The 210,944-nt window shown below is 45.2% G+C and overlaps 4 protein-coding genes and 1 long non-coding RNA gene across 6 annotated transcripts; 3 read left to right on the forward strand and 2 right to left on the reverse strand.

Annotated features, from left to right (window-relative positions):
• Window positions 1-37,208: 37,208 nt before the first annotated feature.
• LOC116945566 (ras association domain-containing protein 10-like) lies at window positions 37,209-42,646 on the forward strand. Its single transcript, XM_032959991.2, has one exon. It carries the CDS (start codon window positions 37,872-37,874, stop codon window positions 39,597-39,599), a length of 1,728 nt encoding a protein of 575 aa, XP_032815882.2. The 5' UTR covers window positions 37,209-37,871; the 3' UTR covers window positions 39,600-42,646.
• A 4,067-nt stretch (window positions 42,647-46,713) lies between these two features.
• On the forward strand, window positions 46,714-95,833 carry LOC116945567 (uncharacterized). Its single transcript, XR_012945219.1, has 2 exons — window positions 46,714-46,916; window positions 88,329-95,833. It is a non-coding gene; the product is annotated as an uncharacterized LOC116945567 (long non-coding RNA).
• Window positions 95,834-96,963: 1,130 nt separating this feature from the next.
• Window positions 96,964-102,946, reverse strand: SLC35C1 (solute carrier family 35 member C1). The gene is made up of 3 exons (XM_032959994.2): window positions 102,261-102,946; window positions 98,895-99,081; window positions 96,964-97,956 (listed from the first exon to the last, which is right to left on the reverse strand). The coding sequence occupies exons 1-3, from the start codon at window positions 102,939-102,941 to the stop codon at window positions 97,412-97,414; spliced, it is 1,413 nt and encodes a 470-aa protein (XP_032815885.1). The 5' UTR covers window positions 102,942-102,946; the 3' UTR covers window positions 96,964-97,411.
• Window positions 102,947-103,759: 813 nt separating this feature from the next.
• On the forward strand, window positions 103,760-138,974 carry SCYL2 (SCY1 like pseudokinase 2). The gene is made up of 18 exons (XM_032959993.2): window positions 103,760-103,918; window positions 106,816-107,007; window positions 112,810-112,967; window positions 114,447-114,591; window positions 115,646-115,795; window positions 116,931-117,155; window positions 117,743-117,859; window positions 120,039-120,164; window positions 122,251-122,427; window positions 123,406-123,528; window positions 124,322-124,435; window positions 125,302-125,434; window positions 127,159-127,277; window positions 130,198-130,298; window positions 131,060-131,126; window positions 131,242-131,355; window positions 131,902-132,021; window positions 132,773-138,974. Exons 2-18 carry the CDS (start codon window positions 106,822-106,824, stop codon window positions 133,550-133,552), a joined length of 2,955 nt encoding a protein of 984 aa, XP_032815884.2. The 5' UTR covers window positions 103,760-103,918; window positions 106,816-106,821; the 3' UTR covers window positions 133,553-138,974.
• A 1,539-nt stretch (window positions 138,975-140,513) lies between these two features.
• LOC116945571 (metallophosphoesterase MPPED2-like) lies at window positions 140,514-198,089 on the reverse strand. 2 transcript variants are annotated; one of them, XM_032959995.2, is made up of 6 exons: window positions 197,890-198,088; window positions 183,670-183,851; window positions 166,462-166,687; window positions 149,700-149,815; window positions 144,047-144,160; window positions 140,514-142,710 (listed from the first exon to the last, which is right to left on the reverse strand). In XM_032959995.2, the coding sequence occupies exons 1-6, from the start codon at window positions 198,030-198,032 to the stop codon at window positions 142,592-142,594; spliced, it is 900 nt and encodes a 299-aa protein (XP_032815886.1). In that variant the 5' UTR covers window positions 198,033-198,088; the 3' UTR covers window positions 140,514-142,591. The 2 variants fall into 2 exon arrangements, with proteins under 2 accessions (XP_032815886.1, XP_075925541.1); XM_076069426.1 differs by lacking the exons at window positions 140,514-142,710; window positions 144,047-144,160; window positions 149,700-149,815 and adding an exon at window positions 161,941-163,900 and having other exon boundaries at window positions 197,890-198,089.
• Window positions 198,090-210,944: the final 12,855 nt, after the last annotated feature.

Consider the following 210,944-nt stretch of genomic DNA (forward strand, 5'->3'; position numbering starts at 1 on the left):
CACGGTCCCCTTACGTTGTGGCAAGCTTCAGGGCCACTTCCTGAAGTCGTGAAGTTCTTCCATTACTACAGCACATTCATGTATAACTTTTTAGTACATTTCATGAAAGCGTGTTTTGAAAAAAAGTTTTTTTAAACCAATATTATTTCAACTGCCGTGCTTAAAATTGAACCGGCGACCTCCTCGATTGTACCAGCTGTGGATCGCAAATCCAGCGTGATAACCATGACACCACGGCATCTTGCCTTGATTCTGAGTTAAATAGTTAACAAAAATATATCATGTTTATTACTTGACACTTGTTTATGCAATGCACAAAAAACAAGAACTATCATAGCATTAACATATTTTCACGATTTAAGGATGCCTTCAAACCCTGTGATACTCAAACCGGGAATCGAATAGTCCTATTAAATAAAACCAAATTGCCCAGAAATCCCATAATCATCAAACATCTTGGCGATAACATATATCTCACGACATTCCTCAATATAACCAAGGACTCGCTAAGGGGCGTCGCTCTTTACTCATTGTTACGTTTAAATTGAGAGTTATACTGCAATCAAGGTCAGGCGAAATCTGTATCATTCAGAATTTCCACACACATACACACACACACGTGCGCACACGTGCACTGAGTGTCCCAGATAAATATACTCAGGGCCGGTATAGCTGGTACTTGGCATTATTTAACAAATGGTGCGTGTCCTCCCTCGCGGCTTCCTGCTAAAGCTTGTAATTACGTCTTTTTAAATCATGCCTGGGAGGCGCAGTGGATAGGTACCACTCATACATCATAATGAACCCAGAGAGGCCGAAATCCCTCCAGGGGTCCCAAGGTGGGTTTGTTTAATGTGTATTATTTTTTAGGTTTTTTTTGTGTCGTATCACACTGCAATTGCAGGTCGCTAACGTGGTGTAATGGTTCACACACAGGACAATCCAGAGGCCGTAGATTCGATTCAATCTGTTGGAGTGGCAGGAGCATAAACCATCACGCAAACTCCAGTCATCCTCGCAGCGGCTTTTGGGGATAGCCATCGAACAAAGACGGTCGCCCCATCGTGCACTTTCAGATGCGCTTCTACGTCCGTCTGGAGAGCTGTTCCTTATGACATTATGAACCAACTGGAGCTATGCATTTTTAAATCTCGATTGAAAACTAATTTCTTTAGAACTGCTATTTGTGTTTAGTTTGTTGCCCTTTCCCTGCACCTCGGATTAGCACGCTTGGCTACGTACGGTGTGCAAAAAGTTTAACATACATATATTTAAAATTATTGGCAAAACCTTGTTAAACCCCCACCCCCCCCCCCCTCCTATCTCACCCGCAGTGTAAATGGACATTGTCACAGTCGATCGGCAGATTGCGTGTGGTGGGATGAAGTGTGAGAACTCCCACCTTTCCCAAGACGTCTGGCCAGCATTGAAGAGTACAGGACAAATATCCACGAAGGTCTCTTTTAGCTCCCTCGAGTGAAGGCCCTCATGCCAGCAGTGGCGTGAGAAAGATGTTGCAGGGTTGCGCCTTTACCCTTTGTTGCATTTGCAATCAATGAGTCTCCTGTCATTTGCATTGCAGGTTACTGTTTTGAACAACACCAAAATATTTACAGTCAAGGACAATGGGGAGAAAACGCCGAACACAAATCACTGTAAAAGTTCAGAAATGCAGTGAGTTAGCAGGCATCGCAAGAACTGGTATGTCACATGAATAATTAACAGTATAACATATTACGAATATGCATCTATCGAATTAGAATTCATGCATTTTTTATGAGAAGTTCTGATTAAGATGGTGCTGATTTTAATTCACATCCCTCTGCCGATCCACTGCCAGATGAAGATCTCCCAGTGCCTTTCAGTCAATGTCATTGTTTGACAATACTTGACCACGATGGTCAGGACAGGAATGTGAAGGGAGAGAGGGGCTACGATCGGTTCAGATACTGCTGTCCGCTGATGTTAGCCATGGCTAGGAATTGAACTTGGGTCGCCAGGTTCATAATCCATCCAATGTTCTAACCACTGCACCGGCACTAATCCCCTGTGCCACTGTATATAACTTTTATTGATGATGTTTTGTTTATTCGTTTGCACTGCCCATCGTCCTTTGGGCACAGACATTGTACCGAGCGTGTGAATTCAATATAAATAGACTACGTTCAAGCCGTTCTCTTTTCTCTGCTGCATGAGAGGTGGCCTTGGATGAGGGTTGTCCTCGACGAAGTCATGCATTCTGTCGGGCAAACAATGGACGGGTGTGGCCATGGATGACAACTGGTGGCGATCGCTGTTATCACGGATGATCGAGTGGATTTTTGCTGGAAAGGAATAATATTGCCGCAACGCAGCATCAGTATAAACATTTAAAATGACGTTTGCCTTTGGCAAATTGTGAGACAGGTGTGCTGTCGTCAACCATGTCATTCGACGATCAATCCGTTCGAAAATCTCACCAGGAGCAATGCGACCCTGTGCGTTCAGAAACAACAGCACGTTCAGAAACAACAGTGCAACAGTTTTCTCGGACGCCACTTCTATTATTTTTATTTATTTATCCTTTCCCAACATACACTGCCATGAAACTAGCGTTTGTCGCACGACAGCCAAATGTATACATTTTCAGAGCTGGAATTACATACAAATTTAAGTGAGAACCACATTTTAACATGGTGGACTTATTTCTGTCTAAATCAATGGTCACCAGACTTTAAACTCACTACACTTGAGAAGCCAGTTTAAATCACAAGCAACTGCGCATATTCAAGCTGATGATCTCGGCACTCTAACCGAGGCATTATTCAAAATCTAACGCCAAGTAAATATTCATCACGTTTAATTATGGTGTCCACATCACTAGAGAACCTCCTATTTCTACCGGTTTGTGTGATTTCGCGTATATTTGCAGCTCACCTATTTCTACCCAAAATTCGCTGTGCAGTATGCAATTTCAATTAACTCATGTGTGGCCATGTGGCCAGATATGGGGATAACATTGTGCACTGTGTGCGCTACTCGGCAGACAGTTGTCTTGTGCGGTTTCACTTTTGTGCACTCTTTTCCTGGAACGCATCTACCGCACAAAGCGACGGAAATTTGTTTTGGTTTGCGTTAATAATCAATATTCAGGAATACAGAGACAAATATTCAGGAAAATTGGATTACCTCGTGAATATTTGCACCCCCTTTTTATAGTAACAAAGCAATCTTTCTTAACATGCAAATGTATATACATGCATGTGCAACTTAAAAAGTAAATTAAACACCACTTTTCCAACTTGTTTGTGAAACAATTGCTCAGTTTGCTTTCAGTATAATTTTACATTTTATACTGTCTGTTTGGCCTTCACCTTGTCCTATGGAGCACCTAACCTAAACCACGAACCCTAACACTAAGGTGGACAAAATCGTTGCTCGGTGAATATTTACCAATTTAATAATTCTGTGAATATTTGCTTCTTGGGTTTGGGGAACAATATCCAATTTTCTCACGTGATACGTCTTATTAATTGGCTATGCCGGGTGGTGGTGGGTAAACGGTACATTTATATTTACACGATCTAACCCAAATAACCTTTATTCTGAATGATATTGAATTTCACCAGCTCAGTGCTCTGACAAAGGAATTAGCTCCCAAGAATTGCTCATAGAACAAAATGTTCTGAGGAAATTTGTGAGGCTAATGATCAAGTAGCGTGCGATGGAAAGACGTAATATTCCTTGGTGTGCAGGGCCCGTACGCAGCCTGTCGATTCATGTTTGCTGCACACGCCACACAATAACTCACAAATCCGCCCCGGCGCAATATCATTTTGTGGATTTTTTTTACGCACAAAAAAAATGTCTAAAGCGACTTTGGCTGTCGACACAATTTCCTCAAGGGATCTTAGCGGCAAGGTGTACAGCCATCTATGAAGAAGACGCCTAAATTATTTCCCTTCCACCAAAGCAGCTTCTAGATATCTGTCCGTGCCTCGACAACAATCATTGCCTCTAGTGGAGCATGTGATTGCTTTGGCATGTTGCTCCGAACCAGTTCAACCCTCACCCCCCCCCCCCCACCTGTCTGCCAAGGGACATTTCTGTTCCATTTTCTCATCGCCGCTCTCTCAGCAATTAGCAAAGTATTTCACAGACTACGACAGAGCAGCCTAACGTGGCTTTCGCAAATCGGGAACTTGAAATGCTGGCTGCCGCCTGGCATGCATATGAAAGTGGGCACTGAACTATTAACATCTGGCACGAATAGCTTTGAAACTCCTACAAGTATACTAACACTGAGGTTGGTACACACGTTGCAGATGTTTCCATCCCTATAAACCTTTCCAATGTCAGACCCCCCCCCCCCCTCACTAGCACCCCCTCAACAGTTGTGGTTACATGCAGACTCTCGTGTTTGGCGTAGATGAGACAAATGTTTAAAACATGCGGTGGCATTTGAAAGGAGACTGAGAGGCTCGTATAGTGGTGATGAATAGCTCAATATTTCTCCAAGACAAATGCTTCCTGTTTCACTCCTTTTCTAATGGGATTTCCAAGACGCCCCCTTTGGCTTTTGCCTATACAACCATCAATTTCCATCAAACCAGAATAAAAAAATACAAAAAAGCCACACGCAATACTGCCACCCAAAATATAAAGAAATAAGTAATACGGAAATGAAATATTCTATTTCACATGTGACCATATATATGCCTCTTTTTAGCACTGAGAGACATGCAAGAGTAATGGAAAAGATACTGATCACGTAGAAACCAATATGATGCATTATTCACACAAATTGTGGGATGGATCTGCTCTTTTTAATAAAAATGGGACATATAAAAATAAAATAAACCGCAAAGGCATCAGATTACCCGGGGGAAAAAAATATGTTGGTTTACATTTAACAAGTGACTTCAGCAAGCGTAACATTATGAAACCAGAATCTGTCGTCAGTTGTTTTGTTATTGAGATATATACATGCACTGTATCCTGCAAAGGTGTCTCTTTAAAGACAGGTGTTGTTTCAGCGATCTCTCACCTGGATTAAATCATGGACTTTCTATACACTCCGAAGAGATGCACATATAACATTGCATTCATGGGTATTCAGCAGCAACAATGGGCTACATGCAGTCGGCATATGAGGGAAAGTTTTGTGAAGCAAAAAACTATCTGCTTATAATTGGCAATGGGTTTGCCCTTCATTTCCAGAACTCTTTACATTTCACATCATAGTTATGACTCGTGAAGTAACCCAGAGTCAACAGGCGTGAAGGCTTCGTGGATACGGCTGGTTTCACCATGAGCGGTAATGAGCCCCACAGAATATTTTCCGAGCATTGCCCATGACCAAATCACCCCTCGATGCGTCTGATCTCATCAGCCAAGCAGAGGTAAAACTGACGAGCACTTGGATGGGTGACCACCACCACCACCAGGGCTTGCCAAGTGTTGTGGGTGTTGGGCTGAGAGGCGTGGTCAGAAGATGGCATTCTTGAGTGCCGAACTCTCATTCATGGATGTGGCGAAGCGTTTACAATGGAGGACCCTCCTGGTAATGAAATCTTCAAAGATGCATTTCGTGAAGAAACACAGGACATCATTAAAATTGTTATTACTACAACCACAACATATTCAACAATTTTCAGTTTCCTCTTAGAATGCACCATATATGCACTACTGCAGCTGAGAAACATACATAATACGTATTACATACATGCATGCATAATGCAGGATGCTAATACATTATGCAAGACTAGCTACCCCTCTTTCAGTTGCCGCCTGCCTTTGGACAAAGCCCTTTAATCCCCCAGCTCAGTACATGACTTATTCATGGCAGGAATATTAATGTATCTTAGGCCAAGACAGCAGAAAGAGATCATGGAAAATGATGAAGAAAAAAACTTGGAAGTCTAATAATAACTTTTTATGGCCATTAAAAATCAACTTTCGCATCACTTTTACGCTATGATGAATGGAAATTCGTCAGGAGATGAGTTTAAGGATTGTTTAGCTTAATGCCCACAAGCATGCCTGCATACAGGATTAATGCCCTTTCTCCAAATGGCATGTCTGCTTACATCCAGTAACGATAGACGTATAATGAGGATAAATGATGGGTAAACATTCTAGTTGTTTTGGTTTGCAGCTGCTGCATGGCTTGAGCTGATGACAAATTGACGTCTGTCCTTTCAGAAGTTCATCAAGTGAGTGGCATGGCAAAACACACACTTTGTTTTCACGAATTCAACAAAATTATACTATTAGAACCAGTAATGTTTTAAGCAGAGAAGATCAATTCACTGACAAAGGCTTGTCCATACTAACGTCATAAACCTCTGTTGCTGAATCCATCCATTACACGTGTCCTAATTATATCACTTAGTATCTGCTAAGTGCATATTCCATGTGTATATTGATGCTCTTGATTGCCACTCCATCACTAATGTTGTATATCAATTGCAATCGCTTAATTTGACAGTTTTCACGATTACAAATGTGAAATTGCTTTTGGAGTTCTATTTTTAAAAAAATCTTTTTTTAAAGATTGTGTAGATGACAGTGATAATATAGTTAATGACAATGCCAACTAGTATCCTTTTGGCTTCATCTGGTCCAACACCAGTGGAGACTAGGCTCTAAGAAAAGCCGTCTCGGCTGTGGACCAATCAATTTCAAGGACAGTGCATATCATTATCAGAGTTGTCTCTTTTTGTTTGCATTTTGACTACTTGTGGTGTGGTTATTGCAAACATGATCCCTTGTATAAAGGTGTCAGTTTTGGTGCCAGATAAAAGGGTAAAAACCTATTACTACAAGTATCGTTTTTATTTGTATTTTATACACAGCTGTGGCTCGGGCGGGTAGGGTTAATGCTTCACAGCAAAAACACGCTGGGTTCGATTCCCCACTCTGCTGCACTTCTAATGTGGGATCTGTATGTTCTCCTCCAGTTCTGCATTTAATTCCTCTGGGTTCTCGGGTTTCTTCTCACAGCAACAGCAGCAAAAACACGACAATGTAACTGGTATCAGCCAAACATCACAGTGCTAAAATATATATCTGCAAATTACATCATTGAGTTTAACACGTAGGCTTTCGCGACCAATATCATCCATAATACAGTTTATCTTTGGGTTAGATCGCGTAAATATATAAATGTGTCGTTAAACCCGCCACCACCCGACACAGCCAATAAGTAAGGTTTGTCACGTAAACAGAACATGCCAATTCGTTACTACTTACTAGTACAGCACACCGGTGTGTTGGAGAGCAAAGCATTTATAATCTGAGTACGACGTTTTTTCCAGTAATTGCAACTAACTTCATCAGATTGTAAATGTTGTGGATTTGCACTCCAACACACCGGTGTGCTGTACAAATAACGAACTATTACATAATTGAGATTAAATATAGCAATATTACCGCCAACTGGAAACAAAAAATATTTGCCAGGATCCTCCTGAGCAAGGCTTGAGACTCAAAGACTCAAGAACCCTCTGGTGAGGGTTTTATTATAATGAATATGTAATTATTTATTTTATAATAATGAGGGGCTCTCTAAAGCTGCCCCTAGTTGTGGCCTTTCTGCCAGCAGTGGTGTGAGCAAGAAATTGCAGGGCTGCACCGTTACTTCTATTTCATAAAAATATAGTACTCCACTGTTCATATTTTTGCTTCTGTATTTTGAGGAAGAGTAAAATGAAAGGAAGCCTAGATTCAACCAATTTATTTCATAACATGATGCCCTTAAACAAAAAATAACCCAATAAAATAAGGGGAAAGTGTAATAAAAAAAACTGTTGGAAATTAACAGTAATTCATAATTCTTCAAAAGAAATCAGTTAAGCAAGTAGAAAGGAAAACGAGATGAAAAACACATGTAACAGATTGAAATAATGTAAAAATTAGCTAAAATAACATTAAACGTGCATACGTTTTAAAAATTTGCTTCTACAATTATATTTTAAACCCTTGATAAAAACAAATGCGAATGAGATTCTTGGAAAGGTAATAACGTACGTAAGACATCTGCAGGGTTTTCCCTTGACATTTGCAATGGCATTGTAAATAAAAAAAAATCATCAATGTCCATTTTCCACACCTTCCAACTGAAGTTGAACGCTTATATGCATTATCTCTGTGCATCTGCCGGTTCTTCCATCCTTCCATAAGTAGGTGGGGGGGGGGTGACACACGACGATAGATCGTATAAAATGTCGCATGAAGTTGTGCTGTTCTTTGGGACATACCCTATTGAAGGCAAGCCACATTTATCAAAGGATTGCCCAAAACTTGGAGACAAAAATGACAAAAAGGAACTTTCCCTTCGTGTCCTGGCCCTGCCAGCTGAAGTGCCCCCCACCCCCCCAGGCATAGGTTGCTATGCCGAGCCGCTTGGTGCTTCCTGCACACCTGAAACCACTGCTACCGTGAACATCGCGAATTAAATACCTGTACTTGTAAGAACGAATGAACGCCGGAAAGCGTTACACGAACCTACACGCGTGCGTGATTTTTTTTCTGACGTGTGCGTATCATAGAATCGCGTTTGTGGGAACTATTTGGTGGTAATCATAGCTGTACATTTTCGTTTTCATTCTTCTTCTCTCTCCATTTACTTCATGCCCCTATCCTGACATCAAGGTACACTTGAGAATCCCATTGCCATCTCGTCGATACCTGGAACGCCCACCATATGTAGCCACAATCTCTGCCGCAGGACAATCTCGCGGTCACATCAAAAACCTTTGCCTGGCATCCTTACCGGGGCGACGTCACCGCGTGAGATATTTTCAATGTCAAGATGCACAATCGCGTGGTTCACGCTGAGCCAATCCGTGTTCGAATTTTCGGGAGGTACAAACGCCCCAACGTGAGGGCAAAACTAAAATGTTTACGATGTCTTTGTCGAGTCATTCTTACTTTTGTTGCGACAACCATAGCGCTACTCTTTCCTTTCTTAAATAACCCCCCCCCCCCCCTCGTCTCCTGCATCTGTCCACTCAGCGGCACGAGTCCACCACAATTCGTCACAATCGGTAGGTCGTTTTTGGTGGCTTTCTAAGCGTGGGTACTCTCACCTCTGTCGAGATGCCTGTGCCAGCATGCGATACCCATAGAGCAATACTACCCTCTAGAGGAGTATCACCCTCTAGAGCAATATCACCCTCTAGAGCAGTATCACCCTCTAGAGCAATATCACCCTCGAGAGGAGTATCACCCTCTAGAGCAATATCACCCTCTAGAGCAGTATCACCCTCTAGAGCAATATCACCCTCTAGAGCAATATCACCCTCTAGAGCAATATCACCCTCTAGAGCAGTATCACCCTCTAGAGCAATATCACCCTCTAGAGCAGTATCACCGTCTAGAGCAGTATCACCCTCTAGAGCAGTGTCACCCTCTAGAGCAGTATCACCCTCTAGAGCAGTATCACCCTCTAGAGCAGTATCACCTTCTAGAGCAGTGTCACCCTCTAGAGCAGTATCACCCTCTAGAGCAGTATCACCCTCTAGAGCAGTGTCACCCTCTAGAGCAGTGTCACCCTCTAGAGCAGTATCACCCTCTAGAGCAGTATCTCCCTCTTGAGCAGTATCACCCTCTAGAGCAGTATCTCCCTCTAGAGCAGTATCACCCTCTAGAGCAGTATCACCCTCTAGAGCAGTATCACCCTCTAGAGCAGTATCACCCTCTAGAGCAGTGTCACCCTCTAGAGCAGTATCACCCTCTAGAGCAGTATCTCCCTCTAGAGCAGTATCACCCTCTAGAGCAGTGTCATCCTCTAGAGCAGTATCACCCTCTAGAGCAGTATCTCCCTCTAGAGCAGTATCACCCTCTAGAGCAGTATCACCCTCTAGAGCAGTGTCACCCTCTAGAGCAGTGTCACCCTCTAGAGCAGTATCACCCTCTAGAGCAGTATCACCCTCTAGAGCAGTATCACCCTCTAGAGCAGTATCTCCCTCTTGAGCAGTATCACCCTCTAGAGCAGTATCTCCCTCTAGAGCAGTATCACCCTCTAGAGCAGTATCACCCTCTAGAGCAGTATCACCCTCTAGAGCAGTATCACCCTCTAGAGCAGTGTCACCCTCTAGAGCAGTATCACCCTCTAGAGCAGTATCTCCCTCTAGAGCAGTATCACCCTCTAGAGCAGTGTCATCCTCTAGAGCAGTATCACCCTCTAGAGCAGTATCACCTTCTAGAGCAGTGTCACCTTCTAGAGCAGTATCACCCTCTAGAGCAGTGTCACCTTCTAGAGCAGTGTCACCCTCTAGAGCAGTATCACCCTCTAGAGCAGTATCTCCCTCTTGAGCAGTATCACCTTCTAGAGCAGTATCTCCCTCTAGAGCAGTATCACCCTCTAGAGCAGTGTCACCCTCTAGAGCAGTATCACCCTCTAGAGCAGTATCACCCTCTAGAGCAGTGTCACTCTCTAGAGCAGTATCACCCTCTAGAGCAGTGTCACCCTCTAGAGCAGTATCACCCTCTAGAGCAGTGTCACCCTCTAGAGCAGTATCACCCTCTAGAGCAGTATCACCCTCTAGAGCAGTATCACCCTCTAGAGCAGTGTCACCCTCTAGAGCAGTATTACCTTCTAGAGCAGTATCACCCTCTAGAGCAGTATTACCTTCTAGAGCAGTATCACCCTCTAGAGCAGTATCACCCTCTAGAGCAGTGTGACCCTCTACAGCAGTATCTCCCTCTAGAGCAGTATCACCCTCTAGAGCAGTATCACCCTCTAGAGCAGTATCACCTTCTAGAGCAGCATCACCCTCTAGAGCAGTATCACCCTCTAGAGCAGTATCTCCCTCTAGAGCAGTATCACCTTCTAGAGCAGTGTGATCCTCTAGAGCAGTGTCACCCTCTAGAGCAGTATCACCCTCTAGAGCAGTATCACCCTCTAGAGCAGTATCACCTTCTAGAGCAGCATCACCCTCTAGAGCAGTATCACCCTCTAGAGCAGTGTCACCCTCTAGAGCAATATCACCCTCTAGAGCAGTATCACCCTCTAGAGCAGTATCTCCCTCTAGAGCAGTATCACCCTCTAGAGCAGTGTCACCCTCTAGAGCAGTATCTCCCTCTAGAGCAGTATCACCCTCTAGAGCAGTATCACCCTCTAGAGCAGTATCACCCTCTAGAGCAGTATCACCCTCTAGAGCAGTGTCACCCTCTAGAGCAGTATCTCCCTCTAGAGCAGTATCACCCTCTAGAGCAGTGTCTCCCTCTAGAGCAGTATCACCCTCTAGAGCAGTGTCTCCCTCTAGAGCAGTGTCTCCCTCTAGAGCAGTGTCTCCCTCTAGAGCAGTGTCACCCTCTAGAGCAGTATCACCCTCTAGAGCAGTATCACCCTCTAGAGCAGTGTCTCCCTCTAGAGCAGTATCACCCTCTAGAGCAGTGTCTCCCTCTAGAGCAGTATCACCCTCTAGAGCAGTATCACCCTCTAGAGCAGTATCACCCTCTAGAGCAGTGTTACCCTCTACAGCAGTGTCATCCTCTAGAGCAATTTCACCCTCTAGAGCAGTGTCTCCCTCTAGAGCAGTATCACCCTCTAGAGCAGTGTCTCCCTCTAGAGCAGTATCACCCTCTAGAGCAGTGTCACCCTCTAGAGCAGTATCACCCTCTAGAGCAGTGTCTCCCTCTAGAGCAGTATCACCCTCTAGAGCAGTATCACCCTCTAGAGCAGTATCACCCTCTAGAGCAGTGTTACCCTCTACAGCAGTGTCATCCTCTAGAGCAGTATCACCCTCTAGAGCAGTGTCTCCCTCTAGAGCAGTATCACCCTCTAGAGCAGTGTCACCCTCTAGAGCAGTATCACCCTCTAGAGCAGTATCACCCTCTAGAGCAGTGTCACCCTCTAGAGCAGTATCACCCTCTAGAGCAGTGTCTCCCTCTAGAGCAGTATCACCCTCTAGAGCAGTGTCTCCCTCTAGAGCAGTATCACCCTCTAGAGCAGTGTCACCCTCTAGAGCAGTATCACCCTCTAGAGCAGTGTCTCCCTCTAGAGCAGTATCACCCTCTAGAGCAGTATCACCCTCTAGAGCAGTATCACCCTCTAGAGCAGTGTTACCCTCTACAGCAGTGTCATCCTCTAGAGCAGCATCACCCTCTAGAGCAGTGTCTCCCTCTAGAGCAGTATCACCCTCTAGAGCAGTGTCACCCTCTAGAGCAGTATCACCCTCTAGAGCAGTATCACCCTCTAGAGCAGCGTCACCCTCTAGAGCAGTATCACCCTCTAGAGCAGTGTCACCCTCTAGAGCAGTATCACCCTCTAGAACAGTGTTACCCTCTAGAGCAGTATCACCCTCCAGAGCAGTATCACCCTCTAGAGCAGTGTCTCCCTCTAGAGCAGTATCACCCTCTAGAGCAGTATCACCCTCTAGAGCAGTGTCTCCCTCTAGACTCTAGAGCAACAATGCCTTCTAGAGCAGTATCTCCTTCTAGAGCATTGTCACCCTCTAGAGCAGTATCACCCTCTAGAGCAGTATCACCCTCTAGAGCAGTGTCACCCTCTAGAGCAGTGTCACCCTCTAGAGCAGTATCACCCTCTAGAGCAGTGTCTCCCTCTAGAGCAGTATCACCCTCTAGAGCAGTATCACCCTCTAGAACAGTATCACCCTCTAGAGCAGTGTCTCCCTCAAGAGCAGTATCTCCCTCTAGAGCAGTGTCTCCCTCTAGAGCAGTATCACCCTCTAGAGCAGTGTCACCCTCTAGAGCAGTATCACCCTCTAGAGCAGTATCACCCTCTAGAGCAGCATCACCCTCTAGAGCAGTGTCACCCTCTAGAGCAGTATCACCCTCTAGAGCAGTGTCACCCTCTAGAGCAGTATCACCCTCTAGAGCAGTATCACCCTCTAGAGCAGTATCACCCTCTAGAGCAGTGTCACCCTCTAGAGCAGTATCACCCTCTAGAGCAGTGTCACCCTCTAGAGCAGTGTCACCCTCTAGAGTAGTATCTCCCTCTAGAGCAGTATCACCCTCTAGAGCAGTGTCACCCTCTAGAGCAGTATCACCCTCTAGAGCAGTATCACCCTCTAGAGCAGTGTCACCCTCTAGAGTAGTTTCTCCCTCTAGAGCAACAATGCCTTCTAGAGCAGTGGTTCTTAACCTAGAGTGGACACGAGCTTCCCTTACTTGGGGAGCGAGACATGGCCGGATACTTTTTCGAAGGTAAATCTTCGAAACACAAATTCAGTACGGGCACGTAAGCGCAACTACTTTGTTTCATTCGAACCTATGTATTTATTAACATTATAAAAACAAAATTACTATTGAGAACCAAAGGGGTGCAAGTCTGCAGTAAATGTTAAGAATCACTGCTCTACAGGGCGGCTCTCCGAAGCTCCCTCTAGCGGAGAGCATTCTCGGAGCAGTTTGGTGAGCTCACGAAAATTTTTCCTGGCTTCGTCTCTTGAACCGTTAGAAACGAGTTTACCAAATGGGATTGCGTGCATTTCCAAGCAACGATCCCAAGAATGAGGGAAACGGCCCTCTCGTTCACACGTCTATGTTCCATCTCCAAACGGATTTATTTTCAAATGGAAAATTGATGCAGCCTTCAAAGTTGTCTCATTAAATATGTATCTATTTTATCGCATAGCTACGGTGCCTCTGTTTTGACCTAATGTTCTTATTATTCATTAATTCACCTGCACACTTCGAGTGTAGAAGATACCCGTTAATGATGTGAGCGACACACAACGTATTAGACATATCGCTCATTGGGTTGGTCCTCCAAAGAGACAATGCAATGAAAATTTCCGTAACACGACGATTAAAGGCAAGTAAGGTAAAGGGGAGATTCTCAGATATACTGCTCACATTCATTCGTGTTTTCTTTTTTAAATTGAATGATTCATTGCAAGACAATTTGTAAACAATTTTCTTTATTGCTCAACTGCTGCCCTTTCATAACCATGATGACACAACGCATAAGAGATATTACTTTAAAAAATGCAGAATTCTAAAGCTATTTCACGTTTTGGATTGTTTTAATGTTGAACATGAAACTTCTGATAAATCTAATTGTACTATTTTATAGTGTCAACTGGAGCTTCAATCTTCTAGCCGATTGAATATTATGACGTGTTTATAATTGAGATTTAAAAGCGATTCTCTCATCTGAAAGACGATGAACATTAAAATGTCACGGTTGATTAATTTTCTTAACGCCACTCAACAATGAACAGGGAGATTTCAAGAGAGCCCCTCGTGTTAATTGCATTGGCAAAGGCTCTTTGTGATGGAAGCAAAACTCGTCGGCAATTGGCGTTTCTGACAACGAAGAGTGGCAGAGGTTCGCAGTTTTTGAGTCCAGCGGCTGCCCTGGTTAATACTATTTTTTGTTACCAATAAATACGCACCATCTCTGTCACAGTAGATGGTTAAGATGCCGCGATGTTATTCGACAAAGAGGAGGCCACGTGGGCCTGTAATCGCGGTGAAAGCTAAATATTTACGAATTACTGAATTGGTTAAAGCCGCATTGCAATCCCCCCGACCCCCCACCACTGTCGCATTACTGAAAACTATAATCGACTGTAAAAGACTAGTGCTTATGTGATAGCCTTCCGCTGTAAAATTGGCACAAAGTCCAAATGCAGTAATAACTTTATCTTATTTAGTATCAGGGCCAATGACGATCGTGGTGTGCAGATACAAGTTCGAGTCAATGCAAGTAGTGTCCAATTGAACATAATTTACGCTTGTCTTTAATTAAGTTACCTTCGGGGTCTAAGACCGAGTCTCGTAGAGACCTACATCACGTGTTTGTGTCACTTTGGCTTGGGGCTCTGCCATACATTCGGAATTTAAAAAGAACACTAATGTTGCAAAATGTTGTGATTTGATGTGACTCGTGGTGCGAGCTCACAATGGCGCAGCAAATAAAGAATTCATGACTTTCTCGCACGAACCAGGGAACTGCCTCGAGACTGAGATTGAGCACTGTCACTTCTGATACGGAGTTGCACGCACTGCAATTTACTGAAACTCGGTCAATTTTGAATGCAAAAAGGTACGGTCCTGAGTAACCCCCCCCCCCCGCTCCCCCATGATGTGGATTGAGACTTGAGAATTTTTTTGTCATACAAAAAACCAACTACTACCACCAGACAAAGCTGTACACCATTCTGCTGTTACCGCTCTCTGCTGCCGTTCGTGGTGGTACCACGTGCTGTTCGGCACGAGTTCCGACGTTTCACCTCACATGCCGGAAGCTTCTTTGGGAACAGAATTCAGTTGAGGTTTCCAGCCACGTGGAGCTGAATGTTTCGCGGGAATCGTGCCGCATTAACCCGCGGTACAACACGAAAGTGAATCGGAGAGCTGTCAAACACACACACACACGTGCGCACGCGCGTGCGTCTTCCAGCTCGCGTTCACTTTAATTGACGCTGGGGACAAGGATCAATGATCACCGTTTCCACTGTGTTCCATTTCCCCCTGGTGGACATATGCTATAAATAGGCCCTGTTGTAAAACGACTTCCCATGTCCACATCGTTGGTAATAAAGATAAAGGTGCAGCCCTGTATGGTCTTGCTCACTCCACTGCGGGTGGAAGGGACTGCACTAAAGGGAGCTGAAAATGTCTCCTCTGGGGGGTACTTGGCCTACTCTCCCACTATGAAAAAGTGTGGCTGAAAAGCAACAACGCCTTTTATGGGCATTCACTTCTACACCCTCACCCCATCGTGCACACCTCTCTCTATACAGAGCCCTTTGAACAAAGTCAAAGATACCCCGTGTAGCCTATGAAGAGACTATTGGGGCAAGTGCTGTTCGCCAACACCTATGAAGGCCGGCACGGCACACAACGGGGTGGGTGGCCGGCACCACGCCCGACCGCCTTTGTCTCCCTAGTGGCGACATATACACATCGCACCAGGTGCTCGTTTACGGCTGAGTCGACCTGGGGGACGGCCCATGACCGGTTCAGATAATCGTCACCGGTGTTGGCCGTGAGCGAGAATCGAACTCGGGTGGCCAGGTTCGTAGCACGGCGCGCTAAACCACCGCACCACCACCTTTCGAACATAACCGGTCTGACACACAGCAGTGTATCAGCTTCACAACCATATTCTACAGATAACATGACCTGTACGACAACAAATAGTTATACTATCGTCTACAGCATTATCGGGTGTGTGAATATTGCATTGATTCATCGATGAGCATTCTAGGCTAATGATACGTAACTTGCCAGTGCTGGTTCGTTCGGGCAGGAGGACCAGTTTGATGGTCACTCGCCACTGATGTTAGCCGTGGCCGAGAAGCACATTCAGGTCGCCGGGTTCACAACGCAGTGTGCTAACCACCGCCCCAACATTACACACGCGGCGTAATTTGACCGGGTAGTTATGTCAACCCCGCCGTCACCTCCAGCTATTTACTGGCCATTGGTTGTCGCGTAGTAAATTGGGCCACTCTCACTCACCCACGTGGCTGGTCAGGCGAGGCAAGGCTGCCAGAACGTTGGGCAATTTCCCCGCAAGTGTCCAATGATCGACTGCGTCCGAAAAGCTGTGAACGCAGCAAAAGGAGGAGGAAGAGGATGGGGGAAAGGAAAAAAAGGATTACCCCCACCCACCCCTCCCCACCCACCCCTGAAAACCGTGCCCTGGTCCCTGTTGAGTTTCGCGCTCATTCGCAATCGCGTCAAACCGAGTTTCCCAGGGAGTCATCGCCCGATGCCGCGTGGAGGTCGCTCACGAGCGCGCCAGAATCTCAGCGACGGACGCACGCTGAACCCATGGACGCGATCCATCGGTGTCTCGCTCGCACGGGGACTTTTGCGTCAATACATCCAGGCACCCCCCCCGCCTTGCTCCACCCACCGCCGCCGAAGACATTAATCACTCCCGCTTTGGAACAGTGATCTTCCAACATTAAGATGCCACGAAACACAATGGCAGGTGAAGCTATTTAATTAGGCGTCTCATCAGGATTCCTGTATTGATTGGTTTATAATAACAAGCTGCTTTTCACAGCCGCAATCAATGCGGAACCTGTGCACAAAGCTTTAGAATAATTAAAATGTAGCCACATCTGAAATGTCAGTCAATGCCTTTTTATTGAATTGACATTTAATTAGCAACCTGCAGTGTTTCCCTCAACAATCTAACCTAAAAAAAAGTGGAAGGTAAATGCCACGGACAAATTATTACTTGGTCAACATTAAAATATAATCACGTTTGCTGGTCGCTCAGTGGCTCAGAGATCAGAGCCTTGAGCTGGGTACCGCCTTGATCCCGGGTTAGAATTTGGGTTTCAGCCGCCTGGGATTAAACCGGGTGTTCAAGAATTAGCGAGTTAAAAAAAATCCCATAATATTTAACTTTGGTTTTGCACCGGACACATCGGCATTTCAACGATGATAATTCAAATATACATCGGTTTGACTATGATTCGGTAAAACAATCTCAGAGCAGATCTTGTGACAACGTGTGCCCCCTACTGTGTAAAGTAGCACATCCACTGTGGGGATGTAGCGATGAGCTGTGTGGAGAAGGACTCAGGACACCGGCGTATGATACTCTACTCCAACTCACAATCCTCCAGCCACCACTAATTCCTCCCAGCCGTCTGCTCTTCCCCCTTCTCGACCCTTTTATCCTCCCTTCCACTCGTCCCCCCTCTTCCTCTACCAATCCCATCGCTCTCTGCCCCCCAACCGACTCACCGACGTTCTCCTCCACCTCTTCCACTTCCACCGCTCTTTAACTTTTTGAACCAAGTTGACCAATACTAATAATAGTTTTTCCCCCTTTTTTCTGGCAACAAAACTGAAACCTTTTTACAAGGATTCATGTCTGCATTAACCACAATACCTGCAGTCAAAATGCAAACAGAAAACATACTATGATAATATATGCATTGTCCTTGAAGCTGATTGGTCCACACCAAGGGACGGCTTTCTTTTAGAGCCTCGACCCAATTGGTGCTCGACCACATGACGCCAGAAGGCGTACAGCTCAAAGACAATGCACTATCAAAGTAATGAGGGCTCGGGGTGAGCATCTACATCATTAGACCTCCTTTGCCAGTACCAAAATGTAATAATAGGGGTTTTTCCCCTTTTTTCTGGCAACAAAACTGAAACCGTTTTACGAGGATTCATGTCTGCATTCACCACAATACCTGCAGTTCTGTTGCCAGAAAAAAGGGGAAAAACCCTATTATTACATTTTGGTACTGGCAAAGGAGGTCTAATGATGTAGTTATCCAATACTAGATCAGTATTTCCTCTGGCACCTCCCCTGTTTGTGCACGGCCAGCCCTCTGATGTTGGTCGACTCCTCACTCTCTCTCCTGATCCAGAGATGTAATCACGTCCAAGGAATAATATCCTTAGACGTGCACAAGTGGCCCAGTTAATGTACAACGTTGGACCAATGATGGCGCGTGTGTTGATACCGGAATCAGAATCTTTATTTAGACCGGAGGAATCCGATGAGATATGAAGCTTTTTTTTTGCACAGGTATGGTGCCGTCCATAAATGACGTCACGCACCTGGGGGGGGGGTCAGACATTTGTGACGATGTGTGACGAGGGGGGGGGGGTTTGAGAAATGTGACGTCACATCAAAATGCGCAACTTTAAATAAATATAGACAAGACTAAATGAAATAGACATTTTAATAAATGTTTTCTCCTACAACATCAGAGTGCAGCGCCTCATTAAATACGCACTACAATGACAATAGTTTAAAGCGATTTGAAGCATGTTTCATATTTTTTGGGGGGGGGCAGAGCTTTGTGACGTCATATTTTAGGGGGGGTCTGACTTTTTGTGACGCCGTGTGACGAAGAGGGGGGGGTCAAAAATCGTCCAAAATCGCGTGACGTCATTTATGGACGGCCCATATCCAGTCGTTTTCCACAAATGTCCAGTCGAACTATTGGGCCAACGTTCCGTGTTTACCGTGGAGGTGAACGATCGCAGCATTGGACCGCGAGGGCGACGGAGTAGGGAGACCTTCATCCAGCAGTGGATGGACACTGGCTGATGATGACGACGACGACGTTGAGGATGTGGATTTGGTGCCTCCCGCAACAACATTAAGTGGGGCCCCTTTCAGTGCTACCCTGTGTATTGTCCTAGAATCAACGCTGTAGCAAGGCCTTCTAATCGCAGCCACCTGTCAAGATATCACATCTGCATGCTAGACATTTGGATGGCAGACACCCTGAATGTTTCAGGCATAAATCTCTGGGGGTGGAGACAGTGATAAACAGAATTTCAAATGAGAAGCGGTAAAGGATATCATTAGAAAGTATAACGTGTCAGTGTTTGGCACGAAGTGAAATGCTGATTTGATTTCTTGCTGTGTATTTAATTTTAAAAAGCACACCAATATTGTGCACCAGGGAATTTTTTTCGCTCTGCTTCAAGACCGCCCAACTGGAGGAGATATAAAATAAGCCTCTCTACATGGTCACGTTGTACCCATATCTTTTTATTATTATTCTGGAACGGCTCTCGCGGGAGTTATTTCGCTGCGTTATGTACGGTGAGAATTGTGGAACATTCTCAATGTGTATTGCTCCAACTTGCTTTTCTACACTTAAAAAAAAACTAACGGCCAGGTGGTTTGAAATGGTGCCACGCGAGGCTCGCAATTGGAAGGTTACACGTTTGAATGCCGGTTTTGGGAAAATAACTCAACCCATCTTCCCTCCAAGGTCGATAAAATGAGTACCACTTAAATTGGATTATTCATACTCTTTGGTTCTTTCGGTAAAGACACGTAGGTGAAAATAAAATAAAATAAATAAAAATGGAACAACCTGTGTCTGCAATTGGAATGAGGCGTATCCACCAATGTCTCGGGATGAAGCGACGCAGTAACATCACCCCCTCCTGGTAGACCATACCCATCTGTGAAACATAGCGCGTTAAAAATAGCCTTGTGCTTTAGGGATGGTGAAAATGTCAACGCTACTAATCATTATTCGTATATATTTTTTTCTCCCCTCTCCATCTGCATGACAGGATAGCTATATAGCTATCCCTCTCCCCTCTCCATAAGATGTCACACATAATGCACGTATATTAAAAAGTCAGAGTAATATCCGGGGGCTTCAGTTGGTTATTGGCAAAGGGCCACCTGCCAGGCATAAGTGGTCCTCTGCCGTCGAAGGAATTGCAGCCGGAGTGTCGGCCACGTTCAAACGAACACCGCGATAATCTCCCATCTATTGGCCAGCGGTGGAAATTCTACCATCCTATTGTGAGAAGCAGTCTCTCAATAGGGGACGAAAATCCCTAACTGACATTTGCCCAAGTGTGACCATTCACCCGGGGGGGGAGTGTGGGGGGTCGGCCCATTGGTACAGTGGGTTTACGTGCTGCGGCTACGAACCCAGACAATTCGATTCGTGGACGTTCACGACGTCGGTGGCGAATCATAACGAGAACTGCTCCTGCCCTCTCACCCCACTTCACCGACCTGAACGTAGACTCACGGTGAATGTTGAACACGTAGTCGGACGCTTTCCCTACCAATATCACCCATGATAGAGGGGTGTTTTTTTTTTGGGGGGGGGGGGGGGCGGGGGCGTTAGATCGCGTAACGACACATTTATATTGTTACGCGATCTAACCCAAAAAAAAACCTCTATCACGGTGAATGGCTGTAATTTTCTTACGATTACTTTTACGAACAATTTACCTCTCAACTATCAATCCAATGATGAATCACATTTCGAATGAAGAATGAATATAGTTTCGTCTCATTTTTTACAGAATCTCTATGGTTTCTCGTTTGTGACAGTTTTCTTTATACCCCGACCGGATGGGAAACACGATGGTCTAATGTGCTCATCTGATCTGCACGCGCGCCTTGGAAGTAAATTGATTCTCACGCGCACAACGCGATGCGCTGCATCTTCTGCATGTGAATGTACATCGACGGATGAATCAATGCATCATCCTTCCTCGTGTGGCCGGAGCTCGGGTGATGGAGCCGTAAAGATGCAACGCCGTCCAACAACAATAAAGGGGTGAGGCTTTAAACGCATTCGGGGCGAGGCGACTAAAGCCGACAATCCTGCTTCTTGTGTGCGTCACGAGGCCACACACAATGCAGCAAGCGGTTTAAGGCAAGTCGTGTGTTCAGGCACGATTCTTGCGTGAGTCGCCCACAGCTTGGGGAGGCATCGCTGCGTTCCCAGCGGAGTTGCTTCGCTCATCTCAACGCAGGACGTCGTTAAGAAATTAACGTCAATTTGTTAAGGGGATGTTGCAAAAACACAATCGGCTCCCAGAGCCGGCGTCTTTAACTCCCAATTCTTGCGGACGTCTATTTGATCGCGGCACTGAAGCCGAGCTCACGACTCTAATTTGGCAAACGTCGCCCATCCATTCGCCCGCAGAGAATGTCGTGGGAACGGAAATCAGTGGCTTCGCGCAAGTTGGCTTCGGGGCCGCTGTCCTGATAACCAGGGTTACCAATGACGGATTGATGGTGACCATGATGGAGCTCCCGTGGTGCAATGATTATCGCACCGAACCGGAGGACGTAGGTTCGATCCCATTGTGCCGCTACGGCAGTTTAAAGCAATAGGCAAGGTTCTCAAAGCTCCCCCGCTTCTGTCCACCCAGCAGTATAAATGGGTTCCGATCACAGTTAGTCGAGTGGCAGGTGAGGTGCGGTGGGGATAAAGTGTGGGTACTTTCACCTCGGACACCAAAACACTTTCTAGAGCTGCCTCTTGTCTTTCCACCAGCAGTGGCGCAAGAGTGCAATTGCAGCGTTTGAACATTTTCTACTTTGTCCGCGTGGGCCCTGATTGCCTCGTGGTAAATTCCATGGCTGAGCCCTCACCGAACTCTTTGAAAACAAGACACTGGCCATCGGACGTGAGGTCGTTAATGCAAAGGTACACAGTTGGCACTTTAAAAAGTAAATACACCGGGCACAATCTGTCTCCTTAGGTCTGTCAGTGCATCTGCTGTTAGTGCCACGAACCCAGAAGTCCAAGGATTAGATCGCTCGGTGTGTCACAACGCACGCGGGACATGCGGACGTGCGTGAGCCGTGGGAACATTAAGAGAGAGCGAGAGAGCAGGTGTAGCCTGCACACCAGTGGTCTCATTTGACCACTTAATTGTTCACCATTATTATCGATCACAGAAATAGTGTCTACTGCAGCTGCTTGTTTGGATGTCTGATGCGTGTACGCCTCCAATTTGCAATCAATGGGCTAATCAATTGCCGTTACGTCGTGGCAGTGAAATGATCGTATTTCACGGAGCACGTTAGGCGCAAGGTACTTATTTTTTTTCTAAACGAACGCGAGAAAAATGATCGATATTTCTTTGGGTTTTACATCGACGTAAGACGTAACTGTTAAACATATAATACATTCCACAATTTACTGTAATTCGTGTACTCACATCTCTCCACCGCCATCCACAGCAGTGTGGCAGCCGAATACGACGTTTCAAAACTGCGCAACCAGTCCTTAAACAAGAAATATTATTAATTTCGTTATTTACCATTTTTTTTATAAACTGTTCCAAACCTATTGCAACGTATGTCAATCTCCATCGATGCAGAGGAGCCGTCAAATCTTGCAATTTGCAATACTGCAGTGCCCGCATTGTACCTCACTCCGCAGTGATAAAATACACAAACGGTTTGTACATAGCATCAGTGAAACTGGCCATTGTTTTTTGCGTAGCAAAACGTAGCTACGGCGCAGACACCGATAGCTTGCATTTATTTTTAAGTGTGTAACACAAACAGTCAACGAGGAGCATCGGTGAAGTTGTTAACGCACTGTGCTCTGAACCTGATAGCCCGAGGTCGATTCAGTGCCATGGCGAATATCAAATGACGAGTGATATCTGAATCGGTCTTGCATCCCCCATTCACCGAACCAGAGCGGTGAAGTATGGTCAAACGAACCCCTTCATCAACGTGGTGTAGAGGGGGCCAGACCAAGTACTGCAGTGGATTGACAAAGGGTTGTTAAAAATATAATCATAGTTATCTGTAGGTTTATTAAAATATAAAATGTATGTAATGTATTCTCAAAGATACAGCCTTCGAATTGCTTGCTCATGCCATTTCTGGCTAAAGGGCACTCACCAGATGGAGCTATTGACATCTGCTCTAGAGGGTATTCGGCCTACTCTTCCATGCTCACTGGATATCGTTGAAGGGAATGTAATGTCAATTACATTATTTATCCAGGAAAGTATCACCAAGCCACATTATTTAATCATTTTCTTCATTCTGCATTCAAAATACATTATGTTTATACTAACGCGTCTATAAATAAACATTCAAGTGGCTATTAAGATAGTTTTTATATATATATTGCAATCCTGCTTGTTTTTCGTTTGGTTATTACATTATTTTAAATTGTGTCCATAGTGCTAGGACAAAAGCATGAGATCTTGACAAAATATCTCACCGCAGTATATGATGTCACTTGAGCCTCATTTTCATATTAATATTGTTTGGGTTGAAACATGTCGTGCACCCAAATTCACTCGTACGCGGCAGGCTTCTTGAACATATAAACGATCAAAGCACCAGTCATGATTTTTACCCGTACACGCAGAGGACTTTTATCAGGATATAATTGCATCTCCCATTGCAGATGAATATGAAGCTGCATCATACACGGGATGAATGGCATGACAGCGATAATCAGACATTGAAAAGATTTAGTGTCAGCGTTGAGTGATGACCGGGCCTGTGTAATGTCTCTATGGAATAAGGGGCTGTAAATATGAATCGTGTCCATTACGGGGTGATGATGTTCATGATATGTTATTCTCTGGATTCAGGTACGTATATTTTTATGAATATCAATTCTGGCTCTCTGCAAAATGTAATGTTTGGCTTGCACATCCGTCTAACATTGTCTATACAGTAATGCCGTTACTAGATACTGTATATTATATTGCATTACATTAAATCGTGTGCATTACAGTCTGCATATTTTCAAACAAATTTAACAATGCAGCGATGATACCCTTCCAAATGGAGCTGTATACTTTTATATATAATACATTGCCGTATTAAAATGTAATTTGGTGGATTGGTGCGCAGTAGTTAGAGCACTGCACCACGAACCTGATTCTCGAGATCAATTCCCGGCCATGGCTAACAGTTGCGTCGTACGATATCGCCCATTCACCAACCTTCAGTGACCAATGTGAGACACAGTAAAGCGTCCCTCCAGAGTTGAGTGACAAATTGCTGAAAAAAAATATTATTCCTCATTAAATTTTAAAACATTCGGTATTCAATCATTCCCATTGGTTATTGATCTTTGTAAATATGTCCACGTGTCCATATTTTTCATTAACAATCCTTCATTGGTTAAATCTGAAGCACACCTGGAGTGCTTCAGAGGACAGGCAATGATACAGAGGAAAACCAGTTTGATCAACTCCTTGGTTCTTTCGGTAAAGTCACGTCGAAAGAAAATAAATTAAATAAAAGAATACGACGTTTCGATTGCAACACAAGCAGTCGTCATCAGGTAGAACTAAATTTGAGAGAAGGACAAAACAGAGTTGTGTTGTCTCTCTCTGCTTGTGTGTCTGTCTGTGTGTCTCCGTGTCTGTGTTTTGTCTCTCTCTCAAATGTAGTTCTACCTGATGACGACTGCTTGTGTTGCAATCGAAACGTCGTATTCTTTTATTTAATTTATTTTATTTCGACGTGACTTCACCGAAAGAACCAAAGTATAATTCCTGCAGTCACGAAAGCTTCAAATAAAGTTCCAGTTTTATCAAGTGAATAAACTATCCGACTTTTTTCTCCGTTGCCTGGCTCTCTGTGTGTCATAAATTGTCATTGAATTTTATGTAGCCATAATGTATTATTCCACACAGCTTCAATTGATTGTTCTGAATTTTTGGGTACACAGTCGAGCTCCATTCATTGATTGCACTTTTATTTTATGTGCAGGTGAGAACCCAATCAGTCATTTATCGTTTGCAAGCATACAGTCTTGCAGCCACTAAAATATCATTGTTCAGAACAAAAGGCAAACACGGTCATTGTCTACATCTGTCAGTAATAAAATATTGCTTACTTTAAGCGTCTGTCACTGTCCCCCCTCAATTTAAGATGGGCTTTTGCCAAAGGTAACTGAAACCCATGAAACAAATATCGAATTTTGATTTAAAGCTTTTGTGACTGCAGGGATTCATATTCTTGGTTCTTTCGGTAAAGTCACGTAGAAGAGAAACAATAAAATAATAAAAATATAAAACAATAAAATTCTCACGACGTTTCGATTACAACACAAGCAATCATCATCAGGTGTGAAAACCTCCTCTTTTCCAAACATAGATGGACTCGTCCATCTGAACAAACTGTCAAATCGCTCTCCGTGGTGCTAACGTTAAAAATAACCGCCACTTTTTAAAAAAAATTCTTGTTGTGGTTTTCACACCTGATGATGATTGCTTGTGTTGCAGTCGAAACGTCGTGAGAATTTTATTGTTTTACATTTTTTATTATTTTATTGTTTCCCTTCTACGTGACTTTACTGAAAGAACCAAGAATATAAATATCGAATTGTAGCATTATTGGGAAAATGCTGAAAATTAGCTGCAAATAAAACAATTATCATTCTGAGGTTTATAATAAAATAATTGCCGACAAAATGTGTCCACGAGGCTCAGAAGTCAGAGTGGCGACCTTGCCCTGAGTTTAAATCCGGGCAACCAACTGGTTCTCAAGATGATGAAAAATAAGAATAGGCTTTACCCTTTCTGGCGATAAATCAGGAGCTGTTAAGATGTTCAAGCACAAAATAGATAACCTGTAGCAAGGCACCAAGTCTGCATTAACCACACATATTTGTGGCAAAACATGCAAACACACATGCTCTGATAATATAAACACCTGTTTCATTGTCCAGAAAGGGCGAAGCCTGTTCTTATTTTTTTAGCATTTTGATACAGCCAAAAAGGTCCCATTGGTTCTCAAGTCTAGAGAGTTGATGATCTGGGCACGCGCACAAATACCATCGCATTACACATTGATACGCACTTGTTGTGGTTACATTTAAAGTTTGAAATGACAAATGTACAGGTTGACTGTCATGTGACAATCTCCTCGCAGAGTGTGGTAGAGTGCTCCTCTCGCTGTGTAAAGAATAAAAAGGCAACTTGAAGGATTTTTTGGATATCCTGTAAAAAAAATAATCTCTTCCGTGGGCCGTTATGACAAAGGGCACACGTGCCCCGCGATAAACACAAATGGATTGTTCATCCGGCGGCATGTTGCTGATAGCACAATGGGAATGCATTGGGGGAGAAGGCCAAAACAAAGGTTAAAAAGAAAATAGTGCCTGGGTGGAGAGAGGCAGGGGAATTTAAAACACTTCTGGGGTTGAAACGGTAACCTCTACATTGCAAGTCCAGTGCGCTAACCGTTTACACCACGCACTGGCGTCCCACACTTTTATGAGCACCGCAAATAAACAAGGGACGATGGAGCCGTAACAGCCACTGGCGATTATATTTTGGCAGCAATGGGTCACCGCCGTGCACTCGCGCTATTTGCAGCGATAGCGACAACAAAACAATTCCCCCCTCCCCGCCCCTTCTAACCCTTTAATGCAAATTGCAGCGAAATAATGTGGCCCGGTCTAAAGGCTTTAATGCAGGCCTCCCTAAAGTGGCAAGTTGCGGGGATTAAAACCGCGTGGCATTACGGAGTCGGCCAAAGATTCCTGGGCAACGTGGGCGGTTTGGTAGATTTCCGTGCGGTGTGACAACTGCCGTAGTATCGGACAGCAACAGACTAAGATTCTGCAGGCTCGGTCAACAGAATTCATGAAATCCCAATTTTGCAGGATTTCCCCAATTTGCATTTTATTTTGAACCCTACATGACCTTCGTTGGAATTACCGTGCATCGGAGATGTTTGCTATATTAAGTTCTGGATGCTCTCTCTAATATAGGACCCATGGATTAAAGAGAGGGGTCATTGCCGATAGCATCCAGCAGTTCACCATCATTGCATCAAACAGGCCTGACTGTGCTGATGAGACATTATGTCGAAAGCGCTCCAGAGTTAACTTGTGATGAACCACTAACTGCTGAAATGTTGTACTGCCACAAGGCCGTTGGACTGATGGGATGTGTAAGAAAGTTTTGTTTCTTAATGTAGAAACACGTAAATGAATGCGACATTGTCCGTGTATCCAAATTGTTATACGACGATGGTGGAATCGATGGCGTCAATTTGCATGTGTATGCATAATTGTGCACGTGCGTACGAGCGTGTTTGCGTTGTGCCAGTGTCGATACGCGGTGCGAGTGTGTGTGTATTGCTCTTGATTGGCTTGCACTCGCTTCCACAGCATATAATTTACGAAATTTGCACCAAAACTGCATTGTGTATCCAGGTGTTTATGGAGTAGACGTAATGAATAATCCCCTCACCCTCCCAAATTCGTGAATTGTCCTTATGCAATTGGTTACAATTCAGTTTTAGAATCGATTTTTTTTCCGACTCGCCGGTTCTATCTAGCAATGTGCATATAAAATAACGTGCACAAAAGCATATCATTTTCATGAACAATGCACTCCTACGTGTGCAGTTTCAATGGCTATCGTGATTATAAGAATTGACGTCACTATAGCTCGGACAATTTCCTTGCTAAAGTCGATCAAGCAATAACAATTCGAACAGACGATGTTCCTTTGTTCTTGGCCCGTTATTCGGGCCAAGATCGAAAATGGTGACCTCTCCGATAGCATGCCCCCATGAAGGTGGGAAACCCTCCATAACAAGCCACACCGAGCGTCACGCTGATAAAGCCGGGGGCGTCCCCAGGCCCTGCACATCTGTTCCCCGTTCGGCAGCATACTTGGACACAGAGGTGAGACTTTTGTCCCCCAACTATTTGTCAAGTTGCCCAATTAGTTGAGCAAATCGAACCAATCATCGGTGATTGCTTACTTAAATACTGTAAAATTGGACGGTCCAGTCAAGTGTATATATCTGGACAAGTTTTTTCAGCATTTCTCTGTAAAGGTTATATTCAAATGACCATGTTAAAAGGTGTAAAACTCGTCTATTTTAGCAGAATAAAACATTCCAGTATTCGAGCCATTTCTTTACAAACATCTGCTGCTATTCACTGCTTACAACGATTTAGCGATGATAATGGACATATGAATCGTTAACACGCATGCACTGGAGCACACACACGGGCGTAAATGAATTAAACATCGCTGACCTTTGCTGGTTAAAATGAAACCCTTTTTTTAGCCGGCATCCATTGTTCCCAGTAAGAAGGGTAATGCAGGCATTTTATATCTTTTGGATGAGAGGCTTGACCCAGATTCACACCCTGAGATTATAGAGACATTCCACAATGATTTCTCTTAAGTGGCCGGGCTGAAAATGTCAAGCGAGTACAAAAAAAAACACCGACTGCAGAATGCTTTCTCGCCGACACACGGTTTTAAAAGTACCATCACTCTGGCAAGACGGTTTCAGCAAAAGTCTGGTGGAAAATCGCATGGAACTAACTCGCCTCAACCCCAACACCTTCAAAACGCGATCTCCCTCAACAGCCACAACCGCCGTAAAACTCGGTGCTCAGTGCTAGTTACGGAAATGGCTTGAGCCCAAGCTCCACCGGCTTTAAAGCCAGCTCTGATGACTTGCCACTATTGAATTTCATCCCTGTGTGGGTAGGTAATTGTGGGAACATTGTTAAATCCTATTGGAATGTAAAATACCCTCAAAAACAGTCATTAAAGCACTAAATAAAAAAAGGAAAGGTACAGCAACCCTCCGATCTCTAGTCGTGCCACTGCCTGCATGAGGCCCTCCACTTTAGGATAAACTACAGAGGGTATTCAGCCCACTCTTCCCGTGATGGGGTGCCGCTGTGATGAGATGTTAACTACCTCGCCTGGTATACAGATGATGGGTTCGATCCCGACCCTGACACCTGTATATTTGGAGTTTGCATATACAATCTGCGTGGTCGTGCGCTTTTTTCTCCAGGTTGTCCGGTTTTTTCCTCCACATTACGAATCAACATGCGTTTAAAGTACTTAGATACTTTCATTGCCACGTGATAAACCACTTCGTCAAGCTATCATTTGTGGCCAGATCGCTCCTGATAAAGAGCTATATATAGCTCAGTGGGCGTTATCTGGCTAAAAAAAAAACATTTAGGAGATACATTGTAGGTGAATCGGTGAAATACAAAAAAAATAGTCAACATGAATTTCTGGAATAAATGTAAAAAAAAGTATTTATGTTTTAGCCTCTACATCCAGTTTTAGAGGGCAGAAAAAGTTAGAGGTCAACAAAAAGAAAGCGCAGAGCCTATAAAGCCTCGTGGCTCTTAAACTGAGTGGGGTGAGGGGGGGGTACAGACCCAGATATTTCTGCTTGCTGTTGATCCTGTAATGGAACTGGGCTGGTAGAGGCAAGGGGGGTTCCCAGTGGTCATGGAAATGCAGAATAAAGCAAACGGCCACGTGTGGCAAGAACTCAACTGGCAGGAGCCCCGTTACCAGAACTAGCGTTTAATTAAAGCAAGCCTAAGAGCAACCCATGAGGAGCGACGCAGCTTTGCACTCTGCTGTCTTCACGCACCCACTTCATAAATGCTCGTAGCTGAAGTGAACGGAATTTGTAATTTAGAACAAAACTCGATTAATGCAGTGGCATATCCATAGGATGTTGTCCAGTTAGTTTTTGCAGAACTTGCGGTACTTTAAGTCTGGTCTCACTGCCGCAATCAGCAATTATAACTTTTTTTATTGGCAGTGATAAGTGGAACAACAGCTTTGTTGTTAAACTGTACAAAAATGTGCAAAGTTGGTTTATATGCTCAAACACACACAGCTGAAACGTTAACACTGTTCAATGTATTGGTAATGCAATGCAACTTAATTATGCAAATTACATGGAGTAAATACATCATGTTATTTAAACTCTAAAATATAGTACTGATTAATCAAGTGTGCCAACACATTATATTTCCATGCATTTACTTTGATTTTAGTTTTATTATCTCTTTTTGTCTAGGGCATTTAAAAAAAAAACTGAGCCAAACTAAGTTGCAGTAATCAAAATCTTGGCGAGTGACGGAACGCTAATACTAATCGGCGATTTACAAACTGCTGTATTCGCCAAACATGCATGTACTGTAGCCTTGGTAGCAAAGTTGAACTGGGGCCAGAATAATTTCTGCGGGGCGATTTTGCAAATTCCAAGGGATGGCGAACACAAAACCCACTTTATGTAATTTGTTCGCAGTTGCCAATCTACTTGAATTGGTATTTGGAAGAAAATGTTAAAGTTATATCAAAAGTGTGTGTGTGTGTTTGTGACTAAAGGAACAGTGTTGTCACTTGAGTGCTTGTGGACGCGTGACTCTTCAAGATGTCAATGCGTGCGTGGAGGTCAATGGAACCAACAGAAAGGAGATGGAGACGCCACTCACCCAGTTCGTCATTTCAGCTGGAACAAGGTTCCCGGAATTTCGATTTAAAGCTTTCGTGACTGCAAGGATTCATCTTCTTTGGTTCTTTCGGTAAAGTCACGGCGTTGTGGCCGAAACGTCGTGAGAATTTTATTGTGTTATTTTATTATTTTATTCTCATTCTACATGACTTTACCGAAAGAACCAAAGAAGATGTTCCCGGAATTATTTTAGGAATACCGCGTTAACGCGCAGTCACTTGTCTGTGTGTGGTAGTGGAGCGGTAGTGTCGCGGTTAAGGCGCTACGCTGTGCTATGAAACTAGCGACCCGGGTTCGATTCCCGCTCAGGGCCAACACCAGTGACGATTATCTGAACCGGTCCTGGGTCTCCCCTAGGTCGACTCAGCCGCAAATGAGTACCTGGTACGGTGTGTAAACATCGTCACTGGGGAGACAAAGGCGGTCGGGCGTGGTGCTGGCCACCCATCCCCTCGTGTACCGTTCCGGCCTTCATAGGTGCTCGCTTACAGCACTTGCCCCTACAGTCTGTTAAGGCTACACGGGGGATCTTTGTCTTTGTATGCGGTGGGGTGTATGCAGTGGTGTAAGTGGCGGTATGCAAACCACTATTCTTATGGACAGGCTTACCGTGTGCTCTAGTGGTAGTGCCTTGCACTGACAATTCCTACTCCATGCCAGCCTAGCAACGTTCAGAAATAGATCGAGTGAGAGCATACGTAAGTCCTGCTTACGCTGGTAATATGACTCACCAATTCCATCAACAGGTGCAGTGCTTCCTGGTCAGCTACCTGCCATACAAATGCATTGCACCAGGACTCCCTTCACCAGCCCCCCATAGCGTCAGGGGGGGGGGGTGGGGGCTGAGCCCCCACCCCCACCCCCCTGCCCAAAGATCAGCCCCCCCCCCATAACTTGTTTGATGCATAATAATTATCGTTTAAAGTTTGCTTAACATTAACCGAGTGGTGCCGCCCCAGGAGTTCTCAGCCCGTGGACCTCCCAATGCTGCGAAAAATCCCCCCCCCCCCCCATGTCCTTCCATGCCTTCTTTTCCCTCAATTCTGCCCGTCCAGTTGTGGCCTCTGCACTCTGTGAAGTGGCCTCTGCACTCTGTGAAGTGGCCTCTGCACTCTGTGATGTGACCTCTGCATTCTGTGATGTGACCTCTGCACTCTGTGATGTGACCTCTGCACTCTGTGATGTGGCCTCTGCACTCTGTGATGTGACCTCTGCACTCTGTGAAGTGGCCTCTGCACTCTGTGAAGTGGCCTCTGCACTCTGTGAAGTGGCCTCTGCACTCTGTGATGTGACCTCTGCACTCTGTGAAGTGACCTCTGCACTCTGTGAAGTGGCCTCTGCACTCTGTGATGTGGCCTCTGCATTCTGTGATGTGACCTCTGCACTCTGTGATGTGACCTCTGCACTCTGTGAAGTGACCTCTGCACTCTGTGAAGTGGCCTCTGCACTCTGTGATGTGGCCTCTGCACTCTGTGATGTGGCCTCTGCACTCTGTGAAGTGGCCTCTGCACTCTGTGATGTGACCTCTGCACTCTGTGAAGTGACCTCTGCACTCTGTGAAGTGACCTCTGCACTCTGTGATGTGGCCTCTGCACTCTGTGAAGTGGCCTCTGCACTCTGTGAAGTGGCCTCTGCACTCTGTGATGTGACCTCTGCACTCTGTGATGTGACCTCTGCACTCTGTGAAGTGACCTCTGCACTCTGTGAAGTGACCTCTGCACTCTGTGATGTGGCCTCTGCACTCTGTGAAGTGACCTCTGCACTCTGTGAAGTGGCCTCTGCACTCTGTGAAGTGGCCTCTGCACTCTGTGATGTGACCTCTGCACTCTGTGAAGTGGCCTCTGCACTCTGTGAAGTGGCCTCTGCACTCTGTGATGTGACCTCTGCACTCTGTGAAGTGACCTCTGCACTCTGTGAAGTGGCCTCTGCACTCTGTGAAGTGGCCTCTGCACTCTGTGATGTGGCCTCTGCACTCTGTGATGTGGCCTCTGCACTCTGTGATGTGACCTCTGCACTCTGTGATGTGACCTCTGCACTCTGTGATGTGACCTCTGCACTCTGTGATGTGGCCTCTGCACTCTGTGAAGTGGCCTCTGCACTCTGTGATGTGGCCTCTGCACTCTGTGAAGTGACCTCTGCACTCTGTGAAGTGACGTCTGCACTCTGTGATGTGACCTCTGCACTCTGTGATGTGACCTCTGCACTCTGCGAAGTGTCACCTCGCTGCTGCCTTCTCCCTCCGCTCATCTGCTTCTATTGGTCTCCGCTCCGTAGTTTAACTTCGTCTCTCATCTCTCGTTGGTTGCGCTTTGCCCGTTTGCGCTTGATTCGGGTTATTTATTTCGCTCCTAATAATAAACGGTGATATTTAAATATGGGCACCCTGCAGGCTTGCCCAGCCCAATTTAGGTGCAGGCTTCCATATCTAACAGTCCTCGGGTTCGCGAACTTTACATTTGCATTTCAATCAAGAATATTGGTCCACATGGAAGAGAATACAATATGGGCGGGGGTTTAAGGAGTGTAGAGAGAGAAAATAAAACCCTGCGCATTGAGCGGTAAATTGGTGTTTCTATTGAATGAGAGCATTTTAGAAATGTTCTGCACGGTCATTTGTAAAGTGACAGTGCAGGACAATTGATATTACAGAGTACACCATTTCATATTTAATGATATGATACAATATTATCTGGCAATAATTACTCTGGGAATATGATTCACGGTTTTGTCCGATGTTGGCTGTTGGCTACAATGTTAAACCAAAATAATCACTATGGAGAAACGTGAATGTGCCTACGCTGATAATTTGTATCTGGTGCTCTACTGGTCTGGATTTTAACGTGGTCCACATCCACTTTTGCCATTCGTGCATTCGACCATCTCTGGCTAATGTACAGAACCGTCTTATTCGCAGTGATATAGAGGGGCAATAATCGCCAATCCTATAATTCATGGGGATTATTTGTGAGTTTACTCTTTTCCACGGGGTAAAAAAACTAATTGCGTATAACCAGCGAGTAAGTAGGATTCATTTGTCTCGCAACTCCTCTTTTGCCACAATATATTTTTTTTACGGATGATAGGAGGAATTACAGCATTGGTTACCAATGGATAACCCGCAGGGAGAGAATTAGGAAGCAGCTAAGCTGTGAATTATGGGTAAAATGGTGGATAGTCACAGATAATAGAAATGTTTGGACGATAAAGGTTCCACTGTTAATAGGAATCGCGGATAATAGGGCCGTGGATAAGAGAAGTTCTGTAGTCGAGAGAGTTGTCCCACAGAAAATAGCCCAATGAGTATATGTACAGCACCTTTCTAAATCCACTGCTGGAACAGAACCTAATTTATACGTGGGCATTTTTGCTAGGATCTCCGGTTTCATCCCATGAATACACCTCTTAAAAAACAATGTTCAGGATAAACAAACATTTGTCAAATAATGTTTTAAATATAGTGCTGCTCCATGATGAAAACCCATGAAATATATACTCTGAAGAAAAGTGTCATGCGACTTTTGTGCGACGAGAGTCGTACGGCACAGGGCCCCTACTTCACCTCTGGCTCCTGGGGGGGGGGGGGGGGGGGGTGCGTGGGGGGGGGGAGGCAGCAATGACAGAGCCAATTGAAGTCCACACGCGCGCAATAATCCACCCACACAAATGTGCAGACTTTGCCAAGCTCGGCAGAGAGCCATGCTTTCTTGCGAAAATGGGTCGACTGCAATCTCATAGCACGACCTTCTTTATAGAGGAGTGGGGGCGGGCGGGGAGGGCATTCAAAAACTCATTGGAGGGGGGGGGGGTGGGTGGGTTTGCACGATACAGTCAATAGTAAAAGACAATAATTGATTTTTATGATTACGACTGTTGGGGACTGGCACATTTTAAAGGAAAAAAACGCGACTAGTGTTAAATATTTTAAAATCTTTACTCTTTGGTTCTTTCGGCAAAGTCACGTAGGTAGAAATAAAATCAAATAAAACAAATCACGACGTTTCGATCGCAACACAAGCAATCTTCATCAGGTGAAATAACCACCTGATGAAATCTTGACATTTTAAATCTTGACTTAAAGCTTTCGTGACTACAGGCATTCATGTTCTCTGGGTCCTTCGGTAAAGAACGCTTGTGTTAAGATCGAAACGTCGTAGTTTTATTTTATTTTCTTTGAACCTATCTACGTGACTTTTACCGAAAGACCCAACGAATTTAAATATTTAACAGGATTTTTCAACTTGAAACATTTTTTTTTGGGGGGGGGGGAGGTGTGGTGCTAAACCTTCCGCAGGGGGGGCTCAGTCCCCCTCCAGCCCACCCCCGCCCCCCCCCCTTGACCTCTCTCGCCCCAAAGGTCATAGTGCTTCTCGACAAAATGTTGACTTGAATTTTTAAATTTTCCGAAATGCGCCCGACATTGTCGTATTTTAAAAGGCTAAGCAGGGTTGCTCCCGGCAATTACCCGGATGGGTGATATCCGGGGTATTGTAGGCGTGGGGTTTCGAGTTGTGGCCAGGTGATGGAAGCGCTGAGTGTCGCGCTCTTGTATAGAGTGCCGTTGGTTTTTCCTCCGGGCCCTCGATTTTCCCCCTGGCATATCAATGGCGCCATTAAAATGGGATTGACAAGCGAAGATAAGAGTAAAGCCAATGCTATTAAATGGTAAACAAGTCCAATACACATACATGTCCCTTAAACAAATCATGCCAATAGCTCTCAGTGATTCCAATGTTGGCATCATACAGTCGTACTATATGAGAGAAGGGAAAAAAAAGGGTTGTCTGGCTGGATAACCTGCCGTGGATTCCTGTCTGGCTCGGTGCCGGTGACGTCACCACGCATATCTGCGTGATGACGTCACCCGCATCCCCACAGCGTTGAGCCGGGTTCCTGCGTTGCTCAAGATTTTACGACTCGCACGGCGCGATGGGAGGAGCCCCTTCATCCAGCAGTGGATTGACACAGCTGCTGTACATTATTCTCACGCTGCACAGTAATGCATCGATATTGAAACTTCGTATATTGAATAACTTACAACATTAGCACTATGGGGATGCGTTCCCAGCCTTCGTAACTTACCATTCCATCCAAAAGAATAACACTTCTTAACTAACCATTTTGTAAAAAAAAAATGTATATTGAAAATAATATTTAATATTGTACAATATTAAAGTAATAAAAATAATAAAAAATTAACAGTGTACTGAATCCATATCTTATTATAATTGTATTGTTATTTATATACTACTGTAGATTGATACATGCATTATTTACGTATTATTTTAAAGTTACTTCTAGCTTCTTGTGTAAAATAATGGTAATACATCCAAATTTCGTTGTACAGAAACTTCGTTAATCGAATTTACGCGTATCAAGGTATTACTGTCTTAGAAGCTAAGTTTTGCTGGCTGGCTGGCTCGCACCAGCGAGGAAGGGATGGGTGGTTACATTATGAATCGGCATAAGGCGTACACGCAAATCTACTCGTGTGTCTTCAACACGTACACAACGACGTGTGAATTTGCCAAAAACGTAACGCTTCAGTGAACTCGTACAATGAATAGGTAGATATTAAAAAAAAACTAAATCTGAGATTTTAACTGTCACAGAGGAAATGAAGCTGCGACGTTTCGACTGACTGGCCTGCATAAAATATGAATGCTTATCCAGTATTGCTTTTTCCTATATATATTGCTAGGTGCATAGACTGCAAGCTGCAGTGGGTTTAATGATTAGCACACAGGATTTGGAAACCAGAAGTTGCCGGTAAGATTCGATCTGAAGGCGCGGCAGTTGAAACAGTCGGCAAACTTCTTCAAATCTCCCCGTCTTTGTCCTCCCAGCCGTATAAGTGGGTACACCTCTGTTGGTTAGTTAGACTATCGGCAGGCCACGTGTGATGTGGTGGTGCGAAGCGTGGGGCCTTCCACCTCTTCCGAGATGTCGTGGCAGTGTGTGGAATGGTTAAAGTTGTCTCTAGTAGGGCGCCCTTTCTGCCAGCAGTGGCATGAGCAAGACATTGCAAGGGCTGTACCTTTGTCTCTCTTTTTTTGTATACTGCATTGCTGAAAGAGAAAACAATGCAATAAAAAACCGGAATGAGTGGAGAAGCAAAGCAATTATACTAAATAAATAAGTATCGCCGCGCTTGGCATTTGCAAGACACAGAAGGCACGCAACGCTCACACCCCCGACATCTGACAAGCTGCACAATGTGACAAGGCGAAGGCACTTAACAACAAAACAGCACGGCACAAGTAAAATAAAAACGGAAACGTGTCTCCTTTTACTCCTCCCCCCATTCCCCCTCCTTGGTTTAACACGCCTTAGCGCATTTCAATGGACGGCCAGGAACAACAATGTGTCCACTGTTCGGCACGTCACCGTTGTGATCTTACTTTGTGCCTATAAATAGACCAAATAATCTAATAATGCTAAGCGATGCGTTCTCTTCTTTTTTTGTTCGACCCCGTAGTTGTCGTTACCGGCTATTGTCGAGTCACGGAGCGCGCGCTAGTTCTGCGACCGTATTTTCCGCATGTTGTGAACTTCTTTCGCACCGTACGTAGCCCATCCGTGCTCATCGGAGGTGTATTTTAAACTGAAGTTTTTGGGGAAGGTGGGAGGGGGGGTATTTGTGTATATCACGTTATTAAACACCGGGGGTGACACGTTATGGAAAGTGCGTCTTACTTTTCTCCCTTCTTTTGCCCGAGCGTCTTATAATCCTGAAAATAAGGGGAAGCACAATGTTAGCGCCGTGCAATGCCGTGCGCTGTGCATATGTATGGCGTAGCACTTCTTTCGCGCCGTACTTAGCCAACCGTGCTAATCGTAGGTACTATGGGGGGTGGGGTAAAGGGCAGGAATGAGAGGTACCTCTCATTCCAATAGCAGCAGCAGCCACCGTTCGCCCAAGCAGCCTCCTCCTCCTCCCCACCCACCCCTCCTCTCTCACTATCTCGTTAAATGCGTCACCGCCTGAGCGCGCACCGCACTCAGGCAGGGTGAGGGACACACGCACGCACACAACGACACAGGGGGCAGCCACACTTACGGGGAGGGAGATACCTGTTAACTCGGTCGCAGGAGGAGGAGGAGTAAGGCAGGTGATTCACTCGGCCGTGAAAAAAAGGACGAGTTTGACTCGGAAGGGAACGGTGGGGGGGGGGGGGGGGACGAGGTGGGTTGACTCAAGCTGTGAAACAACGCGCTGAGGAGGTGAACCGCTCTGCTGGAAGGGAGGAGGTGGTGGTGGTTGGGCGGGAGGAGAGAGGGGGCTGTGAGGGCTCAACTCAGGTCTCACGAACCACAACCCCGGGGGAGACCCCAACGCTGCTCATCAACAGACCCCTTCCACCCGTGCGCTCGTCTCCCCCCGGCGCTCTGATGCGCAGGGCCAACGATGGAGCCTCCAAAGGGGTCCAAAGGCCAGGTGGCAGGCATCCTCACGGTGTGGGTCTGCCAGCAAGAGAAGGTGGTGTCTGGCATGACGCGGAGGACGACGTGCGCTGATGTTGTGAGGGCTCTCCTCGCGGAGCAGAGGAGAAACAACAACAACAGCAACAGCAGTAGCAGCAAGACGTTGGGCACCACGGGCTGCGGCGGTAAGTCTTTGATGGGACACCCGGACGCGTATGGCGTGGTGGAGAAGTGGCGCGGCTACGAGCGGGTGCTGCCCGGACGCACCAAGCTGCTGCGCCTGTGGACGGCGTGGGGCGCCGAGAGGTCGTGGGTGCGCTTCGTGCTCGTCAAGAAGGACGCGTTCGTGCAGGGCGCGGCGCTCAGAGCCGCCGAGGCCAGACTCGTGCAGAGCAAAGTGAAGCCGCAGCCGCCTCCGAGGAGCACGGCCAAGTTCATCGAGGCGCTGTCTCCGGAACTGCAGCGTCGCATCGTGCGCAAGGCCTTCCGCAAGTTAAGCGCGCTCAACGGCGTGAAGGAGGAGGAGGAGGAGGATGACGAAGACGACGATGCCGAGGATGATGACGTTGATGATGCCGAGGATGTTGACGATGAGAACGAGCCTGTGGCGGCGGAGATCGAGAAGAAGGAGGTGCGACAGAAGCGCATCAAACAGCAGCAGCACAAGCAGGGGGACGAGATTGATGAGTTGGGCGAGCACGAGAAGGAGATGACGAGGAGGATGAGGAGGGCCAGGAGGATGAGGAGATGCCTCGAGGCTCGCCAGTGCGCGCCGTCCCCGCCGCTGCCAGCGTTCGCCCAGCGCCTGGAGACGCTGGTGCACGTGGTCATCTCGCAGGACCACACCGTCCGGCAACAGACCCAGCGGCTGTGCCAGCTGGACGCCGAGATCGAGGAGTACGAGGCGAGGACTCACTCGGACCGCGTGCGCAAGGACGGGGCCAACTACGTGCACGACGCTTACGCGCTCGGGTACGGGCACGAGCACGCAGCAGCATCAGGAGGGAGAATGGAAGGAGAAGGTGGTGGTGGTGGTGGAGGAGGAGATTTTGACTCGCGTCCGTGGGAGGACTTCGAGGAGTATGCCCGCGTGTGCGGCGAGGTTCTGTCCCTCCACGAACAGCTGCGCGTACGCGAGAACACGATAGAGCGCCTGAGTCTGGAGCTGGAGCGCAATCGGCGCACAGCAGGAGGGAGCCGTGCAGCCTCGGCCAGCGACTCGCCGATAGCGGACGAGGAGGTCGAGGAGGCGACGGCGGCGGCGTACAAACTCTCGCCGGACGCGGACGAGACCACCGCCGATTTCCACCGCGTGGACTTCGAGGCCGAGAGACTGAAGAGCGAGTTGGGCGCGAGTGCCTACGTCGGGCTCAGGATGGACGTGGAGGTGCAGACGGCGGCGGGCGAGCTCGCGAGGAGCGAGCGGACGCTGCGGACGATGCAACGCGAGTTCGAGAGGCTCGTCAAGAATATCGAGAGGATGGGCGTGCAGCAGCAGCAGCAGCAGGAGGAGAAGGACCTAGACCGTGCCTCCACAACGTCCACGCAAAGGACGCAGGTCTCGTCGCCGCCGTCGCTGTGTCCTCCTCTTCACGTCGCTGTCGGCGGCAAGGAGTTTGCGAGCGGCGACGGCGACGACTCCGACACGGGACTCAGCTCCATGCACAGCCAAGACTCGGACACGGTCGTCGCTCTAGAGTCTTTGGTGTGAGAGACATTAGTCGTACATTATAATAATAATCATTATGATGATGGTGATGGAGGAAAAAAAAAAAAACAATACTAAACCTTTGTAAAGCGCAAACATTGGGCGGACTCGAGTTCAAAGCAACTGCACACGTGGGAAGCGTGATAAATTATTTGTACAGCGTGGAACGCGACGAACTTTGGGCTCTGTTATCGCGCGTTTACTTTTGTTTAAATGTCCATCTCGTTGCGACTCACGGCTGATGTTGCTTTATCTGCGTAAAAGATGTTGCTTTCTTTTTTTATCTGCGGGTTGGCTGATGAACGAACTAAAAAAAGTCACAGGGCCGTTCACGTCACGACTTAAATCACGATCGAGTTCAGTCTGGCATCAGTGCTTACCCGCAAAGTGGTGCTTCGTCTATTTTCGGATATTGTCCCGTGCCCTCCAATCGCTGCATGCCCACGTCGAAGAATTTCACGCCAATTTGTACGGCAGTGTGCTTGTGTGTTTAACACCACGCCGCGTGACAATCTATACAAGGCGTCTTACTGATACAGCAGCAATAATGACAATCCACTGCTAGATATAGGGCCTCCCCGCGGCGTGCATAGCGTGGTGGTTTTTTGACCATACTTCACCACTTTAGTGCGGGTTGGTGAAAGTGGGGACTATATACGTTGGAGCATAGATGGTGCAGCACAACGTGTGGGGGTTTATGCACCGTCATATGCTGACAACATAGACCTGAAGCAACCGAGAACATCTGTTTTTATTATAGATCACCCATCCAAGAAGTGTCGAGGCGTTGCTTCCGAGATTTAACGAGATCCGGCGTATTCGCGAGGTTATCCGGTCATGAAACGACGTAATGAGTGCAACTGTCAGAATGTTGTTTACAAAGGGTTTGCTCGCTCCAAAGCCGATTAATGAGGATTGATTGAAAGGCCCGTCGCTCATTTGCGTCAGTGCCTATGTTGTGTTAGTGACGTCGCGTGCGCAAATGTTTGTCCAACGGAAATGCTGTAACAGCGTACAATAACCCACCCTATTCCAGTACACCATTGACAATCCTAATGCCGTATTCTCCGAAATATGACACGTTCCCGAAAGTAAGACTCACCCAAAACAAGAATGGGTGCCACGGTGGCGAGATGTTAACTACCTCGCCGGGTATACAAGAGGTCGTGGGATTCGATCCCAAACGTGACGCCTGCTGTATACTTGGAGTTTGCGGTGTCTCTCTGCTCGTGGTCGCGTGGATTTTTCTCCGGGTCGTCCAGTTTGTCCCTCCACATTTAGAAACGTGCGTTTACAGCATTTAGCTGCGATAAATGTCCATGTGATAAGGCACTTCGTGGAGCTATCATTTGTGGCCAGATCGCTTCTGAAAAAGAGCTATATATTCCTCAGTGGGCCTTATCTGGTAAAATAAAAAATAGTTTATTTTAAATAGTTTACTTTTGTGCCCGGGTGCCAATCAAACTTTACCAATCACGGCACGCACACAAACACCTAATGAATTATAAACGCAGGTGAAAAAGTTTGTATTCTCCGGAGAATACGGTAAAAAACAATCCAGGAAAGACTTAACTTCTTCTCAAGGCTTTTAAATGTAAATTATAATCCTACGACTTCTTCAGAAGGGACTATTTTGGATTTTTAGCCAAATTCAGTTACAAGTTCCCAAATGTTTTTTTCATCATTCAAAACCATGCGAGAACCCACATTCACTTGGTATGTGTTGCATATGAATGGAAACCGCAGCACCTGGAGAAAAAAAATGCCCATCCCTTTGTCATCCACTGCTGGATGACAGCCTTCCCCCACACCTTGTCATTTATGGGGGATCATTTGACCATACTTCACCACTCTGGCCAGTCCAGGTTAGTGCAGGTGGGGGCCATCAAAAGGTGTAGTGCATCTTCTTTGGTTCTTTCGGTAAAGTCACGTAGAATGAGAATAAAATAATAAATTGATAAAATAAAATAACACAATAATATTCTCACGACGTTTCGGCCACAACACAAGCGGCCTTCATCAGGTGAAGGGGCGAGACTGTCTGGTTTATCAATTTATTATTTTATTCTCATTCTACGTGACTTTACCGAAAAAACCAAAGAAGATGAATCATTGCAGTCACGAAAGCTTTAAATCGAAAGGTGTAGTGCAGTTAATTTGAGCCGGGTCTGTTTGCGTCAGTGGACAGAAAAAAATTCGACACACTGCACACAACATCCAGTGTGCCCCTCGCCATGGATGTGGCTTCTAGTCACGTGTCTACTCCAGCCTGAACATCAACCCGTTAAATATCCATCGATAAATCGAGCCTTTGGTAAAACAAATCTGAAAAAGATCTGCACAATTTAATAACCTACTTGCTGCAGCTACCTATTCGGGGCCAACGGGTGAGCGATCAACCCCCACCTCTACCCCCACCTCTACCCCCAGACAAATCATTATTAATAAATGTAAGGCAAGTGAAATGCGTTTATTGTAATATTTGCTTTGTATTCGACACGATACGTATCAATAACCTACCAATATACATTTATACACAAGGCATGGTCAACAACATTTGATGTAGTGCTAAGCTGCATTCTAATTACCCCTAAAGCTATATCGAATTGTTATATATTAATTTATGAGCAGACGTATTTTTAAAAGGACGAACTTAATTGCAAGACATCGTTTTATCGCCGATTGTCAACTTTTTATGGCCACAATTTGCAAAATACCGTATTCCCTGGCTAATGTCACCCCTAAAATGAATACACACCCCAAATGTGTGCCTGCTGTTGATATCGTTACACTAATTTGGTCACTCACACGCGCCTACAGAATTATAAGACGCACACCCCCAAATGTTCGCTTTGATATACCAGGGCAAGGTCTGACCGTATAGTCCAGAGAATACGGTATACCTTGGGTTTTCTCAACTGACATGTGAATTCGAGTCAAACATAAAACACTGGTGCATGCTTTTATATGCAGAGATTGTTTTTCACACCTGGCCAGATATTACATTACAGGTTTTAAATAATAAATATATTTTATTTTATCATATTTCACACACGTGTGGGAGTCTGTCTTTTTTTAAAATCTCTAATGTGGTAACTACGCTCTCCGTTTACACACAGCTGTGTAGGTAAATGTGTGCTAATCCACTTTTACGCACGTACGCGCACTGGTGTGTCGGATACGCAGGATCAACCGCCTTCCTACAGTACCTGTCTTCTGGTGACATTTAATGCTGTATGGCAGCAGGGTTGGCCAAACCGCGGCTTATGAACCACAACGACTCCCGAGGCAGTTTCAGTTGCGGTTCGATAAAAACACAGCTAATTTCTAACTTTCCAATACAACTTAATTTTGAAAACTGGAAGAAGAATAAGAAGAATCATCATGCAAATCTGTGGTAGTTGGAGTTTACCCCAGGGCCCTCGTCGCTGGCAGCGGAGCCATTCACGAGTACTCTCAGGGCACTCCCAGAGATTTCTGATTTCAAAACGACACTGCTAACCGGCGCTAGCGAAGTGGCCGCATGACCCATCCCACGAGGTGTGTGTGCGTCTTGAAGATTCTGGTATGTGACTCGTAGTGTCATCAGTGATAATGTTGACATTTTTATTATGTTGAAGTTCTGTGCAAAACTAGTTACTACTGGCCAAGATTCCTTAGAGAATCTATCGAAATTGAGAGAAATAAAATTGTTTTACAGTTCGGATAGCTACAGGCTTAGCGCTGCTTGGAAGCGAATAATCAAGTAAATACACCGTTTAACTGCATGCCTATACAGGTCACCGTACGTCGATGGTGACTAACTGTTAGCAGACAACAACAGAAACTGCGATTTTCCTGCGCACAAAAAACGACAGGATGTGCAAGCACAGTGTGCATGCATACTATGGATGCACAATGTACGTTGATTATCCTATGAATAACATAACCGGTAATGTGTACCCGTGGTGATTTATATGCATTAAACACCCCCCCCCCCCCCGGGCCTTCACACCTGATTGGCTCCCAAGTGACTACGTCACATATACCCCTCTATTTAAGAACGAAACAGGAGGATTTCCCGACAAATCTTACTGTCGGCTGATGATGCTAGTTGTAATTACTGGCGAAACGTCGTACTCGAATTTTAAATGTTGTGGGTTTGCTCTCCAACACACCGGTGTGCTGTACTAGTAACGAATTGGTATTTTTGTTTACGTGACAAACCTTACTAATTGCTGTATCGGGTGGTGGCAGATTTAACGACACATTTAGATTTACGCGATCTAACCCAAAAAAAAAACTATTTTAGGGTCAGCAAGTTTGGACAATCCTGGTGTATAGGATTTCTATTTTGCAACATCAATGGGGCGATTCAGGGTCGCGATTTATTTGCATCATATTTTATTTTTATTGTAGGGATGTATTGGCCACCAACAGCTGTACCGGCCACGTGAATACATTAAATACAAGAACAACATAAAACATGTATGTAGCTTCCTACACATGGGGCTTAATTTGTGAATCATTCGCTTAGAACATCGTATACATGAATTGATTCATTGATGCACCTCAACTGTTAAAGCATTATTGGTAATTGTTCATTGGGTGCAAATTAACATACTTCACCATATATGCCGGTCTGCTGATTGGTAACAGGAACGTAGGATCTGTCTGCTGTGGGAGTCCATTTATGGCAGTGTAACTTTTTAGGTCATTGCATTCCACTCTCCATTAGCAAGGTGTCTGATAAAAATCAATAACGATTACAAAATCACACAACTATGCAGAGGACGCTGAATGGAGGACACATGCCTGGAATCATTTGTCCAGGCAGAGAGACGCAAACACGTGGGCTGGACGGCATTCCGTAATATTTCGCATCACCATCGTTGTCAATGCGAGCAAAATGAACGTGGGCGTGGGGGGACATTAAAATCGGTGCAATAAAAGACTATCAGGGTGTAGTGGATACATTCCAAGCAGGAACATGTCAAAAGAGGAAGCCAAACTTTGATAATCAAACAGGAGTGGTAGACGGAAGGAATGTAATTGCACAAGGACATGGGCAGGAGTATGAATGTAGATGTATTTTCCCCCCATCAAATCATCTGATTAAAGAGTATTGTGATTGACGAGGAGCAGTCAGTATGACGGCAAAAAGATTAAACCGATGACTTCATTTTTGCCGAATTGTAAACCACCCGACGACTGAAATAATTTGTCATCTTCGATGAGTTCACCTCATCCTTCATTGCGTGCGTCGTAGACACGCGAAAGCACGTTTCGATGTCTGCGTCAGCACCGTTGCAATCTGCACCTCGACAGTCGACGTGGGGGAAAGTGGCGCCACTCTAGCGGGCCTCTCACGCGAGCGTGGCTGTGGTGAAACAAGACCACGGGGCATCTCTTGGGTCTGCGTGCACCGTGATGGAGAACACTGCCTGGGATACAGGCCAGGCCGTGTCGCCACGTGTCCCATACCGTGGAGAGAAAACAACGACGACCAACGTGGCACGCTATGTTAAATATTGAGTGTCCCGTTGTCTCCGAGTCAACGCAGCTACGTGCCATTGTCCGTGTTTCTGCCGTGTAAAGTTATACGGTCACTCTCCCAGCCAGTGTATTTGCCGTTTACTGTAGTGCCGGGGTCAGTTTCCTACACGTGCTCAGTGTTGTGTTTGGACAGAGGACGGGCTTCTCGTGTCCCGGACAATGGCATCTCAAATGACCTCCGAGACTAACACAGAGCCATCTGGCCTCGGGAAACCGTCACCAACTTTGGGAAACTGGCAAGGCTTAACAGATTGCCGACTTAATTTCGTATTTTACTCACGTCAACAGCGTTTAAGAATAGTACATTGGGATGCTGCCACGTGGTGTAAGGGGCCGTCCATAAATGACGTCACGCACCTAGGGGGGGCGGTCAAACATTTGTGACGATGTGTGACGAGGGGGGGGGTTAAGAAATGTGACGTCACATCAAAATGCGCAACTTTAAATAAACATTGTCTGTTAATTAAATAGACTTTTTAATAAATGTTTCCCCCTACAACATCAGAGTGCAGCGCCACATTAAATACGCACCACAATGACAATAGTTTAAAGCGATTTGAAGCATGTTTTATTTTCAAAATGGAAATATGGTTTTGGGGGGGAGGGGGGGCAGAGCTTTGTGACGTCATATTTGAGGGGAGGGTCTGACTTTTTGTGACGCCGTGTGACGAGGGGGGGTAAAAAATCGTCCAAAATCGCCCCTAATGGTTAACACGTTGGACAATCCTGAGTGGCTGCTCGTTGGTGCAAGGTTCCCAAATCCCTCGGCTCCTCTGTTCACCCAGAAACATGAATGGGTACGCCGCAATTAGTCAATGGGCAGATCGCTCGTGGTTAGGTAAAGTGGGGAATACCCCCACCCCTTTCAGAATGGACGGCCAGCTTGGAAGAGTAGACCAAACACCCTCTGTAAGGATTCTCTAGAGAGCTCCCGGCAGTGGAGGCCTTTCCCTCGAGAGTCGTGCGATGAGAAACGCATGGCTGCGCTTGTCTTTTGTGTCCTTTATTGTTTGAAGTTATTTGTGTATATCTCGCTAAAACTCCACGTTTATATATATAAAAAAAAATTACCGAATGAAGACCACACTGCTTCCTAATCACAGTCTACCCGTGCTTTCACCCATAAAGGGGTTGTAATTTATTTCACTATTAAGTGGTCGAGGCGTACATTTTCATTGACACAACATTTCACGCTGAAAGAGCTCGACAGATACATCTGGCACTCCAAGCAGAACAATGGCAAACAAAGATCCGCGCCTCTACCGCGCGGACATCCTCCCCGTGCTGCTGCTTCTGCCGCAGCACGGCTCCGCTGTGGACAATGTCAGCGGCTTTTGTTTTTTGCGTGCAGGATTACTGCTGAACGTGTTCGAGCCGTGGTTGTCCGTGACGGTCCCACACTCGGCATCCGCAAAAGCGAGCAGCGTCACAGAGCGCCGGCGTCCGTACGTCGGACGGCACCCCCCTCCGGTGGTGACCGAACGCGGTCAGGGTCAGGAGACGTCGCGTCTTCGGAACCACGTGGCTCGGGTGGGTGGCCCGATCGCAACCACGGCCCCCCCCCCCCACGCCGCACCGCGGCCACGGTCGTCGACGGGTGGCGGCCGTGGAGCTGCTCCCACGGCGGGACTGGAGCCGACCTCGGGACAGACCGCGATGGGGCCGACGTGAAACGTCACGGGCTGGGAGCGTGCCCGGCGTGGCGGCGCGCTCAGGGCAAGCGGGTCGCGTGGCGGCATCTCGCGGGGACCGCGACCGGTGATGACGACGATGAGCACGACGATGGTGATGATATCCCCCTCCACCACCCCTCCCCACAGCCTGATTACACCCTTTGTCGATGTTTCCTATTATTTAGAGATTCCACCAATTACCACGAATTGAAGCCTATTGTCGGAGCGCTCAGCAATACTGAGAAAAGAAATCGGAGCCGTTCCGCTTCAGTGCCAACCCACGGCTTCAATGTGGACTTTGCCTTTTTTTCGGAGAGCAACTACAGCAATAGCCAATAACAATGTGCAAAAAACAATGTGCAAAATACCACGCTTAACCTTCTTGCATGGTGCACAGTCTGTTCTATAACGCGGCAGTTGCATTCCTGAAGAAGACAGCATTATGGGAAAGAAACTAAATATATTATATAGGATAAAGTACAATGCGCGATAGCACGTGAGATGCGTACACAGGCTGATCAAACACTGAGGCGTGTGGATAGCGTCTAGAAGCATCCAGCAGCATCCCGCCTTGTGCGATGCTACGCCGAGGCAGCCGTACAACCGCTTACTCCTACTCACGTGACGTAGTTGTTCTGTTCACTCAATCGTGTTATATCCAATTCGCATCCGCATTATAAAAAATGTGGTCCCTAATACATTCTGGGAATCAAAATCAAGATGCCAATTTCATAGTAATGCTACCACTCCAGGTAATGCAATGGAAATTTGAAAAACATAAGTTCTTACACACGTGCTTCGTTTGATGTATCTCGCGCCAACTCAGAAATATGATAAAATGATCGATGCATTCTTTCACCCCTCACACGTGCATAAAAACCTGCTCGATTTCAGCTGTGTAATGTTCAAATCCCTGCCCTGTGTGTGTGTGGCATAACTGTGCAAAACTCTGGCTGTGCAATATTTCAGGGGACGTTTATAGATGCACTTAGGTCATTACACAATGCCAGTAATTCGGGCAGAGAAAATGTTGTTTCAAAGAGAATAGTGAGCCGTGTAAAGTTTATGTTCATTATAAAGTGCCTTAGTGTGAACTGAAGGAAGCCTATTGACCTTGAATGCGAGCGATGACCTCAAGAAATAGGTCAAGGCATCTGCCGTTATTATTATTATTCAAGTGCAACTTACCATGGCTGGACAATGTTTTTATTCAAACATGTTTACGGTAATCCAGGTGATTTTTTTTCCCAGTCATGCACAATGCACCCACGAGTAAAGGCTGGGGAAAGGCATCAAATTACTTCTTAAAGTGTGTACAGGAGAACTCCTCTTTTCCGTGATCCAGCAGAAACTGTTGTTATTATTAGTGGTCTTTCTATAATCCATGATTATCCACATTTTTTCCTGTAGATTAGTAAAATATTGGATAGCAGGATGCACGATATCCATCCCCTACATCAGCACAGAAGAGGAACTCTGATATGTAAACTCTTTATAATCCTGAAAGAAAACCCTCGATGCATTTTATATTAGATAATTTATTGACAACAACTGTGTCCTAAGCTTGATGTGGCGGATTCGCTAATGAAATTGAAAAAGGGAACAAAAGAGTGTTACTCTACTTGATGACAGTGGAAAATTATATTTCAGACAAAAGCACCAGAAGCAATCGTCATTTTAAAATGTATTCTCTATTTCAGGAATGATCAGCAGTTAATGCACTTTTTTAAGAAGCTTCTCTATTCCACAATCAAAGCTAACTTTAGAGCCATAAGGTGAATTGCAATCGTGTAATTTACGATAACCATTTTTAAATAAACATGACTAAAATAAATGTTTAAATTCTTAAAGCAGTCACAATATTGATATAAACGTCAGCATATTCATAAAATGCAATGCTGAACATGAAATAAGGTATTTTAAATAAGCATTTCAATTATGCCCACTATGAGTAATGTAATTATTCGGAAGGCCTTAAAATAAAATATAATGTATCTTTAATTTCATTATATATACCAAACCTTATAGTATTCTTTTTTTATAATGACCTATGCCTAAAGTGTCCTGGCTGGCTGCTGGCTGGCCTCCTCTCTACTCCAACAGGCGGCGGCCAACATCAGCAGCAAGTGATATCAGAACCGGTCGCACTGATCAGTTTTGGTGAAGTTTTGGTGAATTATGGGTAAAAAAAAAACTACCCCATGACCGAACATGGCGTGGGGGAGGAAGATGACCACCTCTCAATCCATGTTGGTTGTGAGCGTTTTGTCGACGTTATCATCATAGTTGACTTCATTTTACCAGGTGAGAATCCAAACGATTAATATTCTTGGTTCTTTCGGTAAAGTCACTTAAATAGAAAATAAAAAAACGATTTAATGTTAGTGGCTGTGGGACATTGCCACCAAACCGGCAGAGATTCAGAAGACACAATAGATAGTGACACTGGAGGAGGTTGGATGGACGAATATAGTTTTTGTGCTCCTATTTATGTAATTATTTTGCCAGAATGTTATTTAAAATCTCAGAGAACCAAAAAAACTATCAAAATATTTATTATATTTCCATTTAATTACACAAAATACCAGACTACTTCCAGTGCTCCCATCGCAGGATGATTGTGAGAAGAGACAGCTGTGTCTTATTTGATGTTGCAGCGCAACGGGCTCCTCCACTAGCACCATTACAAATAAGGCTTCGGCAAATTGTGTTAGGTTTCTATTGTAAAAAAAAAATCACAATTCAATCAGAGAGAGCGGATTCTATTCCAGACTACACAGACATGACTCGTGTTCTGCTTCAGTCATACACAGGTGCTGGTCACACTGGAGTGTTAAACCAGAACTAGGTCACGTGCAGAATGGTCCCCAGTGCCACAGTTTGTTTGTCTGCAGGAGAGTTTGCTGTGGAAATTTGTAAAAATTGCATTTTGGTTGGCAAGGTCATTTAAAATAATTGCGTTTTTCTGCCCATGTACAATTTAATACCGAATAAGATTAACAGATCTTGTCACATCTCAGAAGCTAAGCAGGATTTTTTGAGGCTGCATAGGGCTTGGATTAGTGACCACCATGTATAAGAGGTTTGAGATAAGACGGCTGCGGGCTATTTAGGAGGCAGTGCAGCACGATCCATTGCTGTACTGTGCTTCTATGCTCCCAAATCTATGCTCCGTACCTTCACCAACTCGTACTGACCATTGTAGTGAACTATTGGTTCATAACCATCTCGATCCAACCGGTACGGAAAGGGGGGAGGCCCTCAAGGCAGTGTACTGCCAAAAGGGCTACCCGTGTGCACACGCGCGTTTAATGCATTGTCTGAAGGCATCAAAACACCAGTAACCTCACATTCTTGGTTCTTTCGGTAAAGTCACGTTGAAGGGAAACATTAAAATAATAAAATATATATATAAACCAGTGACCTCGTAAAACAACATTGCACTTGCTTTTAAAACTGGTGACGGATAAATTTTTCGGTGTCTTAGGGAAGGAAAAAAAAACTGCCCATTCAACTAAGGTCATAAAGCCCACGTTGATTCACAGCGCCAGTGTCTCAATAATGAAGAGGCAGGCGAAGGTGTCATTTCATAAGTTGGCTCGAAGTCAGACGTCTCTCCACCACAGGATCGCCGCCTCCCTGTTCGTGTGAATTTCCACGTGAGGAAGGGTGTCCCCACACTCAGATTAATTTTAATGCAATTGCTTTGTGAAATGTACGAGCACGCGACCAAGGCATGCCATATGGATAATTAAAAGCGAGTGTTTTTCAATGCTAAGCACGATTTATTTTTGACGAATGGACCTTTTTTCCCCCATCACAAACAAACAAATCAATGTGCAAAGGAGGAGCCTTCAAATGTATGCGTGTGCTTTTATATTTTAGTAAATTGATTTGGTTCTTAACCTATTTGGGGGGGGGGGGGCGAGGAGGAGGTTCAGTTGTTAGCACAGTAGGCTTTCAACCAAATTATCTCGGTTCGATTCCCAGCCATGAATATAACATCAACGGAATGCGATACCAGCTGAGGACCACCCCCTCTTCACCACCACACCACACTGAGCACCATGGTGAAGTCTAGTTCAACTACACCCATGACAGGCATGCCATGGGGAGGCCTTCATCCAGCAGTGGATTGACAAAGGTTCCACGTGCCACGACCGGCGCACACAAATATTTCTGTAACTTCACACCTTTACATTTGTATTGCATTTTACGCGTCATTTACATTTAGTCAATTCTTGGTAACAATTTACAAAATATTTGTGATTAACGCGAGCACTGCTAAGTAAGTGACCATGTGTGACCATACCCCACGTAAATTGTCTCGCGCACCCCCCAGAGATGTCCCGTGCACCCCCAGGAACACGCGTGCCTCAGGACGGGAACTTCCGATCTAAACAAAAGAGCTCATCAGCGCACAGCTGTCAGAAATGTCGAGAGCATCAAGAAGTTATAGATTTCGGAGCCCCTTGCCACACCGTTGTACTTTCTGCTCATCTCTTTTCTTGTCGCCGCGCTGTCTTCTCGTTGTTCCCTTTCCTTCGTTTTCTCAAATCACAGCGTGAGTGTCATGCTCGTATTGTGCCGGTGTCGTATGTACCCGGATTCTGTACTTAGAAGAAGAACACACATTTTAGAAGTAGTGTGCGGTTAATTCAATAGCACGCCAGTTGGCGGAATACTCATTTGAAGTCTCTAATTTTTTTTCTTGAGCAAGTTTCATATATAAAAAAAAAATAATGACGGGGAGGGGAAAAAAGGAGGCTTTGATAAGCAGCGGTCATGTTCAGCGTAGTTGACTGGCACTGGATAGCTTCCCTCTGGCCGGGAGCATTAACATGACAATCACCGCCGAGCCTTTCCCGCATCTCACATTCCCCTGCTGCAAGTCGCTGCAGACGTTTCTAACCATCTGCACAAAAACTTGTTTTGCCGTAGGAAATTGGGGTAGGAGGAAAAGAAACACTGCGAGCAACATGAAACCCCTTGGACCGCTACCAAAATCGTGTTAAAACAGTTACCAGCGCAATTTTTTTTATAGCAATGGGGATAGATTCTAGACGCATTCGTTGTGTTACACACTGCATTATTATCATCACTATTTTGGCCTAACATCTTCGACTACGTCAATGATGTACTTTGCGAACGTGCTGCGTTGTGAAAGGGGTGAACTCAAAGACGAAATGTTCATGCAGCAATCGTTCACCAAACAATATTTCCACCGTACAACTTTGCGGAGTGTGAAAATTACACAACTGGCATTTAAAATTTCCCATACATTTCATGTTATGTCCACCATAAACGGGGAGGCTACGCAACAGTGGGGTTTTTTAGGTCTGTCTCTCTTCGGCATCATCCATATCACGTCGACAAGTCGACGTTGTAAAGAAGAAAAGATTTGGCATATGTCAGACTCGTTGTGCGCGATGGGATGCAATGTCACGTGTCCCTATTAGATTTCAAAATTCCCCGATGCCCCCCCCGCCGCCCCACCCATTGCGGGCCGCGGTGAGAGCGTCACAGACGCGGGACATTAATGGATTTCCTTAATTGCATTCTTACGAGAACGGGTGTCCACAGGTCCACTGCCCACCCTCTCGTTTTCAGAGATATACTACACCTCGGCATTGCCCTTTTCGCGCAGCGACAAACTCGTGACAGGCTACCCCCTTGAGCGCCGATACGCCGGCCGTAAAAAAAAGAGAGAATGATTGATGCCATCATCACTCTCCACACATACCTTAAAGACGTTTTTGGCAAGAGGACGTGCTGACGATGTTAAAGTGATAACAGTCGTGGAGCTGCAATAATAATAATAAAAAGCTCTTCCTTCATGTCGGTGCAATAACGGGGCAGGGAGCGGTGGCGCAGCGGTGAGCGCGCCGGATGCAAGAATTAACTTGGCGAGCCGACTTGGATTTCAGGCCACGGCCAACATCGGTGGCAAGTGATATCAGAACTGGTCGCTCGTGCGCCGTCCCTCCCTTCACCAACCCGCACCGATGAGTTTTGGTGAAGTTTGGTGCAAAAAAAAACCCCACGACTGAACGTGGAGTGGGGAGAAACATGGCAATATCTCACGCCGCGTCCGTTAAAATGTGAGCATTTTCTCGACGTTATCATGATAATTGACTTCATTTTACTAGGTGAGAGAACCCACCTTTTGCAATGGTGACCTGGGTCAACAAGTTACAAGGACGCCTCACTGGTGTATCAAATTAGCAGGACACGTGGTGGGGTAAAGTGTGGGCACTCACATCTCCTAAGTTACCTGGACAACGTATGTGCTCCATTGAGCTCTCTCTAGAGGTCATTTTGCGATCAGTGGCGTGAGGAAGCAGTTGCAGGTCTTCACTTTTGTTCGCCGCGGTGCCGAGATGTTAACTACCTCGCCTGGTATACAGCAGGTCACGGATTCGATTTCAACTATGACGCCTACTGTATATTTGGAGTTTGCGTGTACTTCCCGTGGTCGTGTGGATTTTTCTCCGCGCCCTCCGTTTTTTCCCTCCACATTTAGAAAGACGCATTTAAAGTATTTGGCTGCTATAAATTTCCACGTAATAAGCCGTTTCGTTAAGGCCATCAATTATGGCCAGGGCACTTATATAAAAAAAGAGCTATGCAGCTCAGTGGGCCTTACCTGGTAAAATAATGTTACAAGTTTAATCGTTTAGTTTTTACCTCCGTTACAAAGCTAAGAGATGCTCAGTCGTTCATCATTAATTTGACACGGTGCACAAACAAATTGTAACACTTTCTGCAAATGATAATAAACTGCACGCGTTAAGAAAGAAAACTAAAGCGAAACAAATGTGGAATTACGGTCAGATGATCGATTCACGGTAACGAGTAATTCAAATTAATTTCATGCTTAAAAAATTGCGTGTTAAATATGGCATACAGTGTGCCAATAGCAACCATACAGATGCTTAACGATTGAGTGGAAGTCCTCCTAACGACTTTGGGACTTTCAAAAACATTTTGAAAAATGATTGGCAATTGTGGTGTTTTTATTGTTGAGATATCCCTTCATTAACCATGCATATTAATATACTCCCCATGCCCCCTCTAATCTCCCCGATCTTTGGTCCTACCGTTTGGTAGGGAAAAGGTCCCAGAATGATCCCTCATCAGCCCCCATTAGGGGGTAGAATTTCGCCTAGGGTGCGACTTCCGATCCCATATTCTCCGCGCGCGAGTTTGTTCACCCTCTCTTGTGTTCGTGCTTGCAGTTTATCGGCAGGTCGGGTGTGGTGGTGTAAAATGTGAGTACTCTCACCGCTGTCAAAACGTCTGTCTGGCTAGTGTGGAACAAGTAGCCTCTAGCGGGGCTCTCTGGAGCTTCGATAATGTAAGACGTTCTACCTACGGTGGTATAAGCATTTTCAGCGCCGTCATAATCTACATTTTTTTTTTAAAGTAATATCAAGTACACAAGGATCTGAGGTTACAATTTAGTTTTGCGGCTTTTAAAATCAACAGTATTTACAAAACGAGACCCCATTGAGCGCAGCGTATTCTTACAAATAACAAATTAATTGTTGTGATGTCGCATTCCGCTTCCTGAATCTTCGTCGCTTGGCAAGGACTCGGGCCAAAAAAAAATGTGAAATCGCTGAGACCAAGAGCACAAACGCTTGTCACCTAAGTGCAGGGCAAGGCTGAAGAGCGAGAGGAAATGGCTGGTAAAGGTAGCCTCCCGGGTGGGAGAGTGAAAGAATGGGGCATTCGGATTTTCGTAGGGGGGGGGGGGGAGTTACTTTACTTCACAGCCTTGCCCCCCCCAAACAAAACATCGCTTGTGTGAGGCAAGGAAACCTGAGCAGAAGTGACTTGGGGGGGGGGGGGTGAGGGGGGGTAAGAGAGCTCCTCCTCTGGAGCCGTGCCGAGGGAGGCTGGCAGGGCATCAATGCGTTTCTTTTAGCGGCCATTAAGCACGTTCGCCTCACGTTCCACCCCCACGCACGGCTCTGCCCTTGATAGACGTCTCACTCCCTCCTCGCTGCAGTGAAGACATCTCGTGTGTGTGTGTGTAGCTGGGCACTAGTGAGGGTGGGGGGCAGAGTGGTTGTCACAGTGTGCTATGAACCCAGCGGAGCAAGTTCCTGGGCAACCTCCCGTTTCACAAGGCTGCACGTGGCCAGAGTGGTGAAGTATGGTCAAGCAACCCCCGTGACCAAACGGGCTTAAGAAACCCTTCGTCTCGCAGTGAATTGACACAGCGTTTTCAGTGATTGGGAGAATTATGCAAGTTCTAATTATGGCCTATGATGGGATAGAGGGCTGAAACATTGTACAACGGAAGTCATCTGTATACTTAGAACAATAAAAATGTGGATAAACATTTTTTTATTCAGTTCCCCAAAATTGGGGGGAGGATTACATCCTTGATATTTTAAATTGTTTATAATCTCGGACTATCCAAATCTGCCCTTAATGGTTTTCAAGGGCAAAGCATATATCACTGGAAGTTTATTGGCAAGATGGGACACTGGTGTATAATTAATTTACAGCCGTTAAATCAACTCCTTGGCAAATGCCTCCCCACACCTTGTAGGTCACGGGGGGTTGTTTGGCTGTACTTCATCATGCTGGTCAGTGCGTGTTCATGAAGGGGAGTCAAGGAATCGTTGAGGATGCTGCTCACAACAGATGTTAACCATGGCCTGGAATCAAACTCACGATCCCAGATTCATAGCAGAACGCGCGAGAGAATGTGCCAACTTTCAACCCTGTAAGGGCGCCAAAACATCCAGTTAGAGTTTAACATCAAATTTTAAAATCCTAAAACAAGGGTTAAGGAAGTAAACACCAGGGATGTAGAGTTCACCGAAACACAAAAAGACACGTTCAAAATAACAATGTTGGCGATAATCATTCTACTTCGCGTTGTGTCTAAACTGGTGTCAATTTCCAAACATGCCCTCTGAGTGCACAAAAATCGTTTATTCAATAAATTTACTTTTGGGTAAAAAAAAAAATCCTGACAACAAACGGTCGCCTAAATACGCCAAAATTAAGTGAAAACTATTTTATCGTGGCCATTGGCCACCGTAAATGCACTTTAAAAAAAGGCCCGTTCCAACACCCAGGATCTCTGCAGTGACAGTGGTAATGGATGTGAGTTCCCACCAGTCAGCATTACTTCTCCCTCCCCTCTTTGTGCCCCTGGGTTAGGGGTGGGGGTTGAGCGCTAAATTGATGGGGACAAAGTCAAATTGGTTAGGCTCGCTGAAAAAGTAGCCATACACTGAGAGCACCCCTAAGCAACTGCGCTTCACAAGTAAATATGGAAAGTGGTATAAATCGTTTTTGTTGCTGTTGGAAAAGCATCAATATACACTTATATGCAAATAAATATCACTTTATTGCAAAAAAGGGAGGCTGCAAATATTGTATTCGCAAGGTGAAAGATTAATTCCTGAAATAACAAATGGGGAAACATCTGAAACTGGCTTAGTGCTCTGGCATATTAGCATCCCAACGAGCCACCCAGTCACCCTCAATGTTATCAATATATTAGGATTGCTTCAGCAAGCTCTCATACCAAACAGCAGTAATATCGGCGGCAAGATCCATTAAAAACACAGTTCGCTTTGCAAGGACGGGTTTTATTAGCTGTTGAAATTGAAAAGGTGATGCACTTCACGAGTTACTGAAACATGCAGATTAGAATCTGTCCTTTGACATAATGCATGGATTAGGGTAGCGCCTCGATTCAGAAGCGTCTGGCTTCGCCAAATGGATGAAAATCTTATTAGTTGGTAGAGCGAAACTCTTTCATGGCGTTGTAAGCGATCAGACCAACTCCACATTCCCTAATAACCTTTGCCAATTCAATCCTAGGATTTTTTGCTGTTGTTAAATCGCCATTGACTGGCTTCTTTCTCTTTGGCACGCACGCACACACGCGCGCACACACACATGCTTTCACGGCATTCAAATCACACGGAATCTCAAGGATTAGGTCGCAAGCTGTTGGTGAGTAAGGCCAAGGAGTCCACGATTCATGACGCGCTTTTTTGCTGCGAGCTAATGCAAATTCACTCGAGCCAGGATAAATATTGAGGTGCGCGTTGCGTTTTCGCCACGCAAGCAAGTTAACGCTGCCTGCGAGTGTTACGTAACGAATAGGCGAGTGAAACGTATGCGATTTATTTACTTCGTTTAACCTTTTTAAAAATAAAGTAGAAAAATACATTGAGAGCACGGGTATCAAGTGCGATCTCTCCTGATAACTTTGTTATTGCACAGCGAGTTTTACATTTGTATGACGGGCGTCTGAGAGAAGCCAAATTTGTCAGGTGGGAAGCAAAAATAACCCCCAAAGGCGCCCACCGTGTCGAGGGATTTAACTTTGCGGCGGGGCAAATGGACCGCCGATTCGCAAAACGACAGCAGCGCCCCTTCGCGAATATTCTCGCTGGAAGAAATGCAATGTAGGGGGGTGGCTCGGCGAACGTCCCAAAAGATATTCAGAATTTAAAAGCGGGAACGTAACCGTGGGGCGGCGCGTGGCGCATGGCAACATCAAAAAAATGATAAAAGGGCCAAACGATACGCTTGTAAAATAACAGCGCGCTCGCACGAGGCGAGCCTCTCCATGGTCACTTTAACACCTGCCAAGAAACGTCTCTGGCGCTGTATTGTCACGCAAATCATGATGATTAAAATCAGCCATGGTCAATCCACTGCTGGATGAAGGCCTCCTCAAGCCACCACCACTACCGCCACCTCTCATTATCCATCAATTTATTAATCCACCCGGTACCTGCAGACGAGCCGATTTCATCACTCCATCTCCTCGGTCGATGTCCTCTCGGACACGTGTCGCACAAATCACACGTGTGACGCACGACCGCCATAGCCTGATGCCAGCGCTGTGCTTGTCCTATGCGAGGTGACATGTATTTGTTCAGGTGACCCAGACGTATGGCTTTTGACCCGTATTACTCGGCACAGTAACACCATACCCTGGATCGAACATTTTGACATAGCAGAACCAAAAGAGACATCGGCATGTATTTTTCAGTGTTTATGCAATTGGCCTTAAAGCCACGCCGTGGACGGGTCCTTGATTCATGCTTAAATAGCAACATGGGCATTTTATAGCCCCTTCGTGAAACCACTGCTAGATGAGGGCCCTCCGAACGCCATGCTCATTAAAATGGGGGGGTTATTCGATCATACTTCACCATTCTGGTCAGTGCTGTGTTTTCCCAATGATCTCGACACGCCCGCCAGCCCCCCCACCCCACCCTCCCCTCAACTCGCCTGAAATCATACTCTTTGGTCCTTTCGGTAAAGTCACGTAGGTATAAAATAAAATAAATCACGACGTTTCGAGCGCAACACAAGCGTCCATCATCAGGCTTTCTCACCTGATGATGGACGCTTGCTGTCTCGCCTGAAATCGTCTAATAAGAGATTCCAAACGCAGCCTCCAACCTTCGGAGAGATGGTGAACGGAATGTGGGGTGGGGGTGGGGGGCGAAACACACCGTAGACAAAACAAAGACTTCATTGGGTGACCTAACGGAACCATCCTTTTTGCTGGCTTCGCCTCTCACCGTAAAGTGTAGGCCACGGTGAATCACTGCATTCGAAAGGACAGACCACACACCACCACGCGGCCGATGTTGCTCAGCATCTACACGAGCGGAAGATTTTAAAAAATATATAATCCCACCCGTGACTGCGGAGCGACACAGGCGATGGAACGGGCAGTTAACTGCTGAATGCCCAATCAAGAAGAGCATGGAGCGGGGGGGAGGGGGCACCAACGTAGTGAGCGCGGCGGTGGCAGGATGTTAACTACCTCGCCCGGTATACAGGAGATCGTGGGTTCAATTCTGACGCTGCCGCCTGTAATATTTGGAGCTTGCGTGTCTCTCTCCCTGTGCTTGGGTGGGATTTTTCTTCGGGTCCTCCGGGGGTTTCCCTCCACATTTAGAATCAACGTCACGCGTTTAGAGCATTTGGCCGCTATAAATGTCCACGTGATAAGCCACTTTGTTGAGCTATCATTTGTGGTCAGGTCGCTTCTGAAAAAGAGCTATATAGGGGCCGTCCATCAATGCGTTTCTAATCGCACGACTCTTGAGGGAAAGGCCTCCACTGCCGGGAGCTCTCTAGAGAATCCTTACAGAGGGTGTTTGGTCTACTCTTCCAAGCTGGCCGTCCATCCTGAAAGGGGTGGGGGTATTCCCCACTTTACCTAACCACGAGCGACCTGCCCATTGACTAATTGCGGCGTACCCATTCATGTTTCTGGGTGAACAGAGGAGCCGAGGGATTTGGGAACCTTGCACCAACGAGCAGCCCCTCTGGATTGTCCAACGTGTTAACCATTAGGGGCGATTTTGGACGATTTTTGATCTCCCCCCCTCGTCACACGGCGTCACAAAAAGTCAGACCCCCGCTCAAATATGACGTCACGAAGCTCTGCCTCCCCCCCCCAAAAGAAAAAAATGCTTCAAATCGCTTTAAACTATTGTCACTGTAGTGCATATTTAATTTGGCGCTGCACTCTGATGTAGTCTATTTAAGTAAGTAGAACGTGTTGTCTATCTTTATCTAAAGTTGCGCATTTTGATGTGACGTCACATTTCACACCCCCCCCCCCCTCGTCACACATCGTCACAAATGTCTGACAACCCCCTCCCAAGGTGCGTGACGTCATTTATGGACGGCCCCATAGCTTCGGGCCGAACCTGGTAAAAAAATTAACAAGTAAGTTTTTAAGTAGTAAATAGTTCTCCAGCTCATACAACCAGCGCTGTCAAAATGGCTCAAGAGCCTTTAACACCGTTGTATAACTTTTGTTATGGTTCCGAAAACAAGTTACTCATCTTCTTGGTTCTTTCAGTAAAGTCACGTAGAAGGGAAACAATAAAATAATAAAAATATAAAACAATAAAATTCTCACGACGTTTCGACTGCAACACAAGCAATTATCATCAGGTGTGAAAACCACAGCAAGAAAATTAGAAAAAAGTGGCGGGTTTTTTTTTACATTAGTACCACAGAGAGCGATTTGGCAGCTTGTTCAGATGGACGAGTCCATCTATGTTCGGAAAAGAGGAGGGGGGGGACGAAAATAATGGATGCGGTCTGAAAGCCACTATAAGCGTGAACAATCAATTAAGACCCGAAATGGTTTATCAAATCCTTCCAATGATTGCTAAGCCAGAATCCATCTTCTCTGTTGAAATTGTCTCTGTGTTTGTATATGTGTATGTGGATAGCCTCATGAACGAATCTCTCATGGTAGCCAGATGGCTTGCAAAGAACCTCTGTCTTGGAGAAGTCAATGTCATGTGAGCCTATTGAATTATAACAGTGATCTGCCACGGCCGAGGTGTTGGTCCTACCGTTTTTTAGGTCTGCTTTGTGTTCACGAATGCGGTCCGAGACATGTTTGGTTTCTCCAATGTAACTACTACCACAGAGGCAACTTAGTTTGTAGATGCAAGGGTACTGTATGTCCGGAATCACATCTTTTACAGACGGAACCAGATCACGGATTTTATGTAATGTGTTGAATTGGACCTGGATCTTGTGTTTATTCAAGATTTTGGAGATCTTTTTTTTGTGATCCCCGCAATGTAGGGTAAAGTGATGGTTTTGAAAGGCTCCTCAAGAGGGACCTTCTTCATGGTTGGAGTGATAGCTTTGCGGATTGTGTAGTCGGAGTAACCATTAGTGTACGTGCTTGAGTTCACTGGCTATGTGTTCCTGGTCGGATATGCATTGGGTTCTATGGTGCAGAGTCTTGATGAGGGAATTCTTCTGGGATGGATGGTGGTGGGAATCCGGTTTCAGGTGAGCATCCGTATGGGTAACTTTCCTGTAGACAGAGTGGCTCATTGAACCATCAGGTCTCTTTTTTATTAGGATATCCAAAAAAGGTCACTTGCCATCTTTTTCGACTTCCATGGTAAATCTGATGGCTGGGTGTATGGAATTTATGTGGTCGAAGAATTGGCCTAGAGCAGGCTGACCATGCGGCCAGATGACAAAAGTGTCATCCATGTACCTCTTCCATAAGGTTGGGCGCAGAGTGGCAGTCTGGATGGCGTCAGTCTCAAATTTATCCATGAAAATGTTGGCTACAACCGGAGATAGGGGGGAGCCTATTAGGGTGCCCTCAGTTTGTTTGTAGAAAGTTCCATTCCAAGTGAAGTATGTATTGGTTAAGCAGTGTCTCACCAGGGGGGGGGGGGGGTACCTCAGTGTTTAGTCCTTGATGAACCAAGTCTTCAATAATTGCGATGGTGTCAGGTACAGGAACTTTGGTGAATAAGGAAACTACATCAACACTGACAAGCAGGTCGTCTGCGGACAGGGAAATACCCGTGATTGTCGATACCAGGTGAGTAGAATTTTGTATCGCAGAGGTGGTTTTTCCAGTGAAAGGCCACAGGATTTCAAAACCATCACTTTACCCTACATTGCGGGGATCACAAAAAGGATCTCCAAAATCTTGAATAAACACAAGATCCAGGTCCGATTCAACACATTACATAAAATCCGTGATCCGGTTCCGTCTGTAAAAGATGTGATTCCGGACATATAGTACCTTGGCGTCTACAAACTAAGTTGCCTCTGTGGTAGTAGTTACATTGGAGAAACCAAACGACATGTCTCGGACCGCATTCGTGAACACAAAGCAGACCTAAAACACGGTAGGACCAACACCTCGGCCGTGGCAGATCACTATTATAATTCAGTAGGCTCACATGACATTTACTTCTCCAATACAGAGGTTATTTGCAAGCCATCTGGCTACCATGAGAGATTCGTTCATGAGGCTATCCACATATACAAACACAGAGACAATTTCAACCGAGAAGATGGATTCTGGCTTAGCAATCATTGGAAGGATTTGATAAACCATTTCGGGTCTTAATTGATTGTTCACGCTTATAGTGGCTTTCAGACCGCATCCATTATTTTTCGTCTCCCCCCTCCTGTTTTCCGAACATAGATGGACTCGTCCACCTGAATAACTGACAAATCGCTCTCCGTGGTTCTAACGTTAAAAAAACGCCACTTTTTCAAAATTTCTTGCTGTGGTTTTCACATCTGCTGATGATTGCTTGTGTTGCAGTCGAAACGTCGTGAAAATTTGATTGTTTTATATTTGTATTATTTTATTGTTTCCCTTCTACTTGACTTTACCGAATGAGCCAAGAATATGAATCCCTGCAGTCACGAAAGCTTTTAATCAAAAGTTACTCATCGTTTCAACGCTCTGTACGAAATAAGTGCGGCGTTATTGAAGGGGGGAGGGATGCGGGTGTGTAGAAGTACAGTACAACAATGGGTTATCCCCTGCCTTCTTATACCCACAACGTAGCGGCACAACCTGCAGAATAGAGTCCTGCATTGTTGTTACCCATCGCAGCACTAGCCAGGCTCCATCCCGTTTGGCTTTCGAGATGTGACGAGATTTGGCACATTCTGGGTGATTGGGTCGTAGGAACCAATGATTTCATAATGATCACTGCTGCATCAACAACGGCGACTCATGCACAATAAGGAACAAAAACACGTCCCCGTGGAATACTGCTACATTAATTGGTCCGTGTGAATAACAGCGAAATTCAAAGTGCTTCACGTGGTACAGTACTCCTGAAAAAGGTTGGCCTGGATTGCCCCGGAGGGCCGACGTGACTCATGGGTGACCTTAAAACCGAAGTAAATTACGTTGCTAAAACCGTGAATCATTCAATTAAGCGTCCTGCACATGCAGGGTGTGAGCGTTATGGCAAGACAGGGCTCAGTAATTCCGCCCCCCCCCAAACACCAATGCCATGGCAACAACGGCAGTGTCTTGAGACACCTTCCAAGACAGACATACGGCGGGCTTTTTATTTTTTGCGATGGTTTTTTTGTAGATAAAACAATACTGTGGTGGAAATCCACTTAGCCGAAATTAGATCTTTGCAGAGGGAGGTCTCATCATTGTTTTCCCCTTGGAAATAACCGATTTTCTAAAACGCGGAATAGAGTGGCCAAACCTGGCGATGTGCAGGATGAATTTGCCTCTCTGCATATAGGAGCCAATGGATCAGGTAACAACAGGACGTGCTTTTAGCAACATCCCAGATTGGTTCTTATATTCGTGCGCAAGCTCAGATAGATATAGTCGTCGCGTGGTTAAAATATATTTTGCACATATTTTATACACCACGTAGTGTCAACCAGTATGCACATGGACACCCATGTTATTAACCATATACAGGATATGGAAACAACATGTACACAACATGCAGTTGTCATGCTCCTACCCAAATTAGTGGAATTTTTACCAAGAACATTCTCAGTGGGCTTAACATCAGTGGGCTTAACACGGAGGCTTTCGCGACCAATATTACTCCTAATAAAGGCTTTTTTCGGTTAGATCGCATAAATGTGTCATGGTCAACCCACAACCACCCGACAGCCAATCGGTAAAGGTTTGTCAGGTAGACAAAGCGTGCCAATTAGTTACTATTTCACCGGTATGTTGGAGAGTAATGTAAATGCTGTGGGTTTACTCTCCAACACACCAGCGTGCTGAAGTAACTATTTTTTGTTTACGTGACACACCTTATTAATTGGCTGTGTTGGGTGGTGGTGGGTTAACGACACATTTATGTTTACATGATCTAACCAAAACACATTTATTATGAATCAGTGGGCTCTCCAGAAACAGCTCAGGGAGGTCACACACAAGAACAATCTACAGTGGAGGGTTTCCAAGTCCACGTTAGCTGTGCCTAATAGACAATGGAATATTAGTTGCTTATGAAATGGGGTGGGGGGGATTTATTCAAAAATATATAGCATTTGTGCTGTATGCGTGGACACGTGTGGGGTTTTTAAAAACACCCTTCCACTGCCCACAAATCTCAAGACAGAAAAATCAATCGCTGATGAATGCCGTAACCATAATGTAATTGCCTCGCTGCCACTGGAATTACAGTACTGAAAACAAAGAAGTTACATTGACATGTAGCTATTTTTGACAAGTTAATGCTCGGGGCTGCAGGCTTAAACAATGATATTCTGTGGGGGGGGGGGGGGAAATGGAGCTTATATGCAAGCGTCATTTTTTACAAACTGAAAGCTGCAGATTTATTTTGTTCAATGGAAGTCGTTTCAGAAATTAAAAATTACAGCCCATTAACAACTCAAGATTTTGGTCAAATAATGCTCATATGCCGGTGCAGAGATTACAGTGGGTGGTGTAAATTAATCCATGTAATTTATTATGCTTTTTGACTCCTCTAATTGACTGACCCCTCCTCCCAGCATAGACCCAGAGGCATGACTTCATTAATTGGATTTAAAACTGAGAACAGACAGTGACATTGCTGCTCCACTGCATCTTTGATTCATGATGTTTAATAAAAAATATATTAAAAGTTGCAAATTACATTTTATGTTGCAGTAATCTGTATAAACCATTGGATTTTGAGATAATGCATTACTAGGCCGTTTTGGGGATATCTATAGACTCCATGAGCCTGCAGAAAGCACACGTGTCTTACCGTGACGATAATATACGTACCACAATTCCAATGAAATCCATGCGAGAGAACGTACACAAAGGAGATGGAGCAATGAAATCAGCTGTTGTGCTGGTGCTATGTGGATCAGCTACATTGCAGAACCGTGAGAGATGTAACGGCCTTCATTCCAGCAGTGGATTGATCAAAACAGTTGACGATAGTGTATTATGATGATATATCTCACGTGTGTGTGTTTCTGTGCGCACGATCCAGGGTTGTCACCATTTCCTTAGTCTCAACCCAGACATATAGTCTCAGTCGGCCGAAGTCTATCAATACTAAGCAGTATACTGCAATAAAGTACAACACAATGCAAACCCACAGATCTTGATACAAATAAATTCCTGCCACCTAAAACTATAAACAATTTACTCATTGTTATTTTACCAAGTAAGGCCCAATGAGCTATGTAGATATTTTTCAGAAGCGACCTGGTCACAAATGATAGCTCAACGAAGTGGCTCATCATGTGGAAATGTAAAACAGCCAAATACTCCAAATGCATGTTTCTAAATGTGGAGGAAAACCGGAGGACCCGGATAACAGTCCATATACATCAGGCGTCAGGGTCGGGATCGAACCCACAACCTCCTGTATCACAGGTAAGGTAGTTAACATCTCGATTCTAGTTCCAGGATTGATCAGGCTAGGTGGCAACCCAAAAACATTTCTCAATACGATCGAATCCCGTAAACTAAACAGAGGCCCCTTTAATTGATTGAAATGGCCGTTTGTTTATTGTTATATATTTAATGCAGCTATAACTTCATCTGGAAATCTGGAAATTGTGTTCAGGTTTTAGAGTAAAGGTTAAAGTGCAGCTCCACAATTTCTTACACCACTGATGGCAGAAGGGCCTCAACTAGAGGGCACTCGAGAGGGCCCATAAAGAGGATATTTGGGCGTACTCTTCCACACTGGCCAAATATCTTGGAAAAGGTGGGAGTATTCATGAAAATTGCGAGATGTCATCCACCTCGCCTGATATACAGAGGATCGTGGATTCGATCCCGACACTGGGGGGGGGGGGGGTCCTTCGGTTTTTTTCCTCCACTCCATATAGGTGCACCACAGTATAGTTTAACTGTGGTGCACCTACAGTATTTATACTGCTGGTGGACAAAAGTGGGAGGGGGGGGGCAGAATATAATTAATTTGCCCCCATTGTTTCAACTGCCACACCAGGGATTCTGACTGGTGACCTCTTGATTGCAAGTCCATTGTTGACGGTTACTCCAGGACAGCATCCCCAGGTTATAGATAAGTTAATGTCAAGTAGTATGTTAATGTATAGAGAATCTGTTTAAATCGGCCATTGATATGTATACAAAGATTTGAAGGAAAGCAATAAGTCCCTTTTGTGATAAACACACTCAAGGAAAATCAGACCTTTAACACCACATTTACATCCATAATATCACGAGCAATTCCATGACCTCGGTCTTAAGCACTAACATGTAACAGAATTGCTCGGACAAATTCCTGCGATCCTGTTTCCTAAACAGGAACGAATCAGCCATTTTTATTTTTAACGTCATTTGCGAATTGTATGGCGTACAATGTCGCTGGGTGTTTGGCCCGTCACAAAGCGCCGTTAAGGCTGCACGCTCAGACGATATTGAAACAAGACCCAGCATCAACTTTCACCAAGAACGTAATGCTATATGTTGTTATTATGGAAGGACATAGAAGCTCATTCTGCCCCTATAGCCCCCGTTTGAAATGGCTAAGGGTTATCATTCGTGACAACTTCACTAGTGCTAGGATAAATGCCCCAAGCACAATTACACAATTACTCTACTGTATTAGAAAAAGCCACCACATACCTGTGGCAACAATCAAGACCACATTTTCTTTCATCTGTTTTTTTTCGTTTCCATAATACAGTATAAAAATGCTTTCCACACGTGCAGTTTAATAAAATGGCTCTTATTGCAGCAATAAGTTAATGTTAAAGGTGCAGCTCTGCAATAGCTTGCTCACACGACTGCTGGTAGAACGGCCTCCAATTGAGGGAACTCCGGAGAGCCCCTCTAGAGGGTATTTGGCCTACTTTTCCTTGCTGGCCAGACGTATTCGAAGCAGTGGGAACACCCACACTTTGCCCCACCACACACGACTTACAAATTGACGAGCTGCGGTTGTGCCAAATTATACTTCTGGGTGGACAGAGGTGGAGGTGGCATCATAAAATAAAACTTGCACCATGATTTTAACTGCCACTCCAGGAGATTGAACCGGCAACATCTGGGATAGAGATTATAATGAGATTCTGTGGCAGAATCTCATTATAATCTCTATTTATACTGGAGGGATCTGAAGAGCTCTACATCTCCTTTTCACATATGTCCAGTCCTTTTCATAGAGGTCCAGTAGATACAGTGCAGTATTGCTTTACACATGCAATGCACCGATTCAGCTACATGAATGCACACCTTTGCAGCCACACGATAGAAAAATGAAAATTACATTTCACTACTTTTCATGCTTGTGATCAATTTATTTAACTCTGAATAGTCCGTGATGCTCAACTTGCAATGAGCAACCAGCGAAGAGATGCAGCACCTTGCCGAGGTTTGCATAAGACGTGTTCTCGGGTCTGGATAAAATCAAACGCACGGTGTGGACACATGATATCATCAAAGAGGGGGAACCCTTCTCCTTTCATGCTCTGCATGAGTGATGTGGATACGAAGATTGAGGTCCCCTTTACTGTGGTTTAGGCAAAAAAAGGGCTTCTGGAGTAAAATAAGCACTGGCTCCTGGTGACCAATTACATTTGATAAATTGGCGCATTACAAGGTGTACAATTTCATGCCCTCCAGCACTCGTGCAGAGCCAAGCTGCGGCGCAAAAGCAACATTCTGCCCATGCAGAGAAACTGCACCCCTTTGCCAACGCCACTCATGTAAGTGGTAGGTTTCTTCTTTTTTTAAACCCCTTTAAACCACATACCAATTTTAGGTGCATAAATTTGTCAAACAATGTGTGTTTAACTTATCAGTGGTTAGCACACTGCACTACGGACCCGACATTCCCAAACACAGCCATTGTTAGTAGCGAGTGATATCATAAGCAGTCCTGGCCCCATAACCAACATGGAGTGGGGGAAGACTTCAGCTATTACCAACAATGGTGGTTTGATAGGTGGATATACATTCTTTTCCTGCATTCGAATGGTTTAAACATCAGCAGCCTCCCACTTAAATTGGGAGAGGCATGTAACTGCATACACACCATGCAAACGTGAATGCACGCATCCAAGAACGCACACACAACTCTGCACTTCTTAAACCCGCATGTCAAAATGTGCCAGATTTCTCCTTGGTTAGCATAGTCAAATTCAAGGCACAAATTGTTGCCACTTCCTTGGCTACATTTCTCCACATACAATCACTCACAAAACAGAGAGACTCTTGGGACAAGTGCTGTTAAGCGAGCACCTATTACGGCCGGCAAGGCACACAAGAGAGGGTGATGTGGCTAACATCATGCCCAGCCACCATTGCCTTCCCATTTCATGTTTAGAAACTGCCCCAGGTGCTCATTTAAGGCCAAGTTGAACTAGCGGAGGGCCCAGGATAACGAAAGATATCACGGTTCACGAATGTGATATATGGCTGCGAGTCAAACCAAGGTGGCTGACCTTTTGTTAAACTGTATGCCAAAACTCCCCACAATCGCACACAACAATAGCAGAGATCCCCTGTACAACCATATAGCCTGTTGGGACAAATGCTATTAGCGAGTATTTATTATAGGCTGGCACACAGAATAAGGGGGGTAAAAGTGTGGTCAGCATCACACTCGCCACCTTTATCTGTCCAGGTGACTCAGCGGGAGAGTGAGCAGCTACTCAATGGGAAAGTTGCGAGGTCAAGTACTTGTTAGGGGTTGACTCGGCCCATCATTCCCCCCGGGCGGCGGGGGGGGGGGGTCAGTAAAAGTCTGAAAGTCAACAGTGGTTGTCCTTTGTAGAGACTCACCCCTGCCATGTGAATGTGGAAGTTCGACTCCTGGCTCAGGACTGTACAAAGGAGATAAAAGCACCACCCTTCAAATGCTCATTTTGAAAGTAATTTACTCCGAGTGGTGATCTTTACACTCTGTCTACCAGGTGGTAACTTAAAAGGACAAATTGAGCTAATCACGGCCAAGGACGAGATCTGGTACCGTTTCGTTAATGGTGTAAGCCATGCCTGGGAATCCAAATGAAGCCAGTGGATTCAAATCATAGCCCTGTGTGTGATCCACTGTCAACGATGCCAACCACTTCACACACGCACACACACGTTTATCTCCACAAGCTACCTAGTTTGAACTGGTTTTGGCATGCGTGCCCAAACAGTCACCAGATATCCCTTACTAAAAATCAATGGTTTAATATTATAAAACTGCATTACAAACGTGTGTGCATGCAGGCAGGCAGTGTAGCGGTGTGAGCACTGCACAATGACCCAGGAGACAGGGGTTCAAATCTAGCTCACGCATATCAGAGGTGATCGGTCCGTTTCTCTGTCAGGATGCCCTCGCCTGTTAAACGCTGCCTGGTGCCCCTACATATAATTAACGCGAGCACTGAGAAAACGAAAACAAAAGTGGACAGAGGTTATCGTGACCCCGACAACAAAATCATCCGTCACACAAAATATAATGGTTGCTCACTTCAGGAGAAACTGCATTAACAGATAATGTGGACCAAATTTGGGGTGTGCAAAATGACGCAGTGTCCATTTCTACACGATTGGTTTAATACAATTATGTACACACGTGCAGGTGAGAATCAATATGGCATGTGTATCATACATCCGGTAGATTGATTAGCAAGCAATTAATGCACTGCACTAAGCCAGGCGACACGAGTTCCATTCCTAGCCACACACACACACTGACCAACGTGGTGAAGTGAGGTCATACAACCTCACTGACCCACATTATAAAAAAAATGAAGCTTTCATCAACCAGTGGATTGATTAAAAGCTGTACACCGATAGACATCCCATCTCGCCAAAAAGCTTCCAAATGGATTATAATTTAAAAAAACGAAAAGAGAGAAGCGAAAACAACGATGCCCCCCCCCACCCCCCGCATCATTGTAGGACGAAACCTGCATTCCGAATAAATGAATAAGTAAAAACGCCAGCGACTTGTGGGAGGAGAGTAGAGACAACACACGCGCAGTCTCCGCATTGACGCACGCCGCTATCCCCCAACATGAAAGCAAGAGGCTGCTTTCTCTTGGAACAAAAAAAAGCTACATATGAAAAGGATGGAGATGAATTTTCAAATATCGGGGGGCATTATGAATAAGCGCCCAAACAGCGTCCTTATTAACAGGGCTCGCGTGGATTTGCCTGGCAAAAGGTTGGGCGCCCACACACACCACAGCCCTTTTTTATGCACTGCCCAGCAACAACAACAACAACAAAAAACCAAGCTCTCACCAACTTTCCATCATCCGCTCGCACGCAGCACTGTCACTGAAACGATATTCGATGCCAAGACTCCACGGAAGATCAAAGGCCACACATGGAATTTTCTCAGAATGTATGACAGCATATAAACTGACACCAGCCTGAAGTGTTGAAACCGTGTAACTTGGGAAAACAAAAATATAAAGAAATCAGCTGCCCATAGGCTGTGCCGCAGGAGAAGCAGAAGGAGCTCTTTCTCAGAATTTTGGGGGGAGGAGGTGGGTTGGTTGGGTTGGTTGGGTTGGTTGGGTTAACAAACAAACTTCCCACGTAGTTGACGCCAGTTAGTATATCGACAGGTCGCGTGTGGTGATGGTAAAGTGTGGGCCCCCAGCTCTTACAAGGTGCCTGGCCGCCGGAGAGGAGTAGGCCAGCAGCGGCGTGAGCAAGCAGTTGCAGGGTTGCACCTTTTTTAATTTGGAGGCAGGCATTTGAACTCGCGTCTTGTTCCCCTCGGTTAAAGTGCCTCCACACTGAAAACTCTGCTTGGTTGCGTCACCCCCCCCCCCCTCATATAACCCTCTACCCCCCCCCCCAACTTATAAAATAGTGGTGAAAAAAAAGTGTCCATAGCAAGCACCGTGCCCAGGAATTGAACTTGAGACGCTGGATTCAAAACGTGGTGCACTAACCCTTGCTCCACTGCTGCGCCTGTGCAGGCATGTGTATGTACGCACCAAGCGTAGCCAAGCGTGCTAAAATCTGAGATGCTGGGGGGGAGGGGGGATAAACTAAAACACTAAAAAGCATGTGGTAGTGTGATAAATGTGCTTTGCGATTTAGCGAGAGGTATCGCACTTGAATCGGACAACAAGCTGGCGGTGAAGGTTTAAATCAAATCGGCACAGCACGTGGATACACCACGGAGGGGTGTAGTTTGCACTTGCAAGTAAACCAAGAAAAAAAGACACGGTTAGGGGAAACATATTTTCACGTTTAAAAATGTTAGTTGCCAAAGGCATCAAACAGTAGAATAATTGTGAGTTTGTGTACATGGTTTTTTGCTCATTTGGTCTTTAAGAATTTCAAATACAATCCGGTACAGTGGAGAAGCATTCGTGCACGTATCCAGGTAAAATATGTGAACAGCTATATAAAATGACAGGGTAAGACCCTGCACACAATCGGTTAACGGACAAAATAAAACACGCCTTAAGGTGAAAGCAGGGCGAAACTCAGATGACCATGAGCTTAAGGACACATGACCAAAAGTGAAAGAGGGCCGTTGTAAATAATCTAAAACAAATTTGGCAGCTACAACCATGTACATATACTCGACTGGGTGTGGACAATTAATTGGTCAAGGCAGATGTGACAAGTCAAATATGCAAGTTGTACATCATACAGGTTTCACCTTAGTTGAAATGTTTGTTTTTTTACAAAAAAATAGCATCGCCATATACTAACTTTTAAAACAGGCAATTTTCTAAGCTTTCAAAGGAACAACAAATACAATGGATGCTTGAGTGATAAACGTGTTACGCAAATGACTAGCCTCCAGCCTGTACGCAAATGCAACATGCGAATATCGCTTAGAACAAACGTGTCGCCTACTTCAAGGGATTGCATTGACGTCTTTATATTTATAAGCATAAGGATATATTTAGACAACAAGAAAAGCAACCGATACGATCAATAAAATGTGGCCCGTGATTTAGATTACACTTAACGGTGGAATATCGATAAATAATGACAACAGCAATGCTCTTGATTTACCCCGGAACACCTGAGCATCATGATTCCTTTTTTCGCGAGGATCCTTTATTTCGATGCGTTTAGATTATTTGGCCGCTATACATTTCCACGTCAACAAGCCACTTTGTTGAGCTATCATTTATGGCCAGGTTGCTTCAGAAAAAAGACCTGTATAGCTTCAGTGGGCCTCATCTGGTAAAAAAATAATAATAATAAACTAGTCGAGTTTTAGATGTTTGGCCAATTTTATATTAAGGAGGCATGTGGAAGTAAACCAGAGCACCCGAAGAAAGCTATGCATACGAGGATAAAACTCGCATCTCAACACAGACGATTAAATAATTAGCTGTACTGCCATTTTATGGTCACCTCGCCACCAAAATCTAGAAACACTATTCCCTGGCAGTTCTCCCAGTAAAGTGTTATAAAGAACGAACCAGGCTCAACTCACCAGTCTCTCAACGATGCCATGGCAAGTTAGGGTGCAGTCGGGGTGATTTGATCATGAGCAATAATGAGGCATAATAAGAAAGGTATAATTTAATGGCAGATTAGTGGTTAACATCTATGGTGCGCAGCGGGGGGGGATGCCTCATGGGTTGAGGACTGTTGTCACTGAGGCTTTAGAGTTTTAGAGCTGACTGCAGGCGATCCACGCAGTTGGAACATTGAAACCATCATCATCTTCTGGCAGTTCTTAGAACAACAGAGACTAAATGCGACATTACCTTTTGAGTGTTCCTCCGATTTTTTCCCCCCCCACGTAGAGAGTTCAAACATTTAAAAACTGCCTTTTTCAGCAGTGTGTGATATTGACATGTCTGAGCTATAAAAAAAAAACTCCATCATGCAGTCTAATTCCTTCCATCGATCAATACCAGTATACTGTGTTCCAGCGCATTATGCTGGTGTAACAAAGTAAAAGCACTTCACACCACGGAGAGCATACAAAGTTCTGCCAAGCGAAATCCCATTCATGCCTCCCGTGGCACACCTGCCACGAGTTAGATGTTGTGACGCGATCAAAGGCCAAGTTGTGAAGATTGAAACGGAACTTTGAATACAAATTTCTCCACTGAAGTCTCGAAAAAATTCGAGGTTTAATTTTTTTTTAATCAAAACAATACATAAACGTTTGATATTTAGTCCGAATTGTCGAGTTTTCCCTCAGCGGTGCAATTAAAGCTTGTCGTTAGGAGTGGCTAGACTTTAAAAAGGTGGTTGTAAAATGAAATGCGTTTGGACAGTCGGGAAGGAAAGGGGCTGCGAGATGGTTCAATAGATAAATGTTCATCGTTACCTTGCGGGATCCGTCTCGGGACGTTACATTTGCCCTCATTCCGTCAGGTTTTTTTTTCTTTCCGCTGTTGTCTTCTTTGTCCATCAACTGACCCCGCTGGTAACATTAGGAGAGAGAACAGGAAAGATCGTGCGCCCAAGCGCATTCTTAAATCACGAATCTAACGTCAGCTCTGCTACCTAATGTTCCGTTCGTGAGCACGTGAGCTTGTGGTAAGCACTACATTTCAGCGCTTGGAAAAGTTATTGTAAATAATGTGTTGCCATTCGAACCAAGAATGCGCGCTAATCCTCTGTTTTGTCACATGCGTGTTTTGACACAAGTCGGGGTTCTCAGTTTCCATGGGATCTTTGGTTTACCACCGAGTATTAAGAGGGCCATTTTGGAGACGTTTAACACATTAACGTGCACACACATTATCTAAAACGTGATGCTCAATGATGATGCCGAGAGCCTGACAAAACCTTCGATGGTTTTTATTTTTTAATGACACCGAATTGGCACTTGTGTACAAGCACACATACAAAAAAAAATAACTCACATTCATTCTATAACCGCTGCCCTCAAAGGTGGAAAAAAATATATATTTTCTAAGTGACATATTGAGAAATGGTCCTTCTTCATAGCAGTATGCAGACGGGCTATTGACCAAGATGTCACAGGTTGTACAGCGTGGCCACAAAAGTCCTCTTTTTGCACGGCGAAGCTCCGGCACTCTAAGCCCTAAAATAATTCGGGAATATTTGAATCGGGAATTCGGTGGACGGCGGATTGGGAAAGGGTCTGCGGTGATGTGGCTGCCCCCGAAACCCAGGCATAGCAAAACACGTGACGATTCCCTTGGTGGCATATTTCATCAAGGACAATATACTTCACACTTAAGATTGACAAGTATTGAGGAAAGCAACAACAACACAAACTGTCAGAAACTGCTTGTACAGTACGCAGCAATAATCCACTTTGGAAGAATCTGTCAAGGAGAACTGGGGAACGAATCCAGCCGTGTGTCGATAATGGCAGGCTATACACGGAGCTGTTTGAAGAGGTTACATTATACGTTTTTTTCCCCATGCAAAGGGACTTTGTGGCCCTCCCTGTATACATATGTATTTGTTTTCCCTCTTCGGGGTAATGTTGTTGATGAATGTGTCGCGTTTATAAAAAAAAATCATTTTAAAAACCAGACCTATTCCAACGTGTTTTTTTATTGTTTCTGTAGTTTACGATTGTCATAATGTTTCATGCCTCGTTGCAACACCCTTGTGGCTCGTGAACAAATAGACAGATGGATACGTGGTACAGCACACAGTTGCATACAAACCACACACTTGTAGGGTCCCTGTTGGCAGAGACATCGTCGACCATACTGTAAGTCACTGCAGGATCTGTCATGTCTAGCCAAAAGAGTACGGCAATAATGCAATGGGGTAGATTTCCGCGGTTGCGCTGTGTTTTCAGGTTGCACTGCATGTTGTTTGGCAAGGGGTGTCTGATGTTTCACTGCACTTGCTACGAGCTTATACTAAAAACTTCACGGATAAAAAGTACTAAAAAAATGAAGTTCCTGAAAAAACTCCCAGCATGTGGAGCAAAACGTCGGACATGGGTGTTGAACAATAAGCGGTACCACCAGAAGAAAAGTGTACGCCAATGCGTTTTCGTACTTGTTTAGCAATGTTATGCCATTAAACTGCACGCATGTGCACATGATCTTATCTAATGGCAGGGAATGCACTTCCAATACAATCTAGCAAATGCAGCACATTTTTAACGAGCTTATTTCTGCCGATGAGACTCAATGTTGAAACCATTTAAGAATTTGCTTGCTTAAATAAATGCTGCTCGATACTATTAAGTCTATATCGGCTATTGTTCCAACGGCTTTTCACGTAGATCAAATGATTAAGTAGATTTAAAAAACTATTTATTTCAATAGATTATTGGGTGATGCTGCATTGGCAGTGGTGCGTAATATTTTTAGTAGTCTTCAAGTTCGATTATTTTATGTTTATAAAAGACATGTTATGCAAGGACTACTTGACAATTAATATAACAGAGGCCTGCAAATATGCAATGGTCCTTCAAACTTTATGATGCGACATTGTACTAAACAAAAACGTGTAAACCCATGCCTTTACTGCGTAACGTGCACAGATCAAAGTCACATTGGACACTCGTAAACAGACATGACAAAATACAAATCACAATGTGTATGTTCAGCCCTGCTTCCAGTTTTAGATTTTTCGTCAATTTCACATGTGTGCACAGTAACTGTTATTTATTTTTATCATCAAGTGTAAGCCTCACTGCCCCACAATAGTTTGTCCGTTCAACTCACATCACATATTTTCTCCTCCATCAAACCTCAAACTCAAAAGGAGAAGGAAAAAAAACACTAAATTTTGCACCAGATATTCGTGTTGCATTGTGTGTGCAGGACTCAGAGAGTGAAACGAAATGTGAAGTGACATAACCAAAATTCATAATAAGTTTTGCCTGCAGGCTTTTTGATGGGAAAACAAAGCGTTACATAACGGTGGCAAAGCAGTCGGTAAAATGAGATGGGAGGGGGGGTAAAGACACAACACAACACTGCACGAAACAAATATTCTGTGACCTCTAAAGCTGAAGGGTAAAACATAGGGTAACGGTGCAGCCTTGCAATTTCTTGCTCATGTCACTGCCGACGTTTGGGGCTTCAACCAGGGAGAGCTCCAAGACAGCGCCGTTCTAGGGTGTCTTGGCCTACTCTTCCACACTCGCCGGATGTCTCGAAAGAGGTGGGGGTGGGGGGGGATACCTGTTTCCTTCATGTACCATACGTGACCTGCTGATCGACGAACTGCGGTGAGCGAGGGGTGAGGGGGACAGGTGCAGTTGGGAGATGTTCAGAAACTCGCCACCATCGTTTCAACTGCCGTGCCGGGAAATCGAATAAAACCGGCGACCTTGGGATTGCAAGTCGAGCGTACGGCACGGCGGTATAATATACGTGCAAAATAATGCGAAATTTGTATTTATTAAACGCGTCCTCGCTATTTGATTTGTCTGCAATATTTAGCTTTAACATATTGTAAGAATGAAATGCAAAAATGGAAGAGAAAAAAGCACAATATACAATTCGAAGCGTAAAACAAAAAGTTTTTTATTTGCAGTTCAACAAATTCTGAATGATGTAAAGATAATTCCAGCCTCGTACAGTTTACAACTATTTTTTTCCTTTGCAAGGCTACGTTCATCCATCAAACTACGCAGCCACACTTTACACACAAAGCGAAATTGTTTTCAGTGTCTCCAAGTTTTCCTGAATGCATTTGTTTATTAATCGGATATTTTAACGTGTGTTGCATTCCCAAACACACGTTTTTTTTTTTGCTTTTGGTTGTGTGTGTAATAGGTCACACGATAAATCATATACGCCGACTAATTAAAATGTGGTAGATATGCATAAAGGTCACAGCAAGATTGCGTTAAGGCAAACAGACCAATACACACGTCTCCATGGCCTCATGAAGCAATAGATATTGCCATGTGCACACAAACGCAAAGTCAATTTACGAGAAAGTGAGAAACGTGGCAGGCAATATGCAGAATTCAATGTTGAATTCGTTTGTGACATTATGTTAAGGCTTTCAAAAATAAGCAACCCACAAGCAGCCGTGCAAGGTCCCAATTAACTCAAGAGGCTTTAACACGTAGGCTTTCGCGACCAATATTATTCCATAATAAAGGTTTTTAGGTTATATCGCGTTATTTATAAATGTGTCGTAACCCTCCACCACCCGACACGGCCGATCAGCAAAAAAGTGTCACGTTGACAAAAGACAAAAAGTTCACTACTTTAGCCCACCGGTGTGTTGAAGAGTGAATCCACAACGTTAACATGTTGTGGATTCACTCTGGTGATTGGCCGTGTCGGGTGGTGGAGGGTTACGACACATTTATAAATAACGCGATCTAACTCAAAAACCTGTATTATGAATAACTCAAGGGGCCCCAGATATGAGAAAAATGCAAGGGTGAACCAAACATCAGCTTGAACTCAAATCCTAATCAAACATGGCATCGCTGATTAACATAACCAAGCAAACTAATCTCTCTCATTTCCTATCGGCTCCGTATCTCTCCGCTTAGCCAACTCGACGTTATTCTCTCATTTCACTACATCTGTCACATTTGTGTTGCTCTCCTCTCAACTCATGGCCGCTGTATCGTTTTGCCCACATACCCGGCATCTTAATCTCTTTTCTGCGTCTCTTCTATCATCCCACTAGCAGTCTGCTTAGGGCAGGATTACTTTTGTTTTTACACAAATATCAGGTGCACGCAATGTATACAATCTTCACTTGCTTGTGACCATATCATATTGGTAAACATGGGAAGGCTAATCAAGGAGGGTGTGCTCTGAATAGAGATTGGGGGAATTGATTTAGTGATGTATAATTTAATCACCTTTTCCCATAAATCGACAATAAAATATCTGGTGGCCAATCGGCATGTTGGATTTCCAGGCTTGCATTCATCAGCAGCGTTTGTTTATAAACAGTAACTCTGAACTGGTTGCATTACGTGGAGCTTATCAGCAGTGTGGGTTATAGTACACCGCTGTATTCTCTCGGACATAAAAATAAAATATTTGTACAAGATGTGGTAATAATATGAGCGCGTGCGCTTCATTTCGTATGCACAAGATACACAATCATCCCTCATCTAAACCCAATCAAAAAAAGGCACGTATCGGATTATGGCATGGGCTTTATTTGCACTTTGGCGGAGCTGGCAGAAGTGAGTGCCACAGGAGGAAGCTCCAGGGCAGCCCCTCTGGAGGGTACCGATTAAAACGTTGGCAAGATGTCTTGGGAGGGCACATGGGGAGTACCCACACTTTACCCCTCCGCTGGTGACATGCCAATCGACTAACTGTGGTGTACACTATTTATTCAACTGGGTGGTGGACAGAGGCCGCGGAGGGGTGGGGGGTCATGGGGGTGCATTGAAGAAAGTCACCCATTGTTTTCAACTGCCTCGCCCGGTGGGTCACCTCTGGATTTTCAAATCCGGTATAATAAACATTCAGCGCAGCACGGCAGTATCGCAATGGTAATAACGGATACACGAAGCGTGTCACAGTGAGTAAATGGCCCTCGGGCCAATGCACAAATAGCCCCCGTGGTCTCCAGTAGCATTACATCCAAGCAGCCTGTATTTTAGGAAGAGTAAAGAAAAATAACTGGAGGAATTTTTTTTTTACGCTCATTCAAATGGAATCGTTCCACACCAAGAGACGTAAAAATTTGCCTCCGAGTTGCAACGTGCATCCACGTTCCAAACAATCACACTCGAGTGTCCAACGAGAGTATTTGGTGATGTTGTCACAACATGTGCAAGTCACTCGCCGCGATTCGGTTTTTATTTGTGCAGTAAATTAGTAAATGAAACTCCCTCGCTCCATTCCCTTCATACCTTCCGGCATTGCGATTATTAATGTTAAGATTAATTCCAGGCACTGCACGCAGAGCACAGCACCCGGCCAGAATCATCTGCTCTCTCTACATGCACCGCAAGCTGCTTTTTGCAAGACAGATTTAGGACGATCTCCGTGACTCTCATGTGCAGAGTGGGTGGGAAAATTCTGCCTATTTGGAAGTGATATGGACGCGGTAGCTTTAGGAATACCCACTTCCGTGGGATATTCTAACAACAAAAAGGGGGTGTACTCCTCTGCGAGCGATCTGAACAAACAACCTTGTCCTGTGACGTGGCACCAATGGCAGTCAGGTTGGAATTGTTGAGAAAGTACAACATTAAACAAATTTAATTAAACAAGTTTAATGTTGTGCTTTATTTTATCAATTTATTATTTTATTATCATTCTACGTGACTTTACCGAAAGAACCAAAGAAGGTGAATCATTGCAGTCAAGAAAGCTTTAAATCGAAATTTAACATTAAACAAGATTAAATGACAGACACCGGCAGCCTAAGCATAACACTCGGCAATAATCATCTGCCTTACTGCATCTGCTGTCCTCTGCAGACAGAGTTGGGACGGCGTGTTTTTATTAAATTTCTAAGCTCGCACCCCCAACTCGCAATGCACCACACTCACTCCACTTGCATAACACCTGCGGGCATTGTCGGATTATACCTAGTCGCAAAAGTAGCTACACATGCTACGTTGCCTGCACTTTCAAGGGCCCCGCGCTAAATGCTTTCAAGCTATCAATTCCGGTTCAGTGATTCTGAACTTGCTCTATAAGTATAGTACTATACCGCCTTAACGACTGGGTGTTTAAGGTTAGCGATTTGTCGTATTATCTGGCTGTATAGTAAATGAAAAAATACAATTACTTTACTATACAAGTAAACAATTTGTATTTTAATATTTACGTGTTTTCATTTAGGGCCCCTTTATAGCATATGCTACAGGCCCCGCACTAGTTAAATCCGGCACTGCCTGTGGATAAGGGTTGCCACGGTCGGAGAGGTACGAAAAAAAACTTGGGACACATCTCATGGGAAGAAGAAATTCACAATGTCAGAAAGAACGGATAATTGCGTGCAAATACATCGTCTTGAGTTATGCATTGTTATGCAAAAGACGCGCATGCCCTGGGAGGACGATCAGATTTCCCAAGACGGAAACCTTAACGAGGAGGATGATCCTGTGAAAGCCAGGACAGGTGGTAAACCTCGTCTGTTGCCTGTAGCATTTTTGCAAGGGTCGTTTGTGTGTTTTAGGCGTGAAAAAAAAGAATAAATAGCGGAATACAGATAGCGCTCACTAATTGTGAATGTCGTGTTTAATACATCACTCGCTTGTCGGACGATTTAATTAATTCGTAACAACAACAAAAATCAAGATTCAAATGGCCACATTTCTTTAAAAAAAAGGGGGGGGGGTAAACGCCACCTCAATCTGGCGACGTGAAAAATTGCACAGAATGAGAGGTCAGCTGCGAGAGGCATCCGCACGGAGTAACGAGAAACGCGCACTCTCAACACGGTGTGTTTAATAGGCTTGTAATTGCCGCATTCAGCATGCGCGTGCTGCATCTGGGGCCTCTGTACAAATGGGATTCTCAGAAGTTAATAACCCGCAGCTGCTAACGTCACACTGGGCCTGCGTGGCCACGCACGTGTGTAATTTGCTATTTGTATTGGAGGGGGTATTTGTGAATAAACAGAAACAGCCTCCCCTAGCCCCCCACCCCATAGCCCCCCCATAGCACCCAACACCCCATAGCAACCCATAGCACCCCACACCCCGTAGGCTCCCCCCGCCCACCCACTAGCCCCCCCCACCCACTAGCCCCCCCCACCCACTAGCCCCCCCCCCCGCCCACCCACTATCCCCCCACCTTCCAACCTCTCCCTTGCATCCTTCACTCTCAGAGCACCACATACAAAGTTACAATAGTCACACAGTGTTCAAACAGCGCTATCTTCCTTTTTATTTTCGAACCAAGTGCCTTGGTGGATACATTAACTAACATGTGATATTGCGACACGCATTGCACAAAGAGGTTAAAGGTTTTTTTTTATTTTCTCTCTCTCTGTTGTTGCCTTGTTATCAAGCTCAATGTACATTTTTAAGTAGCAAGGAAATGTGCAATACACACCAATTCCATTGCTGATCATTCATCGCACCGCCATGGGTACGGCACTCATTACCACCGACCTTGGCCTTCCAAGGCTGTTGCAGTCTTTCTGTACGCATTAATAGTTCGTGAAAGTGGTGAGTTAGCCAAAATATGCTGATCTTACATTTGGGGGGGATCCCTGTTATCTTAATTGTCTTATTATTGTAGGTGTATTAAGACTCTTAATAAGAACACTTGCACGGATCTGGCCTCTCTGCTATGTGCTATGCAGAAGGTCATTACCCGAAATCTTTCCGGTTTTACATTTTTTTCCTTTTAAGACCACAATATTGATGAATGTGTGCAGTGTTTTGATTAATAGTGTTTGTGAATCACTGCCAAACGCAGCAGCACCACAATTATTTGTTTAATTCCGTAGATCTTGGCAACATTTATAATTTCAATGCCGGAGAAATAGTGCGACCCACAAACGCTTTCATTTTATGATCAAAAGCAGTGATATGTCAACAAAGGAACACATAGTTTGACCTTTAAAGCATTAAGTTATAACCTTTGCTTGGTGTTTGTGCAGAAAATGCCACCACTACTAAACAAAAAATCGTAACAAATAAAACATCACACAATGCATGCGTCTAGACTAGCTGACTCTTTGTTCAGTACAGCAATAAAATGAAAAATAAAATGTAAATTCACCCCCCCCACTCCGCCTAATATTTCCAGCAATTTTGAGCAACGATAAGGAAATTCTGTTCACCTGCAACATCAATTAAAGTGAACCAATCACACCGATACCCAATTACTCTATCCCAGAGCAGAAGGCAGACATCGTGTCCCCCATAAAGCTCCCCATCAGAACAATCACGTATCGAATCCGCGCTGTGGTGCAAAATTAATTGTAATAAGAGCATGCAACCCTTCTGGGTTGCTCACAAAGCTGCCCAGTCGCCCCCTACGTCTCAGCCACTGATAACGATCAGCGCACGGCAAATCCGAACGGCTTGCATTTCGCATCTTTTGTTGTTTGTTTAACTGCATGCAGCAAAGCATTGCAACAAGCCGATTGCTGCATCAAGTCACAGAACGTGAGAGGCAAGGAATAGGCAATTTCCAGTCAGTGTGTGTGTGTGTGTGGGGGCTTCATGAGAGTAGCGTGGACAGCACATACACGGATGATCAGTTTTCACGGAATAATCCAACTATTGTAAAGGGCTGGGGTGTCTTGGAAAAAAAGCTCCGAGCAAATGAATTACGTCTCGTTTCGCTTATTGTTTATATTCGTGCTCCGTGTGTGTGCCTGGCTCTGCACGTGTTAGTACTCGTGAGGTTGCTTTTTGTTCCTCTCTTTCCCCCAAATGAAAGCATATTTGCAGCGTCGTATATCCGACGGGTCTCGTGTGCACCCTGGCGAATTAACGACCAAATACCTAGTTTTTTTGTTAGTTGTGCGATATCCCAGAAGGACCCATGTACTCTGCAATATTGATTTTTGTGGTATTTTAAACTATATAAAAACAAAATATGTGTATTTTTTACCAGGTAAGGTACCACTGAGCTTTATAGCTCTGTTTCAGAAGCGAGCTGCCAACAAATGATAACTCAACCAAAGTGGCTGATCACGTGGAAATATAAAGCAGCCAAATACTCCAAACGCACGTTTCTAAATGTGGAGGGAAAACCCGGAGAAAAATCCACACGACCACGGGGAGAGAGACACGCAAACTCCAAATATACAGCAGGCGTCAGGGGTCGAGATCGAACCCACGACCTTCCTGTACACCAGGCGAGGTAGTTAACATCTCGCCGCCGTGGAGGCCCCTTGTGTTTTTGCTGTGCACACGCATCACGGATCTCCCGTGTAAACTAGCCGGGCGACTGGCTAAGCGGGGACCATCATCCGTGTGACAAATAAAATCAGCTCTCGACTTCCGGAGCCCCACGGGGTGTTTGTGCGTGTTGAAACTGTCGTTTTCTGTCGTTGCTCACAATCCGACCTTTGCACGTTGAGAAATGAAGCCTTAATGTAGCGTACATTCGCTCGCTTCTAAACAGTGAGGCGTGTTTAAAGCAGTTCGGGGTTTATTTTCCTCAATGGATGTTTACATATCCCACCTTTTCACATATCTGCCTTTACCCATTCCCTAGTGAGAGGCATATGGGACACTGCACTGTATGCGAGAGTATTTATTTGTTTGTACCCGTAATGCTTCACAAGACCAGTTAATGTGTTTATACAATACAGATGTGTTCGCATTAAACTGGCCCCTTCGTGAAGAGGGAGTGCTCTTGCCAATAACATTTTGGCAACCCAGCAAGGATTTTTTTAGCAAGCCTCACTGCTGAGGAGTCCCCAAAATTTTGAAACAAGTGAAAAAGTTGTCTTGTTTAGACATGCTTCTGGATGACATAACATTTCAGGGAGGGCAATTGAGTGATGGGCTAAAAAAATCGTATTATATATGTGGAGAATAGAAAGAAGGGAATGTTATCTGTCCGCTTATTTTTCAAAGCCATTTGTTAATCCACTGCTGGATGAAGGCCTCACGCTGGTTAGTGGGGGTTGGTGAAAGGGGTGGCCCAGGACCGGTTCAAATGTCACTCACCAATGATGTAGTCATGGCCATAACAAATCTAACAATAATATTTAGCCCTTTATCAATCCATCAGTGCATGAAGGCTTCCCCACACTGTCAGTCATGTTCAACCATACTTCACCACGCTGGTCAATGTGGGCTGGTAGCAGGTTTGGCCAAGGAACAGTTCATATGTCACTCGCCACTGATGTTGGCCTTGACCGAAAATTGAACTCAAGTCTCTGGGTTCATAGCGCATTGTGCTCACCACTGCGACATTGATCTGCCCCTATGTTTACTTCTCTACTGTGCATGCGTATGCCAATTTGCTGTACCCACATTTACCCTTACCACGGGCAGTCCTTTGATATGCTCAACGTGGCCACTGTGAAATAGCGATGTAAATGCTCCGTAAAATTGGCCAAGGCCAACAAGGGGTAGTCAAAAACATTTCCGAACAACACACAGAATGAAATGTACGCACACACACACAAATTGTGGCTTTGTCATGCCACAAAGAATTGGCCCAGTACATTATCGCACACACACAATTGCCAAAGTCAGAGCTTAACAATAAGAATGTAATTTCGTTTGAGTATGGCCCTGTTAACTGTCTTCACCCAGCCCTCATACCTTTATCCTTCACGGTACCGTGGTGTATACATAATTGAAAATCAAATGCTGTACTACAAGTATGTTGCATTAAATAATTAAAGCTCTTAACGATCCACTGCTGGATTAAAGCCGTCTCTATGCTGTGTCAACCACGGTGGTTATTTTATATATATCATACTTTCACCATGCTGGCCGGTGCAGGTTGTCGAATGAGAGAGCCCAAGACCGATTCAGACATCAGTCTCCGCTGACGTTAGCTGTGGCTGGGAATCGAACTTAGCTCGCAGGTTTCACAGTGCGGTCCTTTAACCACTGCACCACCATTCCACTCCGGTTATGGTAGAACTCCTCTTATCCGTGACCCTATTACCCGTAACTCCTATTATTCAAGGGGGTCATAGGGTCCCTGAAAACCCGTATTTTACATGGGCCTCTTCATCCTATTATCCGCAATATTAATCCCCACGCATAAGTGGATGTAATATCACAGGTTAACCCCCGCCAATAAATAGGATCAGCGACAAGTCCCACACATCGCTACGGATGAGTTCCCATGTTTATTCTGTAAAAACAATATTGCAACGCATTGCACGGTACGATTTTACAACGACGACGGACAAAATTGCCTAAAAAATAAGTTAGAGGCATTTACCGTCAATCCTCAAGATTTTACCCACTGCCGATGAATCCCTTGCCATGAAACATGAAAACCCAGAAGGAGGTGAGAACGTCGTGGGAGCATGCACCTGTTGAGGGCAGATTGCTCTTCACTGCTAAGATATCTGAAGCACCCACATATTGTGCAACTGCTCTCCGTCGCAGCGGCAGTAGTAGCAGCAGAAGCGATAATACTGCAACATCAAAGGGCACATTTCTTCCACGCTCTTATGTGCAGGTGTCGTGCATGCAGGTAACAGGTCCGATACCAGCAGCACTTACTTACGTTATTTATTCATTCACCCGATGCATGTTACACGCCGTTCAAAAAGCAAGATTCATTTCTGACCGATGTTCAGTAGAATTATATTCATCCGGAATTGTTCCCTGTTAAAACGGCCTTCGCTAATTTAAAGTGTGTACTGATATTATCTGCTCATTCTCCAGCCATCTGATTGACTGAATGTAAATCCGTAAATGAATATTAAATAGAATCCCTTTTTAGGATTTTGACCATATAATAATCATTCTAATAATTTACTCATGAAACCCTCATCGAGTCACGTGACAATTTCAGGAGGGTTTGACTTTTGGGATGTCTGGCCGAGCAGATGTCTGGAGAAAATACAATACGCATACGGGAGGGGTGAAACATCGCAATGCTATCTCCTACCCACATCGCAATGCTATCTCCTACCCACATCGCAGCACCGGGCCTACAACGCCTGAAAGCCCCGGGCTTTTACCCATCCAGGTACCAGCCAGACTCAAATCCACTGAACCTTTGCAATCAAACGAGAGTGTGTACATTTAAGATATGTTTTTGCTTTTTGAATGGTTATATTTTAGGTAATACACAACATTTACCACAAAATGCATCTTCTCCGTTCATAAAATGTAACAAAAAAAACTGTTCTATTTTTTTCCCTCTGAAATAGAGTACTCTCTCCTGTTAATCTTATTCTCATTGGGGCGACAGACGTAACATCGTGCAATAGCGCCCCCAGTCTTTGGCTTTCGGAATTGTAATATCAGTAGAGCGTAAATTCATTCCAGTCAATGTAATATTTGTACACTGCGTTACTATGCAAGTTAGACCGTGAAACTTTAACAAAGTAAATATATATTTTTTAAAGTCACGTATCGCCTTTGATTAAGGTGTACGCGGAGGGTGCTTCAATCTTGGAAGTTTGGAAATGGAACGTGGAAAGAAAGCTGTAGATGTAATCACCGACAGCAAGTTGCAGCTGTTGTTTTGTGTTTGGTCTGTTGTCCTTCCACCGCACCTCCGATTAGCGCGGTTTGCTACGGACGGTGCGAAACAAGTTCAAGGTACGTACGTACAGAGCAGGTTAAAGCTCTTGTTCACAGATGGCATAGACGGACTTAAAGCCACCTGAAGGATTTCAAGACCTTGGACGATGGAAACCCACGTTGTGACACTTGCAAAATCTAGCAAAAGGTAATGTTGGTTCAGTGTTCCAGCCATACTCAAGACCTCGTTTTATTCCACTGCCCATGACTGAGTCACGCTCTATTTATTTAATAAAGTTACTCACTGATTCTGTCCAACGTCTTGAAATGTGGCCTCATTTAGACACTATCAGGAAGGAAAAAAATGCAGACCCTTTCCGTCATATGGGCGCTGTTTGCCCATACTTCACCATGCTAGTGAGTGTGGGCTGGTGAAGAAAGGGGGGTGAGTCCCAGGAACTGTTCAGATGTCTCTCACTGCTGATGTTAGACCTGTCGGAAGAGTCAAACTCAGTTCGCTGGGTTTATAGCGCAGGGTGCCAACTTCTACGCCACAGCTCTCTCGGTTAGAAGCTTTTATAAATCCAAATTGTATTGTAACTGCAAGAGAGACACGGTGCACCGTGTCGCGTAAGATACTGTAACATTGAACTTGTCCCGTTGTAAAGTTAAAGCCCTCTTGTCCACGTGGCGTCTCTCGAACTGATATGCTGCGCACATGGGCGCCTGGGTCACAAGTGGCTGAAGTCACTGCTCACGAATACGAATTTCCAACAATAGAAAATCGGATCCAATGTCACCACTGAGGACAGAACACCATGCAAGAGAAGTTGAGACGTTTATTTCCCATTGTGTGGTTATTGTGGCCATGATGTACAATTGCCTATTATGTCAGTTACAGAATTGCAGGATTTTCCCACAGAGGAGTGACACAGCTGCACAACTAAATTATGTTTTTGTTGTTGTTGTCAAGGCCAAAGGTTTAGAGTCTATTGTCGTATTATTTAAGGCCAGAAGTCCCAATAGTGTACAGGGTTGGCTGTTCGGATTTTCTGTCTCCAAGTGCTGCTAGTCCCTGGTTCTTCTCTAGACACGTCCATTGTCCCCATATCTCTTTCCACCGTGTTCTTACATCTCACCCTAGGTCGCCCCCCCCCTCTTCCCTGATTCGCCCATATAACTTTACAATTTACGTGTCATTTTGTGAATCCATGACTTTTGCAGAAAGAGGGTCTCCCACTGGGGTATTGCACTGCAATTAATCTGGAGAAAACACCACGCACGTGTGACGATGATCTTCAAAGCTCCGTCCGTACAGGTTCACAAAAACATTGAGGTTAGTGTCATCTGTTGGCCGCTTTACAGCCCCAGTGACTTTGGACTTTTTCGCTGCACGAGCCACCGAGTCCATGCTTTCTAAACCGCTGGATTCCAGGCGTGCACAAAAATGTTTAAATTCAACCAAATGTTGACTATTAATTTAAACTAAAATCACAACGTAAGGTAGATATGAGTAATGCGTGTAAATTACAATGAGGAAAATAGAGAAAACGTGGATTATAGAACATGCACCAGTTAAAGACTAAGTGGCATTGGGGAGAACAGGCCGTTAAAAAAAGTATTCTTCACTAATGTCCATGCATGTTAAACTAAAAAGTTAATTATACACCACTTTCGGAACATATTTGTGAAACAGTTGCTCAGTTTGCTTCCAGTACAGTTTAACATTCCATAACAGTGTTCTTTACTCGTTTTCAGAGCGGGGGGGGGGGGGGGGGGACACTTTTTGCCAATAAGACATCAGCGTGAGGGCCGCCACGAATTTGAAGCGATGTGGATGTTGTCACGTGCTGTGTATTGTCGGGGGTCACACGTCAGAGGCCACACTAAAGGCCACCAAGGGCCCCCAGTGGCCTGCGGGCCTTGCAATGGAGAACACTGCGCTGGAAGGAATGATGGCCGGCGGTGAAGACTGATGAAAGAATGTAACGCATCGGAGAGGGCATCCACAATGGAGATGGAGCGATATGTGGATCATTCTATTGCAGGATCATGAGAGATGGTGGCAGCTTAAGGGAACCTTCATCCAAATGTAGTTTGACCATTGCTGACGATGATAAACCAACGTAGTACAGAATAATTGGGATTCCCGCTGTGATGGATGTGGGTTTTATTGGCAAATGTCAGCTTCCTCCATTTAAAAATATCAAAACATCTCATTCATGAGCCTGTTAAAATAATCTTGAGATTCAGTCAGGCTATCTTTAAAGAAAAAAAATACTGCTGTCGTATCCAAAGGTTAATTAAACATGATGTTTTTGGTATGAAAATGTTCTATTGGAATTGGTGGCAAAGGGTGAACATATGTCCTGAAGTATAGTGCAATACTGCCATCTAGAGTAAATGTAACCTTCTTGTCTCTACAATAATCACATTATCGTTGACTTACGTTGATCCATTACAGTCCAGGGGTGGGTGGGGAACCTTTTTTTCTGCCAAGGGCCATTTGGATATTTATAACATCATTCGCGGGCCATACAGAATTATCAACTTAAAAATTTGCCTGTTATATTTGGTCAAACATTTAATAAACTCACCCCTAATGCGATGGCTTGAACTGCTTCTCTTTGGTGAGGCGTGTTAGCTGGTATTGATGATGTTGCTACTCGCAAATGTTTTTGCAGGTTTGCTCCTAGATTTATTGAATTTCGAGTCCCGTCTGCGGTTGCGTTGGCAGGATCCAGACCAAATGATTTCGCGGGCCTCACACTCTGCTTGTCCTCTCACAGGAAACGAAACGAAGCCACCCGCGCATTCACCGTCGTCAGCCATGCTCCATCCGCTGCTGGACGAAGGCCTCCCCCAAGTTGTCATTGTCCCTCGCGGGTCTCGTGACTCGACGATCAGCTGACCTCATTACTCCCCCAGCTCGGTGGTCGTCCTGTCGCCGTGTCTCCCTCCTTCGACTGCCGCTGCGTCGCCAGCCTCGACCATCAGCCATCGTCCCTTTTCTCGACGAGTCCTGCCTCAGTGCCGCTTACTTTTCTCGATGGTCACAAATATGTCCATGCCAAACAAGAACATCAGCAACAACAATCGGCGTCGTGAACCACCACTGTGTTGTTGCCTTACGAGGGCACATATACTCACTTAAATTTTGATTTAAAGCTTTCGTGACTGCAGTAATTATAGTAATACATATTTTATTATTTTGTTGTTTCTCTTCAACGTGACTTTACCGAAAAAACTAAGGATATATATACTCACTTCTTTAGAACTGAATGTTGTTTTAGTTTGTTGTCCTTCCCCCGAACCTCCAATTAGCGCTGTTGGTTACGTACGGTGCGAAAGAAGTTCAACATACATACACACATGTGTTTGTTCTCCAATCCATATGTGTCCCTTGTACTGTCTCTAAATGTGATATCAAGCAGGGACCTCTCAAGGCGTCTTGGCGTACTTTTACAATTTTGTTCCATTAGCTTTGCCAATGTCTGTGCTTCGAACGAACCCATGTCATCGTGGGTGATATGCCCTATTTGGAAGATTCTTTCTTAGGCACAATGCGTTTGCTTTTGTATGCCAGATATGTTGAAGTTCTTTGGCACCGTACGTAGCCAACAGTGCTATCAGATTAAGTTCCAAAATCTCTCCAACCCACTCTCGCTGGCATCTTTATATCATCATTTTTTTACCCTGGTCCCCCTTCAATGATTGCATAAGGTGTGCGCACTGTTAGACATTTCCAGCTGTATTCCTCCATCAAACATCTTCATTTGTTTCGCCAACTTGTACAGTACTTGCGTTTTACTGATATCTATCTTGAGCCCAACTTTGCAGCCTCCTTGATTAACTTCTTGAATCTATATTCTTGGTTCTTTCGGTAAAGTCACGTTGAAGGGAAACAATAAAATATATAAAACAATACAATTTTCACGACGTTTCGACTGCAACACAAGCAGTCATCATCAGGTGTGAAAAAACAACAACGGCAAGAACATTTGAAAGAAGTGGCGGTTTGTATTTATTTATTTTTAAACGTTAGCACCACGGATAGCGATTTGACAGTTTGTTTAGATGGACGAGTCCATCTATGTTCAGAAAAGAGGAGGGGGGAGACGAAAAATTAATGTATGCTGTCTGAAAGCCACCGTAAGCGTGAACAATCAATTAAGACCTGAAATGGTTTATCAAATCTTTCCAATGCTTGCTAAGCCAGAATCCATCTTCTCGGTTGAAATTGTCTCTGTGCTTGTATATGTGGATAGCCTCATGAACGAATCTCTCATGGTAGCCAGATGGCTTACAAAGAACCTCTGTCTTGGAAAAGTCAATGTCATGTGAGCCTACTGAATTATAACAATGATCTGCCACGGCCGAGGTGTTGGTCCTACCGTGTTTAAGGTCTGCTTTGTGTTCACAAATGCGGTCCGAGACATGTCGTTTGGTTTCTCCAATGTAACTACTACCACAGAGGCAACTTAGTGTGTAGACACCAGGGTACTGTATGTCCGGAATCACATTTTACAGACGGGACCAGATCACGAATTTTATGTAATGCGTTGAATCTAGATTTGATATTTTTGTGACTGCAGGGATCCATCTCTTTGGTTCTTTCGGTAAAGTCACGTAGGTAGAAAACAAAATAAATTAAATTACGACGTTTCGTTTTGTTGCGCCCGAAACGTCGTGATTTTATTTATTTTGTTTTATACCTACGTGACTTTACCGAAATAACTTATTGAATCATTAATTTTCATTCATATCCATTGGTTGTTATAAACGACTGTCATCAGCAAATCTGAGATAGGTTAATTATTTACTGAAAGTGACAGTCTTCAAACTCGTCGAGGAAATATGTGCGGATACATAAAATACATCCCAGGCATTGATCCATGTCTTTAAATTAATTGGACAATGTACTGGAGGTCACTGTTAAAGATGCAAACACTACTTTTCGCAGGATGAAAATATGAAAAGCTCCACGACCAAACGGAGTAACTTAGGACATGATCAAAGAAGCAGGACCAGTGATATTTTGTGAAACTAGGTTATTCTCAATTGCAAGAGTAACCTAGGTGTTGGCACAAGCAGTCGGAACGCATTCTAGCAGAGCTATTTCCTAAAACTTTAATATGTCAATTACTGAACAATGCCTGCCTGAATCATTCCTATATTCAAAAATAGAGAAAAAAAGGACTTGAAAACATACGATCATTCGTGTCCCATCACATGTACGTAAACCGCTTACAACGCTCACTAGAATAAGAATAATTTTCAATTTTGAAGCAAACCAATCACACGAGCATACAGATTCTGGAATACACTAATGCATATATGAAATATAATTATTTCTAGCCTTTGTAAACTATGAACAAGCATTTCACTGTAAAAATCGATGCAATTACAATTATAATTGCATCGATAATTATCCAAGATCTCACAAACCTAAGCCTAAATAAAAATATATATTCAGAAACGAAGTGTAAAAATCATGGACATGGATAAAACAGCAACAACCACAATTTAATCCATAAATGAATTAGTTTATTTTTATTATCTAGATAACACAGACCCCCTTTCAGTGGAAGGCAGCTGCCCTGCCTGTCCCAGTTCTTGACATGCTACCATTTGTGCAACTTTACTTTGTTTATACTGTACTGTATTTGTCATGCACTTTGTTGAAGGCAAGCTGCCATGGTGGAATGGTTAGCACACATTGGACTTACCACCAAAAGCCGCCGGCTCGAGTCGCACTCTCCCAGTGCGGCAGCTGAAACAAAGGTGGAAGTTTCTTAACTCCCCATCACCACACACCTCTCTTTGCCCACCCAGAAATATAAATATGTACACAACCATAGTTAAACTAAAAAATATACATTTTGATTTAAAGCTTTCGTGACTGCAGGGATTCATATTATTGGTTCTTTCGGTAAAGTCACGTAGAAGGGAAACAATAAAAGAATACAAATATTTTAAAAAAACGTTAAGAAAAAACCGCCACTTTTTCCAAATGTTCTTGCTGTGGTTTTAACACCTGATGATGATTGCTTGTGTTGCAGTCGAAACATCGTGAGAATTTAATTGTTTTATATATTTTTTATTTTATTGTTTCCCTTCTACGTGACTTTACCGAAAGAACCAAGAATATAAAAAAATAACTTAACACATTTTTGTTTATTTACCAGGTAAGGCCCACTGAACTATAAAGCTCTTTTCCAGAAACGACCTGGTGACAAATGATAGCATATGCGGACATTTATCACAGCCAAGTAATCTAAATGCATGTTTCTAAATGTGGAGGGGGAAAAAACCAGAAGACCTAGAAAAAAAATCCACGCGACCAATGGGAGAGAGAGAACATGCAAACTACAAATATGCAGTCATCAGGGTCGGGATGGAACCCACGCCCTCATGGATACCAGGCGAGTAGTTAACATCACTTCACCGCGGCAGCGTATGATGGAATAAAGTGTGGGTTAACTCCCACAGTCTGCCTAAGCAGCAGCTCATGCTTTCCCACCTGATGACGGACGCTTGTGTTCCGCCCGAAACGTCGTGATTTATTTTATTTTATACCTACGTGACTTTACCAAAAGAACCAAAGAGTATGGATTCGTGCAGTCACAAAAGCTTCAAACTCTCACCTCTGGAGGGGAATTCAAGTGCTCCTTTGAGTAAAAGCCCTTTTATCAGCAGTAGCATGAGGAAATAATTGCATGGCTGCACTTTTAACTTGGTCGTTTGTAATGTGTTTGTGTGTTTTCATTTCTGACAACTAGTTTTTGCCAACTGGAACCTCCCCAAAAATAATACCGGAAAGGTAACTAGGTTCCGAGTTCAATGTGAAATTATTCTTTTTTTAAATGCACAAGAATGTACCACTTTTCACACCCTGTGTGCACAGGCCAACGCTCTATTTAATATTTATCTATGGGCCAAGTACCCCTATACTGGTTATACATTAAGTACCATTATTTCAAATTCATCTTTATATTCAAGTTCGTATTGTTTATTATAATTAAAAAAAACTATTTTAATGGTACAGTAAAATACAGATACGATGTATACGCTCTTCTGTAAATCGTAGTGGGAGAGTAGACCAATACACCCTACAGAGGGGGGCTCTAAAGCACTCAATCCAGGGGGGGGCCTTCCATTAACAGCAATATGCAGAAGACATTGCAGGGCTGCACCTTTACCTATAACCACTAAGGTTCTGCAAAAACAAAACCGAAACCAAATCCATTTCCGAAAACGATAATAGAATATTTTTGAACAATAAAATCTGGACAATTTGGATTCAAGTAAATTATTTAACTCATTTTTATTTTTATGGAGCCGCAGTGAACGAGTACTTAAAATGTGTGCTCCACTTGACATTGTCACTGGGCTGTTAAAGCATCTTGCGAGTGAGTGCAAATGAGTGAACGGTGAGGCACCTTGACAAAGCTCTGTGGATGTGTAGGCCTTTACTTTAACATCTATTTCTGTGACCAGTCACAAGCTAATCCCTTAGCTATTTCAATGCTAAATTACTAGTTGCCTCTGTGGATGTGTAGGTTTTGACTTTAACATAGCCATTCCTGTGACCAGTCACAAGCTAATCCCTTAGCTATTTCAATGCTAAATTACTAGTTGCCTCTGTGGATGTGTAGGTTTTGACTCTAACATAGCCATTTCCGTGACCGGTCACAAGCTAATACCTCAGCTATTGATATGTAAACCCCTTTGTCAAGGTGCCTCACTTCTCCCAACCAGCTTAAAAGTCGCTACGAATCTTAACATCGTTCATTGAAGCTCTGTCGTCCCGACAGTTCTGTACCTTTCACCTGAAGACGGCCGCTTGCGTTGTGGCCGAAACGTCGTGAGAAGTTTATTGTGATATTTTATTATTTTATTCTCATTCTACGTGACTTTACCGAAAGAACCAAAGAAGATGAATCATTGCAGTCACGAAAGCTTCAAATCGAGGTTTCTAAGCTCTTCGGTGTGTTTTTTTAGAGTTGTACTTCGCCGTGTAACCGGTGGAAAACGCACCGGAAAGCCGCAGAGCGCGACTTTAAAAAATGAAAATGACCGCGCGAGGTCCTCGGCCCTCGGCCCTCGAAGTGGTCGGGAATCCGAGGATGCGCGTGTTCTTGAGCTTGGAACGTCCGAGCGACGCGTGGGCCCCACGTTTTCGCCAAAGCGCCACCGCCGGCGCTCGTCACGCGGCGCTCGTTTTGACGGCAACATCGTCATAGCACACAGCGTTCTAATACGGTGGGGGGGGGTTTTTTTTTCTCCCCCGGAAGATTTGCTGGTTTATCCGTGGATGTTTCTGTTGCGCGTCGTCGCTTTAAGACGTTTCTCTGTTCATATTTTGTTTGTTGCAAAGGTTGGGGGGGGGGGGGGGGCACAATCCTGGCAGGTTGTTTCCACCTGTGTCACCGTCGGTGGCGTTACGACATCATCAGCTCATGGGGTGCTGCAATCCGTCAGGTGGGGAGAGGGGGATCCCAATATTTGATTTGCCTTGCACGGTTCACACCTGGGCTACATATCGCGGCTCTTCTTGCCTACGTCTTTGTTCTTTAACGCTGATGTTGAAAAACACATCTCGTGGCAGTTGTCCATGGAGGGCCCAACTCGTAGCTTGGCCATATTACGTTCTACATTTGCATTGCTTCTTTGCGCTGACCTTCGGTGAGGACTTGCAGCGATGTTCCACACATTTGATTTCTATCTCGCTCTCTTGAAATACAAAATCAGCAACCGAAATATAAGCGGAGACATTTTGTTCTAGTTCGATAAAAAAACCACTCTATTCCAAGAGCTGCAAATGCGTGTGAATATGAGGTGCTTAATGAATAACATCAAAAAGCATTCCTTAAAAAGGGCGCATACGGCTCCCCCAGCCGCAGGTTGCCGACCCCTGGGTTAGGCCATCATCTAAACAGACTCAGGTACCCCATTGTATTTCCTGCATAACTACGTGTGTACTCAAATATGCAAACTATTTTTTAGAGAGTATGCGTCATTGCATGACGCTTGCACGATATTGAGGCGCCACGATGTCGAGATGTTAACTACTTCGCCTCGCTTGCAGGAGGACGTGGGTTCAATCCCCGACCCTGACGCCTGTATACATAGAGTTTGCATGTTTTCCCTGTGGTCGTGTAGATTGTTCTCCACGTCCTCCAGTTTTTCCCTCCACGCTTAGAAGCAAGCGTTTGGAATATATGTTTGCGGTAAATTTACACGCGATAAGCCACTTCGTTGAGCTATCAGTTGTGGCCAGGTCACTTCTCGAAAAGCACTGTATAGCTCAGGCGGCCTTAACTGGTCAAATTAAAAGTTTATAGTTTTTTTTTAAATACGAAATGCGGTGAAGCACATGTGCATTCACGTGAAGGTGTACTTTTGGCAGATTAGTGTTCTCATCCGAATATCTGTGATATTCTTAACTGCAAGATGATTTATGTAAAAACGCAGACAATAGGATTAATTTGTCGTGCAACTCAATTTAAATGGTAATTGTTGTGGGTTTGCTCTCCAACACCCCGGTGTGCTGAACTGGTAACGAATTGGCATGTTCTGTTTATGTGAAAAACCTTGCTAATTGGCTGTGCAGGTGGTGGTGGGTTTTATGAATTTATACTTATGCGATCGAACCCAAAAACTCCGTTTAAATGCCATTGGATACATTCAGTGGCCACCATCACGATGAACCGACTTCTTATTCATAAACTAATATGGAGATAAAATGCACATATACACTCAAAAATTTCAGGAATTCAGTGCCTGAGATAGCAGTTGTGGTTCATCGGGTTTTGGATAATAGAATCTTACCAACCTACGGATGCAATATAATGTATTAAATGTGTGCCATCGTCATAATTATGCTCAACATTCACATTTAAAATGCCTTCCATTTACTAACGTTAAAAAACCTTGAAACGCACAGTACTATATTTTGTGTTCTAATGCTCACAACTTTAAAGACCTCTTTGGAAAGTTGTGTGCATCGTAAATGCACCCGCGGTACTTTTGAGTTGTATATATATTTTTTTACCATTTACCAGCTCTTGTAAAGAGCAATTCGGTGTTCACTGGTCACAGACAACCCACTTTAAGGTGTTGATGTTTAGCCGCCATGAGACTGTAAAGGAAACCGTGATAGCAGTCATGGTGACAGTCCAGAGGTATTGTCAGTGCAAGCAGGTGATGCGGCACCACAAGGGGCACTCGAAGGCTCAGCAGCACATTCCATCCAAATCTCGCATTCAAATAAAAATTGGATATCCGTGAAGTGTTCCTCTTTTACTAAAAAATGTTCGTGTGGCTGATGTTGATGTCAAGCAACAACTTATTATATTACATTGAGCTGGTGGAGTCAAGATAATTGCGTCAGGGGTGGGGGATTGTATCGCTGTGAAGGTGTCGCCTTTGTATTTGTCAATTGGGCATTGAGTCGTCAGATGTTCCGCGGTCTGTTCTGGGTGACGACAGTCGTACACCGGAGATGTTTTAATTTTCCATTTGTACATCAGGTAACCGCATCTGCTGCCATGGTTTGTGCGGATGCGGTTTAAGGTTGCCCATAAGCTTAGCAAACCATAGATGTTATCAAGTACAATTTAATATTGTAGTCCTGTAACGTTATTCATGTATTTTTTTGATATTAAAACTCATATCTACACAGTATGTTATGGAATTAAATTTGACAGGTGCGTTCATTTGGTGAATCCGGGTGAGATAGGTTATCATAGTACAAATTTAAATAGTTCCAGAAACCACTACAGTATAATCACCTCATTATACCCAAAGCCATTCAGTGGGCTTTGTTAATATATTCTTAATACAGCAGAACCTTAGATACGTGTTTAATTATACACAAGGTCAAATATTCTTACATTGCACTTTAACAATACTGACACTCAAGTGTGCGATAGGGCAAAGACACACCAGCTACCAAGTATACATCCAAGGCCACTCAAGCATTGGGATGTCCCCCGTGTCATCTTAAGGTCATCGTGATGCTTGGGATGTGTATTGGGATCACACCCAGTGCATAATGGGACAGTGGGTAATTTACAGAGGTGTAAAGCACTGTTGACTGCTGCGTTTTGCAATATACGATTTTGGATTTATATAGCAATATAAAATGTGGCTGCATCTCAAAATGATGTACAAAGAGCAGGACATGGATACCACTTAATACAGGGCAACATGATTTGTGGCTGTTAGCAGCAGTCAAACGTGGCTAGGAAATGTTTTCGGCAGATGTAAATCTCAGAGATATTTTCTGACAGCGAATTGGGGAGTGGTAATATCAGCGATGGTCAAAACGGCAGAGGTCTGAATACACAGACTCGATGAAAAGAAGTGTGCATAATGTGACACAACAGTCACTCATAAAAGAGCACGATGGAAATGTGAAAAGATACAACTCAATAAATGCTTTTAATTGCATAAAATAAATTACATTACAGTAACAGGGACAAACAAACACACCTGTTGTGTTTTCTTACCTAAAAGTAAATTAGTCATAATAACATAAGTTGGCTCTTCTTCACAGATTACGATGGGAAACAATCATTCTGTAACATATCATGAATTCTAATTTCTTAATTACGAATGGTTTAACCATTAAATTAGGCTATAAAACAAATCAGATCAAACGCAAATACATTTTTCACACTTACTACAAGAATTTAAACATTTGATTATTCATATTTTTTTCTACAAATAACATACAAAAATTCTTCATGGTCACTTGCAAAACCTTTCATTTTCGTTATGCAACTCTAACAAAAGCCAGAAAACATTGCACCGTTACAGCTGAACGAATGTACAGCGTTCATTACTGCAATGACAACACTTTAGTTCAGGCCTTCTGGAGGTCCTTCATGAAGTCCTGCTGCGCCTTTTTCATCTCGTGTCCTTTCACCCATGTGTAGAAAAAGGACCCGGTGAGGACCAGCACGTTGCTGGCCCACCAGAGCACGGTCTTGAACTCGCCAAAGTAGGACACGGCCACGACGGTCTGAACACACGCTTTCGCCGTGCCGGACACGTTGTGCGTAAGCGGGCTCGTCACCTGGATCTGCAGTCCCGTCACATAGCCTATGCCGAAGCCCAGCACACCGCCCAACGTCATGATCATCCAGAAGTGCGGCGAGAAGACGTGCTCGAATGCCAACAGCTTGGGCGCCTCGCCGACGAGCAGGATGATCGGCATGAAGAGGAGGCACGCGTTAATGTTGTTGTAGTAGGCGAGACGCCACAGGCTCCCGCCAACCAAGGGCAGAACCTTCTTGGTGTAGATCGCGTTGAGGGAGACGCAGAGGCTGGCCACGACGCCGAACACCACGCCGGCCACGGAGAGGGTACCGCTCATATCCTCCTGGTCCACGCCGAGCCAGAATCCACCTGCGCTCATGGAAAAGGCAAGCCACAATCAATACCACCCAGTCACATGACACCGAGTAAATGCATGAACAATAAATGCCCTTAATTCTAACCATATTGATGAAGCAATGCTACATATTAATTATAATTCACAGCTTTTTTTTTTTCAGATGAAGGCCTCTCCCCATGATGTGTTGGTCGTGAGGGTTGTTTGACCATATTTCACCAGGCTGGTGGCCCGGGAACAGTTAACATATCAATCGCCATTCATTGTCAGTCATGGCCAGGAATCGAACTCAGGTTGCCGGGTTCATAGCCTAGTTTGCTAACCACTGTGCCACTGCTTCACCACCATACTACAAATACAGGGCGAGAAAGTTGAAACTACAAATACAAAACATTTTCAATTTAAGTCGTGTCTAAATGCAGCCGAGCCATGCGGTTGCCCTTGAACGTGATAAAAAAATATTTATATAAATGGATCCAGCTTATCAGTTCCAAGAGGGTTTGTATTTTAAACTGGTTTGTCCTGCATATTATTATTGTTGTTGTAACTTTACCGTGTCGCTAAGATCTGCAGTGCTTTTGACCAAATATCTGGGAATGTGCCCACTCTAGTTAGATCTGGAAGCTAAGCCTGTTTGAGCCTGGATGTGTGACCACAATGCACAGCACGTTGCTGTAAGGCTGCAGAGCAACGTGGTGGCGAGCATAAGACAGTGCAGCGACATATATTACTTAAACTGTATGGCTATACTTCCCCACCCTCCTTCCTTCATATCCCCCCACTGACCAGCGTTGTGAATTATGGTCAAAAAAACTTTATGATCTGCATGGCGTCAGGCGACCCTCATCAAGCAGTGGAGTGGCAATAAAAAGACCTGTACACGTACATGTACTAGACCCGGGAAAATGTTGATGCCTGGCAGAAGCGGTGCGTGACTATTCGCAGCGAGTACCGATGATCATTCCGCAGCACAAGAGCGCCGGGAGGGATGTGCCCTGGCCCAGGATCATGTAGGACATGAGCACGTTGAAGACGGTGGTGAGGGAACGGCCCACGTTGTAGAAGGAGATGCCCACGAACTTGAGGCAGAGGTTGTTGAAGGTAATCATGCCCGTGAAGACCAGCGACAGTGGCAGCACCTGCTCAACGAAATAAGAAATGTGTCAGTGCGCACTTTCTAATAACAGAGACACAAACTGATACCCCATCGTCAACCAAGATCGTGTCTTTTAACTCGCATTATGTTATTGTATTCATGTGTTCCTCGTTCTGTCTCAGTGCATTTACAAACATGCACCTCTCCATGGTTAGTTATGCAACGTATCCCCAAAGGAGGACTTCTTCCTAATCTACATCACTGTATACCCTCAAAGTAAATGAGTAACTTTCATCCATAAGCCAGATTTTTTACTGGCATCACTTTTTTTCATAATATAACAGTTACAGTACTTAAACTTTAGTCATTTTCTGAGTTGCTTCTTGTTCAAACAGTACCTAATTAATTGATCTGCCACTACATATATACCACACTTAAATTGTGGTTTTTCTAAACGTTTCACACAATGTCTAGGCATGTAAAGTGTTAACTTTAAGTGCTTTACTCCACAGAGCATGAAATATGAATAATTATCTCCACACAATCCCCAAAGCCACAAAGGAAAGTACGAAATAATGATGGCAATTTCAGCACGAAATATTTTTGGTCACATCATTCCCAGCATTGCATTTCCTTAAACAATGAACATTGAGGTCTAAGTCAAAAGAGCTGCCAGGCTGTAGTATATTTATACAACAGGGTCCAACTGCATTGGAAACAGAGCAGTAAATCAAACAGCCTCAACGAAAAACAGTGGTGTTGTTTTCCAAAAAGTCAGGACAGTAGAACACATTCGTAAAGAATTCAGAAGCGTTACAGTCTTGCACCAATGGGCGTCAAACTGTTGGTTTATCCAGACGCTCAGAAAAAAATCCTTTGGTTAAATATTACAATAGGATATAGAGTACCTACTGTTCACAATAACCTGTCCGCTCTCCCTTGTACGGACAAATGATAAACTTGTTCGACAGGTATTACCTTACAAAAGCTATGGTCAAGCCACTGTGTCCTGTTCATCAGAAGGGCCCCTAGAAGATGGGGTCTCTAGAGAGGAAATTTTGGCCTCATATTCCACACATCACCTTCCCATCAACTGTGGTATACTCATTTATACGTGGTATACTTATTTATACAACTGGGTGGAAACAGACTGAGTGATTGAGAAAAAAGTGTCCTATTTTTAAATGTCATTTAATAAAAAGTCTACGTTTTAAATGTTAGCTATGTATTAGGTAAGGTAGTGTAGAGTCATGAGCAATGAGTGGATCATTACATATTTTTTTAGCTAACCTTTCCAAATGATCACAAGATGACATACTATATTGGAATGGGATAAGTGAAGTGTGATCTACACCCATAAGCAACCTGCAATGGAAACCATAGGGCACCATCTATGTGTACAAGTTTTAAAGACAATTTAAGGAGTCTATGATATGTATGGCAGTACAGTGGTTAGCGCACCACGCTATAAAAACAAGTTTGATTGCCGGTCATGGCTAAAAGCAGGGGGCGACTGCTATCTGAACCGGTCCCTTCTTTATCACTTGTAGCTACAACCAGTCTCGTTTCGGATCTACAGGTCAAATAACTTATTAAAGCTTAAATAATCAATGTCGTAGTAATCATGTGCGCCAGTGGTGGAAATTTCACTCTCCCACTGGATATCTGCTGTTACACTACTTGAAAAGGCAGTTACACAAGAGAAGCAACACATCCTATGCCTTCTAGTGCCAGAACAACGCCTCCCCTACACCCTTGCAGGTCCAGGAGGTTAACTGACCATACTTCACCACGCGTACATTTACATTTGTGAAGGTGGGGGAGCATGGACGTGAAGGGGCATAATATTATAGTACAACAATTCATGTTGCTGCACTACTACTCTGCTGCTCGTCACGCAGCCTTGGATGAAGCTACGCTCTTCATGAATGGTGATCACGACACAGACCCAAACCTTTTAGCTTGCGCATTCCGGGTGATTTGGTTATTGTCTCCACTCTACAACACCTCCCAACACAACACCCTTCCAACTACCTCCCAGTACCTACGAATACAACAACCCTTCCAACTACCTCCGAAGACAACACCCTTCCAACTACCTCTGAATACAACACCCTTCCATCTACCTCCCAGTACCACCGAACAAAACACCCTTTCATCTACCTCCCAGAACCCCTGAATCCCTTCCAACTACCTCCCAGTACCCCTGAACACAACACCCTTCCAACTACCTCCCAGAATCCCTGAATACAACACCCTTCCAACTACCTCCCAGTACCACCGAACACAACACCCTTCCAACTACCTCCCAGTACCACCGAACACAACACCCTTCCAACTACCTCCCAGTACCACCGAACACAACACCCTTCCATCTACCTCCCAGCGCCTCTCAACCACTGCTGGTATCCTTGACTCCCCCCCCACCTCGTGTGTGTGCAGCCTGACGGGTACAAGGTAGACATCGCTAAGCGGCAGCGAGGATGTTTTCGTGGCTTCTGTGACTCTTTAAGCCGCCAGAACGTCCGGCCCGCGGGCCTCATCATTTTGGGTGTCTGGCCCTGCCAAGGCAACCGCAGGCGGGACTCGAAATCGAATAAATCTAGGAGAGCAAAACCTGCAAAAGCAGTTGCGAGTAGCAACATCATCGTCATCAATACCGGCTAACATCATCACACCCCCCCCCCGCGAATGATGTTATAAAAAAAGATTCCCCACCCCTGGCCTTTAAGCGTGGTCGTAGCCTTTACCCCGGGGGGGAGGGGGGCAGCAGTTCTAGCGCATCAACTCCGTCGTCATTATGTGCAGGTACAGTAGTAGCAATGATGTAACTCGCTCGATGTACAGAGTTCGGTAACAACGCCGCATAACCGAACGTCGCCTATCAGCCCCGAGCAACTAATCCGCCCTCCCCACCCCACTCCACCCAGTGGCAGTACACACTGTGCGCAGTTTTGCCAATGACATCTTTCCAACAGATGTTCACCACGCACGCTAAGTTGGGGGAAAAAAATGACAGCCGCCTGCGATGTTCCGTTGCAGAGCAACGCGTTCTCCACACGTATACATATCGCTTCACTCCGCTGATGAGACCCAGAATAACGAAACCATTACACCCCCGCCCCCCAAACTACACCTATTGTACGCGTGGCTGGCCAGTCTTAAGACAGGGCTACGGTGGTGGTGGGGGGCCCTTGAGCATCCTCCCAGCGGTTGCCGCACCTGCAGCAGGATCTGCGTGTCGCAGCCAAGCTCGGGGAAGCGGACGCGGCGCGGGAAGAGTCCCGCCAGCGAGCGCATGGCCCAGCACAGCGCCACGGTCACCGCGCACTGGTAGAAGGTGACGAAGAGCGGCGCGTCGAGCCCCTCCGAGGCGCCCGCGCCGCCCAGGAGGTGCTTGTTGAGGAACACCATGCTGACGGACACGAGCCAGTAGAGGGCCACCACCAGCGCGATGCGGACCGAGCGCTGGGCGAGCCCCGGCGGGCCGCGATCGTCGCCGGACCCCGGCTGCAGCATGGCCAGGCGGTGCGGAGAGCCGCCCGCAGCCGCGTCGTCGGCGGGGCAGGAGGTGCGAGCGCGTCGCTCTAACGGGACCGCGCGTTCCCGCGGGCGCGAGGGGAGCATTCCGGCGCGGCGGCGAGCATCGTGCGCGCTTGGTGTGGTCAGTGAATGTTGACAACGAAATAATGAGCGCGCACAATTGGTGCTGATTGTTGCTGCGGCGTTAATCTCGTGAAGGCGCGCGTGTGTGTATGTGTGTGTGTGTGCAGGCGGCTGCAGCAGCCTCGCACTGCTGCTGCTGCTGCTTCCTCCGTTGACACGCGCGGGATCAGCTGACTCGCCGGCAGCCAGCGCCCGATTCGAGCGGCGGGGGCTGATTCGCGGCCGCGATGACGTCATGTCACGCACGAGGCGCTGACGTAAAAAAAGCAGAGGGCTCGATGGAAAAACGTTTAAGGGGCCGGCTATGAATGACGTCACGCGATTTTGGACGATTTTTGACCCCCCCCTCTCTCGTCACGGCGTCACAAAAGTCAGACCCCCCCCTCAAATATGACGTCACAAAGCTCTGCCCCCCCCAAAAAAAAATGCTTCAAATGGCTTTAAACTATTGTCATTGTAGTGCGTATTTAATGTGGCGCTGCAACTCTGATGTTGTAGGAGAAAACATTTATATAAAAAAGTCTATTTAATCAAGTAGAACGTGTTTATATTTATTTAAAGTTGTGCATTTTGATGTGACGTCACATTTCTCTAACCCCGCTCGTCACAAATCGTCACAAATGTCTGACCCCACCCCTCCCTAGTAGGTGCGTGACGTCATTTATGGGCGGCCCTTAAAAGGTAACAGTTGCGTGCGTGACGTTTTTATATATGTTTTTTTCACAAGCGCGCGCGATTACGAACGGCCTAGTTTTTTGTTGTTGCATAAATTCTGCTAAACCAGAATGCCTTTGATGACGAAGCCGTCATTACGTAGCATTTGACGGCCGGCGATGACGTAATCACGTAGCGCCTCACGTCCTCACAGCCGTCAAATGCAATGCGATGACGTCCGGAAGCTTTGGTGATGTCATCGCGTGGCACTCAGTGGGTTGAGTGACGTAATCACTTGCCATTTGAAGACGTCAGCGCTCACGGCATGTTGTAGGTTTTTTGACGTCATCGCGCAAGGCGTTTAGGCTGTGACGTAATTACGTACACATCCGGCCCTACGACAACCCGTTTTTGCAACGTCAAGACGTCGACGACACGACGTCATCACGTACATCTTCCCCCGGAAGAAGCTACGTAAACGTGCGCGCCGTGATGATTTAAATGAATATTGGGCGCTCTACGGGAGATCGGAACTATTGTCCTTTATAACCAGACGCCAGGTACGAGTCTCTGCCAAGACGAATGCAAACTGCGGCCTTCCTTTCAGCGTCTCGCGTACGCGGTGTTTTGCGCTTCGACGCCACCCTGGATGACACGGCGTCCTCGGCTAGTTTGCCCGCCGGGTTCCCTCGCTCCTGCTCGGTAGAAGTTCCCAGGCCTTTCGGGGGCTGCACTCGGGACCAGGGGCGAGCTTTCATTACAAGTGTATAATTTTGATTGCGATTGAATGAAGTCGTTATCATCATCATCCTTTGGCTGGTGTGCAGGTGCTAGGCAGATTGTTGCTTCCTAGGATCGCGAGGGATGGCGACAGCTTCGAGAAGACTTAGTCCAGCAGTGGACTGATCATGACTCATGATGATGATCACTTCGTAATTGTAACATGCCTCTGATGGTGGCAGTGCTCTGCGCTACGAACCTGTGGTCGATTACCGGCCACGGTATCTGAACCTGGCTTGAGTCTCTCCCTTAGGTTGACTCGGCCTTAAATGATTACTGCATCTGTTGCGATGTGCAAACGTTAGCATTGTGGGGAGCAATATATTCTTGGTTCTTTCGGTAAAGTCACGTAGAAGGGAAACAATAAAATATAATCAGATGACGATTGCTTGTGTTGCAGTCGAAACGTCGTGAGAATTGTATTGTTTTATTGTTTCCCTTCTACGTGACTTTACCGAAAGAACCAATAATATGAATCCCTGCAGTCACGAAAGCTTCAAATTAAATCTGTACGGAATGTTGTGTTTAAATTAACAAATAACAAGTACAGCCCTTTGCCGTTTCCACGACTGTGTTGCTCATGAATGGGGTTTTTTGTTTGTTCCTGTACAGCACTTAACCACGATGGTTATTGCGAGATGGAGTAATCTGGACTAGTTGGTGTATATCACTCACCACTGATGCTAGAGCTGGATTGTAACTCGGGTATCGAACGAACAATGATTTTTTTTTTAAGTGCAATGACGCGCCCAGCAGTAATTCGTTGTTCTGCTATGTCACGTTAAAGTAAACGCAGCAATACGAATATCAGTTGTAAACATATTCACGTGGTATATAGCGATGTAAATGTTAAAGTATGTGAAACTGGCAACGATGGTCATTAGTAACCCTTTACTTCGTAAGCATTCTGTCGATATACGGTCACGCCCGTGGATTGTATGTCCGGAATGGTTCCTGATAACACTTTATTGACGTGTACATCATTACAGTAAAAGCTGCTTTTGCTGGGTATAAAACCTTTACTGTAGGAATAGGTTTTTTTACCTTTTTAACTGGCACAACAACTGACACCTTTATTCAAGGCATCATGTTTGCAATAACCACAACACAAGCAGTCAAAATGCAAACAAAAGAGACAAGTCTGATAATAATATGCACTGTCCTTACTGTACTTGTTATTTACACCGGCTTTCCCATTTGGAGACGTCCATAAACGCACGAGGTGGGGGGGGGGTGAGAAATGTGACGTCACATCAAAATGCGCAACTTTAAATATAGACAACACGTTCTACTTAATTAAATAGACTTTTAATAAATGTTTTCTCCTACAACATCAGAGTGCAGCGGCACATTAAATACGCACTGCAATGACAATAGTTTAAAGCGATGTGAAGCGTGTTTTATTTGGGGGGGGCAGAGATTTGTGACGTCATATTTGAGTGGGGGGGTTCTGACTTCTTGTGACGCCGTGTGACGATGGGGGGGGGGGGTAAAAAATCGCGTGACGTCATTTATGGACAGCCCCTTTCGTATTAATGCAACTCATGCGCGGCCAGCATCAGTGTTGTTATAACCCCATTGCAAATGTCAACGGAAGCGCCACGTCCATCGGTATCATCTGGTTTGACCTTTGTGCGAAATGCATTGGCTAATCATCAACCATTGCAATGCAAAATTAGAACAACCAGAAGACTGCCATGTGTTAAGGATAGGCATACAACGTTGCATCGTTTTAACAATGGAAATCCATTCCTCCACTCACAATGCATTAATTGTTTACGTGACAATGTATGATTTACGATGTATCCAAATGATATGATAATGTGCTAATGTATTTTTTTTTTTGCAAATGGGAGAGATAAAATTTAATTGGCACAAGACGACAGACAAAGTAACTGTAAAAAATAAGATGGAAAAAAACACGTTGCCTTTAGTCCGCTTGTGAAAATGTAACAACAACTGTCGGGGTAAATTATTCGTATGTTGTGAAAGTTACACATGACTGCAGTATTTGCTGCTGGATATTTCAACTATTTTAATGATGCACTCATCCACAGTGCAACTGAATTTTGAAATGAGTATAATTACATACCAACAGCGTATTCGCCCTGGCACGTTAACCAATTAAGCGGACGTGTCAATAGAAACATTTTTGTATTCTGCAAAAATTGTAGTCATGGTTTTTCATTGGTAACACTGGGTTTGATTCATGACTCTTGATATGTCGAGTTTGTACGTTATTTCACATGGTGTTATTTCGGCTTCTCTGTTTTCCTCCCATAGCGAATGTCATACAGTAGAATTATTGTGGCTCAGATATTTCAAAGCAGGACTCTTGAGAAAAAAAAAATCTTGAAAATCAGTGTGGCTTTCCTGGATAAATGTGTAATTATTATATTAGGTTACCCACATGGTGTAGAGTCGGTAAACTAATGATGATGATAATTGCCTCTTGTAATATATATGTTTAAGCAGAACTCTGTTCTGTGTCTCGACATGTAAATGATCATGTTTCGGTCCATCGATCTATTGTCTATCCAAATCAGTTATATCAATATTGTCCAGATTGTTAAACGGCTTATTTCGTAAATGCTGCTGGGTTACTTGGTGTTATGGCAGGAACAGCATTTGTCCCTTGTCTTGTGCCCGTTGTCCCGGTGGACGGAGGACATTGCAGACTGCCATGGAGTCGATGCTGAACAAGCTGAAGAGCACCGTCACCAAAGTGACAGCAGATGTGACGAGTGCTGTGTCGGTGGTACTGGGCAACCCGGTCACACGTGAGTTTGAAATCACCCGCCATGTGGCCAGTGGAGGGCCAGCACTGTCCTGGAAGATTTACCATGGCTTCAAAAAGTCTACCAAACAGGTGTGGAAATCGTCTTGCGTTAACGAGCCCATTCTCCGTTCGGCCTTCCTCTCTTTCTAGTTCCTTTCGGTTTTCCCGTACAACATACTTTTAATTTTCCCATTGTTGTTCATCCTGCATGTGTATCCAAATAGTGCCAGTTGTCTTCTCATTACTCCCTGCATCGTCTTCTTCTATGAAACATATCATTGAATTAATTTGATGGCTCCCTTAGCAATGCATATGTTATAAAAGCCTCCTACAACTGTTATAGCATGAAGTTAAAAGCAAATAGAGAGTTTCAATTACCTGTGTTTACTATGTTTAAATCACCTGTCATTGTACAGCTTTTTCAACTTTCATAAATTAATTGTAAGTTATTCTTTGAGGCAATAGTTTCATTGTACAACAGAGTAGTAATAGGGATAAAATTGTCTGATACTTTGTGAGCATAATATGCACATCGTGGTTTGTAGATTCTTATTAATTCTGCCACTCATGATACATTGAAATTATCATGTAAAGGATTTTATCTTCTACAATACGGTGAGGGAAAAAAGTATTTGATCCCCTGCTGATTTTGTACGTTTGCCCACTGACAAAGAAATGATCAGGCTATAATTTTAATGGTAGGTTTATTTGAACAGTGAGAGACAGAATAACAACAACAAAATCCAGAAAAACGCATGTTAAAAATGTTATAAATTGATTTGCATTTTAATGAGGGAAATAAGTATTTGACCCCCTCTCAATCATACAAATTTCTGCCTCCCAGGTGTCTTTTATACAGGCAACGAGCTGAGATTAGGAGCACACTCTTAAAGGGAGTGCTCCTAATCTCAGCTTGTTAACTGTATAAAAGACACCTGTCCACAGAAGCAATCAATCAATCAGATTCCAAACTCTCCACCATGGCCAAGGCGAAAGAGCTCTCCAAGGATGTCAGGGACAAGATTGTAGACCTACGCAAGGCTGGAATGGGCTACAAGACCATTGCCAAGCAGCTTGGTGAGAAGGTGACAACAGTCAGTGTGATTATTCGCAAATGGAAGAAACAAAAAAGAACTGTCAATCTCCCCATGCAAGATCTCACCTCGTGGAGTTGCAATGATCATGAGAACGGTGAGGAATCGGCCCAGAACTACACGGGAGGATCTTGTCAATGATCTCAAGGCAGCTGGGACCATAGTCACCAAGAAAACAATTGGTAACACACTACGCCGTGAAGGACTGAAATCCTTCAGCACCCATGAGGTCCCCCTGCTCAAGAAAGCACATATACATGCCCGTCTGAAGTTTGCCAATGAACATCTGAATGATTGAGGACAACTGGGTGAAAGTGTTGTGGTCAGATGAGACCAAAATGGAGCTCTTTGGCATCAACTCAACTCGCTGTGTTTGGGTGAGAACCTCCTTCTCTCAGCCAGGGCATTGAAAATGGGTCGTGAATGGGTATTCCAGCATGACAATGACCCAAAACACACGTTCAAGGCAACAAAGGAGTGGCTCAAGAAGAAGCACATTAAGGTCCTGGAGTGGCCTAGCCAGTCTCCAGACCTTAATCCCATAGAAAATCTGTGGAGGGAGCTGAAGGTTCGAGTTGCCAAACGTCAGCCTCGAAACCTTAATGACTTGGAGAAAATCTGCACAGAGGAGTGGGACAAAATCCCTCCTGAGATGTGTGCAAACCTGGTGGCCAACTAAAGAGACGTCTGACCTCTGTGATTGCCAACAAGGGTTTTGCCACTAAGTACTAAGTCATGTTTTGCAGAGGGGTCAAATACTTATTTCCCATTAAAATGCAAATCAATTTATAACATTTTTGACATGCGTTTTTCTGGATTTTTTTGTTGTTATTCTGTCTCTCACTTCAAATAAACCTACCATTAAAATTATTGACTGATCATTTATTTGTCAAGGGGCAAACGTACAAAATCAGCAGGGGATCAAATATTTTTTCCCTCACTGTATATGCACATTACATGCAATTTTTTTTTCTAGGCTGATGAAACTAAAGAGGCAGAACATACGTGACATTACGAATGAGACAAAAAAGAATTGAACATGGCACAATCGTTACAATTAATTGAGTCTCAGTGGGGTGGTTAATCATCACATGCTGAGGGCATACATTTTACATCTCTGTTAAGCAATACTTAGGCATGTAAAATTCATGTACACATTTTGGGCCATTTACCCTCGGCCTGTTTTTTTTTGTTGCCTTATGTACAATTTCGTACCAGCTGATGGGGTTTTCATCCATTAAAGAGATCATTACTATGTAAACAGTTATTGCCGTTTATGTACCCCCTGATTGTTTGCATTTGTCACATTATCTTTGCTCTCATTATGCTTAATGATTAATAGTGTAAACATCTCATCCAGTTGTGGTTGAAGAGCCTCTTGAAAGTACTTATGTATTATTTAAAATCCTGATGGCTGTTTCATGTGTGTGATGAATATGAATAATTTCATTCATTTAAAAGTGAAAATTTTGTTTATGTTAAACGAGAGGATGTATTTTTTGTATTTTCAGGACAATGGGATACACTGAATTAAATTGATGCGAATTTTATACAGCAGAAACATTTAGGAACAACACAATTTGGATTAATACAGCATTTTTGACCTAACTTTCGTGACTGCAGGAATTCATATTCTTTGGTTATTTTGGTAAAGTCACAGAGAAAAAAAAAGTGAGCCTACTGGCAGTCTATAATGTAAGCTTATTCTGGTTCTTTCAGTAACAAAAATAAATTAAAATAAACACAAAAACCACGACGTTTCGATCGTAACACAAGTAGTCGTCATCAGGAAAAGGGGGGGGGGGTTAGCCTGTGAAGGCAAACTGTTTATAAAGGTTTAGAGATGGGCGTCGCCCAAGTGTGTCAGCAGTATGATCTGATCCCATCTGTGAAGGACAAGATTCCTGACATGCAATATCCCGGCGTCTACAAACTAAGCTGTACCTGCGGCAGCAGTTACATTGGGGAAACTAAACGACATGTCTCGGACCGTGTCCGTGAGCACCAGGCAGAATTAAAAAACGGTAGGACCAATACTTCTGTCGTGGCCGAAATTTATTTCTCTAAGACGATGGTACTTTGCAAGCCTACTGGCTATCAACACAGATTCGTTCATGAAGCCATCCATATATACAGACACAGACACAATTTCAACCGTGAGGATGGTTTTAAACTCGGCAGTCATTGGAAAGATGTCATCAACCACTTTGGGTCATGATATTTGTGTTTTTTTATTGTCAACCTCCACCGTCAGCAGTGTGGGTGTGTGGAGATGATTGCCTGGCGGCCCTTTGATTGGTGTAGTTGCAGTTGCTTGTCTTTCCTCCCACATTAACATTAGCTGCCCCGCCCATGCTGCTGACACACTTGGGCTACATTAACATTAGCTGCCCCGCCCATGCTGCTGACACACTTGGGCTACATTAACATTTGCTGCCCCGCCCATGCTGCTGACACACTTGGGTTACATTAACATTAGCTGCCCCGCCCATGCTGCTGACACACTTGGGCTACATTAACATTAGCTGCCCCGCCCATGCTGCTGACACTTGGGCTATATTAACATAAGCTGCCCCGCCCATGCTGCTGACACACTTGGGCCACATTAACATTAGCTGCTCCGCCCATGCTGCTGACACACTTGGGCTACGCCCATCCCTAAACCTTTATAAACAGTTTGCCTTTAGAGGCTAACCCCCCTTTTCCTGATGACGACCGCATGTATTGCGATCGAAACGTCGTGGTTTTTGTGTTTAGTTTTCTTTTCTTTTTATTACTGAAAACTAGAATAAGTCTACATTTTCGACTGCCAGTACGCTCACTCAGGTTCAGTATAATAACCATTGCTACAGTCTACATTATAGACTGCCAATACGCTTACCAGATTAAAAACCAGTCTACAGTCTACATTATAGACTGCCAGTACGCTCACTTTTTTTTCTATCTACGTGACTTTACCTAAAGAACCAAAGAATATTCATAGAGCATGTTAAATGCAACCACGTTTCAAGACGATGTACGAAATAGTGAAGCATTGATTACGAGGAAAAGGAGGCATATAAATGTATATTTGTGAAGAGGCCCTCGGGCAGAGGAGAAGAGGAAGGTCCATAACCTGGGCTTAGATATGTGTAAGGTATCAAGATCATGGATAGTTTTTTTCAGTTTCATTTATTAGGTATAACCCTGTGAGCCATGAGACTCTTGACTCGGGTGCAACCGCAACAAACAAAAACATGAACAAAGAAACATCTTAAAGTGACGACCCGCAACAGAAACACCCAGGAAAAACCAGTGAAATATTTTAGAAAAAAGCACCGTATATCAATGCTGTGTGCAAAAATCCCAGTGGAATGCAAGTGAAACAATAACAACCATAAGACAATTTAGATAAAGTTATCAGGCTAACTTCGTACTTAAACAAACAAACATGGCTTAACCGTACGTTTTCGAAATCACCAAAATAAAGCTATAAAAACAATGTAACAGTGGTCATAGGAACTATAATTCAAATTGAACAATACACGATATACATAACATGTACGACCAAACTTTGCAGCCATAGCTGGCAGCATGAGTCACTCCATAACAGCAGGAGTAACACAAATTTTCAATGCACCTTTAAAGATCAGCTCACTATCATAAAAACTCAAGATCATACTTTGCAGCGGACATCCGGAGCGGTGCATTTGAATCCAGGCCACTCTGCATAGCAGTGGCAGCGGGGGGTGTACAGCTCCTCAAGAGCAGTTTTGAGTGCAGATCTCACAGGTAGTGATCCAAGTTGCAGTTTATTGGCGATAGCATTCCAGACCCTGGGGGCATCAACAGCAAAGGGCCTTCCTCTCGTATTTGTACGGCAATAAGGAATGTGGGGCTGGTAAATGAGCGAGGACCTTAGGTCACATTTGTTCTTCGAAACAGTGGGGAGATCCAGCAGATAGTCTGCTGATTTTTTTTTTGAAGGAGGAGAACTCCAGACATAGGGGGCCATAGGATAATGATTGACTGGGGTTTTGCCAGACATCCTTGGTTGATGGAGTGGAGAATACATGAAGGGGAGTAAAGGGTGTAGGAGTGGACGAGTGCATGGATGATCTTGACATTGGCGAGGGTGACCTTGAAGTTAATCCAAGAGTGGGTTGGTAGCCAGTGAACGGATTGTATTATTGCGGTGATGTGTTGTTGTTTATGGATATGTGTGTGAGGAGTCTGCCACTGGCATTGTGGATCACCTGGCATTTGGAGGTGAGGGATTTCAGGAGGCCATGAAGGAGAGAGTTGTGTTAGCCAAGTCGATATATGATGAAGGCATCTATGGAGGGTCTCAGCGGCAGCTTGGGCAACAAAGTAGAAACTGGGGAAGATGTTGCACAGATCGATGTCGGGGGTTTCTGCAGAATTAAGCTTTGTATGTAGAGAACTACAGGTCAAAATCAATGACAACTACAAAGTTACAATAATTCCCATTGTAATGCAAAGCTTACGTTACTATATGCTGTGCTAAGGTGATGGGCACAAGCTTGATATTTTATAAAGTTGCTGAACAGGAAAAAGTTATTTACTGAAGACAAACTGTCCAGCAGGATAATGAATGAAGAGTCAAAATCTTTAAGGTTGTATAATAGTCACCCAGTGTACTCATGATTGATGAACATTGGTAAATTTTCCCCCTTGGCAAGACCTTGCGGGAACAATTGCACCGATTACGCAACCCGGATGTAAAAAAAAAATTGAGTTGGCCCTAATGTGTTTTTTTCTCCTCCTCCGCAAAATCTTTGTCGCGTCTCCATCCCAGGAGGTGGCAGTGTTTGTATTCGAAAAGAAGCAAGTGGATCGCCTTGGAAGGACCGAGCGCGAGCACGCGGTGGAGGTCCTGAAGCGTGGGGTGCAGCAGCTCACAAGGCTGCGTCACCCGCGCCTGCTCACCGTGCAGCATCCCATCGAGGAGTCCAGGTCAGACCCCCGTCCTCAGCCAGCTGTGGGACTGTTTTTTTTTTAATGCTTCGTGTGTGACACAATATAACAATTTAGTAATGATTGATGATGATGATGAAAGTCAATGTGTCCTTCGAATAATAATGCAGACTGTGTACTGCGTATAATGAGGTTTTTTTTTGGAGGGGGGTACTCGTGAAAATTGAAAGTAAAAAAAATGGAAAGTTGTGTTCACGAAAGCTCACAAAACAGATACATTTCCACAGCAACGCTGGCTTGTGTTGTTGGCCGTATCTCCATGCCCTGCTGGAGTGTCATGCGTCAGACAGTCACAGGTTTGTCGTGGACCGTACACTAACTGCGGCGTTGGATTGTTGTGCATTCCAGAACTGGCTTGAGTTTTAGTTTTGTTGATCCATTGCTATATTTGTACCTTTTATATCTCTTCTTGTTATATATGATGGAAAAAGCCATAAAAATAACATTACAGGATGTACAAATGAAAATAACGAGGTTATGTTGAGAAAACAAATGTACAGTGGTGAGTAGCACCCCTGAATTATCCTGGTATTTTGAGGGTATTGCAAGTTTTCCTGTTACCAATTACAAAATGTAACTATTTTGACACCCAGAATTGTTTAGAAATCACGATTTTTGCATCTTGACTCGATGCGAGAATTTATTATTTTTGTCTATTTTTTGCCATCCCATTTGTATTCTACTTTAATCTAAATGATGTTAGCATATAATGTGCATATAATTTGAGTTAATCAGAAATAATCGATACTCTACAATTCAATGCTTGTATCTTGATTGTGAGAATCTGTTTTCTTTGAGTAATTAACACATCGTTAAGTGCTTTATCAATTTAATTTACATGAATGGGGTGGTGTGATGGAACAATGGTTTGCTCCCAGTGCTAAGAACGCAATGACCTTAGTTGAATCCATGGCTATAGCTCAAATGAGTGGTGAGTGATGATATATGAACTGGTCCTGGGCACTCCTGCCTTCGCCAACCTGCACTGACCATCTTGGTGAAATATGGTCATACATCCCCCATGAGCGACATGGCAGTGGATTGACAAAGGGCGGTATGTGTGTGTGTATATATTCATATTTATTTCTGCTAATGTTGTCGTGTACACCATTGTCCATAAACTTGGAGATATTCGTATTCCTTGGGTCTTTCGGTAAAGTCACGTAGATAGAAATAAATAAAAAATATCACGACGTTTCGATCGCAACGCAAGCAATCGTCATCAGGCGGAAGAAACTCTTTCTTCTGCCGAAAGACCCAAAGAATATGAATTCCTGCAGTCACGAAGGCTTTAGGTCAAGACTTGAACATATTGTTGGTTAATAATAGAATACTGCATTGCTCTGCATGAAACACAAACTACAAGGGCCTTGAGTTTCTTGCATTAGACAATACAGCAATGAGTATGACCATGCCCAACAATTGCTGCCTTTCATAGCATCGACTTTGGTTTTTCAGGGACTGTCTGGCGTTCTGCACAGAGCCCGTGTTTGCGAGTCTGTCGAATGTCCTTGGCCAGCACGAAAATCTCCCGTGTCCCGTGCCGTTGGAGATTCGCGACCACCAATTGCACGACGTGGAGACCAAATACGGGCTACTGCAGGTAAACGGACCCAGGGAGAGTGCACACTCGGGCCTCTGACTCCCTTGATCTTCCGCGTATGGTGTGCAGGGGTCGACCAGCAGCGACGTGTATTTGTTCAAAGTCGACGAGGTTGGTGAGTGAGCCAGCGGGTGGCGACTTCAGGAGTAGCCTGATGAATATATGAAATGCTGCCAGTGAATGAGTCCCTAATGGGTAGTCTAAGATGACAGTGCTTTTGTCTGGATTAAATGTTTGTTCTTTCTAATCTGACCTTTTGCACTTGACAACACACACTGTATTTATTCCTGGGCAATGTATAGATTAGAGACTTGTGAATGGAAAATGTCCCTCTGTATGTCGATGCACCTTTATTTATCTTGGGACATTGTGCACCCATTCACCGGCTTTGGGGCATTCTGAGACGATGTGTCGTTTGCAATGAGAAATTATCTGTATTAGTAAAATTACATTATTTTTTGCGAATTATAGGCAGTTGAAAATATGTCCAGATTGTCACATTGTAAATGCCTGCTTGGGATGAGTTTTGCTGCCAGCTTCTAGCTAACACTGCCCTTATACAATACTTGAATTATGGGCATTGGTGAAATATATGCACATTTATAAAGATGTATTTTTATTCCACATTGATTGTGAATATGTCAATGAAATGTAATAAAAAAAGTAAGCCCTTTCCCATTGAAAATGGCAAAGAATAAAACAACAATTTTGACAGAGACCCTTTCAGAGACATTTCGGGAAAAGGACCTGTCGGCTACACATTGATTATTTATTTTGCACATTTCACTTAAATTTCTCCCATAAATACGGCGCTCGCTGTGTGCTTCCGAACACAAGTGCCTAATTTGAGTGTCGTTTTTTTCTCCTTGCTCCCGTCAATGCATTGAAAATTGCACCTAACAAAAAAGCTTGCATGTCATCATTGGCTAATGTATGCGTCCTCTTCAATAGTCAGAGTGTGTTGTGTCTGGAGTGTTTTTAATGAGTGAATATAGTTTGAAAAGCGATGTGCAATTTTGCTTTTACCCCACGTTTTTTCCCTCTTTCTAAACAGCTCGCAGAAGGCCTGTCCTTTCTACATAATGGCGTTAAGATGGTGCATGGTAACCTTACACCGGAGAACATTGTCCTGAACAAAAATGGGGCATGGAAGATCATGGGGTTTGATTTCTGCATCTCCTCCAGCAACCCGTCCGAGCGAGAGGTGATATCTGTGAACACCGCACATTTGTTCGTGTGTTCGCAGGCACGGCAGCGTGCACGTGAATTTTAATGTCAATGCAAATTACAGCGTAAAGGAACGCTGTGTTTTGCTGCTGCTGCAGCATCAGCAGCATTTGTCAACACTTTAGTCCAAAAACACTGGGCAATTAAAGTGGCACTGAGAGTAGAAAAACACAGTTTGGGTCAACATTACAATTTATGTTTTTAATAAAGGCCAACCGGTAGAGACATTAACATCGTAATTTTTTTGACGTCATAATTCTATATCATTTTTTTTTACTCTCTTGTCCTGTATATACAGAAACTACAACTGGGTAAATTTCGATTTAAAGCTTTCGTGACTGCAATGATTCATCTTCTTTGGTTCTTTCGGTAAAGTCACGTAGAATGAGAATAAAATAATAAATTGATAAAATAAAATAACACAATAATATTCTCACGACGTTTCGGCCACAACACAAGCGGCCTTCATCAGGTGAAGGGAGCGAGACTGTCTGGTAGGACAGCGCTGGAGTGACACAGACAGTCTCGCTCCCTTCACCTGATGAAGGCCGCTTGTGTTGTGGCCGAAACGTCGTGAGAATATTATTGTGTTATTTTATTTTATCAATTTATTATTTTATTCTCATTCTACGTGACTTTACCGAAAGAACCAAAGAAGATACAACTGGGTAAATCACAAATCGCTCTAATCTTGCAGATGCATAATAAGCACATGGGCTGTGCTTCACAGGTCATCCGATTCAAGTTTTAAATGGTATGATTGATAAAACGACTTTAAATTATAGTCGGGAGCACTGCAGTGACCTTACTGGGGAGACGTATTAAAAAGTACGAGAGTTGACGTCGCAGTGATTTCACCAGAGCACATGTGAAAGTCAATTCGAAGTCTTTTACTCATCCGCAAAGCTTGAGGCATATTTCTGAGCTAACATCATTGTCTTCGTCTGCATCATTATCAACAGTGCTCAATCTACTGCTGAATTTATGCCTCCCCAATCCACCACCCACCTTAGCTATCTAACTATATATATATCTCTACACGGCTGGCAATCGCATGTTTTCGGTTGCATCTTGCTTCAAGCTTACGCGTTGGCGTCACGTGGCTTTTGCAGGTGGCTTTCACGTGCAAAGAGTGGGTGCCGGATCTGCCGCCCATGTGTCAGCCCCGGATTGAGTTCCTTGCTCCCGAGTACATCCTGTCCGTGAGCTGCGACGTGGCCAGCGACATGTACTCGCTGGGCATGCTCATGTATGCCGTGTTCAACAAGGGGCAGCCCATATTTCAGATGGACGGCACTCACGACATGTTCAAGAGCTTCAGTCGCCACCTGGACAAGGTCAGCCCTGTAGCAGTGCGCGGCATTACGAATCCCCCCGCCCGTGTATCTGTATTCTGTACGCGGTATTCTGTCCACGTGTGCCGGCGTTTTTATAAGGTCAACGTTTCTATTTGCAAGCTCCCTGTTTTGTTGTTACCATAATTTATGTTTATTATTTCCCTCTTAACCTTTGTCTGGATGTTTCATTGGTAGTTAAGTAATGTCTTTTTTTTACGTGTGGGGGGTGAGTTTTTTGCAAACGCTTCATGTTAAACACATTTTTAAAAGTGGCCATGGAATGTGTGTGCTAGATTGTGTGGGTTTCACATTGTGCTGTTGACCTTGATGTTAAAGGGACTCAGCCTTAACTGTGCCCTGTATTGGTAAACAGAGTGACATTGGAGATGTAGGAGAGTGATAAAAGCGGAAAGGTGATGTTTTCCAGATAGCCACCATTAGGGTGATGAGAAAAAATGTGGAGGACACTGGGTTTAGCGCTGCACCAGTCTGACCGGCCTGCAGTATAAAGCAAAGCTGCATTTTTTCATGTTTTCCCGAACTGAATTTAATTGTTCATTCATTGCATTTTGTACTCTCTTGTGCAGTTAAGTAACTTGGGACCATCGGTAATGCAGAAGGTGCCAGAGGATGTTCGTGACCACCTAAAGATGCTCCTAAATGTCACACCAACTGTACGGCCCGATGCTGATCAGCTGGCCAAGGTACCCCCCACTGCTAAGAGATACATGTACACCAATCCTACATTTCCGCGACCAGAAATGGACAACTTGGATCATGTCCACATGCTTCCCGAGCGACGTGATCTCGTAGGCTCCAACTCTCAATGCTATGTATTCCCCATCCCCTCCGCTTAACTCTCTTTCCTATCTTCTGCAGCCGAAGGGGAATGATCATGAAACAATAGTTTGAATAACAACAATTTACATTTATAGAGCATCTAAGTGTGACAGCATCTCAAGACGCAGTACAAAAACAGCGGGACAAAAAAAGAATGCAAGATGCCCACACGCTACTGATGGGGCCTAGATTAGGCAAAAAAAAAAAAAGATTGCTCCAATCGTCCGCTGTGTGTTTTTATAAATGTGCGGCATGTCGCTGATGGTCCTGGTGAAAGTGTGTGGCTACCTTCTGAGAGGTAGCCACAAGGCCTGCTTTTAAGGAGGCCCATACGATGCCGAGTAGGGGCTCGGTAAGGCTGCTGTGGGCACCTCTGCCGAGCCCGCGAGCACAGTTAAATTAACCGAGCCGACTCGCTTACCAGCGCTGGTGGAAATGTGGCGTTAGTGTATTCAGTATTAAAAAAATCCTTGTAATCTCTCTGGTACAATGAATCAAGCTTTATTGGAGGCATTATTCTGTGTGTGTAATTATTTATGCCCGTCTGCCCTTCCACAGAGCAGTTTCGTAACCGAGATGACTTGGGTTGGCTTAAAGCACTCACAAGCTAATCTTTGCCCTTAATGTGGAATGAAGCTGAATAAATTTTGAACCAGAACTGTGCTCCGCAAAGGATGATCTTTGTTAGGTAATTATATTTTCAGGCAGATTAGCATTGACATTCTGTTCATGAAAGAACACATCCTCAAGTGCAATACTGCACACAATGTTTAGGGATTAGACTTTAAAAAAAGTAATTCTCATTTATTAGCTGCAGTGCAAATGGTCTTTCTTTACATGTAAAATTTGATGGCACGCCTATTATGAGTGGCAAGGAAGCATGGAGAAATAGCTTGAAATATGTTACTATGTTCATATGAATGCGGATAATAAAGTAAATGTTGGCTAAATAATCTCTAATGTTAGCTGATACTCAATGTGATATGCAGACATGAAGAACAGATAAATGTTGGTACAGTGCACCATAGACATAAATAATGAACAGCTATATTTAAGCAGGCTAGGACTATCAATATGAGATGGTCAAGAGATGGAAAATACAGCTATGGATTTCTATGCATGTAGTGCTATGAGCGTTATCCTCTCTTATGCATGGGTTTTCCACGTAATCCGGTTTCCTGCAGCTCATTAACCATTTCCCGTTCCGATGACGTACTTGTACATCATGAAAACGAAACCGGACGAAAATTAAAATAAAAAAACATCGGTACCGATGCTCCCACAAGGCCATGCGGGTGGGAGGGTGTGTGGCACAGTTTGGCGCCAGCTAATCGTCGTGTTGCTATAGTTCTCTGCGGTGAGTACAATGTCTTTAAAAACAACGGCGCTATGCATCTAAATAAAATTAACGCTGAGCCGCTTACACATTCTAAGATTCGGAGGTCAACGGGACCCACCCTGCAGCTTGCAGATGTCTCGGAACAGGAAAGGGTTAATGGAATTGGTCAAACATCCCAATGCAGGACCCTCCTGATGAAAGTATTCGGACCCATTGTGCCTTCCCTGCATAAAGGGTATTTATCTTGATAAATTCATAATTGAAGTGGGAATAGGCAAAGCTCTCAAATTAGGCATTATTGGAGCATAAAGTTAATATTATTTAACTGTAAGGACTATTACATGTAAAAGGTATCTTGAAAAAACGTAGGTGTATGTATATATTTTTTATTGTTTCATCCACATTTTCTTCATTCGAACACATTTTGACGGTCCACTTTTGATTTTGGAACCTCCCCATGAATGAGCACACAATGAACTGCATTATTCACTTTGTTTAACACATCTCACCGTGTGGACAATTAGCTCTTGTACGTTATCAGGTTTTTTTTTCCAGGACACCCGTCATTAGTCTGTATCTCACCATTTTCAATGCTCAATAAAGGTAAATCCAAATTTGTTTCCATTATCAATACTAACGACGTAAAACAAATGTAGTGGTGTTGGTATAACCTAATTCACTTTTGTTCTTACGTTTCATCACAGATTCCATACTTTGATGACGTAGGGGCCATGACGCTGCAATACCTGGACTCCTTGTTTCAGCGCGACAATCTGCAGAAATCGCAGTTCTTCAAAGGCTTATCCAAAGTCCTGTCGAAGCTCCCAAAGGTACTTGTGTGCTCTTTGCGTACAGCGCAGTATCGTAGGCGCAGATTTAGTTTTTATCATAGGTAATGTAATGAGAATTTACTTCACCATTAATCTTTATTGGCATGGTAGGGGTGCCTCTTTGTACATTGCTTGCTTTAGTGCAGTGGCTCTTAACCTTTACCGCAGCCTTGCACCCCTTTGGTTCTCAGAAAGGGCATCTCGCACCCCCACGGGGGGTACGTGCACCCCAGGTTAAGAACCACTGCTGTAGTGTGTGTGCACCAATCCGTCACTGCTTTTGAGGATATGCCCTTTGTGTATAGCTGGTGGGGGGTAGAGTAGTGACACATTGATTCACGCTCTGTGCTATTAATCTGGCAACCATGCGTGGAGTTTGCCCCACCACCACCCCCCCCCCCCCAAACTGGCCACCTTTATTAATTCATTTCCAGGAGTCTACAATAAAGATTCAACAGAAAGTAATTAATTATATGCACCCGCGATTCCTAATGTGAGGGACAAAGCGAAGCCCTGTCCCGCCAAATATAGAAGTCAAACGCCGCCTATACTGGCAACTTAAGTCATATTATTTGGGTCTTTCGGTAAAGTCACGTAGGTAAGTTCAACCTATCTACATGACTTTACCGAAAGGCCCAAAGAATATGAATTCCTGCAGTCACGAAAGCTTTAAGTCAAGATATAACTTAAGTTATAGTTGTTACCGTAGCTAATAGTGGCAACTGATATCTGAACTGGTCCTGAGGCACCCCCTCTGACCAACCAGTACTAACCACCTTGGGGAAGTATGCTCACGCAACTGATATGGTGGGGGGAGGATTTCGAACAGCAGTGGACGGACAAAGGGCTGGAAATTTTATTTTTTAGGCTGGTGAGTTTACTTCCCTGCAGCCAGATCACTGAAAGAGAATAATTGGTATATTGATGGCAGCTACGGCCTAGAATTGTCACTGCTTTGCAAACAACCTTGCTGTTCGTAACTTAAGTGCGCCACAGCGGCGAGATGTTAACTGCCTAGCCTAGGATACAAGAGGATGTGGGTTCAGTCCTGACCCTGATGCCTGTATATTTGGAATTTGCATGTTCTCCCCGTTGTCGCGTGGATTTTTCTCCGAGTCCTCCAGGTTTTCTCTCCACATTCAGAACCTGCTGTCAATTTCCATATGATAAGCCACTTCGTTGAGCTACCATTTGTGGCCAGGTCGCTTCTGAAAAAGAGCTATATAGCTCCGTTTAAAAATAGTTTAAGCTCAACAATATCCATATAATGGCCATGTTAATATCAGGGGTGGACATATTGGCATGCCGGTTGAAATGCATGTTTTAACTGATAGGTATTTAACGATGCATTAAAACATTGATTAAAATAGATTCTAATGCTTTTGGTAAAGGCGTCACATCATGCATGTGATAATTACAATTTTAAAAATGTTGAAAATGTTGTCATACATTCCTGCACACGAGCCGATTTTATTGCTTCATCTTTATGGTAAGAGGGTAACTACTTAGAGAGGCCTTTGTTCAGCATCGTGCTGTCTTGGCTGACGATGATATGCCAATGTTATTTTTAGGCTAATGATTTGAACAAAACTGTAAAAATGAGTCGATAAAGACAAACAATCAACAGTTAAAGCTAATAAACTAAAATAACTGATTCTTTAATTGAATTGTGATCCAAATTAGTGACTTTTCTTTGGATTGGCAGCAGAGTTACATGTTACTCACCTCGTGATGATGTACATATGTCTCTGCATTGATTATAATTGTTGAACAACTACTTAAATCAGAACAAATCTATCACTGGAGGCATGTCGACTTCACAAATCCTGCTTGTGTTACTGTACAATACAAGTTGGATTTACAAAGTATCATACAATATTGAAATCAAGATGCCGTACAGAACAGTGGGACATGGGGATCCTGGGCAAATAATGATAATTTATTGAATTCGTATGGAAAAATAGGCAGGCTTAAAGAGGAAGATCTTGAGCCTGAATACTATAAATTATGTCAGTGGTTTATCTTTTGGCGGTGCAAGGGCTTAACAACGACCACCACCACCACCACCTTGTGGCATTCATTTCAGAGGGTGGTGCAGCAGCGCGTGCTGCCCAGCCTCACCACGGAATTTGTGAACCCTGACATGGTTCCCTTCGTGCTGCCAAACGTGCTGCTCATTGCCGAGGACTGCACCAAGGAGGAGTACGTGCGGATGGTGCTGCCCGACCTCATCCCCGTCTTCAAGCTGCAGGAGCCCATCCAGGCACGGTCAACAACGTCGTAGCCCTGTGCTGCTGTCGGTTTTTGGCGCTGTGTGCGACGCTGCTCCTTCACCGCGCTTCGAGGTTGTGCCGACGCGTGCGTCGCCCCGGGAAGTGTTTTGGGGGGGGGGGGGGGGGGGGGGGTAGCCGGTGATGCAGCGGTAAGCACGCCGCGGTACCAATCCTGGCGACCCGAGGTCGATTCCCGCTAGCGGCCAACAACACGGCGACGATTAGTTGAAGCGATCCTGGGCCCCTCCCTCGAAGGTTGAATCGGCCTCAAATGAGTACCTGGTGCGGTGTGTAAAAAAACAAAACATCAGCGCTGCGGAGGCAAAGGCGACCAGGCGCGATGCTGGCCACACCACTCCTTCGTCTGTCGTGTCGGCCTTCATTGGCGCTCGCTTAACAGCACTTGCCCCAACAGTCTGTTAAGGCTCTATGTGAATCTTTGTACGGCATGATGTCCAACGTTTCACCCTATGCTCTGGGAGCCTCATGAAATGAATGGAGCCGCCCGCGTTCTTCCTCAATTATATCAAGTTGCCGGCTGCTGCTGGTGTTGATCTGGGCTGGACAGCGTCAGACTTCGATGCGTCTGCCCACAATTATCTCGTGTTTTGAGAGCAGTGAGGTGTTTGTGCAATAATCTTTACTGTAAATTTAAACCGTAATGACAATGGGGTTGCGTAAATTTGCCGGACGACGTGCTGTGACAGTGTATGTGATGTGCAAGTGGTATGCTCGCCATTAATTATATGTATCGTTGTACCTTCACCTCTGCTTGCATGAAGGCTAGCAACATGGTGAGTCTTGTGTCTCTTGCAACCGCTTGTTATCTTATTGTGGCATGTACCAGACTGTCAATGTGAACACTGCAATTATGAAATTGTGGTGGGGTCTATTTATCTTGCCTTGAGATTGCTTTGGCCTATCGTCCAAAATGCAAACTTGTAATTTGTACTTTTAACTTACTGCAGGTTCTGCTGATATTTTTGCAAAAAATGGACCTGCTGTTGACGAAAACGCCGGCAGAAGACATCAAGCAGCACGTCCTTCCCATGATCTTCCGAGCCCTGGAGGCTCCATCCACACAGATCCAGGTGGGGGCAGTGCGTTTTGTGAAATGGCACCACCTTGTTCAAGCAAGGCGAGCTATATTCCACTGGTACGACATAATCTCTGATGATGCCGAATGACGCTGCCAGTCTTTTCACCCGCACCCATAAGCGTGGCCACATCACCCCAATACTCAAGGCTCCTCCACTGGCTCTCTATCCAATCCCAGATAAGTTTCGAAATCACAGTCAGTGTCTTAAACATCCTCCTGCCTGCTTTTTTCCTCTCATTTCACTATACTCTCCTCAATGTGCTTTCTGCTCCAGCAATCAAAGCCTTCTGTATAATTCTGCTGTCAGTGGGAGGTTGCTGTTTCTCCTCTGCTGCCCCTATAACTCGGAACTCCCTTCCCCCAGTCAGCCATGTTGTCAACTTCCTGCTGCTCTTCAAGTCTAGCCTCAAGACCATCCTCTACGCATGGCTTTTTCTCTCACTGTATTAATAAATACATAACTATGCCTCCAGGATGCCCTTGTCCCACTGTTCTCTACAGAATCTTGAAATGTGGTTGCATTGAGATGCTAAATAAGTCCAACTTGTATTGCACAGTAATATAAGCAGCATTTGCAAAGTCTAAATGAGCCCAGTAACTGATGTTATCTAATTTAATTAGTGATCAAATAATCAATGCATGGACATCTTCAGCAGATGCAAACATTTTTAACTTAGATGGACCTCAATAATTTTAGCCATACAGTGGCTCAGTGTGGTGTGTTTGATGTTGGTCGACACACAGGCTCCTGTGATGTTTCACGCTTGCCACTTGTGTTTCCCTAGGAACTCTGTTTGGGAATCATCCCTACGTTTGCCAACCTCATTGAGTACCCGTCGATGAAGAACGCCTTGATTCCTAGAATCAAAAACTCCTGTTTACAAACCACGTCTTTAGCGGTGAGTCTTTCCTCCTGTGTGAATAGCTACTGAAAGGCCGTATTGTGTCGAGGTGCCGCTGCATGCTTAAGCCTGCCGATGTATTTATTGTTTCAAAGCAAGGAGCACGGTAGAATGTTTTTCATGGGAAGTTTCCTTACTGCAACGCTCAAGTTATATCAGCGTACAGGCAAACACCTGCGCACAGCTCACTGTACCGTGCGTTTATCATCACCGTGTTTGCCGTCGTTCCAGTTTATGGGTTAATGCCGTGTTTATTCCAGCGCATTAAAAGGTCCTGCCAAAGTTCTTTACAAGAGTTACTCTTTTTTTTTGCGAGCACGTTAGTGAAAATAACCGTGCGCTACAAGTGGACTTCAACGCAGCGCCAGGCACTGTAGCTCGCCGTTAGCATGCACACTCAATGCTCGTTATCCAATTTACACTCCAGTGGAGGAGATTGGTTGGAGGTGGGGGATGCAATATTGACCATGTCAATAACAATTGTATTGTCTCTCAAATCCGTGGTCCGTACAAGGCACCTATTCAGACTTGCCTTCCCATAGAATATACAATTTTAAACAAAAACCCTCTTTGTTTTTCATTTATTTTATTTACTGCTTAACTTTCTTACGCGATTCGTTGCGCACGGCTGCACTTTATTTTGCGCTCGGTTGCAATTTCACTTTTGCTCAGCCGGTGTTCGCCACTGACGCTGTTACGGGTTTCTTTTTTCACTCCCGTTGCTCCGTGCCCCCTCCACCGTTCCCGTTCCCTCGTAATGTGCGCCGATGCATACTTTGTTGAGGGCGATATTGGCACGTAAAAATTAAGATCGAACGGTTGAATTGTGAGCATGTGAACATGTGCACACGCCATTCTGTCAGGTGCGCGTGAATGCCCTGGTCTGCCTGGGGAAGCTGCTGGAGCATATGGACAAGTGGTACGTGCTGGACGAAATCCTGCCCTTCTTGCAGCAGATCCCGTCCAAGGAGCCTGCTGTTCTGATGGGCATCCTAGGTACGTGCAGAGGACCTCCGTTGCACGCACCGCAAAGTGATCGTGTCGCCCGTGTCGCATCGTTGAGCTTAATTACGGCTGACGAGCTTATGGCTGACATTATTTGTTGCATCTGCCCAACCTAAAGAAAAATCTAAATCACAATTGAAATTAGAAATGTGAGCACGTAGATTACTGAATTATGCAATTACCCAGGAGGCCGCTGTGCGCCCATAGACTGCAAGAAGATCCTGCATTGTATGTTTTTATACTTGGATGTTTTGCAACATGCGGGTGTGGGGAACAATCCAAATGCTGTATGTTGTTAGATAATATGAAGGTTAGACAAATAATGCACATAAAATGTTACATAAAAGGGCATAATAATATTTTTCACAAAATGTATTTGTCGGATTAGTTTCGTGTCGGGAAGGTCTATTTTTCCCCGTTTAAATATGTTTATGCATGTTTTTGCATTGTAAGTGTACGTGGTTGAATAAGGGGCAGTGACTGAAATCAATTCCTTAATAAACCGACCGTGATCGCAATGTTCACTAGACCGTGACCAACGTGGGCATGACTTAACTAGCCCCCAGCACAGGACCCAAAGTGAAATTGACTTGGTGGCTGAAATGGACTGAAAAAATGTCTGGCCTTGACTTGCTAAGTAGTTAAACTAAAATAAATGCTGACTCAACCTATGAGAGTTAGATGTTTACACATAGACATTTGTAAACAGCACTGAGGATTTACAGGCAACAACGTTTGCACTCCCAAAGCTGAAATAATTTTATATTGTCAAATTAAATTCACGCTTTTGAGGGCTGTGAGTACAAGGTAAGATTGTTGTTCCTAGAGCTTTTTGTTTTTATATTGACATGTCTATGTATGTATGTATGTTGAACTTCTGTAGCAGTGTACATAGCCAAACTTAACCAGAGGTGCGGGGGGAGGACAGCAAACTAAACACAAAAAGTGGTTCTAAAGAACTGAGTTTTCAATTTAGACTTATAAGTGCAAAGCCCCAGTGGCTCCAGTTTAGCAGAGTGAGTGACCCCTTTAGTAAGCGTGCCGTCAGCCAGATTGAAGTTGTAAAAATTAACAAGTGACTTGAAGGAGATTGTAAAGCTGTCAGTAGACGTGTCGTTGAGTGAGAACGTTTGGCAATTCGTTTTCCTATTTCAGCCATTCAGCTTCTAATGGGGCGGTGCGTTGTGCAGTTCAGACCCTGGTGGACTTGTTCATGCCTCTCATCCACACATGCATTTTGTATAATTCGCCGTGTGACACATTCCATTGGTAGCATATTCAAACGCAAAAAAAACACAATACATAAACGCATCATCACATACCAAGTGCATGTGTATAGTTAAATGGGTTTGAGGCAAAAGTCAGGAACCATACGTCTGTCTGCTAAATATTAGCAAATATCTCAATCCCTTTCCCATACACGATGCTCAATTCCAGTCTCGTAGACGTTTAATGTTGAGGCCACCTCTTCTCTATGCACACCAAACAACATACATATCGTGGTCTTGAAGTTCAGAATCTTTATTTAGATTGGAGGAATGCAATGAGCTTATGAAGCTCTTTTTCAAGGATGTGCGGTAAAATTGCTATAGTTTCTGACTTTTGCCACACCGTGTACATTTTAAAGCAGCCCTTTGAAATAAACTCTCCCAGTTTGACCAATGTGGATGAAGGCTATGTGAGCTGAGTTGCATTTCTGGCCTTCGTTTCCACAGGAATCTACAAGTGCACTTTCAGCCATAAGAAGCTTGGAATCACGAAAGAGATTCTGGCTGGGAAGGCCCTCCCCCATCTCATCCCTCTGTGCATTGACAACAACCTCAATCTGAACCAGGTCAGAGATGACACAATGTGATAGTTAGGTCTGGTCAAGGCCTGTTGTATTCAAAAGTCTCATTACGTTTACGGCTGCATTCCGCACATACACGGCCAAATTATTGGGTTTTTTTAATTCCAGGCCTGCTCAAAGGAAGAATCAAAACCCAGCTGTTGCAGGCTGACAATCACATGGTTCTACAGTGGCCCCGCTTAAAATCATTAATGGGGGACCTCAGCTGCAAATTAAAATGGGCATATATGTACAGGGAGGGAAAAAAGTATTTGATCCCCTGCTGATTTTGTCCGTTTGCCCACTGACAAAGAAATGATCGGTCTATAATTTTAATGGTAGGTTTATTTGAACAGTGAGAGACAGAATAACAACAACAAAATCCAGAAAAACGCATGTCAAAAATTTTATAAATTGATTTGCATTTTAATGAGGGAAATAAGTATTTGACCCCTCTGCAAAACATGACTTAGTACTTGGTGGCAAACCCCTTGTTGGCAATCACAGAGGTCAGACGTTTCTTGTAGTTGGCCACCAGGTTTGCACACATCTCAGGAGGGATTTTGTCCCACTCTTTGCAGATCTTCTCCAAGTTATTAAGGTTTCGAGGCTGACTTTTGGCAACTCGAACCTTCAGCTCCCTCAGATGTTCTATGGGATTAAGGTCTGGAGACTGGCTAGGCCACTCTAGGACCTTAATGTGCTTCTTCTTGAGCCACTCCTTTGTTGCCTTGGCCGTGTGTTTTGGGTCATTGTCATGCTGGAATAATACCCATCCATGACCCATTTTCAATTGCCTTGCTGAGGGAAGGAGGTTCTCACCCAACATTTGACGGTACATGGCCTCATCCATCCTCCCTTTGATGCGGTGAAGTTGTCTTTTCCCTTTAGCAGAAAAAAACCCCCAAAGCTTAATGTTTCCACCTCCATGTTTGACGGTGGGGATGGTGTTCTTGGGGTCATAGGCAGCATTTCTCCTCCTCCAAACACGGCGAGTTGAATTGATGCCAAAGAGCTCCATTTTGGTCTCATCTGACCACAACACTTTCACCCAGTTGTCCTCTGAATCATTCAGATGTTCATTGGCAAACTTCAGACGGGCATGTATATGTGCTTTCTTGAGCAGGGGGACCTTGCGGGTGCTGCAGGATTTCAGTCCTTCACGGCGTAGTGTGTTACCAATTGTTTTCTTCGTGACTATGGTCCCAGCTGCCTTGAGATCATTGACAAGATCCTCCCGTGTAGTTCTGGGCTGATTCCTCACCGTTCTCATGATCATTGCAACTCCACGAGGTGAGATCTTGCATGGAACCCCAGGCCGAAGGAGATTGACAGTTCTTTTGTGTTTCTTCCATTTGCGAATAATCGCACCAACTGTTGTCACCTTCTCACCAAGCTGCTTGGCAATGGTCTTGTAGCCCATTCCAGCCTTGTGTATGTCTACAATCTTGTCCCTGACATCCTTGGAGAGCTCTTTGGTCTTGGCCATGGTGGACAGTTTGGAATCTGATTGATTGATTGCTTCTGTGGACAGGTGTCTTTTATACAGGTAACAAGCTGAGATTAGGAGCACTCCCTTTAAGAGTGTGCTCCTAATATCAGCTCGTTACCTGTATAAAAGACACCTGGGAGCCAGAAATCTTTCTTATTGAGAGGGGGTCAAATACTTATTTCCCTCATTAAAATGCAAATCAATTTATAACATTTTTGACATGCGTTTTTCTGGATTTTGTTGTTGTTATTCTGTCTCTCACTGTTCAAATAAACCTACCAGTGGGCAAACGTACAAAATCAGCAGGGGATCAAATACTTTTTTCCCTCACTGTATATTGGGCCAGTGTGAATTGAGAAAATCTTGGCAGTACACACACTTGATGTAATAAGCTCCTGCCACTTTGAAAAATAGGATATACCAAAGTTAAAACCTCAAGCGGGTACTTATACCTGTGTTCCATTTGCTTGATTGTGTGCATTAAAGTACCACCAACACTGCAGGATAGATGATTTACTATGAATATGTACACATACCCACAGTAATTCAACTCCATAAAATAAAGCAGGATTGATACTCTTTGGTTCTATTGGGTAAAGTCACATAGGTAAAAAATAAAATAACAAAAATCACGACGTTTCGGCCACAACACAAGCGGCCTTCATCAGGTGAAGGGATCAGGCTGTCTCGAGGACAGCGCTGGAGTGAAACACAGCCACGCTGTCCTCCAGACAGTCTCGTCCCTTCACCTGATGAAGGCTGCTTGTGTTGTGGCCGAAACGTCGTGATTTTTGTTATTTTATTTTTTACCTACGTGACTTTACCCAATAGAACCAAAGAGTATGGATCCTAGCAGTCACGAAAGCTTTAAATCTAGAAAGCAGGATTGCTCTGTTATATAGAGCCAAAAGTTACTTCCGCCGATTTGTAAATAACTTCGCAGCCACACTTTCTTAGGCAAAGCCTTTCCCTGCATGGTATTTGCCAAAAACTAACACCGTATGCTGAGACTTTGAACCCCTCTCTGGTAAGTGGCTTGCAAATTTATATTTAAATGGCGATGTGGCCACTTGTCAATGTTAATCTTTTGGACGTGCAGGAGGTATGTGCACGCCACGTTCGCCACTGATCGTGGCGAATTGCAAAATTAACCAGTGCACATTTCCATTTGCAGACGCCTAAAGGCCTCCATTCATTTTCAGACTTGCAGTTCAAATGTAGTCTTCTAATGGCACTCCCAAGTATTTATGACGGTCTCTCCATATGCGCACAACAGTTGGCTTCACTCTCGCAGCCGTTTGACCATTCACGGTTGAATAAACAGTAATTGATATTAACACGGTGCAGTTTGATGTTGGAAAGAGGAAGCATTTAGAGCCAAAAAAAATAATACATCTCCTTGCAACGCGGGTCTCGTTTTCGTGCATGCTGCAGTTCAATTCCTACATGGGCATGATTCGGGAGATGCTGTCCAAGGTGGAGTCGGAGCATCGCACAAAACTGGAGCAGATCAATGCCATGCAGGACCAGCAAAAGTGAGATTCTCTTCGACACTTAACACCTCCGATTAGCACGGTTGGCTACATACGGTGCAAATAAGTTCAACATACATACAGCCTTCCATTCATCGCTTTTCCAAGACATGGTGAAAACGACTGCTTGTGCTATTTCGAGTAAGAAAATATGAGGTGCAAAAAAACATGCTATCATGTAAAAATATTCTTGTCAAAGAATCTAACATTGTCTTGTTTTTTTGTTGCTTCATTTGTTCCCTTACTATTTTTAGCATTCTTAGTTTATAATTGAAATGTAGGTTAATGTTTATGCAATACAATATTTTGGTTTTAAATTATATTTATTTCAGCAGGAAGGGCCCATTGAGCTGTTAGGCTCTTTCATGGGGCACATGTTATACAGATGTCACATAGTTGAACACAGGCTGTGCATTTCTCCACAATTATGGCTGTCACCTGATGACACTAGTTGTAATTACCGGCAAAACGTCGTACTCGAATTGTAAATGTTGTGGTTTTACTCTCCATCGCACCGGTGCGCTGAACCAGTATCTATTTGGCATATTTGGTTTACATTACAAACCTTACTAATTGGCTGTGTCGTGTGGTGGTGGATTTAACGACACATTAATATTTACGCACTCTAACCCAGAAAACCTCTTATGGATGTTCTACAACACAGATCTTTTGAGGCAATCATATACATTTCAGTGAAATGCCATGAACAATTGGAAAATGTTTTGGAGGGTATTCTTTTTTTTAATATTGTTTTCCTGTGTTAGGAGCCTCAATCTCCCAGCACAGCTTTCTAAATCGGACGACAGTCGGCAACCCAGTGAAAAAAATCAGGTACGTATCCAAGCTGTTGTGCATGTATTGCACGTGCACTCCATCCGTAACGCGAAGCATTCACATTGAAAGCGATGGACCGTGTTTCACGGCTGTGTAATATTTGCCTCCAAAGCAGGTGGATAGCATCTTTAAGAGTTTAGGTCTGGAGTCATCCTCGTCACCCTCTCAACCACCCAACGGAGCTAACAGCAGAGAGAATGGCCCAGCCTCGTCACAGCACGGCAAGGTCTGACCCTTTCTCAGCAGATCGTGCGGCTGATGTGGAAATTGATTTATTTCCACGTTAAATACCTGCAATAAATGCGCTGCCACAGAGATGGCGGATTACCATCGAGTGGACAAATGGAAGTGGGAAATGATGCGCTATCGTAATGAGCGCATTCATAAACATGACGGACGTGTTTTTAAGACAACAGATGAATGCTCGCCTGTGCTCTTTAAATTGCATTGGTGTGGCATGAATTCAACACGTGCATTAGGTGTCCCGAGTTCGTTGGTGCGTTGGTAACCATTGTGCGATGCACTCGGCACTTTGCGTTGCGGTTCAGAAGGGATGGCACGGAGGCTACTCGGGAATGATTCAGTGTTTTCGGGTCGGGCGAGTGCAGACGCGAAAGTTTTTCCCATCGCTGGCAGCGTTGACGGTGAACTTGAGTGCGGAATGCAGCCCATTATTTATTTATATCGCCTATGCGTTATTTATTTCGCGCTGCTCACGTTGCTCTTGTTTAAGGGCCACCCTTGGTGGGTTTTTTTTTTTTTACCACTGCAGGTCTCGCTGTCGTTGGAGGAGAAGCAGAAACTGGCGAAGGATCAGGAGCAAGCGCACAAGCTGAGGAGTCAACCAACGCTTAATCCCAAGCCGTCTGCCGCAACTGCTGCCAAGCCACAGGTAGGGCAACGGCGTGCGTCCTGCTTGTCCTCTGTTGATAATAAAGCCGACGAGAGCCCAACGACTGTTTGCACCCGAGGGCACCGAGTACAGTCGCTGTGACGATGGTTCTGGTGGCATTATGTGCACGTTGCAGGAGGAACGCGTGTGTGTGAATACAAAGCATATGCATATCTGCGAATGCTTAAATTCGCCGCATACATAAATAATGGGGGGGACCACTCGCATGTACACATTCACAGTTTTTATTAATTCCAAAAGAATAATTTGTCTCTTAAGCTTAGACACAAAGAATGAGCACTGCAGTTCCATATCCCTGCAGAGAAGCAAATAACAAGACAATGAACCATGCTAAAGCCAGTTAGTGCAATTTTATTTAATGGATATTTTCAATAAATTACCACAAAATGCTTGTTGGAAAAACACTGAATAAACTACATTGTCTTGTGCCTTGCTGACTACTGCCTTCATTATGTATTTTTCTCGTGTTTGAGCTGGGTTTTTTTTAAAGGGAAAATTACAGACTGGGCAGGCTTTTTTTTACACGTCTGAACATTTTGATAAAAGACCAAAATCTTCAGTGGGCCAATAACAAGCAGGCTTGAATCAAATCGGCGGAACGCAAGGTCAGGAACTCAAAAGGCTAATGTAATTTTTATTGGTCGTCTGTTCAGGTGTCACATTGCACATTTTATCTTTACATCGGAGCTTCCGCTTGGTGGATTTGCAATTCGTTTTGTCATCTCTCCAGGCTAAGAACCTCACAGCGACACTGATCGCTGGTCCGCCGTCCATGGGAAGCCTGGCCATCGGTCAACAACAACCAGCCATGCCGTCCACGCAGACCGCCGGCTACGGCAACCCTTCTGGTGGGGGCTTCACGGGAAGCTCGGGCGGGTTTCCCATTGCCGCGTCCACCTCCATGAGCAGCGGCGGCGGCGGCGGCGGCTTTGGCGTCGGCGCCACCATGGGCAACCCCGCGGGATTCAACGCCAGCGCATCTCCGAGCGCATTCGTCTCGTCGCCCATGAACAGCGGCGCCGCGTTCGCGGGCGGCGGCGGCGGCGCTACGTTCGGCCAGGGCGCGTTTGGCAACGGCGTCCCCAGGCTGCCGCAGTCCGGCAGCATTCCCAACTTTCCTGCTGCGCCTTTCGGCGGCGGCGGCGGGGGACTTCACCAGCAGTCGGGAGCTGGTGCCCAACAGAAGCCGGTGAACTTGGCATCTTTCGATGACCTCTTTGGTCCGCAGAAGCCCAAGGTCAGCCTCAATCAGATTAGACCGCCGATGCAGCAGCCCGCAGCACCGAGCCCGTGGCTCAACCAGTTTGCTTCTCAGCCTGGTGCGCAGGGGTTTGTGGGTGCCCCCCCCCGTGCGGGCGTTCCCATGATGGCCCCCCCCCAGAATGTTGGAGTCCCCATGTATCAGGGGAACCCGTTTATGTTGCCTCCCCCCCAGGGCTTTCAGCAAGGGGCCACCGTCAATCAAAGTAGTAACACCGGAGGAGACGCCCTGAAAGATCTGTTGGGCTGACGATGCATTTTTTGCCACCGTGGAAAAACGTTCTTTAACAACGGAATATTGAGGAGCACTATCTCTGTCGACCAATGTGAAACTACAACCGAGTCTCATTGTAGCTTCACGCGACAGATGGATGTACAAAACACATTTGTGTAGCAGACGATACAACTGTTATGTGAATGCGCTTCACCAAGGTCACTGTTTACATATTCCCTTCAAGCATATTTCAAATAGCAATTGAAAAAAAATGCAAATATCAACACACAAACATGTAAAGCAGGTTTATGTTTCATCATGACAGGAAATTAAATGGACAGCAGCAAATGCTACGTGAGGATGTTAACGTGACCGTAAGACAGTGTAAAGCATAGCGGATCCATTCACGGGGGTGGGGGCCTTATCTGATCTTGCCAAAATTGCTTTGAATTTCTGCACACCATTAATTAAACATCCCTATCACCTGATATAGCGGGTCCAGGCGTAGTTAATGATTTTTTTTACCCATTATATGTATGAGATATTATGCGAGATGCTCATCTTAACACAGTTTCTCATATATATAAATTCTATTTTTTTTCACCATATGTCAGGCACGTTGCTTCTATCTGGCATCGTTTGTTTTAGGTGCGTTTAATTTATGGCGTCACCGAGCACAAAATGCAATAGAAGCTGCGGTCAGATTAGAACAAAATTGAGGAGACAAGCTCCGTTTTGGGATGTTCTTGACAACCCAATGTAATTCCCAATACACAACACGGCTCTTTAAAATAGCCAAGTGCATCAGTTGCGATATATCCAGCATGTCAATGTGGGATGCACATCGATAGTTGTTATACAGCCAATGGTTTTCCCACACACCACGCATTGGTAACTGGGAATCTGTTGGCTTCATTCGGCATTTATATCTCTGGGGATCTTTTCAGGTTTAATTTTTGCATGCAAATGCTTCTGGGGAGATGGCGCAATGGAATCGGCTCGTATGCGAGTGTTCGGCGGATTATTACGTGGCAAGATCGTGAGAGATGGTGGTGGCTCGGAGTTGCCTTCGTGCAGCAGTGGATTTTCCAGGGCTGAAGATTATGATTGTTTCCAGAATTCTTATTTAAATTTTTGTATCCATAAGTGTTTGTGTAAACGTTGCTTTGGTATCTTGCACGTTCATTTTCGTCGACAAGGCTCCATTTTTGGCAGGTAGTTCTCAACCAGACTCGGGTTTACAGCAATGTCACGCATGTGTGGCTACACATGTTTGACTACACATGTGTGACTACAGCAGTGACGTGCGGTGAGGTTCTTGGCTGGGGAGGCACTGGCTTGTGTCAGAGCCAGATTCACACTCTGAGGGGGGTGTGGCCTCACTGAGGGGGCGTGTCTAGCACGCCCCCCTCAGTGTGGCAGATGTGATAGCTGCCTCCCCTGGTGCTTTTTCATTGCAGTTTCATGACGAGACCAGCGAGCCTAAATATCTTAATACACATACGTGAAATAAGTTAACCTGGAGTATGGAAGACGAGGACATGAAATGAAGGGGTCTACAAACATTACATTGGTGACGTACTGAGATAGTAACAGGCACGCACTTATTGCCCGCGCTCCATCCAGTTACTGAGGGGTTGCGTAATCAGAGGGGAGGCTGAGCTCGTCGCTGCCTCACCTCTCGTCTCTTCCTCTATTTGCAACGAAGCTCCACAAATTTGGTGATTTTTGACTATAAAAATGATTGGAATCGTACAGAAATGACATTTATAACACAGAGCAGTGGAAACATCTTCATGTTTATTTGATTTGATTAATATTTATTTTTACTTTACTTTTCATAACAGCTATTTTCATTGGAGTATGACAGGTGAGGCTCTGCCTCCCCTGCCTCCCCTGACCGCACGTCCCTGGACTACAGCTCTGTTCACTTTCAAGTTTATAACCTGTGCATGTTCACCCACACAAAAAAAATTAAGCACATCTTATATGTTAATTTAATTGTACACTGCATGATGTGTTAACATTTTCACATCCAGCACAAAATGCGTGTTTGTCAGACATGAGTAATTAAACTTTGGTGTGTTTGTCAGAGGCAAAGGTGTAGCCCCTGCAAGTGCTTGCTCACATTACTGCTGGTGGAAGGGCCTCCTCTACTCGTGAGTTTGTATGTACGGACATGTTCATTCTTTCTAACACGAAACACGTTGCAGTGGTGGTTTTGTTGTTGCTGCTGCTGGGGGGAATTTATCCACGACTGAAATTTCCCAGTAATTTCACCCCGAAACCGAAATGGAATTTATATAAGCGCTAAAACAACACGAGTGCCCCAGAGACACCCGATGTTTTAAAAAGTGCCACGTCTGGAGAAAAAATGATGCACAATAGCTGTGTTTAACTTGCCTGTCACTTAAGCCCGACTTCCACGGGTTTAAAAGCAAACAGTTACGATTTCACTTGATTGCAGTTAAATGTTTCAATATTTTTCCAGCATTGTCCTTTGTGTTTGTACAGTGCAAGCCCCAATATGCACGTGTAACTATAGCAGGGAAAGCTTTCCGTTCTGTTTAAAAACAAACGATTAATTCCATCGTAGCGTGCGCGTAAGTACGTTTGTGGGTGGCTGCGTTTTAAATGAGCATGTTATAATAAACGTGCATTCTGTGGAGTGGTTGCAAACCACACAAGGCTAAAATACAGCCTGTGGATTGGGGAGGCCTTTATCCAACAGTGGATTTGCCCGTGTGCACTGCAGAAATTTGCAAAACTCGTGCGTGAAGATATGAGACCGTGCAGTGTTGCGTACTACTCTACAGATTATTTTTTACAAACTATATTGAGGAATAATTGACCAAGTTTGTATAAAACTGTCAAGATCCCAGATGTAAAATGCATTGCCCAAAATAATACGGGCGTGGGTTTTTTGTGAGTACCGTCATACAATTGAGCCGTGAGGTTGTGGTAAATTCAACCTGAATGCGGGTTTTACTGTGATTTAAAAACATGTGTTTTAGTTAAATAAACATCTCGTGATAACCTCGAGCTTATGAGCTTGCAGTTAAAATAACCTTTTACGTGTAATCTTTACGTTCACCCCAGCCTTAATGTCCTTTTGTGTTGGCTTTGGATAATTATCTGCCCATGACGGTTCCACCCTCGCCCACAATGCCGTCTAAATGGCTGCAATGTGTTTAAACGATCCTGACATTTTACCGTATTCTCTCCAAGTTTGGGTATGCGAGGCAGGTGCCAGCTGAGTTTAACCGCGGTGGGTGCGAAACAAGTACAACTACTATGACACCGGTGGTGTAGAGAAGAGGAGATGTTTATATTGTTGAATGTGTGGACCCATAGAATTGTTTGACAGATCCTCAAGGACAGCTTTCAAGGACACTCGGGCCATCTTATTTCCCAACCTGCGCCTGTTTCAGACCTCAAAAAGGATGCTCGTTGGGCAGCATGGTTAAAATTGTGGCTTTCGGGATCCACACAACTTTTCACGAAGCCAAAAACAAATGGAGATAAATGTACGGCCACGCGTCCCGAGAGGATTATCCACCAACTAGGTGGAGTGATGAAATCGACTCGTTCGCAGGTGTGAGGTGTGCATTCCTACCTGGTGGGATCGCAGCAGCTGAGCAGAAGCCGCTTCATTCAGCAGTGAATTTACCATGGCTAGTGAATAAATGCATTTCCAAATTACAGGGTGGTAATGCTTTTGGAAAATACAGATTTTATGTTAGGAACCTGATAGTCCACAGGTGGGCCTAATTATGTACCCATTCAGGGAAAAAATTATTTACGTGTGAAAATGATTTAGAGCTGCACACACTGCCGTTTATTTATAAGCCAGACTTTTAATAATTGCCTTCAGTGCATTGTTTTGGAAGCTTCTACCAGATTGTGTGGGTAATCACAGGTTACGTAATTATGACTTTGCCATATTGTATGTTTTCACTTAAAAGGGCCCCAAACTGCACCTGTCATACTGGCACCCCTGCATGGAATATCGTTCGCATGTCTACAAAACAGTTACATGGAATGTTGGGTAATTTTCATCTGAATTGTGATTGGTAGACCTTGAAATGGGAATGTGTGTATCCCAAAAACTGGAAATATTAAACCGGGTGAATAATTTTCCATCCAAATTCGACCACAATATAAACATGTAAATCGGTAAACTTTTTATTTTATTTACCAAACCTGATGATGCATAAAATTTATAAAACCTCATCCTGTACGTGCGTGTTAAAATTCAAGACCCTGTTGACAGTCAATCAATGAGTTTCGTTTATATATGAGTGGCATTATGGCCAAATTTGCACTGGAACCACGAGCAGTTAAGTTTAGACCATTGTGCTGTGCAGGTGCATGATTGGCGTTACTGTTCCCACCACCACCCTCATCAGCTTTCCTCCTTGTGCTACCAATTCACCCAATTATACACACCTGCAGACCTCTATGAACAACTCCCAGAGTTCAAAATGCTGCCCCAGCAATCTCCGTGCACCCATGTGATCTCTGCAGTGACCCTGTCTCCCTTATGTTAAGACCGGTGAAGGAGAGCTTCTGTTCGGTCTAACACTACAAGTTTTAGAGGGTTTTTATGCTCTCCATCTACTTTAAATTCTAGAAACTCCATCATCTCTCGCCACTTTCATCAGGTGCGATGCGTACACACAAGCGTTGGAGAGGTGCGCACCGTGTTACAAGTAAGTAGTGAAGTCACGACGCAATAGTTTTTTTATCGTGTCCAATTGCAAAGGTTGTGTGTACAGTATACATGTTTTCGTTGGGTTGTAGCATTTTGCTCGTAGTAGATGTTAATATATTACTCTGCAAGATGTGGTTCGGGAAATCCGCTTGTAATTTGCCTCTTGAGCGATTAGGTTTTTGATGTTGATTACAAAAAAAACAATGCTTTTCTAACACAAAGCCTGTATTTTTGCCTAAACTCTTTCCAGAATGGAATTGTAGATATGTCCTGAAGCTCTTTGTCGTTGCACAACTTTGTGGATGAAACTTGAGCGGTAGCCGTGCTTCTTTAATTCCTCAGTGTCTCACTGGCACATATATTTTATTTCATGGAAGCCTAACTGGTATTAGGAGAGGGTACAATGTCTATCACGTAACATATCTCCATTTCAAGCCCCCCCCCCCCCCCCCCCACCAAACAAAAACCCCATCGGTTTTTTTTTCACGTTGCCGGGGGGGGGCGGTGTAGGGACCGTACCAAAAACGAAATGTAAAATATCACTGGTTTTACCTTTGTTTAGTAATGCGCCTGTGTGTGGCAAAACCAGTGATGGAAATTAAATGTAACATATGGTAGGTTACAGCATTGTGTACACCAGAATGCCATTACCCAGTGTAAATGTGTTCCTGTGATTTGTAGTTTTTACGGTGTATTACAAGGTGAAATTGTCTCCTAATAAAATGGCTGGTGCAATAAACAGAATACCATTTGTGGTGGAAACTTTTCTATACCTTCGAGGCATGTACATGTGAAAACTCTTACACTTGGTTGTAACAAAAAAGTGTTACCATTTGCCCCCCCCCCCCCCGTCCGTTACTTAACCATGCAGGTGAATTGGTGGCACAGTGGGTTGCCACGTTGTGCTGGTGATGACTTGATTCCTGGCTCGAGGCTAACATCAGTGGCACGTGACGTCTGAAATAGTCCTTCGTATCACTCCTTCACCAACCCGTGCTGTTGAACGTGAAGTATGGTCAAACGACCAGAGTAAATCTGGCTCTTGCAAATTAGCTGATCTCCATTGCTCCATCTCCACCGTGGTCAACCCTCTCAGCCATTCCGTTCATCGGCTGCAATTCGATCAGCAGTCTCACAGATCAGCTGCCGTTCCTTTTAGCGGTGTCCTACCGAAACTAACCTTTTTTTAAATTCAAAATACCTCTAATTTGTGTTGTACTTTGACCCATGGTCCCCTATCTCAGTGTGCATCTCTCCATGCATCTTTGCATACCTTTCATCCTTTGATGTATGTTTGTTTGTATACTGCTTTAAACAATCTTTTTTTTTACAAAAAGAGAATTCCACCCAGCTTCCATCTTTTTAAATCATGTTCATCATGGTCTGCCTTCAGTAATTGCTCCGTGTATCTATATATACTATGTTGAATAAGTGTCAATTACCCATTACAATGGTGGGAGTCGGTGTATGTTACGGGGAAAAATATTTTCTTTTGTTTAACGAAATGAAATAGATTCTGTAAATTACAAAAAAATCCCATCAGAACAGGAACAAGATGCACGTGATTTTAGTTTTGCTTATTAATCTTTTCTCTTTTACTCCACTTTGTAGCTTTCATTGTTGAGTTCTTCAATAATTTCTACGATGGTGAATTATTTCACCAGTTACCATTGACCACGAGCATACTATATACACAAACACATTTTTTAACCCATCGAATACCATTTTTCATCGCTTTAGTAGGTGCACAGAAATAAGTATACCTTCAATTTGGTCACGTCGAAAAAATATTCGTGGCAAATAAATTATCCTGTTTTGTGAGCTCTCTGTACTTGAAGTGTACAATGTGAATCGTTACATTTATTCTCTAAGGATGTGTGAAAGCTGTGTTGTGCGTATGGAACTGCACAATTACTCAAATTGCTTAACCCATTTAATACAATACAAAACTAACGTTGCCAAAAATTCTAAGTGATTTCTTGCTCAATCGAGCAATAAGACTTTTCATTTCATGTTCTGAGCCCTGAGCCAGTGGTGGAAATTCCACATTCCTATGGTGGGAGGGAGTCGGTCCATAGGACAACCGCTGGTGACAGTCACAAAGTGGTACTATTTTATCGACCCTGGAGGGATAATGGGCCGAGTAAACCCCCCGTCCCCCCAACCAGGATTTCAATTCACAACCTTCCAACTGAGCAACTCGCTCAACCGTTCAGCCAGCTGGTCAATTTAGAGCAATGTGCTGCATGAGTAAGACAGGATTAACACTTATCACGCTGCTGATAGAATAAACTTGCTTTATTGGTATTCATATGAAGATAAATAACAAAATGAAAAAAAATGAAATAAGTTAAAAAAATAACAACAAAGCAATTGGTTTGATTAAATTAGGACGTATTACAAGTGGCCTTACAAGCAACGTAGGTTTCATAAACAGGAACAGCGATCAATCGTTAAAAAAAATTACAAACAGCAGCCACACTGTCAAATGAATTCCAAATGCTTTTAAAAATTATTCTTTTAGTCATTAACCATGTTTAGGCAGTAGGGTATTGTAATTTTAAAATTGCTCCACCTTAAATTTTGCTGGCACTAAGTACAGTATTGCCAAACTTTAGCGCTGCATTCATACATAGGTAAAATGCTACAAAAATGCACAATATTTAATTGAAAACCAAATTTTATGTACATTATCTGCGATGCCACACGGTGTTTGAAACAAATGTATATATAGCGCGAGTATTACGACCTATAACTTGGTTGACATTGAATATTTTTTTTACGTAAATTACATCTGGTATAAGAGCAGATTGTTGCCATGAACAGTGCAAAACAAAATCTTTATAAAAATGTTTCACACTATGATTGTTTGCTCACAACTAAACCATACCTCAGACCTTTACAGTATATAAATAGTACAACTACCTTTCATTCGAAACGAGTCGGGGGGGGGGGTCACACACTGACGCTGTTTTAATGCAAAATTAAATTATAATAATTAATCTAATCAACCCTGTTTGGGATCTCCTAAATATTTTTTGTTACATGCGACGCACAACCAAACTGCACAGGGACGCCCACAATTAAATTATCGATACTCTGCCCGTATCGATTCCCCTGTACCGTAAAAATGTAATTGATTAATGTGACACATGACTCCCCCCCCCCAACCACAATCTAAATGCGATGCATACATTTAAATCTTTCAAAGCGTTCTCTGCTGCTCAGCGCTCCGACGCGTTTCCCCGGGGCGCGCCGCGCGATGTTCAATTTTATCGCTCCGACGTGCTGGGCAGCAGAGTTCGTCGGGAGGCACCCACCAGCACGTGGGGTGAAACGTCGGACATCGTGCCAAAGGGCGCACGGTATGACGTCAAGACGCGCGCCGGGAGGGCTATCGGCACGGCTGAGAGATCCCATGCAGCAGTTGTGCTGCTGAATTGAATTGCTACGGATGTTTCTTTTCAACCAGTGAGACCCCTGTTAAAAAAAAAATACCCCAGCGTGGATAAATCCAGAATACACATAATAACAATAATAGCACCAAGAGCACAGACGAGGGGGGGGGGTGAAGAAAAAAAACTGAGCAAAGTTCTATTGGCACTGGATCTCAACCGCTTAAATCCTTTCGGCGAAGCCTTGAACGTAAATATTCCCCCGGACAAAAATCTACGAGGTGAACTTGAATTAAAATCGCAAAGGTAAAATGTTGCCACAAACTTTCACAAAAAATAAATTTGGGCAGCTGCACTTAAAATTCCAAGGCCTCTATAACACTATCACGTTATCTAAAACAAGAAAAAAAAGCTATTTGCAAAATATGTATAATTAAAAATGTATTCGATGGGAGAGATTTGTCTTCGTCCACTGCTGACGCTTCGCTCCAATAAGTTCATCCACGTCAAATAGAAAATACAAAAACGGCAACCCTCATCTCTTGTCATCCCTAGCCACGCGCTCCCCCTTTTTTAATTCTAAAATATTTCTTTTTGACGACTTACGCACTGTACAATCACAAATTGTGCACGAATCCATTTACTCATATCACTATGCATATTAAAAAAAAAATGCGACTACAAAGCATTGAACTTTGCGGGGAGGGGGGGCACGGGAGAGAGAGAGAGACAGAGAAAAAAAAGTTCACAATAAAAAAAAGCTCTTGGTAATCGAGAAAACATTTCTGAACAGACCCGTCGCTTCGACAATAAACATCCCCTTTGCAGCAAGCGTTGGCAGGGACTTGGCATTGCCCTTCGGGGGGCAATGGTGGAAAAATTGAGGATCGAATGAACACGATGTCCTGCGCAACCCCATTCAGCTGTTTAATGTCCCAGGGCAGCAGCGGCAGGGGGGGGGCGCTACTAAGACCTGCTGGGGTTGGGCAGGTCTATGACGATCGGCGGATTTGTTGGCTGGAAGCTCACTGTACACAGCGATGCGTTCACGTATGTCGTACAACTGTCCGTCATGATGCCGTAACCTACGAGGGGTGGGGTGGGGGAAGAGGCAGAAAAGGGCTGTGCATTCTTATTTGTATTACCACTATTGTTATTGTTGTTGGGTGGTCAAGTGCGGTGGATGAGCAAGTGCACGCCCAATTTCAATTGGTGCTACAATAGAAATATCCAGTGACATGAGCAGTGTGGCATTGCGTGTGCGTCTGTGTATACAAGTGCCAGTGACAGACCTCCCACGAGAACCGTTCACGGACTGTTGCGGAAAGTCCTTTCAGTGAACACCTATTTAGGCCGACGAGGTACTTAAGGGAGGTGGGTGTAGCCAGCACCGCGCCCGGCCACATTTGTCTCCCCCAGTGCCAATGATTTACACGTGACATCAAGTACTAATTTCTGGCTCAGGTCACCCACAGGAGACCCAGGCCAGATGATTCAGAGCTGCACGGGTTTCTCATGGTGCTTCGTTTTGTGTGTGTCCTGGGGTTGCTGGGATCGCTCCACGGTTACCGTTAAGGCCCTGGACCAGTTCAGATAACCCTCGCCATGGATGCTAGCCGTGGTCGGAAATCGAACTGAGGTCGTTGGGTTGATGGTTCGTGCTTTGCGCTACACCCGGGATCTGTCTCGATGCTTTGTACATAAGAAGTGTGTGTCTTTGTGCATGCGTGTGGGCATTTGCGCGCGCCTAAGTGAATGTGTTAAGTGCGGGTGTGTCTGTCTAAGTGTAGGAAGCGGTGGTGTAGTGATTAGCGCGCTTCGCTATGAACCTGGCGACCCGGGTTCAATTCCCGCTCACGCCCAACACCAGTGACGATTATCTGTACCGGTCCCGAGCCTCCCCTAGGTCGACTCAGCCTCAAATGAGTACCTGGTGCGATGTGTAAACATCGCACCAGGTACTCAAAGGCGGCCGGGCGTGGTGTTGGCCACCCACCCCCTCGTGTGCAGTGCCGGCCTTTATAAGTGCTCGCTAACAGCACTTGCCCCTAGTCTGTTAAAGCTATACTGGGGGATCTTTTTGGTGCGCGTGCGTACATACGGATGGGCGTGCGTGCGCGAGTATAATTGTTTTGTATGCGCGCATGTGCATTAGTGCAACGCGTGGCACATTCGTGCGCGTGCACGCACGTGTGAGTGCACGTCCCGTGCATTTGGTGCGTGCGTATTAGTAAGCCACTGGAGCAGCGCACTTTTACATCTGGAATGAAAACTCATTCCGTTAGAACAGTTCTTTTTTTTTTTGGCGCGGTCAGTTTGTTGTCCTTCCCCCCGCAACTCCCGATTGGCACGGTTGGCTACGTACGGTGCAAAAGAAGTTCAACGTGCGTGCGTGCGTGTGTGCGTGCGTGCGACACCGACCCTCGTGTATGTGCCCGAAGACGTGCAGCTTGGGCTGCACGCGCTTCTGCACCGTGTTGAGCAGCTCCACGCAGCCCGCCCTCTGCAGCACCTTCGGGACCCAGTCCCGGAACCCTGCAACAGAGGCAGACGCAACACGATCCGGGCTATTACGCTAAACACTTGCAGCCTTTCTCCCGTCCTGCGAGAGGGCGCAAGGTTCGCGCTGGGTGGTCCCGCAGATTGAGCAGCTTCATACTGGGGGACTCTCCACATTGCCGGAGGAAGAGTTAGGGGGCTTGTGTGTATATATATATCCCTCCCTCTCCCTCTCTCTCTCTGCGCTTGAGTAATGATCAAGCATTTATTATTTAATACGATAACCGAGCACGCACCCACGCGGCACTCGCTAAAGCCGCGCGCACGTACAGGGACGGAGCGCGGGATTAGGTTAAAGCAGCTATCGAATTTAAATGCGAACTTAAACAAAAAGATCCGGTGGAAAAAAATGCCTTTATATATTTCACAAGAATATATATTAATTCCTTGAATGAACAAATAATGCAAACTACTGGAAAGAAAACTGCGCAAATGCACAGGAAAGGGGTTGCGATAGTGGCGTGCCGCTATGTTAATAATGCTCGCTTTTAATGAAATTCAACGCGGTAAAAAAAGCTCAAACTGACAGCTCCGGCATGGCAATTCACTGGATATTAATTTCAAGAAATTTGAGAAAAATTCACTCGCACGGGCTAGTGGGGAATGCTCTGGTAATGTGGTAACTGTTGCAGGCCACCGTTCTGATATTGACACTGCAAAAGCCACTCATCTTAGGCCGAGTCTACCTCGGGGAGAGTCCCCTGACGAGGTTAAAGTGCCGATAACCAATGATGTTCATTGTCGCCAAGAATCAAACCTGTTTATTCTTGGTTCTTTCGGTAAAGTCACGTAGAAGGGAAATAATAAAATAATAAAAAATAAAACAATTAAATTCTCACGACGTTTCGATTGCAACACAAGCAATCATCATCAGGTGTGAAAAGCACAGCAAGAAAATTTACCGCGTTTTCACATCTGATGATGATCGCTTGTGTTGCAATTGAAACGTGAGAATTTTATTGTTTTATTTTTATTTTATTATTTCCCTTCTACGTGACTTTACCGAAAGAACCAAGAATATGAATCCCTGCAGTCACGAAAGCTTTAAAACGAAATCAAACCTGTGTCGCTGGTGTAGTACTGTTGTGCAAACACTCATTCTACAGTATGTGGCATTACCTGACTTTTTACATGTCTGCCCTGGCCAATTAACTGCCAAACACCCAGGGCATTTTTGTATAGATGTTCACACAAATCCCATCTTTTCAAATCCAGTATACGAATGTTAATCTCCCATACATTCGCGCTCTACTAAAGCACAGGCGAGCAGTTGCTCATCTTCAAAGCAGTTTGCCCTTCATCTCGATACGGTAACACTAATAATTTTCCATAGCCGTTCACATACCTGACCTATTCACATATCCGCCTATGCCTCCAGTCCCCGGAGGCTCGGATACATGACATCGCACTGCATTTCAATTAATCAATAACCACCTTCGTGATGATTCCCCCTCTCCGTAAACACGGACGTACGTGCATCAACAAAGCGTCACCATTCTCCCAACAGTTTCCAGACCCAGCGGTCTGCTGAACGACGAGCGGTCGCTGCGAAAAACCGCTCAATATAATGAGCGCGCAAAGAAACAACAAAGACGCGAAACGAGTAGAATAATGCCGTGGTCAAGGAATCAGATGGGGGAGCAGGGATTGAAGGCAACAATTGCAAGAATGAATGAATGAAGGCACTGGGGGCGCCGGCCACCATTAAGGCCACAAAGTGGCATTGGTCGTTCTGCGTAGAGGAAGTGGCTAACAAAAGGGTGCGGAGGACCACAGAGTAGGGGCTATTTTTTTGTGTTGTTTTACAAGTCCTCAATGCAGCCAGCATGAAGCCAGGGGTAGTGGAAGCATTCATTCATTAGGGGTTGTTTTGTAGCTGCTGTATCCAGGCAGTGTGAGACGGAAAGCGGTGGAGCAGAGTGGGAGGAGGCAGTGGTGGTGAGTGGGTGATAGAGGCGGTGGTGGTGAGTGGGTGATGGAGGCGGTGGTGGTGAGTGGGTGATGGAAGTGGTGGTGGTGAGTGGGTGATGGAAGTGGTGGTGGTGAGTGGGTGATGGAGGCGGTGGTGGTGAGTGGGTGATGGAAGTGGTGGTGGTGAGTGGGTGATGGAAGTGGTGGTGGTGAGTGGGTGATGGAAGTGGTGGTGGTGAGTGGGTGATGGAGGCGGTGGTGGTGAGTGGGTGATGGAGGCGGTGGTGGTGAGTGGGTGATGGAAGCGGTGGTGGTGAGTGGGTGATGGAGGCGGTGGTGGTGAGTGGGTGATGGAGGCGGTGGTGGTGAGTGGGTGATGGAGGCGATGGTGGTGGTGGTGAGTGGGTGATGGAGGCGGTGGTGGTGAGTGGGTGATGGAGGCGGTGAGTGGGTGATGGAGGCGGTGGCGGTGAGTGGGTGATGGAGGCGGTGAGTGAGTGATGGAGGCGGTGATGGTGAGTGGGTGATGGAGGCGGTGGTGGTGAGTGGGTGATGGAGGCGGTGGTGGTGAGTGGGTGATGGAGGCGGTGATGGTGAGTGGGTGATGGAGGCGGTGATGGTGAGTGGGTGATGGAGGCGGTGGTGGTGAGTGGGTGATGGAGGCGGTGGTGGTGAGTGGGTGATGGAGGTGGTGGTTGTGAGTGGGTGATGGAGGCGGCGGTGGTGAGTGGGTGATGGAGGCGGTGATGGTGAGTGGGTGATGGAGGCGGTGGTGGTGAGTGGGTGATGGAGGCGGTGGTGGTGAGTGGGTGATGGAGACGGTGGTGGTGAGTGGGTGATGGTGGTGGTGAGTGGGTGATGGAGGTGGTGATGGTGAGTGGGTGATGGAGGCGGTGGTGGTGAGTGGGTGATGGAGGCGATGGTGGTGGTGGTGGTGAGTGGGTGATGGAGGCGGTGGTGGTGAGTGGGTGATGGAGGCGGTGGCGGTGAGTGGGTGATGGAGGCGGTGGTGGCGAGTGGGTGATGGAGGCGGTGGTGGTGAGTGGGTGATGGAGGCGGTGGTGGTGAGTGGGTGATGGAGGCGGTGGCGGTGAGTGGGTGATGGAGGCGGTGGTGGTGAGTGGGTGATGGAGGCGGTGGTGGTGAGTGGGTGATGGAGACGGTGATGGTGAGTGGGTGATGGAGGCGGTGATGGTGAGTGGGTGATGGAGGCGGTGATGGTGAGTGGGTGATGGAGGCGGTGGTGGTGAGTGGGTGATGGAGGCGGTGGTGATGAGCGGGTGATGGAGGCGGTGGTGGTGAGCGGGTGATGGAGGCGGTGGTGGTGAGTGGGTGATGGAGGCGGTGGTGGTGAGTGGGTGATGGAGGCGGTGGTGTTGAGTGGGTGATGGAGGTGGTGGTGGTGGTGAGTGGGTGATGGAGGCGGTGGTGGTGAGTGGGTGATGGAGGCGGTGGTGGTGGTGAGTGGGTGATGGAGGCGATGGTGGTGGCGGTGAGTGGGTGATGGAGGCGGTGGCGGTGAGTGGGTGATGGAGGCGGTGGCGGTGAGTGGGTGATGGAGGCGGTGGTGGTGAGTGGGTGATGGAGGCGGTGGTGGTGAGTGGGTGATGGAGGCGGTGATGGTGAGTGGGTGATGGAGGCGGTGGTGGTGAGTGGGTGATGGAAGCGGTGGTGGTGAGTGGGTGATTGAGGCGGTGGTGGTGAGTGGGTGATGGTGGTGGTGAGTGGGTGATGGAGGCGGTGATGGTGAGTGGGTGATGGAGGCGGTGGTGGTGAGTGGGTGATGGAGGCGATGGTGATGGTGGTGAGTGGGTGATGGAGGCGGTGGTGGTGAGTGGGTGATGGAAGCGGTGGTGGTGAGTGGGTGATGGAGGCGGTGATGGTGAGTGGGTGATGGAGGCGGTGGCGGTGAGTGGGTGATGGAGGCGGTGGCGGTGAGTGGGTGATGGAGGCGGTGGTGGTGAGTGGGTGATGGAGGCGGTGGTGGTGAGTGGGTGATGGAGGCGGTGATGGTGAGTGGGTGATGGAGGCGGTGGTGGTGAGTGGGTGATGGAAGCGGTGGTGGTGAGTGGGTGATGGAGGCGGTGGTGGTGAGTGGGTGATGGTGGTGGTGAGTGGGTGATGGAGGCGGTGATGGTGAGTGGGTGATGGAGGCGGTGGTGGTGAGTGGGTGATGGAGGCGGTGGCGGTGAGTGGGTGATGGAGGCGGTGGTGGTGAGTGGGTGATGGAGGCGGTGATGGTGAGTGGGTGATGGAGGCAGTGGTGGTGAGTGGGTGATGGAGGCGGTGGTGGTGAGTGGGTGATGGAGGCGGTGGTGGTGAGTGGGTGATGGAGGCGGTGGTGGTGAGTGGGTGATGGAGGCGGTGATGGTGAGTGGGTGATGGAGGCGGTGGTGGTGAGTGGGTGATGGAAGCGGTGGTGGTGAGTGGGTGATGGAGGCGGTGGTGGTGAGTGGGTGATGGTGGTGGTGAGTGGGTGATGGAGGCGGTGATGGTGAGTGGGTGATGGAGGCGGTGGTGGTGAGTGGGTGATGGAGGCGATGGTGATGGTGGTGAGTGGGTGATGGAGGCGGTGGTGGTGAGTGGGTGATGGAAGCGGTGGCGGTGAGTGGGTGATGGAGGCGGTGGCGGTGAGCGGGTGATGGAGGTGGTGGCGGTGAGTGGGTGATGGAGGCGGTGGTGGTGAGTGGGTGATGGAGGCGGTGGTGGTGAGTGGGTGATGGAGGCGGTGATGGTGAGTGGGTGATGGAGGCGGTGATGGTGAGTGGGTGATGGAGGCGGTGGTGGTGAGTGGGTGATGGAGGCGGTGGTGGTCAGTGGGTGATGGAGGCGGTGGTGAGTGGGTGATGGAGGCGGTGGTGGTGAGTGGGTGATGGAAGTGGTGGTGGTGAGTGGGTGATGGATGCGGTGGTGGTGAGTGGGTGATGGAGGTGGTGGTGGTGAATGGGTGATGGAGGCGGTGGTGGTGAGTGGGTGATGGAGGCGGTGGTGAGTGGGTGATGGAGGTGGTGGTGGTGGCCATGTGCGATGGGTGGTGGTAGCGGCGGTAGAGAGGAGGTGACGGTTGTGGTGGTGGGATAATGGGGGTAGTGGTGGTTATGGTGGCAAGAGTGGGGGGGGGGGGGGGTAAATTAAACTGTAAATTAAACTTTTTTTTATTTTACCATTTAAGGCGCACGGAACTATTTAGCTATTTTTCATCAGCGACCTGGCCGCAAATGATAGCTCATTGAAGTGGCTCATCATGTGGAAATTTTTAGCCATCAAATACTCTTTGCGCATGTTTTCTAAATGTGGAGGGAAAAACCGGAAGACCCGGAGAATAATGCACGCGACCACGTGGAGAGAGACGCAAACTCCAAATATACAGCAGGCATCAGGGTCGGGATCAAACCTACAAACTCCTGTATACCAGGCGAGGTAGTTAACATCTCGCCACCAGAGCACCCTGTCGTTCTGGAAGGTGGTGATAGTGCTGGAAGGTGGTGGTGGAGAGTGGGTGGTGGTAGTGCTGGAAGGTGGTGGTGGTGGTTCTGGGGGGTCGAGGTGGTGGCGGTGGTGGTGGTGTTGGCGCCGGAGGTGAGGAGTGCAGTATTCTCCGTACCCAGCGGAGGGCCGTGCGTCATGAGCACATCGATTCCCTCGGGGATCAGGTTCCACTTGTCGAGTAGTGGCTGTCCCCGCTGCAGGTTAAAGCCCCAGCCATAATACCACGGGGTCCTGGGTGGGGACCATCACAAACAACACCACTGTCATCATCAATCATCATCAATCATCAATCATCATCATCAATCATCATCATCATCATCAATCATCATCATCATCAATCATCATCATCAATCATCATCATCAATCATCATCAATCATCATCATCATCATCAATTATTACCATTAGTATCATCATTATCACCATCGTCAAGTTCATTATCTGCAGGCTGCAAGTATCCGCAGTAATTTGCCTGTGCAAGCCATTTGTCCATCCAACACTAGGGAATTATTTGACTGTACTTCACCACGCTGATCAGTGCGGGTTGGTGAATGCAGGAAGCATAGAAGTGCAGTGGAACAATGGATCGTGTTGCACCGCCCTATGCTGCCCACAAAATAGCAGCCTTGCCACAGCCGATAAACTGCTCAGCACGGTGGTCAACCATTTAAAGCACGGCCCAGGCTCAAAGCCTACTTTGCTTCAGACAGCAAAGCAAATTGAGCAGAACCTTTAGTGATTTGGTCATAGGAATGCAGTATATATATTTTTGTATTTTAATACGTTTAGATCTAACTTTGTCCTCAGGGTCAGGGTAGAGCCAGCAAATGCTGAGATGCCGAGTACGAATCCAGCTTTCAGCTTGCCACGTTTAAGCCGGGCCTGTCAAACGTAGCAGAGTTGATGGTCTCAGCTCGGTTACCACACACACACACAAAAAATTACGATATTGAATTTCGGTTGAGAATTAAAAGAAAAAAAATATCGGTTTCCCTTGCCATGCACGGAACGTTTGTACGTTTGCTGGGTGTGTGATACAGAGCAGTGCCCCCCCCCAAGTTTGGCTTATGGAGGTCACTTGGAGGGGTCTCAGATGTAGTTTTGCGATATCACCTTCCGCAGGGCATTCTCTAACAGGGGATTGACGCATTACTCTGCCAGAGCTCCCGATGGATATTTTGTCCCATGACAGGTTGTCAATAGTAGGATTCGAATAAAATTGAGAAAAAATATTAAAAATGCGACTTAAATACAATGGCATTACTGCAAGATACTGAACACACACATTTCATTTATTTTTTTAAGCTCATCAATGTCAACATGCGTAGTATTGCCCTGCAGCAGTTTAGCCCAGGAGGGTCTCATTCACCATCTCCTATCTCCTACAGCTCAATCCCGTTCCCAGGGGTGTTGTTTACCCATCACGCATTCAGAATTATGCAGCTTGCTTTTCTTTTGCAAATTACATTCTATTAGTCAAATCGGCATCACGGTGCACGGGGAATTTATTTCCATTAAGAACTCCAGAGGACCACGTTGATTATCTCCCAGAGAGCGGACTTGCGAAGATGAGGTCACAGAAGTACCCTTCAACAGGCCTCTTTAACCACACCTAAGGAGACTCCTCACATGTGACCAGCAAAGTGTCTTAAGCGCATGTCAATCAAGCCAAAGTTATTAAAGTTATCAAAGCTGAGATTTGACAAACAACGTTTCAGAAAATGGAGGGGGTGGGGGGGCGTTCCGTGTAATTATTGACAACCCGGGCTTAGCCAATCGACTCGCCACGCTCAACAATCCGGTTGAAAATCACTCCCGTCAGAAACCCAGATTCACACCCAGGATCTCGGCCGGTGTCGGCTCTGTGCTAACGCGGCATTGCTCCACTTGCCGTGCTTTTTATTTGTTGAGGGGCCTCGCGGAGAGCCCGTTGAGATTCAATGCCCGCTTATTGCATGGGAGGACCTGTGACCCGTGGAACTGAAGAACGATGTTTTGTAAAAAAAAAAAAACCTACATTAATTTCAGTAATTATCACGTTTAACACTTGAACTGCGACTCTGGAAGAGCAATGGGCCTGCTCTGAAAAAAAAAATCTATTCTTCCAATTATTTCGTTTAAGCCCATGGGGAAATATGTTGGATTTTTTTTTTCACCAGCCAGCAAAAAATATTGGTTCTTATATTTTATTTACTAAATGTATTTTCCCTCTGTATAGTCGCTGAAACAGCAAACGTACGTATACTGTAGAGTACAGCGCATTTTAATAATAAATCAAGGCATTACATTTATGACTCGCTGGGTTCTCTGTGGAGAGACAGCTCAGGATATTAACACAGCACCGGTGCCAGAATGGCTCAACATATCCCATCTCTTCCGTGGCAGCAACAACTCCTAATCCGGGTCAGGTTCGTAAATGTACTTTTATTAATGACGTAAAGAAAAAAAAAACATTCGGTAAAATCAAGTGTCTCCTTTTAACAATGCGATGCGATCGTGGGGAGAAATTGTGCCGTCTGTCTCTCTACGCTCTACAAACCCCCACCCCCAGGCTCTCCGTGAATCTGGTCTCTGCTCAAAGCACAGTGACCGGTGTGGCTCGTGGCACTGCAAACGTGTTGTGTGCATGCACACGCCGAGATAAAGATGCCCCATCCAGCCTTTGAACTGTGCTGTGAGTGAGCACTTCAAGGCCGGCACGGTACACGACGGGGTGGGTGGCCAATGCCACGCCCGCCCGCCTTTGTCTCCCCAATGCTGCTGTTTACCCACCGAATCAGGCAGAGTCGACCTCGGGGAGGCTCAGAACCGGTTCAGACCTTCAGCACTTATTTTTTACCGCGAGAGGGATTTGAACATGGGTCGCCGGATTCGTAGAGTAGTGCACTAGCCACGACGACACGACCGCTCCCCACACACACGGACACACGGACGCAGGAACCTGACCCTTTTTATATGTACTTTATAAACCTCAAAGTAAATGGATATAGCACGATACTGCTCACATGGGCATACTCTTCCGGGAAATCACCACAAGGGCAACCCTGTAATAACACAGGTCACACCGCCGTTCATAAGTCATATATATATACGGCCAGGTTGGAATGTGATGTTTTTGCAAGGAGGAAAAAAAAAATTCAATAAGGCCCTTACACCACAATTTCCTTATTTATGCTGCAACGGAGAAACGCGGCGGGCCAGCGCACCCACACACGCGCGTGCCAGGCAACTTAAAATGCTTGAGAGCAAAAAAAAATAAAAAATAAGGTGGCAACTGAGCAATATGGATTACGGTCTCGTTTCTCTCAAGTACAGTTACATTTTGGCATTGGAACCTGCCCAGGCCCTCTCTCTCCTCTCTCTCTCTCTTGCCATGTAACTTGGACAGCCACTAAACGGAGGACTCAGACCAACACACGACGAGCTCACACGGCCGCGTCTCCTTCTGCGGCGCTGCGGAGGCAAGACATGCCGGCCTCGTAATTTTCTCATCCAAAGCAGTTTTGGCTAGAAGGCTGCAACACCTTTCGCTACCTTCCTCAAGGTGGGGGGGGGGAGGGGGTGGAGTTTGAAGCAAAGGCTCCTCTCTCCTCTGAACCAGCAGATCCGTTCACAGGCAGCTGCTTTCCTGCGCTGTCTTGCCTCGAGATTGAAGGCGTTGTAAATGAGATAACAACGAACAATCAAGTCAAGTCACAGTTAATCGCATCGGCGAGAAGACACCAGTGGAATCGCTGCGATAAGATCGTAGCGTCTTCCCCCGTTAAGGTTCAATCACATTACCTGGCCGATGTCACCGGAGTGCTAGCATGGAATGCCTCATTGTGATATTCAAGTTTTTATTTATTTGAATTTAACTTGTGTCGGATCGACTTGGGGTGGGGCGGCGGGGGGGGGGGGGGTGGGAACCATACGTATCTGCAAGATAAGCATATCTGCCCTGAGTAAAAAAATATAACCTTCACAAATAATACATATGTCGGGTGTGAGGTGATTGTTACGCAATGCTTGATATTTTATGGAGCGCGAGCAGCTTTGGCAGTGTCTCACTGCGACAGGCCACGTGCTCAGGAAGGCTGTTGTGTATTTTTTTGTTGCTCTCGAGTTTAAAAGCAGAATGACAGATGGACAAACAAAATTTTTTTTTCTCAACGCACGGACGGCGGTACCGTTCAATAAATAAAGCAGTGCAATGATGAGTTAAAAAATCCTGTAATTTAGCCGTCCATCAATAGGAGTCTCCAGCGAGCAATCGCAAACAACCAATCACTCCAATGTTTGTTGCTCCGCTGTCCGGGTCAGGTTATGCCGTCTCAAAAAAACAAACAAACTTTCGTTTTGAAAAGGGAAATATTTGCTGACGTGTGGCATATTACTCATCCTCGTTCCAGTTTTTGGTTTCCCAGTTATAAGCGCCATGACAAACATCTTTCAAGAAATCAATATCTATGTTGAACTTCTTCCGCGCCGTACGTAGCCATCCGTGCGAATCGGAGGTTAAGGGGGGGAAGAAGGACAACAAACTAAGCACAAAAAGCAGTCCCGCAAGAAGTTAATTTTAAATCTAGAGTTAAAAATGCATAGCTCCAGTAGCTTCCCAATATCGGAAGACAGTTTCCCGAGCCACCGGATGACCGCCGGAGTTCGCGCGATGGCTTATGCTCCTTGACGAGATCAGCAGGGCATTGCGGCTCATTTGTGGCAAGCACGTTACGTGCAAAATACGATAAGCACCTCTTGATTTGACAGCCATACTTGTGAACTAACGTTTCCCGCTAGTTGCTAAACTGGAGTAACACAAAGACGAAGCTGATCTCAATGCCACACGGAATAAGAGTTTCACCACATCCCGGCAGTGGCAGTAGCAAACCAATTGTCTCCCAGGATGCAGACTCATTTCCATATTTTTTGTTTCACCCCTAAACGTGTATTATTTGCAGCGTCGACAAAGCGCCCCTGAAAAATGTATTCGCAGAAATTTGAAAGCGCCTGACCGCATCTGCCAAATTACAAATCTGAGGTCGCCAATCCCCCTTTCAGGTTTCGTTGCAGCAAGAATTATAGACTCATGTGTCACGTGACCGAGTGAATAATGGGAAAGTATTTTTTTTTGCTACGCGCAGAGAACTTTTTATTTTATGGGTTAATAAATGTTACGTTGGGGTTTTTTTAAATACAGATACAGTCATTGGTTACACGAAACCGGGCGTTAAGTGATTTGGTCATTCTGCGAGCATAGGACATACACGTTAAAGGCTTAATTCGTTCTGATCACATCCAAAAAAACGTACTTTATCATCCAAAAAACGTACTTTATAATATTTAAACAATGGATATTAACACATAAAGAAACTAACAACATAAAACATAATATTAAAAGAAACATGGTTATGCAATGCATTGTTTAATATTTACTGTACCTACAACAGCCCGTCGTTAACAGGGGAATGGTCAGTAAGCGAACACATTGGGCTCTATGCAGACACCACACTACTATACACTACACTACTATACACTACACTACTATACACTACACTACTATAGACTACACTACTATACACTACACTACTATACACTACACTACTATATACTACACTATACACTACACTATACACTACACATTGGGCTATATGGAGGCACTACACTACTATACACTACTATACACTACACTACTATAGACTACACTACTATACACTACACTATACACTACACTACTATACACTACACTACTATACACTACACTATACACTACACTACTATAGACTACACTACTACAAACTACACTATACACTACACTACTATAGACTACACTATACACTACACTATGCACTACACTACTATAGACTACACTATACACTACTATAGACTACACTATACACTACTATAGACTACACTATACACTACACTATACACTACTATACACTACACTACTATAGACTACACTATACACTACACTACTATAGACTACACTATACACTACTATACACTACACTACTATACACTACACTACTATAGACTACACTTCTATACACTACACTACTATACACTACACCACTATACACTACACTATACACTACTATACACTACACATTGGGCTTCATGGAGGCACTCCACTACTATACACTCCACTACTATACACTACACTACTATACACTACACTACTATAGACTACACTATACACTACACTACTATAGACTACACTATACACTACACTACTATACACTACACTACTATACACTACACTACTATACACTACACTACTATAGACTACACTATACACTACACTACTATACACTACACTATACACTACACTACTATACACTACTACACACTACATTACTATACACTACATTAATATACACTACACTACTATACACTACTATACACTACACTACTATACACTACACATTGGGCTCTATGGGTGCACTACACTACTGTACATTACACTACCATACACTACACTACTATACACTACACACTGGGGTCTATGGAGACACTACACTACTGTACACTACACTATACACTACACTACTATACACGACACATTGGGCTTGATGGAGGCCCGTCGTTAAGCGATTCGTCGTTAAGAGTTCTACTATCATTATATTACTCACTCCAGTCACTCGGTCACTGGCGGTCAGTCGCCTACTCATCACTCTTCTATCGCTACTATCATGGTCACTGTTTCGGTTGACTTTCATTAATTTTTTTCCCCACCTATGTTGAGGACTTGGTCTACCAGACTCATTGTTTCGTCTCATTCCAACTGTGTTCAACCACCACCTGACTCCAAGGCACTATTTTGTGTTCAACCACCACAATGCAGGTCGCAGCACTTCTCTTTCTGCATCTTTCATCACACCGCTCAACTTTGGAACTCTCTCCCATCGCCTCCCCCCACCCCCAAGCTGTTATTATCAGGCTCAATGCAAGAAATGCGTTAACTGATGGCGCTGTTTGTTGCTGGCCACTTGACAATTTATTGTTGTTGCCTGTGCTCAGCAACGGATGTTTAAAACTATACATATACAGGGTGTTTCAAATGGATGGACACGATTCTAAATCGCTATATCTCTGCAACCACGAACCGCCCATGAGTGAAACTCTTGCCACTTGAAAGGGCGGGGCATAGAGAGGGCGGGGCATGTAGAGAGGGCGGGGCATAGAGTTTCAAATGATTACTGCTAGATGCCTCTCCTAGCGCACAAACAGCCCCTAGCCTCAGTCATTTGTAAAACACACTGCCTCAATGTTGAATACAGTGAGGGAAAAAAGTATTTGATCCCCTGCTGATTTTGTACGTTTGCCCACTGACAAAGAAATGATCAGTCTATAATTTTAATGGTAGGTTTATTTGAACAGTGAGAGACAGAATAACAACAACAAAAATCCAGAAAAACGCATGTGAAAAATGTTATAAATTGATTTGCATTTTAATGAGGGAAATAAGTATTTGACCCCCTCTCAATCAGAAAGATTTCGGGCTCCCAGGTGTCTTTTATACAGGTAATGAGCTGAGATTAGGAGCACACTCTTAAAGGGAGTGCTCCTAATCTCAGCTTGTTACCTGTATAAAAGACACCTGTCCACAGAAGCAATCAATCAATCAGATTACAAACTCTCCACCATGGCCAAGACCAAAGAGCTCTCCAAGGATATCAGGGACAAGATTGTAGACCTACACAAGGCTGGAATGGGCTACAAGACCATTGCCAAGCAGCTTGGTGAGAAGGTGACAACAGTTGGTGCGATTATTCGCAAATGGAAGAAACATAAAATAACTGTAAATCTCCCTCGGCCTGGGGCTCCATGCAAGATCTCACCTCGTGGAGTTGCAATGCTCATGAGAACGGTGAGGAATCAGCCCAGAACTACACGGGAGGATCTTGTCAATGATCTCAAGGCAGCTGGGACCATAGTCACCAAGAAAACAATTGGTAACACACTACGCCGTGAAGGACTGAAATCCTGCAGCGCCCGCAAGGTCCCCCTGCTCAAGAAAGCACATATACATGCCCGTCTGAAGTTTGCCAATGAACATCTGCATGATTCAGAGGACAACTGGGTGAAAGTGTTGTGGTCAGATGAGACCAAAATGGAGCTCTTTGGCATCAACTCAACTCGCCGTATTTGGAGGAGGAGGAATGCTGCCTATGACCCCAAGAACACCATCCCCACCGTCAAACATGGAGGTGGAAACATTATGCTTTGGGGGTGTTTTTCTGCTAAGGGGACAGGACAAATTCACCGCATCAAAGGGACGATGGACGGGGCCATGTACCGTCAAATATTGGGTGAGAACCTCCTTCCCTCAGCCAGGGCATTGAAAATGGGTCGTGGATGGGTATTCCAGCATGACAATGACCCAAAACACACGGCCAAGGCAACAAAGGAGTGGCTCAAGAAGAAGCACATTAAGGTCCTGGAGTGGCCTAGCCAGTCTCCAGACCTTAATCCCATAGAAAATCTGTGGAGGGAGCTGAAGGTTCGAGTTGCCAAACGTTAGCCTCGAAACCTTAATGACTTGGAGAAGATCTGCACAGAGGAGTGGGACAAAATCCCTCCTGAGATGCGTGCAAACCTGGTGGCCAACTACAAGAAACGTCTGACCTTTGTGATTGCCAACAAGGGTTTTGCCACCAAATACTAAGTCATGTTTTGCAGAGGGGTCAAATACTTATTTCCCTCATTAAAATGCAAATCAATTTATAACATTTTTGACATGCGTTTTTCTGGATTTTTTTGTTGTTATTCTGTCTCTCACTGTTCAAATAAACCTACCATTAAAATTATAGACTGATCATTTCTTTGTCAGTGGGCAAACGTACAAAATCAGCAGGGGATCAAATACTTTTTTCCCTCACTGTAGGTCGCACAGGACCCCAAGACCTGGCGCTACACTCTCGGCCCCCAAGATCCCCAGACATCATCACACCCTGCGGCTTTTTCTTGTGGGGACACGTCAAAGCCCATGCTTTTGTGCCACCATTAGCGACTAATTTGGATGACCTCAAAAACAGAATCACGGCACGGTGACTTCAGTGGAAGAAGACACTTTGAGAGGTGTTTGGGACGAATTCAACTATCGTCTCGATGTTGCCCGTACAGCAGGTGGAGGGGACGTGGAGCATTTATAAAATGGTTAGTAAAACTTGATAACTCATTAAACCGTTTGTAACTTTTTGTGTAATTGTAACATGTTGCCATCGTGAAATATACTGCTTTGAAATTGGGTCCATCTTATTCAAACACCCTGTATATATATACACACACACATTTAAAATATAGCCAGATTTTAAATTACCGAGTCATATTCTATGTATTCCTCAAGGAGACGCAAGCGAAAACATACCAGTGCCATTGTGCCCACAAAAGTGCCCACGTTCGCAGAGAGAACAGAGCGGTGTGACTGTGTAAGAGGACAACGCCACTTCGTCACCTTGGAGAAGAAAAAAAAAGACAATGACGATTTCCAAATCAATCCACTACGAGCCGCCCCGCAAGGACACTCAATGCGGGCGCTTGAATTTTTCCGCAATACTTCTTAACGACCCCGCCGGCGCGCCGCGTTGGAGGAAGGCGGCTGTCGTGCGGACGGGGTTTTCGTGCCGCACCAGTGTCAGGCCCGCACCGGGATCGAGGCCGCACCACGCCACGCCGCCCGGCGGAGCTTGTATATTTTTGGCCCGACAGAAACCGAGCACGGCGTTCGGCACGGCACGGCACAACAGCCTCAACCGCCCCCCCCCCCCCCCCGCTCGACAAGGACAAATGCAGCCCATTAAAGCAGGCTGTTTCGCTGCCGCCACACCGCCTCTGGGCAGCGGTATTCCAAGGCAAATTAATACTCTCTACTGGGATTTGAGACCTCGCGTGACATCTGGCGGTGGGGGCTGACACTTCCCGTGAGGGTTTTTTTTTTGGGGGGGGGGGGGGGGGGGCAAGGCCCTGGTAATTAACCCGGATTAAATCTCCCACCGCCAGCAGCCCACCCGTCCTACCCCCAGCTCTAACCCCTTCACTATTTAGTCTTCTCCCAACTGGCATGTTCAAGGCTAAGAGCCGTGACCCCCCCCAACCCCAAACATTACTAGGTTAAGCACGTTGAATAATAACACGCTTGCATTTTTTTTCCCTCTCTCTCTTCCCTCTCTTTCTTTGGTGCCCGTACTGAGCCGTTCATTTACATACATTTGAGCATGCTGCAGCCATTCTATAATAATGTGCATTAAAATTCACAGTTCGGTAGCATTGTGGATATAACACGTTGCTTGCATATATATTAATAGCCATGTATGTACCGCACGCAAGGAATACAACGGATAATAAACCGCATACGAAATATTAAATGAGTTTAAAATGTATGCTGTCTGCACATTATCTTTGAATGTGAATTTTACAGATTATTTTTGGGCTTTCATGTCCACTCAAAGGCTTATTTATTCCCACAGTTTGTGTGTGTGAAGAGCTCTTTTAGCATATAAATCATTCCGTTCACAGATAACCAGCAGAGCCATGCAGTACATGCCTCTGGTTCAAAGGTCACCGTAAAAGTGTTAACAGTAAACAATAAACACAGTAAAAGGCATATGTACATTTTATGCACCGTTATTATATTGATCCGTAAAAAAAAATTCCCAACTTAAGTTAAAACCATGTTCTGGGAAAATAAAACGCAGGATAAAATCAAGAATTAGCCCACAATAAAACGTGTTAAATTGGGCAAGTAATTATTTTTGAAAACAAAGAACGCAAATATTGACAGAACCTTTAATGGACTTCTAAACCGCATATGGCAGTGTGCGACAAAGCAAATGGCTTTATTTAATTATTCGTTTAATGTGCTGCGCTTTAAACACCGACTATATACCTATCTATCTACTCGCCCGCACAAGGGAATGTTCTGCAAACCAAAAACCGTAGACTCGGTCCGGAGTGAAAAAAACACGAATCAATTTGCATGCACACCGGATTGCCATGACTCACTAAAATTCATATTTTAAGTTTGGCGATGTAAATTTGCAGAGTACATGCCCTACCGGGTGAGTTACAACAGGACATCCGTACATCATGACGGAACGGATGCATTCAATCCACAGAAATAAAATTTAAATACTGTACCGTATTAACATTTCTCAGAAGGTGCAAAAAAAGTGTCCATAAAGTCTTTTTAATTCTGGAACGACAATGCTATTTGCACGATCACGGATGGCATGTCCTAGCCACTGGTACTATCCATCAATACTTGAGACCCATAATTGCAGAGGCACAATAGCCAAGCGTGTGCCCTAAGCACTGTTAAAACAACTATGAAGACGGAGCGATGAAATCTAAACTAAACTTAAATTTGTTTTTATTTTACCAGCATTTGGCACACTGAGCTGGCTATCACAAATGATGGCTCAACAAAGTGGCTTATCACCGTGTGGAAATTTAAAGCAGCCAAATACTCCAGACAAACGTTTCTAAAATGTGGAGGGAAAAAACCGGAGGACCCAGAGAAAAATCTATGTGACTCCGGGGAGAACAAATATACAGTGGTCAGGGTCGGGATCGAACCCACGACCTCCTCCATACCACGCGAGATGGTTAACATCTCGCCACTGTATCACTCCAAATTGGCTACATATGCAGGAGCTGGGTTATCCAGCAGTGGATTTATCATAGATGACGAAAAAAATTATTGATGATGATAAAAAACGAATGTTCCAGTGCCACCCGTTGGCCCTTCCCTTTGAGCAGATTCAAGAAAAGCTCGATTAGCATTCCGGCTTCTTGATTGTACGCCGCTGCACGTTTTCCTCCTTTGGCTCTTCTCCCGTTATTTTCGAGCCAAAAATCATCATCATTAACGTTTGCGTGACTTTAATTATTGTAAAACGTGTTACTAATGCATTTGGCACCCACGTTTATTTTTGGGGTGTTCCGTTAATGAGTGCCGCCTGCTTGTTGCGCAGCGTTGCCACGCTGCCCATCTCCGCAGGGGCCTGCGTTGCTAAAAACGCCTCTTGAAGATTATTTTGCCCAACCTTTCCGCCCCCCCCCCCGCCACCCCCCGTTATTTTTGCACATTCGCAACTGCCACCGTGGCGAGCGAACCGCCGAAGCGACGTTTGAGAGCGCGTCGATCTCGGTCGAACGGCCCCTTCGCATTTCGACTCGGGCAGCAGCAGCAACCGCCGCCACCAGGGCGACCGGCCGTGCAGCTTGGAGAGAGAGAGAGTCGCGGCGATAGCGGCGGCACGACCGGCCGCTTCGCTCGCTGGTTGAGGGCCGCCCGATGGAAACTTGGCCCATCTCTCGCCACCGCGTTTCACCCCCGCCACCCACCCACCCCCCACCCCAAATGGCTCTGAGCGACGGCGTCGATACGAGGCCGTCGGAAGCCATCCGTGCTGTCAGTTTGACGACGCGCGTTTAGCCTGCCAAGGTTAAGGTGACTATCGGTATATTAACTTCGGCGTTAATCATGGCAACGTGCGAACAATAGCATCTTCATAATAAATATATATTTAAATATATATTTTACCCAAGTGTTGGTCCATAAAATGCTCAGTTATGAGCAGGCCATTTTACAATGCTTTGTCTATATACATGTAAAAAAAATATAAAAATCCGGCCAATATCAATTCACCAATGGATTAAGGCCTCTCCAGGTCGTGCGAGTTTTTTATTTTCATTTTGCCATACTTCACCGCACTGGTCAGTGCAGGTTGGTGAGGGGGCAGGGAGGGCACTCGCCACTGATGTTAGCCATGGCCAGGAATCTAACTCGATTGGCGTGTTTTAAACCCAGTCTCCAGGTATGCACATCCATACCAGACTCTACTGCTGTTGTTGTTCTATGGCTACCGTAGATTTCCTTCTCATTTGTGTCTTGGCGAAATGCTCTTTTTTTGCACGACATTCCTTGCAGCCCGCTATTGTTTCAAGGACAAATGCGGCAAACAGGACGCGTCCGATTCATTCAAATTCACACCCATTCATTCTTTCATTCGAAACCCGTTCCCGTTTTGCAGTGTTTCGTGCGACGCAGCGACAGACGACGCTCAATTTACGCCGATTGCAGATTTAATATCCGAGCAGTCGCCACCGGGGGGGGGTCTGTTTGCAAGAACACAGCCTAGACAAAGGCTGGCAGCAGTCGTCAGGCAACAGACCGCTCGACACGCTATAACCTTTCAAGGCACGGTGATCGTTTCGGACTCCTGCAATAACGCGGCAAGTTTCGCTGAAGTTGCACGTGCAACTTGCGCGCGTACGCGCGGCTTGGGTGTCTCTGACCGAAGAAAAATGACCCGGTGATTTATCACTTTCTCCCAACATGAAACCTGAACGACTGCTGTGGGAGCTAATTGAACAGAGCGCTTTGATCATTCTGTCACGGAGACAAAGACGGACGCTCGGTAAATGGGAGTTTTACTGCTCTCCCGAGGCGGGTTTACGGGACAGAAGCTGCTTTGTACACACTTCATTGCCGTCCAGATAGACAACGGTGAGCTCATTTGTATGGCGGGGCCCCCGCTCAGGAGAAGCGCTGGGTGTTTGTACCGCGAACAGATGGTCGTACACCTAAAACAGCGGCAGTGGCCGCAGCACGCTGCATCGTATCCTCCGCGGCAATTAGTCAAGCAGACGCTCATTACCGACCGCTCAGCAGTTAGGTGGGGCCCCTTCGCGACCGGTTCGAGGTGGAGAGGCGAGCAAGCGTTGCTTTCAAGCTCGCCTTTGTTTAAGAAGCTCGGCTAAATGCTCGACTAATTTTGGTCTTTCATGCGGAGGACATGTTTTGTGCGAATGATTGCAAGAGGACAAACGGGTTTATTTATTTTGTTTGTTTAGCTCACGAATGAATGCCCTAACCACTAAATGTATATTGTGTTGCATGTGTCCATGAAAGAGATAGAGACGGAGCGTACGGGAATGGCAATTGCTTGCACATTCTACATGTCTGGGTGACCTTTGACTTGTGAATGTACAAGTGCAGAGCAGTGTGTGTGTGTGTATATATGCGAGTATGTTTGTATGTATGCGTACACTTTGGAAATCAGACAAGGTTACTTTCTGCATTACAGACTCAATTGTACATTTTTCCTTAAAGCATGAGACATTCATTGAAATTATCTGGAGAAAAAAATACACAAAGCAGTTGTCTGAAGGACACTGCACTATATATTTTTAATGTATTGTATTATATATAAAAATAATAAACCAATCTGCTGATTTTCATAAAGCAGAATCCACTCATCTGGTGGATGATGATATAGCCCTCCCAATGCCTTGTGGCCCCGCTCGCTCACGGTGCTAATTATTGGAGCCTGCAGGTAAAAGGAAAAAAAGGAAAAAAAGAGAGAGGATTTCGTAGTAATGGGGGGGGACATCACAAGGGCTTCTAAAAAAAAATCTCGACGCTAAAGCGAACGCTCCAGAGATCTGTTACGTAAAACACATGCTCCCACGTGTTTGGCTTTGGGCCTAAAATACAGAGGAAATGCCGCCTGCCAGCTGCGTGCCGTGTTAACCGACCCAGTGCCAGTTTTTTTGCCCTCCTGGGTAGGGTTCGCTTTCCAGGGTAGAACGGCGGAATGCTGAGCACGGGGAAAACTTCAGTAGCGACACTTCGCCCGAAATCTAGTAAAATCTATTTCCAGCCATAACAAACCGGGCCACGTGGCGATGCGGAGGTCAATTCGAGAGCCCCCCCCCCGACCCCGAGGAGTCGGTCTTGACGATGATCCGTAGGGCTGCAGTGGCGTGAGCAATTGTGGTAACCCCTCGATAATGTGGGTCACCTCATGGCAGATTCAAATTTATAGAAGGAAAGCTGTGGTCCGCGTTTTAATTGAGCCACGGCAATTTTTTTAGGTTAAGCCCGCGTCGAAAGCCCTGGATGTATTATTTTAAAGCGTTATAAAATGTACGAGTTAAAGGACAGATGCGTGCGTGCGTGCGTGCATTGGGCAGGCAGTGATGTACTCCCTCTGGGAGTCATCGAACTTTCAGGATTCATGGTCACAATTCGATTAAATAATCGTTAATTTTTTGCCATTGCGAGGGGAACGTCGAATCTATCTGTTGTGGCGAAAGGGTTTCTGTGAACCAATCACACACCACATAGAATAACAATGATTAGAAGCATTATTAGTTGCTAACTGCGATAACAAATCTTGCCGACCGCCATTTAACGGAATCTGCAAACCGCGCGAATGACGCACAAGTCCACTGCTGTGCTCACGGTATAATGTCTCAATTAACAACATTTTAATGTGTTTAAAGTGTGCACTTTACATTTCGAGCAAGTTTTCAAAAGCAACTATCACAGTCGTGGCTACGTTTTTGTACGAAATGAATTTTTTTTTATATATATATAAACTCTGAAGGTTTTCAAATGCAATTGGCCGGGATTTAAGATTTTTTTTTTGTGTTAGATCGCATAAGTATAAATGTTGTGTCGTAACCCTCCACCACCCGACACAGCCAGCAAGGTTTGTAACGTAAACAAAACGCGCCAATTAGTTACTACTTCAGCCCACCGGTGTGTTGGAGAGTAAATTCACAACATTTACAATCTGAGTAGTACGACGTTTCGCTGGTAATTACATCCAGCGTCATCGGGAGATTTGCCAGAATAGTGAAGCAACCCACCTGCTTCCGGTTCTAAACAGAGCAAGATGACGTCATTGCTGTTGCGACACATTTCTGCTTACGCGATTTAACCCAAAAAAACTTTATTATGAATAATATTAGTCGCGAAAACATGTTAAACGAAGATGTTTGCTTTTACATTTCTCCGGGATTACTGCCACAAAAGGTGGATAAGTGTCTTACCAGGACACCTTCATGATAATGAAACCATTACAAGAATAATTAGAATTAGAGGCAATTGAGTTCATGAAGCACAAAAAAACAACGAATTATAGTGAATACTTTTTCCCATTAAAAAGGGCTAATAGAAGCAAGAAGAATCAGCAATTATTGAAAATATTAACAAAAATATATATACTAAAATCTACCTGACAGTCACCTGATTTTGAACACTGAAACGTTTGCATTAATTCTCCCTCAAGCAAAGTAGACAGACACACGACTGTGCCTTGTATTTGAATTTACAATGTAAGTATTCGTGCTGTGCTAATCTGGATCATCTGTATTGTATTGTTCCTGAGCATCATTCGAACAAAAGGTGAACTCCCGATAGATCTGCCAAGGATCTAAAAGATATAGAATATGAATCCAAAAAAGGCAATCATATTATTAATATTGTTGCTTAAGCGTTTACCAGAGGTAAATCTATGCAATTTATTGCTCAAAGCCACTGGTGGTAGATGGGCCCCAACTAAAATAAATTCCAGAGAGCCCCGCGAGAGGATATTTTGACCCGCCTTTCTGCACCGGCCAGGGATCCTGGAAGAGGTGAAAGTCCCCCACGCTTCACCCCACCACACGCCGTCTGCCGATCGATCCAACTGTGATGTAGCCATTTACACTTGCTGGGTGGACAGAGACGACGGGGGGTGCGGGCGGGGGGGGGGATTTAAGAGACTTGCCACACGATTTCAAACGTAACACTGGGAGGTCAAAGCTGGTGACTCTGGATTACAAGTCTCGTGCACTTTCTACAACACCCTCAGCATACCAGTAATTACTAACAGAGAGTTTAATTCAACTTAAAAGCTGCCAGTAGCAATCTATGAATTTCCAGCCAAACTTGCCTTTTTTACATAAATTCACATCGTGCATTAGATTAAAGGGCTCACTCTAGTCCTTTAAACGACGACAAAAAAGTGGAACTTTGACTTTTCGCAAACTGGGCTGCTTTGACACATTAGAGCCACAGTGGGCATGGCGCGTGCCTTTGGGGGGAGGGCGGCGTACTCACCAGGGCGAGCCGTAGATGCGGAAGCCCTTGACCGTGACCTCCGAGTCCTGCAGGTAGATGCAGTTGGTGAGCAGCCCCTGCACGTTGTCGTAGTCTTCCGGCTTCAGCTTGGTCACCGACGGGAAGCGGTAGTAGTCCTGCTTGATGAGGTCGGCCATGAAGTTCTTGTCGAAGGTCAGCTCGTGGTTGCCAGCGATCACCACCTTGTACTCGTACGGCAAGCTGCCTGCGGTGGGCAACAGAGCAGACGAAAGGGGGGCGGGTTCCGCCACAGGCCGTACGGTTCGCTGAATCTACTGCGGTGCCTCACCCATCGACAGCTAAGGAAAGTAAGTGGGATTTGGGGCAGCACGCCGTCACGAGTTCGGGCGGTAAAGACAAGAGGAGCGATGGTAAGAGGGCGCGCCATAGGAGGGAGAGCAACCGGGCGGACGTCCACCTGGGAAAGGTGGAGCCGCCATTTAGCGGCACGCTTTGCAAGCCACGGTCGCACGCGAAACCATTGCTGTGTTCACAATACAAGATTCCCTCGTTATTTGCGAGGGATACGTTCAGGAGATGTTCGTGAACAGCACATTTCACAGACAATAATATTGGCCTACGAGAAACCCATCTTCGTAATGAATTAACTGAAATAAATACGTATATAAACTATGGTGATGATGCGCCTCATCGCTTTATCTCATCACTTTCTCACATCACATTCTCTCTCATCGCTTTCTCTCTCCCTCTCTCTCAATGCAGTCGTGTAGAGCGTACCAGATGCGATTGGCGGAAAAGCCAAAATCGTGGATAGCAAGTTTGTGAACGACGAGGGAATAACTGTACAAAGCCAGTGTGCAAAAAAACCACCATCGCACTAAGGCTGATTCACTTTCTTGTGCAATTAATTCATGCCCTGGACAGGGGCCCTAAAGGTTTAAAGCACCACTGGCGGCCATCGCGATATTTGCGCCCAGGAGCTCCTGTGGTTAAAACAATGTTGCACTGTGGTACCGTGAGAAATGGTGATGGCTTTGGAAAGGCCTTAATCCAGCAGTGGATTGATCGTGGCTCAAGGATGATTCCCACGATGAATGTGGGTTTGACAAGCCACTTTGGACGGTTTGTCCAGATGCATTAATACATAAATATATATTTGTTGTTTGCCGTGTTGTCGGATATCGGAGAGGTTGGGAAATGTGAAAGCAATCAAGGGGCTAACACTCACCGTGTGTGCCCGTGTATAAATTATATCGTGGTGCTACCGTGTTGGCAGTGGCACACAAGCACAATCAACATTTTTTATAATTTCAACACGTTTGTCAATAACGCTGCCTTCAAAAGGGAACGAAAAAATATATATAACAGGCAACGTTTCGGGCAACGGCCCTCTTTCATCGCACATAAATCAACACACTGTGTAAATAGGTAGGTGGGTCGAATATCTATTTGCTATACTACTTGCCCTGCGGGATCCACTAAGGTCACACACCCAAGCAGTAGGATTACAAGCACGGGCTTCCAAACCTGTCCCCCCCCCCCCCCCCAGTAATGTATTATTCTTCAACACCCACTCAACACCTTTTTTTTTGTAAACATCAGCTTGCTACGTAAGATCAGGACAAACTGAATCAATTCCCGCGACTGCATTAGCCGTTAACTTTTTCTCTCCGTCTCTCTCTCCCCGGCGCGGCAGATGAAACGGTCGGCAGAACGTATTAAATGTTGCCACCACGGTCCACCCAGCGGTGCAAACAGACGCGTGCAGCGGTTCTGGGATCGGCAAGTCGTGCACGGTGGTTTAAAGTGTGGGTGCCCCCCCCCCCCACCCACCTCTTCCAAAATCTCTGGCCAGCGTGGAAGAGTAGGCCAAGAGACAATCGAGGAGGGCTCTTCTTTTTTTTTTTTAGAGCCCCTTTCAGTAGAGGCCCTGGCACAAGCAGTGGAGTAAGTCAAGACATTTCAGGGCTGCAACGTCGCCTTTTTGGCTCACCTTTTAAATCATGTTTGTGTTTATTCCATGTCCTATTTGCATAGCTATACTATCATGCATTCTGCACATTACTTGTTAGTATTCCATCTGCTTATGCACTTTGGCTGTAGCTCTCCATCAGGGCCATTATACAATACCCAATGAAGTGTAAAATTATACTTATGCATACAGTGAAGGCAGCCGAGCGGTACGGAGACTAAATTAAAGTAAAATAACTCAGACCTGTTATGTAAAAAAAAACTAAAATTTAAATGATTGGATTTTCTTTCGCCCCGCACTGTTTTTTGACGTAAAAAAAGAAAAGAAAATGAAACGGCGAAGCTAATCGAGAAATACAAAATGTCAAAAGTGTGCTGAAGGCGTGAGAGTGAGGGCGAGCGAGCGGAGCACACCGAACTCCCCCCCCCCACCCCCCCTCGTGACTGCAGCCTCCACGCCAGCGAAAGCAAAGCTGCAACTAAAGAAAATGAACACGGATTATGTTGCAAAGAAAGCAAAATAAACGCCCTTTAAAAAAATCACGATTAATTAAAGCTCACGTGCGACGGTCGCCAAAATAAATAAATAAAAACATGTCCCGATTAAGCCTCATCAAATGTAAATGCGCCGTAGAAATTATTTGGTTCGCAGATTTTTGTCGAAAAGCTTAAAAGAGGTAAAAAGGTGCAGCCCTGCAATTCCTTGCTCATGCCACTGCTGGAGGAAGGGTCTCGACTCTAGAGTGAGCCCTCAGCCCATTTAGAGTATATGTTTGGCCTCCTCTTCCACACTGGCCAAACATCTCGGAAAGGGTTAGAATACCCACACTTTCCCCCCACCACGTGACACAATTGACCAGGGGTGGACAGAGGCCCGGGGGTGGGGATTTAAGAAGTCCGTTCATTTTATCAACTGGCGTGCCAGGAGATTTAACAGCTCACCCCTGGATTGCAAATCCACTGCGCCAACCATTACACAGTGGCAGAAGCCCAGGTAAAAAGGGGAGTGGAAATGTTGAGCGTGGCTTTGTGTTTCGGTGTGACAAGCCCTCCCAAAGTCTAAGAATTAAGTAGAAGAAATGTTCCAACCAATTAATCAAACGACGTAGAAGTCCATCAATAGCGGGGAGTGATCATACTGGGAAAGCACAGTCCACACAAAGAACGCAATAACGTCCAATGCTTGCGTTTATCCGAATCTGAATCTTTATTTATCCTGGAGAAATCCGATGAGCTTCTGAAACTCTTTTTCACAGATGTCCAGTAAAGCGAGTGACTTATAATGCACCTCTAAAACATTGAGGACCACCCCCCCACCCATAAGGGCAGGTAGGGTAGAGCAAGTAATCAATTGTTTGTGAGAGCAACTAAAATTAATGAATCTTCAGAAATGAACTCGGCTGAAATGTGAATGGGGGTCCACGTTGCGGCGACCATTGACGAGCGCGTGACGAGACGCCACAAGTGCATCTGTTGGCGCCACCGCTTCAGCGGATTCTCTAAGGACACGGCACTCAAAGGAATGTGGAGTGTTTTTTTCAAGTGTCCCAGCAATCGGTAAAAACGAGGCGGCCGCGCGGGGCAGCTTTGGGACATTTCTCCCGCGACTCTAACAATCTTCGATAAGTTGCTTTCGTTTGGCTGTTGGGAGCCTCTGACATTCATCTCGAATCTTAAACGCCGTGAACGTGGGTCGGTGTAATTTGGACAACTCGCAGCGACCCACAGTTATTAAAATACGCTGCTTGTTTTTTTTGTTCGCTCGTAACTATTTAGCAGCTATCATTGTTCTCGCTCGCGTCTTTGTCAGTGCACTCGCAAGTTTCTGGTAAACGTGACTCACGCTAACTGCTGACCCACGCTGTACCACTTGATGGTGCCGAGTCTCCATTTCATTTTTTGCTATTGTGTAAAATCTCTAATTTTCAATCGCAACAACGCTCCGGTTGTTTATGCCGGCGAGGAGTTTCCGTTTGAGATATACATATTTGTAGCAAATATGTCGACGAACGAGACCAGAATACACTTAAATAAGATCCCCGAGTGAATATACAAGAATTTCCCTGCAGGAAGAACTAAAAAGCGAAACCCATACTCATCCATGCTGTGTCCAACCACCACCACGACGCTTCTGTCCCTGCTCCTTCCCTTGCGCTGCTCCACTTTGGAGTTGCCTCCCATCGTCCGTGTTCCCAAGTTCTTACAACCTCGCACGATTCAAGAACCGTACTCACTCCTACCCATTACACCAAAGTAGACCTCTCTCTGTTGCTCGCTGCTGAGCATTTTGGGTCCCCGTGCCTACACTCAGCAGGCAGATTAACAACATCAAAAACAAAGACCCCACTGATAACCCAAGTGCGGTTTTCTTGATTGGGAATGCGCATTGAGCGTTATTCCATCTGTGAGGCTCTCGCCACTAGTGAACTGGGTAATCTCGCCTGGAGATTCACACTCATATACTGCAGGCTTCCGACCCATCAGATGGAGGGGAAAAAAAAAAGCACGTAAAAAAATAGATATATGAAATAAATAAAATAAAAAATAAATGTATTTAAAAATATACGTATATATATAAAACGGCGCGGAGAAGCCAAACACGTCGATGCCGTAACTCGTCCACCCGGGATCACGTCGCTCACAGCCTGGCACAGCCATGCCGAGAGGAAAAGTTCCGATGCACACCGAAGACGATCCCCCGCTGGGAGTGGGGGCGCGGCCGCCCGCCGAACGCCCCCGAGGACGGCTGCCAAACCTCGCCGAGGAAGCGATCAAGACGGGCGGCGGGGGAACGCCGTCGCGCGCAGCACCGCAACCTGAACGGGCGGCACACCGTAGGGTCGTCGTCGCGGTCAAATAGGATCCCTCCCCGAGCCGCCTCCGAGATGCGGGCGCCCCCCGCCCCCACCCCCCCCCCACCCCCCCCACCCCCCCCAGCCCCCCCCCCCAGGACGCACGTCGGCCTCGCGACAAACAGCCGCCGCTAAGAGGGCAGCCGTGAACTCGCGCGGCACCGTCTCTCCCTCTACGGCGAACCGGAATTCTGGGGCAGCGAGAGGCGTTGAGGCGAGGGGTGACACGTCGTCGTCGTCGTCGTCATCGTCGTCGTCGTCGTCATCGTCGTCGTCAACACTGCTGCTGCTGCAGATAAAATCTCTGTTTAAGACAGCTACGCAATTTGACACCTGATGCTGGAAAGAGAAAAGAAATACAGACGACTGGGTTCGGATTTTGCGGTTGTGCTGCTATTACGGCTCCCCGACCCCGCTTTGGTATCGTACCGCGTGGTTTGTTGGGCACGATGTCTGACATTTCGCTCCACGTGCCGGCAGCTTCTTCAGGAACTGCGAATGCAAGTGTGGGGGAACTGAACAACTCAGTGGCTCAAGAAACCACAACCCAAATAAAAGGTGTCTCGAAGCCGAAAGCTGTGGATGCCATACGTCGGCTTTATTTGGGTCTAACCGAATGATCCAGTTCCTGAAGCGACTCCCAGCACGTGGAGCAAAATGTCAGACATCGTGCCGAACTACAATCCAAACCACGATGGACAGCTAGACAGATTATAAAGGTTTTTTTCTTCCAAAATCGAAATAATTAATCGGGTTCATACTCTTTGGTTTTTTCGGTAAAGTCACGTAGGTAAAATAAAATAAATGAAAACAACTAAATTAAATCACGACGTTTCGGAGGCAACACAAGCTTCCGTCTTCAGGTGGAACAGTCACAGCAAAAAAGCTGTACTTTACCGAAAAAACCAAAGAGTATGAATCCTTGCAGTCACGAAAGCTTCAAATCTAGAACTAATCGGGTGCCCAGGATCTCTGCAGAGGCATAGTACATAACCAACTGTGGTAATCACAGGTGCTGGGGAAGGACAACTAACTAAACACAAAATCAGTTCGAGAGAAATGAGTTTTCAATCTAGATGATTTAAAAGTGCAAAGCTCCAGTGGCTTCCTAACATCGGAAGGAAGAGCGTTCCAGACTGCCGCAGAAGCACATCTGAAAGCTCGCGATGCGGTGACCGTCTTTGTCTGTTGACCAGCCAAAAGCTGCTTCTGCTGCGAGGATGAACGGAGTTCGCCTGATGGTTTACGCTCTTTGACGAGATCAGCGAGGTATTGCCGTTCATTTGTGGCGAGCACTTTGTGTTGTAGCCTGGCGACACTGCATCACGCTGACAAGGGAGGGGGGGGGGCCTCGCACACCGGGGGCGAGGAAATCCTCCGCGTTGCTCCGTAATCACCTGACAGCAACACATGCGACTCCAATCTCCTTCCCGGCTTAAAAACTAAGCCCCGTCGTACGTCGGCACGATGAAAAAAAAGGTGACGTCAATGCTGTTTTTGGGCTCCGTTCTTTGCGATCCTTTTTCTACACGAAGTTTCCTGCCCAGAGCCGGGTGACACAAAGGGCTTGCTTGCGCACCGCCGGTACAAGGCGTGCGTGTGTGCGTGCGTGCGCGTGCATGGGTGCACTCGCAGAGAGAATTGAGAGCCACGTGACGATGACCATCATCGCGCCGCACGGACACCCCTTGTTAAAACTAAAGAGCAAATGGATGCAAGCGCATTTCCCTTCCTACAAATTGCCTGCTTGCATCACTGCCGGCCGAAGGGCCACCGCTAGATGGAGCGCTGGAGACCACCTGTAGAGGGTACCTTGGCCTACTCTTCCACGCAGGTCGAGACGTATTGGAAGAGGTGGCAGCACCCACACTCCACACTCAATGCACGCGACTTTGCCGAACGGCTAACTGTGGCGTAAACCATTTTATACCGCTCGGTGGACGGACGGAGGCAGGGGAGGCAGGGAGGCATTTATTAAAACTTGCACCATTGTTTCAACTGCCGTGCCAGGAAATCGAACCGGCAAACTCCTGGATTGCAAGTCCAACGTGCCACCCATGGCAGTGCACAATTCGTGCTCACACTTTGGACTTGTTGGGGGGACATCGTGTGGGGCAACATTTGTCCGCAGATAAATGGAGGGCCCAGCTGTTAAGATTGGAAAACGTAGCGTCCAATGTTCAGGAAATGCACCCATCGAGAATAAAATTAGATTACATGCTCAGTGGGCCAGCCAGTAAATTTGCGGAAAGCCACTCAAGGCGTGAAATTGAGCAGTCATCAGAATATAACAATGGCCAAAAACACGAAAATCTCACCCCACACCCGCAAAAAACACGGAGCCATTCTCGAGAGTCCTCGCTTAATAACTGCAAATATAAATTCACAGATATGTGGACACTGTCAGTAAAGTGCTCCGCAATTAAAAAAATATATATGAAAAACCACGCAGGCCGTCACCTCTGAATCCGCCGTGTTGTGTAGCGGATTAACCTTCTCGGAAACTATACCGCAAAACGTAAATTGGACGTGGAAATGAATTTCATAACAATCATCATTTAAGCATTAGCCTATTTACATTTCATCAGTGTCCCGAAATGGTCACCGAAGCCACTGGTGCAGTTTATAAATGGAAAGTGCCGTGTAAAACACCAACATGTTTAATGACTAAAGCACAAAGAGAAAAGCCTTGCGAGAGCTTACAGTTGTGTAACCGCACCGGCCACGTGAAGGATTACGTGAGCACACACACAGAGCAGTGGTGATGGTCAACCATTGTCTAGCCACCGCTGGATGAGTGCCTCCCCCCCCACACTGTCACCATCCCTCACAGTCCAGTGCTGCTACAATCCGTCTCGCTCCTGCATCTCCACATAGGTCATCCTCTTGGACACGTTCTCTCCTCTGGCCGCTATTCTGTAAGCGCTCTCGTCTATCAGCCAGCCGAGTTAATTTTCTAATGTTGCTGCAAATCCCTTCGGCTGAGAGTGCACCGAACTATTAACTACATTTTGTTTATTTTACCAGGTGGGGATCATTGAGCTGTTTAGCTCTCGTTCAGAAAGGAACCTGGCCACAAATGATAGCCCAGCCAAGTGGCTTATCACGTGCAAATGTATAGCAGCCAAATGCTCTAAATGCACGTTTATTCTAAATGTGGAGGGAAAAAGCGGAGGACCTGGATATGATCTCTGCGACCACGGGGAGATCATGCAAACTCCAAATATACAGGCGTCAATGGTCTGCAACGAACCCACAACCTCCTGTATACCATGCGAAGTAGTTAATATCGCCTGGTCAAACTCCTTATCTTTGATTTGTATTTTACTGCTTTCTTCACACAATCTCAATGTGGAAACTGCTACTTTGTGAATGCTGTTGATAGTGTTTATATAGTTTATATTAATGTCCTGCATTGTGAGAGCTTAGATGACTGTGACCAGTAGTCATTGATGAAAGATACAGCCAATTATCAATTATGATACCAATTTCACTGTTTTATTAATTTTAAGTTGTAAAAAACTTTGATTTGTAACCACAGTTCACAATCATATCAGTTTACCCACACAAACACACTGGGGAGGGGCGCTTGGAACCTGAGTTAGATTCCTGGCAATGGCTAACATTAGTGGCGAGTGATATCAACTCGTACTGTCCATTAATGGGGAAGTATGGTCAAAGATCTTGAGACGCGGAAGCCTTCACCCACCAGTGAATTGACAAAGCGGTTGTAATTTTGTTTTCATATATCCACACAGTTGAATACTATAATTGCAAGCGTTTTTTTTATCCCACGTGACAAAGTGTATTGACCAAAGCTCTACCCACCTCTTGACCCCCCCCCCCCCCCCCCGCAGCACAAAATAATAATGTATTATTGATTTGAAATCTCGGTAGGATGCTGACTCATACAGCCAGCAATTCCCATCACTTTCGCTTAAAAATCGGGATTTGGATGCCAGTTCAGCAAACAAACAAACAGAAGACTAAAAATTTGTTCCGTTATTTTTCTCACCACAGTTCACAAGAGGTGGAAAAGTGCTGCGATTTAGTCTCCGCCTTGCAATCCTCAGCAGGGGGCTTTACAGAAATGGCACCGCTAAGAGGTCTGCACTGCTTACCACGTTTTTATTTTTCCGCACCTGTAATTGCAAGGCAATACGCCACGGCACCCAAACAATACATAACCTCTAAACAAAACAACACGTTCCTCTGCACCTCTAGCAACATAGACATCGCTCTCCGATGTGTTTCTCGGGTTGTTACCCGCACCTCGTTCGGCATGATGCCCGACGTTTCGCTCCACATACTGGGAGCTTCAACGGGAACTGAATAAATTTGTTCAGTTCGGCCCAAATGAAGCAAACTCATGGCATTCGAATTTGCCGGCACCTTGCCAGCTTTATTTGGTATCTTGGCCGCCTACGCCAGCCATCACACGCCAAACCACACGTGGCACCACCCCGAAAACCTGCCCACTGCACCATTGTACGACCCCGACCGCAAAAACCCTAAGCAGTGGTACAACATACAACATTACTCAGTCCTTGAGCGATTATGGTGCAAGATTTGCAATATTAATTCCTCGTAAGAGCTTGCTTTTTTTTTAAGTGAGCACCGCACAGATGGACAGTGGATATAAACGGTCGGTAAGTCACGTGGCTAATACAGAGCGACACATATTTTGATGGGAAATGCGTCGGGGGAAAAGTGCCCAAACTCGGCGTGAACAACCCAGAGAAGAATAAAAAAAAAATCTGAGATCCACGTGAATATGGGAAGGCCCAACTCCTAACACCCCGACACTGATGCGAACGTGGTGGATTCATCACTCCGCTACACCAGATACACGCCAACACACGTGGCAAGATTTGAAAAATGCTCATCCTTCAACTTGACAAAGCTTTTAATGTCACGGTGTTGGGACAGGCCAGAGGAAATGAGTGTCTAGACAAGACCCACAGATCCAAGGGGAGAACATTCAGACCGCGCATAGATATAGCTCAGACACCGCCTACTCACTTTACTCCCTCCACACACCTTTCTAAGCGATAGAAGGCTATAAGGTACACCCCCCATCAATTGCTTGCTCTTACGCCACTGCTGGTGAAACGGCTTCTATCCGGGGGAGTTCTATAGAGCCCCTGTAGAGTGAACTTGGCTGACTCATCCACACTGATCCAGATGTCTTGGAAGAGTTGGGAGTTGCCCACGCTTTACCCCACCATATACGACCTTTGCCGATTGGCCATGGTGTACACGTTCATACCGCTGGGTGAACAAGAGCCGGGATGCGGATGACGAAAACTTGCCCAGCGTTTCAACTGCCGCGCCAGAAGATCGAACGGAACCGACGCCCTCCGGATTGCGAGCCCGGCGTGCCAACCGTTAACGCCGCAGGCACGGCAGCGGCATCCTCCTGAGTGGGGCACTGCCGCCGAAACCGCCCGTGTAAAAAAAAAGCGGTGCCCCGTAAACTCCGTGTCGCCCGCTTGGGGTGAACCGCGCCTCTCGGAAGCGTGGGACACGTTTTAAATTTCCGAGAAACGACACCGGAAACTTTTCTCCCTTGCGAGCGGTCCCCCACCGCGCTGAGCCGTGGGGCACTGGCACGATTGACATTTCGGGCAGCAAGCCACAACTGTAGCAGCAGAGAGAAACACGTGGACAGAGTGAAAGACGAGAGAAAAATAAAATCCCAACCGTGGGAGATGGCCATGCAGGTACTTTCCCGGAACCAACGTCTGCTATACTTTACATTCTTCGTGTGCCCTGGATGTCACACGGGCCATGCGGCGTCCATCGCACGGTCAAATGCAACGATGCACTTTGCGTTAAGGGGGCCAGACGAGATGTGGGCCAATGCTCGATTCCCCAAAATGCAGCGGTTTATTTCCTTCCACAGAAGACTCTCTCGTGACATTGACGAGGAAACCGAATCACCTGCACATATAATTACTGACAGTCCTGAAATCCTCAAGAAATCAGCTGTTATATCACGAAAAAGAAATAGTTCCTTTTAACATCGTTAGTGTTACATGTTTGTATCTGGCAGCTAAAGAAATGTGCACGTGGTGGATTTGTGTGCTGCACTACGAACCCTGTCAAACCTGGGTTCGATTCTCGGCCATGGCTAACGTCAGCCTTGGGGAGGCGGGGGGAGTGTTGTCTGAAGCCCCCACCCCCTTCACCAACCAACCACTGACCTGTGCAGTGGAGTATTGTCAAACAACCCCCATGGCTGACACGGCATGAGGAGGCCCTCATCAAAGAGTGTGTGGACAAAAGGGCTGTCAAATATTATTATTACGACAAACCGCATGAAGCCACCAATAAGCAGTGTGAATTTTGTCTTCTTCTACTTTTTCCACCTGTGCTTTCGTTCCATTTCCATCCGAGTAATTTTACAAACATTTGAGATTATCAGCAGGTGTCCCTTTAAATTCGGAGCCGGTCAACCAAACCGCGCTTTAAATTATAACACGACACACCCTTACTGGCTCCAAATCACCCTCGTATACCGAAAGGCCACATTTTCCTCCTGAATTTAATTGAACCTTTTCATCTCCGTGGAAGTTATATATTTCTTTATATAGCGAGTAACATCTTTCTTAGCAAACTGCATTACATTGTCAAGATATATATTTTTTCCCTTTAGGAAATCCTAACCTCGGTAAGCGTACCTAAGTGGAGGTTGCAATATACCGGTGTTACTGTCACTCAATACAATAGTTCGATGCCACGTTGACAAATAGACACGGTGTTGGCAGTGCCACATAACACAGGGCATCGCTGAACTCATCAAGGAGCATAAACCATCACACGAACTACGGTCATCCTCACAGTGGGTTTTGGTTCGCCATCGAACAAAGAGGGCGGTCACCGCATCGCGCACTTTCAGATGCGCTTCTGCGGCCGTCTGGAACGCTCTTCCTTCTGATATTAAGAAACCACTGGAGCTATGCACTTTTAAATCATCATCTAGATTGAAAATTCATTTTATTAGAACCACTTCTTGTGTTTAATTCTTTGGCCTAACCCTGCACCTCCGATTATTATCACAGTTGGCTAAGTATGGTGCAAAAGAAGTTCAACATACATACTTGCATACATCGCGTGCAGGGGCTTAATGCAGCTGGTTCAGGTGTTTTGTTCGTGTAAAAACGCAGCGGTGGGGTAAAGTCGCACAGCCGATGTATGTACGTTGAACTTCTTTCGCACCGCATGTAACCAACGTGGACAACACAGTAAAACACAAGAAGGGGTTCTAAATGAGTTTTCAATCTTGATGTAAAAGTGCATAGCTCCAGTGGCTTCCTAATATCGGAAGGAAGAGCGCTCCAGGCGACCGCAGAAGCGGATCTGAAAGGGCACGATGCGGTGACCGTCTTTGTTCGATGGTTAACCAAAAGCCGCGGCGAGGATGACCGATGTTTGCTTGATGCTTTATGCATGCCCCTTCATCCTCCTGGTTGCAGTGGCATTGGTGGGTGTGTGTACGCCCGAGCGCTTGAATTTTGCATGTTTTGGGGAAATCAACCATCTAGTGTTGCTTTTTAGATAAGTGGTGTTTGAGATGGTGAAACGATAATGACAAAGTGGAACCGATGCCAAGTGGTGAGAGTAGCAATCTCGACTGACGCCGTCAGCGGCAAACAAGTGGAGTGCCGCTCGAATCTCGGCAAAATCTCTCCCCCCCCCCGCCGCCCCTCTCGAAGGCCTAAAACGTTATCGTAGCCGTTCAAATGCAGCTGCTCGAGAGGCGGCCGGATGGCTCAGATGTCGGAGCGCCGAGCCGGCAACGCTGGGGGACATGGGTTAAAATCCAGGCAGCCGCCTGTGAAAAAAAAAACAGGTTCTCGAGCGTAGTGAGTTTGTGGTCTCAGCCCGATCACGGATGACTGCACGCAAAATAAAAACCCCGAACAATAATTTTTATTCTACACGTAAGTTGTCCAACTTCCAACGAGGAGAGAGATGAAACGTTCATACGAACATTACTCTCACAGTGTTGCCCTCTACTGTGCGGACCGGAGGTGACTTGAAGGGAACTCCCTGTAGCAAGGCCGTAGCCATGGAGTCAACATTGGGGGGACCAAATCTTCCAGGGGGTCTCGGGGTCCCCCCCCCCACTAGAAAAAAATCTAAATTTGAAAACGAATTTCCTGCCTAAAATATTAAAAAGTTCACTAACACATAGGATGGACTTTTTATTAAATTTTTACGATAATGTCTAATAGTGTATATTGTATTACATTGCTCTGTTTTTACATTTTTACCTATTCTTGTTTCATTGTATGTAATGGCAGAGATTACGGATTAATAAAGTACAATCATATAAACAGATATCTATTTTATAGCAATATATTGGGGGGGGGGAAATTTTGAGCACTTCTGTGAGTGATCTAAAGGAATACTTTGTCATCACCACATGATGGCTGGAGTGCCATTGGGAGGGGAGAGAAATATATATATACGCACACATATATACACATACGCCAAATATAAATAAATAAATAAAAGGCAGCTGCTTGTGCTCCAAACAGTGACGGATGTCTGGAAAGTGGCGTGCACATCACAAGAAACTAAATTCCAAGCTGGGGGCTTTTTCTATATGTAACTTGACATGTAACTTGACGCTTCAATTTATTTTAATATTTCTCCGTGACAGCCGTTTATAAGGTATACCACAATGCGGTGTTTTTTTTTGTAATAAGTTAGTTTTTGCTTTTCCCAATGTTGAGTGATTGCAACTTGGTTTTCAGCGAGCCGAGATGAGGCTTTTGTTTACTGTGCTCTATGTACATATAACGGTTCGGATAGGATGCCGATCCGTTATATATTTACTTAACCAGAAGATGAAAATACAAGCCCGTTGAGAAGCGCAAAATATTGCCTCTTTTGCCTGGGCGATCTGCTTTACAATCGGATCGCTCATACGAAATAAATATGTTTTTATGTTCTTGAATTAAACAAATCTATGCTGTACTAAAGAATAATTTGAACATTCATGAATGCGAATTTCAGTTTAAAATCTGAATTGCATAGCCTCCATTCGGCTGCTGTGTTCGCATATGTACATGTTTGGCATTGTGCTAACGTACAAGACAGTGCTGCAACAGAGAAAAAAAAAGCTATTAAAACAATTAATAATTACCATTTCGGACGATAGATTTTTAATTATTGATTAAAACAACACTATCATAGTTTAGAGCAAAAACCATTGATCGTAACGATACTACACCATGTAATGATTTCTAGCGAGTCAATGGCAATATTATTTTAAAATCCTATAATCCTAATGTGTGCATAAATTATCAACAGAGAAATCCTTTTTCTGGCAACCCACAAGGCTTTCGCACCCAAACTCCAGTCTCAGATTCATCATTATCCCATCATCTCGTCTCGGTTGCTCCAAAATAAATCCAGCAGCATTGTCCAATTCAAAACAAGTTCCGAATAGAGTAATGTGGAGTGCTCCAATGGGCTTTGGGATTCTACTGAAACTGAACTGTTTAGGCAGATGGAGCAAAACATCGGACATCGTGCCTGACAGCACGCGGTAACAACCTGAAAAAAAACATTGGGGAGCTGTACAGCATAACCACCAAAACCTCAATATAGTTACGTGGAATTTCCACCGTGGATTTATAACCTAAAATGCAGTCAAAACACCACTGAACAATAATTCTGCGCGGGAATAACGTGTTGATTTATTTCTCTGCACTCGGCTCATCCGGCATCGCTCTGTTGGATTGTTGCATCCGCAGAACCCATGAGATATGGTGACGCAGTGGGGAGGCCTTCCTCCAGCAGTGGGATTAATCTTGGCTCTGTACATTTATATATATATATTTTTTTGTTACTGTCATGTACGGTAAATATATCAAGCACTTGCTGAAAGTTGCATATTGTGTGCAATGTGGGAAAAAAACCAAACCCTACAGCATCGAGACAGGTGGCATTTTCTAAGCTTATTACATCATTTCAGTGCAACAAATAACAATTAAGTGAGGCATGTATCACGGTAATCTGATTACCACAATCCCTTAAAGCACATGGAGAGGTCGCAGGGTGCGTTGGGTGCAGAGTCTGCAGTACAGCGGGCTGTGTCGAAAGTTGTAAATCATTGAGTTTCCCAAAGCCGCTGTTGAAGCCAACCAGCAATGGAACGGATATGTTTTGTCCGTTCAAAAACCATTACAATTGATTACTGAAAACCATTCAAATTGGGGAATTCGGGCTATTGACACTTGGGAATTCAATTACCGATTGTTCGGCGGCTCCATGCGAGTAATGGGCCTGATCATTTTGGATTTATATTTTAATCGTAAGCGGTCACACCCCTGTTGCCACTCACTGGAGCACAAACAAAATAAGCAGTTCGACTTCTTCAACCAGTGTGTGTGTGTATATATATAAATCAAGCCAACAATATCGCCAAATTTAATTATCAAAATCCTCATTACGAAGTTAAATCGGCTTGTGTGTGGCCGCCGTTTGTATTATTACACCGGAGGACTGCGAGCGATTGTGACGGCTTGAGTAGGCCTTCATTCAGCAGCGGATTGACTATGTCTGAAGATAATGACGAATAACTAAGTCGTGATCAGGTCACAATCCGCAACGATGAAAGCGCCTCGCACCCAAGTCGCCAATCCTGACCGCTGTAACTCGTTCGCAATGCCACTTTGGGCCCTCGTACTGTCCTTTGCTATGATTCACGGATGGGAAAACCTAACTACTAACAATTAACAAACTATTTTTTTTATTTTACCAGGTAAAGCCCAACTAAGCTATATAGCACAAATGATAATGAAACAAAGTGCCTTATCACGTGGGCATTTATAGCAGCCAAAAATTTCTGAACGCACATTTCTGGAGGGAGAAACCGGAGGACCCGGAGAAAAAACATCGACACGACCACGAGGAGAGAGACACCGCAAACTCAAAATATACAGCAGGCGTCAGGATCGGGACCGAACCCGCGACCTCCTGCATGCCAGGCGAGACGGTTAACATCTCCGAGCCACCGCGGCGCCCCGACACACCATCGGCCTATTCCGCCGAGTCATCCCGCTGGCTCACAGAGTCGCGACTCGCGATCGCACGTCCGCCGGCGGGTGGCCACGCAGGGCCGGTTGCCGCACCGCCGCAGCCGCGCACTCTGCGGAGTGGAGGTTTTGATGCCGCTGTAAACGACGGTCACAAGTCAGACAATGAGCTAACGAAGGCCTGCGGGTCCCCCCCCCCCCCTCCCCCCTCAGGAGCTGCCTCTTGTTTGCTACGTGAGACCAGTTGTTGGGAACAGGTAACCGGGCGTCTTGCACGGTTGTTTTTGTTCCGATTTCTCTTTCTTCGTGGCTGCACATCATCCTATTTGTTTTTGGATGTTGTCATTTTGGTGACCCAGGTCGCTCGCGTAAATGAGACATATCCTCGTCTCCAGAATTCTGACCTGGTTAAACAAAATAAACTCGACATCTCAAGCACAATACAGTCCCATGCAATTTGGATTTATATAATGTAGCATGGAAATGTGAACCACATCTGAAGACTTCCTACAGAAATATCGGGGTTGTGTTTTGCTTTGTTATTTTTCAAGAGAGGGCAATCAGCCATGGGTAGAGAAAAAAAAAAAGGAAGGTCTTGGGTATGGACTTGAGCCGGGGCAGGGAGTTAGCAGCAGGAATTGCTGGGGGAAAGGAGTCCCATACCACGAGGGAATTTATCACCCATCCGGCGTGCGTCTCGTTGCGCTATGCTCATCTAAAGTAATTTTCGGAAGCCAACCCTGGTGAGAATGACATGGGGACATGGGCCAAGCCCGCACGTCCGGTTCACGAGCCGAGCCCGCTCGCTTCCCAGGGGTCTTAGCGACGTGGCATCACTGGCCTCTGCTACACATTGCACCTGTTCCAATGGGGGCAGCACCTGGATTGTGTACACGGATAAGATGGTTGGGGGGGGGGGTTGGCGCAGTGGTTATTGTACTGCGCAACAAAACCCTGCGAGCCACGGCGATTGTCAGTGCCGAACCGGTCCCGGGCCTACGACCCCCTTCGCCAAACCCGCACTAAACACGCCGGCCGGTGCGGGTTGGTGACCTACGACCATCACGACGCGTGCAGGAGCCCTTCATCCAGCAGTGGAGTGGCACGTCCCCCCCGCCCCCCCCCCCCCCCCCCCCCCCACTATAGGACAGCGAGCGCATTAGGCGAAGTACGGTCCAAACGAGTGGCACGACCGACAATGCCGCAGAGGAGAGGCCGTCGTCCGCAGTGGTGGCTTCGGCAAGGGGCACCAGGGGCACCAGGGGCACCAGGGGCACCAGGGGCACCAGGGGCACCAGGGGCACCAGGGGCACCCCCCCCCCCCGGACCGTCAGGGTAGCGGCACTCACCGAGCCACTCGTTGAATTTTCGCAGCTCGCTGGGCAGGCCGAGCTCGGTGAAGTCGCCCGCGTGCAGGAGGACGTCGCCGTACGGCATCTGCAGGCCATCGGTGCGCGAGTGGGTGTCGGAGACGCACACGAAGCGCGTGTGGCCCGGGGGCTTGGGCGTGTCAAACGGGGTCGGGTCCACCCTGGCAGACGGGGATGGGGGACGTGGAGATGGAGGTGGGGGGGGGCAAGACATAATTACAGACATCGGGAGGGGCCCTCCGTGAAAAACGCGGCGGCGGATAAGAGAAGCTGGCTTCAAAGGACGGTGGGCTAGCAGGAGCTATTAGGTCGGTTGTGAAATAGACGCGGGTTTTGATTTATTTTAGCTTCATTATTTATTTACGCTCATTTATTAACGAGCAAAAAAAAAATGTGCCTTCAATGTGGCCGCGATGAGATCGGGGCGGAATATGAAACGAGCAGAAAGGCCGGCCGCGCTGGGCCCTTCATGATGCTTTCGTTTCGAGAGACCAGTAGTTATTTTTTGATGGCGATTGTGAGTGCCATGCTTTTATCACTATTTAAACGTTTGCACTAAGCCGTGCACAAGGCAAAAAAGAACGCTTTCAATAAGTAAAAAGGGGCCCTAAGACGTGCACTCCCAGGCCAAGTGTAATGCCAAATGAAACTGCTGCAACTATTTTCATTTCGCAAATACACTTGAGGCATGCTCTTTTGACTGTTCAGCCAAAAAGTATCGGGGGTTTAAAAAAAAAAAGCGGCCCAAACACAAAAAAAAGGAGATCCGTGTACTTAACCAGCACAAAAAAAAGCACAGACCAAGAATGCGCAACCGCTCGCCTGTTATTACAAAACGATCCCGAGGAGAAGGGGGAAACAACTTTTGGACTTTGACTCGACAGAGGCGGCAGCTGGAGCCGTATCTCTCCTTGCTTTACAATCTCGGAAAATCCTTCCAATAAATCTCAGCGACGGGGCCAGGTAAGGGCCATGCACCACACACTACATTTCCCGCGTCCGCGTGTGCAGCGACCTGTCTAGCGCCGTGTTTCAAATTACACGCGGAATCCCTCAAGCTTTTTCTAAACTTTAAACACACCTGCCATTACAAATTAGGTTCCTCCAACCACCCTGCCCCACAGCCCACCCCCGCCTTCTCCCCTACTGCTGCAAAACTCTGTGAGGTATACATTTAGGTAGACATCGCGCCTTCGTCATCAGCAGCAGCAAGCACAGTCTATCCACTGCTGGATAAATGCCTCAAAGCCGTCACTATCCGTCACTACCCTGCAATGTAAAAATCCGCCTCGCACCGGCACACGAACCTGGTATCGTCACGCAAACTGCGGTCACCCTCACGGCGGCTGTTGGCTGGCCATCGAACAAAGATGGTCATGCGCTTCTGCGGCCGTCTGGAACTCTCTTCCGATGTTAGGCCACTGGAGCTTCCTAACATCTTAAGAATTGTTTTTTGTGTGTTTACTTTTGTTGTCCTTCCCTCACACCTCCAATTAGCGCGGTAGGCTACGTACGCTGCGAAATAAATTTCAACATATACACATGCATCCGGAAAGACGTTCAATATACATATACATTCCCCTCCATTGGCTGCCACTCCCACGTTACTTTTGAGCATTGGGCATCATCCCTCACAGCGACGCGTCCTGCCCCAAGCCCACTTTGCTTAACAGTTTGAAGATAGATTACGAAAACAAGAAATGGAGCACAGATTGAAACGGTGCACACAGAGAGTGTGGGGCGATACGCAGGCTTGGCATTGCATTGAGACAGAAAGAGGAACACTCTTGTTATAAAACGTACACGGACTAAGGAAAGGTACGTGCGGAGTCTGTAAACTTTTTTTAGGCCAGGAGAGAACTCGCCGAGATGAAGAGATCTGTTTTTGCGAGAGGTCTGAAAGATACTGCACGCGAGGGGGGGGGGGGGCGGGGGGGGGGGGGAGAAAGTAAATGTAGATGCGAAAATACAAAGTACAAAATCCATACTAAACAACAACAGAATAAACGTGCTAACACACGCAGTTCGGTGGTATGTAACGTGAAATTTACAGTGCGGCAAACGGTGTAAATTTAAGAAGAAAATTACAAACAACTTTAAATAGCAATAAAAATTTTGCGCATTACGAAGAAACACTATTTCTGCGTGGAAAAAATACATTATTGCACAGGTTCCTCCCATTACTTCAGGGAGGCACATAAACAACGCCTCTCTTACGACTCGCTTAATGCAATGCAAATATTTATTTGTAAAAAAAAAAATTTTTAACGCGCAAGCGTTCCTTCGGATGTCTGAAAAAAAAACGGATACTTAGTCGTAAAAATCTAATTGTGGCCAGGAACAAGGCAGGGGAGAAGGTGAGGAAGGTGGCGGTGTAAAATGGACCGGCAGGTTTCATTGTTCCGGCGGCGGGCGGCGGCGTGTAGGTCAGTCATCCGCACGTGACTAATTATGTAAAATTACTGGGGTCGAACAAATGAATTTTCCGAGAGCATCATTGGAGCACTCTTTGTCTCTGTAATGGAAACTGTCGCAGGCTGGTGATGAACTATACATGCCTCCGTAGTGTTGTGTGTGTGTGTGTTGCCTTTAACACATTCACCATGCGGAATTCCTTTGTTTGTGTATTTAAAAAATCGCTGGCTGCGCCAACCCTTTGGGATACTTCCGATCGATGAATTAAGCGCCCGTGTTTTGCACACCATAGTGACTATTGGAAATACGAGCATAAATCACGTGGTAATAATAATATTACAAATCCAGCAGGGCTGCATAGCATGGGCAGTAATCCACGCATTTCAGCGCAACGAAGGCAGTATTCATGAGATTCCCTGTGAGCAGTTTCACAAAAAAGGCAACCCTCGGTCGAAATTTCAAAATCATCTTAATACTATGTATGGAGATGTCAAATCTGAAGGCAGTTGTGGCTACCTATCGTTTGCAGAATCATACGAATGATTTATGGCAAACGAGTCAACGGTAACTGTGAATGCACCACATCTCCATCCCAGCGTAGGTGGGAAAAGCCACCTCTCGTTCGGGTACGTTTGACACCGCGTTATTTAATGAATGGCACACGATAACCCGAGTAGGGGAAGAAAAGGCAGCTCACGATTGTGCTAACGATCGCCAACATATTCGAACGTGTTAAGAAAGTTCCGCCTGAACTATGACCCTCTTTTTGAGCCCGCTAATTCTCTCGCATAAGATGACACCAGATCCTCGTGTGTAGTAGCATGATGACGGCCTCAGCTCAGTCGCCCCATGGCTTTGATCTGCCAAGAAAGCGTTCCACCAACTGCGATTCAGTGACCGGACGCAGCTGCGCACACCTCCTTCCATCCACATCGCAGTGGCTGCGGCCACCCGAACCAAACCACAGACCACATTGGCAACAACTGCATTTAGATTATTTCGATTATTTTGCTGCGATACATTTCCTCACGGTAAACCACTGTGTTCAGCGATTATTTGCGGCCAGGTCGCTTCTGAAAAATAAGTGAATAGCTCAGTGGCCTTTTCCTGGTAAGATCAAAAAATGTTGAGTTTTATATATATATTTTTGTAAAGGAATTTGTTTAGCTTTCCTATACTTTCCACCCCTATCGTGTTTTCGTATTGTTTGCTGTTGTAACGTTCTGGCCCCGTGCCCCTACAGGGCATCTGTGAAAAAGAGCTTTATAGCTCATTACATTCCTCCTCCAGTATAGATATTGTGATTCTGAGTTGACGCCCGCTCATTTGGTGGGCTGGACAGCATTTGCCGTGCGACTCCTGAAGCTATCACATGGCTCACAAACTTAAACCTAGAGGTTCCATGTATGACTACTTGCCATACGCTCACGTGAATTTCTTTTTTTGTACTCATCTCTATTCGCCTGGTCCCAACGTGCACGGCAATTTGACTTGGCAACAGAGATACACGTATTGTATAGAGACATGCAAATCTGGAATTGTTTCCTGTCCAGGATTAGTCCTCTACACGTTTTACGATGCTCTGCTTTGCACGCCAAGAAATAAAAAAAACATCTCCACTTCACGCCTTGACACCAACAGTGCAAATGGGACATAATTGGTGATAGGAAAAAAAATCCCACCACCTCAAAAAAAGATATCTACGTACACAACAAAAGGGAAGGCAACAATTGTTGGTGCAATCATTGAAGCGAAATCCAATCAGCGTACAAATAACCAGAAGTCTGTCGCATGACAGGGTCATGACCCTGTCGAGCCCACACGCGGGCAGTTAGCGCTGGCCCCGGCTGCCGTCTGGCGCACACCGCTCAATCGAACTTGATTTTCGGACCAGAAACCCTGGCTTCTGGTCCGCACGGTGGCAAGCCGAGGTCTGAGAAAAGGTCAAAGCCACTCAGTGGGGAGAAAAAGCCTTCGATGTGGTGCCACGGCTCCTCGGGGAGAGAGGTTTCCTCGCGATAATTTCCCACGATTGTTCGACGAGCCCGACGCCGCATGCATCGCAGATTAGCAAGCCCTCGCTTAAAGTGGGGGGCGGGGGTGGGGGGGGGGCGAGGGGGCATGCAAAAACTCAGGGGGACATTACGGCCACTTGTAACGAGATCTTTAAACAAAATTTGTAAACGCTAATTGTATTGAGCAACGATAAGATCTGCTCTTTGTCCCTCGCACATTCTGAACTAGCTCTCACCCCCCCCCGTTTATGTACACGAGGAGAGGTTGCCAAACACCCATCGTTTAATTGTACGATCCCTTTTTTTCGCCATTTTCTGCAGCGCCCTCCAACGAAGAACGAGACGGGAGGATTTCTCCACAATTCTGGCTGTTGCCTGATGATGTTAGTTGTAATTACCGGAGAAACGTCGTACTCGAATTTGTAAATGTTGTGGGTTTGCTCTCCAACACACCGGTGTGCTGTACTAGTAACGAGTATGTTTTGTTTATGTGGCAAAACTTACTAATTGGCTGTGTCGGGTGGTGGCGGGTTTAACACCACATTTCTATTTACACGATCTAACCCAAAAAAACTCTATTATGGATATTGGTTGTGAAAACATATTACGTGTTAAAGCAAATGCAGGCAGTTTGTACATCACGAATGAAGCTCACAAAATCAGCGGTAAGGATACCGCACCAGGTCGAGTCGGTGTGTGTGAGCGGTCATTACAACTAGGAACCAATAGTTTGACTTGACTATAATAACTTAGAAGGGGAGCTGAGAATCATCTGTAGGAGGGGGGCAAGGCGGGGGTGGGGAGAAGGAAGGAGCCCTCCACAAGTCTTATCCTCCCCCGAATGCGACGGAGCTAAACTGCGTGACGCCGACAACCGCAGAGCTCCGGAGACCCCTACCCTGCCACGTTTCTCGCTTCGAGGAACACCGCGGGCAAAAAAGAAACGGGTTAACGCTACCTTGCCACAGTACAATGAGACATGAAGCAATTACCGTATGCAAACTTTGTGAACCGAGCTGCAAATCCTCGCTGTCCCCCCCACAAGAGAAACATTTCAAGAGACAGCCCAGCGGCAGCGCCCACACACCATGGTGACGACAATGGCAGCAAAATAACTCGGCGAGCATCGAAAGCGGCGAAGGTTGTTGTTTTTTTAGAGATCCACAGAACATCGAGCCGAGGTGGGATCATCATCATCATCAGCACCATCATCACGATCCATGGGCAGATAGCCCCTAGGTGTCCACTAGTACTGTTTGTTGCGTTTCGTTTTGTTGTCCTTCCCCCACACCTCCGATTAGCACGGTTGGCTATGTACGATGCAAAATAAGTTCAACATACATACGTGCACATTTCATCATTTGTTTCCATTTCCCCCCCCGTCTTGTGCCAATATGCTCAAGTAGCGGCCACATCTTCCAGGCACCAATCTCTTATTATTATTATGTCGTCGTCAAGCAATTCCCTGTTAAGTCTTCCTCTCTTTCCGGTTCCTTCCATTTTTCTGAATAACAACAACACTTTTAATGTTCCTGTTGCTGTCTATCCTGCATACGTGTCCAAATAGTGCCAGTTTCCTTCTCATCACTGCCTGCCTCATCAGGTTGTCTTCTTCTATGGGCAACCTTTCTCTTACTTCTGCGTTGGTCACTCTTTGGGGCCAGTTTAGATGCAATATGCTTCTGCAGCAATACGTTTGGAAATGCCAATATCTCAAGGCAGGATACTGCAAAAAATTGGTCAGTATTGGTTGGTGAAGGAGGGGCAGCAGCCACAACCGATGCTGATATGACAGGCCCACACTGATTTTAGCCCTGGCTGGGAATGAACACAGGTTGCAGGACTGTTTGTATGCATGATTGAGCACCAGTGGCGATATGTTAAACTACCTCGCCTGGTATAGAGGAGGTCGTCGGTTCGATCCAGACCCTGACGCCTGCTGCTGTATATTTGGAGTTAGCATGGTCTTCCCCATGGTCGCAGGGATTTTTCTCCGGGTCCTCCGGTTTTTTCCCCTCCGCATTTAAAAACATGCGTTGAGGATATTTGGCTGCTATACATTTCCACGTGAAAAGCCACTTCATTCAGCTATCATGTATGGCCAGGTCGCTTCTGAAAAAGAGCTATATAGCTGGTAAAATGAAAAGTTTAGTTATTATGTTCAAGTTCTATCGCACCGTACGTAGCCGACCGTGCCAACAGTATTTGCGGGCGGAAGGACAACAAACTAAACACAAAAAGCAGTTCTAAACATATGACTGTCCGATCATTGATAACTCGGCGCGCTAACCACTGTAGCTGAATGAAGGCCTCGCTCACGCAGTGTCACTCGTGGGGATTGTATGACCTCGTTTAGAGCACGCTGGTTCACGCTGATTGAGGGGCCAGCGACCGGTTCAGATCTCACTCATTATTGGCCATGGCCAAGAATTGAACGCAGGCCACGGGCTATCTTAGCACCACGGGTTACAGCAATTGCAACGACTGGACATCGGTAAAAAAGAGCATCATAGCTCATCAGATTCATCCAGTCTAAATAAAGATCTGGAAAAGCTCCACCTAAGCCTACGTGGAATAGGGCTGTCATTAGCCAACAACAAAATGATGGCAGGGTGCTAGTTTAGTTTTGGTTATGTTCATCTGTAGGCCCCGAGAGGCCTCTGTTCTCACCTAATGGGTCCATGGCCCTCAGTGCCAAGCTACCCTAACAACAACAAACAACATTGTCTATAAGTTAACGTATCCATGAAGGCGAGCGAGCCAGAAAATATTTCCACACCAGTAACACCACATCCAGTGAGCTCTACCAATGGCTGTGGCTTCGAGTCGCATCTCGACTGCTAGGCATACCCCAATCTACCGGCAAACCTGAAAAAATTCAGTGTGAAATGGAGTCCTTCGTTTATGTTTCATTTGTTTAACAAAGTGACCTGGGTGCAGGAGTGACCGGTGTTGTCTTCGAGTTCGGGAATCGACTTATAAAGGGAATAGTACACTTCTCTAGTTTTATTTCTAGTGTGAACGTTCGTGTAGAATGTGTTTGAGCAGAGGTAGAATGGGATAGGGTACTCCACTACAATCCCAGTTACTCATGTTGTATTATTCTCGGCCAAAACACCAACACAGATACATAGGTGACCAAATATGCCTGTTAACCTGCATGTAAATTGTGAATATAGGTGTGTTATTTCACGTGAATTATGGTGCCATTTTATGCATAACAGTAAAACGTTATAGACGATAGCAATAAAAAAAAATGTTCGCTTTATGCAACTGCCAACAGAACTACTGCACGTACAGTAGGTAAAGAATACGAACAACGATGGATATGCCATGCTTACACAGTGTGCATATGCTGGCGCGTTGCACGATTCCGTTGATTACTATAAGATGTTATTTGCATACATTGAAACGTTATTACAGATGACGGCGGCAATAACGGTGCAGCCAATAAAGCCGAAAACATTTACTCGATATTGTCCCGCGGAACCTTTGGCTTTGCTCTGTGCTCCTGCACATGAACGCCCTTGCAAAGCGTTTTGCTGCTGCTGCAGTCATAACATCCTGCAGATACAAAAAAAAAATCCAAATTCGCCTAATCAGTGCCATCTGTTACCGCGCCGCCAACCAAGACTGCAGAATTATGCCTCACCCGCCCCGTACGCTTCCAGCGCAGGCAGAATTCAAATACATCAAAATGCTTTAGCGGCGCATTTTTACGCGCAAATTATACACTTGACACGTGGAGAGCTGGCCTCATCCGGGGGGAGGGGAGGGGGGGTAAAGCCCAACATTTTACGAGAGCTCCTCGGATGGATGGTGGGGAAGGGGCAAAGCCGTTTGTCGAACGGCAGCGTGAACACATCCCTGCCAAACGTTTAGGATGTTTGCCGCCAACTCTCCGGTCCGCGCGCTGCATTCAAATTGTCGCAACGCTTCTGATCGCGGGTGCGCGACCGCCACTTGAAAGTATATAAATGAAAATCCAAACTGCATGCGAACATCACTTGCAGCGCGGAATTACAACCCCACGAGAAGAAAGAAGCGCCGTCCTCCAGGAATCAACCCGCAAGCACACTTTATGAAAAAAAAAATGAAATGTATGCAGAATCAAAATTCTTTACTTCCCTTGCAAATATATATGCTTGACTAGGACCAATGGGATGTTACATTTTTCAAACCTTGCAAAAAAAAGTACCATATGCCGTATTTTATATCAACGTGTTGACAGAAAAGTAATTGAGTCTAGGTGCGTTAAAGGCTGAGTGGTGCAATTGGGTTTCGAGCTACGCATGCAACTGGGGAACCTGAATGACAATCGTGAAAACTGCAAATGGCTCGAGGTTACGGAAGGACAAATTAATTAACGGGTACAGCACTCACATTGGCATTTTGCACAGTTAACCCATCACAAATTTTCAGTCATTCAAAATCCATACTCGCTCAATTCCAACTTAAAAGCGATGGATTATTTCAATCAAGTAAAAGGTATTTAATGTAGCAATTAAATCACAACTGACAAAACAGACGCGAGTTGATTTTTTTTGCCGGTTGTAACTTTTGTAAAACTCTATTCCATATTCTGTGTGAGTAATGGCAGGTAGTCCCAGCAGTGCTTGCTGTGCACAGACCAAACGAGGCAGTATCGCCAAAGGAAGTGACTTGCGCTCTGAACTGTAATGAGATGGACATACAGAAACTGCACCCAATCAATCTTCATTAAACCAAACAGCTCTGCCATTTTTAAGAAAATGTGGAAATTAAGAGGCACTACATGTTTTTTTCATTCACCTTGATTAAATTCCGCTCTTGGAGTTGGTATTGCAGAAACCTCAAAGCTCATTTGTCTGGGACTTGCAAAGAATGTGGCATGACAAATATATGTTTATCCCATATGCTGTAAATTGCCACTGGTTTTTTTCTTACAATTATGATTTTGTGCAGGGTTTTCTGGCATTAACGGCATGAAAATATAACGGTTGACAACAACAACCTCGCACAGCAATAGAAGCGGCCAAAAAATAAAATTGTGATCGGATGCGTCACACATGCAGCAGTAGTCTTAACGGATTAGCAAACAGCCAATATCTAAACAAATGACAATACCAAAGCCATGAATCTTATTAATTATTTCGCAACACCTGCATTCACAACATTCCTCATACTAAATAAATGGATGTTTTGACACAAGTCATTATTGAATCCACAGAAATCCCAAAGGACATACTTATAAATTTTGATTTAAAGCTTTCGTGACTGCAGGGATTCATATTCTTGGTTCTTTCGGTAAAGTCACGTAGAAGGGAAACAATAAAATAATAAAAATATAAAACAATAAAATTCTCACGACGTTTCGACTGCAACACAAGCAATCATCATCAGGTGTGAAAACCACAAGAATAAAATTTAAAAAAAGTGGCGGTTATTTTTAACGTTAGCACCACGGAGAGCGATTTGACAGTTTGTTCAGATGGACGAGTCCATCTATTTTGACTTAAAGCTTTCGTGACTGCAGTAATTCATATTCTTAGTTTTTTCGGTAAAGTCACGTTGAAGAGAAACAACAAAATAACAAAATATATATAAAACAATAAAAAATTCTCACGACGTTTCGACCATAACTCAAACGGTCATCATCAGGTGTGTGAGTTATGGTCGAAACGTCGTGAGAATTTTTTATTGTTTTATATATATTTTGTTATTTTGTTGTTTCTCTTCAACGTGACTTTACCGAAAAAACTAAGAATATGAGTCCATCTATGTTCGGAAAAGAGGAGAGGGGAGACGAAAAATAGTGGATGCTGTCTGAAAGCCACTTTAAGCGTGATCAATCAATTAAGACCCGAAATGGTTTATGAAATCCTTCCAATGATTGCGAAGCCAGAATCCATCTTCTCGGTTGAAATTGTCTCTGTGTTTGTATATGTGATTCCAGACATACAGTACCCTGGCGTCTACAAACTAAGTTGCCTCTGTGGTAGTAGTTACATTGGAGAAACCAAACGACATGTCTCGGACCACATTCGTGAACACAAAGTAGACCTGAAACACGGTAGGACCAACACCTCGGCCGTGGCAGATCACTGTTATAATTCAGTAGGTTCACATGACATTGACTTCTCCAAGACAGAGGTTATTTGCAAGCCATCTGGCTACCATGAGAGATTCTTTCGTGAGGCTATCCACATATACAAACACAGAGACAATTTCAACCGAGAAGATGGATTCTGGCTTAGCAATCATTGGAAGGATCTGATAACCATTTCGGGTCTTAATTGATTGATCACGCTTAAGGTGGCTTTCAGACAGCATCCATTATTTTTCGTCTCCCCCCTCCTCTTTTCCGAACATAGATGGACTCGTCCATCTGAACAAACTGTCAAATCTCTCTCCGTGGTGCTAACGTTAAAAATAGCAGCCACTTTTTCCAAATTTTCTTTTTGTGGTTTTCACACCTGATGATGATTGCTTGTGTTGCAGTTGAAACGTCGTGAGAATTTTATTGTTTTATATTTTTATTATTTTATTGTTTACCTTCTCGTGACTTTACCGAAAAAACCAAGAATATGACATACTTATACATAAGACCTCGCCAAAACACCAATATGGGAATGGAAGAGGCTGTAAGATAGCATTCAGAAATGTTACACAGATGGCATGAACTCTTTTTACTTAGACATATATTCGGTGTATATATGTCCTTGCATGGCAGTTTGAACATTGGGCAAGTTTCTTAAATAGCCCCCCCCCCCCGAGCAGTATAAATGGGTAATGCCACGATTAGTCGATAAATCAACCAGGTCGCACGTGATTGGGTAACGGGCGGGCGCTCCCACCTTTTCGAAGACGTCTGGCCAGCATGAAGAAGTCGCCCAAATATTTATCCTTCAGAGGGGCTCTCTCCTGTGGAGGCCCTTCTGGCAGCAGTGGTGCGACCAAGAAGCTACAGGACAGCTCCTTTACCTTCAATCTAGCATATAAATTAATAAAGCGCTCAAATGCATCATCCCCCCCCCCCCCCGCGTACAAGCTCCAGTGACACCTCCACTAACCACATTTTACAAAGGAATAATCCTATGCCAGGGGAGCAGATACACTGTTCCCCTGACGTAGGATCACACAATTTCCACTTCTGGGTCTGTACAACGAATGTGTGTGGGCAAAATACAAGCTCCCTTTTATGGTAGTAGCGCAGCATGGTTGGCACGGGCCCTGATGCAGGGAATTAAATGGGGGCCCTTCCCCCCTGTCCTATTTGGTCGCCACAGTGGTGAGATGTTAACTATCTCGCCTGGAATAGAGGAGGTCGTGGGTTCGAACCCGACCCTGACCCCTGCTGTATTTTTGGAGTTTGCATGTTGTCCCCGTGGTCGCGGGGATTTTTCTCCGGGTCGTCCGGTTTTTTTCCCTTCCACATTTAGAAACACGCTTTTAGAGTATTTGGCCGATATACATTTCCACGTGAAAAGCCACTTCGTTGAGCTATAATTTGTGGCCAGGTCACTTCTGAAAAAGAGCTATATAGCTCAGTTGGCCTTACTTGGTAAAATAAAAAATAGTTCAGTTAAGTTTATTTCCATCCCGCTTTGTAGTCTGGCTCAGGACTGGGTCCCTCTGGCCTGTGGGACTTGGGGGAAAGTTGCGCCGCCCGCATTCCAGGTAACTATGCCGCTGCCTTTTATACAGAGACACTTTCATTTATATACATGAATACAAGTGTTAAATTTAGCCTTATATAGCAGTCTGTATTTGGACATAATAATAGGTGCTTGCTTGTTCTGACGAAGAAATAATGTCATAAAATGGCTGGCAATACATATCTTCCTAAATCCCCAGAATATTTCTACATATTTCTTCGGTAGATCTGGCGATAAATACGAATGAATGAAAACCTTTATTTGTAACTCAGACAGCCCATCGAGACAGCATGTGCCTTTTCCAACACAGATCTGTGAAAACATGCAGTGTACACAACTGTGCCAACAGGAAATGTTAAAATAAGTGGTAAAAAATAAACAAAGCAGGCAATCTTGGACCAGGGAAAAACACCGCACCAGTAAAATGTTAACAAGAAAATTCGGATATACATATTTTTTAAATCAAACTACATGGCTAAATCTTTACATTTTTTACGTTAAGATTTGTTATGTTAAGATTTACACTCCAATACACTGCAGTGAACATACCAAAATGTGTGACGGATATAGAGTAAACGGAGAGGAAGTCCATTAGCAAAGTATAATGAATAGACAGGCAGTATGTCTGCCAACATCTAATTACATGCATTTTTGACCACCAGCCTGTTGGCCTTCTGGACAAATGTTTTTCAGCAGCATTTGTTTTAAGCAGGAAAGCTCTGGACCGGTTTCGACCTTCAGTGGCTCATCAGCAGAGTCGGTCCCATTAAGCAAATCCTGCTGAAATCGCTGGACGTTCTCGAGAAGAAGACCAGCTCTCCATAAAAAGGTGTGAGCCCCATTCAGCGCAAACACAGCAAAACTGTTCTAAACTGATTGTACGTTGTGGTAGAGAATCATGAGTGATACATATATACATATAATGAAAAGACAAAAAGTGCGGCTCGAATATACATTTTAATTACATTTGAAACACAATGGACTTCATATGGCTTTGCTGATTCAGCTCTGAAGTGTGCTAGAAATAGACATACTTGTTCCAAGACAAAATCAAATGCTAATGTGGTTTATCAGAATAAAATACAGCCTGGAAGCCAGCTGCCAACACCCTTGTGTAACTCAAGATAAGAATCTTGGGGACTTAAAAAAGGCTGCTTTAAAAGCTATTCTGAGCACTGTGGTAAACAGGAAGGAGTGACAAGGAGAGAGAGAGAGACAATGGGCCAGTTGAAAAGGATTAAAGTGTCTGAAAAGATTTCTTTATAAAGAATGAATGATTAAGTTGGATGGGATGGCCAGGAGGGAAATGGGGATTTCTAAAGCATAAAACAAGAGGTCCCGAGTTCTGCGTATGGACTTCCGGGGCAGACACGAGAGAGCGCTGGCAAACAGATTGTTATGTAGAGAGAGAGGCAAGAGCATTAACAATTTGATTTTGATGCACCTGGCCACAGCCTGTAGATGGAAGGGTGCTGCGTAGGTTTCAGCGGTCGTGCGGTATCGTCCTCGGATGTGGTTCCGGGTCGTACCAAGTTCGAGTGCCGTTCAGCATCGATGTTTTGAAAAAGCTCCCAGCATGTGGAAGCGAAATGTCGAACATCATATACTGAACATCACATGGTATCAACCTGAAACTAAACGAACACATTTACCTTTTACCAAGTAAGGCCCAGTGAGCTATAGAGCTCTTTTTCAGAAGTAACCTGGCCACAAAATGATATCTCAACGAAGTGGCTTATCATGTGGAAATTTATAGCAGCTAAATACTCTAAACGCGTGTTTCTAAATGTGGAGGGAAAAACCGGTGGAGCCGGAGAAAAATCCCCGCGACCACAGGGAGAACATGCAAACTCCAAATATACAGCAGGTGTCGGGTTCGGGATCGAACTCACAACCTCCTGTATACCAGGCGACGTAGTTAACATCTCGCCAACGTGGCGCCCAAAACCAGATGTATGTACGTTGAACTTCTTTTGCACCATATGCAGATCAGGTGAAGGGAACTGAGCATCGTCAGTCAAGAGGACACCTAAGAAGTCCTCAATATGTTGCAAAACATCCATCGTTTTTGCATGGCTTTCTGACGGAGTCGGCGAGGATGGAGGTGCGTGCGTGCGTGGTGCATCGCTCACATGTGCACGTTGGGGGGCTGGAAGCGGCTCTGGTTGATGTTGTAGTAGGTGAACGCCTGCGTCGGGTTGGAGCTGTACTCGTCCACCTCCACCTCGCCGTCGCCCGCCTGTACGGCGCCCAGCTCGGCCCGGCTGTACGCCATCCCGCGCACCGTCTTGGGTCTCGAAGGGCGGCCCCCCCCCTCCTCCTCCTCCTCCCGCCGCCGCCGCCGCCGCCGCGGCGGCCGCCGCCCCCCCCCGCCGCCTCCGCTCCCCGCCCACCCCACGCCGCCGGCCGGCCGGAGCACCCCGCTGTGGCCAAACAGCGCTCTCAGCGGCGCGTCCTCTGGCACGCGGGGGGCAGCAGCGCCCGCCGCTGGGGCATCACAGCGCGAGGCTCAACGGCCGCACGCGCACCTGTTAAGGACAAAGCAGCAGCAATGACAAAAAGATCGCCGACCCGCTCGGTCATTGTCGTCGCCCCGGCGCCTTGCCCTTCTCTCTCCCCTCTCGAGTAGCGGGACAATGCAGGGACAATGCATTGCACCAGCTGCCCCCTGCCACCTCCACCGAGTTTCAGTCAACTCCTGAAGAGGATCGATGAATTAGAAGGGCAGACGACTGCATACCGTGTATACCCCCGCCCCCTCTCTCTCCACTCGCGTGCAGACCAATGCATTGCCATTGCATTGTACTACCTGCCACCCACTCCCACGTACCGGGTTTCAATTAAGAGGCACAAGGAATTAGAAGGGCAGACGACCATACGAATGCGGGACTGTGACACTTGGATGGTTCGAAGCAAAACGTGCGAGTGCAGAGTCGAGTAACGTACCGTTCACAAAACGGAATAGTTTTGTCTCTTCAACTGCCACCGCCTATTGGCATCGTGTGCTGTGATTCACATGTTGTTTTTACAGAAATGTTTTATGAACCGTCTACAATCGGACTGAATCTGACACGCGCATAGCTTATTTGGACTTATAGATATATGCATTCAATGTAACCTTACATGCATTTAAAACAAATATAAATGGTGCGTATATATATTTATCCTGTTAGTGCATTGGATGTACCCTTGTTCTGGAAGCGCATATACATTTGTGTTCATCCTATTGATTTTAGAAAAACAATCTTCATCAAATGAATACCCCTTGTATGGCTTTGCAAAGATACTCAGTTTTGCTTTGTTGCAGGCAAGAACCACTTTGGCCATCATTGTGACCTCTAAAGTACAACTGGCTATGGATCCATTATCAACACAAACAGCTATGCATCGGTTTAAGCTTATCTTTAAGGCGTAAACTACCATACTAAAAAGTTACCACAAAACCCATCTTGTGTACTAATGCTGACTTTAACCCCTTGTAATTTAATATGTGCCTCAGAATCCCTATCTTACATCCCAAGAGTGAACACTCAACCTGGAAATTTATATTTTTGTCACGGTGTTCCTCGTGCATGGGATAACATTGCATCTCTCCTGTGTTTAAAAGGCGACTCCCTATCATTCGGGTTTTGAAGGGAAATCGTATTTGTTGGTGCAGTCTCCAACCCATTATTCGCTCTCTCTCTCTCTGGCCTCTCTTGTTTTTTTTCTGCTATGAAGGACCATTTCCCAAAACTTCTCCGAATATGTTTTTTCCCCTTTAAGGCCACAATGTTATTGACAAAAGTGTTGATTAAACTTGTGCCCCACTTCCAATGCAGCAACAGCAGCAGCCCCAAATAATGTTTACTCGTTACCTTATACCCTATACCTATACCACAGCAACAACAAAAAACACGATATTGGAATGTAATCACTTGGAAACTCTACCATAAACATATAAAATGTATATTTTTGTGACATAAAGTATATTTTAAACATATCTACACTGTCGCTAATTGTCAAGGATTTAGCCTTGTTCTCAGTTTCGTGGTACTGTCGTTTCGATTGCAAGCGTGCATATGCATTATCGTGCTCCATTACCCAGGCCTCCTTGAAGAGAAGGCATTTTGAGTCTTTAAGGGCTGCCACCTGGTTTAAATAAAGGTGGGAAATGAGCAAACTGGAAACCCAACAACAGTTGTATCTGCTTGTGCTTTTCGACCGGCTTCACACACGCTCAGTGTTAATCAGTTGGAAAAACACAACTCCTCTTATCTACAAACCTGTTACCTGTGACTTCTATCATCTATGGGAGCTGTAGGGTCCATGAAAAACTCCTATTATCCGCGGCCCTAATCTTCCTGGTTTTTTTGCAGACAAGTGGAATAAATTCGCAGCGAACATCACGGATAACAGGATCCTGGATCCCCGATGTTTGTCCCTCACATTACGGCGGATAACAGAGGAGCTCTTCTGTATGTTGTGGCCCACAGATGCACTGCTCAGTCGTCCACGCTCGTGGATTGTTCGACGCGACCGACGTTGTCACAGAGTGCTAAGACAGCGTGGGCGAAACATATGGAACGCTTTTTAAACGTACGGTGATAAAATGTTAATTTCTATTTAGGACCCTCCAAATGGCCCAGTGCCACCACCAACCGTTCCCACGATCTCCACTCCTCCTGTGGTCAATGTGAGCTACTTATTGGCAACACATAGGTAGCAGAAATCTTGAGACAGCATTCACAAAATACCGAGAAAGCATTGGCTCTCGATCTTTTGTAGTCCTCTGCCCAATTGCAGGTCTTTGGTTTTATTGACAATAGAGATGCATTTATTTATTGAGGAAAGTACTCTATTTGAGATTTTTGGCCAATGCCTAGTTGAGTATATTTTTTTTTTTACCGAGTGATAAGTGTGAACCTATAAAAGTGTTGCGACGATAGACGTGAACTCTCATTATCGTTGCCATTTGTCACTTGTTGAAAAATTACCTCCAGTGGTTTGGCGTCATTATTTTTCTTCTTCTCCAGTAACGCTATTCTTTACGGCCTCAGAAAAGAGGCATGCACAGCACACATTTATCCATTTGGAAGGCTTGAGGTCCTTTAAATGAACATGCACATTAAGGTCTATTGTCCTTAGTTGGCCCAAAGTGAAAATGTCTATAATCACGGGCCATTAATATCAAGAATGTTCAAACTATGGGGAGAGGGCCGCTGTATATCAGGCCACGTCTGTAACATATTGAACAGTTAATTTAAGACGAACCGATCTGCAACGGAAGGGCACCGTACACGGGCGCTGTGCCGCTACGAACAGACCGCCGAGCGTCAACCCGTACGCTTTCTGCAGCTGTGACGCGAAAAAATATTGTGCTGACGAGGCGGCCAAATTAAGGAAAAAAATCAGTCATGCCATCTTCACCTTAGAATGACGTTATAATGCATTACCCGGCAAACATCACGGCGTAATAACGGCTCCAGGCATGAAACAGCCATTCCCCAGCGCAGTTCAAATGCCTTTGAGATGCAGCATCTTTCTAATCAGAGCAAACTGCCACAAATGATCTGCCGCCAACGTAACCCCAATAATCACTCACGGCTGTGATTTGCGCCAAAGCTGAATAATGACCAAAGTAGGATTGCACACGAGCAAAACCCTATTGTGGTGTGTGTGTGTGGTGTGCACGCAAATTGCTGAATTGAGAAAAATATTGTATTGGGAAAATATCTTAAGAGCGGATAACTCAAATGCCTTTGTCATTGTTGTGAAAACAATAGGAAACTGTGCCACGTCTACGAAACGTTAAGTTTCTTAAAATACCAGAAATGTTTCATCGTGTACATTTACAAGAACAAATTACAGAATGCTGTGTTGATGTAAAAAAACAAACCGTATTAACAATTGCTGTCAAACTTGAGTGGTTGAAGCAAGACACAAAAGAGCAAGCAGTATTCGAATAAAGAATTGTTCATAGACATTATTTTTTAATTTAAACTTTACTGCTCCCTGTGATGTAAAATGCACAGCTCAGTAGAAATGCCAATATCCTCAAGAGTGAAATTCAAAACCAGATGCATTTATTGGGCTCAGGCGGTGGTTCCCGCGCCTGGCGCTGGGCTGGGCTATACACACACTTGAAACAGGGACCCCCAAATGGTTGGACGCTATAAGGCGTGTAAATGTCCTATTTTGCAAAAAAAAAAAACAGACGCTCAACATATATACTCATTTCCACATTTACCACAAATACACAGTCATTTCCCATTAATAATGCAAGAGATGTTCCAGTTTTTTGGTACTCTTTCTGAATTCAATTAGGTTAACAGACCATGTGCTAATTTTTGAATGTTTCTCCAAACTTTTAAAGTCGTTTTATTCCGTGAATTAAAAAGATATGAATTGTAACGTCAAAAAATTAAATTAACATGAACATTTAAAATAAATATTTTAAAATTAATATGAATAAAATATCCCCTAATTCCACTACAATTTCATGTAAAGTACTGCAATTTATATTTCAAACGAAAGTAGTAATTTGCAAACAGTCTTATAGTCTACTTCTTGTTACAATGCTATGGAACATTTTTTTTGTAAGCTTGTAAATTACAAACACGAATGTGAATCTTGGACTTAAAGAATAAGAATGTGAATGGCCCCTTTTATAAAAGGGACCACTTCAGATTTGCTAAATTACACAACAAATGGAACTTAATGGCAGAGAGCTATTAAGCCATAAATTCCTTGGAGGAAATTTCCCTTACCCCTCCCGCCCCCCCCTTAGAAAAAAAAAGACCACAAGAGAGGAGTGCTCAGGTGCTTTCCGGCTCTGCACACAAAGCCTCCCTCTGTCCTGCATGTGGGCCGGCGGGTGGGAATTAGGGGCTGGGATGTGTCCAAAATGAGAGCCAGTTAATGCACATCACGGGGGAGGGAGAGACGCAACCATTCACATAAACTCCAGACGAGAACACCCCCCCCACCACGCAGCCCCATCACCTTTGGATAAGCAAACGGGTTCTCAAACAACCAAGCAATTTCTCTCGGCACTATTTATCAGCACACCTTCAGAAAAAGCAAGCACGCGCGCACACACACACGCACAAAAAGCTTCAGCACCGACTGAAAAATTTCCATTTCACTGCATTAGGTGAAAATATGATAAAGCCACAGAAAACTAGGGGTGGGTGGGTAGGTGGTGAATATATTTACATTATGAATGCAAGCTTGCAGTGCTTGCAGTGCAAGCTTGCACAGCCGATTAGAGCCAAGGAACACCTTCAGAGGGACAGATTTGCTTTTAATACATTGTTTTACGATAACGTCCAGCACATTTAAAGTAGTGTTCACATACCCCATGTGTTCCCAAATGACCACCCCCCCCCTCCCCCCCCCTCTACGAAAATAATAAGTGTTAATGACGTTAGCACTAGTACATGTGATCACCAACCCCCGTGTATAACTCTTAACTTGCAAGCCCCTTGAATTATTTGACATTATTTCCTTGGCGCTTTGCTTTGCATTGGGGCTCGTAGTGTGCGACGAATAACCATGGGGGACTTCATTCCATTCAGGGTTCACATTTATTTCAGCCCCACTAAAGCCCTGCATGGCTTAAGCCTCATTTCAGCAGGAGCAACAACACAAAAATCTCCGACGCAACAAAAAAAACCCCCGCAAAGTCTCTCAGTCACGGAATCCACTCCTCTCCCCTCATGCGCCTCCCATTGTAAGATTAAATATCCAGCGTTCCCTACCAGAAATGCTAGAAGGCACTCGAATTACCACCGTTTACCATTTGTAATTTCTGGACGCTTACACAGTGAGCGCAAGTCGCAGTGCTGCTATAGGCTACAGTCATTGGGGCTACATATACCTTCTTCGGAAGATCTTAAACTTTAATACAAAGGCAGGCCGCTTCAGTGATGCACGTACGACGCAGGTTGTTAAGATCATGTCGCACGGTGCCTTGTGTTGACTGTGTAGCTGCGGTATTATTTTTTTTTACTGTGGAAATTGCACACGTAAAAAACACAAACTTAGATGATAAATTTGTTTTTGAACTTCAGAATATACTACATTACGTAATGTAAGTTTACAGACGTCTTGCCTTCTGTTATGTGCCCGAGTATTTTTCTCACAATGAATTTCAACATAACTGCTGCGGTGGATAACGCCACGCAGTGTTGTGCACTTCGGAAGGAATCTTCAGCCGACTGTTCAATGTTCCCCATCTTGGTCAAATTAAATATACACAAGAAATACATTGGGTGCCCATACCCTGCTAATATCATAACCCCGGTTTAATATCACAGCTATATGAAGCACATAACCAGATGCCCTGTAAACAGGGGTAAGTGTAAAAAGAAATGCACACAATCCTGGATGTGTGTCTGTTAAAATGTAGCCATGTATAGTACCCAAGTGCAGTTTTCTGATTAACATTCGCTCTAATGATAATAGTTCATCTACGTCAGTTAACAATCGGTCAAGCCTGCCCTATTTAAACATCATTACAAACACTGCTTCATTTAAAATTATGTCAATATGCCAGACCTACATTTACAAGGTTAAGTAAGTGGCAGGCTTGGCACAGGAATTATCTATCTTGATTTTTAACTGCAAAAAAATCACCGACTGGTGTTTAATTCCATGAGGGCTTTGTTGCTGGTTGACAAATAATACCTTTAGGTGCTTTCATTAGCGAATCAGTTTGTTTTGTTTTTATAAATCAAATGGGGGTTCACAACCCAGTTGAAAATTAACGCTACGACGTAACATGCAGATCCAGGACACTTGACGGTATTTACAAACCAGAAATGCATCGTTTACAATTCAGTAACATACATTATGCAAACAATCACGTGTTTTATAATGGCTGGGAAAAAAAATATTACATTTTTGTGTTCAATAAAAAACACTGGGGAGATATCAATCAGCGTGGCAATATATAACAATCGAATGTAAGGTTTTAAAATATTTAACGTTACAAATTATAAACAAATTAAATCGCTGCACACATGCGATGGCTTCTAACCCTTGCCCAATTAATCACCGTCATCATCAATAATAAACGTCTTTTGTGGGAAAAGGGTGTACAGGGAATGCTGGAAAGGCTGCAATATTTATTTACTACAATACAAGCGTGCATGTTGTGCCATCTGTAAACGAATTTGAAAGCATATTGCTAAATGTGTTCACAGAGTACTGTGTTGGTAAATTGATACACTTGTAGCTGTGCGTATTGTTAATGCACGTCCACAGATTCTACACATTGCATAATAACATAGGACGCCTACAGCAGTGAAAAGGTATATACACACACACACTCTATGCACCACATACCTGTACTATGGATATGGTAATTGGTGCAGCCCTGCAATTGCTTGCTTCACGCCACTGCTGGTCAAAGGGCCTCCAATAGTAAAGAGTCCCTCCGGAGAAATTGGCTGACTCTTCCACGTACTGTGTGTGTGTATATAACAAACTATGCACCACAAACAATTATCTACAAGACCACCCAAAATTACATTACATATGCTATTTTAACATGTCCATATAACATTTTAACTGGCTTTCTGTATTATGCATGTGGATTACTGCAATGTAACTACACATTGCGTCTCGTTGCCTCCACCCCAGCTCCCAACCCCACCCCAAACCCCCCTTTGGTTTCCTGGCCCAAAGCTCCCAATACCCCCACTGCCTTTCCTACATTCAGCCATTCCACGCGCAGGGTAGCCAGACCATCAAAACCACCAAAATTGCCGCACTTCATTAAAATTTCAAGCGGCAGTTGTTAAAGAGCTATTCTCAGAATTGATTTTCAGGTGCTGCAGCTGACCGGGTCCCCAACACCACCACCACCACCCCCCACCACTCTTAACCCCCTCACCCCCACCCCCCCTTCGTCCCCCATCAAATCCATCCATAGCCAACAACCCCTTCTACCTCCATCTCTCTCAAGGCGTTAGGTCCGGTCAAACGCCCTGTGTCAATCATTTCATTATCCGCTCCCCACACGCCTTTGACATTGAACCCTTGGGCAATGGGGGGGGGGGGGGGGGCAAACCCAGAGGGCAAAACAGGCGGGCTAAGGTGGGATGTGCTGGGTGCATGGGGTTGGATGGGTTGGAGCAGGAACGTACAGCACAGCCATGTAACTCATACGTGCACACACACACAGGTACTAACAACACTCCTAACATGCGCGCGCACAAGGATGTGCACACGCTAAAACGTGCACACGTGGGCAGGGCTGGACGATTTGGGGGGGAAATATCGAATTGGGATTTTTCTGACAGATAATGCGATTTGATTTGCAATTTTTTTAAAGTCAAGCTTCGGTTCAATATCCACTGTGTAATAGATTTAAAACATGTGATGGAGCATTACCACGTGATACCATCAACATATGAACTCTATATTCTAATGCAAGGATGAGAACTTAAAAAGATATGAATTTGCTTCCAGCATGTATTTATTAAAATGTTTTAATTGAAATAGAACAATCAAACATAGAACAATTGTTAAGTTAAATAAATAAAGTTATAATAATACAAAATAAAACAATTCCAATAAGTAATAGGACTCTCCAAATCGCAGCCTTTGCGATTTGCTAATCGCATCGTTATAAATTGCGATTACAAATCGATGAATCGTTCAGCCCTACACGTGGTTGACACGAACTACAAGTATCGCGTACGCATTTGTACACACGCCACAAACACACACACACGAAGACGAAGAAGATCCTCCGGATAGCATAAACTGTTAGTAGCTAGTACATTGCAAATGCGCAACCATAGGTACACACAGCGCAGACACATGCGTACAATTATGTGTAGACTCTCTACATATGTACACACACTACCAAAATATGTTTGGACAATACCAGTGACCTACAAATAGGGACCCATCGGGCCACATACCACACACACATCACATCGGCAGACACGGAAACACGCATACGCACTCGTACACAATACATAGAGACACACACATCACAAATGAACATCGACAAGACATCGCATGCGCACACAACGGAAGAAACACAAGCGTACGCATGAGGACACAATTACGAACACATCACAGGCACAACACAGATACACGCGTATACACTCGTACAAATAAATCAAACACACACACATACATACGAACACTCACGTATAAAGACGTACACGCACATATATACAAAATCAAAGATCCCCCCCCCCTATAGCCGTAACATACTTTTGGGGGCAAGTGCTGTTTGCGAGCGCCTATTAAGGCCGGCACGGCACACACGTGGGTGGGTGGCCGGCACCACGCCCGGCCGCCTTTGTCTTCCCAGTGGCGATGTTTTTTTTACACCCGGGTTTGTAGTTACGACACCGCCCCCCCCCCCCCCCCCCAAACACACACTAATATACACACAAACACTAATATACACACACACTAATATACACAACACTATATACACACACTAATATACACACACTAATATACACACAAACACTAATATACACACACTAATATACACACAAACACTAATATACACACACTAATATACACAAACACGAATTTACACACACGTCCTTGAATGTACGTATATTCTTTGGTGGTCTTTCGGTAAAGTCATGTAGATAGGTTAAAATTTAATTTAAACAAAAAAATAAACAATGTACGTTGAAGTTCTTTCGCACCGTACGTAGCGAACCGTGTGCTGCATCCACACTCAACGCAACAGGGTCGCGAATTTCTTTTTTAACGCAAAAAATTTACCGCAAACGCGGCGCCAGCCAACTTCAACGCAAAGTGTGGAGGGGATAACCCACACAACATGATTCACTCACGCATGCAGTCGGGGATTTGATGCTTTATGTAATGATCTAAAAACCATGTGCGTTCACCGTGACATGTTATTTCTTGTGACTTCATCAGCAGCACGATCAGCTGCTGATGATGATGATCATGCCGAATTATCACAAAGGATGTAAAGAAGACGCTGCTACTGACGCTAACACAGTATGGAAATGCGATGCTGCTGATGATGGTAATGCTCGCATATAAACAATGCGAAAAAGATGCTGCTGATGATGCTTCTGCTGATAACAATCACACAAATAATGATAAGCGTATGCCGCTGATGCTGCTGCTGGGAATCATGATGCTATACTGCTGATGATGATGCTGATGAAGATGATCACACTGAGAGAATGCCAAGAGATGATGCTGCTGCTGATTATGCTGCCGAATATAATCTCCCATAAAAAATGCTAAAAGATACCTATATCGATAATGATGATTCTGCTGATGATGATTATGGTCCCACGTAAATAATTATAAAAGCTTGCGACTGCTGATGATGATGCTGCTGCTGCTGATCACACACAGAATTCAGAAAATGTTACTACTTGCTGATCAGATGTTACTGCTGATGATGATGAAAACACGAATGCTAAAAGATAAATATGCTGATTATAACACAGAAATAATGCTTTTTTAAATGTTGCTGCTGCTCCGACCGATGATGATGATGCTGCTGCTGCTGATGATGATTACAATCACACACGAATAATGCAAACGATTAATGTGTTCGACTTACCACCAACGCGATGGTTGTTCCAAGCCGGATCTCGCAGACTTGTGAAGAAGCCACGGGTTCGGAGAGCCTCAGTTGCGTTTTGTGGTCACACACACACAACCCACAGCGTGTGTGTGTGTTGTATATACACAGCCACAACACCGCACTATACCAACAGAATCTGAAATCTCTTCACTGCACGCAGTTGGGACGATCTCGCATCTGGGGCGGCTATTATATATACCCCCCAATTTTAAATCCCCAATGCCAGACAAACCACGATTACGACCGCATCACAACAATCACCTACCCCATCCACCCCTTGCCATCCCCCCTCCTCCTCCTCCTCCACCGCAGCCGGATTACAGAACACACGTCAACAGAGAAAACAACACAAAATAGCATCAGCGTCCTATTGCTGGCACGTTACGCTAATTTGGGGAATTGCAAAGGGGGGGGGTTTATTTGTGTGCCTTATTCTCTCTCTCTCTCTCTGCCTCTCTCTCTTTCTCTCGCGCGGAGAGATGCCGGCTTTGAGCTTCCCCTTTCTCCAGCACCACTTTTTTTCTATCCGCCGTCCTCTTAAACGGCTGCTTTGAAAATATAAAACAAAACAAAAACCCCACCACGCTCCCCGACGTCCTTAATAACTCTGATGCTTTCTCTGGATCCGTCGGGTTTCTCGATTCGTTCGCCGGTTGTTTTAATCTCAACAGAAGGCGGCAAAAGCAGCAGAAGCAGCAGCGGCGGCGACGGCGGCGGCGTTTGTAATATGCGGGGGTGGGGGGACCTTGGGTCTGAGGATCGAGGGGTGAATGGGGAGCGGAGGTGGAGCAGGAGGAGGAGCAGGAGGTGGTGGTCGTGCTGGAAAGGGGGAGGAGGTTATTCCGCTTATTTATTTATATTTCTCTTTGTGTGTGTGTGTGTTGGTGGGTGTGTGTGTTGGTGTGTGTGTGTGTGTTGGTGGGTGTGTGTGTTGGTGTGTGTGTTGGTGTGTGTTTGTGTTGGTGGGTGTGTGTTGGTGTGTGTTGGTGGGTGTTGGTGTGTGTGTTGGTGGGTGTGTGTTGGTGTGTGTGTTGGCGTGTGGGTGTGTGTGTTGGTGTGTGTTGGCGTGTGTGTGTGTGTTGGTGTGTGTGTTGGTGTGTGTGTTGGCGTGTGTGTTGGCGTGTGTGTTGGCGTGTGTGTTGGCGTGTGTGTGTTGGTGTGTGTGTTGGCGTGTGTGTGTTGGCGTGTGTGTGTGTTGGTGTGTGTGTTGGTGTGTGTGTTGGTGTGTGTGTTGGGGGAGGATGAATGGACTCGTGTACTCTCTCGTGCTGACCACGCAGTGCACACGAGGTTTGCCCGTGACTATTTTGTCGATTCGTTTTTTTTCGTTCTGAGTAATTAGATTAGATTGTTATGGCCACGGTACCATGAGTCATATTGTGAGTGTAAGGATTGTGTTTTTGTGATTGTTGAGTAAAAAAACTGCAAACGGTTTCCCATTTAGCTAGACGAAACGAGACAGTATAGAAGTGACATAACATAAGAGAAAAGATAATTTCAAACAAAAGAGTTGCAGATGAGAGAATGAAAAAGCAGGGCAGTAAAACGACACGGCACTGACCAGATAGTCACAGGCAAGATAGACAGTACTGAAGAGACAGTACAAATTCAAACAAAAAAATAATCAATTATTGACTCGGAATCTTTATCTAAGATTGAAAGATATTGAGATAGAAGTTAAGAAAATAGAAGGCGGGATGGGAAGATGGGGGGCGGGGGGGTGATGGACAATCTCAAAGAGGGAGGAGATAAAATTAGAGGGGAGATTGCATGAGCGAGAGATTGAAGGATTACTGGAAGGATGGGGAGCAATGAAGAATAGAGGGAGTAAGAGTGGAAGGGATGGAGGAAATAAACAAATATATACGGAGGAATGATGGATTAAAGAGAGTGGGAAAGAAGAGGATGGAGATTAAGGGAGGAATTATGGGATGCAGAGTAGCGACTTAAGGCGACATGGTGAGATGGCGAGATGCAGGGAGCGAGTGAAAGTGGGATGGATATAGGGCGGGATTGGAAGGATGCCTGGATTGATTGACAGAAGGATGGAGGAATAGAAGGATATGTGGAGGGAGCTATGGAGAGAGATAAATAGGGGTGGATAGAGGGAATTGCCAATAAAGGAACTGGAAAGAATGGGTGGTTGGACGGAAGGTTGGAGCGAGAGAGAGAGGGGTGGGGGGGGGAAGTATTTGATGGAGAGCAGTACAGATGGAGCAAGGGTAGATGAAGGGAGACAGGCTAAAGGAGAGAGAGAGAGGTGGAGGGAGTAGGGAGGGAGCCTGGCGGTGTGGGTGGGCACAGGAGGCGGGATGATCGGGGCCAGGAGGCGCGGTCTCCCGACCCCGCCACCCGGGTTCAAGGGGCACGACTCCGCCGTGCGGCGCTCACTTCCCACCCACCACCCTCCCTTCTCATTGCGCCTCGGGCTCGCATCGAGCGAGCCGTCGTTGCGTCTCGTGCAGCACCTCGCACTGACGCAAGATCGCACACGCGCGTTCTTCAGTGTCGTACACACTGCCGTACGCGTAAACACGCGCGCTTGTTGTATAGTTTACACACGCGTGGATCGCGTGTGTCGCCGTGCTGCCA

The sequence above is a fragment of the Petromyzon marinus genome, chromosome 24 (genome assembly GCF_048934315.1).
Source record: "Petromyzon marinus isolate PM22_M1 ecotype Great Lakes invasive population chromosome 24, UKy_Petmar_22M1.pri1.0, whole genome shotgun sequence".
Lineage (NCBI taxonomy): Eukaryota > Metazoa > Chordata > Hyperoartia > Petromyzontiformes > Petromyzontidae > Petromyzon > Petromyzon marinus.

Coding starts and splice junctions, on each gene's coding strand:
- SLC35C1 (XM_032959994.2), bottom strand. CDS start 102,941: ATGACGTCATCGCGGCCGCGAATCAGCCCCCGCCGCTCGAATCGGGCG. Junction 99,082..102,260: donor ACACGCAGATCCTGCTGCAG/GTGCGGCAACCG, acceptor TTCGTTGAGCAG/GTGCTGCCACTGTCGCTGGT. Junction 97,957..98,894: donor GTGCTGCGGAATGATCATCG/GTACTCGCTGCG, acceptor CCATGAGCGCAG/GTGGATTCTGGCTCGGCGTG.
- LOC116945566 (XM_032959991.2), top strand. CDS start 37,872: ATGGAGCCTCCAAAGGGGTCCAAAGGCCAGGTGGCAGGCATCCTCACG.
- LOC116945571 (XM_032959995.2), bottom strand. CDS start 198,032: ATGGCGTACAGCCGGGCCGAGCTGGGCGCCGTACAGGCGGGCGACGGC. Junction 183,852..197,889: donor CAGCCCCCCAACGTGCACAT/GTGAGCGATGCA, acceptor CCCGTCTGCCAG/GGTGGACCCGACCCCGTTTG. Junction 149,816..166,461: donor CGCATCTACGGCTCGCCCTG/GTGAGTACGCCG, acceptor GTCCCCACCCAG/GACCCCGTGGTATTATGGCT.
- SCYL2 (XM_032959993.2), top strand. CDS start 106,822: ATGGAGTCGATGCTGAACAAGCTGAAGAGCACCGTCACCAAAGTGACA. Junction 107,008..112,809: donor TCAAAAAGTCTACCAAACAG/GTGTGGAAATCG, acceptor TCTCCATCCCAG/GAGGTGGCAGTGTTTGTATT. Junction 124,436..125,301: donor TACAAACCACGTCTTTAGCG/GTGAGTCTTTCC, acceptor CCATTCTGTCAG/GTGCGCGTGAATGCCCTGGT.